Genomic DNA, 209,581 nt, shown 5'->3' with positions numbered 1-209,581 from the left:
TTCTCTGTTGTCCTTAAAGTCACCTTTCAGTATTAGGACCTTTAAATCCTTCTCGCTGTGGCCTGGTCCAGAAAAGTGTTTTCCCACAGGTGTGTCCATCCCCTCACTTATTGTGTGTCTGTGAGAATTCATCCTGCGTCTCCCCAATGTATATATTATTTGTGTGACACCTCATTGGAGGATGTACAGGAGAATGTGCCCGGGATGTCGTAGTCCTGTTGTGTGTTGGGGATGTGGACAGTGCTGGATGATAGAACATGCGCACAAGTCTTGCATCTTTTGTTGGGGCAGGGAAAAGTGCCAGTCTGTGTAGGTGGTGAGAGGGCACTTCTTACCAGGAGATTCCTCATGTTTGGTGGCTGTTTGTAGGCAAGGAGGGGTAGGTCCGGGAATATGTCCTTTAGCCTGTTGTCCTTAAGAAGAATGGCTTGGAGATCTGCTGCAATTTTCTTTAAAATCTTCATTTGTGGGTTGTACATGACCACCAGGGGTGCTCTGCACTTGTCCTCTTTGTATTGGTATTCCAGCAGGCTGCTCCCTGGGATCCTTGTAGCTCTGTGGATCTGTCTATCTATAACCAGCGGGTGATACCCCTGTTGTAAGAATGTTCTTCTTAGTGATAGAATGTGTTGTTCTCTATCCTCACTCTCTGAGCAGATCCGGATGTATCTCAGAGCTTGGCTGTAGACAATAGATTTCTTGATATGTTTTGGATGGAAACTGTTCCACTTTAGGTACGCTGGACGGCCTGAAGGTTTTTGATAAATTGTAGTTTGTATGCTGTTGTCCCTAATGTATATGGTTGTATCCAGGAAATGTGCCTTAGATTTTGAGTAGTCCAGGGAGAGTTTTATGGTAGGATGGAATTTGTTATAACTTTTGTGGAAAGACAAGAGTTCCTCCTCAGATCCTGAGCGGATAATAAGCAGGTCATCAATATAGCGGAAGTATGCTAGAGGTTGAGTGGCACAGGTTGTAAGAAACTCCTCCTCTAGTTTTGCCATGAACAGGTTGGCATACTGTGGTGACATTCTTCTCCCCATGGCACTTCCCATACACTGCAAGTAAATGTCCTCACCAAAGGAGAAATAATTGTGATGCAGTACAAACCTGAGAAGCTGCAGGACGGGTGCTGTGGCCAGGTTGTTCTTCTGCAGAAAGTATTTACAAGCAGCTCTACCATCTTCATGTGGGATGTTGGAATAGAGGAATAGAAACATCCCTAGTTGCCAATATTGTGCCATCTGGTAGTGGACCCAGGTTGGAAAGTTTGCGGAGGATGTCGGTGGTGTCTTGGACACAGCTAGGTGTTCTCCACCCAGCCAAAGATACCTTCAGTTACAGTTCCACCACCAAAAGTGATTGGTCTCCCTGGATTGCCATCTTTATGTATTTTTGGGAGCCTGTAGAATGTACCTATTCTGGGAGTGTTTGGTATTAAGTCCAGTAGAGAGTCAGATATTGGGTCAAAGCCATTAATGATCTCAGTAAGTTCTCTTGTATATTGTACAGTCGGATCTTCCCTCAATGGTGTGTAGTATCTTTCATCAGAAAGTTGTCTGTTAGCTTCCTGAATGTAATCTGAAGTGTTGATAATTACTACAGCTCCACCTTTATCTGCTGGTTTGATGACAATATCTTTGTTGGATTTTAATGACCGTATGGCTTTTCTTTCTTGTATGCTTAGGTTGTCCGTGATGTTGTGATTTCTGTCTAACAATTCAGATTTCACTTTTTTTCTGAAACAGTCTATGTAGTAATCCAAGGTTTGATTAAATCCGGGTTGAGGGGTCCAATTAGACTTTTTCCTCTTTCTTGATGTTTCATGTCCCGGGTCAGTCTGTAATGTGGTCTCACTTTTGTCAAAAAAGAATTCTTTCAGTCGTAATCTGCGAAAAAATTCTTCTACATCACTGCAGAATTGTACCTTGTCAAGTGGTTTTGTGGGACAAAATGTCAGTCCTTTAGATAAAACATTTATCTCCACTTTGCTAGGTTTATACTGAGAGAGGTTTACAACAGGGGATGATGCATCCAAGTTGTGATGTTGACTTTTCTTACCTTGTTCTTTGAGACCTGCTCTCATCCTTAACCTGTTAAGTTTTTTTAGTTTGTTGGTAATAAGTTGATCTTGTAAATTATTGAAAAAGTTCTCCAATGTGTTTATAGCCAGGCTCGACCCTGTTCCTTGTATTGTGTCCATCATACAATTAATATCATTTTAAGACCGAACAATGAGTGTGAGGAGGAGGAGGTATAATGTGAGGAGAAGGAGGTAAAATGTGAGGAGGAGGTATAATGTGAGGAGGTATAATGTGAGGAGGAGGAGGAGGTATAATGTGAGGAGGAGGTATAATGTGAGGAGGGGGAGGAGGTATAATGTGAGGAGGAGAAGGAGGTATAATGTGAGGAGGAGGAGGTATAATGTGAGGAGGAGGAGGAGGTATAATGTGAGGAGGAGGAGGTATAATGTGAGGAGGAGGGGCCGGGGACTGTGAGGGATTTCGGTGGTTCGCCAGTTTTAAAAATGCTATTTCTCGCGATTGGCCCCCTCCTTTCTGGGCAGCCACCTAAGGCTGGGCTCAGCTAGGGGAAGTGGCCGCCCTCCGGTTATAAAATTTGAGTACACGTGGGGGGGGCCTCTTTCCTTCTACCTTCAGGACCAACAAGGTGTGAAGTCTAAGACCCCCCCCCCCCCACGTGCCATCACTTACCCAGCGAGTCTAAGTTACTGGATGGACAAGTGATGGAGCGGATAGTGAAGGAAGGCGCAGGCTGGATGTCCTCATGAAGTGCAGCGCTGCGCTGGGAGACCATCAGGGGATCGGACCGGCGCCTGCATCCCCCCACCGGTACCAGGCCTGCCAGATGCCTCTGCCCGAATGCGGCACCTGGCAATTGGACGGCACTTTCGCAACAGCGCTCCCCCTGCTCCCCACCTCCTCCTCCGGTGACCCCCGACGTCCTCCCTGGCAGCGCGTCATCTGCAGCAGCTTTGGAGCAGGCGAAGAGAGAGGGCGGCCCGTGCGCTGCATCATACCACCGGACCGCCTCAGCCCTGGGGAAGAAGAATCCCTCGCCGCAGGTTACAGGCTCACCAGCACCCTGCAGCACCACTGATCAGCGTGGGCCCCGGCCTGTCACTCCTCCTGGGGTAAGAAGCACGATCCGCAAATGTCCGCCACCCCACCCCCCCTGCCCCATCCCATCACCCTTATTGTAATCCCTCCCTTCCTCCCCAGGCCCAAAACCCCCCAGAGGCAACAAAAAAGCCTCCCCCTGTACCTCCATGCTGCCTCCACTCCTCCGGCCCTGTCACTGCAGCAGCACATGTCTCCTCAGCACAGCTCCCTCTCCTCCCTCCCCCTCAGGCAGTGAATCACCCAATGACACTAGATGTCGCACCCCCATCCTACACCCCCCCCCCAGCCATGGTAGGAGGCACGCCCGACCCGCCACTTACCATCTCCATAGCTACAGCGGCGCCGACCACTACCTCTGCACCGCATAACACTAACACTGACACCACACACACTAGGGGTCATTTACTAAGGGCCCGAATCGCGTTTTTCCGACGGGTTATCTGAATATTTCCGATTTGCGCCGATTTTCCCTGAATTGCCCCGCGATTTTGTAGCGTATCGGCGCCGGCATGCACGCAACGGGGTTGTAAAAAATGCAGACGGATTCGGAAAAACCGCCGCATTTTTTAAAAAAAAGTGTCGCTTGACACGCGCTTACCTGCACCCAGGATAGCTCAGTGAACTTCAGTGCATTCTGACGGACTTCAGCGCAGCAGCGCCACCTGGTGGACATCGAGGGAACTACCTTAGTGAATCCCGGCCGGACCCAAATCCTCCGCAGAGAAAACGCCGCTGGATCGCAAATGGACCGGGTAAGTAAATCTGCCCCACTATATCATCCCTAAAATCGGTTCTATCTCAGTTAGAATCAAACCAACAAGAGAGTAGCGCTTGGTGGAGGTACGATGAGGAGTTTCGTCACAGCCTATCACTTAACCCCAGTGTCTGCTGGGGGTCCAAGGCCACGGAGGTCTGGTTACAGCTGATATTGGCACAACGCTCACAACAGCCCTTTTCAGGGTCCACCGCAGGTCCAGCTCAGCAGTCTGCCCCCCGCGGGTCACGAGTCCACCGGAGCATGCTGGCTGCACAGCGAGGGCCATTGCAGATAACTCATGCAGGTCCAGCTCAGCAGTCTGCCCCCGCGGGTCACGAGTCCACCGGAGCATGCTGGCTGCACATTGCAGATAACTCATGCAGGTCCAGCTCAGCAGTCTGCCCCCCGCGGGTCACGAGTCCACCGGAGCATGCTGGCTGCACAGCGAGGGCCATTGCAGATAACTCATGCAGGTCCAAGCACGAGTGTTCAATCTGCGCTGGTAATCACTCCGCCTTGTGATGCTACCGCAAAAACAAAAACAACTCCTCCCCGTCCCAATCCACGAACTCCGGTGAACGTGCACAGGCTCGCTCACTGGCTAAAGTTATATCCCAAGAAACGGGAAGCGAGCCTTCTAGAAGGCGGTCTTCTTCTCGGTTTCTTTATCCTGCACAAACCTTCCACTACCCTTTTTATGTGCAGTAATCTGTTATCTGTCCGGGAAAACCCCCTCTTGGCTCTTCAAAAAGTTTCAAAAGAGGTTCAATTAGGCAGAATGGCCGGCCCCTTTGTAGATCCCCATTTTAACAACCTCAGGGTTTCTCCCCTTGGCCTGGTCCCTAAGAAGGAAACGGGATCCTTTAGATTAATCCACCACTTGTTTTTCCCCAAGGGTGCGTCTGTTAATGACGACATCTCAAAGGAGGACGCAGCTGTATCCTATGTTTCCTTCGACTGGGCCATAAACTTGGTTAGGCAGGCAGGCCAGGGGGCGCTCTTAGCCAGATCTGACATAGAGTCTGCCTTTAGGTGGTTGCCAGTTCACCCGTCATGCTTCCATCTTTTAGGGGCCATTATTATTATGACATGTGTCTTCCCATGGGCTGCTCCATCTCATGTTACTATTTTGAGGTATTCAGCAGTTTCTTGGAGTGGATCTTGGGCTATGACACAGGTCTCTTTTCTATCACCCATTACCTGGACGACTTCTTGTTTGTTGGCGAATGGGATTCCGAATCTTGCTCCTTTCTCTTGCGGAGGTTTACTTCGTTGATGGAGTACATCGGAGTTCCGTTATCCGCGGATAAGACAGTCGGGCCGGTCACCAACCTTTCCTTCCTGGGAATTGAGTTGGATACAGTGGAGATGACATTTAGACTCCCAAGCGACAAGATATCTCGCTTAAGGCAAGAAAGAAGCTTTCTCTTAGGCAAACGAAAGGCTACTCTGCGGCAATTCCAGGTCTTACTGGGCCTGCTAAATTTTGCTTGCAGAGTCATCCCAAAGGGCCGCGCTGTTTCCCGTCGGTTATCCCTGGCCACGAAAGGAGTAGTAAAACCAACACACTTTATTAGAGTGACCAATCCCCTTTAGGAAGACTTGCAGGTTTTAATGGATCTGGGATCCTTCAGGAAGCAGAAACCGACAGCGTTTCTTTAGGCTTGCCCATTCCCGCCACGGGTAGTAGCTGCGCTGCTATAATAGGCAATGATTGGTACGGGGAGGATTGGCCGTCTTTATGGTTAAGACAGAGCCTTAATAAAAACACCACCCTCACACACCTTTTTGCTCTAGTGGTCGCCATAGAAACGTGGGCTTCGGTTTTGGCCAACCACAGAGTAGGTCTGTGGTTCGAAGATCGCGGTTTAGTGCACGCAGTCAATAGCCTTTCTTCCCCTTCATACCCGGTACTCGCGTTGCTCCGACACTTAGTCCTGCGGTGCTTACAATCCAACATCTGGCTTAGGGCTAAGCTTAGGGCTCGGCTAATGCCTTGTCTCGTTCACAATTTCAGAGCTTCAGAGAACTCCACGGGTCCCCGGCAGAGAAGGGCATTGCTTGCCTGCAGTCCTTATGGAAGCTGCTCGAGAACAGCTCGTAGACTTGTTAAAAGGATCGGTGTCTGCAGCCACGTGGCAGAAGGACTCTTCTTCCTGGAAGCAGTGGCTCTATACCCGCAGAGAAGGACTCTTCTTCCTGGAAGCAGTGGCTAGCCATCTCCTGTGGCTCTATACCCGCAGAGAAGGACTCTTCTTCCTGGAAGCAGTGGCTAGCCATCTCCTGTGGCTCTATACCCGCAGAGAAGGACCAGCTTGTAAGGCACTCACTCATTTTATAAAGCAAAGCACAGTTTAGCCGGCCTGGCTTTTATGCTAAAAATTCCCCACCGTCCTGATGTTACAAAGACATTCCCCATAAAGCAAATTATGAAGGAAAAAAGCAAAGTCTCTTCATGACTCACACAGACCGGTATCACTGCCGTTATTCTCCCGTATTATTTCCATCTTGCACTTAGTATGCAGCGATGACTATGAAGTTTCCTTGTTTAGTTCGGCCTTTGCTATGGCCTTTTTGCGGGGCGCTACGGATCGGGGAGCTAGTTCCTCTCAGTGCGGTAAAATCGGGCGGTTTGCTACAATCGGACGTGCTAGTCAGCAATACTGGGGTAAAAATTTGGATACGGAAGTCAAAAACGGATGCTTTTGATAGAGGAACATGGATTACAATACTTCCCATGTCTTCAGACCCGCGCCCGGTTTCTGTGATCCGGAGATATGCCCATATACGCCCAGAGGGTCCGAATTTTTTACTTCATCGTTCAGGTTCCCCCCTGTTCCGTTTCCAGTTTAGTGCGGTTTTTAAGAAAGCAATTCTATATTTGGGTTTAAACCCAAAAGAATTTGGCACTCACTCGTTTTGCATTGGTGCGGCGGCCACGGCGACCACGGCGCACTCTTGTGGCATGAGTGAGGAAGCAATAAAACACTTGGAAGATGGAAGTCGGATTGTCCTACATCCGACCAGATCTGTAATAACTTTCTGTAACGTTATCGTTTATCTGTAGGTTGCGCTATCCTTCGTTTTGTTGACCCATGTATGGATTGTTGGGGATTCCTTCATCCACTGGGCACAGCGGAGGTCATGCGGTGTGACTTTAGGCCTCAGGGATGCTAGGGTGCACTGGCGTGGCGTGCGCGGCATGCGCTGGACCCAGGTTCTTCCGGAGGTAGTCGATATAAGCAGGAGCTGCCGGGGTAACGCGCTCCTCCTCCTCCATGTGGGCGGGAAGCTGGGTGAGCTCTGAGCCCTGATGAAGGAGGACCTGGCTCGTTTACCCTCTTTTTTTAGGAAAGTGACACTTGGCTGGTGTGAAATTGTCCCTCGTTGTCACTGGCGAGGCGCCCGCGATCACCAGGCAATTAATAGACCAGGAAGATTATAAATATTAGGATCTCCAAGCACGTCTCAGATCTGGGTGGGGTGGCTTTTCGCTATTTAGAATTGGGGGGGACATTAGGCACCTGCTGATGGGTGACGGGAGTAGGGTCTGCAGGAGTTGGCGGAGAAGGCGTTCGCCTTGGGCAGTGGGGGGGGGGTTTGCAGCCAGCGCTAGTGCGCATTGGCGGCTCCGTGGTGAAGGATAGACATGCCCGAAGGCGAAGAAGACACCCACATGACACCCACATGACATCCACATGACCCCCACATGTCACCCACATGACACCCACATGTCACCCACATGACACCCACATGTCACCCACATGACACCCACATGACACCCACATGACCCCCACATGTCACCCACATGACACCCACATGGCACCCACATGACACCCACATGTCACCCACATGACACCCACATGACACCCACATGTCACCCACATGACACCCACATGTCACCCACATGGCACCCACATGTCACCCACATGACACCCACATGTCACCCACATGACACCCACATGGCACCCACATGGCACCCACATGACACCCACATGTCACCCACATGACACCCACATGACACCCACATGTCACCCACATGACACCCACATGACACCCACATGACACCCACATGACACCCACATGTCACCCACATGACACCCACATGGCACCCACATGACACCCACATGTCACCCACATGTCACCCACATGACACCCACATGTCACCCACATGACACCCACATGACACCCACATGTCACCCACATGGCACCCACATGTCACCCACATGTCACCCACATGACACCCACATGGCACCCACATGACACCCACATGGCACCCACATGACACCCACATGTCACCCACATGACACCCACATGACACCCACATGTCACCCACATGACACCCACATGACACCCACATGACACCCACATGACACCCACATGTCACCCACATGACACCCACATGGCACCCACATGACACCCACATGTCACCCACATGTCACCCACATGACACCCACATGTCACCCACATGACACCCACATGACACCCACATGTCACCCACATGGCACCCACATGTCACCCACATGTCACCCACATGACACCCACATGACACCCACATGTCACCCACATGGCACCCACATGTCACCCACATGGCACCCACATGACACCCACATGGCACCCACTGTCCTGCGGCAGCCGCCATCTCGGGGGGAGAGCTCCATACAACAATCAGACGGGCACTGAAATTATGTTCTTTTGTTTTATTGTTTACAAACATTTTCAACTCATTAAAGTTTACAAGGTTAAATTATATCTTAATAAAATTCCTGTGACCTGTGACCTGTGACCTGTGACCTCCCACACTCCAAACCAGGAACATTTCTCCGCTTTTTCTGAGTTTGTTTTTAACTCGGGGTCAGTGGCCAATTGTTTGCTTAGATTACAAATCCCCACAGTCCCTGGTGAGCAGTGATAGTGATGATGATGGGGGTAGTAGTGACCTGGTGACCAGTGATAGTGATGATGATGGGGGTAGTAGTGACCTGGTGACCAGTGATAGTGATGATGATGGGGGTAGTAGTGACCTGGTGAGCAGTGATAGTGATGATGATGGGGGTAGTAGTGACCTGGTGAGCAGTGATAGTGATGATGATGGGGGTAGTAGTGACCTGGTGACCAGTGATAGTGATGATGATGGGGGTAGTAGTGACCTGGTGAGCAGTGATAGTGATGATGATGGGGGTAGTAGTGACCTGGTGACCAGTGATAGTGATGATGATGGGGGTAGTAGTGACCTGGTGACCAGTGATAGTGATGATGATGGGGGTAGTAGTGACCTGGTGAGCAGTGATAGTGATGATGATGGGGGTAGTAGTGACCTGGTGACCAGTGATAGTGATGATGATGGGGGTAGTAGTGACCTGGTGAGCAGTGATAGTGATGATGATGGGGGTAGTAGTGACCTGGTGACCAGTGATAGTGATGATGATGGGGGTAGTAGTGACCTGGTGAGCAGTGATAGTGATGATGATGGGGGTAGTAGTGACCTGGTGAGCAGTGATAGTGATGATGATGGGGGTAGTAGTGACCTGGTGACCAGTGATAGTGATGATGATGGGGGTAGTAGTGACCTGGTGAGCAGTGATAGTGATGATGATGGGGGTAGTAGTGACCTGGTGAGCAGTGATAGTGATGATGATGGGGGTAGTAGTGACCTGGTGACCAGTGATAGTGATGATGATGGGGGTAGTAGTGACCTGGTGAGCAGTGATAGTGATGATGATGGGGGTAGTAGTGACCTGGTGACCAGTGATAGTGATGATGATGGGGGTAGTAGTGACCTGGTGACCAGTGATAGTGATGATGATGGGGGTAGTAGTGACCTGGTGAGCAGTGATAGTGATGATGATGGGGGTAGTAGTGACCTGGTGACCAGTGATAGTGATGATGATGGGGGTAGTAGTGACCTGGTGAGCAGTGATAGTGATGATGATGGGGGTTGTAGTGACCTGGTGAGCAGTGATAGTGATGATGATGGGGGTAGTAGTGACCTGGTGAGCAGTGATAGTGATGATGATGGGGGTAGTAGTGACCTGGTGAGCAGTGATAGTGATGATGATGGGGGTAGTAGTGACCTGGTGAGCAGTGATAGTGATGATGATGGGGGTAGTAGTGACCTGGTGAGCAGTGATAGTGATGATGATGGGGGTAGTAGTGACCTGGTGAGCAGTGATAGTGATGATGATGGGGGTAGTAGTGACCTGGTGACCAGTGATAGTGATGATGATGGGGGTAGTAGTGACCTGGTGACCAGTGATAGTGATGATGATGGGGGTAGTAGTGACCTGGTGACCAGTGATAGTGATGATGATGGGGGTAGTAGTGACCTGGTGACCAGTGATAGTGATGATGATGGGGGTAGTAGTGACCTGGTGACCAGTGATAGTGATGATGATGGGGGTAGTAGTGACCTGGTGACCAGTGATAGTGATGATGATGGGGGTAGTAGTGACCTGGTGACCAGTGATAGTGATGATGATGGGGGTAGTAGTGACCTGGTGAGCAGTGATAGTGATGATGATGGGGGTAGTAGTGACCTGGTGAGCAGTGATAGTGATGATGATGGGGGTAGTAGTGACCTGGTGAGCAGTGATAGTGATGATGATGGGGGTAGTAGTGACCTGGTGACCAGTGATAGTGATGATGATGGGGGTAGTAGTGACCTGGTGACCAGTGATAGTGATGATGATGGGGGTAGTAGTGACCGGGTGACCAGTGATAGTGATGATGATGGGGGTAGTAGTGACCTGGTGAGCAGTGATAGTGATGATGATGGGGGTAGTAGTGACCTGGTGAGCAGTGATAGTGATGATGATGGGGGTAGTAGTGACCTGGTGAGCAGTGATAGTGATGATGATGGGGGTAGTAGTGACCTGGTGAGCAGTGATAGTGATGATGATGGGGGTAGTAGTGACATGGTGAGCAGTGATAGTGATGATGATGGGGGTAGTAGTGACCTGGTGAGCAGTGATAGTGATGATGATGGGGGTAGTAGTGACCTGGTGAGCAGTGATAGTGATGATGATGGGGGTAGTAGTGACCTGGTGAGCAGTGATAGTGATGATGATGGGGGTAGTAGTGACCTGGTGACCAGTGATAGTGATGATGATGGGGGTAGTAGTGACCTGGTGACCAGTGATAGTGATGATGATGGGGGTAGTAGTGACCTGGTGAGCAGTGATAGTGATGATGATGGGGGTAGTAGTGACCTGGTGAGCAGTGATAGTGATGATGATGGGGGTAGTAGTGACCTGGTGAGCAGTGATAGTGATGATGATGGGGGTAGTAGTGACCTGGTGAGCAGTGATAGTGATGATGATGGGGGTAGTAGTGACCTGGTGAGCAGTGATAGTGATGATGATGGGGGTAGTAGTGACCTGGTGAGCAGTGATAGTGATGATGATGGGGGTAGTAGTGACCTGGTGAGCAGTGATAGTGATGATGATGGGGGTAGTAGTGACCTGGTGAGCAGTGATAGTGATGATGATGGGGGTAGTAGTGACCTGGTGAGCAGTGATAGTGATGATGATGGGGGTAGTAGTGACCTGGTGAGCAGTGATAGTGATGATGATGGGGGTAGTAGTGACCTGGTGAGCAGTGATAGTGATGATGATGGGGGTAGTAGTGACCTGGTGAGCAGTGATAGTGATGATGATGGGGGTAGTAGTGACCTGGTGAGCAGTGATAGTGATGATGATGGGGGTAGTAGTGACCTGGTGAGCAGTGATAGTGATGATGATGGGGGTAGTAGTGACCTGGTGAGCAGTGATAGTGATGATGATGGGGGTAGTAGTGACCTGGTGAGCAGTGATAGTGATGATGATGGGGGTAGTAGTGACCTGGTGAGCAGTGATAGTGATGATGATGGGGGTAGTAGTGACCTGGTGAGCAGTGATAGTGATGATGATGGGGGTAGTAGTGACCTGGTGAGCAGTGATAGTGATGATGATGGGGGTAGTAGTGACCTGGTGAGCAGTGATAGTGATGATGATGGGGGTAGTAGTGACCTGGTGAGCAGTGATAGTGATGATGATGGGGGTAGTAGTGACCTGGTGAGCAGTGATAGTGATGATGATGGGGGTAGTAGTGACCTGGTGAGCAGTGATAGTGATGATGATGGGGGTAGTAGTGACCTGGTGACCAGTGATAGTGATGATGATGGGGGTAGTAGTGACCTGGTGAGCAGTGATAGTGATGATGATGGGGGTAGTAGTGACCTGGTGACCAGTGATAGTGATGATGATGGGGGTAGTAGTGACCTGGTGAGCAGTGATAGTGATGATGATGGGGGTAGTAGTGACCTGGTGAGCAGTGATAGTGATGATGATGGGGGTAGTAGTGACCTGGTGAGCAGTGATAGTGATGATGATGGGGGTAGTAGTGACCTGGTGACCAGTGATAGTGATGATGATGGGGGTAGTAGTGACCTGGTGAGCAGTGATAGTGATGATGATGGGGGTAGTAGTGACCTGGTGAGCAGTGATAGTGATGATGATGGGGGTAGTAGTGACCTGGTGAGCAGTGATAGTGATGATGATGGGGGTAGTAGTGACCTGGTGAGCAGTGATAGTGATGATGATGGGGGTAGTAGTGACCTGGTGAGCAGTGATAGTGATGATGATGGGGGTAGTAGTGACCTGGTGAGCAGTGATAGTGATGATGATGGGGGTAGTAGTGACCTGGTGAGCAGTGATAGTGATGATGATGGGGGTAGTAGTGACCTGGTGAGCAGTGATAGTGATGATGATGGGGGTAGTAGTGACCTGGTGAGCAGTGATAGTGATGATGATGGGGGTAGTAGTGACCTGGTGAGCAGTGATAGTGATGATGATGGGGGTAGTAGTGACCTGGTGAGCAGTGATAGTGATGATGATGGGGGTAGTAGTGACCTGGTGACCAGTGATAGTGATGATGATGGGGGTAGTAGTGACCTGGTGAGCAGTGATAGTGATGATGATGGGGGTAGTAGTGACCTGGTGAGCAGTGATAGTGATGATGATGGGGGTAGTAGTGACCTGGTGAGCAGTGATAGTGATGATGATGGGGGTAGTAGTGACCTGGTGAGCAGTGATAGTGATGATGATGGGGGTAGTAGTGACCTGGTGAGCAGTGATAGTGATGATGATGGGGGTAGTAGTGACCTGGTGAGCAGTGATAGTGATGATGATGGGGGTAGTAGTGACCTGGTGAGCAGTGATAGTGATGATGATGGGGGTAGTAGTGACCTGGTGAGCAGTGATAGTGATGATGATGGGGGTAGTAGTGACCTGGTGAGCAGTGATAGTGATGATGATGGGGGTAGTAGTGACCTGGTGAGCAGTGATAGTGATGATGATGGGGGTAGTAGTGACCTGGTGAGCAGTGATAGTGATGATGATGGGGGTAGTAGTGACCTGGTGAGCAGTGATAGTGATGATGATGGGGGTAGTAGTGACCTGGTGAGCAGTGATAGTGATGATGATGGGGGTAGTAGTGACCTGGTGAGCAGTGATAGTGATGATGATGGGGGTAGTAGTGACCTGGTGAGCAGTGATAGTGATGATGATGGGGGTAGTAGTGACCTGGTGAGCAGTGATAGTGATGATGATGGGGGTAGTAGTGACCTGGTGAGCAGTGATAGTGATGATGATGGGGGTAGTAGTGACCTGGTGAGCAGTGATAGTGATGATGATGGGGGTAGTAGTGACCTGGTGAGCAGTGATAGTGATGATGATGGGGGTAGTAGTGACCTGGTGAGCAGTGATAGTGATGATGATGGGGGTAGTAGTGACCTGGTGAGCAGTGATAGTGATGATGATGGGGGTAGTAGTGACCTGGTGAGCAGTGATAGTGATGATGATGGGGGTAGTAGTGACCTGGTGAGCAGTGATAGTGATGATGATGGGGGTAGTAGTGACCTGGTGAGCAGTGATAGTGATGATGATGGGGGTAGTAGTGACCTGGTGAGCAGTGATAGTGATGATGATGGGGGTAGTAGTGACCTGGTGAGCAGTGATAGTGATGATGATGGGGGTAGTAGTGACCTGGTGAGCAGTGATAGTGATGATGATGGGGGTAGTAGTGACCTGGTGAGCAGTGATAGTGATGATGATGGGGGTAGTAGTGACCTGGTGAGCAGTGATAGTGATGATGATGGGGGTAGTAGTGACCTGGTGAGCAGTGATAGTGATGATGATGGGGGTTGTAGTGACCTGGTGAGCAGTGATAGTGATGATGATGAGGGTTGTAGTGACCTGGTGACCAGTGATAGTGATGATGATGGGGGTAGTAGTGACCTGGTGACCAGTGATAGTGATGATGTTGGGAGTTGTAGTGACCTGGTGAGCAGTGATAGTGATGATGATGGGGGTTGTAGTGACCTGGTGAGCAGTGATAGTGATGATGATGAGGGTTGTAGTGACCTGGTGACCAGTGATAGTGATGATGATGGGGGTAGTAGTGACCTGGTGAGCAGTGATAGTGATGATGATGGGGGTAGTAGTGACCTGGTGACCAGTGATAGTGATGATGGGGGTAGTAGTGACCTGGTGAGCAGTGATAGTGATGATGATGGGGGTAGTAGTGACCTGGTGAGCAGTGATAGTGATGATGATGAGGGTTGTAGTGACCTGGTGACCAGTGATAGTGATGATGTTGGGAGTTGTAGTGACCTGGTGAGCAGTGATAGTGATGATGATGGGGGTTGTAGTGACCTGGTGAGCAGTGATAGTGATGATGATGAGGGTTGTAGTGACCTGGTGACCAGTGATAGTGATGATGATGGGGGTTGTAGTGACCTGGTGGCCAGTGATAGTGATGATGTTGGGAGTTGTAGTGACCTGGTGAGTAGTGATGGTGATGATGATGGGAGTTGTAGTGACTCCAGCCTGTGATGATAGGAGTTGTAGTGACTCCAGCCTGTGATGATGATAGGTGGGGGTGGAGGTGTAGAGATCCAGGATCGGGGAGGGATTCCCTGGGGATTCCTTATCTCCACTTCTTAGAAAGCTGCAGCAGATGCTGAGGACAGAGTCTGGATGAGAAACATCTGCTGCGCCTCGCACCTCCTCCCGGCCTGACGTGTGAGGAGGCCCAGGACCTGGGAGCGGGGGGCTCAGGACCTGCCGAATAACATCATAGCATCTCACATGCTGGGATTGGATACACAGCTGTATCACACATAAGAGAAATAGGTACAATGGGAGGACTGTATGCAAATGAGCCTGAGGGACTCCGGGCTCCATAGGTGTTCATAGTCCTTGGAGCCCCTCAGGCTCATTTGCATAGAGTCCTTCATCCTTTGACCACCGGCAGGAGGGTTAGGGGCCCCGGCCGCTCGTGGTTGATCCGCTTCAGGATGTGACACATTGTTGCACATTTGTGTTTCTTGCTGCTGTGATACAATTGTGGCGCAGACTGCAGACGCCCCGTTAGGTAAAAAGTGTCGGACAAAATGCAACCGCGATTGTGGCGCAAAGAAGTAATAAATACACGAGCAATGTCCAAGGTCAGCACACAAGGACACATCCCCCCGTTATCTCCCATTTATTATACTACAACATATTGTAGAGATACATCTGGGGCGGGTCCGGGGCTGTGAGGGGGGTGTGGCCTCCCAAACGCCTAAAGGTTTTATGGGAACGGACGCTTAGTGGATAAAAACAGTAATATAATAAAAGTAGCTGCATATAAGCAATAACATAACTAAACTTACCAAGATTACCACATAGATACAGCACCAGAACCAAGATAACTACATAGATACAGGACCAGAACCAAGATTACTACATAGATACAGGACCAGAACAAAGATTACCACATAGATACAGGACCAGAACCAAGAATACCACATAGATATAGGACCAGAACCAAGATAACTACATAGATACAGCACCAGAACCAAGATTACCACATAGATACAGGACCAGAACAAAGATTACTACATAGATACAGGACCAGAACAAAGATTACCACGTAGATACAGGACCAGAACCAAGATTACCACATAGATACAGCACCAGAACAAAGATAACTACATAGATACAGCACCAGAACCAAGATAACTACATAGATACAGGACCAGAACCAAGATTACCACATAAATACAGGACCAGAACCAAGATTACTACATAGATACAGGACCAGAACCAAGATTACCACGTAGATACAGGACCAGAACCAAGAATACCACATAGATACAGGACCAGAACCAAGATTACTACATAGATATAGGACCAGAACCCAGATTACTACATAGATACAGGACCAAAACCAAGATTACTACATAGATACAGGACCAGAACCCAGATTACCACATAGATACAGGACCAGAACCAAGATTACTACATAGATACAGGACCAGAACCAAGATTACTACATAGATATAGGACCAGAACCCAGATTACTACATAGATACAGGGCCAGAACCCAGATTACTACATAGACACAGGACCAGAACCAAGATGGCAACATAGATACAGGAGCAGAACCAAGATTACTACATAGATACCGGACCAGAACCAAGATTACTACATAGATACAGGACCAAAACCCAGATTACCACATAGCTACAGGACTGGAACCAAGATTACTACATAGATACAGGACCAGAACCAAGAGAACTACATAGATACAGGACCAGAACCAAGATTACCACATAAATACAGGACCAGAACCAAGATTACTACATAGATACAGGACCAGAACCAAGATTACCACGTAGATACAGGACCAGAACCAAGATTACTACATAGATACAGGAGCAGAACCAAGATTACTACATAGATAGCGGACAAGAACCAAGATTACTACATAGATACAGGACCAGAACCAAGAGAACTACATAGATATAGGACCATAACAAAGATTACTACATAGATACAGGACCAGAACCCAGATTACCACATAGATACAGGACTGGAACCCAGATTACCACATAGATACAGGACCAGAACCAAGATTACTACATAGATACAGGACCAGAACAAAGATTACCACGTAGATACAGGACCAGAACCAAGATTACCACATAGATATAGGACCAGAACCAAGATTACTACATAGATACAGGACCAGAACCAAGATTACTACATAGATATAGGACCAGAACCCAGATTACTACATAGATACAGGACCAAAACCAAGATTACTACATAGATACAGGACCAGAACCCAGATTACCACATAGATACAGGACCAGAACCAAGATTACTACATAGATATAGGACCAGAACCAAGATTACTACATAGACACAGGACCAGAACCAAGATGGCAACATAGATATAGGACCAGAACCAAGATTACTACATAGATACAGGACCAGAACCAAGATTACTACATAGATACAGGACCAGAACCCAGATTACTACATAGATAGAGGACTGGAACCCAGATTACCACATAGATACAGGACCAGAACCAAGATTACTACATAGATACAGGACCAGAACAAAGATTACCACGTAGATACAGGACCAGAACCAAGATTACCACATAGATATAGGACCAGAACCAAGATTACTACATAGATACAGGACCATAACAAAGATTACTACATAGATACAGGACCAGAACCCAGATTACCACATAGATACAGGACTGGAACCCAGATTACCACATAGATACAGGACCAGAACCAAGATTACTACATAGATACAGGACCAGAACAAAGATTACCACGTAGATACAGGACCAGAACCAAGATTACCACATAGATATAGGACCAGAACCAAGATTACTACATAGATACAGGACCAGAACCAAGATTACTACATAGATATAGGACCAGAACCCAGATTACTACATAGATACAGGACCAAAACCAAGATTACTACATAGGTACAGGACCAGAACCCAGATTACCACATAGATACAGGACCAGAACCAAGATTACTACATAGATATAGGACCAGAACCAAGATTACTACATAGACACAGGACCAGAACCAAGATGGCAACATAGATATAGGACCAGAACCAAGATTACTACATAGATACAGGACCAGAACCAAGATTACTACATAGATACAGGACCAGAACCAAGATTACCACATAGATACAGGACCAGAACCAAGATTACCACATAGATACAGGACCAGAACCAAGATTACCACATAGATACAGGACCAGAACCAAGATTACTACATAGATACAGGACCAGAACAAAGATTACTACATAGATACAGGACCAGAACAAAGATTACCACGTAGATACAGGACCAGAACCAAGATTACCACATAGATATAGGACCAGAACAAAGATTACTACATAGATACAGGACCAGAACCAAGATTACTACATAGATATAGGACCAGAACCCAGATTACTACATAGATACAGGACCAAAATCAAGATTACTACATAGATACAGGACCAGAACCCAGATTACTACATAGATACAGGACCAGAACCAAGATTACTACATAGATATAGGACCAGAACCAAGATTACTACATAGATACAGGACCAGAACCCAGATTACTACATAGATACAGGACCAGAACCCAGATTACTACATAGATACAGGACCGGAACCAAGATTACTACATAGATATAGGACCATAACCAAGATTACTACATAGACACAGGACCAGAACCAAGATGGCAACATAGATACAGGACCAGAACCAAGATTACTACACAGATACAGGACCAGAACCAAGATTACTACATAGATACAGGACCAGAACCAAGATTACTACATAGATACAGGACCAGAACCAAGATTACCACATAGATACAGGACCAGAACCCAGATTACCACATAGCTACAGGACTGGAACCAAGATTACTACACAGATACAGGAGCAGAACCAAGATTACTACATAGATACCGGACCAGAACCCATATTACCACATAGCTACAGGACCAGAACCAAGATTACTACATAGATATAGGACAATAACAAAGATTACTACATAGATACCGGACCAGAACCCATATTACCACATAGCTACAGGACCAGAACCAAGATTACTACATAGATATAGGACAATAACAAAGATTACTACATAGATACAGGACCAGAACCCAGATTACCACATAGATACAGAACTGGAACCAAGATTACTATATAGATACAGGACCAGAACCAAGAGAACTACATTGATATAGGACCAGAACCAAGATTACTACATAGATACAGGACCAGAACCCAGATTACCACATAGATACAGGACTGGAACCAAGATTACTATATAGATACAGGAGCTGAACCAAGAGTACTACATAGATACAGGACCAGAGTCAAGATTACCACATAGATACAGGACCAGAACCAATATGATTACTTAGATACTGGATCAGAACTAAGATCACTACACAGATACAGGACCATAACCAAGATTACTACATAAGTAAAGGACCAGAACCAAGAGTACTACATAAATACAAGACCAGAACCAAGATTGCTAAATAGATCCAGGACCAGAACCAAGATTGCTAGATAGATAGCGGACCAGAACCAAGATGGCAACATAGATACAGGAACAGAACAAAGATTACTACATAGATCCTTCCCCAGAACCAAGAGTACTACATAGATAAAGGACCACAATCAAGATTACTACATCTATACATAACCAGCACCAAGATTATTAGATAGATATAGGAGCAGAATCAAGATGACTACATAGATACAGGACCAGAATCAAGATGACTAAGTATATCCAGGGCCAGAAACAAGATTACTAGATAGATAAAGGACCAGAACCAAGATGACTACATGGATACAGGACCAGAACCAAGAGTACAAGATAGGTAAAGGACCAGATCCAGGATAACTGGATAGATAAAGGACCAGAACCAAGAAAACTACATAGATACAGGACCAGAACCAAGATTACTTCATGGATATAGGACTGGAACCAAGAGTACTACATAGATACAGGACCAGAACCAAGAGTACTACATAGATACAGGACCAGCACCAATATGACTACATAGATACTGGACCAGAACTAAGATTACTACACAGATATAGGACCAGAACCAAGATTACCACATAAGTACAGGACCAGAACCAAGATTACTACACAGATACAGGACCAGAACAAAGATTACTACATAGATACAGGACCAGAACCAAGAGTATTACATAGATAGATAGATAGATAGATAGATAGATAGATAGATAGATAGCCTCGGTGCAGGAAGTCTTGTTTCCTCCATATAATACATGCATACATATTCATTCTAGCCAGCGCTGGTACATTGAAATAGTTTTTTTCTTAGATCCAGGATTACTAGATAGATACACAAACAGGACCAAGATCACTAGATAGATACATTACCAGAACCAAGATTACTACATAGATACAGGACAAGAACCAAGATTACTACATAGATACAGGACCAGAACCAAGATTACTACATAGATACAGGACCAGAACCCAGATTACTACATAGATAGAGGACTGGAACCCAGATTACCACATAGATACAGGACCAGAACCAAGATTACTACATAGATACAGGACCAGAACAAAGATTACCACGTAGATACAGGACCAGAACCAAGATTACCACATAGATATAGGACCAGAACCAAGATTACTACATAGATACAGGACCATAACAAAGATTACTACATAGATACAGGACCAGAACCCAGATTACCACATAGATACAGGACTGGAACCCAGATTACCACATAGATACAGGACCAGAACCAAGATTACTACATAGATACAGGACCAGAACAAAGATTACCACGTAGATACAGGACCAGAACCAAGATTACCACATAGATATAGGACCAGAACCAAGATTACTACATAGATACAGGACCAGAACCAAGATTACTACATAGATATAGGACCAGAACCCAGATTACTACATAGATACAGGACCAAAACCAAGATTACTACATAGGTACAGGACCAGAACCCAGATTACCACATAGATACAGGACCAGAACCAAGATTACTACATAGATATAGGACCAGAACCAAGATTACTACATAGACACAGGACCAGAACCAAGATGGCAACATAGATATAGGACCAGAACCAAGATTACTACATAGATACAGGACCAGAACCAAGATTACTACATAGATACAGGACCAGAACCAAGATTACCACATAGATACAGGACCAGAACCAAGATTACCACATAGATACAGGACCAGAACCAAGATTACCACATAGATACAGGACCAGAACCAAGATTACTACATAGATACAGGACCAGAACAAAGATTACTACATAGATACAGGACCAGAACAAAGATTACCACGTAGATACAGGACCAGAACCAAGATTACCACATAGATATAGGACCAGAACCAAGATTACTACATAGATACAGGACCAGAACCAAGATTACTACATAGATATAGGACCAGAACCCAGATTACTACATAGATACAGGACCAAAATCAAGATTACTACATAGATACAGGACCAGAACCCAGATTACTACATAGATACAGGACCAGAACCAAGATTACTACATAGATATAGGACCAGAACCAAGATTACTACATAGATACAGGACCAGAACCAAGATTACTACATAGATACAGGACCAGAACCCAGATTACTACATAGATACAGGACCAGAACCAAGATTACTACATAGATATAGGACCAGAACCAAGATTACTACATAGACACAGGACCAGAACCAAGATGGCAACATAGATACAGGACCAGAACCAAGATTACTACACAGATACAGGACCAGAACCAAGATTACTACATAGATACAGGACCAGAACCAAGATTACTACATAGATACAGGACCAGAACCAAGATTACCACATAGATACAGGACCAGAACCCAGATTACCACATAGCTACAGGACTGGAACCAAGATTACTACACAGATAAAGGAGCAGAACCAAGATTACTACATAGATACCGGACCAGAACCCATATTACCACATAGCTACAGGACCAGAACCAAGATTACTACATAGATATAGGACAATAACAAAGATTACTACATAGATACCGGACCAGAACCCATATTACCACATAGCTACAGGACCAGAACCAAGATTACTACATAGATATAGGACAATAACAAAGATTACTACATAGATACAGGACCAGAACCCAGATTACCACATAGATACAGAACTGGAACCAAGATTACTATATAGATACAGGACCAGAACCAAGAGAACTACATTGATATAGGACCAGAACCAAGATTACTACATAGATACAGGACCAGAACCCAGATTACCACGTAGATACAGGACTGGAACCAAGATTACTATATAGATACAGGAGCTGAACCAAGAGTACTACATAGATACAGGACCAGAGTCAAGATTACCACATAGATACAGGACCAGAACCAATATGATTACTTAGATACTGGATCAGAACTAAGATCACTACACAGATACAGGACCATAACCAAGATTACTACATAAGTAAAGGACCAGAACCAAGAGTACTACATAAATACAAGACCAGAACCAAGATTGCTAAATAGATCCAGGACCAGAACCAAGATTGCTAGATAGATAGCGGACCAGAACCAAGATGGCAACATAGATACAGGAACAGAACAAAGATTACTACATAGATCCTTCCCCAGAACCAAGAGTACTACATAGATAAAGGACCACAATCAAGATTACTACATCTATACATAACCAGCACCAAGATTATTAGATAGATATAGGACCAGAATCAAGATGACTACATAGATACAGGACCAGAATCAAGATGACTACATAGATACAGGACCAGAATCAAGATGACTAAGTATATCCAGGGCCAGAAACAAGATTACTAGATAGATAAAGGACCAGAACCAAGATGACTACATGGATACAGGACCAGAACCAAGAGTACAAGATAGGTAAAGGACCAGATCCAGGATAACTGGATAGATAAAGGACCAGAACCAAGAAAACTACATAGATACAGGACCAGAACCAAGATTACTTCATGGATATAGGACTGGAACCAAGAGTACTACATAGATACAGGACCAGAACCAAGAGTACTACATAGATACAGGACCAGCACCAATATGACTACATAGATACTGGACCAGAACTAAGATTACTACACAGATATAGGACCAGAACCAAGATTACCACATAAGTACAGGACCAGAACCAAGATTACTACACAGATACAGGACCAGAACAAAGATTACTACATAGATACAGGACCAGAACCAAGAGTATTACATAGATAGATAGATAGATAGATAGATAGATAGATAGCCTCGGTGCAGGAAGTCTTGTTTCCTCCATATAATACACGCATACATATTCATTCTAGCCAGCGCTGGTACATTGAAATAGTTTTTTTCTTAGATCCAGGATTACTAGATAGATACACAAACAGGACCAAGATCACTAGATAGATACATTACCAGAACCAAGATTACTACATAGATACAGGACCAGAATCAAGAGTACTAGAAAGATAAAGGGCCAGATCCAGGATTACTACATAGATACAGGACCAGAACCAAGATTACTACATGAATACAGGACCAGAACCAAAAGTACTACATAGATACAGGACCAGGACAAGGAATACTACATAGAAACAAGGCCAGAACCAAGATTACTTGATAGATACAGGATCAGAACCAAGATTACTACATAGATAGTATGCTGCTGCAGTTATAAATTGCAGTGTAATATTCTGACAAGTATGAGACTGCAGTTATACATTGCAGTATAATATTCTGACAAGTATGCTGCTGCAGTTATACATTGCAGTATAATATTCTGACAAGTATGCTGCTGCAGTTATACATTGCAGTATAATATTCTGACAAGTATGCTGCTGCAGTTATACATTGCAGTATAATATTCTGACAAGTATGCTGCTGCAGTTATACATTGCAGTATAATATTCTGACAAGTATGCTGCTGCAGTTATACATTGCAGTATGATATTCTGACAAGTATGAGACTGCAGTTATACATTGCAGTATAATATTCTGACAAGTATGCTGCTGCAGTTATACATTGCAGTGTAATATTCTGACAAGTATGAGGCTGCAGTTATACATTGCAGTATAATATTCTGACAAGTATGCTGCTGCAGTTATACATTGCAGTATAATATTCTGACAAGTATGCTGCTGCAGTTATACATTGCAGTATAGTATTCTGACAAGTATGAGACTGCAGTTATACATTGCAGTATAAGATTCTGACAAGTATGCTTCCGCAGTTATACATTGCAGTATAATATTCTGACAAGTATGCTGCTGCAGTTATACATTGCAGTATAATATTCTGACAAGTATGCTGCTGCAGTTATACATTGCAGTATAATATTCTGACAAGTATGCTGCTGCAGTTATACATTGCAGTATAATATTCTGACAAGTATGCTGCTGCAGTTATACATTGCAGTGTAATATTCTGACAAGTATACTGCTGCAGTTATACATTGCAGTATAATATTCTGACAAGTATGCTGCTGCAGTTATACATTGCAGTATAATTATTCTGCCACAGATACACGCTGGAGAAGACCCTGATAGGTTGTGAGTGCAGTCTCCGTATAAACTGGATGGTAGATAGTAGAACTCACTGACATTCATCCCACAGCGTTGCCATGTGCATGAAGGAAGGTGCAATGGATGTGCTTCAGGTTTAGTTTAATGTCTTTACCTTAGAAATGACATGCCATGCGGTCACAACACATTGCTACTGCACAGTGAGGAGGAACATGTCTGCTACAGTCACAAATGGAGGACAGCATGAAGAAGGAGGAAGTGATGTCACAGAAAGAGGAGGAGAAACTGGGCAACAGTGCATGATGGGAAAGCTAGCTTAAAGATACAGCAGGCAAATTATCAAACAATAAAGACTTTGACCACTAGGTGGCAGCATGCATAACATGAGAATGAACATATCATTGCAGACTGAATGTACAATTGACGACCAATAACAACATATGACAGGCTGTCACAGCATAATAATATTCTGACAAGTATGAGACAGCAGTTATACATTGCAGTATAATATTCTGACAAGTATGCTGCTGCAGTTATACATTGCAGTATAATATTATGACAAGTATGCTGCTGCAGTTATACATTGCAGTATATTATTCTGACAAGTATGCTGCTGCAGTTATACATTGCAGTGTGATATTCTGACAAGTATGCTGCAGTTATACATTGCAGTATGATATTCTGACAAGTATGAGACTGCAGTTATACATTGCAGTATAATATTCTGACAAGTATGCTGCTGCAGTTATACATTGCAGTATAATATTATGACAAGTATACTGCTGCAGTTATACATTGCAGTATAATATTCTGACAAGTATGCTGCTGCAGTTATACATTGCAGTATAATATTCTGACAAGTATGCTGCTGCAGTTATACATTGCAGTATAATATTATGACAAGTATGCTGCTGCAGTTATATATTGTGGTTATTTATTGCGGTTAGACAGGGCAGGAGGCAGGTAAGATGGTAAGGGAAAAATGAATGATTGTGTTTGTCTTAAAAAGTTTTCCATTTTCTCTCTGTTTGCTGTGGTTGTTTTCCTTGCCTACCGTCCATCTATTCCACCAGTACCAACTATCCACATCAATGCCTCACTTCTTCACTCACCTTTTGCACACCACTCACACACTCTATATGTTATGTAACCATAGTAACTAGAGATGAGCGAGCACTAAAATGCTCGGGAGCTCGTTATTCGAGACTTTTCCCGATGCTCGAGTGCTCGTCTCGAATAACGAGCCCCATTGAAGTCAATGGGAGACTCGAGCAGTTTTCAAGGGGACCAAGGCTCTGCACAGGGAAGCTTGGCCAAACACCTGGGAACCTCAGAAAAGGATGGAAACACCACGGAAATGGACAGGAAACAGCAGGGGCAGCATGTGTCAGGGAAATATCCCTTTATCTCGATGTGATGGTGGTCCAAATCATTGTATAGTACGAGCTGCTCGGTGAATCACTCAGACCTTCACATGTTGTTTGAGAGAATTCCAATTTATTTAGGTTGCAGACAGTTTTTATAGGTTCTTGAGACAAAGGAGCCTATTGACCATACCCACATTCCAATAACCTCTGAAAGATGATCAGTGTCCTTGGGGGGATGGTGCTATTCATAGGGATCTTTTCTATCCATAGAGCCAAAAATCTTTGTATAGATACATGATAGAAGAACAGATTCAGAAAATGGATTAGATTCCCTCACAATTCCTCCCTTTTTGTGAATAATTTCAGGTACTGCTCAGGTGGTACATTGACATGTGCTAGTCACACATCCAGGACTTATCTAACCTCTTCACCTGCTTCCCTCCTGAGCATCCTGAACATTATATCACAACACAATTAATTCGGTCCTAATATTAATGGTAGGTTCTCTACACTCTCTTGGCCAAATTGTACATAGGTATAACCACTCCCTCTGTAGAAGTAGGTGTATACCTAGGTTGATATCGCACAATCCTTGGATTCCTTCGCCACAGTTTTACAACAAGCCAGATTACTACTCTTATGCAGATATAAACAAATACACATAACAAAATGATTTGAAATATTGCTTGCAAAACTCCCATGAGCCACCCAAAAATACCCTTAAACCAATTGGCGGGGTTTAAGGATGCGAATGTGTCAGACCACCAGCTGTCCTTATTACTATCATGCTCCTTGAGCCATCTATCTCTAAAATCAGCAATTTTTGCTAAATTTGTCTTAATTTGCATGTTGCCTTGAGGATCGATGTAATGACAACATGTTGGCCCTATGACTTGACACATGCCACCCTGGGACGCAGTGATGTAATCTAAAACTAATGTATGTTGGTTGGTTACCACAATTAACTGTCTCTGGATGACATTTGTCTTATTCACAGCCCCCAAAATCTGAAAAATTTGTTGATCTAGATAATCTGTGGCTTCTACCAATTTATCCCACATCTGCATTATCATAGGATAAATAAAAAGTGTGCTGAAGATTGTGTTAGCTGTTCCCATCTCCACCACATGTGGGCGTCCGTCTGGTCTAGGAAGATTATCTGCTTTTCTCTTGTGTAATGTGTGCTTGGGAATAAGATTTACATTTACATTGGTATGGGGGACAATAAAAGTGGCAGGAGTAAGGCGAGCCAGTGTACAAACTCCTGGAAAATTGCTAGGAAGCCATTTATAAGCCTGATGGCCACATACAACATATATGTTTTTCGGTACTCCAACGACAGTGCCATTAAAAAGCTCTGCTACCCATCTGACTAGCATGTTCACCTTCAGGATTTCACTCACTTCCTGTTGGAAAAAGGTGTCATTTGAAAGGAAACCTGCAAATCCAACAATCTTTGGGTAATACATCATCTCTCATATCTTTTAAAAGGACTTGGTGATGCTTAATGAGCAAGTTATCCCAATCCCCGCTCAACATCTCGTTGAAAGTTCTTCCAAGGGGTAATATCAATAGTATCTTAAGTAATATTAACATTTGGAGATACAGATTCATCTTCATGAGCAGCTGGATTCAATAGTCTTTTGCAATGGCTGGCGTGAATCCAATTAGGCTTCCCTTGTAACTTCACGGACGTGGATGTGGTCAGAAGGACTTGAAATGGTCCTTCAAAACATGGCTCAAGGCTTTTTCTCACGTGTCGCTTCAATACCACCCAATCTCCAGGTTGTAGATTATGTGATCCTCCTACTGCATCAGGGTCTGGAATAGAAGCAAAAACTTGTTTATGCACCATAGCTAGATGTTTTTGCAGGGCTTGGACGTATCCTGTCAATTCTCCATGGTACATCTGTAAAACTTGTGGAAAATATAAGCCCATTCTAGGAGCAGATCCAAAGAGAATCTCAAAAGGTGAGAGGCCTGTTTTCCTGTTGGAAGTGTACCTTATAGAAAATAAGGCCAAAGGAAGACAATCAACCCAGTTCTTCCCTGTCTCTTCCATGGCTTTCTGAACTTTTAAGTTAAGAGTCCCATTTAACCTCTCCACCTTCCCACTACTCTGTGGATGATAGGGGGTATGGAAGGCCTGTTCAATCCCAAGTGCTCCCATTACCTCCCTCATCACCTCCCCTGTAAAGTGGGAACCTCTATCACTCTCTATGGTCTCTGGAATCCCAAATCTACAGACTAGCTCCCTCATTAACTTCTGTGCTGTGTTTTTTTTGCTGTGGCTTTTGTCACAGGATAGGCTTCAGGCCACCCAGAAAAGAGGTCCACACACACAAGTACATATTCATAGCTACTTACCTTTGGTAGCTGTATATAGTCAATCTGCAACCTCTGGAAGGGGTAAAGCGGCTTTGGAGTGTATATATGAGGGTCTTCACTACTCTCCCTACATTGTACTAGGTACATATAAACATACTTGTGTAAATGGACAGTAGCAAAAGTGACTCTAAGTGATACTCAATACTTATCCACCACGGAGCATATAGAGTCTTAGCCTGGTGAACCATCATAGGGTAAAGGGCCCTTGGCAGACATTGCTTGTCACCTTTTTGCCATAGTCCACCCTCCGCCTCTTGGGCCCCTATTTTGCTCCAATCTTGTTTCTCACCTTCTGGAGCCTGTTTTTGTAAAGTCTAAAGTATAGACAAATCTACTGGGCCAGCGAGGGTCACGGACTGTACTGATCCAGGCTCCTTTCCCCTAGGCTTCCTAGTAACCAGTATGGTCACTTCATGTGTTAGAGCTTTATAGGTTTTACCTTCTAGGATGGACCTTTATTGTAACACTAAGGCCTCTATCAGCTATTTCAAAGTCTCATAGTTGTTGATATACTTACTATATAAAGTTAGGAATCATAAGGAATCCCAAAAGACTCACATTCTTCCCCTCTGCCACTTTACCCCCCTCCATCAGTGCCCTCACCTCCGCCTCCTGTACAGACAGGTAGGTTAGGAGTGGTTCTGCTAGCTGTTACCTCATGTTGTGTGACCGCTGCACATCAGACGTAGAATTAACCCCATTCCTGGTTTCTAAAGCCATCTACAAAAAAACTCAAAATGCAGATTAATGATATATTAAAAGGTAACTGGTTCATTAATCATTAAGTTAATAGAAAATTTTAAATACAACCCGTCTACCTCATGTCTCCCCCTTTGAATCTAGCGAAAATAGTGGAGCTGGATTCAATGTAATACATCATAAAGAGGGCACATTATAACCAAGGTTTCTAGTCATGAAGAGGTGAAATAGTAATAGGATAGTCCAAAACTACTACAGAAGCTTTATATACGTAGGCAGCAGTAGGATACAAAACCAAGAAGGATCCAGGTTGTCATGTGACACACGATCCGCAGCTTCCGGCCTGTGTCCTCTCCTCTGAGGTGCTTGGTTTAAACTTAAATGAGAACAATAGAAAGTGAACAATATACTCCAGAGAAAAACACAGTTTTTGGGACCAATGCCGATGTATCAATGCTGTATAATAGGAGACATACAGCATACAAATACCTTAGATCTTATTATAACCTATACAGTCATACTGGGGGCACATACTTGGGACATATACTGGTGGCACATACTGGGGGCACATACTGAGCAGAAGCATCACTAGAGCCAGTGACGTAGGAGGCTTCTAGGTGTGTTATAACTTCTGCCTAAAAAGCTCCTAATAATAATCTCAGTCATAGCTGCTGAATAGGACTAATAGTGTAGGGATCATAGGGAGGTTTTACTCCTGGTTAAAACAATAAAATTACAGATGTTGCACTTGAATCAAACTCAAAATCTGCTTAGGACCATGAGGGTTATCAGTAATGAACATACATTCTCATTGTTCCTTTCTTCTCTTAACATTCCATCACTTGTCCCCCCCCCCCCCCCCCTGCGTTTACTGAGACAAGGGGGGAGGCAGCCCCCTCCTTCTCCCTGTGGTGTCTGTAGTACTACGTGTCCCAGCATACCAAGAGAACAAAGAAAGAATCCAACACACCATTGTAACATCTAAGATCACTCCATCATCCTACACAAATTGCTAAAACTTTTGACCACACCCTTCAAACTTTTTGGTGTATTTATAAAGTTTTACACTACATTTCTGATGTTTTTAAACATAAATCACAGGATTTCTCAGGTCCAAGCCTACAATGAACAATGTCCACAATTGTGTGCTGTGCTTTCCTCACATCTGGTAAGTGATGAAGTACCACTAGCACTACACAGGTCATATAGACAAAACACATATTTATATCTTTGCCATAATCTGCAGGACTGTATAAAGGAATAAACTCATAGAACATCTACAGTATCTGGCAAGGGTCAGCTCAGGGAATCCAATTGGGACTGCACAACCGTCCAGGAGCTCTCCCCACAGAAGACCAAAATCCGTAACAAATATGTTACTACCCGGGTTTTTGGACTTTGAAGTTCTGAGAGGTGACTCTTAGATAAGCAGGCACAGTCTCCTACATTTATTCCCTGGGTACTATATCTTAGTTGTCTTCTAAAGTTACAACAATATCCAAATACAGCTAAATACAGCTAAATACAGCTGAGCGGACTGTAAGATGCAATTCCAAAGATCTTTAGGCAATGCATCATTACCCATACCACTGGTCTACTAAAATATATCAAAGTGAGAAACATCTGCCTCCTACAGGAGAAACATCTGAACGCTACTTCTTTGTCCTGTTGGAGCCCGCACTTTTTCAAATCTAGTCTTGACCGGATATATTCCAGTGTGGGGGTTGGGTCTAGGTGCCACATTGCATGCACATGTCTCCGCCAGTCTGTTTCTTTGTTTCCATACATCAATTCATCCACCATTTTAGGGTGGAGGCCGAACTTTTTCTGAATGTTGTCTTTTGTCTGTCCAACGTTTTTGTCCATCATCGTCATAACACTCATACAACACACAATTTCCTATGGCTGTTTCTTTATAACCTCCTCTGGTCACTTCCTCTGTAACTTTCTTCTATCCACTTGCAATTTCCATCATATCATCATTATCATTATGCAACCAGCCTTTGTTCTTTTAAGAACCTTTCCATTTACCAACATACAAACAACCATCTTTTTGATATACTTGTCCTTTTTCCAACATTCTCTGACATCGTTTTACAGCTTCTTTTTTTTATCATTCAAGATCCGTACGTCTGGTTTTCCCTCTGAATTGCCTCTCATCCTACCTAGCAATTTTTTCCATCATTTTCCTATATTATATCTCTAGTGCCGGCACACACTCGCAGTCCCCCACTCTTCCTTAGGGCAGTTTTAACCACTTCTAATTCTAAAAATGTTTTTTTTTTTTTTCCTTTTTTTCTTTTTTTAAACCGTTTGCCCGTCAAGAGATGACTGCAGTCCCCTTCCATGAAACAGCTCTGGAACCTACCACACAAAATAAATTTATAAAGTCCGACTGTCCAAACTCAGTCTACTTTGTCTCAAGCGAATTACGTTCCAAAAAGCTGCTTGTCTAAGAGACTCTTTAGGTAGGGGCGATTCCTGGATGTAACGTTCTTAAAACCAGTACAGTACAGTATCACAATAGCGCTATCAAACACACATGTTCAAACTCACACAATACCCATATACACTACCACACATCACATGGAGTTTTCAAATAAACTAACAAGATTCTTTGGACTGGGCAATATAGGCATGCAACTCACCGGACGTGGGGCAATCCAAACAAGGAGCGACAGAGCAATTTTGTAAGAAAAAGCTTCTTACCTTTTTGTGCAGCTGCATGGTCTGTCTGTCCTGAAAGGATGATCCCTAAATTCTCCGGTAGGCGTCATGCAAACCCAGGTCCCTGTTCGAGCGCCATGTTTTGTCAGGGAAATATCCCTTTATCTCGATGTGATGGTGGTCCAAATCATTGTATAGTACGAGCTGCTCAGTGAATCACTCAGACCTTCACATGTTGTTTGAGAGAATTCCAATTTATTTAGGTTGCAGACAGTTTTTATAGGTTCTTGAGACAAAGGAGCCTATTGACCATACCCACATTCCATTAGCCTCTGAAAGATGATCAGTGTCCTTGGGGGGATGGTGCTATTCATAGGGATCTTTTCTATCCATAGAGCCAAAAATCTTTGTATAGATACATGATAGAAGAACAGATTCAAAAATGGATTAGATTCCCTCACACATGCATGGATGCCTCTGAGGCTGCTTAAATGCACCATTATGCCAAAATTATGGGCAACAGCATGGCCATGACAGAGTGACAGAATGAGGCTAGATAGCATCTAAAACATCCAATAATTGACCCTGACACTATAGGGGACGGCATGCAGAGGCAGCGGCAGCAGCGGCAGGCTAGAGAGTGGCATGGCGACATACCCTAAATGGACTCAGGCTTCAAACCAATGGGTGGCAGAGAGGAACCAAAGGAGGTGAAATGATTTCCTATGTGAACAAAAGGTTGATGGTATATTTAGTCGATAACACAGCATGGTGGCGACATAGTGACCAAGTTCCATAACGTATCTGGTGAAACACCCGAAAAATGAGCCTGACACAGCTCTTTTGATAAGGGGACGACATGTGGAGGCAGCCATGGAGACGACTTCCATGATTAAGAGCGACAGTATGGGGCATTCATATTGCGCTGCTATGATTGCAACTTCAGGTCTCCAGCATGGCGGCGACAGATGGGCCGAGTTCCACTATGTATCTGGTGAAACACCTGAAAATTCTGCCTGACACAGCTCGTTTGATAAGGGGACCATGTATGGAGGCAGTGAACTAGTAGTAGATTAAAGGTGCTGCAGTTAAAATTATGTTAGTTGGATCTTGAGATGGAGCTCCGCTGCCAGGCGAGCTTTCGCCAATCCAAGCCCCTGTCTCTAGGCTACTCCCCAAACAGCACTTCTAAGAACCTTTTGTATAAGATCAAGTGTAGTAGCTAGAGATAAGCGAACATACTCGTCCGAGCTTGATGCTGGTTGGAGCATTAGCGTACTCGAAACTGCTCGTTGCTCGGACGAATACTTCGCCCGCTCGAGAAAATGGCAGCTCCCGCCGTTTTGCTTTTTGGCGGCCAGAAACAGAGCCATCCACAAGCCAGGAGACTCTGCACTCCACCCAGCATGACGTGGTACCCTTACACGTGGATAGCAGTGGTTGGCTGGCCAGATCAGGTGACCCTGGAATAGACTAGCCGCTGCCCGCGCTGCTCGGATCATTCTGTGTCTGGATGCCGCTAGGGAGAGAGCTGCTGCTGGTCAGGGAAAGCGTTAGGCTGTTCTATTAGAATAGTGTTAGGCAGGAGTGATTCTACAAGAACCCAACAGCCCTTCTTAGGGCTACAATAACGTTATACTTTTTTTTTTTTTGTTTGCTTGTGGCTGGGCTTGCTGGCACTAGTAGTGCAGCTAGTACCATATTGTGAGGAATTTGCAGGGAGACTTGCTACCGCTGTGTTTAGCTCTTAGTGACGCACATATCCACCTCAAACACCAAAGTGGGACAATTTATTAGGGGTTTGATTTCAATTAGGCACAGTCTGCCAGTTTCTTTTTATTTTACGTTTATTTTTTCATAACTCAGCGTCATCTCATCTGGCATAGTAGTGTGCTGTAATACTTGGCTAGAAAATAGCCATAGCAATAGGATAGCATTGTTTGGCTTTAAAAACTAAAAAACACAAAAAAAAACTAAAAAACACAAAAAAACGTTTAAAAAAAATTAAAGTTATAACTTTCATTTTCAAAATGTTTAACCCTAGGGCTAGGGGTAGAGGACGAGGGCGGGGACGTGGGCGTCCAACTACTGCAGGGGTCAGAGGCCGTGGTCCTGGGCGGGGTGAGACACCACCTGCTGATGAGGGAGCAGGGGAACGTCACAGAACTACACTCCCTAGGTTCATCATGTCTCAAGTTACTGGGACTCGTGGTAGAGCACTGTTGAGGCCAGAACAGTGGGAACAGGTGATGTCGTGGATTGCCGACAATGCTTCGAGCAATTTGTCCACCAGTCAGTATCCCCCACGCAGTCCACCCATGTCACCGAAATCGGCACTCCTCCAACTCCTGCACCTCAGCCTCCTCCCCCCCAGTCTGCCCCCTCCCAGGAAAATTTGGCATTTGAACCGGCATACTCTGAGGAACTGTTTTCTGGACCCTTCCCACAGTCACAAACCACTTGTCCGGTTGCTGCTGAGCAATTTTCCGATGCCCAGGTTTTCCACCAGTCGCAGTCTGTGGGTGATGATGACCTTCTTGACGTAGTGGAAGAAGTGTGTAAAGAGGTGTCCGACGATGAGGAGACACGGTTGTCAGACAGTGGTGAAGTTGTTGTTAGGGCAGGAAGTCCGAGGGGGGAGCAGACTGAGGGAACGGAGGATGATGAGGTGACAGACCCAAGCTGGGTTGAGAGGCCGGGTGAACACAGTGGTTCTGAGACGGAGGAGAGTCCTCGTCCAGAACAGGTTGGAAGAGGCAGTGGTGGGGCCAGACGGAGAGGCAGGGCCAGAGCAGGTGCATCAGCGCCAAATGTGTCACGTAGTGAAGCGCCCGTGGCGAGGGCTCCCGCGGCGAGGGCTAGATTTTCAGAAGTCTGGAGGTTCTTTAAGGAAACACCGGATGACCGACGGACTGTGGTGTGCAACCTTTGCCAAACCAGGATCAGCAGGGGTTCCACCACTACTAGCTTAACTACCACCAGTATGCGCAGGCATATGAATGCTAAACACCCCACTCAGTGGCACCAAGCCCGTTCACCTCCGGCCGTGCACACCACTGCTCCTTCCCCTGTTTCAGCTGATAGTCAGCCCCCTGCCCAGGACCCTGGCACAAAAACCCCATCGTCGCCTCCACGATCCTCCACAGCATCCACCAGCGTTCAGCTCTCCATACCCCAGACGCTGGAGCGGAAACGGAAATATAGTGCAACCCACCCGCACGCCCAAGCCCTTAATGTCCACATCTCCAGATTGCTTAGCCTGGAGATGCTGCCCTATAGGCTAGTAGAGACCGAGGCCTTTCGCAACCTCATGGCGGCGGCCGCCCCTCGGTATTCGGTCCCCAGCCGCCACTACTTTTCCCGATGTGCCGTCCCAGCCCTGCACCAGCACGTGTCAGACAACATCATCCGTGCCCTGACCAACGCCGTTTCTGACAAGGTCCACCTGACCACAGACACGTGGACGAGTGCTGCCGGGCAGGGCCACTATGTATCGCTGACGGCACATTGGGTTAACTTGGTGGAGGCTGGGACCGAGTCTGACCCTGCGGCTGGTCATATACTGCCGACGCCGAGGATTGCGGGGCCTACCTCGGTCCAGGTCTTTCAGGCCTACTATGCCTCCTCCTCCTCCCACCCCTCCTCCACCTCCTCCTCCGAACTACCATCCGTGGGCATGCCGCCATCAGTCGGTAGCTCTAGGCACAGCAGCAGTGCCGTCGCTAAGCGACAGCAGGCGGTGCTCAAACTGCTGAGCCTAGGCGATAAAAGGCACACCGCCCAAGAACTATTACAGGGCATCACGGCGCAGACTGATCTGTGGCTGGCACCGCTGAACCTGAAGCCAGGCATGGTTGTGTGTGACAACGGCCGTAACCTGGTGGCGGCTCTGCAACTCGGCAGACTGACACATGTGCCATGCCTGGCCCATGTGTTAAATCTGATAGTTCAGCGTTTCCTCAAGACATACCCCAATCTGTCTGATTTGCTCACGAAGGTGCGCCGCATCTGTGCGCATTTCAGGAAGTCCAGCACAGATGCTGCCACTCTCAGGGCAGCGCAGCGCCGCCTCCAACTGCCCGCTCACCGACTGTTGTGCGACGTGCCCACGAGGTGGAATTCAACATTAACCATGTTATCCAGAGTTTACCAGCAGCGCAGAGCGATTGTAGACTGCCAGATGTCAACTTCCACCAGAACTGGTAGTCAGGTCAGTCAGCTTCCTCAAGTCTACAATGAGGAGTGGACGTGGATGTCTGATATCTGTCAGGTGCTGAGTAACTTCGAGGAGTCAACACAGATGGTCAGTGGCGATGCCGCCATCATCAGCCTCACCATCCCGCTGCTTGGCCTGTTGAAAAACTCTCTGATCAGCATGAAGTCGGAAGCTTTGCGCTCGTCACAAGAGACGGGGGAAGAAGATTCCCTTGTTGATAGCCAAAGCACCCTCAGGTCTGTTTCTCAGCGCATATCGGAGGAGGTGGAGGTGGAGGAGGATGAGGAGGAAGAGGAGGAGAATGTTGGCGAGACACAAGAGGGGACCATTGTTGAGTCCTTCACTGTTCAGCGTGTATGGGCAGAAGAAGAGGAGTTGGAGGAGTTGGAGGAGGAGGAAATGGACAGTCAGGCCAGTGAGGGGAGTGAATTCTTACGCGTTGGTACTCTGGCGCATATGGCAGATTTCATGCTAGGCTGCCTATCCCGTGACCCTCGCGTTCAAAGAATTTATTCCAGCACCGATTACTGGGTATTCACTCTCCTGGACCCACGGTACAAGCAAAATCTTTCCACTCTCATCCCTGGAGAGGAAAGGAGTGTGAGAATGCATGAATACCAGCAGGCCCTGGTGCACAAGCTGAAACAGTATTTCCCTTCTGACAGCGCTAGCGGCAGAGTGCGTAGTTCTGCGGGACAAGTAGCGAGGGAGAGTAGGCGAGCAGGCAGCTTGTCCAGCACTGGCAAGGGTACGCTTTACAAGGCTTTTGCCAGCTTTATGTCACCCCAGCAAGACACTGTCACCTGTCCCCAGTCTCGGCAGAGTAGGGCTGATCTTTACAGAAAGATGGTGAGGGAGTATGTAGCTGACCATACCATCGTCCTATATGATCACACAGCTCCCTACAACTACTGGGTTTCAAAGCTGGACATGTGGCACGAACTGGCGCTGTACGCCTTGGAGGTTCTTGCCTGCCCTGCCGCTAGCGTCTTGTCCGAGCGGGTTTTCAGTGCAGCTGGTGGCATCATCACCGATAAGCGTACACGCCTGTCGACTGACAGCGCTGACAGGCTGACGCTTATTAAGATGAATAAAGCCTGGATTTCTCATAATTTCCAATCTCCACCAGGTGAAGGAAGCTCAACCTGAATAATTTATCCACTCCTCCTCCTCCTCATTTTCCTCCTTCTCCTCCTCTTTGTACACTAAAGCAGAGGAAACTGGCTATTTTTTGACAGGGCCCACTGGCTCTAGCTATAGTACTTTATGCATTTAATTTTTCTGGAGGGCCACCTACCCGGTCCTCTGTTTTAAACAATTTTTTGGACTGCCACATACAGGCACTCAATCTATTTCATTTTTCTGGAGGGCCACCTACCTGCTCCTCTGGTTTGAAAACTTTTTTGGACTGCCACATACAGGCACTATCCAAATTAAATTGTCTCCATAGCAGCCTCCACACGTTGTCTCCATTGCTACCTCCAAAAGTCGTCCATATAGCTGCCTCCATACATCGTCCCCTTATCAAACGAGGTGTGTCAGGCAGAAATTTGGGTTGTTTTCATGGATTCCACATCAAAGTTGTTAACTTTGTCGCCACCCTGCTGTGTTATCCACAAAATATACTGGCAAACTTTTACCATTTACGGATATTATTTCAGCGCTTCTTGCGCATCTGTTTACATTCCCCTCACCCGCCATATCCCAAACTTATAAGAACGCTACTACACTTAACTTGGTGCAGGCTGGGACCGAGTCTGACCCTGGGGCTGGTCATATACTGCCGACGCAGAGGATTGCGGGGCCTACCTCGGTCCAGGTCTCAAAGGCCTAGTATACCTCCTCCTCCTTCCACCCCTCCTCCACCTCCTCCTCCTCCGAATTACCATCCGTGGCCATGGCGCCATCAGTCGGTAGCTCTAGGCACAGCAGCAGTGCCGTCGCTAAGCGACAGCAGGCGGTGCTCAAACTGCTGAGCCTAGGCGATAAAAGGCACACCGCCCAAGAGCTATTACAGGGCATTCCACATCAAACTTGTTAACTTTGTCGCCACCCTGCTGTGTAATCCACAAAATATACTGGCAAACTTTTATCATTTACCGATATTGTTTCAGCGCTTCTTGCGCATCTGTTTACATTCCCCTCACCCGCCATATCCCAAACTTATAAGAACGCTACTACACTTGATCTTATACAAAAGGTTCTTAGAAGTGCTGTTTGGGGAGTAGCCTAGAGACAGGGGCTTAGATTGGCGAAAGCTCGCCTGGCAGCGGAGCGCCAGCTCCATCCCAAGATCCAACTAACATAGTTTTAACTGCAGCACCTTTAATCTACTACTAGTTCACTGCCTCCATACATGGTCCCCTTATCAAACGAGCTGTGTCAGGCAGAATTTTGGGTTGTTTTCATGGCTTCCATGTTAACTTTGTCGCCACCCTGCTGTGTAATCCACAAAATATACTGGCAAACTTTTATCATGTACCGATATTATTTGAGAGCTTCTTGCTCACCTCCTTTGGTTCCTCTCTGCCACCCATTGGTTTGAAGCCTGAGTCCATTTAGGGTATGTCGCCATGCCACTCTCTAGCCTGCAGCTGCTGCCGCTGCCTCTGCATGCCGTCCCCTATAGTGTCAGGGTCAATTATTGGATGTTTTAGATGCTATCTAGCTTCATTCTGTCACTCTGTCATGGCCATGCTGTTGCCCATAATTTTGGCATAATGGTGTGATTAAGCAGCCTCAGAGGCATCCATGCATGCTGCCCCTGCTGTTTCCTGTCCATTTCCGTGGTGTTTCCATCCTTTTCTGAGGTTCCCAGGTGTTTGGCCAAGCTTCCCTGTGCAGAGCCTTGGTCCCCTTGAAAAATGCTCGAGTCTCCCATTGACTTCAATGGGGCTCGTTATTCGAGACGAGCACTCGAGCATCGGGAAAAGTTCGTCTCGAATAACGAGTACCCGAGCATTTTAGTGCTCGCTCATCTCTAGTAGTAGCGTTCTTATAAGTTTGGGATATGGCGGGTGAGGGGAATGTAAACAGATGCACAAGAAGCGCTGAAATAATATCGGTAAATGATAAAAGTTTGCCAGTATATTTTGTGAATTACACAGCAGGGTAGCGACAAAGTTAACAAGCTTGATGTGGAAGCCATGAAAACAACCAAAAATTCTGCCTGACACAGCTCGTTTGATAAGGGGACGATGTATGGAGGCAGCTATATGGACGACTTTGGGAGGCAGCTATGGAGATGATGTGTGGAGGTAGCAATGGAGACAATGGGGGTCATTTACTAAGGGCCCGATTCGCGTTTTCCCGATGTGTTACCCGAACATTTCCAATTTGTGCTGATTTTCCCTGTATTGCCCCGGGATTTTGGCGCACGCGATCGGATTGTGGCGCATCGGCGCCGGCATGCACACGACGGAAATCGGGGGGCGTGGCCGAGCGAAAACCCAACGGATTCAGAAAAACCGCCGCATTTAAAACAATAAAAGTGTCGCTTGGGACGCGCCTACCTTCACTTGGTCCGGCTCGGTGAACTTGAGTGCGTTCAGATGCTTTTCAGCGCAGCAGCGCCACCTGGTGGAAGGCGGAGGAACTACCTTGATGAATCCCGGCCGGACCCGAATCCACCGCAGAGAACGCGCCGCTGGATCGCGAACGGACCGGGTAAATAAATCTGCCCCAATGTGTGGAGGCAGCTATAAAGACGACATGTGGAGGCTGCTATGGAGACAATTAAATTTGGATAGTGCCTGTATGTGGCAGTCCCAAAAAGTTTTCAAACCAGAGGAGCAGGTAGGTGGTCCACCAGAAAAATTAAATACATAGAGTACTATAGCTAGAGCCAGTTGGCCCTGGCAAAAAAATAGCCAGTTTCCTCTGCTTTAGTGTACACAGAGGAGGAGAAGGAGGAAAATGAGGAGGAGGAGTGCATACATTATTCAGGTTGAGCTTCTTTCACCTGGTGGAGAATGGAAATCCTGAGAAATCCAGGCTTTATTCATCTTGATAAGCGTCAGCCTGTCAGCGCTGTCAGTCGACAGGCGTGTACGCTTATCGGTGATGATGCCACCAGCTGCACTGAAAACCCGCTCGGACAACACGCTAGCGGCAGGGCAGGCAAGAACCTCCAAGGCGTACAGCGCCAGTTCGTGCCACATGTCCAGCTTTGAAACCCAGTAGTTGTAGGGAGCTGTGTGATCATTTAGGACGATGGTATGGTCAGCTACGTACTCCCTCACCATCTTTCTGTAAAGATCAGCCCTACTCTGCCGAGACTGGGGACAGGTGACAGTGTCTTGCTGGGGTGACATAAAACTGGCAAAGGCCTTGTAAAGCGTACCCCTGCCAGTGCTGGACAAGCTGCCTGCTCGCCTGCTCCCCCTCGCTACTTGTCCCGCAGAAGTACGCCCTCTGCCGCTAGCACTGTCAGAAGGGAAATACTGTTTCACCAGGGCCTGCTGGTATTCATGCATTCTCACACTCCTCTCCAGGGATGAGAGTGGAAAGATTTTGCTTGTACCGTGGGTCCAGGAGAGTGAATACCCAGTAATCGGTGCTGGAATAAATTCTTTGGACGCGAGGGTCACGGGATAGGCAGCCTAGCATGAAATCTGCCATATGCGCCAGAGTCCCAACGCGCAAAAATTCACTCCCCTCACTGGCCTGACTCTCCATTTCCTCCTCCTCCAACTCCTCCAACTCCTCTTCTTCTGCCCATACACGCTGAACAGTGAAGGACTGAGCAATGCTCCCCTCTTCTGTCTCGCCAACATTCTCCTCCTCTTCCTCCTCATCCTCCTCCACCTCCTCCGATATGCGTTGAGAAACAGACCGGAGGGTGCTTTGGCTATCAACAAGGGAATCTTCTTCCCCCGTCTCCTGTGATGAGCGCAAAGCTTCCGACTTCATGCTGACCAGAGAGTTTTTCAACAGGCCAATCAGCGGGATGGTGAGGCTGATGATGGCGGCATCGCCACTGACCATCTGAGTTGACTCCTCAAAGTTACCAGTTCTGGTGGAAGTTGACATCTGGCAGTCTACAATCGCTCTGCGCTCCTGGTAAACTCTGGATAACATGGTTAATGTTGAATTCCACCTTGTGGGCACGTCGGTGAGCGGGCAGTTGGAGGCGGCGCTGTGTTGCCCTGAGAGTGGCAGCATCTGTGCTGGACTTCCTGAAATGCGCACAGATGCGGCGCACCTTTGTGAGCAAATCAGACAGATTGGGGTAGGTCTTGAGGAACCGCTGAACTATGAGATTTAACACATGGGCCAGGCATGGCACATGTGTCAGTCTGCCGAGTTGCAGAGCCGCCACCAGGTTACGGCCGTTGTCACACACAACCATGCCTGGCTTCAGGGTCAGTGGTGCCAGCCACAGATCAGTCTGCGCCGTGATGCCCTGTAATAGCTCTTGGGCGGTGTGCCTTTTATCGCCTAGGCTCAGCAGTTTGAGCACCGCCTGCTGTCGCTTAGCGATGGCACTGCTGCTGTGCCTAGGGCTACCGACTGATGGCGCCATGCCCACGGATGGTAATTCGGAGGAGGAGGTGGAGGAGGGATGGGAAGAGGAGGAGGCATAGTAGGCCTGAGAGACCTGGACCGAGGTAGGCCCCGCAATCCTCGGCGTCGGCAGTATATGACCAGCCCCATGGTCAGACTCGGTCTCAGCCTCCACCAAGTTAACCCAATGTGCCGTCAGCAATATACAGTGGCCCTGCCCAGCAGCACTCGTCCACGTGTCCGTGGTCAGGTGGACCTTGTCAGAAACGGCGTTGGTCAGGGCACGGATGATGTTGTCTGACACGTGCTGGTGCAGGGCTGGGACGGAACATTGGGAAAAGGGTGTTTAGCATTCATATGCCTGCGCATACTGGTGGTGGTTAAGCTAGTAGTGGTGGAACCCCTGCTGATCCTGGTGTGGCACAGGTTGCACACCACAGACCTTCGGTCATCCGGTGTTTCTTTAAAGAACCTCCAAACTTCCGAAAATCTAGCCCTTGCCACGGGAGCTTCACTACGTGAAACATTTGGCGCTGATGCACCAGCTCTGGCCCTGCCTCTCCGTCTGGCCCCACCACTGCCTCTTTCAAACTGTTCTCGTCGAGGACTCTCCTCCGTATCAGAAGCACTGTGTTCACCCGGCCTATCAACCCAGCTTGGGTCTGTCACCTCATCATCCTCCGATCCCTCAGTCTGCTCCCCCCTCGGACTTCATGCCCTGACAACAACTTCACCACTGTCTGACAACCGTGTCTCCTCATTGTCCGACACCAGAAAACAGTTCCTCAGAGTATGCCGGTTCAAATGCCAAATTTTCCTTGGAGGGGGCAGACTGGGGGGAAGGAGGCTGAGGTGGAGGAGTGCTGATTTCGGTGACATGGGTGGACTGCGTGGAAGACTGACTGGTGGACAAATGGCTAGAAGCATTGTCCGCAATCCACAACATCACCTCTTCTCACTGTTCTGGCCTCAACAGTGCTCTACCACGAGTCCCAGTAACTTCAGACATGAACCTAGGGAGTGTAGCTCTGCAGCGTTCCCCTGCTCCCTCAACAGCAGGTGGTGTCTCACCCCGCCCAGGACCACGGCCTCTGACTCCTGCAGTAGTGGGACGCCCACGCCCTCGTCCTCTACCCCTAACCCTCGGGTTCAACATTTTCAAAATTAAAGTGTAAACTGTAAATTTTTTATGTGTTTTTTTGTGTTTTTGTTTTTTTAAGAAAACGTTGCAATCCTATTGCTATGGCTAGTTTCTAACCTACACTGACAGCACACAACAGGATTTTGTGCTGTGCCTGATGACTTTTAGTTTTGAAAAAAAAAAAAAGAAAAGAAAAAGCAGACTGTGCCTAATTCAATCAAACCCCTAATAAATTGTCCCACTTAGGTGTTTGAGGTGGATATGTGTGTCACTAAGAGCTAAACATAACGTTCGCAAGTCTCCCTGCAAATTACTCACAATATGGTACTAGCTGCACTACTAGTGCCAGCAAGCCCAGCCACAAGCAAACAAAAAAAAAAAATATAACTCTATTCTAGCCCTAACAAGGGCTGTTGGGTTCTTGTAGAATCACTCCTGCCTAACAGTAAGCTAATATAAGACCCTAATGCTATCCCTGCAGCAGCAGCTCTTTCCCTAACGGCATCCAGACAGTGAATGATGCGAGCAGCGCGGGCAGGGGCTAGTCTTTTCCAGGGTCACCTGATCGCAACCACTGCTATCGACGTGTAAGGGGAGTCTCCTGGCTTGTGATTGGCTCTGTTTCTGGCCGCCAAAAATCAAAACGGCGGGAGATGCCATTTTCTCGAGCTGGCGAAGTATTCGTCCGAGCAACGAGCAGTTACGAGTACGCTAATGCTCGAACGAGCATCAAGCTTGGACGAGTGTGTTCGCTCATCTCTAATAGTAACCTATTACAGTGTTCTGTTGTAATTCAAGAAATAACTTCTTATAAATCTCTGAAGCATCTTCTGTCTCTTCTTTCCCCTTCTGCTTTCTCGCTAATGCTTATTTTAGCACTTCACACAGAACCCTGCTTAGCTTATAAAGATTCAGTGTATTCCCTCCTCTCCTCCTTGACTTGTAACCCCTTGTAAATGTGTAACGCCCGCTCTGTGTGTAATAAACTAGAATCAGTTCATGACCTCTTTCTTTCTAAGTCCTTTCATCTGATGGCCATCACTGAAACGTGTATCCAGCAGGATGACTCTGCCTCCCATGCTGCTTTGTCTTATGTTGGCTTACACTGTTCTCACTGCTCCAGGCCTGAGAATAGGCAGGGAGGAGGGGTAGGCATACTCCTCTCTCCACAATGCACTTTCTAGGTTATTCCTCCTGTACCCTCTCTTTCTTTTTCACTCCGCACCCTCAGACTTTTCCGCCCAGTCTCACTTTATATGGCTGTAATTAACCGTCATCCTGGCTCACCCTATCGGTTCCATGACCACTTTTCCTCTTGGCTCCCTCACTTTCTATCCTCTGAGATTCCAACCATCATCATGGAAGATGATTAACACTATTACTCCTGTTTCCCCATCTGCCTTTCAGCTCTTAGCACTAACTAATTCTCTAGGTCTCTTACAACTCTCCAATTCCCCCACTCATAATGAGGGAAACATCCTAGATTTGGCCTTCTCCCAGCTTTCCTCAATATGTAATTTTACCAAATCTTCCTTTCCACTTTCAGACCACTGTCAGGATTAGTGGTAGTGGATCCTCTGTACCACCGTGGACGATGACGTGAGCTGACACCTGGGACCGGAGTGTAGTGGTAGCCATTTTCAGCAGAGCCTGCCATAAAGCAGGTTGGACTTGTTGCGGCATGGTACCACCAGGTAGTTCCAGAGGAGCGACTTTGTGTGCGGTGGCTGCCAAGGTGAAGTACTCAATCGTACGGCAAACTCGTGGTCAGGAACAGACAGGAGGTCAAGACAAGCAGCACAGGAGCAAGGTCAGGAACAGAATCGAGGTCACAGCGGAAAATCACAATAATTTCACAGGGCATCAGACAAGATTCTCTAAGGCTATAAAGCACAAAGATCCGGCAGGGAACACAGGAAGGGGCTGGGAATTTATCAGAATTGGCAGCTGGGCAGTGGCAATTATGGCCGCACTGGCCCTTTAAATCTCGGGAAGCCAGAGCCCTAGGAGGCGGGAGTGTACATGCCGGAGCCATCGCGGGATTGTGGAGAGGTAAGAGCAGTGGCAGAGGTCCGGGGGCACAGATAAGAGCACGGGTGCACCTGCAACCCGACTCGTGTATCGCAGGAGCACCAGTGACAGAACCCCCCCCCCCTTTTAGGCCTCCCCCTCTCCGGCCTCCCCCTCTTCTTGGACTTGAGGAATTTCTGCAGAAGTCCATGATCCAGAATATTGTCTTTTAGCTCCAAGACCTCTCCTCTGGCCCGAACCCCTTCCAGTCAACCAGAAAGACCGACAAAGGAATCCACCTCAGGAGCTGAAGGTGGTACATGCCGGGAGAACCGGTTTAGGATGACAGGTTTCAGAAGGGAGACGTGAAAGGAAATGGGGATGTTCATGGTGGGAGGAAGGCGCAGCTTACAGGCCACAGGGTTGATGCGTTTCAGCACCTCAAATAGATCCAGATAGCGGGGACCAAGCTTGTAGCTGGGGATCTTCAGCCGGATATATCTAGAAGACAGCCACACCTTATCACCTGCAGAAAAGACTGGAGGAGACCTGTGTCTCTTGTTGACCTGGGTTTTGCAGGCAGGCGCCCGAAGTAGAGACTGCCGTGTTTGCACCCAGATTGACTTGAGATCTTGAACCAATTCCTCCATGACAGAAACATCAGAAGGCTTAGACAGAGGAAGAGGCGGGCATGGATTTGGCCAACAGTGGTACCGAGATATGGGAACAATAGATCTCTGCACCCCAGGGTACCCAGCGACATTAGAGTAATGTCCCCAAGTTAATAGTTAGTTAGAGCTGGCCGGACATAGGTCTTGCCAGGAGGAAGCTGCCGTAGGTCCACAGGAGCAGCAACAACTAGTCGTTCCTGAGGAACGATATGACGAGGAGCTGATTCTTCCCCGACAACATCAGAGGCAAGAAAGAGGGCTTTGACGTTCTTCTTGGCTGGACAGAAGTGAATCAGGAAGTTGAATTGAGAAAAGAAAAGGGACCAGCGAGCCTGACGAGGATTGAGACTCTGAGCAGTCTGGAGATACAGGAGATTCTTGTGGTCTGTGTAGATATAGGCCGAATGATGAGCTCCTTCCAGAAGATAATGTAATTCCTCCAAAGCTAGCTTTATGGCCAGAAATTCCCTATCACCAATGGAATAAGGTCTTATAGAAAAAGCCACAAGTGAGGGTTCGACCTTTGGGAACTTTCTGTGTGAAAACGGTTCCAGCACCAACGGATGAGGTGTCAACCTCCAGCTTGAATGGCTTCTCTGTATCAGGCCATGTGAGAACTGGGGCAGAGGCAAAGGCAGATTTCAGCTTAGTAAAAGCCTCTTCAGCCGTCGGAGGCCAGAGTCTAGGATTGGCTTTCTTCTTTGTCAGCGCCACAATAGGAGATTCAAGAGAGGAGATATGTGGAATAAATTTCCTGTAATAATTAGCAAAGCCCAGAAATCTCTTTATGGCAGGTTGTCCCACTGGGCAAGGCCATTGAAGTACGGCAGACAACTTGGCAGACAATCCGTTGTCCTTTGTCAGAAATAATGTATCCGAGGAACGGAAGACTACTCTGATGAAATTGCCATTTCTCGAGCTTGGCATATAAGCGATTGGCCCTTTGGCGCCTGAGAACTTGATGGACTTGGATCTGGTGAGACTGTAGGTCAGGAGAAAACATGTCGCCAAGTAGACAACAACACAAGTCTAGAGCAAGTCTCTGAAGATATCGTTGACAAATTCCTGCAACACTGCTGGAGCATTGCAGACTCTAAAGGGTTCCAGATACTCAACATTCCAGTCACGAGTATTGAAGGCGGTCTTCCATTCATCGGCTTTGTGGATGCGGATGAGGTTATATGTGCCCTGCAGATCTAGCTTGGTGAAAATCTCAAAAAGTTCAGTGATGAAAGGCAAAGGGTAGCGTTTTTTTACCGTGACTTAGGGAACCATCCTTCTTGGCCACAAAGAAGAATCCAGCACCGGCAGGGGAAGACAACTTGCGGATAAATCCTTTCTGCACATTAGGGTGCATTATCTCCTTGATGAAGGCCGACATAGCCGTAGTTTTGGGCACAGATAACGGGTATACCCAACCTTGTGGAGGAGATGTACCCGGCAGCAGCGGGAACATTCAGACAAGGAGAAGCTTTGCTCTCACCTAGGGACGCTTCGCCCAAAAACCCTAGATGCGGGTGTTTTCCCGGATGCTGTGGACAGACTGGACAAGACGTAAGAAAGTGCTCCGGGCTGGCGCAATAGAGGCAGAGGTTCACCTGTCTTTGTCTGGAACGTTCTTGGGAAAACAGATGAGCTCTATCCACCTGCATGGGCTCCTCTGCAGCAGACAAGGAAGGCAGCTAAGGTGGTCTTTGGAAGACTGGAGTCAGACGGGGCAGACGTTGGGTCCTTACTTGCAGTTGTTCCAGAGTTGTTGTCCAGAGTTTAGTTGTTCTAAAGTATGGAACTGGGTAGTAGTAGCACGTAGTCTCCAACCAACAGAGTCCCCTTGATGCTGGTTCAGCAGTGCGGTCTCAGCAGAAGACGCCTGGGCAGGTTCCTCAAAAATGGACTGGAATTCTGAGAGGAACATGGTGAGAGTAGCCTTGACCAGATATTTCCTGTCCCAGAGAGGAGTAGCCCATGCCATGTCTTTCCTGGAAAGAAGGCAGATCACTTTTGCCCGTTCTGTGGCAGACTGTGAATGCATCGGTTCAATATGCAAGGAGCCCCTGCATAACTTGGCCTCATCGTCAGGACAGATCACAGAGTGATCTTATAGTCACACAATCCCCTGGAATCTTCACGGAGATGTCGGGGGTAACCATGGTGTGACACATGACTCTGGAACCTTCTCAGTGATGACACAGAGTGATCTTATAGTCACACAATCCCTGGAATCTTCTCTGAGATGTCGGGGGTAACCATGGTGTGACACACGACTCTGGAACCTTCTCAGTGATGACAAAGAGTGATCTTATAGTCACACAACCCCTGGAATCTTCTCGGAGATGTCGGGGTTAACCATGGTGTGACACATGACTCTGGAACCTTCTCATTGATGTCACAGAGTGATCTTATAGTCACACAATCCCTGGAATCTTCCCGGAGATGTCGGGGGTAGCCATGGTGTGACACATGACTCTGGAACCTTCTCAGTGATGCAGAGTGATTTTATAGTCACGCAACCCCTGGAATCTTCTATGAGATGTCGGGGGTAACTATGGTGCGACACATGACTCTGGAACCTTCTCAGTGATGTCACAGAGTGATCTCATAGTCACACAATCCAAGGGAATCTTCTCGAAGATGTTGGGGGTAACCATGGTGTGACACATGACTCTGGAACCTTCTCAGTGATGTCACAGAGTGATCTTATAGTCACACAATTCTCTGGAATCTTCTCGGAGATGTCGGGGGTAACCATGGTGCGACACATGACTCTGGAACCTTCTCAGTGATGTCACAGAGTGATCTCATAATCACACAATCCAAAGGAATCTTCTCGAAGATGTTGGGGGTAATCATGGTGTGTGACACATGACTCTGTAACCTTCTCAGTGATGTCACAGAGTGATCTCATAGTCACACAATCCAAGGGAATCTTCTCAGAGATGTTGGGGGTAACCATGGTGTGACACATGACGCTGGAACCTTCTCAGTGATGCAGAGTGATCTCATAGTCACACAATCCTCTGGAATCTTCCCAGAGATGTCGGGGGTACCTATGGTGTGACACACATGACTCTGTAACCTTCTCAGTGATGTCACAGAGTGATCTTATAGTCACACAATCCTCTGGAATCTTCTTAGAGATGTCGGGGGTAACCATGGTGTAACACTCAACACTAGAACCTTCTCAGTGATGTCACAGAGTGATCTCATAGTCAAACAATCCTCTGGAATCTTCTCGGAGATGTCGGGGGTAAACATGGTGTAACACATGACTCTAGAATCTTCTCAATGATGTCACAGAGTGATCTCATACTCACACAATCCTCTGGAATCTTCTTAGAGATGTCGGGGGTAACCATGGTGTGACACATGACTATGGAACCTTCTCAGTGATGTCACAGAGTGATCTTATAGTCACACAATTCTCTTGAATTTGCCCAGAGATATCGGGGGTAACCATGGTGTGACACATGACTCTGGAACCTTCTCGGTGATGTCACAGAGTGATCTTATAGTCACACAATCCCTGGAATCTTCTCGGAGATGTCGGGGGTAACCATGGTGTGACGCATGACTCTGGAACCTTCTCAGTGATGTCACAGAGTGATCTTATAGTCACACAATCCCTGGAATCTTCTCGGAGATGTCGGGGGTAACCATGGTGTGACACATGACTCTGGAACCTTCTCCGTGATGTCACAGAGTGATCTTATATTCACACAATCCCCTGGAATCTTCACGGATATGTCGGGGTAACCATGGTGTGACACATGACTCTGGAACCTTCTCTGTGATGTCACAGAGTGATCTCATAGTCACACAATCCAAGGGAATTTTCCCGGAGATGTCAGGGGTAACCATGGTGTGACACATGACTCTGGAACCTTCTCAGTGATGTCACAGAGTGATCTTATAGTCACACAATCCCTGGAATCTTCTCAGAGATGTTGGGGCTAACCATTGTGTGACACACATAACTTTGGAACCTTCTCAGTGATGTCATAGATTGATCTTATGGTCACACATTCCTTTGGAATCTTCTCGGAGATGTCGGGGGTAACCATGGTGTGACAGATGACTTTGGAACCTTCTCAGTGATGTCACAGAGTGATCTTATAGTCACACAATTTCCTGGAATTTTCCCGGAGTTGTCGGGGGTAACCATGGTGTGACACATGACTCTGGAACCTTCTCAGTGATGTCACAGAGTGATCTTATAGTCACACAATTTCCTGGAATCTTCCCAGAGATGTCGGGGGTAACCATGGTGTGACACATGACTCTGGAACCTTCTCAGTGATGTCACAGAGTGATCTCATAGTCACACAATCCCTTGGAATCTTCTCGGAGATGTCGGGGGTAACCATGGTGTGACACACATGATTCTGGAACCTTCTCAGTGATGTCACAGCTGTAGGTGGCAATGTGTAACCTTTAGGAGAAATGTTATTTTCCGTGGAGAGGATTTAAAAGGATTTAGTGAGATGACGGTTCTCATTATCTGCTCTCTGTTTACTATATTTGTGGAGATGTATTCCAGATTCCTCAGGATGAAGATTATGGAGGTGTGGAGCTGTTTATCAGAGCAGTGTGGGTGAGATTATCTCTGGCTACGCTCGAACTGTATGACTTAATAACGTGGAGTATTGCCATTTACAGAGATGGCCAGTCTCAGACGTGTGGGCACCTGGTCAGGTGACTCAAAGAATAAAATGTTATTTCAAGATAAGGTTCTTCAGACTCATTGGCTGAACACTTCAGTCCACCCTCTCTGGCACTACTGTAAGAGACGTTCTCCAGATGTGCAGAGATATACCCACAGAGAGAACCTACGCAGCTCCCAGCTAGGAGCCAAGACAGACACTGCAGACTCAGGTGAGTAACTGCCCCGACCCAACACGTGAGAGAGACACATTTACCACAGCTAAGGGACCTCCTAATAAAAAGGTGAGAGGCTTCATTGACCAAAGATCTGTGAGATACCTAGCATGCAGGTGAGAAATGACATAAGTGACAGAGATCCATACTGATACAGGTTAGAATCATATCAGACCCTGGGCTGAGGCCTAAGACCAAGAGAGATCTTCCCAATCTAGGAGATAAGTCTTAATGTAGGTGCTAAGAGTAGTTGACTTGGTGTTGAGTCTCTTTAGGAAAAGGTCACATGGAAGACAATTGTCATAGTGATAGACCAAAGGTGCAAAATCAATTTCGCAGACAATAGTCACACAGGGATCATCTAGAGTTGTACCCAGCTATAGAAGAGACGGCCTAGAAGACCTGTCCCTGGTGGCTAGATGATGGATTGTGTTCTATGTATTTCCTGGTATTGATATTTAAGGGTAGAGAGAGGTAAGAACCCATAGAAGTAGAAGAGATGAAGATCCTTCTTGTCAGTAACCACCCTCCTGGAGAACACGCTGTGTATAACCTTGGGATGATCTTATATTTTTACAGATCTGCTACGAACTGAAACAGAAACTTTAGAAAAGGTGAGAATCCAGAAGAGATGGGACAGTATAATTGTATAGCAGGTGGTGGGATTGGGACACCAGCATGTAGTGAACATATGAATAGTCATCACCAAGCTCAGTACTTGTGAGGGGAACGACCTTGGAACCAGTAGAAGAAGCAGCTAGTTCTGGAAGTTTCTAGACATTACACCTGGCACCGACCCAAACAGAGAGGTCATGGTAGCTCCTGTGTGCCAGGATCCATTCACTTGCAGCTCGTCTCACATTTTGCTTCCCTGTCCCACCTAATTATCATAAAAGCAGAAATGACCCAAGAACATCACAGTGGGTGTAAGGATCTGAGGAGATTCCCAGAATGAGAGCGTCTCTTCTACCTGTGTGTGACTGATGGCCCATATAAGAGGTGGCAATTCCCATCCCCATGATCTTACTTCTACCTTGATGCAGTATAATAATAATATGGGGTCAGAATCATTGATGAGGGAATCTGAAATACTTTATCATTGGGTCCAGTTCTCCAGGACCGATCATTGTGTGTTACCAAAGGTCCACTTTATTTTTTTCACAGAGCTTAAAAACACAGAAAAATTTGAAAACATGGACTCCACAGCTCTCGTGACCCTCCTTCTCATAAATCTGGGCACAGGAGATACAATATACCAAGCACCCAAACCCTCCGACATAAAGAGCCAGCCCAGGGACAATGCCGAAGCTGACCTCACAAAGACATATGCCCAGGTACAGAGGGGGAGGGTGGAAATACCTGATGTATCATGGAGTGTGGGGTTGGGGTCAATGTAATGGATTGTGTTGGGAATAATTGGGACAGTAATGGAGGATTGTCAGGGTAGAAGTGATGATATCAGGCTTGGCTGGAGGTGGTGGGGTGCAGTGCAACAAAAAGGTGATAATCTAGAGTAGTGATGGCAAACCTTTTAGACACCGAGTGCCCAAACGACAACCAAAACCCATGTATTTTTCGCAAAGTGCCAATGCGACAATTTAAGGAGTAACTTATTACTCCCTGCTCTTTCACAGGTTTAAATTGCACCTGAGGACACCAATACAGTAGAACTAAGGAGAAGAAGTTTGGATTATCATTGTAGCTTCCTTCTGGGGTCCTCGGGCTGCAAGAGGCCATGAGTCCTGTCTGGTAAACTCTACCCTGGGGTGATGGCAAGGGTGCCCATAAAGAGGGCTTTGAGTGCCACCTCTGGCACCCGTGCCATAGGTTCGCCACCACTGATCTAGAGCATTGTTGGGAGTGCTTTAATCTGGTGAAGGTAAGAAGGATAGAGAGCTCTGTGGAATAAGGTGATAGTGGTATAACTAGGCAGAAGTGATAATGTTGGTTGGTGTAGTTAGTGATGGAAGTTGCAGGAGAAGGTAAAACAGTTGGGTGCTGTACGAGCACATGTTAGACGACTTGACTGTAGTTGAGTGCAGGTTAGAGTAGAGAGTAGGTAGAAGTGGCCGTGTCAGGGCTGGTGTTTGGTAATGGGGAATCAGTTGGTTGGAGGAGATGAAATATGGTGTTGGTTTTGATGAATATGATGTTGTCCCCCTTTTTCATGCAGACCTACCTTTGGAAGTATGGCTGGATTGAGCCGGTCCGCTGGGACTCTCTGCCATTCCGAGGAGTGGCTTCAAGATCAAAGGAGAATCCAGTGAATGCAGACATCTCCAGTCTTCTGAGCGAGGGCGAGCCTTTATCTTCCATACAAGACATCCCCAAGCATCCAGATCCTACACTGAATCCAAGATTTATTGCAGCACTGAAAAGATTCCAGGAAGCCAACAGGCTAAGAGTGACAGGCATGCTGGATGATGCCACCCGGGATGCCATGAATGCTCCACGCTGTGGAGTTCCTGACCGGAAGATCCCAGAGGTGGAAAAATCTGAAGAAGTAAACCCAACGGAAAGTGGCATCTCAACATCTGATCCCCAGCATTCTGATCCGGCACAGATTACTACCACTGTCCCTTCCATCACTTCTGCCAGTCAGAGGATCCGGAGGGAACTGATGGAGAAGAAGAAGAGCTCCCAGCCACAAGTGGGAAGTAACCTAGGTCTGGGACGTCATGTCAGGAAGAAACGAGGTGAACCCTTAAAGGCTGGAAATAAGAAAGGGATCTTCTCCAAGATGACCATTAAATGGAGGCTCCTTGGTGAGGGCTACAGTGTGTGGCTAAACATCGACCAGCAGAGGTCCATATTGATGCGTGCCTTCCGTATCTGGAGTGAAGTTGTCCCTCTTAACTTTGAAGAGGATGTGACATCTCCTGCCCATCTCATTGACATCAAACTAGGCTTTGGAACTGGTGAGTAGCCATATTTACATCATATTTTACATTCCTACTGAGAGATATTTTACCTCATTTCTTGCAGAGCTACTCTCTGCTCAATGTAGGGGGTCATTGACATGTGAGTAGACCCCTGTACGGCCACTGTGAGCACATAACAGTAACCCCAAAGCAGTTACATTCCTAATGCAGCTGATATTGATCATGATAGACATTTGTAAGATTTTGGATTCCTCTAAATCTTTTCTCTTGATTTCCAGGTCGACACTTGGGTTGCTCTCAGCTCTTTGATGGGATGGGTAGGGAGTTTGCTCATGCCTGGCGCCTTGGAGACATCCATTTTGATGATGATGAACATTTTGTACCTCCCAATAGTGAACAAGGGATCAGTCTCCTGAAGGTAAGAATGGGATACTAGGGGAATGTGTGTCAGGCTGGACATGAGAGGAGCTTGTGTGCCATCAATAAGGTGACAGTAGCATGTGTGCCACCCATGAGGTGGGAGTGGACTATGAGGTCAGAGAAGTATGTGCACCATCCATGATGTGGGATGAGCATGTCTGCCATGCATAAATGTGCCATGCATGATGGGAAGGGAGCTTGTGTGCCACCAATGAGATGAGCAGAACATGTGTGCTGCCCATGATATGAGTAAGAATGTGAGTGCCTCCTACAGGAACGTGTGCTGTCCATCATGTGAGAGAAATAAGTGTCATCCATGACATGAGAGAAGCATTTCCTGACCATAGATATCTCTGGGATATAACCACTATAGATGCTCACAGTTGTCTTGTCTAACCCTCAGGTTGCGGTCCATGAGATTGGCCATGTCCTTGGTCTCAGTCATATGAATGAGATGACCTCTGTTATGCAACCAAACTACATCCCAGCCAACAGTAGGATGGAACTTGATAGGACTGACCGCAAGGCGATCCAGAGGATTTATGGTGGGTACATCCCCAGAGAGACATATCCTTCCACTGATAGGTCATACAATTCCCATACTACATGGATAAAATGGTGACAATGAGGTCTATGATCCAAGTCAAATACACTCTAATAGAGATCTACCACTCTCCATCACTCACAGTCCTTTATGGATGCTCTAAAGCAGGTGGGTCTAACAAAAACACCAAGCATTGCTAGGCTCACTGAAATTGGGGGGTAGTGGGGTATAGCCATGGGTGTGTGTGTCCCTATTAAACTCGAACCATGTTCCTTCGGGTGTGGATGAAGGGGGAAGGTGACATGTTCCTGCTGTGTGTATTTAATAGGATTGGTTACATGTTTTTATGGGATATATGTAGTTGGGTTGTTTACATGTTCCCAGGGTGTGTATGATGTGATGGTGACTTATTCTGAGAGTGTGTATGATGTTCTGGGGTTGTGTGTGATGGAGTTGGCTACGTGCCTAGGGTGTGTATCATGGAGGATGTGACATATTGGGGGGGGGGGGTGTATGATGTTTTGGGGTTGTGTGTGATGGGGTTGGTTACGTGCCATGGAGGATGTGACATATTGGGGGGGGGGTGTATGATGTTCTAGGGTTGTGTGTGATGCGGTTGGTTACGTGCCATGGAGGATGTGACATACTGGGGGGGGTGTATGATGTTTTGGGGTTGTGTGTGATGGGGTTGGTTACGTGCCATGGAGGATGTGACATATTGGGGGGGGGGGTGTATGATGTTTTGGGGTTGTGTGTGATGGGGTTGGTTACGTGCCATGGTGGATGTGACATATTGGGGGGGGGTGTATGATGTTCTAGGGTTGTGTGTGATGCGGTTGGTTACGTGCCATGGAGGATGTGACATACTGGGGGGGGGTGTATGATGTTCTGGGGTTGTGTGTGATGGGGTTTGTTATGTGCCATGGAGGATGTGACATAATGGGGGGTTTGTATGATGTTCTGGGTTTGTGTGTGATGGGGTTGGTTACGTGCCATGGAGGATGTGACATATTGGGGGGGGTGTATGATGTTCTGGGGTTGTGTGTGATGGGGTTTGTTATGTGCCATGGAGGATGTGACATAATGGGGGGTTTGTATGATGTTCTGGGTTTGTGTGTGATAGAGTTGGTTACGTGTCATGGAGGATGTGACGTACTGGGGGGGGGTGTATGATGTTCTGGGTTTGTGTGTGATGGGGTTAGTTACGTGCCATGGAGGATTTGACTAGAGATGAGCGAACACACTCTTCCGAGCTTGATGCTCCTTCGAGCATTAGCGTACTCGAAACTGCTCGTTGCTCGGACAAATACTTCGCCCGCTCGAGAAAATGGCATCTACCGCGTTGTGATTTTTGGTGGCCAGAAACAGAGCCAATCACAAGCCAGGAGACTCTGCACTCCACCCAGCATGACGTGGTACCCTTACACGTCGATAGCAGTGGTTGGCTGGCCTGATCAGGTGACCCTGGAATAGACTAGCCCCTGCCCGCGCTGCTCGGATCATTCTCTGTCTGGATGCCGCTAGGGAGAGAGCTGCTGCTGGTCAGGGAAAGCGTTAGGGTGTTCTATTAGAATAGTGTTAGGCAGGAGTGATTCTACAAGAACCTAACAGCCCTTCTTAGGGCTACAATAACGTTATATATTTACTTTTTTTTGGTTTGCTTGTGGCTGGCCTTGCTGGCACTAGTAGTGCAGCTAGTACCATATTGTGAGGAATTTGCAGGGAGACTTCCATTGTGTTTAGCTCTTAGTGACAAACATATCCACCTCAAACACCGAAGTGAGACAATTTATTAGGGGTTTGATTTGAATTAGGCACAGTCTGCTGATTTATTTTTTTACGTTTATTTACTTTTATAACTCAAAGTCATCAGGCACAGCACAAAATCCAGTTGTGTGCTGTCAGTGTAGGTTAGAAACTAGCCATAGCAATAGGATATAGCATTGTTTTGTTTAAAAAAAAAAACACACAAAAAATTTACAGTTTATACTTTAATTTTGAAAATGTTTAACCCGAGGGCTAGGGGTAGAGGACGAGGGCGTGGACGTGGGCGTCCAACTACTGCAGGGGTCAGAGGCCGTGGTCCTGGGCGGGGTGAGACACCACCTGCTGATGAGGGAGCAGGGGAACGCCGCAGAGCTACACTCCCTAGGTTCATGTCTGAAGTTACTGGGACTCGTGGTAGAGCACTGTTGAGGCCAGAACAGTGCGAAGAGGTGATGTCGTGGATTGCGGACAATGCTTCTAGCCTTTTGTCCACCAGTCTTCCACGCAGTCCACCCATGTCACCGAAATCAGCACTCCTCCAGCTCCTCCACCTCAGCCTCCTTCCCCCCAGTCTGCCCCCTCCCAGGAAAATTTGGCATTTGCACCGGCATACTCTGAGGAACTGTTTTCTGGACCCTTCCCAGAGTCACAAACCACTTGACCGGTTGCTGCTGAGCTCTTTTCCGATGCCCAGGTTTTCCACCAGTCGCAGTCTGTGGGTGATGATGACATTATTGACGTAGTGGAAGAAGTGTGTAAAGAGGTGTCGGACGATGAGGAGACACGGTTGTCAGACAGTGGTGAAGTTGTTGTCAGGGCAGGAAGTCAGAGGGGGGAGCAGACTGAGGGATCGGAGGATGATGAGGTGACAGACCCAAGCTGTGTTGATAGGCCGGGTGAACACAGTGGTTCTGAGACGGAGACGAGTCCTATACCAGAACAGGTTGGAAGAGGCAGTGGTGGGGCCAGATGGAGAGGCAGGGCCAGAGCTGGTGCATCAGCGCCAAATGTTTCCCGTAGTCAAGCTCCCGTGGCGAGGGCTAGATTTTCAGAAGTCTGGAGGTTCTTTAAAGAAACACCGGATGACCAACGGACTGTGGTGTGCAACCTGTGCCAAACCAGGATCAGCAGGGGTTCCACCACTACTAGCTTAACTACCACCAGTATGCTCAGGCATATGAATGGTAAACACCCCACTCAATGGCACCAAGCCCGTTCACCTCCGGCCGGGCACACCACTGCTCCATCCCCTGTGTCAACTGCTAGTCAGCCCCCTGCCCAGGACCCCGGCCCAAACACCTCCCGTGCGAAAACCCCATCTTCGCCTCCACGATCCTCCACAGCATCCACCAGCGTTCAGCTCTCCATACCCCAGACGCTGGAGCACAAAAGGAAGTATAGTGCAACCCACCCACACGCCCAAGCCCTCAACGTCCACATCTCCAAACTGCTTAGCCTGAAGATGCTGCCCTATAGGCTGGTAGAGACCAAGGCCTTTCGAAACCTCATGGCGGCGGCCGCCCCTCGGTATTCGGTCCCCAGCCGCCACTACTTTTCCCGATGTGCCGTCCCAGCCCTGCACAAGCACGTGTCAGACAACATCATCCGTGCCCTGACCAACGCCATTTCTGACAAGGTCCACCTGACCATGGACATGTGGACGAGTGCTGCCGGGCAGGGCCACTATGTATCGCTGACGGCACATTGGGTTAACTTGGTGGAGGCTGGGACCGAGTCTGACTCTGGGGCTGGTCATATACTGCCGACGCCGAGGATTGCTGGGCCTACCTTGGTCCAGGTCTCTCAGGCCTACTATGCCTCCTCATCCTCCCACCCCTCCTCCACCTCCTCCTCCGAATTACCATCCGTGGGCATGGCGCCATCAGTCGGTAGCTCTAGGCACAGCAGTAGTGCCGTCGCTAAGCGACAGCAGGCGGTGCTCAAACTGCTGAGCCTAGGCGATAAAAGGCACACCGCCCAAGAGCTATTACAGGACATCACGACGCAGACTGATCTGTGGCTGGCACCGCTGACCCTGAAGCCAGGCATGGTTGTGTGTGACAACGGCCGTAACCTGGTGGCGGCTCTGCAACTCGGCAGACTGACACATGTGCCATGCCTGGCCCATGTGTTAAATCTCATAGTTCAGCGTTTCCTCAAGACATACCCCAATCTGTCTGATTTGCTCACGAAGGTGCGCCGCATCTGTGCGCATTTCAGGAAGTCCAGCACAGATGCTGCCACTCTCAGGGCGGCGCAGCGCCGCCTCCAACTGCCCGCTCACCGACTGTTGTGCGACGTGCCCACGAGGTGGAATTCAACACTGACCATGTTATCCAGAGTTTACCAGCAGCGCAGAGCGATTGTAGACTGCCAGATGTCAACTTCCACCAGAACTGGTAGTCAGGTCAGTCAGCTTCCTCAAGTCTACAATGAGGAGTGGATGTGGATGTCTGATATCTGTCAGGTGCTGAGTAACTTTGAGGAGTCAACACAGATGGTCAGTGGCGATGCCGCCATCATCAGCCTCACCATCACGCTGCTTGGCCTGTTGAAAAACTCTCTGTTCAGCATGAAATCGGAAGCTTTGCGCTCGTCACAAGAGACGGGGGAAGAAGATTCCCTTGTTGATAGCCAAAGCACCCTCAGGTCTGTTTCTCAGCGCATATCGGAGGAGGTGGAGGAGGATGAGGAGGAAGAGGAGGAGAATGTTGGCGAGACAGAAGAGGGGACCATTGTTCAGTCCTTCACTGTTCAGCATGTATGGGCAGAAGAAGAGGAGTTGGAGGAGGAGGAAATGGACAGTCAGGCCAGTGAGGGGAGTGAATTCTTGCGCATTGGGACTCTGGCGCATATGGCAGATTTCATGCTAGGCTGCCTATCCCGTGACCCTCGCGTTCAAAGAATTTATTCCAGCACCGATTACTGGGTATTCACTCTCCTGGACCCACGGTACAAGCAAAATCTTTCCACTCTCATCCCTGGAGAGGAAAGGAGTGTGAGAATGCATGAATACCAGCAGGCCCTGGTGCATAGGCAGAAACAGTATTTCCCTTCTGACAGCGCTAGCGGCAGAGTGCGTAGTTCTGCGGGACAAGTAGCGAGGGAGAGTAGGCGAGCAGGCAGCTTGTCCAGCACTGGCAGGGGTACGCTTTACAAGGTCTTTGCCAGTTTTATGTCACCCCAGCAAGACACTGTCACCTGTCCCCAGTCTCGGCAGAGTAGGGCTGATCTTTACAGAAAGATGGTGAGGGAGTACGTAGCTGACCATACCATCGTCCTAAATGATCACACAGCTCCCTACAACTACTGGGTTTCAAAGCTGGACATGTGGCACGAACTGGCGCTGTACGCCTTGGAGGTTCTTGCCTGCCCTGCCGCTAGCGTGTTGTCTGAGCGGGTTTTCAGTGCAGCTGGTGGCATCATCACCGATAAGCGTACACGCCTGTCGACTGACAGCGCTGACAGGCTGACGCTTATCAAGATGAATAAAGCCTGGATTTCTCAGGATTTCCATTCTCCACCAGGTGAAAGAAGCTCAACCTGAATAATGTATGAACTCCTCCTCCTCATTGTCCTCCTTCTCCTCCTCTGTGTACACTAAAGCAGAGGAAACTGGCTATTTTTTGCCAGGGCCAACTGGCTCTAGGTATAGTACTCTTTGTATTTAATTTTTCTGGAGGACCACCTACCTGCTCCTCTGGTTTGAAAACTTTTTTGGACTGCCACATACAGGCACTATCCAAATTAAATTGTCTCCATAGCAGCCTCCACACGTCGTCTTTTTAGCTGGCTCCACATGTTGTCTCCATTGCTACCTCCACACGTCATCTTCATAGCTGCCTCCAAAAGTCGTCCATATAGCTGCCTCCATACATGGTCCCCTTAGCAAACGAGCTGTGTCAGGCAGAATTTTGGGTTGTCTTCATGGCTTCCACATCAAACTTGTTAACTTTGTCGCCACCCTGCTGTGTAATCCACAAAATATACTGGCAAACTTTTATCATTTACCAATATTATTTCAGCGCTTCTTGCGCATCTGTTTACATTCCCCTCACCCGCCATAACCCAAACTTATAAGAACACTACTACACTTGATCTTATACAAAAGGTTCTTAGAAGTGCTGTTTGGGGAGTAGCCAAGAGACAGGGGCTTGGATTGGCGAAAGCTCGCCTGGCAGCGGAGCGCCAGCTCAATCTCAAGATCCAACTAACATAGTTTTAACTGCAGCACCTTTAATCTACTACTAGTTCACTGCCTCCATACATGGTCTCCTTATCAAACGAGCTGTGTCAGGCAGAATTTTCAGGTGTTTCACCAGATACATAGTGGAACTCGGCCCATCTGTCGCTGCCATGCTGGAGACCTGAAGTTGCAATCATAGCAGCGCAATATGGATGCCCCATGGAACCATTTCCGAAAAAAACTATTAAAAATAGAACCACTATGCTATTCCATTATTCCTAGGTGAAATATTCAAATGACCCGGCCTGCTTTGAAAATTATAATTTTTTCAAAGTAAACGCTTCTGGCCCCCAGGCCCATTTTGGGTGGGGAGGAGCCGAGAGACAGGGGCTTGGACAGGCGAAAGCTCGCCTGGCAGTGGACCGCCAGCTCCATCCCAAGATTAGGCAGCCTCAGAGGCATCCATGCATGCTGCCCCTGCTGTTTCCTGTCCATTTTGCTTCCACGATCCTCCACAGCGTCTACCAATGTCTCATTTCAACTCTCTATACCCAGGACGCTGGAGCGCGAGAGGATATGCAGCACATCATCCCCTTATCAAACGAGCTGTGTCAGGCAGAATTTTCAGGTGTTTCACCAGATACATAGTGGAACTCGGCCCATCTGTCGCCGCCATGCTGGAGACCTGAAGTTGCAATCATAGCAGCGCAATATGGATGCCCCATACTGTCGCTCTTAATCATGGAAGTCGTCTCCATGGCTGCCTCCACATGTCGTCCCCTTATCAAAAGAGCTGTGTCAGGCTCATTTTTCGGGTGTTTCACCAGATACGTTATGGAACTTGGTCACTATGTAGCCACCATGCTGTGTAATCGACTAAATATACCGTCAACCTTTGTTCACAGAGGAAATCATTTCAGCGCTTCTTGCTCACCTCCTTTGGTTCCTCTCTGCCACCCATTGGTTTGAAGCCTGAGTCAATTTGGGGTATGTCGCCATGACACTCTCTCGTCTGCTGCTGCTGCCGCTGCCTCTGCATGCCGTCCCCTATAGTGTCAGGGTCAATTATTGGATGTTTTAGATGCTATCTAGCCTCATTCGGTCACTCTGTCATGGCCATGCTGTTGCCCATAATTTTGGCATAATGGTGTGATTAAGCAGCCTCAGAGGCATCCATGCATGCTGCCCCTGCTGTTTCCTGTCCATTTCCGTGGTGTTTCCATCCTTTTCTGAGGTTCCCAGGTGTTTGGCCAAGCTTCCCTGTGCAGAGCCTTGGTCCCCTTGAAAAATGCTCGAGTCTCCCATTGACTTCAATGGGGCTCGTTATTCGAGACGAGCACTCGAGCATCGGGGAAAGTTAGTCTCGAATAACGAGCACCCGAGCATTTTATTGCTTGCTCATCTCTAGATGTGACCTATTGGAGGGGTGTGTATGATGTTCTGGGGTTGTGTGTGCTGGGGTTTGATACGTGCCATGGAGGATGTGACATATTGGGGGGGGGGGGGGTGTATGATGTTCTGGGGTTGTGTGTGCTGGGGTTTGTTACGTGCCATGGAGGATGTGACATATTGGGGGGGGGGGTGTATGATGTTCTGGGGTTGTGTGTGCTGGGGTTTGTTACGTGCCATGGAGGATGTGACATATTGGGGGGGGCGTGTATGATGTTCTGGGGTTGTGTGTGCTGGGGTTTGTTACGTGCCATGGAGGATGTGACATATTGGGGGTGGGGGTGTATGATGTTCTGGGGTTGTGTGTGCTGGGGTTTGTTACGTGCCATGGAGGATGTGACATATTGGGGGGGGGGGTGTATGATGTTCTGGGGTTGTGTGTGCTGGGGTTTGTTACGTGCCATGGAGGATGTGACATATTGGGGGGGGGGTGTATGATGTTCTGGGGTTGTGTGTGCTGGGGTTTGTTACGTGCCATGGAGGATGTGACATATTGGGGGGGGGTGTATGATGTTCTGGGGTTGTGTGTGCTGGGGTTTGTTACGTGCCATGGAGAATGTGACATATTGGGGGGGGCGTGTATGATGTTCTGGGGTTGTGTGTGCTGGGGTTTGTTACGTGCCATGGAGGATGTGACATATTGGGGGGGGGTGTATGATGTTCTGGGGTTGTGTGTGATGGGGTTGGTTACGTGCCATGGAGGATGTGACATAGTGGGGGGGGGGGTGTATGATGTTCTGGGGTTGTGTGTGATGGGGTTGGTTACGTGCCATGGAGGATGTGACATAGTGGGGGGGGGGGGGTGTATGATGTTCTGGGGTTGTGTGTGATGGGGTTGGTTACGTGCCATGGAGGATGTGACATATTGGGGGGGGTGTATGATGTTCTGGGGTTGTGTGTGCTGGGGTTTGTTACGTGCCATGGAGGATGTGACATATTGGGGGGGGCGTGTATGATGTTCTGGGGTTGTGTGTGCTGGGGTTTGTTACGTGCCATGGAGGATGTGACATATTGGGGGGGGGTGTATGATGTTCTGGGGTTGTGTGTGATGGGGTTGGTTACGTGCCATGGAGGATGTGACATAGTGGGGGGGGGGTGTATGATGTTCTGGGGTTGTGTGTGATGGGGTTGGTTACGTGCCATGGAGGATGTGACATAGTGGGGGGGGGGGTGTATGATGTTCTGGGGTTGTGTGTGATGGGGTTGGTTACGTGCCATGGAGGATGTGACATATTGGGGGGGGTGTATGATGTTCTGGGGTTGTGTGTGCTGGGGTTTGTTACGTGCCATGGAGGATGTGACATATTGGGGGGGGGGGTGTTTGATGTTCTGGGGTTGTGTGTGATGGGGTTGGTTACGTGACATGGAGGATGTGACGTACTGGGGGGGGGGGTGTATGATGTTTTGGGGTTGTGTGTGATGGGGTTGGTTACGTGCCATGGAGGATTTGACATATTGGGGGGGGGGGGGTGTTTGATGTTCTGGGGTTGTGTGTGATGGGGTTGGTTACGTGACATGGAGGATGTGACATATTGGGGGGGGGGTGTATGATGTTCTGGGGTTGTGTGTGATGGGGTTGGTTACGTGACATGGAGGATGTGACATATTGGGGGGGGTTTGTATGATGTTTTGGGGTTGTGTGTGATGGGGTTGGTTACGTGACATGGAGGATGTGACATATTGGGGGGGGGGGTTTGTATGATGTTTTGGGGTTGTGTGTGATGGGGTTGATTACGTGCCATGGAGGATGTGACATAGTGGGGGGGGGGGGGTGTTTGATGTTCTGGGGTTGTGTGTGATGGGTTTGGTTACGTGACATGGAGGATGTGACATATTGGGGGGGGGGGTTTGTATGATGTTTTGGGGTTGTGTGTGATGGGGTTGGTTACGTGCCATGGAGGATGTGACATATTGGGGGGTTTGTATGATGGGATGTTGACTTGTTCTGAGATTGTGTATGATGAGATTGTGAAAAGCTCTGTGGACCTCTCTCCATAATCTAACACCTGTATTTCTTGTGCACAGGGCGCTGTTCCGGGAGGTTCAGCACGGTATTTGACTGGGTGCACCGGGACCATAGTGCATCCGGTAACTGGGTTTTCCAGACATATTTCTTTCGAAAGAGCTGGTACTGGATGTATGAGAACCGCAGCAACCGCACTCGCTACAGAGACCCCCGTGTGCTGGCCAACGGCTGGAGGGGGATCCCGACCTCCGACATCGATGCCTTTGTGCACATCTGGACTCGGGAGGAGGACCTCACTTTGTTCTTTAAAGGTACAAGTAATGTTTGATTTCCTCTGAGCTATCCGGTATCGCTGTGACAACTTGTGCTGGAGTTAGCTCCTGGCTGGACACCACAGCCAGAGTTTAATGTTCCGTAGACAGCTGATAGATTGGCAGCCTAGCAGTCTCTCTGAGCAGGAGGTGTTTGCTCACACAGACCTGTGGGAGAGCTGGAGGGCTGTTCCATTCAGTTTCAGGCGTGGCGACTGGTTAATACTCCCTACCTGCCTGAGTATTATACCTCTGCCAGTTACCGACTTTTTCTTTTTGGCTCCTTGTTATAGTCTGAGATACTTTGCTGTTATTTTGACCTTTTGCCTGAACCTTGACTACCCTTGTGCTTTATGATTTTGTACCTTGTTATGATTTTAACGTTCAGGCACAAACATTGAGGAACAGAGTATTAATTAGGTTGCACACCATGAAGTATAAAATAAGATAATTAATTATTTGAAAAAAAAACACACCTTGTTACTAAAGGAAGAACAAAAATAGTTTTTTTTTCTGGTGTGGCTCATCCAGAGGTAATAATTGTGATTATAGTGTACATCACCGAGGGCAAAGAAAGGGATATCACATATATTGCATGTACTACTAGGAAACGAAAATTTCTTGAATGATTGTACCAAAAGAACTGACCCTCCTGACATCGGGAGCTCCAAGACATTCTGCACTTAGCCACTTTGCCATTTTTATGATATTGAGTTTTTCTTAAGGAAAAGAAAAAAAAAGATTGATTGACGGGAAGCTTTTTGGATTTGTCAGTTTTTATGTTAAAGGTGCACCAAAAAAAGTTGGTGACACTTCCTGAGCAGCGCAGGGGGCGCCAGATGCATAAAGACCGTGCACTAGTATCCAATAATGTGCAGGTAAGTGACTGCACCACTGCTGGTAAACCTGGGCCTAAGACTGGTCTTCATAACTCCAGTCCTCATAAATCCCCCTGCCGAATGTTACTTTGGATAAGTTTGTTTTGCACAATTCAAGTTTTATTCTATTTTGATAAAAAATGATGACCATGATGTCTCGGGGGCTGCGTTTTGTTATGCGATTCATCACCTCAGAACCTTTCTGTGTCCACGATTGGAGGCTTCATGCTTTAAATAATCTCATTCCTCGTGGTGTAAGAGCGCGGTGCCCCTGGCAATGCATTGCAGGAGTGTCGGAGTATCTCTACCAGTCTGTCAGTTTTTTTTAAAATTGAAATATAGAATAATTATTTTTACTCCAGTGCTAGAAGAGATCAGACTGTCTCTAGATCTATGACCTTCTCAGTCATCATCCCATAAGACTGTCTCTAGATCTCTGACCTTCTCAGTCATCATCCCATCAGACTGTCTCTGGATCTCTGACCTTCTCAGTCATCATCCCATTAGACTGTCTCTAGACCTCTGACCTCCTCAGTCATCATCCCATCAGACCGTCTCTAGATCTCTGACCTTCTCAGTCATCACCCCATCAGACTGTGTCTAAATATCTGACCTTCTCAGTCATCACCCCATCAGACTGTCTCTAGACCTCTGACCTTCTCAGTCATCATCCCATCAGACTGTCTCTAGATCTCTGACCTTCTCAGTCATCACCCTATCAGACTGTCTCTAGATCTCTGACCTTCTCGGTCATCATCCCATAAGACTGTCTCTAGATCTCTGACCTTCTCAGTCATCACCCCATCAGACTGTCTCTAGATCTCTGACATTCTCAGTCATCATCCCATCAGACTGTCTCTAGATCTATGACCTTCTCAGTCATCATCCCATCATTCTGTCTCTAGATCTATGACCTTCTCAGTCATCATCCCATCAGACTGTCTCTAGACCTCTGACCTTCTCAGTCATCATCCCATAAGACTGTCTCTAGATCTATGACCTTCTCAGTCATCATCCCATCAGACTGTCTCTAGACCTCTGACCTCCTCAGTCATCACCCTATCAGACTGTCTCTAGATCTATGACCTTCTCAGTCATCATCCCATCAGACTGTCTCTAGACCTCTGACCTCCTCAGTCATCATCCCATCAGACTGTCTCTAGATCTCTGACCTTCTCAGTCATCATCCCATCAGACCATCTCTAGATCTCTGACCTTCTCAGTCATCACCCCATCAGACTGTGTCTAAATATCTGACCTTCTCAGTCATCACCCTATCAGACTGTCTCTAGATCTCTGACCTTCTCAGTCATCATCCCATAAGACTGTCTCTAGATCTCTGACCTTCTCAGTCATCATCCCATCAGACTGTCTCTAGATCTCTGACCTTCTCAGCCATCACCCCATCAAACTGTCTCTAGATCTATGACCTTCTCAGTCATTATCCCATCAGACTGTCTCTAGATCTCTGACCTTCTCAGTCATCATCCCATCAGACCGTCTCTAGATCTCTGACCTTCTCAGTCATCACCCCATCAGACTGTGTCTAAATATCTGACCTTCTCAGTCATCACCCCATCAGACTGTCTCTAGACCTCTGACCTTCTCAGTCATCATCCCATCATTCTGTCTCTAGATCTATGACCTTCTCAGTCATCATCCCATCAGACTGTCTCTAGATCTCTGACCTTCTCAGTCATCACCCCATCAGACTGTCTCTAGATCTTTGACCTTCTCAGTCATCATCCCATCAGACTGTCTCTAGATCTCTGACCTTCTCAGTCATCATCCCATCAGACTGTCTCTAGATCTCTGACCTTCTCAGCCATCACCCCATCAAACTGTCTCTAGATCTATGACCTTCTCAGTCATTATCCCATCAGACTGTCTCTAGATCTCTGACCTTCTCAGTCATCACCCCATCAGACTGTCTCTAGATCTCTGACCTTCTCAGTCATCACCCTATCAGACTGTCTCTAGATCTCTGACCTTCTCAGTCATCATCCCATAAGACTGTCTCTAGATCTCTGACCTTCTCAGTCATCACCCCATCAGACTGTCTCTAGATCTCTGACATTCTCAGTCATCATCCCATCAGACTGTCTCTAGATCTCTGACCTTCTCAGTCATCATCCCATCAGACCATCTCTAGATCTCTGACCTTCTCAGTCATCCTCCCATCAGACTGTCTCTAGATCTCTGACCTTCTCAGTCATCATCCCATCATTCTGTCTCTAGATCTATGACCTTCTCAGTCATCATCCCATCAGACTGTCTCTAGATCTTTGACCTTCTCAGTCATCATCCCATCAGACTGTCTCTAGACCTCTGACCTCCTCAGTCATCACCCTATCAGACTGTCTCTAGATCTATGACCTTCTCAGTCATCATCCCATCAGACTGTCTCTAGACCTCTGACCTCCTCAGTCATCACCCTATCAGACTGTCTCTAGATCTATGACCTTCTCAGTCATCATCCCATCAGACCATCTCTAGATCTCTGACCTTCTCAGTCATCACCCCATCAGACTGTGTCTAAATATCTGACCTTCTCAGTCATCACCCTATCAGACTGTCTCTAGATCTCTGACCTTCTCAGTCATCATCCCATAAGACTGTCTCTAGATCTCTGACCTTCTCAGTCATCATCCCATCAGACTGTCTCTAGATCTCTGACCTTCTCAGCCATCACCCCATCAAACTGTCTCTAGATCTATGACCTTCTCAGTCATTATCCCATCAGACTGTCTCTAGATCTATGACCTTCTCAGTCATCACCCCATCAGACTGTCTCTAGATCTCTGACCTTCTCAGTCATCACCCTATCAGACTGTCTCTAGATCTCTGACCTTCTCAGTCATCATCCCATAAGACTGTCTCTAGATCTCTGACCTTCTCAGTCATCACCCCATCAGACAGTCTCTAGATCTCTGACCTTCTCAGTCATCATCCCATCAGACTGTCTCTAGATCTCTGACCTTCTCAGTCATCATCCCATCAGACTGTCTCTAGATCTATGACCTTCTCAGTCATCATCCCATCAGACTGTCTCTAGATCTCTGACCTTCTCAGTCATCATCCCATCAGACTGTCTCTAGATCTCTGACCTTCTCAGTCATCATCCCATCAGACTGTCTCTAGATCTCTGACCTTCTCAGTCATCATCCTATCAGACTGTCTCTAGATCTCTGACCTTCTCAGTCATCACCCCATCAGACTGTTTCTATATCTCTTACCTTCTCAGTATTCACCCACCATCAGACTGACCTCAAGATCTATGAACACTTCAGTCATTACCCACTATCAGACAAACTCCAAGATCTCTGACCACCTAGGTCATTACCCATTTTCAGTTTCACCCCAGATCTCTAATTTAGTCATCATCCCATCAGACTGTCTCTCTAGATCTCTGACCTTCTCAGTCATCACGCACCACTAGAATGACCCCCAGACCTCTGACCTCCTCAGTCATCACTTGTCTCCATCAGACTGATCCCAGCTCTCTGATCTCCTCAGTCATCACTCGTCTCCATCAGACTGATTTCAGATCTCTGACGTCATCAGTCATCACTTGTCTCCATCAGACTGATCTCAGATCTCTGACCTCCTCAGTCATCACTCGTCTCCATCAGACTGATCCCAGATCTCTGACCTGCTCAGTCATCACTTGTCTCCATCAGACTGATCCCAGATCTCTGACCTCCTCAGTCATCACTCATCTCCATCAGACTGATCTCATATCTCTGACCTCCTCAGTCATCACTCGTCTCCATCAGACTGATCCCAGATCTCTGACCTCCTCAGTCATCACTCGTCTCCATCAGACTGATCCCAGCTCTCTGATCTCCTCAGTCATCACTCGTCTCCATCAGACTGATCCCAGCTCTCTGATCTCCTCAGTCATCACTCGTCTCCATCAGACTGATCCCAGATCTCTGACCTCCTCAGTCATCACTCCTCTCCATCAGACTGATCGCAGATCTCTGACCTCCTCAGTCATCACTCGTCTCCATCAGACTGATCTCATATCTCTGACCTCCTCAGTCATCACTCGTCTCCATCAGACTGGTCCCAGATCTATGACCTCCTCAGTCATCACTCGTATCCATCAGACTGATCGCAGATCTCTGACCTCCTCAGTCATCACTCGTCTCCATCAGACTGATCTCATATCTCTGACCTCCTCAGTCATCACTCATCTCCATCAGACTGATCCCAGATCTCTGACCTCCTCAGTCATCACTCGTCTCCATCAAACTGATCCCAGATCTCTGACCTCCTCAGTCATCACTCTTCTCCATCAGACTGATCTCATATCTCTGACCTCCTCAGTCATCACTCGTCTCCATCAGACTGATCCCAGATCTCTGACCTCCTCAGTCATCACTCGTCTCCATCAGACTGATCTCATATCTCTGACCTCCTCAGTCATCACTCCTCTCCATCAGACTGATCTCAGATCTCTGACCTCCTCAGTCATCACTCTTCTCCATCAGACTGATCTCATATCTCTGACCTCCTCAGTCATCACTCGTCTCCATCAGACTGATCCCAGATCTCTGACCTCCTCAGTCATCACTCGTCTCCATCAGACTGATCTCATATCTCTGACCTCCTCAGTCATCACTCCTCTCCATCAGACTGATCTCATATCTCTGACCTCCTCAGTCATCACTCCTCTCCATCAGACTGATCTCATATCTCTGACCTCCTCAGTCATCACACGTCTCCATCTGACTGATCCCAGATCTCTGACCTCCTCAGTCATCACTCTTCTCCATCATACTGATCCCAGATCTCTGACCTCCTCAGTCATCACTCGTCTCCTTCAAACTGATCCCAGATCTCTGACCTCCTCAGTCATCACTCGTCTCCATCAGACTGATCCCAGATCTCTGACCTCCTCAGTCATCACTCGTCTCCATCAGACTGATCTCATATCTCTGACCTCCTCAGTCATCACTCCTCTCCATCAGACTGATCTCAGATCTCTGACCTCCTCAGTCATCACTCGTCTCCATCAGACTGATCTCATATCTCTGACCTCCTCAGTCATCACACGTCTCCATCTGACTGATCCCAGATCTCTGACCTCCTCAGTCATCACTCATCTCCATCAGACTGATCCCAGATCTCTGACCTCCTCAGTCATCACTTGTCTCCATCAGACTGATCCCAGATCTCTGACCTCCTCAGTCATCACTCCTCTCTATCAGACTGATCTCAGATCTCTGACTTCCTCAGTCATCACTCGTCTCCATCAGACTGATCTCTGACCTCCTCAGTCATCACTCGTCTCCATCAGACTGATCCCCGATCTCTGACCTGCTCAGTCATCACTCGTCTCCATCAGACTGATCCCAGATCTCTGACCTCCTCAGTCATCACTCATCTCCATCAAACTGATCCCAGATCTCTGACCTGCTCAGTCATCACTCGTCTCCATCAGACTGATCCCAGATCTCTGACCTCCTCAGTCATCACTCATCTCCATCAAACTGATCCCAGATCTCTGACCTGCTCAGTCATTACTCGTCTCCATCAGACTGATCCCAGATCTCTGACCTCCTCAGTCATCACTCATCTCCATCAAACTGATCCCAGATCTCTGACCTCCTCAGTCATCACTCGTCTCCATCAGACTGATCCCAGATCTCTGACCTGCTCAGTCATCACTCGTCTCCATCAGACTGATCCCAGATCTCTGACCTCCTCAGTCATCACTCATCTCCATCAAACTGATCCCAGATCTCTGACCTCCGCAGTCATCACTCGTCTCCATCAGACTGATCCCAGATCTCTGACCTGCTCAGTCATCACTCGTCTCCGTCAGACTGATCCCAGACCTCTGACCTGCTCAGTCATCACTCGTCTCCATCAGACTGATCCCAGATCTCTGACCTGCTCAGTCATCACTCGTCTCCATCAGACTGATCCCAGATCTCTGACCTCCTCAGTCATCACTCGTCTCCATCAGACTGATCCCAGATCTATGACCTCCTCAATCATCACTCGTCTCCATCAGACTGATCGCAGATCTCTGACCTCCTCAGTCATCACTCGTCTCCATCAGACTGATCTCATATCTCTGACCTCCTCAGTCATCACTCATCTCCATCAGACTGATCCCAGATCTCTGACCTCCTCAGTCATCACTCGTCTCCATCAGACTGATCCCAGATCTCTGACCTCCTCAGTCATCACTCGTCTCCATCAGACTGATCCCAGATCTCTGATCTCCTCAGTCATCACTCGTCTCCATCAGACGGATCCCAGCTCTCTGATCTCCTCAGTCATCACTCGTCTCCATCAGACTGATCCCAGATCTCTGACCTGCTCAGTCATCACTCCTCTCCGTCAGACTGATCTCAGATCTCTGACCTCCTCAGTCATCACTCGTCTCCATCAGACTGATCCCAGATCTCTGACCTCCTCAGTCATCACTCGTCTCCATCAGACTGATCCCAGATCTCTGACCTCCTCAGTCATCACTCGTCTCCATCAGACTGATCCCAGATCTCTGACCTCCTCAGTCATCACTCGTCTCCATCAAACTGATCCCAGATCTCTGACCTCCTCAGTCATCACTCATCTCCATCAGACTGATCCCAGATCTCTGACCTGCTCAGTCATCACTCGTCTCCATCAAACTGATCCCAGATCTCTGACCTCCTCAGTCATCACTCTTCTCCATCATACTGATCCCAGATCTCTGACCTCCTCAGTCATCACTCTTCTCCATCATACTGATCCCAGATCTCTGACCTCCTCAGTCATCACTCGTCTCCTTCATACTGATCCCAGATCTCTGACCTCCTCAGTCATCACTCGTCTCCATCAGACTGATCCCAGATCTCTGACCTCCTCAGTCATCACTCGTCTCCATCAGACTGATCCCAGATCTCTGACCTGCTCAGTCATCACTCGTCTCCATCAGACTGATCCCAGATCTCTGACCTCCTCAGTCATCACTCGTCTCCATCAGACTGATCCCAGATCTCTGACCTCCTCAGTCATCACTCGTCTCCATCAGACTGATCCCAGATCTCTGACCTCCTCAGTCATCACTCGTCTCCATCAGACTGATCCCAGATCTCTGACCTCCTCAGTCATCACTCATCTCCATCAAACTGATCCCAGATCTCTGACCTCCTCAGTCATCACTCGTCTCCATCAGACTGATCCCAGATCTCTGACCTGCTCAGTCATCACTCGTCTCCATCAGACTGATCCCAGATCTCTGACCTCCTCAGTCATCACTCGTCTCCATCAGACTGATCCCAGATCTCTGACCTCCTCAGTCATCACTCGTCTCCATCAGACTGATCCCAGATCTCTGACCTCCTCAGTCATCACTCGTCTCCATCAGACTGATCCCAGATCTCTGACCTCCTCAGTCATCACTCATCTCCATCAGACTGATCCCAGATCTCTGACCTCCTCAGTCATCACTCATCTCCATCAAACTGATCCCAGATCTCTGACCTCCTCAGTCATCACTCGTCTCCATCAGACTGATCCCAGATCTCTTTTAATCAAAGCATTTTTATTGAAGTTTTTGTTTTTTGTTTTTAACAACACATTACAGACATACTGTTGCACAAAAGACCAAAACAATAAGAACATCCCTCTTCCCCCTCCCCCCACCCAACATTCCCCACAGCAGACAGATAAAGACCATCCTTGCTAATTATTCCCATGGACCAGTTGATCACCCTTCACATATCATACCTGAAAAGTCATAGGGTCTTCTATCCCATAGGCAGGTATTTGCAGCAATCAATTTCCCTTTAAGACATAAATATCTCATCCAGTCACCGTCATCAACTGGTAGTGAGAGCTATTACGTATATCAATCAGGGCCCTATTTGGAAGTCCAGTCGTGTCCAACCATCTTCTCCATAGTTTATCAAATTTTTTGGGGCATTTTCTTTTTAGATATACTCCCCACTCCAACCTAATTACACTATTGACCTTATTTATGAATTCCTGTATTGTAGGTGCTGATGTTTGAATCCAGCGTGCCGCTACTGACTTGCGTGCCATATACAGTAATTTTTGTATACATAGCATAGTGGTCCCATCTATACTCTCATTTTCTATCAATCCTAGCAAGCAGATCCTAGGATCCGGCTCTAGGTCCACTGATAGCACCTTCCGAATAATATGCAAAACTTGTTTCCAGAATTCCTCCAACTCCTTGCATTCCCATAGCATATGCATCAGTTTGGCATCTGAGGACGAGCACCTAGGACAGCAAGAGTTAGGTCGCACCCCTATCCTATGAAGTAAGCTTGGTGTCTTATACACCCTATGCAGAAGATAAATTTGGGACAATCTTTGGGCCTCTGATGGAGACAATAAGGGCGTCCTTTCTAAGATTTCTTCCCATTGGGAATCTGGGATTTCCCCTACCTCTGCTTCCCATTTCTCTTTGATCGTGAGAGGATGACCTTTCAGGTATTCTCCCAGGAGGCTAGAGTAAATATTAGATATGATTCCCCTATTCGGGCCCTTTCCCGCTATCAGTTTCAATATGCTATGGCTCGATAATTGAAGCCTACCTTCTTTGACCGTTTTCTCATAAGCATGCCTTAATTGCAGAAATTTATAGAATTGTGTATTAGGCAGATTGAAGGTTTCTCTTAGTTGATCAAAGGATTTAAAATTATCTCCATCTAGTAGCTGCCGTACGGACCATATTCCTTTATCCTCCCACGGCGAGAAGCCCTCTAATTTAAACATTTCCGGGAGCCGGGGATTATGCCATATAGGAAGGTACTCACTATGACCCTGAATCCCCACCATATCCTTGATCTTGGCCCATGTCTTAGACATTAGAGCCAGAGTCGGGCATCTCAATCCTCCATTTGTTCCTGTGCTTCCCACTTCTATTGCCGCTATTGGCGGTGTCATGCCCGTTATAGATGCCACTAGCCTCCCGCTGGGTCCTGAGCTATTCCCATCTTGTTCCCATCCTCTTAAATGTTGTGCCTGTGCTGCTAAGAAGTAAACCCAGGGGTTTGGAATAGCCAGCCCTCCCCTATCCTTGGCTCTCTGCAGGGTTTCGATTTTAATCCTAGGATGCCCCTTTTTCCAAAGCAATTCACGGAACATACTCTGTATATTGTAAAATACCCTGAATGGTATCCATATAGGCGTGTTATGAAGGATATAAAGCAGTTGGGGCATAAGTACCATTTTTATTAAGTTGCCCCTACCTATCATGGATAAGGGGAGTTTGCACCATGTGTTGACTTTATTCCTACACCTATTCATTAGGGGCGTTAGATTATCCTCAATATAATCCCTGAGGTTTGGGGATACCATAACCCCAAGGTATTTGAATTTTTGGACTACCCGAAGAGGTAGTGTATGAACCGGGGAGTCCGGCGAGAGTGCCGCTAGTGGGAGGATGGAAGATTTATCCCAATTAATTCTCAAGCCTGATCTATCCCCAAACTGTTTGATTACCTCCATAGCTGGGCTGATAGAGTTGTCTACATCCCCTAAATATAGCAGGGCATCATCGGCATATAGTGAAATGCGCTCCTCTCTAGAGCCTATAGGGAAACCCTGTATATTCGGCGAGTTTCTTATCAAACTAGCCAAAGGCTCTATAGCTATCGCAAAAAGGAGGGGGGAAAGCGGGCAGCCCTGTCTCGTGCCCCTTCCTAACTGGAATGTATCTGAAAGACATCCATTCGCCCTAACTCTTGCACTTGGCCGCGAGTATAAGAGACGCACCCATGTCATGAATTGTGAACCAAAGCCCATTTTCTTCATCACCACCCATAAATATTCCCACTCGACGCTGTCAAAAGCCTTGGCAGCGTCGAGTGAGACCACCGCAGGGATACCCTGACACTCCACCCCCCTCTGAATATTTAGATATAGGCGTCTAAGATTAACAGCTGTAGACCTCTCTGGCATGAAGCCTGACTGGTCCTCATGGATCAGAGCCGAAATCACCGGCAACAGGCGCCTAGCTAACACCTTCGCCAATAGTTTAACATCGACTGTCAATAATGATATGGGTCTATATGAGTCAGGGTCTGTACTTTCCTTCCCTGGCTTCAATATCAGTACAATCATGGCCTCTCTCATTGATCTTGGTAAGCATCCCGTGTTAAACGCCTCCCTAAAGACCTCAACTAATGGCGGTAGCAAAAGGTCCTTATGCAGCTTGTACAATTCTACCGGCAGTCCATCACACCCCGGTGCCTTATCATTAGCTAAGTCTGCCAAAGCCTCCTCCAACTCCTCTAGCGTAACCTGACCCTCCAATTGACTCCTGACCTCTGAAGTGAGCCTTGGCAGGGATATACCCGATACATATGCCTCCAACTCCTCTCTGGATGCTGTCAACTGGGATTGGTAAATTCCTTTATAATACTCATAAAATCTATTAGCTATGTCAACGTCTGAAGTCAGCGCAGTACCATCTCCACCTTTCAGTGCCGCTATATGAGATGTACCCTGTTGGGATCGTATAATCGTTGCTAGTAAATGGCCTGCACTCTCCCCTTCCACAAAATATTTTTGTTTAGAAAAAAACCGTTTGTTTTCTGCCATTAGCCGGATATGCTCTGTATAATGCTCTTGAGCATCAATCCACCTTTTTTCATTATCTGTAGTCGGATCTGTTACATATGTTGACTCTGCTAAAACTACTGCTTGAGATAGGGATTTAGTGAGAGCGGCACTAGCCGCCTTATGTGCGCATACCTTATAGAAGTAGTGGTCTCGCAACATCCCTTTTAGACATTCCCACACCGCTTCTTGCGATGCCGAGGTATTGTTAAGACTTATAAATTCTTCTATAATTTTTGCCGTGCCCGCAGTTCCCTCCACTAGCTGTAACCAAAAGGGATTCAACCGCCATAGTAGACTGTGCCTTGTCTCCCTCTCTCCCATTCTTAGGCTCACCTTTAATGGACTATGGTCAGATACACTACGTGGGAGGTACTCCACCGTTCCCTGAACATTAAACAGATGGTCAGATCCAACTGCCAAATCTATTCTTGACAACGATCTATAGGATCTCGAATAACACGAGTATTGCTTTGTTGAGGGATTGCGAATCCTCCAAATATCACTGAGACCACATTCTTGTAGCAATCTCGCTAACATTGTGGGAGGAGCATCTGACGGTATTGACCCTGTATGATGTTTATCCAAATAAGGATTTAAGTAATTATTAAAATCCCCCACTATTAGAACCGGAAGATCAGGAGACGCTGCCATAAAAGATAGTACCCTTTTCAAGATAATACTAGAGAAAGGAGGAGGGATGTATATTGCAGTAAGGAACATTAGTGTCCCATATAACTTACACTTAAGACACACGAAGCGTCCTTCTGAATCAATCAATTTATCCAAGCAAGTAAATGGAATGGAGCAATGTATCAATATACTGACCCCTCGAGAGTGCGTGGTATATGTAGAATGAAATTCGTGAGACATCCATGCTTTATGAACAGTGGACACATTGTCCTTAACTAAGTGGGTTTCTGCTAAACACCAGATTGCAGGTTGGTATCGCTGCAGTGTGGAAAATACCGAGCATCTCTTAGCAGCGTCTCCTAGTCCTCGTACATTCCAAAATAACACATTAAGTACATTCGTCATTTTCCCACATGTATAGATAACATTGAAGCATCCCACTTTTTCCCCCACAGGTAGACAACCGATCCATAGGCATAGAAATCTTGTACATACTTCTAGTCCCTCTGTCTGCTTTAAACTTTGCCCCCCCGCTAACTAAACTTGTACTAACAAACATAGAAACATAGATACACATACACATTCTAGACATTTCCCCCCGTAAGAGGGAATGGGGTATTGATTGTGCCTAGAAACCTGAAGCCGAATTTCAGTTCCGCAACCAAAGTCTCGGGGTCTCCAAGTAACGTATCCACAAGTAATTTCTTCTCCCGAACATATCGTAGTCCCTGGGTATTCAACAGCAGGTCCCGTATTGAACAAAGAACTGTAAGTCAACTTGTTCCAACATCCTCATGCTCCTTTCCTTTATTTTGTTTAAACAGCAACAAGATAGAAGGAGTGTTATATCTGTATTGTCCAGCAGGGGTCACCAAAGTCCTTACTCAGGATCTCTATGTCTCAATCTGTTCTCATTATTATCCAGCCAATTCAGCGCATCCTCTGGTGTATTAAACATATGCGTTTCTCCCAAAGCTACAACTCTCAGACGTGCCGGATACAACATAGCATAAGGTAGTTGTAGCCCTCTCATCCGTTTCTTGATATCCAAATACTGTGCCCTCTTCTTCTGGACCTCCGCTGAGAAATCCGGAAATATTGACACACGACGCCCATCAATTTTTAGATCAGGATTATCTCTGGCTGCCCGCAAAATTATATCTCTATCTCGATAATGGAGGAGCCGTAGAATAAGTGGCCGTGGCGGGGCGCCAGCAGGAGGTGCACGGGCCGGAACCCTATGAGCTCTTTCAATGGCGAATAGAGGGGTCAAGGTATCTTTGCCAAACTGGGTAACAAACCACTTCTCTAAGAACTCAGCAGGTCGCTGCCCCTCTGCTTTTTCAGGTATTCCAATCAGACGCAAATTATTCCTCCGTAAACGATTTTCCAAATCATCTGTTTTGGACTGTAAATTAGCAAGCTTATTCACCACTCTGCTCATATCACGATGCATTGGCGGTATCTTATCCTCCAGGACTCCCACACGGTCCTCCACCTCACGCACCCTTTCATTAACTTTCCGTAAATCATGCCTAATATGGCCCACATCTTCAGATAATCCACCAATCTGGGTGACCAAGGCACTTATAGCAGCCCCACTCTGTGTGACTACCTCAAATATGTCCTGCAATGAGGGACCCTCAGGCAAGATGGCGGCTGCTGCAGCTTCTCTCCCCTTCATACCTGCTCCTGCAGTGCTGGTTGTGGAGGATGAACCTGCTCCTGCCGCTCTGGTGGACATCTGCGGCGGAGCTCCAGCTGGGGGGTCCGAGGACGTGCCAGGTGCATTATGCACCGTCCTGGCATATTTCTCAAGGCGCGCTGCCACCGCTTGTAACTGACCCGCGGCAGCGGCGCCATGTTTTTTAGCTGGTGCGGCCGGCGCGCTCTCCTGCTCCTCACCACCCTTACTCTTCTGCCGGCTCGGCATGATGATGTACGCCCGCCTGCCGGTCCTAGGATGTTCCTCCGACTCTCCGGTGCTTTCAGGGCTGCAGTAGATCACCCGGGCAGGATAACGTCAGGATGGTGAGTCGGGAGCTCACTCACATGCGGCCGCTCACATCGCGCGTCAGGCCACGCCCCGATCCCAGATCTCTGACCTGCTCAGTCATCACTCGTCTCCATCAGACTGATCCCAGATCTCTGACCTCCTCAGTCATCACTCGTCTCCATCAGACTGATCCCAGATCTCTGACCTCCTCAGTCATCACTCGTCTCCATCAGACTGATCCCAGATCTCTGACCTCCTCAGTCATCACTCATCTCCATCAGACTGATCCCAGATCTCTGACCTCCTCATTCATCACTTATCTCCATCAAACTGATCCCAGATCTCTGACCTCCTCAGTCATCACTCGTCTCCATCAGACTGATCCCAGATCTCTGACCTGCTCAGTCATCACTCGCCTCCATCAGACTGATCCCAGATCTCTGACCTCCTCAGTCATCACTCGTCTCCATCAGACTGATCCCAGATCTCTGACCTGCTCAGTCATCTCTCGTCTCCATCAGACTGATCCCAGATCTCTGACCTCCTCAGTCATCACTCGTCTCCATCAGACTGATCCCAGATCTCTGACCTCCTCAGTCATCACTCGTCTCCATCAGACTGATCCCAGATCTCTGACCTGCTCAGTCATCACTCGTCTCCATCAGACTGATCCCAGATCTCTGACCTCCTCAGTCATCACTCGTCTCCATCAATCTGATCCCAGATCTCTGACCTCCTCAGTCATCACTCGTCTCCATCAGACTGATCACAGATCTCTGACCTGCTCAGTCATCACTCGTCTCCATCAGACTGATCCCAGATCTCTGACCTCCTCAGTCATCACTCGTCTCCATCAGACTGATCCCAGATCTCTGACCTCCTCAGTCATCACTCGTCTCCATCAAACTGATCCCAGATCTCTGACCTCCTCAGTCATCACTCATCTCCATCAGACTGATCCCAGATCTCTGACCTCCTCAGTCATCACTCGTCTCCATCAGACTGATCCCAGATCTCTGACCTGCTCAGTCATCACTCGTCTCCATCAGACTGATCCCAGATCTCTGACCTCCTCAGTCATCACTCGTCTCCATCAGACTGATCCCAGATCTCTGACCTCCTCAGTCATCACTCGTCTCCAGCAGACTGATCCCAGATCTCTGACCTCCTCAGTCATCACTCGTCTCCATCAGACTGATCCCAGATCTCTGACCTTCTCAGTCATCACTCGTCTCCATCAGACTGATCCCAGATCTCTGACCTCCTCAGTCATCACTCTTCTCCATCATACTGATCCCAGATCTCTGACCTCCTCAGTCATCACTCGTCTCCTTCAAACTGATCCCAGATCACTGACCTCCTCAGTCATCACTCGTCTCCATCAGACTGATCCCAGATCTCTGACCTGCTCAGTCATCACTCGTCTCCATCAGACTGATCCCAGATCTCTGACCTCCTCAGTCATCACTCGTCTCCATCAGACTGATCCCAGATCTCTGACCTCCTCAGTCATCACTCGTCTCCATCAGACTGATCCCAGATCTCTGACCTCCTCAGTCATCACTCGTCTCCATCAGACTGATCCCAGATCTCTGACCTCCTCAGTCATCACTCATCTCCATCAGACTGATCCCAGATCTCTGACCTCCTCAGTCAACACTCATCTCCATCAAACTGATCCCAGATCTCTGACCTCCTCAGTCATCACTCGTCTCCATCAGACTGATCCCAGATCTCTGACCTCCTCAGTCATCACTCGTCTCCATCAGACTGATCCCAGATCTCTGACCTCCTCAGTCATCACTCGTCTCCATCAGACTGATCCCAGATCTCTGACCTCCTCAGTCATCACTCGTCTCCATCAGACTGATCCCAGATCTCTGACCTCCTCAGTCATCACTCGTCTCCATCAGACTGATCCCAGATCTCTGACCTGCTCAGTCATCACTCGCCTCCATCAGACTGATCCCAGATCTCTGACCTCCTCAGTCATCACTCGTCTCCATCAGACTGATCCCAGATCTCTGACCTGCTCAGTCATCACTCGTCTCCATCAGACTGATCCCAGATCTCTGACCTCCTCAGTCATCACTCGTCTCCATCAGACTGATCCCAGATCTCTGACCTCCTCAGTCATCACTCGTCTCCATCAGACTGATCCCAGATCTCTGACCTCCTCAGTCATCACTCGTCTCCATCAGACTGATCCCAGATCTCTGACCTCCTCAGTCATCACTCATCTCCATCAAACTGATCCCAGATCTCTGACCTCCTCAGTCATCACTCGTCTCCATCAGACTGATCCCAGATCTCTGACCTGCTCAGTCATCACTCGTCTCCATCAGAGTGATCCCAGATCTCTGACCTCCTCAGTCATCACTCGTCTCCATCAATCTGATCCCAGATCTCTGACCTCCTCAGTCATCACTCGTCTCCATCAGACTGATCACAGATCTCTGACCTGCTCAGTCATCACTCGTCTCCATCAGACTGATCCCAGATCTCTGACCTCCTCAGTCATCACTCGTCTCCATCAGACTGATCCCAGATCTCTGACCTCCTCAGTCATCACTCGTCTCCATCAAACTGATCCCAGATCTCTGACCTCCTCAGTCATCACTCATCTCCATCAGACTGATCCCAGATCTCTGACCTCCTCAGTCATCACTCGTCTCCATCAGACTGATCCCAGATCTCTGACCTGCTCAGTCATCACTCGTCTCCATCAGACTGATCCCAGATCTCTGACCTCCTCAGTCATCACTCGTCTCCATCAGACTGATCCCAGATCTCTGACCTCCTCAGTCATCACTCGTCTCCAGCAGACTGATCCCAGATCTCTGACCTCCTCAGTCATCACTCGTCTCCATCAGACTGATCCCAGATCTCTGACCTTCTCAGTCATCACTCGTCTCCATCAGACTGATCCCAGATCTCTGACCTCCTCAGTCATCACTCTTCTCCATCATACTGATCCCAGATCTCTGACCTCCTCAGTCATCACTCGTCTCCTTCAAACTGATCCCAGATCACTGACCTCCTCAGTCATCACTCGTCTCCATCAGACTGATCCCAGATCTCTGACCTGCTCAGTCATCACTCGTCTCCATCAGACTGATCCCAGATCTCTGACCTCCTCAGTCATCACTCGTCTCCATCAGACTGATCCCAGATCTCTGACCTCCTCAGTCATCACTCGTCTCCATCAGACTGATCCCAGATCTCTGACCTCCTCAGTCATCACTCGTCTCCATCAGACTGATCCCAGATCTCTGACCTCCTCAGTCATCACTCATCTCCATCAGACTGATCCCAGATCTCTGACCTCCTCAGTCATCACTCATCTCCATCAAACTGATCCCAGATCTCTGACCTCCTCAGTCATCACTCGTCTCCATCAGACTGATCCCAGATCTCTGACCTCCTCAGTCATCACTCGTCTCCATCAGACTGATCCCAGATCTCTGACCTCCTCAGTCATCACTCGTCTCCATCAGACTGATCCCAGATCTCTGACCTCCTCAGTCATCACTCGTCTCCATCAGACTGATCCCAGATCTCTGACCTCCTCAGTCATCACTCGTCTCCATCAGACTGATCCCAGATCTCTGACCTCCTCAGTCATCACTCATCTCCATCAGACTGATCCCAGATCTCTGACCTCCTCAGTCATCACTCATCTCCATCAGACTGATCCCAGATCTCTGACCTCCTCAGTCATCACTCGTCTCCATCAAACTGATCCCAGATCTCTGACCTCCTCAGTCATCACTCGTCTCCATCAGACTGATCCCAGATCTCTGACCTCCTCAGTCATCACTCATCTCCATCAAACTGATCCCAGATCTCTGACCTCCTCAGTCATCACTCGTCTCCATCAGACTGATCCCAGATCTCTGACCTGCTCAGTCATCACTCGTCTCCATCAGACTGATCCCAGATCTCTGACCTGCTCAGTCATCACTCGTCTCCATCAGACTGATCCCAGATCTCTGACCTCCTCAGTCATCACTCGTCTCCATCAGACTGATCCCAGATCTCTGACCTCCTCAGTCATCACTCGTCTCCATCAGACTGATCCCAGATCTCTGACCTCCTCAGTCATCACTCGTCTCCATCAGACTGATCCCAGATCTCTGACCTTCTCAGTCATCACTCGTCTCCATCAGACTGATCCCAGATCTCTGACCTCCTCAGTCATCACTCATCTCCATCAAACTGATCCCAGATCTCTGACCTCCTCAGTCATCACTCGTCTCCATCAGACTGATCCCAGATCTCTGACCTGCTCAGTCATCACTCGTCTCCATCAGACTGATCCCAGATCTCTGACCTCCTCAGTCATCACTCGTCTCCATCAGACTGATCCCAGATCTCTGACTTCCTCAGTCATCACTCGTCTCCATCAGACTGATCCCAGATCTCTGACCTCCTCAGTCATCACTCGTCTCCATCAGACTGATCCCAGATCTCTGACCTCCTCAGTCATCACTCGTCTCCTTTAGACTGATCCCAGATCTCTGACCTCCTCAGTCATCACTCGTCTCCATCAGACTGATCCCAGATCTCTGACCTCCTCAGTCATCACTCGTCTCCATCAGACTGATCCCAGATCTCTGACCTCCTCAGTCATCACTCATCTCCATCAAACTGATCCCAGATCTCTGACCTCCTCAGTCATCACTCGTCTCCATCAGACTGATCCCAGATCTCTGACCTGCTCAGTCATCACTCGTCTCCATCAGACTGATCCCAGATCTCTGACCTCCTTAGACATCACTCGTCTCCATCAGACTGATCCCAGATCTCTGACCTGCTCAGTCATCACTCGTCTCCATCAGACTGATCCCAGATCTCTGACCTCCTTAGACATCACTCGTCTCCATCAGACTGATCCCAGATCTCTGACCTCCTCAGTCATCACTCGTCTCCATCAGACTGATCTCATATCTCTGACCTCCTCAGTCATCACTCATCTCCATCAGACTGATCCCAGATCTCTGACCTCCTCAGTCATCACTCGTCTCCATCAAACTGATCCCAGATCTCTGACCTCCTCAGTCATCACTCTTCTCCATCAGACTGATATCATATCTCTGACCTCCTCAGTCATCACTCGTCTCCATCAGACTGATCCCAGATCTCTGACCTCCTCAGTCATCACTCGTCTCCATCAGACTGATCTCATATCTCTGACCTCCTCAGTCATCACTCCTCTCCATCAGACTGATCTCAGATCTCTGACCTCCTCAGTCATCACTCTTCTCCATCAGACTGATCTCATATCTCTGACCTCCTCAGTCATCACTCGTTTCCATCAGACTGATCCCAGATCTCTGACCTCCTCAGTCATCACTCGTCTCCATCAGACTGATCTCATATCTCTGACCTCCTCAGTCATCACTCCTCTCCATCAGACTGATCTCAGATCTCTGACCTCCTCAGTCATCACTCCTCTCCATCAGACTGATCTCATATCTCTGACCTCCTCAGTCATCACACGTCTCCATCTGACTGATCCCAGATCTCTGACCTCCTCAGTCATCACTCTTCTCCATCATACTGATCCCAGATCTCTGACCTCCTCAGTCATCACTCGTCTCCTTCAAACTGATCCCAGATCTCTGACCTCCTCAGTCATCACTCGTCTCCATCAGACTGATCCCAGATCTCTGACCTCCTCAGTCATCACTCGTCTCCATCAGACTGATCTCATATCTCTGACCTCCTCAGTCATCACTCCTCTCCATCAGACTGATCTCAGATCTCTGACCTCCTCAGTCATCACTCGTCTCCATCAGACTGATCTCATATCTCTGACCTCCTCAGTCATCACACGTCTCCATCTGACTGATCCCAGATCTCTGACCTCCTCAGTCATCACTCATCTCCATCAGACTGATCCCAGATCTCTGACCTCCTCAGTCATCACTTGTCTCCATCAGACTGATCCCAGATCTCTGACCTCCTCAGTCATCACTCCTCTCTATCAGACTGATCTCAGATCTCTGACTTCCTCAGTCATCACTCGTCTCCATCAGACTGATCTCTGACCTCCTCAGTCATCACTCGTCTCCATCAGACTGATCCCCGATCTCTGACCTGCTCAGTCATCACTCGTCTCCATCAGACTGATCCCAGATCTCTGACCTCCTCAGTCATCACTCATCTCCATCAAACTGATCCCAGATCTCTGACCTGCTCAGTCATCACTCGTCTCCATCAGACTGATCCCAGATCTCTGACCTCCTCAGTCATCACTCATCTCCATCAAACTGATCCCAGATCTCTGACCTGCTCAGTCATTACTCGTCTCCATCAGACTGATCCCAGATCTCTGACCTCCTCAGTCATCACTCATCTCCATCAAACTGATCCCAGATCTCTGACCTCCTCAGTCATCACTCGTCTCCATCAGACTGATCCCAGATCTCTGACCTGCTCAGTCATCACTCGTCTCCATCAGACTGATCCCAGATCTCTGACCTCCTCAGTCATCACTCATCTCCATCAAACTGATCCCAGATCTCTGACCTCCTCAGTCATCACTCGTCTCCATCAGACTGATCCCAGATCTCTGACCTGCTCAGTCATCACTCGTCTCCGTCAGACTGATCCCAGACCTCTGACCTGCTCAGTCATCACTCGTCTCCATCAGACTGATCCCAGATCTCTGACCTGCTCAGTCATCACTCGTCTCCATCAGACTGATCCCAGATCTCTGACCTCCTCAGTCATCACTCGTCTCCATCAGACTGATCCCAGATCTATGACCTCCTCAATCATCACTCGTCTCCATCAGACTGATCGCAGATCTCTGACCTCCTCAGTCATCACTCGTCTCCATCAGACTGATCTCATATCTCTGACCTCCTCAGTCATCACTCATCTCCATCAGACTGATCCCAGATCTCTGACCTCCTCAGTCATCACTCGTCTCCATCAGACTGATCCCAGATCTCTGACCTCCTCAGTCATCACTCGTCTCCATCAGACTGATCCCAGATCTCTGATCTCATCAGTCATCACTCGTCTCCATCAGACGGATCCCAGCTCTCTGATCTCCTCAGTCATCACTCGTCTCCATCAGACTGATCCCAGATCTCTGACCTCCTCAGTCATCACTCCTCTCCGTCAGACTGATCTCAGATCTCTGACCTCCTCAGTCATCACTCGTCTCCATCAGACTGATCCCAGATCTCTGACCTCCTCAGTCATCACTCGTCTCCATCAGACTGATCCCAGATCTCTGACCTCCTCAGTCATCACTCGTCTCCATCAGACTGATCCCAGATCTCTGACCTCCTCAGTCATCACTCGTCTCCATCAAACTGATCCCAGATCTCTGACCTCCTCAGTCATCACTCTTCTCCATCATACTGATCCCAGATCTCTGACCTCCTCAGTCATCACTCTTCTCCATCATACTGATCCCAGATCTCTGACCTCCTCAGTCATCACTCGTCTCCTTCAAACTGATCCCAGATCTCTGACCTCCTCAGTCATCACTCGTCTCCATCAGACTGATCCCAGATCTCTGACCTCCTCAGTCATCACTCGTCTCCATCAGACTGATCCCAGATCTCTGACCTGCTCAGTCATCACTCGTCTCCATCAGACTGATCCCAGATCTCTGACCTCCTCAGTCATCACTCGTCTCCATCAGACTGATCCCAGATCTCTGACCTCCTCAGTCATCACTCATCTCCATCAAACTGATCCCAGATCTCTGACCTCCTCAGTCATCACTCGTCTCCATCAGACTGATCCCAGATCTCTGACCTGCTCAGTCATCACTCGTCTCCATCAGACTGATCCCAGATCTCTGACCTCCTCAGTCATCACTCGTCTCCATCAGACTGATCCCAGATCTCTGACCTTCTCAGTCATCACTCGTCTCCATCAGACTGATCCCAGATCTCTGACCTCCTCAGTCATCACTCGTCTCCATCAGACTGATCCCAGATCTCTGACCTGCTCAGTCATCACTCGTCTCCATCAGACTGATCCCAGATCTCTGACCTGCTCAGTCATCACTCGTCTCCATCAGACTGATCCCAGATCTCTGACCTCCTCAGTCATCACTCGTCTCCATCAGACTGATCCCAGATCTCTGACCTCCTCAGTCATCACTCGTCTCCAGCAGACTGATCCCAGATCTCTGACCTCCTCAGTCATCACTCGTCTCCATCAGACTGATCCCAGATCTCTGACCTCCTCAGTCATCACTCGTCTCCATCAGACTGATCCCAGATCTCTGACCTCCTCAGTCATCACTCGTCTCCATCAGACTGATCCCAGATCTCTGACCTCCTCAGTCATCACTCGTCTCCATCAGACTGATCCCAGATCTCTGACCTTCTCAGTCATCACTCGTCTCCATCAGACTGATCCCAGATCTCTGACCTCCTCAGTCATCACTCATCTCCATCAAACTGATCCCAGATCTCTGACCTCCTCAGTCATCACTCGTCTCCATCAGACTGATCCCAGATCTCTGACCTGCTCAGTCATCACTCGTCTCCATCAGACTGATCCCAGATCTCTGACCTCCTCAGTCATCACTCGTCTCCATCAGACTGATCCCAGATCTCTGACTTCCTCAGTCATCACTCGTCTCCATCAGACTGATCCCAGATCTCTGACCTCCTCAGTCATCACTCGTCTCCATCAGACTGATCCCAGATCTCTGACCTCCTCAGTCATCACTCGTCTCCTTTAGACTGATCCCAGATCTCTGACCTCCTCAGTCATCACTCGTCTCCATCAGACTGATCCCAGATCTCTGACCTCCTCAGTCATCACTCGTCTCCATCAGACTGATCCCAGATCTCTGACCTCCTCAGTCATCACTCATCTCCATCAAACTGATCCCAGATCTCTGACCTCCTCAGTCATCACTCGTCTCCATCAGACTGATCCCAGATCTCTGACCTGCTCAGTCATCACTCGTCTCCATCAGACTGATCCCAGATCTCTGACCTCCTTAGACATCACTCGTCTCCATCAGACTGATCCCAGATCTCTGACCTGCTCAGTCATCACTCGTCTCCATCAGACTGATCCCAGATCTCTGACCTCCTTAGACATCACTCGTCTCCATCAGACTGATCCCAGATCTCTGACCTCCTCAGTCATCACTCGTCTCCATCAGACTGATCCCAGATCTCTGACCTCCTCAGTCATCACTCGTCTCCATCAAACTGATCCCAGATCTCTGACCTCCTCAGTCATCACTCTTCTCCATCAGACTGATATCATATCTCTGACCTCCTCAGTCATCACTCGTCTCCATCAGACTGATCCCAGATCTCTGACCTCCTCAGTCATCACTCGTCTCCATCAGACTGATCTCATATCTCTGACCTCCTCAGTCATCACTCCTCTCCATCAGACTGATCTCAGATCTCTGACCTCCTCAGTCATCACTCTTCTCCATCAGACTGATCTCATATCTCTGACCTCCTCAGTCATCACTCGTTTCCATCAGACTGATCCCAGATCTCTGACCTCCTCAGTCATCACTCGTCTCCATCAGACTGATCTCATATCTCTGACCTCCTCAGTCATCACTCCTCTCCATCAGACTGATCTCAGATCTCTGACCTCCTCAGTCATCACTCCTCTCCATCAGACTGATCTCATATCTCTGACCTCCTCAGTCATCACACGTCTCCATCTGACTGATCCCAGATCTCTGACCTCCTCAGTCATCACTCTTCTCCATCATACTGATCCCAGATCTCTGACCTCCTCAGTCATCACTCGTCTCCTTCAAACTGATCCCAGATCTCTGACCTCCTCAGTCATCACTCGTCTCCATCAGACTGATCCCAGATCTCTGACCTCCTCAGTCATCACTCGTCTCCATCAGACTGATCTCATATCTCTGACCTCCTCAGTCATCACTCCTCTCCATCAGACTGATCTCAGATCTCTGACCTCCTCAGTCATCACTCGTCTCCATCAGACTGATCTCATATCTCTGACCTCCTCAGTCATCACACGTCTCCATCTGACTGATCCCAGATCTCTGACCTCCTCAGTCATCACTCATCTCCATCAGACTGATCCCAGATCTCTGACCTCCTCAGTCATCACTTGTCTCCATCAGACTGATCCCAGATCTCTGACCTCCTCAGTCATCACTCCTCTCTATCAGACTGATCTCAGATCTCTGACTTCCTCAGTCATCACTCGTCTCCATCAGACTGATCTCTGACCTCCTCAGTCATCACTCGTCTCCATCAGACTGATCCCCGATCTCTGACCTGCTCAGTCATCACTCGTCTCCATCAGACTGATCCCAGATCTCTGACCTCCTCAGTCATCACTCATCTCCATCAAACTGATCCCAGATCTCTGACCTGCTCAGTCATCACTCGTCTCCATCAGACTGATCCCAGATCTCTGACCTCCTCAGTCATCACTCATCTCCATCAAACTGATCCCAGATCTCTGACCTGCTCAGTCATTACTCGTCTCCATCAGACTGATCCCAGATCTCTGACCTCCTCAGTCATCACTCATCTCCATCAAACTGATCCCAGATCTCTGACCTCCTCAGTCATCACTCGTCTCCATCAGACTGATCCCAGATCTCTGACCTGCTCAGTCATCACTCGTCTCCATCAGACTGATCCCAGATCTCTGACCTCCTCAGTCATCACTCATCTCCATCAAACTGATCCCAGATCTCTGACCTCCTCAGTCATCACTCGTCTCCATCAGACTGATCCCAGATCTCTGACCTGCTCAGTCATCACTCGTCTCCGTCAGACTGATCCCAGACCTCTGACCTGCTCAGTCATCACTCGTCTCCATCAGACTGATCCCAGATCTCTGACCTGCTCAGTCATCACTCGTCTCCATCAGACTGATCCCAGATCTCTGACCTCCTCAGTCATCACTCGTCTCCATCAGACTGATCCCAGATCTATGACCTCCTCAATCATCACTCGTCTCCATCAGACTGATCGCAGATCTCTGACCTCCTCAGTCATCACTCGTCTCCATCAGACTGATCTCATATCTCTGACCTCCTCAGTCATCACTCATCTCCATCAGACTGATCCCAGATCTCTGACCTCCTCAGTCATCACTCGTCTCCATCAGACTGATCCCAGATCTCTGACCTCCTCAGTCATCACTCGTCTCCATCAGACTGATCCCAGATCTCTGATCTCCTCAGTCATCACTCGTCTCCATCAGACGGATCCCAGCTCTCTGATCTCCTCAGTCATCACTCGTCTCCATCAGACTGATCCCAGATCTCTGACCTCCTCAGTCATCACTCCTCTCCGTCAGACTGATCTCAGATCTCTGACCTCCTCAGTCATCACTCGTCTCCATCAGACTGATCCCAGATCTCTGACCTCCTCAGTCATCACTCGTCTCCATCAGACTGATCCCAGATCTCTGACCTCCTCAGTCATCACTCGTCTCCATCAGACTGATCCCAGATCTCTGACCTCCTCAGTCATCACTCGTCTCCATCAAACTGATCCCAGATCTCTGACCTCCTCAGTCATCACTCTTCTCCATCATACTGATCCCAGATCTCTGACCTCCTCAGTCATCACTCTTCTCCATCATACTGATCCCAGATCTCTGACCTCCTCAGTCATCACTCGTCTCCTTCAAACTGATCCCAGATCTCTGACCTCCTCAGTCATCACTCGTCTCCATCAGACTGATCCCAGATCTCTGACCTCCTCAGTCATCACTCGTCTCCATCAGACTGATCCCAGATCTCTGACCTGCTCAGTCATCACTCGTCTCCATCAGACTGATCCCAGATCTCTGACCTCCTCAGTCATCACTCGTCTCCATCAGACTGATCCCAGATCTCTGACCTCCTCAGTCATCACTCATCTCCATCAAACTGATCCCAGATCTCTGACCTCCTCAGTCATCACTCGTCTCCATCAGACTGATCCCAGATCTCTGACCTGCTCAGTCATCACTCGTCTCCATCAGACTGATCCCAGATCTCTGACCTCCTCAGTCATCACTCGTCTCCATCAGACTGATCCCAGATCTCTGACCTTCTCAGTCATCACTCGTCTCCATCAGACTGATCCCAGATCTCTGACCTCCTCAGTCATCACTCGTCTCCATCAGACTGATCCCAGATCTCTGACCTGCTCAGTCATCACTCGTCTCCATCAGACTGATCCCAGATCTCTGACCTGCTCAGTCATCACTCGTCTCCATCAGACTGATCCCAGATCTCTGACCTCCTCAGTCATCACTCGTCTCCATCAGACTGATCCCAGATCTCTGACCTCCTCAGTCATCACTCGTCTCCAGCAGACTGATCCCAGATCTCTGACCTCCTCAGTCATCACTCGTCTCCATCAGACTGATCCCAGATCTCTGACCTTCTCAGTCATCACTCGTCTCCATCAGACTGATCCCAGATCTCTGACCTCCTCAGTCATCACTCTTCTCCATCATACTGATCCCAGATCTCTGACCTCCTCAGTCATCACTCGTCTCCTTCAAACTGATCCCAGATCACTGACCTCCTCAGTCATCACTCGTCTCCATCAGACTGATCCCAGATCTCTGACCTGCTCAGTCATCACTCGTCTCCATCAGACTGATCCCAGATCTCTGACCTCCTCAGTCATCACTCGTCTCCATCAGACTGATCCCAGATCTCTGACCTCCTCAGTCATCACTCGTCTCCATCAGACTGATCCCAGATCTCTGACCTCCTCAGTCATCACTCATCTCCATCAGACTGATCCCAGATCTCTGACCTCCTCAGTCATCACTCATCTCCATCAAACTGATCCCAGATCTCTGACCTCCTCAGTCATCACTCGTCTCCATCAGACTGATCCCAGATCTCTGACCTCCTCAGTCATCACTCGTCTCCATCAGACTGATCCCAGATCTCTGACCTCCTCAGTCATCACTCGTCTCCATCAGACTGATCCCAGATCTCTGACCTCCTCAGTCATCACTCGTCTCCATCAGACTGATCCCAGATCTCTGACCTGCTCAGTCATCACTCGCCTCCATCAGACTGATCCCAGATCTCTGACCTGCTCAGTCATCACTCGCCTCCATCAGACTGATCCCAGATCTCTGACCTCCTCAGTCATCACTCGTCTCCATCAGACTGATCCCAGATCTCTGACCTGCTCAGTCATCACTCGTCTCCATCAGACTGATCCCAGATCTCTGACCTCCTCAGTCATCACTCGTCTCCATCAGACTGATCCCAGATCTCTGACCTCCTCAGTCATCACTCGTCTCCATCAGACTGATCCCAGATCTCTGAACTCCTCAGTCATCACTCATCTCCATCAGACTGATCCCAGATCTCTGACCTCCTCAGTCATCACTCATCTCCATCAAACTGATCCCAGATCTCTGACCTCCTCAGTCATCACTCGTCTCCATCAGACTGATCCCAGATCTCTGACCTGCTCAGTCATCACTCGTCTCCATCAGACTGATCCCAGATCTCTGAACTCCTCAGTCATCACTCGTCTCCATCAATCTGATCCCAGATCTCTGACCTCCTCAGTCATCACTCGTCTCCATCAGACTGATCACAGATCTCTGACCTGCTCAGTCATCACTCGTCTCCATCAGACTGATCCCAGATCTCTGACCTCCTCAGTCATCACTCGTCTCCATCAGACTGATCCCAGATCTCTGACCTCCTCAGTCATCACTCGTCTCCATCAAACTGATCCCAGATCTCTGACCTCCTCAGTCATCACTCATCTCCATCAGACTGATCCCAGATCTCTGACCTCCTCAGTCATCACTCGTCTCCATCAGACTGATCCCAGATCTCTGACCTGCTCAGTCATCACTCGTCTCCATCAGACTGATCCCAGATCTCTGACCTCCTCAGTCATCACTCGTCTCCATCAGACTGATCCCAGATCTCTGACCTCCTCAGTCATCACTCGTCTCCATCAGACTGATCCCAGATCTCTGACCTTCTCAGTCATCACTCGTCTCCATCAGACTGATCCCAGATCTCTGAACTCCTCAGTCATCACTCGTCTCCATCAATCTGATCCCAGATCTCTGACCTCCTCAGTCATCACTCGTCTCCATCAGACTGATCACAGATCTCTGACCTGCTCAGTCATCACTCGTCTCCATCAGACTGATCCCAGATCTCTGACCTCCTCAGTCATCACTCGTCTCCATCAGACTGATCCCAGATCTCTGACCTCCTCAGTCATCACTCGTCTCCATCAGACTGATCCCAGATCTCTGACCTCCTCAGTCATCACTCGTCTCCATCAGACTGATCCCAGATCTCTGACCTCCTCAGTCATCACTCGTCTCCATCAGACTGATCCCAGATCTCTGACCTGCTCAGTCATCACTCGTCTCCATCAGACTGATCCCAGATCTCTGACCTCCTCAGTCATCACTCGTCTCCATCAGACTGATCCCAGATCTCTGACCTCCTCAGTCATCACTCGTCTCCATCAGACTGATCCCAGATCTCTGACCTTCTCAGTCATCACTCGTCTCCATCAGACTGATCCCAGATCTCTGACCTCCTCAGTCATCACTCATCTCCATCAAACTGATCCCAGATCTCTGACCTCCTCAGTCATCACTCGTCTCCATCAGACTGATCCCAGATCTCTGACCTGCTCAGTCATCACTCGTCTCCATCAGACTGATCCCAGATCTCTGACCTCCTCAGTCATCACTCGTCTCCATCAGACTGATCCCAGATCTCTGACTTCCTCAGTCATCACTCGTCTCCATCAGACTGATCCCAGATCTCTGACCTCCTCAGTCATCACTCGTCTCCATCAGACTGATCCCAGATCTCTGACCTCCTCAGTCATCACTCGTCTCCATCAGACTGATCCCAGATCTCTGACCTCCTCAGTCATCACTCGTCTCCATCAGACTGATCCCAGATCTCTGACCTCCTCAGTCATCACTCATCTCCATCAGACTGATCCCAGATCTCTGACCTCCTCAGTCATCACTCATCTCCATCAAACTGATCCCAGATCTCTGACCTCCTCAGTCATCACTCGTCTCCATCAGACTGATCCCAGATCTCTGACCTGCTCAGTCATCACTCGTCTCCATCAGACTGATCCCAGATCTCTGACCTCCTCAGTCATCACTCGTCTCCATCAGACTGATCCCAGATCTCTGACCTACTCAGTCATCACTCGTCTCCATCAGACTGATCTCATATCTCTGACCTCCTCAGTCATCACTCATCTCCATCAGACTGATCCCAGATCTCTGACCTCCTCAGTCATCACTCGTCTCCATCAAACTGATCCCAGATCTCTGACCTCCTCAGTCATCACTCTTCTCCATCAGACTGATCTCATATCTCTGACCTCCTCAGTCATCACTCGTCTCCATCAGACTGATCCCAGATCTCTGACCTCCTCAGTCATCACTCGTCTCCATCAGACTGATCTCATATCTCTGACCTCCTCAGTCATCACTCCTCTCCATCAGACTGATCTCAGATCTCTGACCTCCTCAGTCATCACTCTTCTCCATCAGACTGATCTCATATCTCTGACCTCCTCAGTCATCACTCGTCTCCATCAGACTGATCCCAGATCTCTGACCTCCTCAGTCATCACTCGTCTCCATCAGACTGATCTCATATCTCTGACCTCCTCAGTCATCACTCCTCTCCATCAGACTGATCTCAGATCTCTGACCTCCTCAGTCATCACTCCTCTCCATCAGACTGATCTCATATCTCTGACCTCCTCAGTCATCACACGTCTCCATCTGACTGATCCCAGATCTCTGACCTCCTCAGTCATCACTCTTCTCCATCATACTGATCCCAGATCTCTGACCTCCTCAGTCATCACTCGTCTCCTTCAAACTGATCCCAGATCTCTGACCTCCTAAGTCATCACTCGTCTCCATCAGACTGATCCCAGATCTCTGACCTCCTCAGTCATCACTCGTCTCCATCAGACTGATCTCATATCTCTGACCTCCTCAGTCATCACTCCTCTCCATCAGACTGATCTCAGATCTCTGACCTCCTCAGTCATCACTCGTCTCCATCAGACTGATCTCATATCTCTGACCTCCTCAGTCATCACACGTCTCCATCTGACTGATCCCAGATCTCTGACCTCCTCAGTCATCACTCATCTCCATCAGACTGATCCCAGATCTCTGACCTCCTCAGTCATCACTTGTCTCCATCAGACTGATCCCAGATCTCTGACCTCCTCAGTCATCACTCCTCTCTATCAGACTGATCTCAGATCTCTGATTTCCTCAGTCATCACTCGTCTCCATCAGACTGATCTCTGACCTCCTCAGTCATCACTCGTCTCCATCAGACTGATCCCCGATCTCTGACCTGCTCAGTCATCACTCGTCTCCATCAGACTGATCCCAGATCTCTGACCTCCTCAGTCATCACTCATCTCCATCAAACTGATCCCAGATCTCTGACCTGCTCAGTCATCACTCGTCTCCATCAGACTGATCCCAGATCTCTGACCTCCTCAGTCATCACTCATCTCCATCAAACTGATCCCAGATCTCTGACCTGCTCAGTCATCACTCGTCTCCATCAGACTGATCCCAGATCTCTGACCTCCTCAGTCATCACTCATCTCCATCAAACTGATCCCAGATCTCTGACCTCCTCAGTCATCACTCGTCTCCATCAGACTGATCCCAGATCTCTGACCTGCTCAGTCATCACTCGTCTCCATCAGACTGATCCCAGATCTCTGACCTCCTCAGTCATCACTCATCTCCATCAAACTGATCCCAGATCTCTGACCTCCGCAGTCATCACTCGTCTCCATCAGACTGATCCCAGATCTCTGACCTGCTCAGTCATCACTCGTCTCCGTCAGACTGATCCCAGACCTCTGACCTGCTCAGTCATCACTCGTCTCCATCAGACTGATCCCAGATCTCTGACCTGCTCAGTCATCACTCGTCTCCATCAGACTGATCCCAGATCTCTGACCTCCTCAGTCATCACTCGTCTCCATCAGACTGATCCCAGATCTATGACCTCCTCAATCATCACTCATCTCCATCAGACTGATCCCAGATCTCTGACCTCCTCAGTCATCACTCGTCTCCATCAGACTGATCTCATATCTCTGACCTCCTCAGTCATCACTCATCTCCATCAGACTGATCCCAGATCTCTGACCTCCTCAGTCATCACTCGTCTCCATCAGACTGATCCCAGATCTCTGACCTCCTCAGTCATCACTCGTCTCCATCAGACTGATCCCAGATCTCTGACCTCCTCAGTCATCACTCCTCTCCGTCAGACTGATCTCAGATCTCTGACCTCCTCAGTCATCACTCGTCTCCATCAGACTGATCCCAGATCTCTGACCTCCTCAGTCATCACTCGTCTCCATCAGACTGATCCCAGATCTCTGACCTCCTCAGTCATCACTCGTCTCCATCAAACTGATCCCAGATCTCTGACCTCCTCAGTCATCACTCGTCTCCATCAGACTGATCCCAGATCTCTGACCTCCTTAGTCATCACTCGTCTCCATCAAACTGATCCCAGATCTCTGACCTCCTCAGTCATCACTCTTCTCCATCATACTGATCCCAGATCTCTGACCTCCTCAGTCATCACTCTTCTCCATCATACTGATCCCAGATCTCTGACCTCCTCAGTCATCACTCGTCTCCTTCAAACTGATCCCAGATCTCTGACCTCCTCAGTCATCACTCGTCTCCATCAGACTGATCCCAGATCTCTGACCTGCTCAGTCATCACTCGTCTCCATCAGACTGATCCCAGATCTCTGACCTCCTCAGTCATCTCTCGTCTCCATCAGACTGATCCCAGATCTCTGACCTCCTCAGTCATCACTCGTCTCCATCAGACTGATCCCAGATCTCTGACCTCCTCAGTCATCACTCGTCTCCATCAGACTGATCCCAGATCTCTGACCTGCTCAGTCATCACTCGTCTCCATCAGACTGATCCCAGATCTCTGACCTCCTCAGTCATCACTCGTCTCCATCAGACTGATCCCAGATCTCTGACCTCCTCAGTCATCACTCGTCTCCATCAGACTGATCCCAGATCTCTGACCTCCTCAGTCATCACTCGTCTCCATCAGACTGATCCCAGATCTCTGACCTCCTCAGTCATCACTCATCTCCATCAAACTGATCCCAGATCTCTGACCTCCTCAGTCATCACTCGTCTCCATCAGACTGATCCCAGATCTCTGACCTGCTCAGTCATCACTCGTCTCCATCAGACTGATCCCAGATCTCTGACCTCCTCAGTCATCACTCGTCTCCATCAGACTGATCCCAGATCTCTGACGTCCTCAGTCATCACTCGTCTCCATCAGACTGATCCCAGATCTCTGACCTCCTCAGTCATCACTCGTCTCCATCAGACTGATCCCAGATCTCTGACCTCCTCAGTCATCACTCATCTCCATCAGACTGATCCCAGATCTCTGACCTCCTCAGTCATCACTCATCTCCATCAAACTGATCCCAGATCTCTGACCTCCTCAGTCATCACTCGTCTCCATCAGACTGATCCCAGATCTCTGACCTGCTCAGTCATCACTCGTCTCCATCAGACTGATCCCAGATCTCTGACCTCCTCAGTCATCACTCGTCTCCATCAGACTGATCCCAGATCTCTGACCTCCTCAGTCATCACTCGTCTCCATCAGACTGATCCCAGATCTCTGACCTCCTCAGTCATCACTCATCTCCATCAGACTGATCCCAGATCTCTGACCTCCTCATTCATCACTTATCTCCATCAAACTGATCCCAGATCTCTGACCTTCTCAGTCATCACTCGTCTCCGTCAGACTGATCCCAGATCTCTGACCTGCTCAGTCATCACTCGTCTCCATCAGACTGATCCCAGATCTCTGACCTCCTCAGTCATCACTCGTCTCCATCAGACTGATCCCAGATCTCTGACCTCCTCAGTCATCACTCGTCTCCATCAGACTGATCCCAGATCTCTGACCTGCTCAGTCATCACTCGTCTCCATCAGACTGATCCCAGATCTCTGACCTCCTCAGTCATCACTCGTCTCCATCAGACTGATCCCAGATCTCTGACCTCCTCAGTCATCACTCGTCTCCATCAGACTGATCCCAGATCTCTGACCTCCTCAGTCATCACTCGTCTCCATCAGACTGATCCCAGATCTCTGACCTTCTCAGTCATCACTCGTCTCCATCAGACTGATCCCAGATCTCTGACCTTCTCAGTCATCACTCGTCTCCATCAGACTGATCCCAGATCTCTGACCTCCTCAGTCATCACTCTTCTCCATCATACTGATCCCAGATCTCTGACCTCCTCAGTCATCACTCGTCTCCTTCAAACTGATCCCAGATCTCTGACCTCCTCAGTCATCACTCGTCTCCATCAGACTGATCCCAGATCTCTGACCTGCTCAGTCATCACTCGTCTCCATCAGACTGATCCCAGATCTCTGACCTCCTCAGTCATCACTCGTCTCCATCAGACTGATCCCAGATCTCTGACCTCCTCAGTCATCACTCGTCTCCATCAGACTGATCCCAGATCTCTGACCTCCTCAGTCATCACTCGTCTCCATCAGACTGATCCCAGATCTCTGACCTCCTCAGTCATCACTCGTCTCCATCAGACTGATCCCAGATCTCTGACCTCCTCAGTCATCACTCGTCTCCATCAGACTGATCCCAGATCTCTGACCTCCTCAGTCATCACTCATCTCCATCAAACTGATCAAAGATCTCTGACCTCCTCAGTCATCACTCGTCTCCATCAGACTGATCCCAGATCTCTGACCTGCTCAGTCATCACTCGTCTCCATCAGACTGATCCCAGATCTCTGACCTCCTCAGTCATCACTCGTCTCCATCAGACTGATCCCAGATCTCTGACCTCCTCAGTCATCACTCGTCTCCATCAGACTGATCCCAGATCTCTGACCTGCTCAGTCATCACTCGTCTCCATCAGACTGATCCCAGATCTCTGACCTCCTCAGTCATCACTCGTCTCCATCAGACTGATCCCAGATCTCTGACCTCCTCAGTCATCACTCGTCTCCATCAGACTGATCCCAGATCTCTGACCTCCTCAGTCATCACTCGTCTCCATCAGACTGATCCCAGATCTCTGACCTTCTCAGTCATCACTCGTCTCCATCAGACTGATCCCAGATCTCTGACCTTCTCAGTCATCACTCGTCTCCATCAGACTGATCCCAGATCTCTGACCTCCTCAGTCATCACTCTTCTCCATCATACTGATCCCAGATCTCTGACCTCCTCAGTCATCACTCGTCTCCTTCAAACTGATCCCAGATCTCTGACCTCCTCAGTCATCACTCGTCTCCATCAGACTGATCCCAGATCTCTGACCTGCTCAGTCATCACTCGTCTCCATCAGACTGATCCCAGATCTCTGACCTCCTCAGTCATCACTCGTCTCCATCAGACTGATCCCAGATCTCTGACCTCCTCAGTCATCACTCGTCTCCATCAGACTGATCCCAGATCTCTGACCTCCTCAGTCATCACTCGTCTCCATCAGACTGATCCCAGATCTCTGACCTCCTCAGTCATCACTCATCTCCATCAAACTGATCCCAGATCTCTGACCTCCTCAGTCATCACTCGTCTCCATCAGACTGATCCCAGATCTCTGACCTCCTCAGTCATCACTCGTCTCCATCAGACTGATCCCAGATCTCTGACCTCCTCAGTCATCACTCATCTCCATCAGACTGATCCCAGATCTCTGACCTCCTCAGTCATCACTCGTCTCCATCAGACTGATCCCAGATCTCTGACCTCCTCATTCATCACTCATCTCCATCAGACTGATCCCAGATCTCTGACCTCCTCAGTCATCACTCATCTCCATCAAACTGATCCCAGATCTCTGACCTCCTCAGTCATCACTCGTCTCCATCAGACTGATCCCAGATCTCTGACCTGCTCAGTCATCACTCGTCTCCATCAGACTGATCCCAGATCTCTGACCTCCTCAGTCATCACTCGTCTCCATCAATCTGATCCCAGATCTCTGACCTGCTCAGTCATCACTCGTCTCCATCAGACTGATCCCAGATCTCTGACCTCCTCAGTCATCACTCGTCTCCATCAGACTGATCCCAGATCTCTGACCTGCTCAGTCATCACTCGTCTCCATCAGACTGATCCCAGATCTCTGACCTCCTCAGTCATCACTCGTCTCCATCAGACTGATCCCAGATCTCTGACCTCCTCAGTCATCACTCGTCTCCATCAGACTGATCCCAGATCTCTGACCTCCTCAGTCATCACTCGTCTCCATCAGACTGATCTCATATCTCTGACCTCCTCAGTCATCACTCGTCTCCATCAGACTGATCTCATATCTCTGACCTCCTCAGTCATCACTCGTCTCCATCAGACTGATCCCAGATCTCTGACCTCCTCAGTCATCACTCGTCTCCATCAAACTGATCCCAGATCTCTGACCTCCTCAGTCATCACTCATCTCCATCAGACTGATCTCATATCTCTGACCTCCTCAGTCATCACTCGTCTCCATCAGACTGATCCCAGATCTCTGACCTCCTCAGTCATCACTCGTCTCCATCAAACTGATCCCAGATCTCTGACCTCCTCAGTCATCACTCTTCTCCATCAGACTGATCTCATATCTCTGACCTCCTCAGTCATCACTCGTCTCCATCAGACTGATCCCAGATCTCTGACCTCCTCAGTCATCACTCGTCTCCATCAGACTGATCACAGATCTCTGACCTGCTCAGTCATCACTCGTCTCCATCAGATTGATCCCAGATCTCTGACCTCCTCAGTCATCACTCGTCTCCATCAGACTGATCCCAGATCTCTGACCTCCTCAGTCATCACTCATCTCCATGAGACTGATCCCAGATCTCTGACCTGCTCAGTCATCACTCGTCTCCATCAGACTGATCTCATATCTCTGACCTCCTCAGTCATCACTCGTCTCCATCAGACTGATCCCAGATCTCTGACCTGCTCAGTCATCACTCGTCTCCATCAGACTGATCCCAGATCTCTGACCTGCTCAGTCATCACTCGTCTCCATCAGACTGATCCCAGATCTCTGACCTGCTCAGTCATCACTCGTCTCCATCAAACTGATCCCAGATCTCTGACCTCCTCAGTCATCACTCATCTCCATCAGACTGATCTCATATCTCTGACCTCCTCAGTCATCACTCGTCTCCATCAGACTGATCCCAGATCTCTGACCTCCTCAGTCATCACTCGTCTCCATCAAACTGATCCCAGATCTCTGACCTCCTCAGTCATCACTCTTCTCCATCAGACTAATCTCATATCTCTGACCTCCTCAGTCATCACTCGTCTCCATCAGACTGATCCCAGATCTCTGACCTCCTCAGTCATCACTCGTCTCCATCAGACTGATCACAGATCTCTGACCTGCTCAGTCATCACTCGTCTCCATCAGATTGATCCCAGATCTCTGACCTCCTCAGTCATCACTCGTCTCCATCAGACTGATCCCAGATCTCTGACCTCCTCAGTCATCACTCATCTCCATCAGACTGATCCCAGATCTCTGACCTGCTCAGTCATCACTCGTCTCCATCAGACTGATCTCATATCTCTGACCTCCTCAGTCATCACTCGTCTCCATCAGACTGATCCCAGATCTCTGACCTGCTCAGTCATCACTCGTCTCCATCAGACTGATCCCAGATCTCTGACCTGCTCAGTCATCACTCGTCTCCATCAGACCGATCCCAGATCTCTGACCTGCTCAGTCATCACTCGTCTCCATCAGACCGATCCCAGATCTCTGACCTCCTCAGTCATCACTCATCTCCATCAGACTGATCCCAGATCTCTGACCTCCTCAGTCATCACTCGTCTCCATCAAACTGATCCCAGATCTCTGACCTCCTCAGTCATCACTCGTCTCCATCAGACTGATCTCATATCTCTGACCTCCTCAGTCATCACTCGTCTCCATCAGACTGATCCCAGATCTCTGACCTCCTCAGTCATCACTCGTCTCCATCAGACTGATCACAGATCTCTGACCTGCTCAGTCATCACTCGTCTCCATCAGACTGATCCCAGATCTCTGACCTGCTCAGTCATCACTCGTCTCCATCATACTGATCCCAGATCTCTGACCTCCTCAGTCATCACTCATCTCCATCAGACTGATCCCAGATCTCTGACCTCCTCAGTCATCACTCGTCTCCATCAAACTGATCCCAGATCTCTGACCTCCTCAGTCATCACTCGTCTCCATCAGACTGATCTCATATCTCTGACCTCCTCAGTCATCACTCGTCTCCATCAGACTGATCCCAGATCTCTGACCTCCTCAGTCATCACTCGTCTCCATCAGACTGATCACAGATCTCTGACCTGCTCAGTCATCACTCGTCTCCATCAGACTGATCCCAGATCTCTGACCTGCTCAGTCATCACTCGTCTCCATCATACTGATCCCAGATCTCTGACCTCCTCAGTCATCACTCATCTCCATCAGATTGATCCCAGATCTCTGACCTCCTCAGTCATCACTCGTCTCCATCAGACTGATCCCAGATCTCTGACCTCCTCAGTCATCACTCGTCTCCATCAGACTGATCCCAGATCTCTGACCTCCTCAGTCATCACTCATCTCCATGAAACTGATCCCAGATCTCTGACCTCCTCAGTCATCACTCATCTCCATCAGATTGATCCCAGATCTATGTCTCTTTCATGGATAACTATAATCTCAGTAAATGTTGTCCTGGCTTAGTAGTCGGTAGCGACTCAGTAAATGCTTGATGGACTGATGTCTTTTTCTAACCTTTTTTACTATGATACTTATATAAATGTCATTATTTTATGGCGGTGAGTCTGACGCAGTCACTTCTTCTGCTTCTTTGTTGTTATCCCGTCATCACCAGTGGACCAGTAATCCAGAAGATGTTTTATTTACTCCCGGAAATCCTGTAAAGCAGCACTGTCAGTATAGTGAGTGCAGCTCTGGAGTATATCCCACATCAGGATGTGCATGACCCATGTGATGCGGTGGCTGATAATCCAGTCCAGGATGATAACCATCGGTAACAAACAAAAAACAAGTGTGCACTGTGTGCAAATCCAGCTCCCCCCTCTTGAAGATTTAGGCTTCCAATTGAGTGCAGGTGCTCGCGGATCCACGTACAGGCTTCAGTACATCGTAGTGCAGAAAATGGATACGACCTCAGCACAAATCCGCAAATTCAGGAAGCGTGGTTCAATATAAAAACATTCTTCTTTATTACATACATACATAAAAAGCAATTATAGGCACAGGTATCCAAGAGAGCAACCCACGGACCAACCCACGGATAACCATAGGTAGATATGTTTTGGGTGCATCAGTTTGGGAAATGATCCACACAATAGGAATCTCATTGATCAAAATAGAAGAAAAATTGTGGCAGCAGGAGCAGCGCAGGGCAATATCTCAGGGTTCACACAGTAATAGTAGCTAAATGGGAGATATCAACATGATTCCAGTCTATAAGGTATCAGCCGTGGTGCTCAGCATGACAAGAAGAAGAAATCCCATAAAATGCAGCTAATTGATTAACCTTGCTGATTCTATGGAATGGTCCGAGAATGTTTCTGATTGTGTGGAGGTTGTGGATTTTAGAAGAGGCTTAAGGTCTACGTTCTGCCCCTCTGTGTCTTCTGGCTCTCCTAAAGAAAAATGTCACCAGTGACTGCTGGAGGATGTCAAAGCTCCGGACAATTTTACTAGTGGTGAGGAGAGAGCTGGATGATAAGGGGACAACGTAGACCTCATGACCCGGGAATATTATGAGGCTGAAGCCACACGACAACTGAATGATGGAGTCACACATTCGGCCCTGTCTGAAGACCCTACACATAGGGTAGTGTAGAAACAGGCATTATTTCTAATAAGACCACCAATAGACTCTACCCTCTTCATCCGAAATACCCCTGCTGGCATTTCCTACCAAAAGTGCGTAAGGCCCTCTCAGCTCCCCCAGGGCGCCCCTTGTTTCTGGTGTGGGCTCTCTTGCAGAGCCTTTGGGGGACATTTATCATATGCTGGCGCTTGTGCCTCGATTGCCCGTCGCTGCATAGTCGCAGTGGAATACATGAAGAGGCAGAAGCGCCCCCTGCCATGCCCCACTGGTGGCGGAGAAGGCTAAATAGTCAATAGGCTAGCATTTCAGGGCCTCTGCGCCACTGATGTTGTCCCACAGGGTCAGGTCCTTCATTACCTGCAGAACCCCCTTGTGGTGACCGGCCCTGGGGAATACATAATAACAGATAGAAATACATTATAACATATATATACACAATGCTTTGGCTTGAATGATGGGATCCGTCTTATAATTCTACTTGGGCTATTTCTTGCCGGCTCTGCCCGGATGTCACATGGGATATTATCTGGATGGTGGCCACTTACTGGCTGCATTCTTGTCTTTGTTCCTGTTTGTGTTGTAGTTTTGCTACTTTTTTATCTCCTGAAGATGATGGAGGGGGTGGACACATTGGCATTGTGGTTACCATGGAGACGCCCCTCCTGGAGGCCTTATATCTGGGCGCCCAGGACGGGTGACGTTCAGAGGCTTGAGAAAGCGAACTCTTCCACGAAATGGCCCATTACCTGCCGTGCTCCGGCGTCCTCCCCGGACAAACCTAATAATGTAGCTGCATTTTATGGGATTGGTGAGCCCCGCTGCTTAAGAATCTCTCGTTTCCCACTCCAGGCTCCCAGTACTGGCGCTACGACAATGAGAATGACAGGGCCTATCTCCAAGACTCTGAGGGCCACATCTACCCACGCCTCATCTCTGAAGGCTTCCCAGGCATCAGTGGACCCATCGACACTGCTTTCTATGACCGGAAGGAGAGGAATGTTTTCTTCTTTCGAGGACAAAATGTAAGTGAATAATCATCTCCTCCATGATGGACATCAAGGACCCCGGGCCCTGAACTTCCACCCTTGTTTAATGGGGGGGGGGGGGGTCATCATAACTCATGCTTTTTATTGTTTTATGTCAACCCTAGGTCACAGCTTTCAGTGTTGATAACCATATGGTGGTCCCTGGGTACCCTAAAGCCATCATTGATGTGTTCCCGGCCTGTGTTGATGGAGATCATCCTCTGGGTGACCTAGACGCTGTCTACTACTCCTTCGCTCATCAGAGCATATTCTTCTTTAAGGGCATCAATGTCTGGAGGATGGTTGGAGATAGAGGTCGTCAGGACAATCTGCCCCACAATTCCCTCCTGCCACGAATTCCTATAAATGAACAGTGGTTAGATATCTGTGACGTTCATCCATCAATGCTAACCGCACCCAGAAGATGAACCTTGTGTGGGACCAGACAGGAATATTATGGACCAGAACCAGCACCAGATAACACTCTACCATGACTGATGATATTGGGAAACGTTCTATTCATATAATGGAGCTCAGGAGACTTAGTGGATCCATCACTGGTGGTGGAACAGAAGATTATTGGACCATCACACATACAACAGTGGGAAGGAGGCGTCGAGAAGCCACCGCTCATACAATGGAGGACATGAGAATTAGTGGGGTCATCAACACTATGAGAAGGAGAAAGCTTAGTAGAAATGTCACTCTTACAATGCAGGACATGAGGCTTATCCAAGCCATCACTTATAGCTTGATGGAAAGTGGGGTAATCTCTATGGAGGCTTAGACCCAGGATCTCCAACACAACTGCCCATCCTATATGGACATGTAAACCCCTACATTACATCCCCCAGAGCTCCCAAAATGAATAACCATTGGTTGTCACGCTGTATTGTGTCCATCACATGACAATGTTCCTTCCAGGAATTACTCAGAAAGACAAGACTATTTGTTGCAATAAATTATGATAATACAATGCTGGGGACTTTGAGTTTCTAGGTAACCAAATACTGTAACGTTCTAGATAATGGAACAGTAAGTTTCTATGTGATTAAAAACTGGCAGAAGGTTTTGTTCTAGTTTATTCAAAACTTGTGACCTCTGAGATTCTAGTTGATCCAATATTAGAACGGCAAGTTTGCCGAAGATCCAGTAGTGGTAAAAGTGAGAAGTTCTAGATGACCCAATAATGTTAGATCTTCAAGGTGACAAGACTAAGAGATTCTAGGCACTCTGCTATCTGTATGACTGAGAGGTTCTAGATGATCCAATCCTGCTAGGAATCAGAAGTTCTAGATAATATAAGACTGCTAGGCGTGAGGCACTAGATGATCCAGTAATTACAGGACTATCTGTTTCTAGTATTCCGATTTGTGTAGGACTGCAATGTTCTAGATGATCCAGAAGTCCCGAGACTGCAATGTTCTAGATGATCCAGAAGTGGTGATACTGCAATATTCTAAATGGACAATGTGTCTATGTTTAGCAGTAGGGCACATGGAGGTCGGTCAGGGGGGCGCACGGAGTTAGGGCGGGGGGTGCACGAAAGGGGGGGGGGGGCGCCTGGAGTTCTGCCAGCCAGAGTTCATTAAAGCAAGGGGGGGGGGGGGGGTTGGCCGTAGTTCGTTCGGGCGGTGGGGGCGTCCGCCAGTGATTACACTAGAATGAGGACTGACTGGTGGTAGTGATTATACTAGACTGAGGACTGACTGGTGCCAGTGATTACACTAGACTGAGGACTGACTGGTGATAGTGATTATACTAGACTGAGGACTGACTGGTGGTAGTGATTATACTAGACTGAGGACTGACTGGTGGCAGTGATTATACTAAACAGAGGACTGACTGGTGGTATTGATTATACTATACTGAGGACTTACTGGTGGTATTGATTATACTATACTGAGGACTTACTGGTGGTAGTGATTATACTAGACTGAGGACTGACTGGTGGTAGTGATTATACTAGACTAAGGACTGACTGGTGGTAGTGGTTATACTAGACTGAGGACTGACTGGTGGTAGAGATAAGAAATAGGGCGATATGACTCTGGACTAGAATGGTCTTTGCTCGGTTTACACAATGAGCGCCTTCAGGTGCTGTAAGTCAGGTAACACCATGCAATGTTATTCCTCTATTGGCCGCCTGCAGCTCATCCAGAGACGAGGGGGTTATCTAGGACCCCCCTGGCAGCCTGTCACCTCCTCAGTATAGGGGGGAGGGGTATCACTGTCACCACTAGAGGCCCCCTGCTTTACCCCCCACAAAGTAGAACTGTCATATTGATCCCTGAGGAAGTGTCCGTGTCCATTGCTCTGGTGTCATATGAAGGTCACAGACAAGAAATACAAAAATACAATAAAAACAAACACCAAGATAAATGGCTGGAGGGGGGGGGCAGGGCTACTGGGCTCATCCGGCCGCTCCTCGCATCTACCTGTAGAGTTTCAGTATTTTCGGTAGAATGGAGCTTTGGACCCTGGTCCTCTGGCAGCAGATCTGTCATCGCCGGTCACTTATCGCGTTGCGTTGTCGGAGCAGTTTGTTTCCTATGATGGATTCGCTCCGGCTTCTCATCTGTCATAGGCTCAGGCTTTCTCCCACAATGCTCTGTGAGCCCCCGGTGGATTGCTCAGCCTGTTATACTCGTGTTTCTCCGCAGCAGACAATGCTGGAGCATGTGGTTGATGTTGGTTCAATATGGTTGATTCTTACAACATCATTAGAATTTTTTGCAGATGTTAAAAGACTTGGACTTCCTAAGGATGAGGCTTTGAGCGCTGCGTCGCAGTTGGCCGTCCACTCTAGTTTATCATCAATCAGGACACTGAGGTTCTTATGGACCTGGTCCATGGCCTTACCTTTGATTGAGATTGGTTTGTGGTCGGTTTTCTTCCTCCGTAGGTCTTTGACCATTTCTTTTGTAGGAGGTGGTTACGCTCGTCCATTTCACAAATGTTTTTACCACTTTCCTCAAGGTTTTTTCATCGCCTTCCTGGATGGAGCCTGGAATGACTGAATCATCCCGGAATTTCTGAAGGTGGCAGATGCCTGAGAGGTGGTAGAAGTCAGATGTATGTAACGTGAGCAGGAATGGAGAACTTGGCCTTGGTAAACCTCAGCTGCTGACCAGTAAGACCTATCAGTGGTTGGTAGTCATATATTCAATTAGTAATGGATGGGTCAATATTAAGATTTATCTGGATCAATGGTATTGACTGCGCTTGAGAAGTCGAAATAGTTGAAAAATAGTCGAAAAAGTCGAAACAATACTATTATGTTCTTGTGTAGAAGGAAAAGAATTGCAAACTGCAGGGAATCCATCCTGCTTCAGGTGATGTAGAAGGTCCATTTTGAAGGACTCCATTATGTGTGATGTGATTGGTCCAATGTGGCTGTAGGTTGTAATGGGCGTAGTCATGATAGAGTACAGCAGTGCCTGGGATAGTCGTTTTGGAAGGTCTTTAGTAGCCGGGGATAGATGCTGTTGGGGCCACTGGCTTTGTTGGAATTAATGGTCAGTAGTCCAGCTCCCACCTCGCCGGCCAGCACTTTCACTCCACTTTTTATTGAGTTGAGTTGATAGAATCTTTTATGGAGCTCATTCACACCATCCACCGTTTGTTCCCACTCGGAGCTGTGTGTTCGTTTATCTGCGAGCCTGTACATCCTGCACTAAGGGAACACGTAACGTGGAATCAGAACCACCACCACCTAATATCTTGTAAACAACCTCATCCAATATTCCAGACAGGCTGTGGCCTGAGGTATTGATGTGATGGTACCAGCGTGGAGATGATCCCAGGAGAGATGGAGGTAGTTATGGAAGTCTCTGGAGACCAGCACTGGAATCACCCGGGCACCAGCCACATATGACAATACCTGTTGTAACGCTAGACTAGTAGTAGGGGTAACATGAATAATTGTAATTATAGAAGGTGCACCATAAATAGTATAATGAACAAGGACATTAGATGGTTAATACCGAAGGTTTATCATCAGCTCTCCACGTGCACGGGTGGAATCAACATAGTGATGATAATGATGCTCAATCCTTGTAGAAGATACATTTCTGATAACAGATAATGTCGGCTGTAGACCCTTTAAAGTCCTTATGATGTTATACTTATCCTCACTAACTGCGCAATAAAACCGGATTATCCTCGAAGTGTAGAAGCGCGACTATAGAGAATCTAGATGGGATCCTGGTGGGAAGGGCAGAGTTTGTCAAACTTTATAGCTAATATCTCTGCCACAAGTAGTCAATAGAAACCTCCCTCTCTGAGGGACCTCGACCTCTCTGTGATGCTGAGTCTGTTCTCTAAGTCATCCATTCATGAGATGAGTAGCATTGACCACCCACTTCATATGTCTCCACAGAAGCAGCAGCTGATCCTCTGATTTTCTATCCTCCTCTTCCTTGTTCCCTCTGGTGTCTCTCTGCATATAAGGGCTGCCCATGTATCTGTTCCAGATGGTATTGCAGGTAGCCACATTCCCCACAGTGCAGGTTCTTCCTCGGAAGGGCTCACCATAGCAGCCGCTGCTTCCCCAGTTACTGTTACCAGTGCCTGAATTTCATCATCTGGATCAGCTAGTTTTGGCAAAGGGAAAGGTTCCATCTTGGACATCACAAGATCCATCTTCATCCTTCCAGGAGACTCCTCCGTGTAGACCTCAGACAATATCGAAGCAGCATAATCAGGTACCTCTCGGTCACCCATCTCCAGTGGTTGTGTAATATCTTCCAGTAGGTCATTGGTTGGCGATATTTCATGTGTCACTACTCTTGGGGTCCTGTCTTCTCTGCACCATGGTGTGTCCCATGGTGTGTGCCATGGAGTGTCCCATGGAGTGTCCCATGGTGTGTCCCGTGGTGTGTCCCGTGGTGTGTCCCGTGCTGCGTCCCATGGTGTGTCCCATGGTGTGTCCCATGGTGTGTCCCATGGTGTGTCCCATGGTGTGTGCCATGGAGTGTCCCATGCAGTGTCCCATGGAGTGTCCCATGGTGTGTCCCATGGAGTGTCCCGTGGTGTGTCCTGTGCTGCGTCCCATGGTGTGTCCCATGGTGTGTCATGGCGATGTCCCAGCTCCTTGGTACTGGCACTGGAGGACTTCTGAACTCAGGTTCGTTACGGTAGATTGTATACAGTTTAGAACAGCAGAAAAAGAAGCTGTAGACACTTTCCCCCTCGCCGGTGTATATAATACCAGAGGTTCTGACGGTTTAGTGTTTGTGTTGTGGGTTAGTGTCTGATGTTACGTTTGGTTGTGGACGAGTTGCTAGAGTTGGTTTAGTTAGTGTTTGGTTTCCAGTTAGTGATCCAGTTGGGTTTAGAGTCATGTTAGGGTTTACCTTCTGTTTTACCTCTTCAGGATCTGTGTTGTTGGGGTCAGGGGTTATACTAGAGCAGGAGCTTGAACGTTAACCCGTTACTATCCGGACTTAATACTTCCACTCCCCTCCACCACTTGGGCAGTATGGACATATTCATTACATGTCCATTTAGATGGACCAGAGAAGGAGATGGATTGCAGAAGGTTCAACTCTTTCTCAAGTTTTCATGAAAAGTCCCTCATAGGGCACAACAAGAAGAAGAGGGAAGACATCAAAATGTGGTCATTAATCATTCCTTAAAAGAAGAATTTACTTCACAGAAGAAGAGACGATGTTATCAATAAATATGAGATTGTCAATAATCCACTTAATGTACCTTCATCGTGTGTCTGGTCTCATAGGAAATAGTTTACATGAGATGCTGGAGATTATGGAGAAACATAGTGGAGATAAATGAGACGTTAGAGAGGTTGGAAGAGACGGAGTTTGGAGATTAAGGAGGTGCAAGGAAAAATGTAGAACATGGTGGGAAAGTAGGAGAAAGTACAGATGAGGTGCAGTGATGTCTCAGCATCCACCGAAATACAGAGAAGATGCTGCAGATAACGAGTGAGAGGAAGTAAGGAAAGGAGATGATAGAGAAGAAGAAGGACATCATGGAGAGGAGAAGTAGTAAAGAGATTAAGGAAACGGAGGGCGTGGTGGAGATGGAGAACGTGGTGAAGATGGAGGATGTGGTAAAGAGATGGGGGACGTGGTGGAGATGGAGGACGTGGTGGAGATGGAGGACGTGGTGGAGATGGAGGACGTGGTGGAGATGGAGGACGTGGTAAAGAGGTGGAGGACATGGTGGAGATGGAGGATGTGGTGAAGATGGAGGATGTGGTAAAGAGGTGGAGGATATGGTGGAGATGGAGGAGGTGGTAGAGATGGAGGAGGTGGTGGAGATGGAGGAGGTGGTGGAGATGGAGGACATGGTGGAGATGGAGGAGGTGGTGGAGATGGAGGAGGTGGTGGAGATGGAGGACATGGTGGAGATGGAGGATGTGGTGAAGATGGAGGAGGTGGTGGAGATGGAGGAGGTGGTAGAGATGGAGGAGGTGGTGGAGATGGAGGACGTGGTGGAGATGGAGGACGTGGTGGAGATGGAGGAGGTGGTGGAGATGGAGGAGGTGGTGGAGATGGAGGACGTGGTGGAGATGGAGGACGTGGTGGAGATGGAGGACGTGGTGGAGATGGAGGACGTGGTGGAGATGGAGGAGGTGGTGGAGATGGAGGACATGGTGGAGATGGAGGAGGTGGTGGAGATGGAGGACGTAGTAAAGAGGTGGAGGACATGATGGAGATGGAGGATGTGGTAAAGAGGTGGATGGCCAAACCTTCATGTACCTGGTCAAGGGGAAAACAATTTATATTAATATTAGGATGAAGATTAAAGAGATGACCAAGGAAATAAAGTGGAGGCGATGGAGAGCACAGATCAGGAATTATAGATCAGACAAATAAGGTAATGAAGATGGAGGAGATGATTGAGAAGGTGAAGATGGTAGATGTCCCCTTATCTTAATCTCACATGGGACATATTTAAGTTTGTGAGTTTGAGCTTGAAGAAGTTTCATCGTACACAATGTTCCCTGTGCAGAGTTCTGCCCTTTCCCTCTTCCACCATTGTCTTCATTCTCTATTATTTCTTTAAGTTTTAAGTTATTTATGAGCCTAAGCCCCATCAAGCAGGAGAACATGTCTGTACATGTAAGTTTTCATGTAGTCCAGCAATGTCAGGGCCTTCAGACATCTGTACATCACATCTGATGTGTCATGTGTTCATATCCTCCGTAGACAGTCATGAGCCACCGGCCTCCTCAGCCCAGGGCTGCAGGTTCTGCAGTGCACAGAGGGAGGAGTTGTGTGTGCACAGGGGGTCCCGTGGAAGCGATTGCTGGAGACTCTTCTGGAAGGCTTCCTGCTGAAGCTGCACCATCATACGATTGGTCTGCTGGCGCTCAGATTCCCTTTCCTCCGCAGTCTGACGCCTGAGGACACAAGGCAGATTATTAGAATCATCCTAAAGAACTAAAACTAATGATACAAGAAGATTGTTAGAGGCGGAGACATCGGACACACAAGGGACATGGATGGACAAGTCATAGTCACAAGATGCAGAGGGTTAGGTAGGTACGGAAGTCTCCCTCTCCATGTCACGAGCTATAACATAGGTAACTTAGTATTTGCAGCTGTAGATACTGCCCGGCAAGGCAACATTTAACTGGTGTATACAATTAGCCAATGATGTGTCTGCTATGAAAGCTGGAGTGTGATTGGAGAGGAGCTACCACCTGACCAGGGAGAGTATAAAACCCCTGCTGGGTGAGGGCACATGGGCCAGTCAGAGTGAGAGACTCTGTCTTGGAGTCAGACTGCAGAGGAGACAACGGGGCAGATTCATGAAGCTGTCCATGGCAACCAATCACAGCTCAGCTTTCATTTTACCAATGCTCATGAATATTTTAAAGCTGAGCTGTGATTGGTTTCCATGGGCAACTAGAAATATTCTGACTTTCAGGCAGCTTGATAAATCTGCCCCAGTGTGTGCAGCACAACTTCAGTTCTGCCACAGACACTAATCCCAGGATCTTCTTGTGCCTCCGGCCTACTGCCTGACACTTAGGCTCAACTATCCCAGCATCTTCTACCAGGCGGTGTACACCTTTCCTGTGGACCCCTCTCCATGACTCTTCCAACAACCAGAATCTGCTGTTACCTGTTTCTGGCCATTGCCTGCTGTTTAATAAAGAACTGTGAGTTGATTTGCACAACGTTGCCTCCGTCTGATCCCTGGATAAGGCTGTTATCACCACGGGCTCCCCATCCATTACCCACGGACTGTTCCAGGTCTGCAGTAGCCTCATAAAGCTGCGGACTAGTCATTATGAGATGCAACTGTGGATCAAAATGCATTCCCCTAATGGTCATAGTTAGCCTACAGGTAATATGGGGATCAATAAATGGTAAGAAGTGTGGCCTAGATAAGTCTCACAGCACCCATGGTTGGAATGTCCCCCATTGTTATTCTCCAGACCCATCTCAATCCCCTCTCTATAAGGTTTGGTAAAGAGCCATGAAGAAGCTCCAATGTCTTGTATTCCTTTGGACCCCTCACCTCCATTTTGTCCTGCGGTTTTGGAACCATGTTTTGACTTGAGAGTCGCTCATCCGCAGGGATTTGGCCAGAGTTGCCCTTTCAGCAGAGGCCAGGTATTTCTGTCGGTGGAATCTCTTCTCCAGCTCACAGATCTGGAGGCGGCTGAATGAGGTCCGAGGTTTCTTCCTCTTTGGGGGTGTCCGATTCTGATACGGATGACCGATCCTCCGAGACAAAGAGAAGGCGGGGAGTGCGGCTGAAAGAAGGAAATATTTATGGTAAAGTCTGTGATCTACTCATTAATGTACAGATCCTATAGCACCTTGACCATCACTTCACAAGGACCACAACAAGATGAAGAACACAAGAACATTCAAGGTGAGAGAGGTCCGGAAATTCCACCAAAAATATCCAGGATTGAAGAAGTGTCTGAAGGACGAGAGAAGAAGACAAAGGCTTGTGGTCTGCACAAAACTAAAGCATGGACTTAGTCTTAGAACTCGGTCAGGCCTCCAATCATAGTTAGGGTTCAGGTAGGATTAGGGTTACCAGGCGCTATAGGGAGAGGGCAACACCCACACCTCCCCCACTGTGTGCAGCACCCACACCTCCCCCGCTGTGCGCAACACCCGCACATCCCCTGCTGTGCCTAACACTAGCACCTCCCCCGCTGTGCGCAACACCCACACCTCCCCCGCTGTGCGCAACACCAGCACATCCCCTGCTGTGCCCAACACTAGCACCTTCCCTTGCTGAGCCTAACACTAGCACCTCCCCCGCTGTGCGCAACACCCGCACCTTCCCCGCTGTGCGCAACACCCACACCTCCCCCGCTGTGCGCAACACCCGCACCTCCCCCGCTGTGCGCAACACCCGCACCTCCCCTGCTGAGCCTAACACTTGCAAGCCCGGAGGCGTATAGCCGTTGGGCTAATGACTGCACAAAGGGTGTTTTAGGTAACGGGGTTATAAGTACAGGATTAGGTCCTCTTTGACGGAGATGGTTTTTCCTTTCCTTTCTGTCTCCCTGCGTATCCCAGGGAGGTGGGGGCTACTTGAATAGGGGCAGGGCTACGTGACTATTGGCGGGGCTACGTGACTAGGGGCGGCCTTGTGTCGTGGGTGGTACAGGAAGTGAGCATAGCATAAATAGGAGCTGCAGACGTCACTCACCCTCTTTCTGGATCACGTTTCCCACCTGCCCTCCCTTTGTTTAAGGTATTTTCGGCTTTATAATTGTCACAGCTGGCGGTTATTTGGGGGTTATTTGGCCTACATGCCCATTGGCTGGCAGGCATACAGGTGGGAGGGGTATTGTTGGACTTTGTTTGTTGTTTAAATTTGTTTATCTGTTAAATTATGCTTTAAATAATACAAAAAATAATATAAAAAAATAAGAAATGTTTTTGGATTTGTGGTTTAACTTTATTTGGGCAATCTAGCACCTCCCCTGCTGTGCCTAACACCAGCACCTCCCCTGTTGTATGCAACACCGACCCCTCCCCCCGCGCTGTGCCTAACACCAGCACCTCCCCTGCTGTATGCAACTCCAGCACCTCACCCTCTGTTCCGAACACCCACACCTCCCCCGCTGTGTGCAACACCCACACCTCCCCCTCTGTATGCAACACCGAACCCCCCCTGCTGTGCCTAACACCAGCACCTCCCCTGTTGTATGCAACACCGAACCCCCCCCCACCCCCGCTGTGCCTAACAATAGCACCTCCCCTGCTGTATGCAACTCCAGCACCTCACCCTCTGTTCCGAACACCCACACCTCCCCCGCTGTGTGCAACACCCACACCTCCCCCGCTTTGCCGAACACCCACACCTCCCCCTCTGTATGTAACACCCACACCTCCCCCTCTGTATGTAACACCCACACCTCCCCCTCTGTATGTAACACGCACACCTCCCCTGCTGTGCCTAACATCAGCACCTCCCCCTCTGTATGTAACACCCACACCTCCCCCTCTGTATGTAACACCCGCACCTCCCCCTCTGTATGTAACACCCGCACCTCCCCCTCTGTATGTAACACCCGCACCTCCCCCTCGGTATGTAACACCCGCACCCCCCCCTCTGTATGTAACACCCGCACCCCCCCCCTCTGTATGTAACACCCGCACCTCCCCCTCTGTATGTAACACCCGCACCTCCCCCTCTGTGTGTAACACCCGCACCTCCCCCTCTGTGTGTAACACCCGCACCTCCCCCTCTGTGTGTAACACCCGCACCTCCCCCTCTGTGTGTAACACCCGCACCTCCCCCTCTGTGTGTAACACCCGCACCTCCCCCTCTGTGTGTAACACCCGCACCTCCCCCTCTGTGTGCAACACCCGCACCTCCCCCTCTGTGTGCAACACCCGCACCTCCCCCTCTGTGTGCAACACCCGCACCTCCCCCTCTGTGTGCAACACCCGCACCTCCCCCTCTGTGTGCAACACCCGCACCTCCCCCTCTGTGTGCAACACCCGCACCTCCCCCTCTGTGTGCAACACCCGCACCTCCCCCTCTGTGTGCAACACCCGCACCTCCCCCTCTGTGTGCAACACCCGCACCTCCCCCTCTGTGTGCAACACCCGCACCTCCCCCTCTGTGTGCAACACCCGCACCTCCCCCTCTGTGTGCAACACCCGCACCTCCCCCTCTGTGTGCAACACCCGCACCTCCCCCTCTGTGTGCAACACCCGCACCTCCCCCTCTGTGTGCAACACCCGCACCTCCCCCTCTGTGTGCAACACCCGCACCTCCCCCTCTGTGTGCAACACCCGCACCTCCCCCTCTGTGTGCAACACCCGCACCTCCCCCTCTGTGTGCAACACCCGCACCTCCCCCTCTGTGTGCAACACCCGCAGCTCCCCCTCTGTGTGCAACACCCGCAGCTCCCCCTCTGTGTGCAACACCCGCAGCTCCCCCTCTGTGTGCAACACCCGCACCTCCCCCTCTGTGTGTAACACCCGCACCTCCCCCTCTGTGTGCAACACCCGCACCTCCCCCTCTGTGTGCAACACCCGCACCTCCCCCTCTGTGTGCAACACCCGCACCTCCCCCTCTGTGTGCAACACCCGCACCTCCCCCTCTGTGTGCAACACCCGCACCTCCCCCTCTGTGTGCAACACCCGCACCTCCCCCGCTGTTTGCAACACCCGCACCTCCCCCGCTGTGTGCAACACCCGCACCTCCCCCGCTGTGTGCAACACCCGCACCTCCCCCTCTGTGTGCAACACCCGCACCTCCCCCTCTGTGTGCAACACCCGCAGCTCCCCCTCTGTGTGCAACACCCGCAGCTCCCCCTCTGTGTGCAACACCCGCAGCTCCCCCTCTGTGTGCAACACCCGCACCTCCCCCTCTGTGTGTAACACCCGCACCTCCCCCTCTGTGTGCAACACCCGCACCTCCCCCTCTGTGTGCAACACCCGCACCTCCCCCTCTGTGTGCAACACCCGCACCTCCCCCTCTGTGTGCAACACCCGCACCTCCCCCTCTGTGTGCAACACCCGCACCTCCCCCTCTGTGTGCAACACCCGCACCTCCCCCTCTGTGTGCAACACCCGCACCTCCCCCGCTGTTTGCAACACCCGCACCTCCCCCGCTGTGTGCAACACCCGCACCTCCCCCGCTGTGTGCAACACCCGCACCTCCCCCTCTGTGTGCAACACCCGCACCTCCCCCTCTGTGTGCAACACCCGCACCTCCCCCTCTGTGTGCAACACCCGCACCTCCCCCGCTGTATGCAACACCCGCACCTCCCCCGCTGTATGCAACACCCGCACCTCCCCCTCTGTATGCCGGTATTTTTTATATATGTATACACTGTATGTTTCTATTTTCTACTAAGTGGATATTTAGTTTAAATCCGGGAACAGGGGAGGAGTTTTGTTACACTTGTACATGTGCATATAACACATATCTAATTATTATTATGTAGATCTTAATAATTGTGGCACACAGGACTCACCACACGCTGCTGGCAGGGAGCAGGTCATGTGAAATAAAGTTTTATAAAGTACTGAAATGATTCAGAATGCTGACAAAGGCATTTGGTCAGCATAAGAACCTGTCACCAGCTGAAAATGACTTTCCTGGTGGCAGGTTCCCTTTAACGTCGGCATTGAGAAAGGAAATACTGAAGGTCTGTAAGACTCCAACTCTACAAAGGTCCTTATTTTTCTTTGGAATAAGATTGATTGTCACTTCAGACATCACGGGTGAGCGCCCCCTCTGGCAGGATCTGCTCTTCTACAGATTCTTATACCCCGATTTCTAAAAAGTGCTTTTAAAATTATGTAAATGAGTCGCCTGAGGGGCTCAAGTGTTAATGAAGACCCTCATTTGCATAATTGTAAATCCTTTAATTCAGATCCGGCCAAATGATTATTTCTCCACAAGTCTAATTGTTTCCTACAAAAACCTTTACCCTCAGCCTCTCGCATGTGGATAAATCCCAAATAATATACATAGAAGATATAAATCCCGGGACAGAAGAGGCGAAGGGATCAACACCCACAACGACCTTCTAGGAGGACCAGGACCTCATCCCTGGACGGACCAGCAGATTACAGGACAATAGCAAATCCTCCAGAGAAGGAAACCGTCCCTCATCCAGCACCGGGCAACCGATCACCCCCAATCCCCCCCACCCCCCCCCCCCCGGAGATAAGATTTCTGGGGCAATAATCCTGCAACTCCAGGAGATGTCACCCCAATATATTCATATACAGACACTATAATCCCCCAACTCCAGGAGATGTCACCCCAATATATTCATATACAGACACTATAATCCCCCAACTCCAGGAGATGTCACCCCAATATATTCATATACAGACACTATAATCCCCCAACTGCAGGAGATGTCACCCCAATATATTCATATACAGACACTATAATCCCCCAACTCCAGGAGATGTCACCCCAATATATTCATATACATACACTATAATCCCCCAACTCCAGGAGATGTCACCCCAATATATTCATATACAGAGACTATAATCCCCCAACTCCAGGAGATGTCACCCCAATATATTCATATACAGACACTATAATCCCCAACTCCAGGAGATGTCACCCCAATATATTCATATACAGACACTATAATCCCCCAACTCCAGGAGATATCACCCCAATATACTCATATACAGACACTATAATCCCCCAAGTCCAGGAGATGTCACCCCAATATATTCATATACAGACACTATAATCCCCCAACTCCAGGAGATGTCACCCCAATATATTCATATACAGACACTATAACCCCCCAACTCCAGTAGATGTCACCCCAATATATTCATATACAGACACTATAACCCCCCAACTCCAGGAGATGTCACCCCAATATATTCATATACAGAGACTATAATCCCCCAACTCCAGGAGATATCACCCCAATATATTCATATACAGACACTATAACCCCCCAACTCCAGGAGATGTCACCCCAATATATTCATATACAGACACTATAATCCCCCAACTCCAGGAGATCTCACCCCAATATATTCATATACAGGCACTATAATCCCCCAGCTCCAGGAGATGTCACCCCAATATATTCATATACAGACACTATAATCCCCCAACTCCAGGAGATGTCACCCCAATATATTCATATACAGACACTATAATCCCCCAACTCCAGGAGATGTCACCCCAATATATTCATATACAGACACTATAATTCCCAAACACCAGGAGATGTCACCCCAATATATTCATATACAGAGACTATAATCCCCCAACTCCAGGAGATGTCACCCCAATATATTCATATACAGACACTATAATCCCCCAACTCCAGGAGATGTCACCCCAATATATTCATATACAGACACTATAACCCCCAACTCCAGGAGATTTCACCCCAATATATTCATATACAGAGACTATAATCCCCCAACTCCAGGAGATATCACCCCAATATATTCATATACAAACACTATAATCCCCCAACTCCAGGAGATGTCACCCCAATATATTCATATACAGGCACTATAATCCCCCAGCTCCAGGAGATGTCACCCCAATATATTCATATACAGACACTATAATCCCCCAACTCCAGGAGATGTCACCCCAATATATTCATATACAGAGACTTTAACCCCCAACTCCAGGAGATGTCACCCCAATATATTCATATACAGACACTATAATTCCCCAACACCAGGAGATGTCACCCCAATATATTCATATACAGAGACTATAATCCCCCAACTGCAGGAGATGTCACCCCAATATATTCATATACAGACACTATAATCCCCCAACTCCAGGAGATGTCACCCCAATATATTCATATACAGACACTATAATCCCCCAACTCCAGGAGATGTCACCCCAATATATTCATATACAGACACTATAATCCCCCAACTCCAGGAGATGTCACCCCAATATATTCATATACAGACACTATAATCCCCCAACTCCAGGAGATGTTACCCCAATATATTCATATACAGACACTATAATCCCCCAACTCCAGGAGATGTCACCCCAATATATTCATATACAGACACTATAATCCCCCAACTCCAGGGGATGTCACCCCAATATATTCATATACAGACACTATAATCCCCCAACTCCAGGAGATGTCACCCCAATATATTCATATACAGACACTATAATCCCCCAACTCCAGGGGATGTCACCCCAATATATTCATATACAGACACTATAATCCCCCAACTCCAGGAGATGTCACCCCAATATATTCATATACAGACACTATAATCCCCCAACTCCAGGAGATGTTACCCCAATATATTCATATACAGACACTATAATCCCCCAACTCCAGGAGATGTTACCCCAATATATTCATATACAGAGACTATAATCCCCCAACTCCAGGAGATGTCACCCTAATATATTCATATACAGACACTATAATTCCCAAACTCCAGGAGATGTCACCCCAATATATTCATATACAGACACTATAATCCCCCAACTCCAGGAGATGTCACCCCAATATATTCATATACAGACACTATAATCCCCCAACTCCAGGAGATGTCACCCTAATATATTCATATACAGAGACTATAATCCCCCAACTCCAGGAGATGTCACCCCAATATATTTATATACAGACACTATAACCCCCCAACTCCAGGAGATGTCACCCCAATATATTCATATACAGACACTATAATCCCCCAACTCCAGGAGATGTCACCCCAATATATTCATATACAGACACTATAATCCCGCAACTCCAGGAGATGTAACCCCAATATATTCATATACAGGCACTATAATCCCCCAACTCCAGGAGATGTCACCCCAATATATTCATATACAGACACTATAATCCCCCAACTCCAGGAGATGTCACCCCAATATATTCATATACAGACACTATAATCCCCCAACTCCAGGAGATGTCACCCCAATATATTCATATACAGACACTATAATCCCCCAACTCCAGGAGATGTCACCCCAATATATTCATATACAGAGACTATAATCCCCCAACTCCAGGAGATGTCACCCCAATATATTCATATACAGACACTATAATCCCCCAACTGCAGGAGATGTCACCCCAATATATTCATATACAGACACTATAATCCCGCAACTCCAGGAGATGTCACCCCAATATATTCATATACAGAGACTATAATCCCCCAACTCCAGGAGATGTCACCCCAATATATTTATATACAGACACTATAATCCCCCAACTCCAGGAGATGTCACCCCAATATATTCATATACAGAGACTATAATCCCCCAACTCCAGGAGATGTCACCCTAATATATTCATATACAGTCACTATAATCCCCCAACTCCAGGAGATGTCACCCCAATATATTCATATACAGAGACTATAATCCCACAACTCCAGGAGATGTCACCCCAATATATTCATATACAGACACTATAATCCCCCAACTCCAGGAGATGTCACCCCAATATATTCATATACAGACACTATAATCCCCAACTCCAGGAGATGTCACCCCAATATATTCATATACAGACACTATAATCCCCCAACTCCAGGAGATGTCACCCCAATATATTCATATACAGACACTATAACCCCCCAACTCCAGGAGATGTCACCCCAATATATTCATATACAGAGACTATAATCCCCCAACTCCAGGATATGTCACCCCAATATATTCATATACAGAGACTATAACCCCCCAACTCCAGGAGATGTCACCCCAATATATTCATATACAGACACTATAATCCCCCAACTCCAGGAGATGTCACCCCAATATATTCATATACAGACACTATAATCCCCCAACTCCAGGAGATGTCACCCCAATATATTCATATACAGAGACTATAATCCCCCAACTCCAGGAGATGTCACCCCAATATATTCATATACAGACACTATAATCCCCCAACTGCAGGAGATGTCACCCCAATATATTCATATACAGACACTATAATCCCGCAACTCCAGGAGATGTCACCCCAATATATTCATATACAGAGACTATAATCCCCCAACTCCAGGAGATGTCACCCCAATATATTTATATACAGACACTATAATCCCCCAACTCCAGGAGATGTCACCCCAATATATTCATATACAGAGACTATAATCCCCCAACTCCAGGAGATGTCACCCTAATATATTCATATACAGTCACTATAATCCCCCAACTCCAGGAGATGTCACCCCAATATATTCATATACAGAGACTATAATCCCACAACTCCAGGAGATGTCACCCCAATATATTCATATACAGACACTATAATCCCCCAACTCCAGGAGATGTCACCCCAATATATTCATATACAGACACTATAATCCCCAACTCCAGGAGATGTCACCCCAATATATTCATATACAGACACTATAATCCCCCAACTCCAGGAGATGTCACCCCAATATATTCATATACAGACACGATAACCCCCCAACTCCAGGAGATGTCACCCCAATATATTCATATACAGAGACTATAATCCCCCAACTCCAGGATATGTCACCCCAATATATTCATATACAGAGACTATAACCCCCCAACTCCAGGAGATGTCACCCCAATATATTCATATACAGACACTATAATCCCCCAACTCCAGGAGATGTTACCCCAATATACTCATATACAGACACTATAACCCCCCAACTACAGGAGATGTCACCCCAATATATTCATATACAGAGACTATAATCCCCCAACTCCAGGAGATGTCACCCCAATATATACATATACAGACACTATAACCCCCCAACTCCAGGAGATGTCACCCCAATATACTCATATACAGACACTATAATGCCCCAACTCCAGGAGATGTCACCCCAATATATTCATATACAGACACTATAACCCCCAACTCCAGGAGATGTCACCCCAATATATTCATATACAGACACTATAATCCCCCAACTCCAGGAGATGTCACCCCAATATATTCATATACAGACACTATAATCCCCCAACTCCAGGAGATGTCACCCCAATATATTCATATACAGAGACTATAATCCCCCAACTCCAGGAGATGTCACCACAATATATTCATATACAGACACTATAATCCCGCAACTCCAGGAGATGTCACCCCAATATATTCATATACAGACACTATAATCCCCCAACTCCAGGAGATGTCACCCTAATATATTCATATACAGACACTATAATCCCCCAACTCCAGGATATGTCACTCCAATATATTCATATACAGAGACTATAATCCCCCAACTCCAGGAGATGTCACCCCAATATATTCATATACAGAGACTATAATCCCCCAACTCCAGGAGATGTCACCACAATATATTCATATACAGTGATTATAATCCCCCAACTCCAGGAGATGTCACCCCAATATATTCATATACAGACACTATAATCCCCCAACTCCAGGAGATGTCACCCCAATATATTCATATACAGACACTATAATCCCCAACTCCAGGAGATGTCACCCCAATATATTCATATACAGAGACTATAACCCCCCAACTCCAGGAGATGTCACCCCAATATATTCATATACAGACACTATAATCCCCCAACTCCAGGAGATGTCACCCCAATATATTCATATACAGACACTATAACCCCCCAACTCCAGGATATGTCACCCCAATATATTCATATACAGAGACTATAACCCCCCAACTCCAGGAGATGTCACCCCAATATATTCATATACAGACACTATAATCCCCCAACTCCAGGAGATGTTACCCCAATATACTCATATACAGACACTATAACCCCCCAACTACAGGAGATGTCACCCCAATATATTCATATACAGAGACTATAATCCCCCAACTCCAGGAGATGTCACCCCAATATATACATATACAGACACTATAACCCCCCAACTCCAGGAGATGTCACCCCAATATATTCATATACAGACACTATAATCCCCCAACTCCAGGAGATGTCACCCCAATATATTCATATACAGACACTATAACCCCCAACTCCAGGAGATGTCACCCCAATATATTCATATACAGACACTATAATCCCCCAACTCCAGGAGATGTCACCCCAATATATTCATATACAGACACTATAATCCCCCAACTCCAGGAGATGTCACCCCAATATATATATATACAGAGACTATAATCCCCCAACTCCAGGAGATGTCACCACAATATATTTATATTCAGACACTATAATCCCGCAACTCCAGGAGATGTCACCCCAATATATTCATATACAGACACTATAATCCCCCAACTCCAGGAGATGTCACCCCAATATATTCATATACAGACACTATAATCCCCCAACTCCAGGAGATGTCACCCCAATATATATATATACAGAGACTATAATCCCCCAACTCCAGGAGATGTCACCACAATATATTTATATTCAGACACTATAATCCCGCAACTCCAGGAGATGTCACCCCAATATATTCATATACAGACACTATAATCCCCCAACTCCAGGAGATGTCACCCCAATATATTCATATACAGACACTATAATCCCCCAACTCCAGGAGATGTCACCCCAATATATTCATATACAGGCACTATAATCCCCCAACTCCAGGAGATGTGACCCCAATATATTCATATACAGACACTATAATCCCCCAACTCCAGGAGATGTCACCCCAATATATTCATATACAGACACTATAATCCCCCAACTCCAGGATATGTCACTCCAATATATTCATATACAGAGACTATAATCCCCCAACTCCAGGAGATGTCACCCCAATATATTCATATACAGAGACTATAATCCCCCAACTCCAGGAGATGTCACCACAATATATTCATATACAGTGATTATAATCCCCCAACTCCAGGAGATGTCACCCCAATATATTCATATACAGACACTATAATCCCCCAACTCCAGGAGATGTCACCCCAATATATTCATTTACAGAGACTATAACCCCACAACTGCAGGAGATGTCACCCCAATATATTTATATACAGACACTATAATCCCCCAACTCCAGGAGATGTCACCCCAATATATTCATATACAGAGACTTTAAAACCCCAACTGCAGGAGATGTCACCCCAATATATTCATATACAGACACTATAATCCCCCAACTCCAGGAGATATCACCCCAATATATTCATATACAGAGACTATAATCCCCCAACTCCAGGAGATGTCACCCCAATATATTCATATACAGACACTATAATCCCCCAACTCCAGGAGATGTCACCCCAATATATTCATATCCAGACACTATAACCCCCAACTCCAGGAGATGTCACCCCAATATACTCATATACAGACACTATAATCCCCCAACTCCAGGAGATGTCACCCTAATATATTCATATACAGAGACTATAATCCCCCAACTCCAGGAGATGTCACCCCAATATATTTATATACAGACACTATAATCCCCCAACTCCAGGAGATGTCACCCCAATATATTCATATACAGAGACTATAAAACCCCAACTGCAGGAGATGTCACCCCAATATATTCATATACAGAGACTATAATCCCCCAACTCCAGGAGATATCACCCCAATATATTCATATACAGAGACTATAATCCCCCAAATCCAGGAGATGTCACCCCAATATATTCATATCCAGACACTATAATCCCCCAACTCCAGGAGATGTCACCCCAATATATTCATATACATACACTATAATCCCCCAACTCCAGGAGATGTCACCCCAATATACTCATATACAGACACTATAATCCCCCAAGTTCAGGAGATGTCACCCCAATATATTCATATACAGAGACTATAATCCCCCAACTCCAGGAGATGTCACCCCAATATATTCATATACAGACACTATAACCCCCAACTCCAGGAGATTTCACCCCAATATATTCATATACAGACACTATAATCCCCCAACTCCAGGAGATGTCACCCCAATATATTCATATACAGACACTATAATCCCCCAACTCCAGGAGATTTCACCCCAATATACTCATATACAGACACTATAATCCCCCAAGTCCAGGAGATGTCACCCCAATATATTCATATACAGACACTATAATCCCCCAACTCCAGGAGATGTCACCCCAATATATTCATTTACAGACACTATAACCCCCAACTCCAGGAGATGTCACCCCAATATATTCATATACAGACACTATAATCCCCCAACTCCAGGAGATGTCACCCCAATATATTCATATACAGACACTATAATCCCCAACTCCAGGAGATGTCACCCAAATATATTCATATACAGACACTATAATCCCCCAACTCTAGGAGATGTCACCCCAATATATTCATATACAGACACTATAATCCCCCAACTCCAGGAGATGTCACCCCAATATATTCATATACAGACACTATAATCCCCCAACTCCAGGAGATGTCACCCCAATATATTCATATACAGACACTATAACCCCCCAACTCCAGGAGATGTCACCCCAATATATTCATATACAGAGACTATAATCCCCCAACTCCAGGATATGTCACCCCAATATATTCATATACAGAGACTATAACCCCCCAACTCCAGGAGATGTCACCCCAATATATTCATATACAGACACTATAATCCCCCAACTCCAGGAGATGTTACCCCAATATACTCATATACAGACACTATAACCCCCCAACTACAGGAGATGTCACCCCAATATATTCATATACAGAGACTATAATCCCCCAACTCCAGGAGATGTCACCCCAATATATACATATACAGACACTATAACCCCCCAACTCCAGGAGATGTCACCCCAATATACTCATATACAGACACTATAATCCCCCAACTCCAGGAGATGTCACCCCAATATATTCATATACAGACACTATAACCCCCAACTCCAGGAGATGTCACCCCAATATATTCATATACAGACACTATAATCCCCCAACTCCAGGAGATGTCACCCCAATATATTCATATACAGACACTATAATCCCCCAACTCCAGGAGATGTCACCCCAATATATTCATATACAGAGACTATAATCCCCCAACTCCAGGAGATGTCACCACAATATATTCATATACAGACACTATAATCCCGCAACTCCAGGAGATGTCACCCCAATATATTCATATACAGACACTATAATCCCCCAACTCCAGGAGATGTCACCCTAATATATTCATATACAGACACTATAATCCCCCAACTCCAGGATATGTCACTCCAATATATTCATATACAGAGACTATAATCCCCCAACTCCAGGAGATGTCACCCCAATATATTCATATACAGAGACTATAATCCCCCAACTCCAGGAGATGTCACCACAATATATTCATATACAGTGATTATAATCCCCCAACTCCAGGAGATGTCACCCCAATATATTCATATACAGACACTATAATCCCCCAACTCCAGGAGATGTCACCCCAATATATTCATATACAGACACTATAATCCCCAACTCCAGGAGATGTCACCCCAATATATTCATATACAGAGACTATAACCCCCCAACTCCAGGAGATGTCACCCCAATATATTCATATACAGACACTATAATCCCCCAACTCCAGGAGATGTCACCCCAATATATTCATATACAGACACTATAACCCCCCAACTCCAGGAGATGTCACCCCAATATATTCATATACAGAGACTATAATCCCCCAACTCCAGGATATGTCACCCCAATATATTCATATACAGAGACTATAACCCCCCAACTCCAGGAGATGTCACCCCAATATATTCATATACAGACACTATAATCCCCCAACTCCAGGAGATGTTACCCCAATATACTCATATACAGACACTATAACCCCCCAACTACAGGAGATGTCACCCCAATATATTCATATACAGAGACTATAATCCCCCAACTCCAGGAGATGTCACCCCAATATATACATATACAGACACTATAACCCCCCAACTCCAGGAGATGTCACCCCAATATACTCATATACAGACACTATAATCCCCCAACTCCAGGAGATGTCACCCCAATATATTCATATACAGACACTATAACCCCCAACTCCAGGAGATGTCACCCCAATATATTCATATACAGACACTATAATCCCCCAACTCCAGGAGATGTCACCCCAATATATTCATATACAGACACTATAATCCCCCAACTCCAGGAGATGTCACCCCAATATATTTATATACAGACACTATAATCCCCCAACTCCAGGAGATGTCACCCCAATATATTCATATACAGACACTATAATCCCCCAACTCCAGGAGATGTCACCCCAATATATTCATATACAGACACTATAATCCCCCAACTCCAGGAGATGTCACCCCAATATATATATATACAGAGACTATAATCCCCCAACTCCAGGAGATGTCACCACAATATATTTATATACAGACACTATAATCCCGCAACTCCAGGAGATGTCACCCCAATATATTCATATACAGACACTATAATCCCCCAACTCCAGGAGATGTCACCCTAATATATTCATATACAGACACTATAATCCCCCAACTCCAGGATATGTCACTCCAATATATTCATATACAGAGACTATAATCCCCCAACTCCAGGAGATGTCACCCCAATATATTCATATACAGAGACTATAATCCCCCAACTCCAGGAGATGTCACCACAATATATTCATATACAGTGATTATAATCCCCCAACTCCAGGAGATGTCACCCCAATATATTCATATACAGACACTATAATCCCCCAACTCCAGGAGATGTCACCCCAATATATTCATATACAGAGACTATAACCCCACAACTGCAGGAGATGTCACCCCAATATATTCATATACAGACACTATAACCCCCAACTCCAGGAGATGTCACCCCAATATACTCATATACAGACACTATAATCCCCCAACTCCAGGAGATGTCACCCTAATATATTCATATACAGAGACTATAATCCCCCAACTCCAGGAGATGTCACCCCAATATATTTATATACAGACACTATAATCCCCCAACTCCAGGAGATGTCACCCCAATATATTCATATACAGAGACTATAAAACCCCAACTGCAGGAGATGTCACCCCAATATATTCATATACAGACACTATAATCCCCCAACTCCAGGAGATATCACCCCAATATATTCATATACAGAGACTATAATCCCCCAACTCCAGGAGATGTCACCCCAATATATTCATATCCAGACACTATAATCCCCCAACTCCAGGAGATGTCACCCCAATATATTCATATACATACACTATAATCCCCCAACTCCAGGAGATGTCACCCCAATATACTCATATACAGACACTATAATCCCCCAAGTTCAGGAGATGTCACCCCAATATATTCATATACAGACACTATAATCCCCCAACTCCAGGAGATGTCACCCCAATATATTCATATACAGACACTATAACCCCCAACTCCAGGAGATTTCACCCCAATATATTCATATACAGACACTATAATCCCCCAACTCCAGGAGATGTCACCCCAATATATTCATATACAGACACTATAATCCCCCAACTCCAGGAGATTTCACCCCAATATACTCATATACAGACACTATAATCCCCCAAGTCCAGGAGATGTCACCCCAATATATTCATATACAGACACTATAATCCCCCAACTCCTGGAGATGTCACCCCAATATATTCATATACAGACACTATAATCCCCCAACTCCAGGAGATGTCACCCCAATATATATTCATATACAGACACTATAATCCCCCAACTGCAGGAGATGTCACCCCAATATATTCATATACAGACACTATAATCCCCAACTCCAGGAGATGTCACCCCAATATATTCATATACAGAGACTATAATCCCCCAACTCCAGGAGATGTCACCCCAATATATTCATATACAGAGACTATAATCCCCCAACTGCAGGAGATGTCACCCCAATATATTCATATACAGACACTATAATCCCCCAAATCCAGGAGATATCACCCCAATATACTCATATACAGACACTATAATCCCTTAACTCCAGGAGATGTCACCCCAATATATTCATATACAGACACTATAATCCCCCAACTCCAGGAGATGTCACCCCAATATATTCATATCCAGACACTATAATCCCCCAACTCCAGGAGATGTCACCCCAATATATTCATATACAGACACTATAATCCCCGAAGTGCAGGAGATGTCACCCCAATATATTCATATACAGACACTATAATCCCCGAAGTGCAGGAGATGTCACCCCAATATATTCATATACAGAGACTATAATCCCCCAACTCCAGGAGATGTCACCCCAATATATTCATATACAGAGACTATAATCCCCCAACTCCAGGAGATGTCACCCCAATATATTCATATACAGACACTATATTCCAACAAATCCAGGAGATGTCACCCCAATATATTTATATACAGACACTATAATCCCCCAACTCCAGGAGATGTCACCCCAATATATTCATATATAGACACTATAATCCCCCAACTCCAGGAGATGTCACCCTAATATATTCATATACAGACACTATAATCCCCCAACTCCAGGAGATGTCACCCCAATATATTCATATACAGAGACTATAATCCCCCAACTCCAGGAGATGTCACCCCAATATATTCATATACAGACACTATAATCCCCCAACTCCAGGAGATGTCACCCCAATATATTCATATACAGAGACTATAAAACCCCAACTGCAGGAGATGTCACCCCAATATATTCATATACAGACACTATAATCCCCCAACTCCAGGAGATATCACCCCAATATATTCATATACAGACACTATAATCCCCCAACTCCAGGAGATGTTACCCCAATATACTCATATACAGACACTATAACCCCCCAACTCCAGGAGATGTCACCCCAATATATTCATATACAGACACTATAATCCCCCAACTCCAGGAGATATCACCCCAATATATTCATATACAGACACTATAATCCCCCAACTCCAGGAGATGTTACCCCAATATACTCATATACAGACACTATAACCCCCCAACTCCAGGAGATGTCACCCCAATATATTCATATACAGACACTATAATCCCCCAACTCCAGGAGATATCACCCCAATATATTCATATACAGACACTATAATCCCCAACTCCAGGAGATGTCACCCCAATATATTCATATACAGACACTAAAATCCCCCAACTCCAGGAGATGTCACCCCAATATATTCATATACAGACACTATAATCCCCCAACTCCAGGAGATGTCACCCCAATATATTCATATACAGACACTATAACCCCCAACTCCAGGAGATGTCACCCCAATATATTCATATACAGACACTATAATCCCCCAACTCCAGGAGATGTCACCCCAATATATTCATATACAGACACTATAATCCCCCAACTCCAGGAGATGTCACCCCAATATATTCATATACAGACACTATAATCCCCCAACTCCAGGAGATGTCACCCTAATATATTCATATACAGAGACTATAATCCCCCAACTCCAGGAGATGTCACCCCAATATATTTATATACAGACACTATAATCCCCCAACTCCAGGAGATGTCACCCCAATATATTCATATACAGAGACTATAAAACCCCAACTGCAGGAGATGTCACCCCAATATATTCATATACAGACACTATAATCCCCCAACTCCAGGAGATGTCACCCCAATATACTCATATACAGACACTATAATCCCCCAACTCCAGGAGATTTCACCCCAATATACTCATATACAGACACTATAATCCCCCAAGTCCAGGAGATGTCACCCCAATATATTCATATACAGACACTATAATCCCCCAACTCCAGGAGATGTCACCCCAATATATTCATATACAGACACTATAACCCCCATCTCCAGGAGATGTCACCCCAATATATTCATATACAGACACTATAATCCCCCAACTCCTGGAGATGTCACCCCAATATATTCATATACAGACACTATAATTCCCCAACTGCAGGAGATGTCACCCCAATATATTCATATACAGTGATTATAATCCCCCAACTCAAGGAGATGTCACCCCAATATATTCATTTACAGACACTATAATCCCAAACTCCAGGAGATGTGACCCCAATATATTCATATACAGAGACTATAATCCCCCAACTCCAGGAGATGTCACCCCAATATATTCATATCCAGACACTATAATCCCCCAACTCCAGGAGATGTCACCCCAATATATTCATATACAGACACTATAATCCCCGAAGTGCAGGAGATGTCACCCCAATATATTCATATACAGACACTATAATCCCCGAAGTGCAGGAGATGTCACCCCAATATATTCATATCCAGACACTATAATCCCCCAACTCCAGGAGATGTCACCCCAATATATTCATATACAGAGACTATAATCCCCCAACTCCAGGAGATGTCACCCCAATATATTCATATACAGACACTATAATCCCCCAACTCCAGGAGATGTCACCCCAATATATTCACATACAGACACTATATTCCAACAAATCCAGGAGATGTCACCCCAATTTATTTATATACAGACACTATAATCCCCCAACTCCAGGAGATGTCACCCCAATATATTCATATATAGACACTATAATCCCCCAACTCCAGGAGATGTCACCCCAATATATTCATATACAGACACTATAATCCCCCAACTCCAGGAGATGTCACCCCAATTTATTTATATACAGACACTATAATCCCCCAACTCCAGGAGATGTCACCCCAATATATTCATATATAGACACTATAATCCCCCAACTCCAGGAGATGTCACCCCAATATATTCATATACAGACACTATAATCCCCCAACTCCAGGAGATGTCACCCCAATATATTCATATACAGACACTATAATCCCCCAACTCCAGGAGATGTCACCCCAATATATTCATATACAGACACTATAATCCCCCAACTCCAGGAGATGTCACCCTAATATATACATATACAGACACTATAATCCCCCAACTCCAGGGGATGTCACCCCAATATATTCATATACAGACACTATAATCCCCCAACTCCAGGAGATGTCACCCCAATATATTCATATACAGACACTATAATCCCCCAACTCCAGGAGATGTCACCCCAATATATTCATATACAGACACTATAATCCCCCAACTCCAGGAGATGTCACCCCAATATATTCATATACAGACACTATAATCCCCCAACTCCAGGAGATGTCACCCTAATATATACATATACAGACACTATAATCCCCCAACTCCAGGGGATGTCACCCCAATATATTCATATACAGACACTATAATCCCCCAACTCCAGGAGATGTCACCCCAATATATTCATATACAGACACTATAATCCCCCAACTCCAGGAGATGTCACCCTAATATATACATATACAGACACTATAATCCCCCAACTCCAGGAGATGTCACCCCAATATATTCATATACAGACACTATAATCCCCCAACTCCAGGAGATGTCACCCCAATATATTCATATACAGACACTATAACCCCCAACTCCAGTAGATGTCACCCCAATATATTCATATACAGACACTATAATCCCCCAACTCCAGGAGATGTCACCCCAATATACTCATATACAGACACTATAATCCCCCAACTCCAGGAGATGTCACCCCAATATATTCATATACAGACACTATAACCCCCAACTCCAGGAGATGTCACCCCAATATATTCATATACAGACACTATAATCCCCCAACTGCAGGAGATGTCACCCCAATATATTCATATACATACACTATAATCCCCCAACTCGAGGAGATGTCACCCCAATATATTCATATATAGACACTATAATCCCGCAACTCCAGGAGATGTCACCCCAATATATTCATATACAGACACTATAATCCCGCAACTCCAGGAGATGTCACCCCAATATATTCATATACAGACACTATAACCCCCCAACTCCAGGAGATGTCACCCCAATATATTCATATACAGACACTATAATTCCCAACTCCAGGAGATGTCACCCCAATATATTCATATACAGACACTATAATCCCCCAACTCCAGGAGATGTCACCCCAATATATTCATATACAGACACTATAATCCCCCAACTCCAGGAGATGTCACCCCAATATATTCATATACAGACACTATAACCCCCAACTCCAGGAGATGTCACCCCAATATATTCATATACAGACACTATAATCCCCCAACTGCAGGAGATGTCACCCTAATATAGTCATACACAGACACTATAATCCCGCAACTCCAGGAGATGTCACCCCAATATATTTATATACAGACACTATAATCCCCAACTCCAGGAGATGTCACCCCAATATATTCATATACAGACACTATAATCCCCCAACTCCAGGAGATGTCACCCCAATATATATTCATATACAGACACTATAATCCCCCAACTGCCGGAGATGTCACCCCAATATATTCATATACAGTGATTATAATCCCCCAACTCAAGGAGATGTCACCCCAATATATTCATATACAGACACTATAATCCCCAACTCCAGGAGATGTCACCCCAATATATTCATATACAGGCAATATAATCCCCCAACTCCAGGAGATGTCACCCCAATATATTCATATACAGACACTATAATCCCCAAAGTGCAGGAGATGTCACCCCAATATATTCATATACAGACACTATAATCCCCCAACTCCAGGAGATGTCACCCCAATATATTCATATACAGACACTATAATCCCCAAAGTGCAGGAGATGTCACCCCAATATATTCATATACAGACACTATAATCCCCCAACTCCAGGAGATGTCACCCCAATATATTCATATACAGAGACTATAATCCCCCAACTCCAGGAGATGTCACCCCAATATATTCATATACAGACACTATATTCCAACAAATCCAGGAGATGTCACCCCAATATATTTATATACAGACACTATAATCCCCCAACTCCAGGAGATGTCACCCCAATATATTCATATATAGACACTATAATCCCCCAACTCCAGGAGATGTCACCCCAATATATTCATATACAGACACTATAATCCCCCAACTCCAGGAGATGTCACCCCAATATATTCATATACAGAGACTATAATCCCCCAACTCCAGGAGATGTCACCCCAATATAATCATATACAGACACTATAACCCCCCAACTCCAGGAGATGTCACCCCAATATATTCATATCCAGACAGTATAATCCCCCAACTCCAGGAGATGTCACCCTAATATATTCAGATACATACACTATAATCCCCCAACTCCAGGAGATGTCACCCCAATATATTCATATACAGACACTATAACCCCCAACTCCAGGAGATGTCACCCCAATATATTCATATACAGACCCTATAATCCCCCAACTGCAGGAGATGTCACCCTAATATATTCATATACAGACACTATAATCCCCCAACTCCAGGAGATGTCACCCCAATATATTCATATACATACACTATAATCCCCCAACTCCAGGAGATGTCACCCCAATATATTTATATACAGACACTATAATCCCCAACTCCAGGAGATGTCACCCCAATATATTCATATACAGACACTATAATCCCCCAACTCCAGGAGATGTCACCCCAATATATTCATATACATACACTATAATCCCCCAACTCCAGGAGATGTCACCCCAATATATTCATATACAGACACTATAACCCCCAACTCCAGGAGATGTCACCCCAATATATTCATATACAGACACTATAATCCCCCAACTCCAGGAGATGTCACCCCAATATATATTCATATACAGACACTATAATCCCCCAACTCCAGGAGATGTCACCCCAATATATTCATATACAGACACTATAATCCCCCAACTCCAGGAGATGTCACCCCAATATATTCATTTACAGACACTATAATCCCCCAACTGCCGGAGATGTCACCCCAATATATTCATATACAGTGATTATAATCCCCCAACTCAAGGAGATGTCACCCCAATATATTCATATACAGACACTATAATCCCCCAACTCCAGGAGATGTCACCCCAATATATTCATATACAGAGACTATAATCCCCCAACTCCAGGAGATGTCACCCCAATATATTCATATACAGACACTATATTCCAACAAATCCAGGAGATGTCACCCCAATATATTTATATACAGACACTATAATCCCCCAACTCCAGGAGATGTCACCCCAATATATTCATATATAGACACTATAATCCCCCAACTCCAGGAGATGTCACCCTAATATATTCATATACAGACACTATAATCCCCCAACTCCAGGAGATGTCACCCCGATATATTCATATACAGAGACTATAATCCCCCAACTCCAGGAGATGTCACCCCAATATAATCATATACAGACACTATAATCCCCCAACTCCAGGAGATGTCACCCCAATATATTCATATACAGACACTATAACCCCCAACTCCAGGAGATGTCACCCCAATATATTCATATACAGACACTATAATCCCCCAACTGCAGGAGATGTCACCCTAATATATTCATATACAGACACTATAATCCCCCAACTCCAGGAGATGTCACCCCAATATATTCATATACATACACTATAATCCCCCAACTCCAGGAGATGTCACCCCAATATATTTATATACAGACACTATAATCCCCAACTCCAGGAGATGTCACCCCAATATATTCATATACAGACACTATAATCCCGCAACTCCAGGAGATGTCACCCCAATATATTCATATACAGACGCTATAATCCCCCAACTCCAGGAGATGTCACCCCAATATATTCATATACAGACACTATAATCCCCCAACTGCAGGAGATGTCACCCTAATATATTCATACACAGACACTATAATCCCGCAACTCCAGGAGATGTCACCCCAATATATTCATATACAGACACTATAACCCCCAACTCCAGGAGATGTCACCCCAATATATTCATATACAGACACTATAATCCCCCAACTCCAGGAGATGTCACCCCAATATATTCATATATGCAGAGACTATAATCCCCCAACTCCAGGAGATGTCAACCCAATATACTCATATACAAACACTATAACCCCCCAACTCCAGGAGATGTCACCCCAATATATTCATATACAGACACTATAATCCCCCAACTCCAGGAGATGTCACCCCAATATATTCATATACAGACACTATAACCCCCCAACTCCAGGAGATGTCACCCCAATATATTCATATACAGAGACTATAACCCCCCAACTCCAGGAGATGTCACCCCAATATATTCATATACATACACTATAACCCCCCAACTCCAGGAGATGTCACCCCAATATATTCATATACAGACACTATAATCCCAGACTCCAGGAGATGTCACCCCAATATATTCATATACAGACACTATAATCCCCCAACTCCAGGAGATGTCACCCCAATATATTCATATACAGACACTATAATCCCCCAACTCCAGGAGATGTCACCCTAATATATTCATATCCAGACACTATAATCCCCCAACTCCAGGAGATGTCACCCCAATATATTCATATACAGACACTATAATCCCCCAACTCCAGGAGATGTCACCCCAATATATTCATATACAGAGACTATAATCCCCCAACTCCAGGAGATGTCACCCTAATATATTCATATCCAGACACTATAATCCCCCAACTCCAGGAGATGTCACCCCAATATATTCATATACAGACACTATAATCCCCCAACTCCAGGAGATGTCACCCCAATATATTCATATACAGACACTATAATCCCCCAACTCCAGGAGATGTCACCCCAATATATTCATATCCAGACACTATAATCCCCCAACTCCAGGAGATGTCACCCCAATATATTCATATACAGACACTATAATCCCCAACTCCAGGAGATGTCACCCCAATATATTCATATACAGTGATTATAATCCCCCAACTCAAGGAGATGTCACCCCAATATATTCATATACAGACACTATAATCCCCAACTCCAGGAGATGTCACCCCAATATATTCATATACATACACTATAATCCCCCAACTCCAGGAGATGTCACCCCAATATATTCATATACAGACACTATAATCCCCCAACTCCAGGAGATGTCACCCCAATATATTCATATACAGACACTATAATCCCCAAAGTGCAGGAGATGTCACCCCAATATATTCATATACAGACACTATAATCCCCCAACTCCAGGAGATGTCACCCCAATATATTCATATACAGAGACTATAATCCCCCAACTCCAGGAGATGTCACCCCAATATATTCATATACAGACACTATAATCCCCCAACTCCAGGAGATGTCACCCCAATATATTCATATACAGACACTATAACCCCCAACTCCAGGAGATGTCACCCCAATATATTCATATACAGACACTATAATCCCCCAACTGCAGGAGATGTCACCCTAATATATTCATACACAGACACTATAATCCCGCAACTCCAGGAGATGTCACCCAAATATATTTATATACAGACACTATAATCCCCAACTCCAGGAGATGTCACCCCAATATATTCATATACAGACACTATAATCCCCAACTCCAGGAGATGTCACCCCAATATATTCATATACAGACACTATAATCCCCCAACTGCAGGAGATGTCACCCCAATATATATTCATATACAGACACTATAATCCCCCAACTCAAGGAGATGTCACCCCAATATATTTATATACAGACACTATAATCCCCCAACTCCAGGAGATGTCACCCCAATATATTCATATATAGACACTATAATCCCCCAACTCCAGGAGATGTCACCCTAATATATTCATATACAGACACTATAATCCCCCAACTCCAGGAGATGTCACCCCAATATATTCATATATAGACACTATAATCCCCCAACTCCAGGAGATGTCACCCCAATATATTCATATACAGAGACTATAATCCCCCAACTCCAGGAGATGTCACCCCAATATATTCATATACAGACACTATAAGCCCCAACTCCAGGAGATGTCACCCCAATATATTCATATACAGGCAATATAATCCCCCAACTCCAGGAGATGTCACCCCAATATATTCATATACAGACACTATAATCCCCCAACTCCAGGAGATGTCACCCTAATATATTCATATACAGACACTATAATCCCCCAACTCCAGGAGATGTCACCCCAATATATTCATATACAGACACTATAATCCCCCAACTCCAGGAGATGTCACCCCAATATATTCATATACAGGCAATATAATCCCCCAACTCCAGGAGATGTCACCCCAATATATTCATATACAGACACTATAATCCCCAAAGTGCAGGAGATGTCACCCCAATATATTCATATACAGACACTATAATCCCCCAACTCCAGGAGATGTCACCCCAATATATTCATATACAGACACTATAATCCCCAAAGTGCAGGAGATGTCACCCCAATATATTCATATACAGACACTATAATCCCCCAACTCCAGGAGATGTCACCCCAATATATTCATATACAGAGACTATAATCCCCCAACTCCAGGAGATGTCACCCCAATATATTCATATATAGACACTATAATCCCCCAACTCCAGGAGATGTCACCCTTATATATTCATATATAGACACTATAATCCAACAAATCCAGGAGATGTCACCCCAATATATTTATATACAGACACTATAATCCCCCAACTCCAGGAGATGTCACCCCAATATATTCATATATAGACACTATAATCCCCCAACTCCAGGAGATGTCACCCTAATATATTCATATACAGACACTATAATCCCCCAACTCCAGGAGATGTCACCCTAATATATTCATATACAGACACTATAATCCCCCAACTCCAGGAGATGTCACCCTAATATATTCATATACAGACACTATAATCCCCCAACTCCAGGAGATGTCACCCCAATATATTCATATACAGACACTATATTCAAACAAATCCAGGAGATGTCACCCCAATATATTTATATACAGACACTATAATCCCTTAACTCCAGGAGATGTCACCCCAATATATTCATATATAGACACTATAATCCCCCAACTCCAGGAGATGTCACCCTAATATATTCATATACAGACACTATAATCCCCCAACTCCAGGAGATGTCACCCCAATATATTCATATACAGAGACTATAATCCCCCAACTCCAGGAGATGTCACCCCAATATAATCATATACAGACACTATAATCCCCCAACTCCAGGAGATGTCACCCCAATATATTCATATCCAGACACTATAATCCCCCAACTCCAGGAGATGTCACCCCAATATATTCATATACAGACACTATAATCCCCCAACTGCAGGAGATGTCACCCTAATATATTCATATACAGACACTATAATCCCCCAACTCCAGGAGATGTCACCCCAATATATTCATATACATACACTATAATCCCCCAACTCCAGGAGATGTCACCCCAATATATTTATATACAGACACTATAATCCCCAACTCCAGGAGATGTCACCCCAATATATTCATATACAGACACTATAATCCCCCAACTCCAGGAGATGTCACCCCAATATATTCATATACATACACTATAATCCCCCAACTCCAGGAGATGTCACCCCAATATATTCATATCCAGACACTATAACCCCCAACTCCAGGAGATGTCACCCCAATATATTCATATACAGACACTATAATCCCCCAACTCCAGGAGATGTCACCCCAATATATATTCATATACAGACACTATAATCCCCCAACTGCCGGAGATGTCACCCCAATATATTCATATACAGACACTATAATCCCCCAACTCCAGGAGATGTCACCCCAATATATTCATATACAGACACTATAATCCCCAACTCCAGGAGATGTCACCCCAATATATTCATATACAGACACTATAATCCCCAAAGTGCAGGAGATGTCACCCCAATATATTCATATACAGACACTATAATCCCCCAACTCCAGGAGATGTCACCCCAATATATTCATATACAGAGACTATAATCCCCCAACTCCAGGAGATGTCACCCCAATATATTCATATACAGACACTATATTCCAACAAATCCAGGAGATGTCACCCCAATATATTTATATACAGACACTATAATCCCCCAACTCCAGGAGATGTCACCCCAATATATTCATATATAGACACTATAATCCCCCAACTCCAGGAGATGTCACCCTAATATATTCATATACAGACACTATAATCCCCCAACTCCAGGAGATGTCACCCCAATATATTCATATACAGACACTATAATCCCCCAACTCCAGGAGATGTCACCCCAATATATTCATATACAGAGACTATAATCCCTCAACTCCAGGAGATGTCACCCCAATATAATCATATACAGACACTATAATCCCCCAACTCCAGGAGATGTCACCCCAATATATTCATATACAGACACTATAACCCCCAACTCCAGGAGATGTCACCCCAATATATTCATATACAGACACTATAATCCCCCAACTGCAGGAGATGTCACCCTAATATATTCATATACAGAAACTATAATCCCCCAACTCCAGGAGATGTCACCCCAATATATTCATATACATACACTATAATCCCCCAACTCCAGGAGATGTCACCCCAATATATTTATATACAGACACTATAATCCCCAACTCCAGGAGATGTCACCCCAATATATTCATATACAGACACTATAATCCCCCAACTGCAGGAGATGTCACCCTAATATATTCATACACAGACACTATAATCCCGCAACTCCAGGAGATGTCACCCCAATATATTCATATACAGACGCTATAATCCCCCAACTCCAGGAGATGTCACCCCAATATATTCATATACAGACACTATAATCCCCCAACTCCAGGAGATGTCACCCCAATATATTCATATACAGACACTATAATCCCGCAACTCCAGGAGATGTCACCCCAATATATTCATATACAGACACTATAATCCCCCAACTCCAGGAGATGTCACCCCAATATATTCATATACAGACACTATAATCCCCCAACTCCAGGAGATGTCACCCCAATATATTCATATACAGACACTATAACCCCCCAACTCCAGGAGATGTCACCCCAATATATTCATATACAGACACTATAATCCCCCAACCCCAGGAGGTGTCACCCCAATATACTCATATACATACACTATAACCCCCTAACTCAAGGAGATGTCACCCCAATATATTCATATACAGACACTATAATCCCCAACTCCAGGAGATGTCACCCCAATATACTCATATACAGACACTATAACCCCCCAACTCCAGGAGATGTCACCCCAATATATTCATATACAGACACTATAACCCCCCAACTCCAGGAGATGTCACCCCAATATATTCATATACAGACACTATAATCCCCCAACCCCAGGAGGTGTCACCCCAATATACTCATATACATACACTATAACCCCCCAACTCCAGGAGATGTCACCCCAATATATTCATATGCAGACACTATAATCCCCAACTCCAGGAGATGTCACCCCAATATACTCATATACAGACACTATAATCCCCCAACTCCAGGAGATGTCACCCCAATATATTCATATGCAGACACTATAATCCCCCAACTCCAGGAGATGTCACCCCAATATATTCATATACAGAGACTATAATCCCCCAACTCCAGGAGATGTCACCCTAATATATTCATATCCAGACACTATAATCCCCCAACTCCAGGAGATGTCACCCCAATATATTCATATACAGACACTATAATCCCCCAACTCCAGGAGATGTCACCCCAATATATTCATATACAGACACTATAATCCCCAACTCCAGGAGATGTCACCCCAATATATTCATATACAGTGATTATAATCCCCCAACTCAAGGAGATGTCACCCCAATATATTCATATACAGACACTATAATCCCCAACTCCAGGAGATGTCACCCCAATATATTCATATACATACACTATAATCCCCAAAGTGCAGGAGATGTCACCCCAATATATTCATATACAGACACTATAATCCCCCAACTCCAGGAGATGTCACCCCAATATATTCATATACAGAGACTATAATCCCCCAACTCCAGGAGATGTCACCCCAATATATTCATATACAGACACTATAATCCCCCAACTCCAGGAGATGTCACCCCAATATATTCATATACAGACACTATAACCCCCAACTCCAGGAGATGTCACCCCAATATATTCATATACAGACACTATAATCCCCCAACTCCAGGAGATGTCACCCCAATATATTCATATACAGACACTATAATCCCCCAACTCCAGGAGATATCACCCCAATACATTCATATACAGTCACTATAATCCCGCAACTCCAGGAGATGTCACCCAAATATATTTATATACAGACACTATAATCCCCAACTCCAGGAGATGTCACCCCAATATATTTATATACAGACACTATAATCCCCCAACTCCAGGAGATGTCACCCCAATATATATTCATATACAGACACTATAATCCCCCAACTCCAGGAGATGTCACCCCAATATATTCATATACAGACACTATAATCCCCCAACTCCAGGAGATGTCACCCCAATATATTCATATACAGACACTATAATCCCCCAACTCCAGGAGATGTCACCCCAATATATTCATATACAGACACTATAATCCCCCAACTGCAGGGGATGTCACCCCAATATATTCATATACAGACACTATAATCCCCCAACTCCAGGAGATGTCACCCCAATATATTCATATACAGACACTATAATCCCCCAACTCCAGGAGATGTCACCCCAATATATTCATATACATACACTATAATCCCCCAACTCCAGGAGATGTCACCCCAATATATTCATATACAGACACTATAACCCCCCAACTCCAGGAGATGTCACCCCAATATATTCATATACAGTGGTTATAATCCCCCAACTCAAGGAGATGTCACCCCAATATATTTATATACAGACACTATAATCCCCCAACTCCAGGAGATGTCACCCCAATATATTCATATATAGACACTATAATCCCCCAACTCCAGGAGATGTCACCCTAATATATTCATACACAGACACTATAATCCCGCAACTCCAGGAGATGTCACCCCAATATATTTATATACAGACACTATAATCCCCAACTCCAGGAGATGTCACCCCAATATATTCATATACAGACACTATAATCCCCCAACTCCAGGAGATGTCACCCCAATATATTCATATACAGACACTATAATCCCCCAACTGCAGGAGATGTCACCCCAATATATTCATATACAGACACTATAATCCCCCAACTGCAGGAGATGTCACCCCAATATATTCATATACAGACACTATAATCCCCAACTCCAGGAGATGTCACCCCAATATATTCATATGCAGACACTATAATCCCCAAAGTGCAGGAGATGTCACCCCAATATATTCATATACAGACACTATAATCCCCCAACTCCAGGAGATGTCACCCCAATATATTCATATACAGAGACTATAATCCCCCAACTCCAGGAGATGTCACCCCAATATATTCATATACAGACACTATAATCCCCCAACTCCAGGAGATGTCACCCCAATATATTCATATACAGACACTATAATCCCCAACTCCAGGAGATGTCACCCCAATATATTCATATACAGGCACTATAATCCCCCAGCTCCAGGAGATGTCACCCCAATATATTCATATACATACAATATAATCCCCCAACTCCAGGAGATGTCACCCCAATATATTCATATACAGACACTATAATCCCCCAACTCCAGGAGATGTCACCCCAATATATTCATATACAGAGACTATAATCCCCCAACTCCAGGAGATGTCACCCTAATATATTTATATACAGACACTATAATCCCCCAACTCCAGGAGATGTCACCCCAATATATTCATATATAGACACTATAATCCCCCAACTCCAGGAGATGTCACCCTAATATATTCATATACAGACACTATAATCCCCCAACTCCAGGAGATGTCACCCCAATATATTCATATACAGAGACTATAATCCCCCAACTCCAGGAGATGTCACCCCAATATATTCATATACAGACACTATAACCCCCCAACTCCAGGAGATGTCACCCCAATATATTCATATACAGACACTATAACCCCCAACTCCAGGAGATGTCACCCCAATATATTCATATACAGACACTATAATCCCCAAACTCCAGGAGATGTCACCCCAATATATTCATATACAGACACTATAACCCCCAACTCCAGGAGATGTCACCCCAATATATTCATATACAGACACTATAATCCCCAAACTCCAGGAGATGTTACCCCAATATATTCATATACAGACACTATAATCCCCCAACTCCAGGAGATGTCACCCCAATATATTCATATACAGACACTATAATCCCCCAACTGCAGGAGATGTCACTCTAATATATTCATACACAGACACTATAATCCCCCAACTCCAGGAGATGTCCCCCCAATATATTCATATACAGTGATTATAATCCCTCAACTGCAGGAGATGTCACCCCAATATATTCATATACAGTGATTATAATCCCCCAACTCAAGGAGATGTCACCCCAATATATCCATATACAGACACTATAATCCCCCAACTCCAGGAGATGTCACCCCAATATATTCATATACAGACACTATAATCCCCCAACTCCAGGAGATGTCACCCCAATATATTCATATACAGAGACTATAATCCCCAACTCCAGGAGATGTCACCCCAATATATTCATATACAGACACTATAATTCCCGACGTGCAGGAGATGTCACCCCAATATATTCATATACAGAGACTATAATCCCCCAACTCCAGGAGATGTCACCCCAATATATTCATATACAGACACTATAATCCCCCAACTCCAGGAGATGTCACCCCAATATATTCATATACAGTGATTATAATCCCCCAACTCAAGGAGATGTCACCCCAATATATTCATATACAGACACTATAATCCCCAACTCCAGGAGATGTCACCCTAATATACTCATATACAGACACTATAATCCCCCAACTCCAGGAGATGTCACCCCAATATATTCATATACAGTGATTATAATCCCCCAACTCAAGGAGATGTCACCCCAATATATTCATATACAGACACTATAATCCCCAACTCCGGGAGATGTCACCCCAATATATTCATATACAGACACGATAATTCCTGAAGTGCAGGAGATGTCACCCCAATATATTCATATACAGAGACTATAATCCCCCAACTCCAGGAGATGTCACCCCAATATATTCATATACAGACACTAAAATCCCCCAACTCCAGGAGATGTCACCCCAATATATTCATATACAGACACTATAACCCCCAACTCCAGGAGATGTCACCCCAATATATTCATATACAGACACTATAATCCCCCAACTCCAGGAGATGTCACCCCAATATATTCATATACAGACACTATAATCCCCCAACTCCAGGAGATGTCACCCCAATATATTCATATACAGAGACTATAATCCCCCAACTCCAGGAGATGTCACCCCAATATATTCATATACAGAGACTATAATCCCCCAACTCCAGGAGATGTCACCCCAATATATTCATATCCAGACACTATAATCCCCCAACTCCAGGAGATGTCACCCCAATATATTCATATACAGACACTATAATCCCCCAACTCCAGGAGATGTCACCCCAATATATTCATATACAGAGACTATAATCCCCCAACTCCAGGAGATGTCACCCTAATATACTCATATACAGACACTATAATCCCCCAACTCCAGGAGATGTCACCCCAATATATTCCTATACAGAGACTATAATCCCCCAACTCCAGGAGATGTCACCCCAATATATTCATATACAGACACTATAATCCCCCAACTCCAGGAGATGTCACCCCAATATATTCATATACAGACACTATAATTCCCCAACTCCAGGAGATGTCACCCCAATATATTCATATACAGACACTAAAATCCCCCAACTCCAGGAGATGTCACCCCAATATATTTATATACAGAGACTATAATCCCCCAACTCCAGGAGATGTCACCCCAATATACTCATATACAGACACTATAATCCCCCAACTGCAGGAGATGTCACCCTAATATATTCATATACAGACACTATAATCCCCTAACTCCAGGAGATGTCACCCCAATATATTCATATACAGACACTATAATCCCCTAACTCCAGGAGATGTCACCCCAATATATTCATATACAGACACTATAATCCCCCAACTCCAGGAGATGTCACCCCAATATATTCATATACAGACACTATAATCCCCCAACTCCAGGAGATGTCACCCCAATATATATTCATATACAGACACTATAATCCCCCAACTGCAGGAGATGTCACCCCAATATATTCATATACAGTGATTATAATCCCCCAACTCAAGGAGATGTCACCCCAATATATTCATATGCAGACACTATAATCCCCAAAGTGCAGGAGATGTCACCCCAATATATTCATATACAGACACTATAATCCCCCAACTCCAGGAGATGTCACCCCAATATATTCATATACAGACACTATAATCCCCCAACTCCAGGAGATGTCACCCCAATATATTCTTATACTGACACTATAATCCCCCAACTCCAGGAGATGTCACCCCAATATATTCATATACAGACACTATATTCCAACAAATCCAGGAGATGTCACCCCAATATATTCATATATAGACACTATAATCCCCCAACTCCAGGAGATGTCACCCTAATATATTCATATACAGACACTATAATCCCCCAACTCCAGGAGATGTCACCCCAATATATTCATATACAGAGACTATAATCCCCCAACTCCAGGAGATGTCACCCCAATATATTCATATACAGACACTATAATCCCCCAACTCCAGGAGATGTCACCCCAATATACTCATATACATACACTATAATCCCCCAACTCCAGGAGATGTCACCCCAATATATTCATATCCAGACACTATAATCCCCCAACTCCAGGAGATGTCACCCCAATATATTCATATACAGACACTATAATCCCCCAACTCCAGGAGATGTCACCCCAATATATTCATATACAGACACTATAATCCCCAACTCCAGGAGATGTCACCCCAATATATTCATATACAGACACTATAACCCCCAACTCCAGGAGATGTCACCCCAATATATTCATATACATACACTATAATCCCCAACTCCAGGAGATGTCACCCCAATATATTCATATACAGACACTATAACCCCCAACTCCTGGAGATGTCGCCCCAATATATTCATATACAGACACTATAATCCCCCAACTCCAGGAGATGTCACCCCAATATATTCATATACAGACACTATAATCCCCCAACTCCAGGAGATGTCACCCCAATATATTCATATACAGACACTATAATCCCCCAACTCCAGGAGATATCAGCCCAATATATTTATATACAGACACTATAATCCCCCAACTCCAGGAGATGTCACCCCAATATATTCATATACAGAGACTATAATCGCCCAACTCTAGGAGATGTCACCCCAATATACTCATATACAGACACTATAATCCCCCAACTCCAGGAGATGTCACCCCAATATATTCATATACAGAGACTATAACCCCCATCTCCAGGAGATGTCACCCCAATATATTCATATACATACACTATAATCCCCCAACTGCAGGAGATGTCACCCTAATATATTTATACACAGACACTATAATCCCGCAACTCCAGGAGATGTCACCCCAATATATTTATATACAGACACTATAATCCCCAACTCCAGGAGATGTCACCCCAATATATTCATATACAGACACTATAATCCCCCAACTCCAGGAGATGTCACCCCAATATATATTCATATACAGACACTATAATCCCCCAACTGCAGGAGATGTCACCCCAATATATTCATATACAGTGATTATAATCCCCCAACTCAAGGAGATGTCACCCCAATATATTCATATACAGACACTATAATCCCCAACTCCAGGAGATGTCACCCCAATATATTCATATACAGACACTATAATTCCCGAAGTGCAGGAGATGTCACCCCAATATATTCATATACTGACACTATAATCCCCCAACTCCAGGAGATGTCACCCCAATATATTCATATACAGACACTATAATCCCCCAACTCCAGGAGATGTCACCCCAATATATTCATATCCAGTGATTATAATCCCCCAACTCCAGGAGATGTCACCCCAATATATTCATATACAGACACTATAATCCCCCAACTCCAGGAGATGTCACCCCAATATACTCATATACAGAGACTATAATCCCCCAACTCCAGGAGATGTCACCCCAATATATTCATATACAGACACTATAATCCCCCAACTCCAGGAGATGTCACCCCAATATATTCATATACAGACACTATAATCCCCCAACTCCAGGAGATGTCACCCTAATATATTCATATACAGACACTATAATTCCCAAACTCCAGGAGATGTCACCCCAATATATTCATATACAGACACTATAATCCCCCAACTCCAGGAGATGTCACCCTAATATATTCATATACAGAGACTATAATCCTCCAACTCCAGGAGATGTCACCCCAATATATTTATATACAGACACTATAATCCCCCAACTCCAGGAGATGTCACCCCAATATATTCATATACAGACACTATAATCCCCCAACTCCAGGAGATGTCACCCCAATATATTCATATACAGACACTATAATCCCCAACTCCAGGAGATGTCACCCCAATATATTCATATACAGACACTATAATCCCCCAACTCCAGGAGAAGTCACCCCAATATATTCATATACAGACACTATAATCCCCCAACTCCAGGAGATGTCACCCCAATATATTCATATACAGACACTATAATCCCGCAACTCCAGGAGATGTCACCCCAATATATTCATATACAGACACTATAATCCCCCAACTCCAGGAGAAGTCACCCCAATATAATCATATACAGACACTATAACCCCCAATCTGCAGGAGATGTCACCCCAATATACTCATATACAGACACTATAATCCCCCAACTCCAGGAGATGTCACCCCAATATATTCATATACAGGCACTATAATCCCCCAACTCCAGGAGATGTCACCCCAATATATTCATATACAGCCACTATAATCCCCCAACTCCAGGAGATGTCACCCCAATATATTCATATACAGACACTATAATCCCCCAACTCCAGGAGATGTCACCCCAATATATTCATATACAGACACTATAATCCCCCAACTCCAGGAGATGTCACCCCAATATATTCATATACAGACACTATAATCCCCCAACTCCAGGAGATGTCACCCCAATATATTCATATACAGACACTATAATCCCCCAACTCCTGGAGATGTCACCCCAATATATTCATATACAGAGACTATAATCCCCCAACTCCAGGAGATGTCACCCCAATATATTTATATACAGACACTATAATCCCCCAACTCCAGGAGATGTCACCCCAATATATTCATATACAGAGACTATAATCCCCCAACTCCAGGAGATGTCACCCTAATATATTCATATACAGACACTATAATCCCCCAACTCCTGGAGATGTCACCCCAATATATTCATATACAGAGACTATAATCCCCCAACTCCAGGAGATGTCACCCCAATATATTTATATACAGACACTATAATCCCCCAACTCCAGGAGATGTCACCCCAATATATTCATATACAGAGACTATAATCCCCCAACTCCAGGAGATGTCACCCTAATATATTCATATACAGTCACTATAATCCCCCAACTCCAGGAGATGTCACCCCAATATATTCATATACAGACACTATAACCCCCCAACTCCAGGAGATGTCACCCCAATATATTCATATACAGACACTATAATCCCCAACTCCAGGAGATGTCACCCCAATATATTCATATACAGACACTATAATCCCCAACTCCAGGAGATGTCACCCCAATATATTCATATACAGAGACTATAACCCCCCAACTCCAGGAGATGTCACCCCAATATATTCATATACAGACACTATAATCCCCCAACTCCAGGAGATGTCACCCCAATATATTCATATACAGAGACTATAATCGCCCAACTCTAGGAGATGTCACCCCAATATACTCATATACAGACACTATAATCCCCCAACTCCAGGAGATGTCACCCTAATATATTCATATACAGAGAATATAATCCCCCAACTCCAGGAGATGTCACCCCAATATATTTATATACAGACACTATAATCCCCCAACTCCAGGAGATGTCACCCCAATATATTCATATACAGAGACTATAAAACCCCAACTGCAGGAGATGTCACCCCAATATATTCATATACAGACACTATAATCCCCCAACTCCAGGAGATATCACCCCAATATATTCATATACAGAGACTATAATCCCCCAACTCCAGGAGATGTCACCCCAATATATTCATATCCAGACACTATAATCCCCCAACTCCAGGAGATGTCACCCCAATATATTCATATACATACACTATAATCCCCCAACTCCAGGAGATGTCACCCCAATATATTCATATACAGACACTATAATCCCCAACTCCAGGAGATGTCACCCCAATATTTTCATATACAGACACTATAATCCCCCAACTCCAGGAGATGTCACCCTAATATATTCATATACAGACACTATAATCCCCCAACTCCAGGAGATGTCACCCCAATATATTCATATACAGACACTATAACCCCCAACTCCAGGAGATGTCACCCCAATATATTCATATACAGACACTATAATCCCCCAACTGCAGGAGATGTCACCCTAATATATTCATACACAGACACTATAATCCCGCAACTCCAGGAGATGTCACCCCAATATATTTATATACAGACACTATAATCCCCAACTCCAGGAGATGTCACCCCAATATATTCATATACAGACACTATAATCCCCCAACTCCAGGAGATGTCACCCCAATATATTCATATACAGACACTATAATCCCCCAACTGCAGGAGATGTCACCCCAATATATTCATATACAGACACTATAATCCCCCAACTGCAGGAGATGTCACCCCAATATATTCATATACAGACACTATAATCCCCAACTCCAGGAGATGTCACCCCAATATATTCATATACAGACACTATAATCCCCAAAGTGCAGGAGATGTCACCCCAATATATTCATATACAGACACTATAATCCCCCAACTCCAGGAGATGTCACCCCAATATATTCATATACAGAGACTATAATCCCCCAACTCCAGGAGATGTCACCCCAATATATTCATATACAGACACTATAATCCCCCAACTCCAGGAGATGTCACCCCAATATATTCATATACAGACACTATAATCCCCAACTCCAGGAGATGTCACCCCAATATATTCATATACAGGCACTATAATCCCCCAGCTCCAGGAGATGTCACCCCAATATATTCATATACATACACTATAATCCCCCAACTCCAGGAGATGTCACCCCAATATATTCATATACAGACACTATAATCCCCCAACTCCAGGAGATGTCACCCCAATATATTCATATACAGAGACTATAATCCCCCAACTCCAGGAGATGTCACCCTAATATATTTATATACAGACACTATAATCCCCCAACTCCAGGAGATGTCACCCCAATATATTCATATATAGACACTATAATCCCCCAACTCCAGGAGATGTCACCCTAATATATTCATATACAGACACTATAATCCCCCAACTCCAGGAGATGTCACCCCAATATATTCATATACAGAGACTATAATCCCCCAACTCCAGGAGATGTCACCCCAATATATTCATATACAGACACTATAACCCCCCAACTCCAGGAGATGTCACCCCAATATATTCATATACAGACACTATAACCCCCAACTCCAGGAGATGTCACCCCAATATATTCATATACAGACACTATAATCCCCCAACTGCAGGAGATGTCACTCTAATATATTCATACACAGACACTATAATCCCCCAACTCCAGGAGATGTCCCCCCAATATATTCATATACAGTGATTATAATCCCTCAACTGCAGGAGATGTCACCCCAATATATTCATATACAGTGATTATAATCCCCCAACTCAAGGAGATGTCACCCCAATATATTCATATACAGACACTATAATCCCCCAACTCCAGGAGATGTCACCCCAATATATTCATATACAGACACTATAATCCCCCAACTCCAGGAGATGTCACCCCAATATATTCATATACAGAGACTATAATCCCCAACTCCAGGAGATGTCACCCCAATATATTCATATACAGACACTATAATTCCCGACGTGCAAGAGATGTCACCCCAATATATTCATATACAGAGACTATAATCCCCCAACTCCAGGAGATGTCACCCCAATATATTCATATACAGACACTATAATCCCCCAACTCCAGGAGATGTCACCCCAATATATTCATATACAGTGATTATAATCCCCCAACTCAAGGAGATGTCACCCCAATATATTCATATACAGACACTATAATCCCCAACTCCAGGAGATGTCACCCCAATATATTCATATACAGACACTATAATTCCTGAAGTGCAGGAGATGTCACCCCAATATATTCATATACAGAGACTATAATCCCCCAACTCCAGGAGATGTCACCCCAATATATTCATATACAGACACTAAAATCCCCCAACTCCAGGAGATGTCACCCCAATATATTCATATACAGACACTATAACCCCCAACTCCAGGAGATGTCACCCCAATATATTCATATACAGACACTATAATCCCCCAACTCCAGGAGATGTCACCCCAATATATTCATATACAGACAGTATAATCCCCCAACTCCAGGAGATGTCACCCCAATATATTCATATACAGAGACTATAATCCCCCAACTCCAGGAGATGTCACCCCAATATATTCATATACAGAGACTATAATCCCCCAACTCCAGGAGATGTCACCCCAATATATTCATATCCAGACACTATAATCCCCCAACTCCAGGAGATGTCACCCCAATATATTCATATACAGAGACTATAATCCCCCAACTCCAGGAGATGTCACCCCAATATATTCATATCCAGACACTATAATCCCCCAACTCCAGGAGATGTCACCCCAATATATTCATATACAGACACTATAATCCCCCAACTCCAGGAGATGTCACCCCAATATATTCATATACAGAGACTATAATCCCCCAACTCCAGGAGATGTCACCCTAATATACTCATATACAGACACTATAATCCCCCAACTCCAGGAGATGTCACCCCAATATATTCCTATACAGAGACTATAATCCCCCAACTCCAGGAGATGTCACCCCAATATATTCATATACAGACACTAAAATCCCCCAACTCCAGGAGATGTCACCCCAATATATTCATATACAGACACTATAATCCCCCAACTCCAGGAGATGTCACCCCAATATATTCATATACAGACACTATAATTCCCCAACTCCAGGAGATGTCACCCCAATATATTCATATACAGACACTAAAATCCCCCAACTCCAGGAGATGTCACCCCAATATATTTATATACAGAGACTATAATCCCCCAACTCCAGGAGATGTCACCCCAATATACTCATATACAGACACTATAATCCCCCAACTGCAGGAGATGTCACCCTAATATATTCATATACAGACACTATAATCCCCTAACTCCAGGAGATGTCACCCCAATATATTCATATACAGACACTATAATCCCCCAACTGCAGGAGATGTCACCCCAATATATTCATATACAGTGATTATAATCCCCCAACTCAAGGAGATGTCACCCCAATATATTCATATACAGACACTATAATCCCCAAAGTGCAGGAGATGTCACCCCAATATATTCATATACAGACACTATAATCCCCCAACTCCAGGAGATGTCACCCCAATATATTCATATACAGACACTATAATCCCCCAACTCCAGGAGATGTCACCCCAATATATTCTTATACTGACACTATAATCCCCCAACTCCAGGAGATGTCACCCCAATATATTCATATACAGACACTATAATTCCCCAACTCCAGGAGATGTCACCCCAATATATTCATATACAGACACTAAAATCCCCCAACTCCAGGAGATGTCACCCCAATATACTCATATACAGACACTATAATCCCCCAACTGCAGGAGATGTCACCCTAATATATTCATATACAGACACTATAATCCCCTAACTCCAGGAGATGTCACCCCAATATATTCATATACAGACACTATAATCCCCCAACTGCAGGAGATGTCACCCCAATATATTCATATACAGACACTATAATCCCCAACTCCAGGAGATGTCACCCCAATATATTCATATACAGACACTATAATCCCCAAAGTGCAGGAGATGTCACCCCAATATATTCATATACAGACACTATAATCCCCCAACTCCAGGAGATGTCACCCCAATATATTCATATACAGACACTATAATCCCCCAACTCCAGGAGATGTCACCCCAATATATTCTTATACTGACACTATAATCCCCCAACTCCAGGAGATGTCACCCCAATATATTCATATACAGACACTATATTCCAACAAATCCAGGAGATGTCACCCCAATATATTTATATACAGACACTATAATCCCCCAACTCCAGGAGATGTCACCCCAATATATTCATATATATACACTATAATCCCCCAACTCCAGGAGATGTCACCCTAATATATTCATATACAGACACTATAATCCCCCAACTCCAGGAGATGTCACCCCAATATATTCATATACAGACACTATAATCCCCCAACTCCAGGAGATGTCACCCCAATATATTCATATATATACACTATAATCCCCCAACTCCAGGAGATGTCACCCTAATATATTCATATATATACACTATAATCCCCCAACTCCAGGAGATGTCACCCTAATATATTCATATACAGACACTATAATCCCCCAACTCCAGGAAATGTCACCACAATATATTCATATACAGAGACTATAATCCCCCAACTCCAGGAGATGTCACCCCAATATATTCATATACAGACACTATAATCCCCCAACTCCAGGAGATGTCACCCCAATATACTCATATACATACACTATAATCCCCCAACTCCAGGAGATGTCACCCCAATATATTCATATCCAGACACTATAATCCCCCAACTCCAGGAGATGTCACCCCAATATATTCATATACAGACACTATAATCCCCCAACTCCAGGAGATGTCACCCCAATATATTCATATCCAGACACTATAATCCCCCAACTCCAGGAGATGTCACCCCAATATATTCATATACAGACACTATAACCCCCAACTCCAGGAGATGTCACCCCAATATATTCATATACATACACTATAATCCCCAACTCCAGGAGATGTCACCCCAATATATTCATATACAGACACTATATCCCCCAACTCCAGGAGATGTCACCCCAATATATTCATATACAGACACTATAATCCCCCAACTCCAGGAGATGTCACCCCAATATATTCATATACAGACACTATAATCCCCCAACTCCAGGAGATGTCACCCCAATATATTCATATACAGACACTATAATCCCCCAACTCCAGGAGATATCAGCCCAATATATTTATATACAGACACTATAATCCCCCAACTCCAGGAGATGTCACCCCAATATATTCATATACAGAGACTATAATCGCCCAACTCTAGGAGATGTCACCCCAATATACTCATATACAGACACTATAATCCCCCAACTCCAGGAGATGTCACCCCAATATATTCATATACAGAGACTATAACCCCCATCTCCAGGAGATGTCACCCCAATATATTCATATACAGACACTATAATCCCCCAACTGCAGGAGATGTCACCCTAATATATTCATACACAGACACTATAATCCCGCAACTCCAGGAGATGTCACCCCAATATATTTATATACAGACACTATAATCCCCAACTCCAGGAGATGTCACCCCAATATATTCATATACAGACACTATAATCCCCCAACTCCAGGAGATGTCACCCCAATATATATTCATATACAGACACTATAATCCCCCAACTGCAGGAGATGTCACCCCAATATATTCATATACAGTGATTATAATCCCCCAACTCAAGGAGATGTCACCCCAATATATTCATATACAGACACTATAATCCCCAACTCCAGGAGATGTCACCCCAATATATTCATATACAGACACTATAATTCCCGAAGTGCAGGAGATGTCACCCCAATATATTCATATACTGACACTATAATCCCCCAACTCCAGGAGATGTCACCCCAATATATTCATATACAGACACTATAATCCCCCAACTCCAGGAGATGTCACCCCAATATATTCATATCCAGTGATTATAATCCCCCAACTCCAGGAGATGTCACCCCAATATATTCATATCCAGACACTATAACCCCCCAACTCCAGGAGATGTCACCCCAATATATTCATATACAGACACTATAATCCCCCAACTCCAGGAGATGTCACCCCAATATACTCATTTACAGAGACTATAATCCCCTAACTCCAGGAGATGTCACCCCAATATATTCATATACAGACACTATAATCCCCCAACTCCAGGAGATGTCACCCCAATATATTCATATACAGACACTATAATCCCCCAACTCCAGGAGATGTCACCCTAATATATTCATATACAGACACTATAATTCCCAAACTCCAGGAGATGTCACCCCAATATATTCATATACAGACACTATAATCCCCCAACTCCAGGAGATGTCACCCTAATATATTCATATACAGAGACTATAATCCTCCAACTCCAGGAGATGTCACCCCAATATATTTATATACAGACACTATAATCCCCCAACTCCAGGAGATGTCACCCCAATATATTCATATACAGACACTATAACCCCCCAACTCCAGGAGATGTCACCCCAATATATTCATATACAGACACTATAATCCCGCAACTCCAGGAGATGTCACCCCAATATATTCATATACAGACACTATAATCCCCCAACTCCAGGAGATGTCACCCAAATATATTCATATACAGACACTATAATCCCCCAACTCCAGGAGATGTCACCCCAATATATTCATATACAGACACTATAATCCCCCAACTCCAGGAGATGTCACCCCAATATATTTATATACAGACACTATAATCCCCCAACTCCAGGAGATGTCACCCCAATATATTCATATACAGAGACTATAATCCCCCAACTCCAGGAGATGTCACCCCAATATATTTATATACAGACACTATAATCCCCCAACTCCAGGAGATGTCACCCCAATATATTCATATACAGAGACTATAATCCCCCAACTCCAGGAGATGTCACCCTAATATATTCATATACAGTCACTATTATCCCCCAACTCCAGGAGATGTCACCCCAATATATTCATATACAGACACTATAACCCCCCAACTCCAGGAGATGTCACCCCAATATATTCATATACAGACACTATAATCCCCAACTCCAGGAGATGTCACCCCAATATATTCATATACAGACACTATAATCCCCAACTCCAGGAGATGTCACCCCAATATATTCATATACAGACACTTTAATCCCCCAACTCCAGGAGATGTCACCCCAATATATTCATATACAGAGACTATAACCCCCCAACTCCAGGAGATGTCACCCCAATATATTCATATACAGAGACTATAATCGCCCAACTCTAGGAGATGTCACCCCAATATATTCATATACAGACACTATAACCCCCCAACTCCAGGAGATGTCACCCTAATATATTCATATACAGAGAATATAATCCCCCAACTCCAGGAGATGTCACCCCAATATATTTATATACAGACACTATAATCCCCCAACTCCAGGAGATGTCACCCCAATATATTCATATACAGAGACTATAAAACCCCAACTGCAGGAGATGTCACCCCAATATATTCATATACAGACACTATAATCCCCCAACTCCAGGAGATGTCACCCCAATATATTCATATACAGAGACTATAATCCCCCAACTCCAGGAGATGTCACCCCAATATATTCATATCCAGACACTATAATCCCCCAACTCCAGGAGATGTCACCCCAATATATTCATATACATACACTATAATCCCCCAACTCCAGGAGATGTCACCCCAATATATTCATATACAGACACTATAATCCCCAACTCCAGGAGATGTCACCCCAATATTTTCATATACAGACACTATAATCCCCCAACTCCAGGAGATGTCACCCTAATATATTCATATACAGACACTATAATCCCCCAACTCCAGGAGATGTCACCCCAATATATTCATATACAGACACTATAACCCCCAACTCCAGGAGATGTCACCCCAATATATTCATATACAGACACTATAATCCCCCAACTGCAGGAGATGTCACCCTAATATATTCATACACAGACACTATAATCCCGCAACTCCAGGAGATGTCACCCCAATATATTTATATACAGACACTATAATCCCCAACTCCAGGAGATGTCACCCCAATATATTCATATACAGACACTATAATCCCCCAACTCCAGGAGATGTCACCCCAATATATTCATATACAGACACTATAATCCCCCAACTGCAGGAGATGTCACCCCAATATATTCATATACAGACACTATAATTCCCCAACTGCAGGAGATGTCACCCCAATATATTCATATACAGACACTATAATCCCCAACTCCAGGAGATGTCACCCCAATATATTCATATACAGACACTATAATCCCCAAAGTGCAGGAGATGTCACCCCAATATATTCATATACAGACACTATAATCCCCCAACTCCAGGAGATGTCACCCCAATATATTCATATACAGAGACTATAATCCCCCAACTCCAGGAGATGTCACCCCAATATATTCATATACAGACACTATAATCCCCCAACTCCAGGAGATGTCACCCCAATATATTCATATACAGACACTATAATCCCCAACTCCAGGAGATGTCACCCCAATATATTCATATACAGGCACTATAATCCCCCAGCTCCAGGAGATGTCACCCCAATATATTCATATACATACACTATAATCCCCCAACTCCAGGAGATGTCACCCCAATATATTCATATACAGACACTATAATCCCCCAACTCCAGGAGATGTCACCCCAATATATTCATATACAGAGACTATAATCCCCCAACTCCAGGAGATGTCACCCCAATATATTCATATACAGACACTATAATCCCCCAACTCCAGGAGATGTCACCCTAATATATTTATATACAGACACTATAATCCCCCAACTCCAGGAGATGTCACCCCAATATATTCATATATAGACACTATAATCCCCCAACTCCAGGAGATGTCACCCTAATATATTCATATACAGACACTATAATCCCCCAACTCCAGGAGATGTCACCCCAATATATTCATATACAGAGACTATAATCCCCCAACTCCAGGAGATGTCACCCCAATATATTCATATACAGACACTATAACCCCCCAACTCCAGGAGATGTCACCCCAATATATTCATATACAGACACTATAACCCCCAACTCCAGGAGATGTCACCCCAATATATTCATATACAGACACTATAATCCCCTAACTCCAGGAGATGTCACCCCAATATATTCATATACAGACACTATAACCCCCAACTCCAGGAGATGTCACCCCAATATATTCATATACATACACTATAATCCCCCAACTCCAGGATATGTCACTCCAATATATTCATACCCAGGCACTATAATCCCCCAACTCCAGGAGATGTCACCCCAATATATTCATATACAGAGACTATAATCCCCCAACTCCAGGAGATGTCACCCCAATATACTCATATACAGACACTATAATCCCCCAACTCCAGGAGATGTCACCCCAATATATTCATATACAGACACTATAATCCCCCAACTGCAGGAGATGTCACTCTAATATATTCATACACAGACACTATAATCCCCCAACTCCAGGAGATGTCCCCCCAATATATTCATATACAGTGATTATAATCCCTCAACTGCAGGAGATGTCACCCCAATATATTCATATACAGTGATTATAATCCCCCAACTCAAGGAGATGTCACCCCAATATATCCATATACAGACACTATAATCCCCCAACTCCAGGAGATGTCACTCCAATATATTCATATACAGAGACTATAATCCCCAACTCCAGGAGATGTCACCCCAATATATTCATATACAGACACTATAATTCCCGACGTGCATTAGATGTCACCCCAATATATTCATATACAGAGACTATAATCCCCCAACTCCAGGAGATGTCACCCCAATATATTCATATACAGTGATTATAATCCCCCAACTCAAGGAGATGTCACCCCAATATATTCATATACAGACACTATAATCCCCAACTCCAGGAGATGTCACCCCAATATATTCATATACAGACACTATAATTCCTGAAGTGCAGGAGATGTCACCCCAATATATTCATATACAGAGACTATAATCCCCCAACTCCAGGAGATGTCACCCCAATATATTCATATACAGACACTAAAATCCCCCAACTCCAGGAGATGTCACCCCAATATATTCATATACAGACACTATAACCCCCAACTCCAGGAGATGTCACCCCAATATATTCATATACAGACACTATAATCCCCCAACTCCAGGAGATGTCACCCCAATATATTCATATACAGACAGTATAATCCCCCAACTCCAGGAGATGTCACCCCAATATATTCATATACAGAGACTATAATCCCCCAACTCCAGGAGATGTCACCCCAATATATTCCTATATATACACTATAATCCCCCAACTCCAGGAGATGTCACCCTAATATATTCATATACAGAGACTATAATCCCCCAACTCCAGGAGATGTCACCCCAATATATTCATATACAGAGACTATAATCCCCCAACTCCAGGAGATGTCACCCCAATATATTCATATACAGACACTATAATCCCCCAACTCCAGGAGATGTCACCCCAATATACTCATATACATACACTATAATCCCCCAACTCCAGGAGATGTCACCCCAATATATTCATATCCAGACACTATAATCCCCCAACTCCAGGAGATGTCACCCCAATATATTCATATACAGACACTATAATCCCCCAACTCCAGGAGATGTCACCCCAATATATTCATATACAGACACTATAATCCCCAACTCCAGGAGATGTCACCCCAAAATATTCATATACAGACACTATAACCCCCAACTCCAGGAGATGTCACCCCAATATATTCATATACATACACTATAATCCCCCAACTCCAGGAGATGTCACCCCAATATACTTATATACAGACACTATAACCCCCCAACTCCAGGAGATGTCACCCTAATATATTCATATACAGACACTATAATCCCCAACTCCAGGAGATGTCACCCCAATATATTCATATACAGACACTATAATCCCCAACTCCAGGAGATGTCACCCCAATATATTCATATACAGAGACTATAACCCCCCAACTCCAGGAGATGTCACCCCAATATATTCATATACAGAGACTATAATCGCCCAACTCTAGGAGATGTCACCCCAATATATTCATATACAGACACTATAATCCCCCAACTCCAGGAGATGTCACCCCAATATATTCATATACAGAGACTATAACCCCCTAACTCCAGGAGATGTCACCCCAATATATTCATATACAGAGACTATAATCGCCCAACTCTAGGAGATGTCACCCCAATATACTCATATACAGACACTATAATCCCCCAACTCCAGGAGATGTCACCCTAATATATTCATATACAGAGAATATAATCCCCCAACTCCAGGAGATGTCACCCCAATATATTTATATACAGACACTATAATCCCCCAACTCCAGGAGATGTCACCCCAATATATTCATATACAGAGACTATAAAACCCCAACTGCAGGAGATGTCACCCCAATATATTCATATACAGACACTATAATCCCCCAACTCCAGGAGATATCACCCCAATATATTCATATACAGAGACTATAATCCCCCAACTCCAGGAGATGTCACCCCAATATATTCATATCAAGACACTATAATCCCCCAACTCCAGGAGATGTCACCCCAATATATTCATATACATACACTATAATCCCCCAACTCCAGGAGATGTCACCCCAATATATTCATATACAGACACTATAATCCCCAACTCCAGGAGATGTCACCCCAATATTTTCATATACAGACACTATAATCCCCCAACTCCAGGAGATGTCACCCTAATATATTCATATACAGACACTATAATCCCCCAACTCCAGGAGATGTCACCCCAATATATTCATATACAGACACTATAACCCCCAACTCCAGGAGATGTCACCCCAATATATTCATATACAGACACTATAATCCCCCAACTGCAGGAGATGTCACCCTAATATATTCATATACAGACACTATAATCCCCCAACTCCAGGAGATGTTACCCCAATATATTCATATACAGACACTATAATCCCCCAACTCCAGGAGATGTCACCCCAATATACTCATATACAGAGACTATAATCCCCCAACTCCAGGAGATGTCACCCCAATATATTCATACACAGACACTATAATCCCGCAACTCCAGGAGATGTCACCCCAATATATTTATATACAGACACTATAATCCCCCAACTGCAGGAGATGTCACCCCAATATATTCATATACAGACACTATAATCCCCCAACTCCAGGAGATGTCACCCCAATATATTCATATACAGACACTATAATCCCCCAACTGCAGGAGATGTCACCCCAATATATTCATATACAGACACTATAATTCCCCAACTGCAGGAGATGTCACCCCAATATATTCATATACAGACACTATAATCCCCAACTCCAGGAGATGTCACCCCAATATATTCATATACAGACACTATAATCCCCCAACTCCAGGAGATGTCACCCCAATATATTCATATACAGAGACTATAATCCCCCAACTCCAGGAGATGTCACCCCAATATATTCATATACAGACACTATAATCCCCCAACTCCAGGAGATGTCACCCCAATATATTCATATACAGACACTATAATCCCCAACTCCAGGAGATGTCACCCCAATATATTCATATACAGGCACTATAATCCCCCAGCTCCAGGAGATGTCACCCCAATATATTCATATACATACACTATAATCCCCCAACTCCAGGAGATGTCACCCCAATATATTCATATACAGACACTATAATCCCCCAACTCCAGGAGATGTCACCCCAATATATTCATATACAGAGACTATAATCCCCCAACTCCAGGAGATGTCACCCCAATATATTCATATACAGACACTATAATCCCCCAACTCCAGGAGATGTCACCCCAATATATTCATATACAGACACTATAATCCCTAACTCCAGGAGATGTCACCCCAATATATTCATATACAGGCACTATAATCCCCCAACTCCAGGAGATGTCACCCCAATATACTCATATACAGACACTATAATCCCCCAACTCCAGGAGATGTCACCCCAATATATTCATATACAGAGACTATAATCCCCCAACTCCAGGAGATGTCACCCCAATATATTCATATACAGACACTATAATCCCCCAACTCCAGGAGATGTCACCCCAATATATTCATATACAGACACTATAATCCCCAAAGTGCAGGAGATGTCACCCCAATATATTCATATACAGACACTATAATCCCCCAACTCCAGGAGATGTCACCCCAATATATTCATATACAGAGACTATAATCCCCCAACTCCAGGAGATGTCACCCCAATATATTCATATACAGACACTATAATCCCCCAACTCCAGGAGATGTCACCCCAATATATTCATATACAGACACTATAATCCCCAACTCCAGGAGATGTCACCCCAATATATTCATATACAGGCACTATAATCCCCCAGCTCCAGGAGATGTCACCCCAATATATTCATATACATACACTATAATCCCCCAACTCCAGGAGATGTCACCCCAATATATTCATATACAGACACTATAATCCCCCAACTCCAGGAGATGTCACCCCAATATATTCATATACAGAGACTATAATCCCCCAACTCCAGGAGATGTCACCCCAATATATTCATATACAGACACTATAATCCCCCAACTCCAGGAGATGTCACCCTAATATATTTATATACAGACACTATAATCCCCCAACTCCAGGAGATGTCACCCCAATATATTCATATATAGACACTATAATCCCCCAACTCCAGGAGATGTCACCCTAATATATTCATATACAGACACTATAATCCCCCAACTCCAGGAGATGTCACCCCAATATATTCATATATAGAGACTATAATCCCCCAACTCCAGGAGATGTCACCCCAATATATTCATATACAGACACTATAACCCCCCAACTCCAGGAGATGTCACCCCAATATATTCATATACAGACACTATAACCCCCAACTCCAGGAGATGTCACCCCAATATATTCATATACAGAGACTATAATCCCCTAACTCCAGGAGATGTCACCCCAATATATTCATATACAGACACTATAACCCCCAACTCCAGGAGATGTCACCCCAATATATTCATATACAGACACTATAATCCCCCAACTGCAGGAGATGTCACTCTAATATATTCATACACAGACACTATAATCCCCCAACTCCAGGAGATGTCCCCCCAATATATTCATATACAGTGATTATAATCCCTCAACTGCAGGAGATGTCACCCCAATATATTCATATACAGTGATTATAATCCCCCAACTCAAGGAGATGTCACCCCAATATATCCATATACAGACACTATAATCCCCCAACTCCAGGAGATGTCACCCCAATATATTCATATACAGACACTATAATCCCCCAACTCCAGGAGATGTCACTCCAATATATTCATATACAGAGACTATAATCCCCAACTCCAGGAGATGTCACCCCAATATATTCATATACAGACACTATAATTCCCGACGTGCAGGAGATGTCACCCCAATATATTCATATACAGAGACTATAATCCCCCAACTCCAGGAGATGTCACCCCAATATATTCATATACAGTGATTATAATCCCCCAACTCAAGGAGATGTCACCCCAATATATTCATATACAGACACTATAATCCCCAACTCCAGGAGATGTCACCCCAATATATTCATATACAGACACTATAATTCCTGAAGTGCAGGAGATGTCACCCCAATATATTCATATACAGAGACTATAATCCCCCAACTCCAGGAGATGTCACCCCAATATATTCATATACAGACACTAAAATCCCCCAACTCCAGGAGATGTCACCCCAATATATTCATATACAGACACTATAACCCCCAACTCCAGGAGATGTCACCCCAATATATTCATATACAGACACTATAATCCCCCAACTCCAGGAGATGTCACCCCAATATATTCATATACAGACAGTATAATCCCCCAACTCCAGGAGATGTCACCCCAATATATTCATATACAGAGACTATAATCCCCCAACTCCAGGAGATGTCACCCCAATATATTCATATATATACACTATAATCCCCCAACTCCAGGAGATGTCACCCTAATATATTCATATACAGACACTATAATCCCCCAACTCCAGGAGATGTCACCCCAATATATTCATATACAGAGACTATAATCCCCCAACTCCAGGAGATGTCACCCCAATATATTCATATACAGACACTATAATCCCCCAACTCCAGGAGATGTCACCCCAATATACTCATATACATACACTATAATCCCCCAACTCCAGGAGATGTCACCCCAATATATTCATATCCAGACACTATAATCCCCCACCTCCAGGAGATGTCACCCCAATATATTCATATACAGACACTATAATCCCCCAACTCCAGGAGATGTCACCCCAATATATTCATATACAGACACTATAATCCCCAACTCCAGGAGATGTCACCCCAATATATTCATATACAGACACTATAACCCCCAACTCCAGGAGATGTCACCCCAATATATTCATATACATACACTATAATCCCCAACTCCAGGAGATGTCACCCCAATATATTCATATACAGACACTATAACCCCCCAACTCCAGGAGATGTCACCCCAATATATTCATATACAGGCACTATAATCCCCCAACTCCAGGAGATGTTACCCCAATATATTCATATACAGACACTATAATCCCCAACTCCAGGAGATGTCACCCCAATATACTCATATACAGACACTATAACCCCCCAACTCCAGGAGATGTCACCTCAATATATTCATATACAGAGACTATAATCGCCCAACTCTAGGAGATGTCACCCCAATATACTCATATACAGACACTATAATCCCCCAACTCCAGGAGATGTCACCCCAATATATTCATATACAGACACTATAATCCCCCAACTCCAGGAGATGTCACCCCAATATATTCATATACAGAGACTATAATCGCCCAACTCTAGGAGATGTCACCCCAATATACTCATATACAGACACTATAATCCCCCAACTCCAGGAGATGTCACCCCAATATATTCATATACAGAGACTATAACCCCCATCTCCAGGAGATGTCACCCCAATATATTCATATACAGAGACTATAATCGCCCAACTCTAGGAGATGTCACCCCAATATACTCATATACAGACACTATAATCCCCCAACTCCAGGAGATGTCACCCCAATATATTCATATACAGAGACTATAACCCCCATCTCCAGGAGATGTCACCCCAATATATTCATATACATACACTATAATCCCCCAACTGCAGGAGATGTCACCCTAATATATTCATACACAGACACTATAATCCCGCAACTCCAGGAGATGTCACCCCAATATATTTATATACAGACACTATAATCCCCAACTCCAGGAGATGTCACCCCAATATATTCATATACAGACACTATAATCCCCCAACTCCAGGAGATGTCACCCCAATATATATTCATATACAGACACTATAATCCCCCAACTGCAGGAGATGTCACCCCAATATATTCATTTACAGTGATTATAATCCCCCAACTCAAGGAGATGTCACCCCAATATATTCATATACAGACACTATAATCCCCAACTCCAGGAGATGTCACCCCAATATATTCATATACAGACACTATAATTCCCGAAGTGCAGGAGATGTCACCCCAATATATTCATATACTGACACTATAATCCCCCAACTCCAGGAGATGTCACCCCAATATATTCATATACAGACACTATAATCCCCCAACTCCAGGAGATGTCACCCCAATATATTCATATCCAGTGATTATAATCCCCCAACTCCAGGAGATGTCACCCCAATATATTCATATCCAGACACTATAACCCCCCAACTCCAGGAGATGTCACCCCAATATATTCATATACAGACACTATAATCCCCCAACTCCAGGAGATGTCACCCCAATATACTCATATACAGAGACTATAATCCCCTAACTCCAGGAGATGTCACCCCAATATATTCATATACAGACACTATAATCCCCCAACTCCAGGAGATGTCACCCCAATATTTTCATATACAGACACTATAATCCCCCAACTCCAGGAGATGTCACCCTAATATATTCATATACAGACACTATAATTCCCAAACTCCAGGAGATGTCACCCCAATATATTCATATACAGACACTATAATCCCCCAACTCCAGGAGATGTCACCCTAATATATTCATATACAGAGACTATAATCCTCCAACTCCAGGAGATGTCACCCCAATATATTTATATACAGACACTATAATCCCCCAACTCCAGGAGATGTCACCCCAATATATTCATATACAGACACTATAATCCCCCAACTCCAGGAGATGTCACCCCAATATATTCATATACAGACACTATAATCCCGCAACTCCAGGAGATGTCACCCCAATATATTCATATACAGACACTATAATCCCCCAACTCCAGGAGATATCACCCCAATATATATTCATATACAGACACTATAATCCCCCAACTCCAGGAGATGTCACCCCAATATATTTATATACAGACACTATAATCCCCCAACTCCAGGAGATGTCACCCCAATATATTCATATACAGAGACTATAATCCCCCAACTCCAGGAGATGTCACCCCAATATATTCATATACAGTCACTATAATCCCCCAACTCCAGGAGATGTCACCCCAATATATTCATATACAGACACTATAACCCCCCAACTCCAGGAGATGTCACCCCAATATATTCATATACAGACACTATAATCCCCAACTCCAGGAGATGTCACCCCAATATATTCATATACAGACACTATAATCCCCAACTCCAGGAGATGTCACCCCAATATATTCATATACAGAGACTATAACCCCCCAACTCCAGGAGATGTCACCCCAATATATTCATATACAGAGACTATAATCGCCCAACTCTAGGAGATGTCACCCCAATATATTCATATACAGAGACTATAATCCCCCAACTCCAGGAGATGTCACCCCAATATACTCATATACAGACACTATAATCCCCCAACTCCAGGAGATGTCACCCTAATATATTCATATACAGAGAATATAATCCCCCAACTCCAGGAGATGTCACCCCAATATATTTATATACAGACACTATAATCCCCCAACTCCAGGAGATGTCACCCCAATATATTCATATACAGAGACTATAATCCCCCAACTCCAGGAGATGTCACCCCAATATATTCATATCCAGACACTATAATCCCCCAACTCCAGGAGATGTCACCTCAATATATTCATATCCAGACACTATAATCCCCCAACTCCAGGAGATGTCACCCCAATATATTCATATACAGACACTATAATCCCCCAACTCCAGGAGATGTCACCCCAATATATTCATATCCAGACACTATAATCCCCAACTCCAGGAGATGTCACCCCAATATATTCATATACATACACTATAATCCCCCAACTCCAGGAGATGTCACCCCAATATATTCATATACAGACACTATAATCCCCAACTCCAGATGTCACCCCAATATTTTCATATACAGACACTATAATCCCCCAACTCCAGGAGATGTCACCCCAATATATTCATATACAGACACTATAATCCCCCAACTCCAGGAGATGTCACCCCAATATATTCATATACAGACACTATAACCCCCAACTCCAGGAGATGTCACCCCAATATATTTATATACAGACACTATAATCGCCAACTCCAGGAGATGTCACCCCAATATATTCATATACAGACACTATAATCCCCCAACTCCAGGAGATGTCACCCCAATATATTCATATACAGACACTATAATCCCCCAACTGCAGGAGATGTCACCCCAATATATTCATATACAGACACTATAATCCCCCAACTGCAGGAGATGTCACCCCAATATATTCATATACAGACACTATAATCCCCAACTCCAGGAGATGTCACCCCAATATATTCATATACAGACACTATAATCCCCAAAGTGCAGGAGATGTCACCCCAATATATTCATATACAGAGACTATAATCCCCCAACTCCAGGAGATGTCACCCCAATATATTCATATACAGACACTATAATCCCCCAACTCCAGGAGATGTCACCCCAATATATTCATATACAGACACTATAATCCCCAACTCCAGGAGATGTCACCCCAATATATTCATATACAGGCACTATAATCCCCCAGCTCCAGGAGATGTCACCCCAATATATTTATATACATACACTATAATCCCCCAACTCCAGGAGATGTCACCCCAATATATTCATATACAGACACTATAATCCCCCAACTCCAGGAGATGTCACCCCAATATATTCATATACAGAGACTATAATCCCCCAACTCCAGGAGATGTCACCCCAATATATTCATATACAGACACTATAATCCCCCAACTCCAGGAGATGTCACCCTAATATATTTATATACAGACACTATAATCCCCCAACTCCAGGAGATGTCACCCCAATATATTCATATATAGACACTATAATCCCCCAACTCCAGGAGATGTCACCCTAATATATTCATATACAGACACTATAATCCCCCAACTCCAGGAGATGTCACCCCAATATATTCATATACAGAGACTATAATCCCCCAACTCCAGGAGATGTCACCCCAATATATTCATATACAGACACTATAACCCCCCAACTCCAGGAGATGTCACCCCAATATATTCATATACAGACACTATAACCCCCAACTCCAGGAGATGTCACCCCAATATATTCATATACAGACACTATAATCCCCTAACTCCAGGAGATGTCACCCCAATATATTCATATACAGACACTATAACCCCCAACTCCAGGAGATGTCACCCCAATATATTCATATACAGACACTATAATCCCCCAACTGCAGGAGATGTCACTCTAATATATTCATACACAGACACTATAATCCCCCAACTCCAGGAGATGTCCCCCCAATATATTCATATACAGTGATTATAATCCCTCAACTGCAGGAGATGTCACCCCAATATATTCATATACAGTGATTATAATCCCCCAACTCAAGGAGATGTCACCCCAATATATCCATATACAGACACTATAATCCCCCAACTCCAGGAGATGTCACCCCAATATATTCATATACAGACACTATAATCCCCCAACTCCAGGAGATGTCACTCCAATATATTCATATACAGAGACTATAATCCCCAACTCCAGGAGATGTCACCCCAATATATTCATATACAGACACTATAATTCCCGACGTGCAGGAGATGTCACCCCAATATATTCATATACAGAGACTATAATCCCCCAACTCCAGGAGATGTCACCCCAATATATTCATATACAGACACTATAATCCCCCAACTCCAGGAGATGTCACCCCAATATATTCATATACAGTGATTATAATCCCCCAACTCAAGGAGATGTCACCCCAATATATTCATATACAGACACTATAATCCCCAACTCCAGGAGATGTCACCCCAATATATTCATATACAGACACTATAATTCCTGAAGTGCAGGAGATGTCACCCCAATATATTCATATACAGACACTATAATCCCCCAACTCCAGGAGATGTCACCCCAATATATTCATATACAGACAGTATAATCCCCCAACTCCAGGAGATGTCACCCCAATATATTCATATACAGAGACTATAATCCCCCAACTCCAGGAGATGTCACCCCAATATATTCATATACAGAGACTATAATCCCCCAACTCCAGGAGATGTCACCCCAATATATTCATATCCAGACACTATAATCCCCCAACTCCAGGAGATGTCACCCCAATATATTCATATACAGACACTATAATCCCCCAACTCCAGGAGATGTCACCCCAATATATTCATATACAGAGACTATAATCCCCCAACTCCAGGAGATGTCACCCTAATATACTCATATACAGACACTATAATCCCCCAACTCCAGGAGATGTCACCCCAATATATTCATATACAGACACTAAAATCCCCCAACTCCAGGAGATGTCACCCCAATATATTCATATACAGACACTATAATCCCCCAACTCCAGGAGATGTCACCCCAATATATTCATATACAGACACTATAATTCCCCAACTCCAGGAGATGTCACCCCAATATATTCATATACAGACACTAAAATCCCCCAACTCCAGGAGATGTCACCCCAATATATTTATATACAGAGACTATAATCCCCCAACTCCAGGAGATGTCACCCCAATATACTCATATACAGACACTATAATCCCCCAACTGCAGGAGATGTCACCCTAATATATTCATATACAGACACTATAATCCCCTAACTCCAGGAGATGTCACCCCAATATATTCATATACAGACACTATAATCCCCTAACTCCAGGAGATGTCACCCCAATATATTCATATACAGACACTATAATCCCCCAACTCCAGGAGTTGTCACCCCAATATATTCATATACAGACACTATAATCCCCCAACTCCAGGAGATGTCACCTCAATATATATTCATATACAGACACTATAATCCCCCAACTGCAGGAGATGTCACCCCAATATATTCATATACAGTGATTATAATCCCCCAACTCAAGGAGATGTCACCCCAATATATTCATATACAGACACTATAATCCCCAAAGTGCAGGAGATGTCACCCCAATATATTCATATACAGACACTATAATCCCCCAACTCCAGGAGATGTCAACCCAATATATTCATATACAGACACTATAATCCCCCAACTCCAGGAGATGTCACCCCAATATATTCTTATACTGACACTATAATCCCCCAACTCCAGGAGATGTCACCCCAATATATTCATATACAGACACTATATTCCAACAAATCCAGGAGATGTCACCCCAATATATTTATATACAGACACTATAATCCCCCAACTCCAGGAGATGTCACCCCAATATATTCATATATAGACACTATAATCCCCCAACTCCAGGAGATGTCACCCTAATATATTCATATACAGACACTATAATCCCCCAACTCCAGGAGATGTCACCCCAATATATTCATATACAGACACTATAATCCCCCAACTCCAGGAGATGTCACCCCAATATATTCATATACAGAGACTATAATCCCCCAACTCCAGGAGATGTCACCCCAATATATTCATATACAGACACTATAATCCCCCAACTCCAGGAGATGTCACCCCAATATATTCATATACAGACACTATAATCCCCCAACTCCAGGAGATGTCACCCCAATATATTCATATACAGACACTATAATCCCCAACTCCAGCAGATGTCACCCCAATATATTCATATACAGACACTATAACCCCCAACTCCAGGAGATGTCACCCCAATATATTCATATACATGCACTATAATCCCCAACTCCAGGAGATGTCACCCCAATATATTCATATACAGACACTATAACCCCCAACTCCTGGAGATGTCACCTCAATATATTCATATACAGACACTATAATCCCCCAACTCCAGGAGATGTCACCCCAATATATTCATATACAGACACTATAATCCCCCAACTCCAGGAGATGTCACCCCAATATATTCATATACAGACACTATAATCCCCCAACTCCAGGAGATATCACCCCAATATATATTCATATACAGACACTATAATCCCCCAACTCCAGGAGATGTCACCCCAATATATTCATATACAGACACTATAATCCCCCAACTCCAGGAGATGTCACCCCAATATATTCATATACAGACACTATAATCCCCCAACTCCAGGAGATGTCACCCCAATATATTCATATACTGACACTATAATCCTCCAACTCCAGGAGATGTCACCCCAATATATTCATATACAGACACTATAATCCTCCAACTCCAGGAGATGTCACCCCAATATATTCATATACTGACACTATAATCCTCCAACTCCAGGAGATGTCACCCCAATATATTCATATACAGACACTATAATCCCCCAACTCCAGGAGATGTCACCCCAATATATATTCATATACAGACACTATAATCCCCCAACTCCAGGAGATGTCACCCCAATATATTTATATACAGACACTATAATCCCCCAACTCCAGGAGATGTCACCCCAATATATTCATATACAGAGACTATAATCCCCCAACTCCAGGAGATGTCACCCCAATATATTCATATACAGTCACTATAATCCCCCAACTCCAGGAGATGTCACCCCAATATATTCATATACAGACACTATAATCCCGCAACTCCAGGAGATGTCACCCCAATATATTCATATACAGACACTATAATCCCCCAACTCCAGGAGATGTCACCCCAATATATTCATATACTGACACTATAATCCCCCAACTCCAGGAGATGTCACCCCAATATATTCATATACAGACACTATAACCCCCCAACTCCAGGAGATGTCACCCCAATATATTCATATACAGACACTATAATCCCCAACTCCAGGAGATGTCACCCCAATATATTCATATACAGACACTATAATCCCCCAACTCCAGGAGATGTCACCCCAATATATTCATATACTGACACTATAATCCCCCAACTCCAGGAGATGTCACCCCAATATATTCATATACAGACACTATAACCCCCCAACTCCAGGAGATGTCACCCCAATATATTCATATACAGACACTATAATCCCCAACTCCAGGAGATGTCACCCCAATATATTCATATACAGACACTATAATCCCCAACTCCAGGAGATGTCACCCCAATATATTCATATACAGAGACTATAACCCCCCAACTCCAGGAGATGTCACCCCAATATATTCATATACAGAGACTATAATCGCCCAACTCTAGGAGATGTCACCCCAATATATTCATATACAGAGACTATAATCCCCCAACTCCAGGAGATGTCACCCCAATATACTCATATACAGACACTATAATCCCCCAACTCCAGGAGATGTCACCCTAATATATTCATATACAGAGAATATAATCCCCCAACTCCAGGAGATGTCACCCCAATATATTTATATACAGACACTATAATCCCCCAACTCCAGGAGATGTCACCCCAATATATTCATATACAGAGACTATAATCCCCCAACTCCAGGAGATGTCACCCCAATATATTCATATCCAGACACTATAATCCCCCAACTCCAGGAGATGTCACCTCAATATATTCATATACATACACTATAATCCCCCAACTCCAGGAGATGTCACCCCAATATATTCATATACAGACACTATAATCCCCAACTCCAGATGTCACCCCAATATTTTCATATACAGACACTATAATCCCCCAACTCCAGGAGATGTCACCCCAATATATTCATATACAGACACTATAATCCCCCAACTCCAGGAGATGTCACCCCAATATATTCATATACAGACACTATAACCCCCAACTCCAGGAGATGTCACCCCAATATATTCATATACAGACACTATAATCCCCCAACTGCAGGAGATGTCACCCTAATATATTCATACACAGACACTATAATCCCGCAACTCCAGGAGATGTCACCCCAATATATTTATATACAGACACTATAATCGCCAACTCCAGGAGATGTCACCCCAATATATTCATATACAGACACTATAATCCCCCAACTCCAGGAGATGTCACCCCAATATATTCATATACAGACACTATAATCCCCCAACTGCAGGAGATGTCACCCCAATATATTCATATACAGACACTATAATCCCCCAACTGCAGGAGATGTCACCCCAATATATTCATATACAGACACTATAATCCCCAACTCCAGGAGATGTCACCCCAATATATTCATATACAGACACTATAATCCCCAAAGTGCAGGAGATGTCACCCCAATATATTCATATACAGAGACTATAATCCCCCAACTCCAGGAGATGTCACCCCAATATATTCATATACAGACACTATAATCCCCCAACTCCAGGAGATGTCACCCCAATATATTCATATACAGACACTATAATCCCCAACTCCAGGAGATGTCACCCCAATATATTCATATACAGGCACTATAATCCCCCAGCTCCAGGAGATGTCACCCCAATATATTTATATACATACACTATAATCCCCCAACTCCAGGAGATGTCACCCCAATATATTCATATACAGACACTATAATCCCCCAACTCCAGGAGATGTCACCCCAATATATTCATATACAGAGACTATAATCCCCCAACTCCAGGAGATGTCACCCCAATATATTCATATACAGACACTATAATCCCCCAACTCCAGGAGATGTCACCCTAATATATTTATATACAGACACTATAATCCCCCAACTCCAGGAGATGTCACCCCAATATATTCATATATAGACACTATAATCCCCCAACTCCAGGAGATGTCACCCTAATATATTCATATACAGACACTATAATCCCCCAACTCCAGGAGATGTCACCCCAATATATTCATATACAGAGACTATAATCCCCCAACTCCAGGAGATGTCACCCCAATATATTCATATACAGACACTATAATCCCCCAACTCCAGGAGATGTCACCCCAATATATTCATATACAGACACTATAACCCCCAACTCCAGGAGATGTCACCCCAATATATTCATATACAGACACTATAATCCCCTAACTCCAGGAGATGTCACCCCAATATATTCATATACAGACACTATAACCCCCAACTCCAGGAGATGTCACCCCAATATATTCATATACAGACACTATAATCCCCCAACTGCAGGAGATGTCACTCTAATATATTCATACACAGACACTATAATCCCCCAACTCCAGGAGATGTCCCCCCAATATATTCATATACAGTGATTATAATCCCTCAACTGCAGGAGATGTCACCCCAATATATTCATATACAGTGATTATAATCCCCCAACTCAAGGAGATGTCACCCCAATATATCCATATACAGACACTATAATCCCCCAACTCCAGGAGATGTCACCCCAATATATTCATATACAGACACTATAATCCCCCAACTCCAGGAGATGTCACTCCAATATATTCATATACAGAGACTATAATCCCCAACTCCAGGAGATGTCACCCCAATATATTCATATACAGACACTATAACCCCCAACTCCAGGAGATGTCACCCCAATATATTCATATACAGACACTATAATCCCCCAACTGCAGGAGATGTCACTCTAATATATTCATACACAGACACTATAATCCCCCAACTCCAGGAGATGTCCCCCCAATATATTCATATACAGTGATTATAATCCCTCAACTGCAGGAGATGTCACCCCAATATATTCATATACAGTGATTATAATCCCCCAACTCAAGGAGATGTCACCCCAATATATCCATATACAGACACTATAATCCCCCAACTCCAGGAGATGTCACCCCAATATATTCATATACAGACACTATAATCCCCCAACTCCAGGAGATGTCACTCCAATATATTCATATACAGAGACTATAATCCCCAACTCCAGGAGATGTCACCCCAATATATTCATATACAGACACTATAATTCCCGACGTGCAGGAGATGTCACCCCAATATATTCATATACAGAGACTATAATCCCCCAACTCCAGGAGATGTCACCCCAATATATTCATATACAGACACTATAATCCCCCAACTCCAGGAGATGTCACCCCAATATATTCATATACAGTGATTATAATCCCCCAACTCAAGGAGATGTCACCCCAATATATTCATATACAGACACTATAATCCCCAACTCCAGGAGATGTCACCCCAATATATTCATATACAGACACTATAATTCCTGAAGTGCAGGAGATGTCACCCCAATATATTCATATACAGAGACTATAATCCCCCAACTCCAGGAGATGTCACCCCAATATATTCATATACAGACACTAAAATCCCCCAACTCCAGGAGATGTCACCCCAATATATTCATATACAGACACTATAACCCCCAACTCCAGGAGATGTCACCCCAATATATTCATATACAGACACTATAATCCCCCAACTCCAGGAGATGTCACCCCAATATATTCATATACAGACAGTATAATCCCCCAACTCCAGGAGATGTCACCCCAATATATTCATATACAGAGACTATAATCCCCCAACTCCAGGAGATGTCACCCCAATATATTCATATACAGAGACTATAATCCCCCAACTCCAGGAGATGTCACCCCAATATATTCATATCCAGACACTATAATCCCCCAACTCCAGGAGATGTCACCCCAATATATTCATATACAGACACTATAATCCCCCAACTCCAGGAGATGTCACCCCAATATATTCATATACAGAGACTATAATCCCCCAACTCCAGGAGATGTCACCCTAATATACTCATATACAGACACTATAATCCCCCAACTCCAGGAGATGTCACCCCAATATATTCATATACAGACACTAAAATCCCCCAACTCCAGGAGATGTCACCCCAATATATTCATATACAGACACTATAATCCCCCAACTCCAGGAGATGTCACCCCAATATATTCATATACAGACACTATAATTCCCCAACTCCAGGAGATGTCACCCCAATATATTCATATACAGACACTAAAATCCCCCAACTCCAGGAGATGTCACCCCAATATATTTATATACAGAGACTATAATCCCCCAACTCCAGGAGATGTCACCCCAATATACTCATATACAGACACTATAATCCCCCAACTGCAGGAGATGTCACCCTAATATATTCATATACAGACACTATAATCCCCTAACTCCAGGAGATGTCACCCCAATATATTCATATACAGACACTATAATCCCCTAACTCCAGGAGATGTCACCCCAATATATTCATATACAGACACTATAATCCCCCAACTCCAGGAGTTGTCACCCCAATATATTCATATACAGACACTATAATCCCCCAACTCCAGGAGATGTCACCTCAATATATATTCATATACAGACACTATAATCCCCCAACTGCAGGAGATGTCACCCCAATATATTCATATACAGTGATTATAATCCCCCAACTCAAGGAGATGTCACCCCAATATATTCATATACAGACACTATAATCCCCAAAGTGCAGGAGATGTCACCCCAATATATTCATATACAGACACTATAATCCCCCAACTCCAGGAGATGTCAACCCAATATATTCATATACAGACACTATAATCCCCCAACTCCAGGAGATGTCACCCCAATATATTCTTATACTGACACTATAATCCCCCAACTCCAGGAGATGTCACCCCAATATATTCATATACAGACACTATATTCCAACAAATCCAGGAGATGTCACCCCAATATATTTATATACAGACACTATAATCCCCCAACTCCAGGAGATGTCACCCCAATATATTCATATATAGACACTATAATCCCCCAACTCCAGGAGATGTCACCCTAATATATTCATATACAGACACTATAATCCCCCAACTCCAGGAGATGTCACCCCAATATATTCATATACAGACACTATAATCCCCCAACTCCAGGAGATGTCACCCCAATATATTCATATACAGAGACTATAATCCCCCAACTCCAGGAGATGTCACCCCAATATATTCATATACAGACACTATAATCCCCCAACTCCAGGAGATGTCACCCCAATATATTCATATACAGACACTATAATCCCCCAACTCCAGGAGATGTCACCCCAATATATTCATATACAGACACTATAATCCCCAACTCCAGCAGATGTCACCCCAATATATTCATATACAGACACTATAACCCCCAACTCCAGGAGATGTCACCCCAATATATTCATATACATGCACTATAATCCCCAACTCCAGGAGATGTCACCCCAATATATTCATATACAGACACTATAACCCCCAACTCCTGGAGATGTCACCTCAATATATTCATATACAGACACTATAATCCCCCAACTCCAGGAGATGTCACCCCAATATATTCATATACAGACACTATAATCCCCCAACTCCAGGAGATGTCACCCCAATATATTCATATACAGACACTATAATCCCCCAACTCCAGGAGATATCAGCCCAATATATTTATATACAGACACTATAATCCCCCAACTCCAGGAGATGTCACCCCAATATATTCATATACAGACACTATAATCCCCCAACTCCAGGAGATATCAGCCCAATATATTTATATACAGACACTATAATCCCCCAACTCCAGGAGATGTCACCCCAATATATTCATATACAGAGACTATAATCGCCCAACTCTAGGAGATGTCACCCCAATATACTCATATACAGACACTATAATCCCCCAACTCCAGGAGATGTCACCCCAATATATTCATATACAGAGACTATAACCCCCATCTCCAGGAGATGTCACCCCAATATATTCATATACATACACTATAATCCCCCAACTCCAGGAGATGTCAACCCAATATATTCATATACAGACACTATAATCCCCCAACTCCAGGAGATGTCACCCCAATATATTCTTATACTGACACTATAATCCCCCAACTCCAGGAGATGTCACCCCAATATATTCATATACAGACACTATATTCCAACAAATCCAGGAGATGTCACCCCAATATATTCATATACAGACACTATAATCCCCCAACTCCAGGAGATGTCACCCCAATATATTCATATATAGACACTATAATCCCCCAACTCCAGGAGATGTCAACCCAATATATTCATATACAGACACTATAATCCCCCAACTCCAGGAGATGTCACCCCAATATATTCTTATACTGACACTATAATCCCCCAACTCCAGGAGATGTCACCCCAATATATTCATATACAGACACTATATTCCAACAAATCCAGGAGATGTCACCCCAATATATTTATATACAGACACTATAATCCCCCAACTCCAGGAGATGTCACCCCAATATATTCATATATAGACACTATAATCCCCCAACTCCAGGAGATGTCACCCTAATATATTCATATACAGACACTATAATCCCCCAACTCCAGGAGATGTCACCCCAATATATTCATATACAGACACTATAATCCCCCAACTCCAGGAGATGTCACCCCAATATATTCATATACAGAGACTATAATCCCCCAACTCCAGGAGATGTCACCCCAATATATTCATATACAGACACTATAATCCCCCAACTCCAGGAGATGTCACCCCAATATATTCATATACAGACACTATAATCCCCCAACTCCAGGAGATGTCACCCCAATATATTCATATACAGACACTATAATCCCCAACTCCAGCAGATGTCACCCCAATATATTCATATACAGACACTATAACCCCCAACTCCAGGAGATGTCACCCCAATATATTCATATACATGCACTATAATCCCCAACTCCAGGAGATGTCACCCCAATATATTCATATACAGACACTATAACCCCCAACTCCTGGAGATGTCACCTCAATATATTCATATACAGACACTATAATCCCCCAACTCCAGGAGATGTCACCCCAATATATTCATATACAGACACTATAATCCCCCAACTCCAGGAGATGTCACCCCAATATATTCATATACAGACACTATAATCCCCCAACTCCAGGAGATATCAGCCCAATATATTTATATACAGACACTATAATCCCCCAACTCCAGGAGATGTCACCCCAATATATTCATATACAGACACTATAATCCCCCAACTCCAGGAGATATCAGCCCAATATATTTATATACAGACACTATAATCCCCCAACTCCAGGAGATGTCACCCCAATATATTCATATACAGAGACTATAATCGCCCAACTCTAGGAGATGTCACCCCAATATACTCATATACAGACACTATAATCCCCCAACTCCAGGAGATGTCACCCCAATATATTCATATACAGAGACTATAACCCCCATCTCCAGGAGATGTCACCCCAATATATTCATATACATACACTAGAATCCCCCAACTGCAGGAGATGTCACCCTAATATATTCATACACAGACACTATAATCCCGCAACTCCAGGAGATGTCACCCCAATATATTTATATACAGACACTATAATCCCCAACTCCAGGAGATGTCACCCCAATATATTCATATACAGACACTATAATCCCCCAACTCCAGGAGATGTCACCCCAATATATATTCATATACAGACACTATAATCCCCCAACTGCAGGAGATGTCACCCCAATATATTCATATACAGTGATTATAATCCCCCAACTCAAGGAGATGTCACCCCAATATATTCATATACAGACACTATAATCCCCAACTCCAGGAGATGTCACCCCAATATATTCATATACAGACACTATAATTTCCGAAGTGCAGGAGATGTCACCCCAATATATTCATATACTGACACTATAATCCCCCAACTCCAGGAGATGTCACCCCAATATATTCATATACAGACACTATAATCCCCCAACTCCAGGAGATGTCACCCCAATATACTCATATACAGAGACTATAATCCCCCAACTCCAGGAGATGTCACCCCAATATATTCATATACAGACACTATAATCCCCCAACTCCAGGAGATGTCACCCCAATATATTCATATACAGACACTATAATCCCCCAACTCCAGGAGATGTCACCCTAATATATTCATATACAGACACTATAATTCCCAAACTCCAGGAGATGTCACCCCAATATATTCATATACAGACACTATAATCCCCCAACTCCAGGAGATGTCACCCTAATATATTCATATACAGAGACTATAATCCTCCAACTCCAGGAGATGTCACCCCAATATATTTATATACAGACACTATAATCCCCCAACTCCAGGAGATGTCACCCCAATATATTCATATACAGACACTATAATCCCCCAACACTTGGAGATGTCACCCCAATATATTCATATACAGACACTATAATCCCGCAACTCCAGGAGATGTCACCCCAATATATTCATATACAGACACTATAATCCCCCAACTCCAGGAGATGTCACCCAAATATATTCATATACAGACACTATAATCCCCCAACTCCAGGAGATGTCACCCCAATATATTCATATACAGACACTATAATCCCCCAACTCCAGGAGATGTCACCCCAATATATTCATATACAGACACTATAATCCCCCAACTCCAGGAGATGTCACCCCAATATATTCATATACAGAGACTATAACCCCCATCTCCAGGAGATGTCACCCCAATATATTCATATACATACACTAGAATCCCCCAACTGCAGGAGATGTCACCCTAATATATTCATACACAGACACTATAATCCCGCAACTCCAGGAGATGTCACCCCAATATATTTATATACAGACACTATAATCCCCAACTCCAGGAGATGTCACCCCAATATATTCATATACAGACACTATAATCCCCCAACTCCAGGAGATGTCACCCCAATATATATTCATATACAGACACTATAATCCCCCAACTGCAGGAGATGTCACCCCAATATATTCATATACAGTGATTATAATCCCCCAACTCAAGGAGATGTCACCCCAATATATTCATATACAGACACTATAATCCCCAACTCCAGGAGATGTCACCCCAATATATTCATATACAGACACTATAATTTCCGAAGTGCAGGAGATGTCACCCCAATATATTCATATACTGACACTATAATCCCCCAACTCCAGGAGATGTCACCCCAATATATTCATATACAGACACTATAATCCCCCAACTCCAGGAGATGTCACCCCAATATACTCATATACAGAGACTATAATCCCCCAACTCCAGGAGATGTCACCCCAATATATTCATATACAGACACTATAATCCCCCAACTCCAGGAGATGTCACCCCAATATATTCATATACAGACACTATAATCCCCCAACTCCAGGAGATGTCACCCTAATATATTCATATACAGACACTATAATTCCCAAACTCCAGGAGATGTCACCCCAATATATTCATATACAGACACTATAATCCCCCAACTCCAGGAGATGTCACCCTAATATATTCATATACAGAGACTATAATCCTCCAACTCCAGGAGATGTCACCCCAATATATTTATATACAGACACTATAATCCCCCAACTCCAGGAGATGTCACCCCAATATATTCATATACAGACACTATAATCCCCCAACACTTGGAGATGTCACCCCAATATATTCATATACAGACACTATAATCCCGCAACTCCAGGAGATGTCACCCCAATATATTCATATACAGACACTATAATCCCCCAACTCCAGGAGATGTCACCCAAATATATTCATATACAGACACTATAATCCCCCAACTCCAGGAGATGTCACCCCAATATATTCATATACAGACACTATAATCCCCCAACTCCAGGAGATGTCACCCCAATATATTCATATACAGACACTATAATCCCCCAACTCCAGGAGATGTCACCCCAATATATTCATATACAGAGACTATAATCCCCCAACTCCAGGAGATGTCACCCCAATATATTTATATACAGACACTATAATCCCCCAACTCCAGGAGATGTCACCCCAATATATTCATATACAGAGACTATAATCCCCCAACTCCAGGAGATGTCACCCTAATATATTCATATACAGTCACTATAATCCCCCAACTCCAGGAGATGTCACCCCAATATATTCATATACAGACACTATAATCCCCCAACTCCAGGAGATGTCACCCCAATATATTCATATACAGACACTATAACCCCCCAACTCCAGGAGATGTCACCCCAATATATTCATATACAGACACTATAATCCCCAACTCCAGGAGATGTCACCCCAATATATTCATATACAGAGACTATAACCCCCCAACTCCAGGAGATGTCACCCCAATATATTCATATACAGACACTATAATCCCCCAACTCCAGGAGATGTCACCCCAATATATTCATATACAGAGACTATAATGGCCAACTCTAGGAGATGTCACCCCAATATATTCATATACAGACACTATAATCCCCCAACTCCAGGAGATGTCACCCCAATATATTCATACACAGACACTATAATCCCCAACTCCAGGAGATGTCACCCCAATATATTCATATACAGACACTATAATCCCCCAACTCCAGGAGATGTCACCCCAATATATTCATACACAGACACTATAATCCCCAACTCCAGGAGATGTCACCCCAATATATTCATATACAGACACTATAATCCCCCAACTCCAGGAGATGTCACCCCAATATATTCATATACAGACACTATAATCCCCCAACTCCAGGAGATGTCACCCCAATATATTCATACACAGACACTATAATCCCCAACTCCAGGAGATGTCACCCCAATATACTCATATACAGACACTATAATCCCCCAACTCCAGGAGATGTCACCCTAATATATTCATATACAGAGAATATAATCCCCCAACTCCAGGAGATGTCACCCCAATATATTTATATACAGACACTATAATCCCCCAACTCCAGGAGATGTCACCCCAATATATTCATATACAGAGACTATAAAACCCCAACTGCAGGAGATGTCACCCCAATATATTCATATACAGACACTATAATCCCCCAACTCCAGGAGATATCACCCCAATATATTCATATACAGAGACTATAATCCCCCAACTCCAGGAGATGTCACCCCAATATATTCATATCCAGACACTATAATCCCCCAACTCCAGGAGATGTCACCCCAATATATTCATATACATACACTATAATCCCCCAACTCCAGGAGATGTCACCCCAATATATTCATATACAGACACTATAATCCCCAACTCCAGGAGATGTCACCCCAATAAACTCATATACAGAGACTATAATCCCCCAACTCCAGGAGATGTCACCCCAATAAACTCATATACAGACACTATAATCCCCCAACTCCAGGAGATTTCACCCCAATATACTCATATACAGACACTATAATCCCCCAAGTCCAGGAGATGTCACCCCAATATATTCATATACATACACTATAATCCCCCAACTCCAGGAGATGTCACCCCAATATATTCATATACAGACACTATAATCCCCAACTCCAGGATATGTCACCCCAATATTTTCATATACAGACACTATAATCCCCCAACTCCAGGAGATGTCACCCTAATATATTCATATACAGACACTATAACCCCCCAACTCCAGGAGATGTCACCCCAATATATTCATATACAGACACTATAATCCCCCAACTCCAGGAGATGTCACCCCAATATATTCATATACAGAGACTATAATCCCCCAACTCCAGGAGATGTCACCCCAATATATTCATATCCAGACACTATAATCCCCCAACTCCAGGAGATGTCACCCTAATATATTCATATCTAGACACTATAATCCCCCAACTCCAGGAGATGTCACCCCAATATATTCATATACAGAGACTATAATCCCCCAACTCCAGGAGATGTCACCCCAATATATTCATATCCAGATACTATAATCCCCCAACTCCAGGAGATGTCACCCCAATATATTTATATACAGACACTATAATCCCCCAACTCCAGGAGATGTCACCCCAATATATTCATATACAGACACTATAATCCCCCAACTGCAGGAGATGTCACCCCAATATATTCATATACAAACGCTATAATCCCCCAACTCCAGGAGATGTCACCCCAATATATTCATATACAGACACTATAATCCCCCAACTCCAGGAGATGTCACCCTAATATATTCATATACAGACACTATAATCCCCCAACTGCAGGAGATGTCACCCCAATATATTCATATACAGACACTATAACCCCCCAACTCCAGGAGATATCACCCCAATATATTCATATACAGAGACTATAATCCCCCAACTCCAGGAGATGTCACCCCAATATATTCATATACAGACACTATAATCCCCCAACTCCAGGAGATGTCACCCCAATATATTGATATACAGACACTATAATCCCCCAACTCCAGGAGATGTCACCCCAATATATTCATATACAGACACTATAACCCCCAACTCCAGGAGATGTCACCCCAATATATTCATATACAGACACTATAATCCCCCAACTGCAGGAGATGTCACCCCAATATATTCATATACAGACACTATAATCCCCCAACTCCAGGAGATGTCACCCCAATATATTCATATACATACACTATAATCCCCCAACTCCAGGAGATGTCACCCCAATATATTCATATACAGACACTATAATCCCCCAACTCCAGGAGATGTCACCCCAATATATTCATATACATACACTATAATCCCCCAACTCCAGGAGATGTCACCCCAATATATTCATATACAGACACTATAATCCCCCAACTCCAGGAGATGTCACCCTAATATATTCATATACAGACACTATAATCCCCCAACTCCAGGAGATGTCACCCCAATATATTCATATACATACACTATAATCCCCCAACTCCAGGAGATGTCACCCCAATATATTCATATACAGACACTATAATCCCCCAACTCCAGGAGATGTCACCCCAATATATTCATATACAGACACTATAACCCCCCAACTCCAGGAGATGTCACCCCAATATATTCATATACAGAGACTATAATCCCCCAACTCCAGGAGATGTCACCCCAATATATTCATATCCAGATACTATAATCCCCCAACTCCAGGAGATGTCACCCCAATATATTTATATACAGACACTATAATCCCCCAACTGCAGGAGATGTCACCCCAATATATTCATATCCAGAGACTATAATCCCCCAACTCCAGGAGATGTCACCCTAATATATTCATATACAGACACTATAACCCCCCAACTCCAGGAGATGTCACCCCAATATATTCATATACAGACACTATAATCCCCCAACTCCAGGAGATGTCACCCCAATATATTCATATACAGAGACTATAATCCCCCAACTCCAGGAGATGTCACCCCAATATATTCATAACCAGACACTATAATCCCCCAACTCCAGGAGATGTCACCCCAATATATTCTTATACTGACACTATAATCCCCCAACTCCAGGAGATGTCACCCCAATATATTCATATACAGACACTATATTCCAATAAATCCAGTAGATATGTCACCCCAATATATTTATTTACAGACACTATAATTCCCCAACTCCAGGAGATGTCACCCCAATATATTCATATATAGACACTATAATCCCCCAACTCCAGGAGATGTCACCCTAATATATTCATATACAGACACTATAATCCCCCAACTCCAGGAGATGTCACCCCAATATATTCATATACAGAGACTATAATCCCCCAACTGCAGGAGATGTCACCCCAATATATTCATATCCAGACACTATAATCCCCCAACTCCAGGAGATGTCACCCCAATATATTCATATACAGACACTATAATCCCCCAACTCCAGGAGATGTCACCCCAATATATTCATATACAGACACTATAATCCCCAACTCCAGGAGATGTCACCCCAATATATTCATATACAGACACTATAACCCCCAACTCCAGGAGATGTCACCCCAATATATTCATATACAGACACTATAATCCCGCAACTCCAGGAGATGTCACCCCAATATATTTATATACAGACACTATAATCCCCAACTCCAGGAGATGTCACCCCAATATATTCATATACAGACACTATAATCCCCCAACTCCAGGAGATGTCACCCCAATATATTCATATACAGACACTATAACCCCCCAACTCCAGGAGATGTCACCCCAATATATTCATATACAGAGACTATAATCCCCCAACTCCAGGAGATGTCACCCCAATATATTCATATACAGACACTATAATCCCCAACTCCAGGAGATGTCACCCCAATATATTCATATACAGACACTATAATTCCCGAAGTGCAGGAGATGTCACCCCAATATATTCATATACTGACACTATAATCCCCCAACTCCAGGAGATGTCACCCCAATATATTCATATACAGACACTATAATCCCCCAACTCCAGGAGATGTCACCCCAATATATTCATATCCAGTGATTATAATCCCCCAACTCCAGGAGATGTCACCCCAATATATTCATATCCAGACACTATAACCCCCCAACTCCAGGAGATGTCACCCCAATATATTCATATACAGACACTATAATCCCCCAACTCCAGGAGATGTCACCCCAATATACTCATATACAGAGACTATAATCCCCCAACTCCAGGAGATGTCACCCCAATATATTCATATACAGACACTATAATCCCCCAACTCCAGGAGATGTCACCCCAATATATTCATATACAGACACTATAACCCCCCAACTCCAGGAGATGTCACCCCAATATATTCATATACAGACACTATAATCCCGCAACTCCAGGAGATGTCACCCCAATATATTCATATACAGACACTATAATCCCCCAACTCCAGGAGATGTCACCCCAATATATTCATATACAGACACTATAATCCCCCAACTCCAGGAGATGTCACCCCAATATATTCATATACAGACACTATAATCCCCCAACTCCAGGAGATGTCACCCCAATATATTCATATACAGACACTATAATCCCCAACTCCAGGAGATGTCACCCCAATATATTCATATACAGAGACTATAACCCCCCAACTCCAGGAGATGTCACCCCAATATATTCATATACAGACACTATAATCCCCCAACTCCAGGAGATGTCACCCCAATATATTCATATACAGAGACTATAATCGCCCAACTCTAGGAGATGTCACCCCAATATACTCATATACAGACACTATAATCCCCCAACTCCAGGAGATGTCACCCTAATATATTCATATACAGAGAATATAATCCCCCAACTCCAGGAGATGTCACCCCAATATATTTATATACAGACACTATAATCCCCCAACTCCAGGAGATGTCACCCCAATATATTCATATACAGAGACTATAAAACCCCAACTGCAGGAGATGTCACCCCAATATATTCATATACAGAGACTATAATCCCCCAACTCCAGGAGATGTCACCCCAATATACTCATATACAGACACTATAATCCCCCAACTCCAGGAGATGTCACCCCAATATATTCATATACAGACACTATAATCCCCCAACTCCAGGAGATATCACCCCAATATATTCATATACAGAGACTATAATCCCCCAACTCCAGGAGATGTCACCCCAATATATTCATATCCAGACACTATAATCCCCCAACTCCAGGAGATGTCACCCCAATATATTCATATACATACACTATAATCCCCCAACTCCAGGAGATGTCGCCCCAATAAACTCATATACAGACACTATAATCCCCCAACTCCAGGAGATTTCACCCCAATATACTCATATACAGACACTATAATCCCCCAAGTCCAGGAGATGTCACCCCAATATATTCATATACATACACTATAATCCCCCAACTCCAGGAGATGTCACCCCAATATATTCATATACAGACACTATAATCCCCAACTCCAGGAGATGTCACCCCAATATTTTCATATACAGACACTATAATCCCCCAACTCCAGGAGATGTCACCCTAATATATTCATATACAGACACTATAACCCCCCAACTCCAGGAGATGTCACCCCAATATATTCATATACAGACACTATAATCCCCAAACTCCAGGAGATGTCACCCCAATATATTCATATACAGAGACTATAATCCCCCAACTCCAGGAGATGTCACCCCAATATATTCATATCCAGACACTATAATCCCCCAACTCCAGGAGATGTCACCCTAATATATTCATATCTAGACACTATAATCCCCCAACTCCAGGAGATGTCACCCCAATATATTCATATACAGAGACTATAATCCCCCAACTCCAGGAGATGTCACCCCAATATATTCATATCCAGATACTATAATCCCCCAACTCCAGGAGATGTCACCCCAATATATTTATATACAGACACTATAATCCCCCAACTCCAGGAGATATCACCCCAATATATTCATATACAGACACTATAAACCCCCAACTGCAGGAGATGTCACCCCAATATATTCATATACAAATGCTATAATCCCCCAACTCCAGGAGATGTCACCCCAATATATTCATATACAGACACTATAATCCCCCAACTCCAGGAGATGTCACCCTAATATATTCATATACAGACACTATAATCCCCCAACTGCAGGAGATGTCACCCCAATATATTCATATACAGACACTATAACCCCCCAACTCCAGGAGATATCACCCCAATATATTCATATACAGAGACTATAATCCCCCAACTCCAGGAGATGTCACCCCAATATATTCATATACAGACACTATAATCCCCCAACTCCAGGAGATGTCACCCCAATATATTCATATCCAGACACTATAATCCCCCAACTCCAGGAGATGTCACCCCAATATATTCATATACAGACACTATAACCCCCAACTCCAGGAGATGTCACCCCAATATATTCATATACAGACACTATAACCCCCAACTCCAGGAGATGTCACCCCAATATATTCATATACAGACACTATAATCCCCCAACTCCAGGAGATGTCACCCCAATATATTCATATACAGACACTATAATCCCCCAACTGCAGGAGATGTCACCCCAATATATTCATATCCAGACACTATAATCCCCCAACTCCAGGAGATGTCACCCCAATATATTCATATACATAAACTATAATCCCCCAACTCCAGGAGATGTCACCCCAATATATTCATATACAGACACTATAATCCCCCAACTTCAGGAGATGTCACCCTAATATATTCATATACAGACACTATAATCCCCCAACTCCAGGAGATGTCACCCCAATATATTCATATACAGACACTATAATCCCCCAACTCCAGGAGATGTCACCCCAATATATTCATATACAGACACTATAACCCCCCAACTCCAGGAGATGTCACCCCAATATATTCATATACAGAGACTATAATCCCCCAACTCCAGGAGATGTCACCCCAATATATTCATATCCAGATACTATAATCCCCCAACTCCAGGAGATGTCACCCCAATATATTTATATACAGACACTATAATCCCCCAACTGCAGGAGATGTCACCCCAATATATTCATATCCAGACACTATAATCCCCCAACTCCAGGAGATGTCACCCTAATATATTCATATACAGACACTATAACCCCCCAACTCCAGGAGATGTCACCCCAATATATTCATATACAGACACTATAATCCCCAAACTCCAGGAGATGTCACCCCAATATATTCATATACAGAGACTATAATCCCCCAACTCCAGGAGATGTCACCCCAATATTTTCATATCCAGACACTATAATCCCTCAACTCCAGGAGATGTCACCCCAATATATTCATATACAGAGACTATAATCCCCCAACTCCAGGAGATGTCACCCCAATATATTCATATCCAGATACTATAATCCCCCAACTCCAGGAGATGTCACCCCAATATATTTATATACAGACACTATAATCCCCCAACTCCAGGAGATATCACCCCAATATATTCATATACAGACACTATAATCCCCCAACTGCAGGAGATGTCACCCCAATATATTCATATACAAACGCTATAATCCCCCAACTCCAGGAGATGTCACCCCAATATATTCATATATAGACACTATAATCCCCCAACTGCAGGAGATGTCACCCCAATATATTCATATACAGACACTATAACCCCCCAACTCCAGGAGATATCACCCCAATATATTCATATACAGACACTATAATCCCCCAACTCCAGGAGATGTCACCCCAATATATTCATATACAGACACTATAATCCCCCAACTCCAGGAGATGTCACCCCAATATATTCATATACAGACACTATAACCCCCCAACTCCAGGAGATGTCACCCCAATATATTGATATACAGACACTATAATCCCCAACTCCAGGAGATGTCACCCCAATATACTCATATACAGACACTATAATCCCCCAACCCCAGGAGATGTCACCCTAATATATTCATATACAGAGACTATAATCCCCCAACTCCAGGAGATGTCACCCCAATATATTCATATACAGACACTATAACCCCCCAACTCCAGGAGATGTCACCCCAATATATTCATATACAGAGACTATAATCCCCCAACTCCAGGAGATGTCACCCCAATATATTCATATCCAGATACTATAATCCCCCAACTCCAGGAGATGTCACCCCAATATATTTATATACAGACACTATAATCCCCCAACTCCAGGAGATATCACCCCAATATATTCATATACAGACACTATAATCCCCCAACTGCAGGAGATGTCACCCCAATATATTCATATACAAACGCTATAATCCCCCAACTCCAGGAGATGTCACCCCAATATATTCATATATAGACACTATAATCCCCCAACTGCAGGAGATGTCACCCCAATATATTCATATACAGACACTATAACCCCCCAACTCCAGGAGATATCACCCCAATATATTCATATACAGACACTATAATCCCCCAACTCCAGGAGATGTCACCCCAATATATTCATATACAGACACTATAATCCCCCAACTCCAGGAGATGTCACCCCAATATATTCATATACAGACACTATAACCCCCCAACTCCAGGAGATGTCACCCCAATATATTGATATACAGACACTATAATCCCCAACTCCAGGAGATGTCACCCCAATATACTCATATACAGACACTATAATCCCCCAACCCCAGGAGATGTCACCCTAATATATTCATATACAGAGACTATAATCCCCCAACTCCAGGAGATGTCACCCCAATATATTCATATACAGACACTATAACCCCCCAACTCCAGGAGATGTCACCCCAATATATTCATATACAGAGACTATAATCCCCCAACTCCAGGAGATGTCACCCCAATATTCTCATATACAGACACTATAATCCCCCAACTCCAGGAGATGTCACCCCAATATATTCATATACAGACACTATAATCCCCAACTCCAGGAGATGTCACCCCAATATATTCATATACATATACTATAATACCCCAACTCCAGGAGATGTCACCCCAATATACTCATATACAGACACTATAATCCCCCAACTCCAGGAGATGTCACCCCAATATACTCATATACAGACACTATAACCCCCCAACTCCAGGAGATGTCACCCCAATATATTCATATACCGACACTATAACCCCCAACTCCAGGAGATGTCACCCTAATATATTCATATACAGACACTATAATCCCCCAACTCCAGGAGATGTCACCCCAATATATTCATATACAGACACTATAATCCCCCAACTCCAGGAGATGTCACCCCAATATATTCATATACATACACTATAATCCCCCAACTCCAGGAGATGTCACCCCAATATATTCATATACAGAGACTATAACCCCCAACTCCAGGAGATGTCACCCCAATATATTCATATAGAGACTATAATCCCCCAACTCCAGGAGATGTCACCCCAATATATTTATATACAGGCATTATAATCCCCCAACTCCAGGAGATGTCACCCCAATATATTCATATACAGACACTATAATCCCCCAAATCCAGGAGATGTCACCCCAATATATTCATATACAGACACTATAATCCCCCAACTCCAGGAGATGTCACCCCAATATATTCATATACAGACACTATAACCCCCCAACTCCAGGAGATGTCACCCCAATATATTCATATACAGACACTATAACCCCCCAACTCCAGGAGATGTCACCCCAATATATTCATATACAGACACTATAACCCCCCAACTCCAGGAGATGTCACCCCAATATATTCATATACAGACACTATAATCCCCCAACTCCAGGAGATGTCACCCCAATATATTCATATACAGACACTATAATCCCCCAACTCCAGGAGATGTCACCCCAATATATTTATATACAGACACTATAATCCCCCAACTCCAATGGATGTCACCCCAATATATTCATATACAGACACTATAATCCCCCAAATCCAGGAGATGTCACCCCAATATATACATATACAGGCACTATAATCCCCCAACTCCAGGAGATGTCACCCCAATATATTTATATACAGGCACTATAATCCCCCAACTCCAGGAGATGTCACCCCAATATACTCATATACATACACTATAATCCCCAACTCCAGGAGATGTCACCCTAATATAGTCATATAAAGACACTATAATCCCCCAACTCCAGGAGATGTCACCCCAATATATTCATATACAGAGACTATAATCCCCCAACTCCAGGAGATGTCACCCCAATATATTCATATACAGACACTATAATCCTCCAACTCCAGGTGATGTCACCCCAATATATTCATATACAGAGACTATAATCCCCCAACTCCAGGAGATGTCACCCCAATATATTCATATACAGACACTATAATCCCCCAACTCCAGGAGATGTCACCCCAATATATTCATATACAGACACTATAATCCCCCAACTCCAGGAGATATCACCCCAATATATTCATATACAGAGACTATAATCCCCCAACTCCAGGAGATGTCACCCCAATATATTCATATACAGACACTATAATCCCCCAACTCCAGGAGATGTCACCCCAATATATTCATATACAGAGACTATAATCCCCCAACTCCAGGAGATGTCACTCCAATATATTCATATACAGACACTATAATCCCCCAACTCCAGGAGATGTCACCCCAATATATTTATATACAGACACTATAATCCCCCAACTCCAGGAGATGTCACCCCAATATATTTATATACAGACACTATAATCCCCCAACTCCAGGAGATGTCACCCCAATATACTCATATACAGACACTATAATACCCCAACTCCAGGAGATGTCACCCCAATATATTCATATACAGACACTATAATCCCCCAACTCCAGGAGATGTCACCCCAATATATTCATATACAGACACTTTAATCCTCCAACTCCAGGAGATGTCACCCCAATATATTCATATACAGAGACTATAATCCCCCAACTCCAGGAGATGTCACCCCAATATATTCATATACAGACACTATAATCCCCCAACTGCAGGAGATGTCACCCCAATATATTCATATACAGAGACTATAATCCCCCAAATCCAGGAGATGTCACCCCAATATATTTATATACAGACACTATAATCCCCTAACTCCAGGAGATGTCACCCCAATATATTCATATCCAGACACTATAATCCCCCAACTCCAGGAGATGTCACCCCAATATATTCATATACAGACACTATAATCCCCCAACTCCAGGAGGTGTCACCCCAATATATTCATATACAGACACTATAATCCCCCAACTCCAGGAGATGTCACCCCAATATATTCATATATAGACACTATAATCCCCCAACTCCAGGAGATGTCACCCCAATATATTCATATACAGACACTATAATCCCCCAACTCCAGGAGATGTCACTCCAATATATTTATATACAGACACTATAATCCCCAACTCCAGGAGATGTCACTCCAATATATTTATATACAGACGCTATAATCCCCCAACTCCAGGAGATGTCACTCCTATGTCTGGTCATGTAAATCTGTAATGGTTCTTGTCTTCTCTCACCCCCCCCCCCCCCCCACAGACCCTACGGTTACCCCGATGTTCTCCTTACCCGTGATTCTCTCCTTCGAGGTCCTTCTGCTCCCTTCCATCCATGGGAAGGTGAGTGCAGAGAATCCGGTCATTCTTGACATTGTGGGCAGGTTTGGGGCCCCTGGGGTGGGGGCCACCTGTGGTAGAGGCCGGTGAGCGGGCACTCTGATCACCCCGGCTGGTCGCACATTGACGTTCATGCTGACATCCATCCTCATGTTGAGGCTGTAGGAAGAGCTGGTGGGACCATACATGGTGCAGTAGGCTCCTGCCCCGTGACCCTCGGGCTCCTCAGACCTGCTGTAGGGGTATCCTGCTGTCTGCTCCGGATTATTCAGGATCTGGTCAATGCCAAAGCTGATGGGTTCATGGTGATTCACTGACCCGTGTGTCATGTCCAGGGGATCCATGAAAGCTCCAGGTCTGGTTCCTGCTGGTGGTCTCCAGTACTTGTGACTGTCCATAGAGTACTGGTTACTAAATATTGTGAAGGGTTGAGGGGGGTCCCCACGATGGGCACTCTGTAAGTGATGACACTCTGGGTGGAGGCCACCCGTTAGCCCATATTACTCCATTCTGGTGCTGATCTCAATGGGTTCAGAGAGCTGGTAACCAGATGTCCTGAGGATGGCATTCATTGAAGACACAAGATCTTCTCCGGGGAGGTCGGCGTTGAGGTGCTGAGGTACAAGTCTCGTTGGCGCATGGGTGGAGACACAATTCTACTACTTTTGCACTCAAATTTAAAATTCTCCATCCAGAGCATCGATCATTTTCACGAAGACGTCGTCTTGAAGGTAAATATTTTTGTGGCCTTGTTCTTCTAGAATTGTCTATGTTGTGCCGGGGGTGAAGTGCTCCGAGCTTGGCTTGAGTTTCCGTTTTCTGAAATGTCTGGGAGTTCCAAGCATTTAAATGGCCAAATAAAAACCCAAACATGAAGTCAAATACAATCCACAGCTCCAGCTCCGTGATATGTCATTTCCCAAACTTCTATTGTATCCACCAGGAATCCATGGGTCAGGTCACGGCTTGTTCATGTAATCCATTATCCATGTCGTAACCCAGAAAGATGGAGAGCATCAGAGACGGCTAAGAGGAGCAGAAGACTCAGTCACTAGATTGCACCGTCATGTTGACTCTAGCTTGAGCTCCAGTCACTTTTGGGATGACTGGCCATGGTGGCCCCACAAATTATTTTAACATTTGAAGTTCTACTTGAGGGTCAGGTTCAGCTCCTCCAAACAGCTGATGATCTATATGACAGTCGGACTTGGCTCCTCCAACCAATTGATGTTCTCCTTCAGGGTCAGGTGTTACTCCTCTTAACAATTGATGTTCTACTTGAGGGTCAGGTTTGGCATCTCTTAACATTTGACCACCTCCTTCAGGGTCAGGTTCTGTTCCTCTAAGCTCTCAGTGTTCTCCCTCAGGGTCAGGTTCTGCTCCTCTAAGCTCTCAGTGTTCTCCCCCAGGGTCAGGTTCAGCTCCTCTAAGCTCTCAGTGTTCTCCCTCAGGGTCAGGTTCTGCTCCTCTAAGCTCTCAGTGTTCTCCTTCAGGGTCCGGTTCTGCTCCTCTAAGCTCTCAGTGTTCTCCCCCAGGGTCCGGTTCTGCTCCTCTTTGCCACCACTCTCCATCACCAGGGTAAATGGTGTAAGATGTTGTCCTGCTCCAGGACCAGATTCGGCTCCGTTAAGGTCAGATCCAGATTCTTTATAATGTTTCAGTTCCACATCAAGAGCAAATCCTGGTCCTTCATATTATCAGAGTCCTTAATCATAATTAGGTCTGAGTCCTGGATATCATCCCGCAGGGTCAGGTTTGGCTTCTGTAAAACATTGCTGCCCCTGTCAGGTCCTGCCCCGTTATACCACGGATGCCCCCCGCCTGGGTCAGGTCCGGTGCCTCTATGTCACTGCTGCCCCTGTCAATTCTCGGATGCCCCCGGCTGGGTCAGGTCCGGTGCCTCTGTGTCACTGCTGCCCCTGTCAGGTCTCGGATGCCCCCGCCTGGGTCAGGTCCGGTGCCTCTGTGTCACTGCTGCCCCTGTGAGGTCTCGGATGCCCCCGCCTGGGTCAGGTCCGGTGCCTCTATGTCACTGCTGCCCCTGTCAGGTCCCGGATGCCCCCGCCTGGGTCAGGTCCAGTGCCTCTGTGTCACTGCTGCCCCTGTCAGGTCCCGGATGCCCCCGCCTGGGTCAGGTCCGGTGCCTCTATGTCACTGCTGCCCCTGTCAGGTCTCGGATGCCCCCGCCTGGGTCAGGTCCGGTGCCTCTATGTCACTGCTGCCCCTGTCAGGTCTCGGATGCCCCCGCCTGGGTCAGGTCCGCTGCCTCTGTGTCACTGCTGCCCCTGTCAGGTCTCGGATGCCCCCGCCTGGGTCAGGTCCGCTGCCTCTATGTCACTGCTGCCCCTGTCAGGTCTCGGATGCCCCCGCCTGGGTCAGGTCCGGTGCCTCTATGTCACTGCTGCCCCTGTCAGTTCTCGGATGCCCCCGCCTGGGTCAGGTCCGGTGCCTCTGTGTCACTGCTGCCCCTGTCAGTTCTCGGATGCCCCCCGCCTGGGTCAGGTCCGGTGCCTCTATGTCACTGCTGCCCCTGTCAGGTCCCGGATGCCCCCGCCTGGGTCAGGTCCGCTGCCTCTGTGTCACTGCTGCCCCTGTCAGGTCCCGGATGCCCCCGCCTGGGTCAGGTCCAGTGCCTCTGTGTCACTGCTGCCCCTGTCAGGTCTCGGATGCCCCCGCCTGGGTCAGGTCCGGTGCCTCTGTGTCACTGCTGCCCCTGTCAGGTCTCGGATGCCCCCCGCCTGGGTCTGGTCCGGTGCCTCTATGTCACTGCTGCCCCTGTCAGGTCCCGGATGCCCCCGCCTGGGTCAGGTCCGGTGCCTCTGTGTCACTGCTGCCCCTGTCAGGTCTCGGATGCCCCCCGCCTGGGTCAGGTCCGGTGCCTCTGTGTCACTGCTGCCCCTGTCAGGTCTCGGATGCCCCCGCCTGGGTAAGGTCCGGTGCCTCTGTGTCACTGCTGTCCTCCTCAGGACCAGTCCCAGCTTCTCTGCCAGGACCGGGAACTGCTCAGACTGCGATCATTGTCTGTCCTGGAAATCTCATAAACCAAAACCACCACCCCAGCAGCCGGCAGGAGGGTCCTCAACATTAACCCCTCACCGGACAGGACAGAGGAAACACGAACAATGAGTGACATTCATCAGGAGACATCGAGGAGCAGAGCATAGAAGAAGTAACAACCGAAGTATAATGTTACTAATAGTAATAGTGATTGTAACACTCCCTTATGTTATATTATATACAGCCCCTCATGTGTTACATTATATACAGCCCCCCCATGTGTTATATTATATACAGCCCCTCATGTGTTATATTATATACAGCCCCCCATGTGTTATATTATATACAGCCCCTCATGTGTTATATTATATACAGCCCCCCCATGTGTTATATTATATAAAGCCCCCCATGTGTTATATTATATACAGCCCCCCATGTGTTATATTATATACAGCCCCCCATGTGTTATATTATATACAGCCCCTCATGTGTTATATTATATACAGCCCCTCATGTGTTACATTATATACAGCCCCCCCCATGTGTTATATTATATACAGCCCCTCATGTGTTATATTATATACAGCCCCCCATGTGTTATATTATATACAGCCCCTCATGTGTTATATTATATACAGCCCCCCCATGTGTTATATTATATACAGCCCCCCATGTGTTATATTATATACAGCCCCCCATGTGTTATATTATATACAGCCCCCCATGTGTTATATTATATACAGCCCCTCATGTGTTATATTATATACAGCCCCCCATGTGTTATATTATATACAGCCCCCCATGTGTTATATTATATACAGCCCCTCATGTGTTATATTATATACAGCCCCTCATGTGTTATATTATATACAGCCCCCCATGTGTTATATTATATACAGCTCCCTCATGTGTTATATTATATACAGCCCCTCATGTGTTATATTATATACAGCCCCTCATGTGTTATATTATATACAGCCCCTCATGTGTTATATTATATACAGCCCCTCATGTGTTATATTATATACAGCCCCTCATGTGTTATATTATATACAGCCCCTCATGTGTTATATTATATACAGCCCCTCATGTGTTATATTATATACAGCTCCTCATGTGTTATATTATATACAGCCCCCTCATGTGTTATATTATATACAGCCCCCCATGTGTTATATTATATACAGCCCCTCATGTGTTATATTATATACAGCCCCCCATGTGTTATATTATATACAGCCCCTCATGTGTTATATTATATACAGCCCCTCATGTGTTATATTATATACAGCCCCTCATGTGTTATATTATATACAGCCCCTCATGTGTTATATTATATACAGCCCCTCATGTGTTATATTATATACAGCCCCTCATGTGTTATATTATATACAGCCCCTCATGTGTTATATTATATACAGCCCCCCATGTGTTATATTATATACAGCCCCTCATGTGTTATATTATATACAGCCCCTCATGTGTTATATTATATACAGCCCCTCATGTGTTATATTATATACAGCCCCTCATGTGTTATATTATATACAGCCCCTCATGTGTTATATTATATACAGCCCCCCATGTGTTATATTATATACAGCCCCTCATGTGTTATATTATATACAGCCCCCCATGTGTTATATTATATACAGCCCCCCATGTGTTATATTATATACAGCCCCTCATGTGTTATATTATATACAGCCCCCCATGTGTTATATTATATACAGCCCCCCATGTGTTATATTATATACAGCCCCTCATGTGTTATATTATATACAGCCCCTCATGTGTTATATTATATACAGCCCCCCATGTGTTATATTATATACAGCCCCCCATGTGTTATATTATATACAGCACCCTCATGTGTTATATTATATACAGCCCCTCATGTGTTATATTATATACAGCCCCCCATGTGTTATATTATATACAGCCCCTCATGTGTTATATTATATACAGCCCCTCATGTGTTATATTATATACAGCCCCTCATGTGTTATATTATATACAGCCCCTCATGTGTTATATTATATACAGCCCCTCATGTGTTATATTATATACAGCCCCCCATGTGTTATATTATATACAGCCCCTCATGTGTTATATTATATACAGCCCCCCATGTGTTATATTATATACAGCCCCTCATGTGTTATATTATATACAGCCCCTCATGTGTTATATTATATACAGCCCCTCATGTGTTATATTATATACAGCCCCTCATGTGTTATATTATATACAGCCCCTCATGTGTTATATTATATACAGCCCCCCATGTGTTATATTATATACAGCCCCTCATGTGTTATATTATATACAGCCCCCCATGTGTTATATTATATACAGCCCCTCATGTGTTATATTATATACAGCCCCCCATGTGTTATATTATATACAGCCCCCCATGTGTTATATTATATACAGCCCCTCATGTGTTATATTATATACAGCCCCTCATGTGTTATATTATATACAGCCCCCCATGTGTTATATTATATACAGCCCCTCATGTGTTATATTATATACAGCCCCTCATGTGTTATATTATATACAGCCCCTCTCATGTGTTATATTATATACAGCCCCTCATGTGTTATATTATATACAGCCCCTCATGTGTTATATTATATACAGCCCCCCATGTGTTATATTATATACAGCCCCTCATGTGTTATATTATATACAGCCCCTCATGTGTTATATTATATACAGCCCCCCATGTGTTATATTATATACAGCCCCTCATGTGTTATATTATATACAGCCCCCCATGTGTTATATTATATACAGCCCCCCATGTGTTATATTATATACAGCCCCTCATGTGTTATATTATATACAGCCCCTCATGTGTTATATTATATACAGCCCCCCATGTGTTATATTATATACAGCACCCTCATGTGTTATATTATATACAGCCCCTCATGTGTTATATTATATACAGCCCCCCATGTGTTATATTATATACAGCCCCTCATGTGTTATATTATATACAGCCCCTCATGTGTTATATTATATACAGCCCCCTCATGTGTTATATTATATACAGCCCCCCATGTGTTATATTATATACAGCCCCTCATGTGTTATATTATATACAGCCCCTCATGTGTTATATTATATACAGCCCCCCATGTGTTATATTATATACAGCCCCCCATGTGTTATATTATATACAGCCCCCCATGTGTTATATTATATACAGCCCCCTCATGTGTTATATTATATACAGCCCCCCATGTGTTATATTATATACAGCTCCTCATGTGTTATATTATATACAGCCCCCCATGTGTTATATTATATACAGCCCCCTCATGTGTTATATTATATACAGCCCCCCATGTGTTATATTATATACAGCCCCTCATGTGTTATATTATATACAGCCCCTCATGTGTTATATTATATACAGCCCCCCATGTGTTATATTATATACAGCCCCCTCATGTGTTATATTATATACAGCCCCCCATGTGTTATATTATATACAGCCCCTCATGTGTTATATTATATACAGCCCCTCATGTGTTATATTATATACAGCCCCCCATGTGTTATATTATATACAGCCCCCTCATGTGTTATATTATATACAGCCCCCCATGTGTTATATTATATACAGCCCCCCATGTGTTATATTATATACAGCCCCTCATGTGTTATATTATATACAGCCCCCCATGTGTTATATTATATACAGCCCCCTCATGTGTTATATTATATACAGCCCCTCATGTGTTATATTATATACAGCCCCCCATGTGTTATATTATATACAGCCCCTCATGTGTTATATTATATACAGCCCCTCATGTGTTATATTATATACAGCCCCTCATGTGTTATATTATATACAGCCCCTCATGTGTTATATTATATACAGCCCCTCCCATGTGTTATATTATATACAGCCCCTCATGTGTTATATTATATACAGCCCCTCATGTGTTATATTATATACAGTCCTCATGTGTTATATTATATACAGCCCCTCATGTGTTATATTATATACAGCCCCTCATGTGTTATATTATATACAGCACCCTCATGTGTTATATTATATACAGCCCCTCTCATGTGTTATATTATATACAGCCCCCTCATGTGTTATATTATATACAGTCCCCCATGTGTTATATTATATACAGCCCCCCATGTGTTATATTATATACAGCCCCCTCATGTGTTATATTATATACAGCCCCCTCGTGTTATATTATATACAGTCCCTCATGTGTTATATTATATACAGCCCCCTCGTGTTATATTATATACAGCCCCTCATGTGTTATATTATATACAGCCCCTCATGTGTTATATTATATACAGCCCCCCATGTGTTATATTATATACAGCCCCTCATGTGTTATATTATATACAGCCCCCCATGTGTTATATTATATACAGCCCCCTCATGTGTTATATTATATACAGCCCCCCATGTGTTATATTATATACAGCCCCCCATGTGTTATATTATATACAGCCCCTCATGTGTTATATTATATACAGCCCCCCATGTGTTATATTATATACAGCCCCCTCATGTGTTATATTATATACAGCCCCTCATGTGTTATATTATATACAGCCCCCCATGTGTTATATTATATACAGCCCCTCATGTGTTATATTATATACAGCCCCTCATGTGTTATATTATATACAGCCCCCCATGTGTTATATTATATACAGCCCCCTCATGTGTTATATTATATACAGCCCCTCATGTGTTATATTATATACAGCTCCTCATGTGTTATATTATATACAGCTCCTCATGTGTTATATTATATACAGCCCCTCATGTGTTATATTATATACAGCCCCTCATGTGTTATATTATATACAGCCCCTCATGTGTTATATTATATACAGCCCCTCATGTGTTATATTATATACAGCCCCTCATGTGTTATATTATATACAGCCCCTCATGTGTTATATTATATACAGCCCCCCATGTGTTATATTATATACAGCCCCTCATGTGTTATATTATATACAGCCCCTCATGTGTTATATTATATACAGCCCCTCATGTGTTATATTATATACAGCCCCTCCCATGTGTTATGTTATATACAGCCCCTCATGTGTTATATTATATACAGCCCCTCATGTGTTATATTATATACAGCCCCTCATGTGTTATATTATATACAGCCCCCTCATGTGTTATATTATATACAGCCCCTCATGTGTTATATTATATACAGCCCCTCATATGTTATGTTATATACAGCCCCCCATGTGTTATATTATATACAGCCCCTCATGTGTTATATTATATACAGCCCCTCATGTGTTATATTATATACAGCCCCTCGTGTGTTATATTATATACAGACCCTCATGTGTTATATTATATACAGCCCCTCATGTGTTATATTATATACAGCCCCCCATGTGTTATATTATATACAGCCCCCCATGTGTTATATTATATACAGCCCCCCATGTGTTATATTATATACAGCCCCTCGTGTGTTATATTATATACAGACCCTCATGTGTTATATTATATACAGCCTCTCATGTGTTATATTATATACAGCCCCCCATGTGTTATATTATATACAGCCCCTCATGTGTTATATTATATACAGCCCTCATGTGTTATATTATATACAGCCCCTCATGTGTTATATTATATACAGCTCCTCATGTGTTATATTATATACAGCTCCTCATGTGTTATATTATATACAGCTCCTCATGTGTTATATTATATACAGCCCCTCATGTGTTATATTATATACAGCCCCCCATGTGTTATATTATATACAGCCCCCCATGTGTTAAGTTATATACAGCCCCCCATGTGTTATATTATATACAGCCCCTCATGTGTTATATTATATACAGCCCCTCCTCATGTGTTATATTATATACAGCCCCCCATGTGTTATATTATATACAGCCCCTCATGTGTTATATTATATACAGCCCCTCATGTGTTATATTATATACAGCCCCTCATATGTTATGTTATATACAGCCCCCCATGTGTTATATTATATACAGCCCCTCATGTGTTATATTATATACAGCCTCTCATATGTTATATTATATACAGCCCCCCATGTGTTATATTATATACAGCCCCCCATGTGTTAAGTTATATACAGCCCCCCATGTGTTATATTATATACAGCCCCTCATGTGTTATATTATATACAGCCCCTCCTCATGTGTTATATTATATACAGCCCCCCATGTGTTATATTATATACAGCCCCTCATGTGTTATATTATATACAGCCCCTCATGTGTTATATTATATACAGCCCCTCATATGTTATGTTATATACAGCCCCCCATGTGTTATATTATATACAGCCCCCCATGTGTTATATTATATACAGCCCCTCATGTGTTATATTATATACAGCCCCTCATGTGTTATATTATATACAGCCCCCCATGTGTTATATTATATACAGCCCCCCATGTGTTATATTATATACAGCCCCCCATGTGTTATATTATATACAGCCCCCTCATGTGTTATATTATATACAGCCCCCCATGTGTTATATTATATACAGCCCCCTCATGTGTTATATTATATACAGCCCCTCATGTGTTATATTATATACAGCCCCCTCATGTGTTATATTATATACAGCCCCCCATGTGTTATATTATATACAGCCCCCCATGTGTTATATTATATACAGCTCCTCATGTGTTATATTATATACAGCCCCTCATGTGTTATATTATATACAGCCCCTCATGTGTTATATTATATACAGCCCCCCCATGTGTTATATTATATACAGCCCCTCATGTGTTATATTATATACAGCCCCTCATGTGTTATATTATATACAGCCCCTCATGTGTTATATTATATACAGCCCCCCATGTGTTATATTATATACAGCCCCTCATGTGTTATATTATATACAGCCCCCCATGTGTTATATTATATACAGCCCCTCATGTGTTATATTATATACAGCCCCCCATGTGTTATATTATATACAGCCCCCCATGTGTTATATTATATACAGCCCCCCCATGTGTTATATTATATACAGTCCCTCATGTGTTATATTATATACAGCCCCTCATGTGTTATATTATATACAGCCCCCCATGTGTTATATTATATACAGCCCCTCATGTGTTATATTATATACAGCCCCTCATGTGTTATATTATATACAGCCCCTCATGTGTTATATTATATACAGCCCCCCCATGTGTTATATTATATACAGCCCCTCATGTGTTATATTATATACAGCCCTCATGTGTTATATTATATACAGCCCTCATGTGTTATATTATATACAGCTCCTCATGTGTTATATTATATACAGCCCCTCATGTGTTATATTATATACAGCCCCTCATGTGTTATATTATATACAGCCCCCCCATGTGTTATATTATATACAGCCCCTCATGTGTTATATTATATACAGCCCCTCATGTGTTATATTATATACAGCCCCTCATGTGTTATATTATATACAGCCCTCATGTGTTATATTATATACAGCTCCTCATGTGTTATATTATATACAGCCCCTCATGTGTTATATTATATACAGCCCCTCATGTGTTATATTATATACAGCCCCCCCATGTGTTATATTATATACAGCCCCTCATGTGTTATATTATATACAGCCCCTCATGTGTTATATTATATACAGCCCCTCATGTGTTATATTATATACAGCCCCCCATGTGTTATATTATATACAGCCCCTCATGTGTTATATTATATACAGCCCCCCATGTGTTATATTATATACAGCCCCTCATGTGTTATATTATATACAGCCCCCCATGTGTTATATTATATACAGCCCCCCATGTGTTATATTATATACAGCCCCCCCATGTGTTATATTATATACAGTCCCTCATGTGTTATATTATATACAGCCCCTCATGTGTTATATTATATACAGCCCCCCATGTGTTATATTATATACAGCCCCTCATGTGTTATATTATATACAGCCCCTCATGTGTTATATTATATACAGCCCCTCATGTGTTATATTATATACAGCCCCCCCATGTGTTATATTATATACAGCCCCTCATGTGTTATATTATATACAGCCCTCATGTGTTATATTATATACAGCCCTCATGTGTTATATTATATACAGCCCCCCATGTGTTATATTATATACAGCCCCCCCTCATGTGTTATATTATATACAGCCCCTCATGTGTTATATTATATACAGCCCCCCATGTGTTATATTATATACAGCCCCTCATGTGTTATATTATATACAGCCCCTCATGTGTTATATTATATACAGTCCCACATGTGTTATATTATATACAGTCCCCCATGTGTTATATTATATACAGCCCCTCATGTGTTATATTATATACAGCCCCTCATGTGTTATATTATATACAGCCCCTCATGTGTTATATTATATACAGCCCCTCATGTGTTATATTATATACAGCCCCTCATGTGTTATATTATATACAGCCCCCCATGTGTTATATTATATACAGCCCCCCATGTGTTATATTATATACAGCCCCTCATGTGTTATATTATATACAGCCCCCCCATGTGTTATATTATATACAGCCCCTCATGTGTTATATTATATACAGCCCCTCATGTGTTATATTATATACAGCCCCTCATGTGTTATATTATATACAGCCCCCCATGTGTTATATTATATACAGCCCCTCATGTGTTATATTATATACAGCCCCCCATGTGTTATATTATATACAGCCCCTCATGTGTTATATTATATACAGCCTCTCATGTGTTATATTATATACAGCCCCCCATGTGTTATATTATATACAGCCCCTCATGTGTTATATTATATACAGCCCCTCATGTGTTATATTATATACAGCCCCTCATGTGTTATATTATATACAGCCTCTCATGTGTTATATTATATACAGCCCCTCATGTGTTATATTATATACAGCTCCTCATGTGTTATATTATATACAGCCCCCCATGTGTTATATTATATACAGCCCCTCATGTGTTATATTATATACAGCCCCCCATGTGTTATATTATATACAGCCCCTCATGTGTTATATTATATACAGCCCCTCATGTGTTATATTATATACAGCCCCTCATGTGTTATATTATATACAGCCCCCCATGTGTTATATTATATACAGCCCCTCATGTGTTATATTATATACAGCCCCTCATGTGTTATATTATATACAGCTCCTCATGTGTTATATTATATACAGCCCCTCATGTGTTATATTATATACAGTCCCCTCATGTGTTATATTATATACAGCCCCTCATGTGTTATATTATATACAGCCCCTCATGTGTTATATTATATACAGCCCCTCATGTGTTATATTATATACAGCCCCTCATGTGTTATATTATATACAGCTCCTCATGTGTTATATTATATACAGCCCCCCCATGTGTTATATTATATACAGCCCCTCATGTGTTATATTATATACAGTCCCCTCATGTGTTATATTATATACAGCCCCTCATGTGTTATATTATATACAGCCCCTCATGTGTTATATTATATACAGCCCCTCATGTGTTATATTATATACAGCCCCTCATGTGTTATATTATATACAGCCCCTCATGTGTTATATTATATACAGCCCCTCATGTGTTATATTATATACAGCCCCTCATGTGTTATATTATATACAGCCCCCCATGTGTTATATTATATACAGCCCCCTCATGTGTTATATTATATACAGCCCTCATGTGTTATATTATATACAGCCCCCCATGTGTTATATTATATACAGCCCCCCATGTGTTATATTATATACAGCCCCTCATGTGTTATATTATATACAGCCCCTCATGTGTTATATTATATACAGCTCCTCATGTGTTATATTATATACAGCCCCTCATGTGTTATATTATATACAGCCCCTCATGTGTTATATTATATACAGCCCCCTCATGTGTTATATTATATACAGCCCCTCATGTGTTATATTATATACAGCCCCCCATGTGTTATATTATATACAGCCCCCCATGTGTTATATTATATACAGCCCCTCATGTGTTATATTATATACAGCCCCTCATGTGTTATATTATATACAGCCCCTCATGTGTTATATTATATACAGCCCCCCATGTGTTATATTATATACTGCCCCTCATGTGTTATATTATATACAGCTCCTCATGTGTTATATTATATACAGCCCCCCATGTGTTATATTATATACAGCCCCTCATGTGTTATATTATATACAGCCCCTCATGTGTTATATTATATACAGCCCCCCATGTGTTATATTATATACAGCCCCTCATGTGTTATATTATATACAGCCCCTCATGTGTTATATTATATACAGCCCCTCATGTGTTATATTATATACAGCTCCTCATGTGTTATATTATATACAGCCCCCCATGTGTTATATTATATACAGCCCCCCATGTGTTATATTATATACAGCCCCTCATGTGTTATATTATATACAGCCCCCATGTGTTATATTATATACAGCTCCTCATGTGTTATATTATACACAGCCCCCCATGTGTTATATTATATACAGCCCCCCATGTGTTATATTATATACAGCCCCTCATGTGTTATATTATATACAGCCCCTCATGTGTTATATTATATACAGCCCCTCATGTGTTATATTATATACAGCCCCTCATGTGTTATATTATATACAGCCCCTCATGTGTTATATTATATACAGCCCCTCATGTGTTATATTATATACAGCCCCTCATGTGTTATATTATATACAGCCCCCCATGTGTTATATTATATACAGCCCCTCATGTGTTATATTATATACAGCCCCCCTCATGTGTTATATTATATACAGCCCCTCATGTGTTATATTATATACAGCCCCTCATGTGTTATATTATATACAGCCCCTCGTGTGTTATATTATATACAGCCCCCCCCCCCTCATGTGTTATATTATATACAGCCCCTCATGTGTTATATTATATACAGCCCCTCATGTGTTATATTATATACAGCCCCTCATGTGTTATATTATATACAGTCCTCATGTGTTATATTATATACAGCCCCTCATGTGTTATATTATATACAGCCCCTCATGTGTTATATTATATACAGCCCCTCATGTGTTATAATATATACAGCCCCTCATGTGTTATATTATATACAGCCCCTCATGTGTTATATTA

At 45.1% G+C, this 209,581-nt stretch overlaps 2 protein-coding genes across 6 annotated transcripts; one reads left to right on the top strand and one right to left on the bottom strand.

The window, feature by feature from the left end:
- Positions 1–49,330: 49,330 nt before the first annotated feature.
- LOC140084661 (matrix metalloproteinase-21-like) lies at positions 49,331–104,505 on the top strand. Of its 5 annotated transcripts, none has more exons than XM_072126470.1 (9): positions 49,332–49,562; positions 49,657–49,872; positions 51,040–51,209; positions 52,049–52,793; positions 53,036–53,175; positions 53,581–53,722; positions 63,149–63,400; positions 103,274–103,446; positions 103,575–104,505. In XM_072126470.1, exons 2-9 carry the CDS (start codon positions 49,659–49,661, stop codon positions 103,875–103,877), a joined length of 2,139 nt encoding a protein of 712 aa, XP_071982571.1. In that variant the 5' UTR covers positions 49,332–49,562; positions 49,657–49,658; the 3' UTR covers positions 103,878–104,505. The 5 variants fall into 5 exon arrangements, with proteins under 5 accessions (XP_071982572.1, XP_071982575.1, XP_071982571.1 ...); XM_072126472.1 differs by lacking the exon at positions 49,332–49,562 and adding an exon at positions 50,455–50,489 and having other exon boundaries at positions 49,783–49,872; XM_072126471.1 differs by having other exon boundaries at positions 49,331–49,872; positions 103,731–104,505.
- Positions 104,506–110,631: 6,126 nt separating this feature from the next.
- TLX2 (T cell leukemia homeobox 2) lies at positions 110,632–195,719 on the bottom strand. Its single transcript, XM_072154721.1, has 3 exons — positions 195,329–195,719; positions 111,949–112,186; positions 110,632–110,821 (listed from the first exon to the last, which is right to left on the bottom strand). Exons 1-3 carry the CDS (start codon positions 195,717–195,719, stop codon positions 110,632–110,634), a joined length of 819 nt encoding a protein of 272 aa, XP_072010822.1.
- Between the last annotated feature and the right edge of the window lie 13,862 nt (positions 195,720–209,581).

Source organism: Engystomops pustulosus, chromosome 1 (genome assembly GCF_040894005.1).
Source record: "Engystomops pustulosus chromosome 1, aEngPut4.maternal, whole genome shotgun sequence".
NCBI classification, from domain to species: Eukaryota; Metazoa; Chordata; class Amphibia; order Anura; family Leptodactylidae; genus Engystomops; species Engystomops pustulosus.
Note: the sequence above shows the minus strand (reverse complement) of the source record. Positions and strands in the feature narration are given on the sequence as shown.

Bases quoted from the DNA above. Each gene is read 5' to 3' on its own strand.
- LOC140084661 (XM_072126470.1), top strand. From the start codon at position 49,659: ATGGCCAGTCTCAGACGTGTGGGCACCTGGTCAGGTGACTCAAAGAAT. The intron at 49,873-51,039 runs GTGAGTAACTGC...TTTTTTTCACAG, and splicing joins GACAGACACTGCAGACTCAG to AGCTTAAAAACACAGAAAAA. The intron at 52,794-53,035 runs GTGAGTAGCCAT...CTTGATTTCCAG, and splicing joins CAAACTAGGCTTTGGAACTG to GTCGACACTTGGGTTGCTCT.
- TLX2 (XM_072154721.1), bottom strand. From the start codon at position 195,719: ATGGATCCCCTGGACATGACACACGGGTCAGTGAATCACCATGAACCC. The intron at 112,187-195,328 runs GTAAGGAGAACA...TCCTTCTTTCAG, and splicing joins CTCGAAGGAGAGAATCACGG to CCGCACTCCCCGCCTTCTCT. The intron at 110,822-111,948 runs GTGAGGGGTCCA...TTGTGTCCTCAG, and splicing joins AACCGCAGGACAAAATGGAG to GCGTCAGACTGCGGAGGAAA.